Source organism: Mirounga angustirostris, unplaced genomic scaffold, assembly GCF_029215605.1.
Source record: "Mirounga angustirostris isolate CCGP_5_RB_7025 unplaced genomic scaffold, mMirAng1.0.hap1 SCAF_3, whole genome shotgun sequence".
In the NCBI taxonomy this organism is placed as follows: domain Eukaryota; kingdom Metazoa; phylum Chordata; class Mammalia; order Carnivora; family Phocidae; genus Mirounga; species Mirounga angustirostris.
In genome coordinates this window covers 76,364,436-76,652,771 of record NW_026991711.1, presented here as the reverse complement: position 1 = coordinate 76,652,771, position 288,336 = coordinate 76,364,436, and the positions used below count along the sequence as shown (strand labels likewise).

General features: G+C 38.8%; 3 protein-coding genes and 1 pseudogene across 8 annotated transcripts; 2 read left to right on the top strand and 2 right to left on the bottom strand.

The window, feature by feature from the left end:
- Nucleotides 1-62,936: 62,936 nt before the first annotated feature.
- SGCG (sarcoglycan gamma) lies at nt 62,937-198,007 on the top strand. Of its 5 annotated transcripts, none has more exons than XM_064586297.1 (9): nt 62,937-63,297; nt 94,652-94,800; nt 116,205-116,399; nt 157,832-157,933; nt 162,459-162,546; nt 170,346-170,465; nt 178,002-178,074; nt 194,948-195,071; nt 197,196-198,007. In XM_064586297.1, the coding sequence occupies exons 3-9, from the start codon at nt 116,205-116,207 to the stop codon at nt 197,367-197,369; spliced, it is 876 nt and encodes a 291-aa protein (XP_064442367.1). In that variant the 5' UTR covers nt 62,937-63,297; nt 94,652-94,800; the 3' UTR covers nt 197,370-198,007. The 5 variants fall into 5 exon arrangements, with proteins under 5 accessions (XP_064442367.1, XP_064442365.1, XP_064442363.1 ...); XM_064586295.1 differs by lacking the exon at nt 94,652-94,800 and adding an exon at nt 105,645-105,756 and having other exon boundaries at nt 62,938-63,297; XM_064586296.1 differs by lacking the exons at nt 62,937-63,297; nt 94,652-94,800 and adding exons at nt 86,064-86,210; nt 105,645-105,756.
- Nucleotides 158,090-159,207, bottom strand: LOC123838416 (peptidyl-prolyl cis-trans isomerase B-like). Its single transcript, XM_045867411.3, has 2 exons — nt 159,181-159,207; nt 158,090-158,664 (listed from the first exon to the last, which is right to left on the bottom strand). Exons 1-2 carry the CDS (start codon nt 159,205-159,207, stop codon nt 158,188-158,190), a joined length of 504 nt encoding a protein of 167 aa, XP_045723367.3. The 3' UTR covers nt 158,090-158,187.
- LOC129045641 (protein SDA1 homolog) lies at nt 162,553-170,339 on the top strand (annotated as a pseudogene).
- A 4,140-nt stretch (nt 198,008-202,147) lies between the features above and the next one.
- On the bottom strand, nt 202,148-249,921 carry SACS (sacsin molecular chaperone). Of its 2 annotated transcripts, XM_045869184.3 has the most exons (10): nt 249,693-249,921; nt 249,428-249,578; nt 244,741-244,828; nt 243,737-243,822; nt 237,453-237,564; nt 231,360-231,506; nt 227,574-229,056; nt 226,645-226,736; nt 219,003-219,029; nt 202,148-215,046 (listed from the first exon to the last, which is right to left on the bottom strand). In XM_045869184.3, the coding sequence occupies exons 1-10, from the start codon at nt 249,701-249,703 to the stop codon at nt 203,489-203,491; spliced, it is 13,755 nt and encodes a 4,584-aa protein (XP_045725140.2). In that variant the 5' UTR covers nt 249,704-249,921; the 3' UTR covers nt 202,148-203,488. The 2 variants fall into 2 exon arrangements, with proteins under 2 accessions (XP_045725140.2, XP_064442362.1); XM_064586292.1 differs by lacking the exons at nt 231,360-231,506; nt 237,453-237,564; nt 243,737-243,822; ... (1 more) ...; nt 249,428-249,578; nt 249,693-249,921 and adding an exon at nt 230,425-230,565.
- Between the last annotated feature and the right edge of the window lie 38,415 nt (nt 249,922-288,336).

Here is a 288,336-nt window from a genome sequence, read left to right as displayed (position 1 = left end):
CACATGCAAAAGAATAAAATTGGACACATCTCTTAACACCACACACAAAAAATGAACTCATAAGGAATTAAATTCTTGAAAATATAAAATTCCCAGAAGAAAACAAAGGGGAAAATCTTCATAACATTTGTCTGGTGATGATTTTTTGGCTGTGACACCAAAAACAGTCAACAAGAGCAAAAATAGACAAATGGGGGGGCAGAGCAAGATGGCGGAGGAGTAGGAGACCTGGATTTCGTCTGGTCCCAGGAATTCAGCTGGATAGGGATCAAACCATTCTGAACACCTACAAACTCAACAGAAGATCGAAGAAAAGAATAGCAACAACAACAGAAAAGCGACCACTTTCTCGAAGGTAGGACGTGTGGAGAAGTGAATCTGAGGCGCTATTCAGGATAGACAGTGGGGAGGGGCCTCTGTCGGCCGCTTCTGGCAAGTGATAGAGCCGCGGAGCACAAAATCAGAACTTTTAGAAGTTGGCTCCGCTGAGGTACGTCGCTCCAGTGGCTAAGCGGGGGGTGGAACCCTCCAGGACAGTGTGGTCTCAGGACCTTCAGGGTCACAGAAAGACTGGGGGTACCTGAGTGCGGCAGAGCTCCCATGTATCGGAGCGGGGAAGCCGGCTACAGAGACGGAGCCGAGGCATGGGCTCTCAGCTCGGGGTTGCCATAAACTGTGATCCGCGGCACAGTCGGGCCACTGCTCCTCCAGCAGGGACCCAACAAGCAGCAGATCCGAGGAGACTCACCTTCTTCCCCCAGGAGGAGAGGTGTGGGGGAGCACACCGCAGGGATCTGCGGGGTTTGGAGACTCCACACGGGGTCGGGTGCCAGAGATAGAAACGTGCGGTCACAGGCCGGGTGAGCACAGAGTGAGGCCAGAGACTGGGGAGACGGGAGTGACTGACGGCTTTTCTCTGGGGTCTCACTGAGGAGCGGGGCCCCGAGTTCTCGGCTCCTCCAGGGCAGAGATTGGGAGGCCGCCATTTTCACTCTCCGCCTCCAAAGCTGTACGGAAAGCTCGCAGGGAACAAAAGCCCCGCAGAGCAAACCCAAGCAGATTACTTAGCCCGGACCAGGCAAGGGCAGGGCAATTCCACCTCTGGCAAAGACATTTGGGAACCACTGCAACAGGCCCCTCCCCCAGAAGGTCAGTGAGAACAGACAGCCAAGACCAAGTTTACCAGTCAATGAGAACAGCAGAACTCCAGCACTAGGGGAATACTGCACATAAAATCCATGGCTTGTTTACCATGATTCTGCAGTCTTTCAAAATTAATTTTTTTAACTGTCTTTTTTTTTTTTTAATTTTTCTTTTTCCCTTTTTCAACCAACATCTTATCAATCCCTTTTAAAAAAAGAAAAAAATTTTATTTTTCATTTTTAGAGTCATATTCTATCCCTTCATAGTAGTTACCCGTATTTTTGGCTTATATATATAAGTTGTTCTATCTTTAAAATTTTGAGATACTTTCTTCTAACAGATCAAAATATACCCTAAATCTCTAGTGTATGTTTTTTTTCTACTCCCCTGCCTGATCACATTCTCTCCTTTTTCTTTTTTTTTTTAAATCCTCTTCTTTCTTTTTTCAAACAACTTCTTATCAATTCCTTTTATAAAATTTTTTATAATTTCCATCTTTACAGTCATATTCCATCCCTTCATCATATCAACCCTTATTTTTGTACATATATAAGTTTTTCTTTCTTAAAATTTTGGGAGGCATTTTCTTCTAACAAACTAAAATACACCCAAAATCTAGTGTGTGACACTGATCTATATACCAGCCTGATCATATTTGATCATATTCTGCGTTTTTTTTGTTTTGTTTTGTTCTGTTTTTGTTTTTTATCTTTATCTATTTCTTTTTTTTTTTTTTTCTTTTTCCTTTTTCCTCTCTTTCTCTTTCTTTTCCCACCGCTTCAGGTCTTTTCTGATTTGTTTAGAGTATATTTTCTGGGGACATTGTTACCCTGTTAGCATTTTGTTCTCTCATTAATCTATTCTCCTCTGCACAAAATGACAAGATGGAAAAAATCACCTCAACAAAAAGAACAAGAGGTAGTACCGACTGCCAGGGACCTGCTCAATACAGACATTAGTACCATGTCGGATCTAGAGTTCAGAATCATCACTTTAAAGATACTAGCTGGGCTTGAAAAAAACATGGAAGTTATTAGAGAAACAGCTTCTGGAGAAGTAAAAGAACTAAAATCTAACCAAGTCGAAATCAAAAAGGCTATTAATGAGGTGCAATCAAAACTGGGGGCGCTGCTAGGATAAATGAGGCAGAAGAGAGAATCAGTGATATAGAAGACAAAATGATGGAAAATAAAGAAGCTGAGAAAAAGAGAGAGAATCAACTACTGGATCACGAGGGCAGAATTTGAGAGATAAGCGATACCATAAGAGGAAACAACATTAGAATAATTGGGATCCCAGAAGAAGAAGAAAGAGAGAGAGGGCCAGAAGATATAATGGAGCAAATTATAGTAAAGAACTTCCCTAATTTGGGGAAGGAAACAGGCATCAAAATCCAGGAAGCACAGAGAACGCCTCTCAAAATCAATAAAAATAGGTCAACACCCCAACATCTAATAGGAAAACGTACGAGTCTCAGAGATAAAGAAAAAATCCTGAAAGCAGCTCGGGAGAAGAGATCTATAACCTACAATGGTAGAAGCATTAGATTGGCAACAGACCTATCCACAGAGACCTGGCAGGCCAGAAAGGACTGGCAGGATATAGTCAGAGCACTAAATGAGAAAATATGCAGCCAAGAATACTCTCTCCAGCTAGGCTGTCATTGAAAATAGAAGGAGAGATAAAAAGCTGCCAGGACAAACAAAAACTAAAGGAATTTGCAAACACAAAACCAGCCCTACAAGAAATCTTGAAAGGGGTCCTCTAAGCAAAGAGAGAGCCTAAAAGCAACATAGACCAGAAAGGAACACAGACAATATACAGTAACAGTCACCTTACAGGCAATACAATGGCACTAAATTCCTATCTTTCAATAGTTACCCTGAATGTAAATGGGCTAAATGCCCCAGTCAAAAGACACAGGCTATCAGATTGGATTAAAAAACAAGACCCATCGATATGCTGTCTGCAAGAGACTCATTTTAGACCCAAAGACACCCCCAGATTGAAAGTGAAGGGGTGGAAAACCATTTACCATGCTAATGGACACCAAAAGAAAGCTGGGGCGGCAATCCTTATATCAGACAAATTAGATTTTAAACCAAAGACTGTAATAAGAGATGAAGAAGGACACTATATCCTACTTAAAGGATCTATCCAACAAGAAGATCTAACAATTTTAAATATCTATGCCCCTAACATGGGAGCAGCCAATTATATAAGGCAATTAATAACAAAAGCAAAGAAACACATTGACAACAATACAATAATAGTGGGGGACGTTAACACACCCCTCACTGAAATGGACAGATCGTCTAAGCAAAAGATAAACAAGAAAATAAAGGCTTTAAATGACACACTGGACCAAATGGACTTCACAGACCTATTCAGAACATTCCATCCCAAAGCAGCGGAATACACATTCTTCTCTAGTGCCCATGGAACATTCTCCAGAATCGATCACATCCTAGGTCATAAATCAGGTCTCAACTGGTACCAAAAGATTGGGATCATTCCCTGCCTATTTTCAGACCACAATGCTTTGAAACTAGAATTCAATCACAAAAGAAAAGTTGGAAAGAACTCAAATACATGGAGGCTAAAGAGCATCCTACTAAAGAATGAATGGGTCAACCAGGAAATTAAAGAAGAATTAAAAAAATTCATGGAAACCAATAAAAATGAAAACACAACTATTCAAAATCTTTGGGATGCAGCAAAGGCAGTCCTAAGAGGAAAGTATATAGCAATACAAGCCTTTCTCAAGAAACAAGAAAGGTCTCAAGTACACAACCTAACCCTACACCTAAAGGAGCTGGAGAAAGAACAGCAAATAAAGCCTAAACCCAGCAGGACAAGAGAAATAATAAAGATCAGAGCAGAAATCAATGAAATAGAAACTAAAAGAACAGTAGAACAGATCAACGAAAGTAAGAGCTGGTTCTTTGAAAGAATTAACAAGATTGATAAAGCCCTGGCCAGACTTATCAAAAAGAAAAGAGAAATGACCCAAATCAACAAAATGAATGAAAGAGGAGAGATCACAACCAACACCAAAGAAATACAAACAATTATAAGAACGTATTATGAGCAACTCTATGCCAGCAAATTAGATAACCTGGAAGAAATGGATGCATCCCTAGAGATGTATCAACTACCAAAACTGAACCAGGAAGAAATAGAAAACCTGAACAGACCTATAACCACTAAGGAAATTGAAGCAGTCATCAAAAATCTCCCAAAAAACAAAAGCCCAGGGCCAGATGGCTTCACAGGGGAATTCTACCAAACATTTAAAGAAGAATTAATACCTATCCAAATCAAAACCTCAATGTGATATCACCTCACACCAGTCAGAATGGCTAAAATTAACAAGTCAGGAAATGACAGATGTTGGTGGGGATGCAGAGAAAGGGGAACCCTCCTACACTGTTGGTGGGAATGCAAGCTGGTGCAGCCACTCTGGAAAACAGTATGGAGGTTCCTCAAAAAGTTGAAAATAGAGCTACCATAGGATCCAGCAATTGCACTACTGGGTATTTACCCCAAAGATACAAAGGTAGGGATCCAAAAGGGTACGTGCACCCCGATGTTTATAGCAGCAATGTCCACAATAGCCAAACTGTGGAAAGAGCCAAGATGTCCATCGACAGATGACTGGATAAAGAAGGTGTGGTATATATATACAATGGAATATTATGCAGCCATCAAAAGGAATGAGATCTTGCCATTTGCAACGACATGGATGGAACTGGAGGGTATTATGCTGAGTGAAATAAGTCAATCAGAGAAAGACATGTATCATATGACCTCACTGATATGAGGAATTCTTAATCTCAGGAAACAAACTGAGGGTTGCTGGAGTGGGGGGTGGGGTGGGAGGTTTGGGGTGACTGGGTGATAGACACTGGGGAGGGTATGTGCTCTGGTAAGTGCTGTGAATTGTGCAAGACTGTTGAATCACAGATCTGTACCTCTGAAACAAATAATGCAATATATGTTCAGAAAAAAAAAGAAGAAGAAGATAGCAGGAGGGGAAGAATGAAGGGGGGGAAATCGGAGGGTTAGACGAACCATGAGAGACGATGGACTCAGAAAAACAAACTGAGGGTTCTAGAGGGGGGATGGGGAGGTTGGGTTAGCCTGGTGATGGGTATTGAGGAGGACACGTTCTGCATGGAGCACTGGGTGTTATGCACAAACAATGAATCATGGAACACTACATCTAAAACTAATGATACAATGTATGGGTATTAACATAACAATAAAAATAATTTTTAAAAAATAGTCAAATTTGTGTACATCAAACTAAAAAGCTTCTGCACAGCAAAAAAACAATGAACAGTGTGAAAAGGCACCCTATGAAATGAGGAAAAATATTTACAAACCATATATCTGATAAGGGATTAATCTCCAAAATATGTATTTTTAAAACTCCTATAATTTAATAACAAAGAAAACCAAATTGATTTTAAAGTGGGTGAAGAAGTTGATTAAACATTTGTCCAAAGAAGACATACAAATGGTCCACAAGTACATGAAAAGATTCTCAACACTAATCATCAGGGCCCTGCAAATCAAAACCATAATAAATTATCACCTCATACTGTTTAAGGTAGCTATTATCAAAGATAAGAGATAACAAGTTTTAGCATGGATATGGAGAAATTAGAACCCTTCACACTGGTAGTGGGAATATGAAATAATACAAATACTGTAGAAAACAGTATAGAGTTTCCTCAAAAAAATTAAAATAGAACTTCCATGTGATCCAGCAATTCCATTTCTGGGTATACACTCAAAATAATTAGAAGCATGGTCTTGAAGAGATATTTGCACTCTGGAGTTCATTGCTACATTATTCTTAATAGCCAAGAGGTGGAAAAAACATAAATGTCCATTAATGGATGAATGGATAAAGAAAATGTGGTATATGCATACAGTGGAATATTATTGAGCCACACACACAAAAAATAATAATAATAAGGAAATCCTGTCATATGCCACAACATGCAAGAACCTTGAGGACATTATGCCTAGTGAAATAAGCCAATCACAAAAAGAGAAATATTGTATGATTCCACCCATGTTTGGCTTCTAAACTAGTCAAGCTCATAGAAACAGAAAATAGAATGGCAGTTGCCAGGAGCTGGGAGGAGGGAAAAATAAGGAATTTGTGTTCAATGGGTAAAGAGTTTCTAATCACACAAGATGAAAAAGTTCTAGAAATCTGATGTAAAACACAGTGCTTATAGTTAACAATACTGTACATTTAAATTTTTGTCAGGAGGGTAGATCCCATGTGTTTTTTACCACAATAAAAAAAACTTAAGGGATGCTTGGGTGGTTCAGTCGGTTAAGCGTCTGCCTTTGGCTCAGGTCATGATCCCAGGGTCCTGGGATCGAGTACCCCGTCGGGCTCCCTGCTCAGCGGGGAGCCTGCTTCTCCCTCTGTCCCTACCCCATACATGCTCTCTCGCGCTCTCTCTCTAACAAATAAATAAAATCTTAAAGAAAAAGAAGACTTAAAAGTATTAGGTCAATTTTCCTGCTAAAAAATAAAACAATTAAGTTACGTATATCAAAGTGCCCCATCAATACCGTGTGTAAAAATACAGTAAAAATACAGCTGCATTCCCTGCATTTTTACATATTAGTCTTCTACCTTTTACTAAAGGATTTTCCATCTCACTTAATAAATACAAGAAACTCTATTGGAAATTTAGAAAAGATTTAACTAAAGTCTATTTTAATAATAAGGAAATTAAGGTTTAAATGAATGACAGAAATTTCCTAAGAATGTATAACCCATTACAGGCAGAGCACAGACTCAAGCACAATCTTCTCGATTCCAAATCCTGAAAACTCGTAAACAAAGCACAACATGTGTGGATCCAGATCTTTACAGACACATACTCCTAAAGGAAGCTCTAATTTTTAACCAACCACATACGAATAATTCTTTACAACAATAATAGTAACAATTCTCCCCTTCATTATTAGCAAGATAATATCTCTGAGAGTTAGTTTGATTTATGTTCTCTCAGAATAAATCCCTTCCCTCTTCCATTATGTTGTGATACATTACTCCAAGCAGTCTTTGCATAAACACATCAAGAGCCAATTTGGCTGGTGTGGGAAATTGTTAGGGCTGATAGGAGCAGAAACACCTGCTACAGTTATCTCTAATGGGCCCTAAATTAAGACTGTCGGAATCTTGCCTCAGGTGAAATCAGACCGTAGAAATGTTTCAACAAATCCAATTGGGAAGACTGTCAACTGGTAATAGGTGAAAATTGTATCTTACATCTAGAGGAGTTGGACATCTTAATGAAGTACCACAGGCACTTTTCCAAACGTGCTGTGACTGCATCATTGTGCCCCTTGAACATATGGGTGACATCCTATAGCTTCATGGGCCCATGGTTAATATAGTGAATAATGTAAATGTTTCTATCAAGAAAGAATTCAGGTTTATTCCAGATTTTGAGTATTGAAAACTTCTCAAACAAAGTAAATCAGTATGTCACAAAAGCACGTTTAACCTGTTCTCATGATTTTAAAAATAACATCAAAATTGCCAGTTTAGCAAACTGAGGGTTGCTGGAGTGGGGGGGGGGGTGGGAGGGATGGGGTGACTGGGTGATAGACACTGGGGAGGGTATGTGCTCTGGTAAGCGCTGTGAATTGTGCAAGACTGTTGAATCTCAGATCTGTACCTCTGAAACAAATAATGCAATATATGTTAAGAAATAAAAAAGAAGAAGAAGAAGGTAGCGGGAGGGGAAGAATGAAGCAGGGGAAATCGGAGGGATAGACGAACCATGAGAGATGATGGACTCTGAAAAACAAACTGAGGGTTCTAGAGGGGAGGGGGGTGGGAGGATGGGTTAGCCTGGTGGTGGGTATTGAGGAGGGCACATTCTGCATGGAGCACTGGGTGTTATATGCAAACAATGAATCATGGAACACTACATCTAAAACTAATGATGTAATGTATGGGGATTAACATAAGAATAAAAAAAAATATACAAATAAAAAAAATTACCAGTTTAGTAAAGGAAATAACTGGATGGCAAATTATTTTTCTGAGAATTTTATTTCAAGAGAGTTAATAATACATCAGTGTAACTGTTCAGTTTGTTCTGCCTATAGATTTGAATCCAAGACACACACAAAAATTCTTTTTTTTTAAGAAAGTTTTTTTTTTTTTTTTGAGAGAGAGCGAGTGAGAGAAAGAGAGAGAGAGCAGGAGCAGGGAGAGGGGCAAAGGGAGAGGGAGAAGCAGGCTCCCTGATGAGCAGGGAGCCCGATGCAGGGCTCCATCCCAGGACTCTGGGATCACAATCTGAGCCAAAGGCTGACGCTTAACCGACTGAGCCACCCAGGTGCCCCAAAATTGTTTAATCTAAATAATTTGATATTTAGGGTGATTTTAAAAATATATGTTAGTAATCTAAAATTCAAGAAATGTGGCTTTACAGTTGTTTAAAAAGTCACACTCCTAGAACCTTTTCTGAAAAAGCATTTTATACCTCAACATTCGGATGGACAACGAACAAAAAGCAAGACCACACCAAGTGGCTAAGATGATGCCAAAAGGGATAAGAATATAAGCAACATGAGGCACCTGGGTGGCTCAGCTGATTGTCTGATTTCGGCTTAGGTCATGATCTCGGGGTTTTGGGACCTGGGATCTGCCTCTGCGCTCAGTGGGGAGTCTGCTGCTCCCTCTTCCTCTGCCCCTCCCCCCTCCCCCCCCACTCGTGGGCTCTTGTGCTCTCTCAAATAAATAAATAAAATCTTTGAGGAACAAAAAGAATATAAGCAACATTATGAGAAATCCAAACCCACATAAGAACATGAAATCAAAATATAAATTCAGGCGATCTCTTCTTCTCTTGGTACAGTGGTTTTACATAATAATTTTACTTTTGTTTTCAGTTCATGCTATGCTTGAATCCCCATATCATGCCTAGTAAGTGTTAAAATGCAGTGAAATCAAGTTATTATCCTGCTAAATGTTAGGGGCAATTAACAAAAACTTGTTATTCTAAGTTTTAAGAGACAATTTTCACTTTTGTCGCCCATATGGGAAAATAGGAAAGTAGTACTCATTTGTTTTATCTTCTACTTGAACAAACCACTAAAGTACACAAAATGAAGTCAAAAATGGGGAAGAAAACACCATCAATACTGAAATTTATTTATTTCTTTATCTATTTATTTATTTATTTGACAGCGAAAGACAAAGCGAGAGACACAGTGAGAGAGGGAACACAAGCAGAGGGAGTGGGAGAGGGAGAAGCAGGCTTCCTGCAGAGCAATGAGCCCGATGTGGAACTCGATCCCAGGACCCTGGGATCATGACCTGAGCCAAAGGCAGATGCCCAACAACTGAGCCACCCAGGCACCCCACCATCAATACTGAAATTAGGGTGTGATCCTAACTCCACAGTGCAAAATCAGGGGAACATTCACCGAATTCTGCACAGTTTGGATGAAAACGAAAGAGGAAACAGAGTCAACATACACTTTCTCCACTTATGAGCACAGAACAGTGGGCAGGAGACTGGAAAGTTCTCAAGCACAGTCAGGCAGAACTAATTGGAAAGATAAAAGAAGACAGAGATTTATGGGGTTTTTTTTTCTTGTAGCCATTTAGATTTTCTTTCTTTTTTCTTTTTAAACTTTATGAACTATGATATATATGCAGACATATATGTATATATATAACTGACCCATTCTAAATGAACAATTTGATGAGATATAACAAATGTATGCATCTATGTAACCACCAACACCATCAAGATACAGAACATTTGCATCATCCCAAAAAGCTTCATCAGACAAATTAGCATTGGTTCCCTCCCATCCTTATCACTGGCCCAAGGAACTACTGATCTGCTTTCTGTAACATGGATTAATTGTGCCTTTTCTAGAATCTCATGAATGAAATGATGCATTATGGACTCTATTGTGCCTTCTTTCACTCAATGTAATTTTTTTTTAGTTCATCTATATTATTGCATATATTATTCTGTTCCTTTTATCACTGAGTTCTTTTTCTTTGAATAGATAAATCACATTTTTAAAAATCCGTTTACCATCTGATACATTTTGAGTTATTTCCAGATTTTAACTATTATGAATAAAGTTTCTACAAATAAACATTTACAAGCCTTTGTGTATCATATGTTTTTAGTATTATTTGGTAAAGACCTAATAGTGGAATTGCTGGGTCATATGGTAAGTGTATGTTCAACTTTATAAGAAACTTCCAATACATTTTCCAAATCAGTTATACCATTATACATTTCGCAGCAACTTACAAGTGTCCCAGTGTCCCACACGCAATTCAAAACTTGTTAGTGTCTGCATTTTAAATCTTACCCATTCTAGTAGATGTGTGGCAGCATTTTAGATATTTCATTGATGACTAGTGACACTGAACATCTTTCATATGTCTTCTTTGTGTAAGATCTATTCAAATATTTTGTCAATTTTTAAATTAGTTTTCTTCTCATAATTGAGTTGTGAAACTACTTTTTATATTCTGAATATGAGTGCTTTATAAGATTAAGTATAATATTTACCATTGCTACTGTAACAAATTACCATAAACCTAGAGGCAACACGAAGTTCTGAAAGTCACAAATCCAAAATTAAGTCTTACAGGGCTAAAGTCAAGGTGTTAGGGGTGCCTGTGTGGCTCAGTCATTAAGCTTCTGCCTTCAGCTCAGGTCATGTTCCCAGCATCCTGGGATGGAGCCCCACGTTGGGTTCCCTGCTCAGCGGGGAACCTGCTTCTCCCTCTCCAGCTCCTCCTGCTTGTGATCCCTCTCTCGCTGTCTCCCTCTGTCAAATAAATAAATAAAATCTTTTAAAAAATACAAAATAAAAAAAATAAAGTCAAGGTGTTGGCATGGCTACATTCCTCTCCAGAGGCTCTAGGGGGGTTCCATTTCTTTGTCTTTTCCATCTTCTAGAGACCAGCTGCACCCCTGTTCATGGACCCTTCTTCCATTTTCAAAACCAACAGTGTAGCATCTTCAAATCTCTCTTCTGTTTTCACCGTCACCAGCCCTTGCATAAGGACTCTTGTGTTTACATCAAGTTTACTCAAATAATCTGGCATAATCTCTCCATCGCAAAGTCTTTTTTACCATTTAGGGAACACAGGTTCTGGGGATTAGGACAGGGACATCCTTGGGGCCATGATTCAGCCTACCATAGTATGTAACAAATGTTTTCTCCCAGCCAATGGCTTCCCTTTTCATTTTCTTAATTGTACCTTTAGAAGGAGAAACATTTTGATTAATTTTGATAATTTTGATAAAGTCTAATTTATTATTTTTGTTTTCTGGTCCGTGCATATTGTAAAATATTTGCCTCCAAGTTTAAAGCTATAAATTGCCTTCTAAGTAAAGGTTATATGAATCACACACATTGGAATTTATTGTTTTCCCAGTTGCATTTTTTCATTATCATTCCTTCAAAATATTTTATCATTTCCCTTTTGATATCTTCTTTGACCCAAAGGTCATTTAAAATTGTGCTATTTAATTTTCAAACATTTGGAAATTTTAGATATCCTTTACTTTTCTGTTTTTAATATAATCCCATTGTGGTCAGAGATTATACTCTATAATTCAATTTTTTTAACTATTGAGACTTGCTTTATAATACAGCATATGGTCTATACTTCGTGCAAATTCCATGTGCATTTTTAAAGAAGGTATATTATGGTTCTCTTGAATGAAGTGATACATAAATGTCAATTTGATCAACTTGGTAAATAGCTTTGTTCATTAATTTATAGTTTACTATCTCTGTTCTTATTTTATTAATTTCTGAGATAGAAGTATTTATTCCTCTCTATAGTTATAAATTTTGTTCTTCTTTAAGTATCTTTTAATTTCTACTATTAGTTATACACACATTTTAAACAGTTATGTCTTCTTGTTGGATTGACCTTTTTGTGTTTTTCAAATGGTACTGTTTATTGCCTGAAAATATTTCTTGCTGTGAATTGTACTTTTTCAGATTTTAATGTAACCACTCCAGTTTTCTCGTGATTTGTGTTTGCATGATGTATCTTAGTCAGTCTTCTTGGTTTTCACGTATCCATTTCTTTATAAAAGGATTTTAAAAAACATCTTGTAGACATACATGCCGGAGTATTTAAACCCTTTACATACACATATACACATACCCACACAAATACTTGGGTTTAAATCTATCTTATTTTTTGTTTTATTTGCCTTATCTTTTTTGTTGTTCTTCCATTTTTCTTTGCATTTTTTTGGACTGAAAATTCTTACAATTTCATTCAGTTTTTACTATTGGCTTCATATACCTCTTGGTTTTGTTTTCCATTGGTTGCTGTAAGGATTATAGTATGAATCTCTAACTTATCCGGGTCTTTTAATAGTATTTTATCACAGTGTGAATAATATAAGAACCTCACAAAGTATGCTTTTTCTCACATCCAGTCCTTTGTACTATTGTTACCCTTTTTATTTCTACATGTCACAAACTCCACTATATATTGTTATCATTTTTATTAAGAAACAGCTATCTTCTGAAGATATGTTTTAATGAGGGAGAAATATGTCTTTTACATTTATCTACATATTTAATATTTCCACTGCTCTTCATTTCTTTGTGTACATCCAAGTTTCCATATTGTATTATTTCCTTTCACACTGAGGAAACTTCTTGAACATCTCTTTCAACACAGATCTGATGGCCATAATTCCCTGTTTTTAATTGTATGAGAAAATCCTTATGTTGCCTTCATTCTTTTTTTTTTAAGTTTTTATTTAAATTCCAGTCAGTTAACAGACAGTGTGATATTAGTTTCAGGTGTACAACATAGTGATTCAGCATTTCTGTACATACAATACCTGGTGTTCATCACAACAAGTGCCCTCCTTACTCCCCACCACCTATTTCTCCCACCCCTCCACCCACCTCCCCTCTGGTAGCCATCAGCTTGTTCTTATGGTTAAGAGTCCGTTTCTTGAAATAAGTCAAGCAGAGAAAGTCAATTATCATATGGTTTCACTTATTTGTGGAACATAAGGAATAGCATGGAGGACATTAGGAGAAGGAAGGGAAAAATTGGGGGGGGGGAATTGGAGAGAGAGATGAACCATGAGAGACTATGTACTCTGAGTAACAAACAGGGTTTTAGAGGGGAGGGGGGTGGGGGGATCGGTTAGCCTGGTGATGGGTATTAAGGAGGGCACGTACTGCACGGAGCGCTGGGTGTTATATGAAAACAATGGATCGTGGATCACCACATCAAAAACCAATGATGTATGGTGACAACATAACATAATAAAATTAAAAAAAAAGAGTCTGTTTCTTGGTTTGCCGCCCTCTTTTCCCTTTGCCCATTTGTTCTGTTTCTTAAATTCCACATGTGAGTGAAATCATACAGTATTTGTCTTTCTCTGACTGACTTATTTCACTTAGCATAATACTTTCTAGCTCCATCCGCATCCTTGCAAATCCATTTTATTGTGGCCTTTATTTTTGAAAAATATTTTCACTGGGTATAAAGTTTGAGTTTGACTTTCTTTTTTTTTCTTTTAGCATGTTACAGATGTTCTATTATCTTCTGCCCAGCATAGTATCTGGCAAGGAGTTTCTCATCATTGTTAGCTTCATTCCTCGGTATGTGATATGGCCTTTTTTTTCCTGTGACTGTGAAGATTTTTTTTCCCTTTATCCCTGGTTTTCAGCAACCTAATTAAGCTGTATGACAGTGTGGTCTTCTTTTTGTTTATATGGGTTGGTGCATATTAAGTTTCCTGGATCTACATATTTATGGTATTCATCAAATTTGTAAAATACTTTGGCCATTCTTTCGTTTTTACCTTCCTTTCTTGAGGTCTTTGATTAAATGAATGCTAGATTGCTTTATGTTGTCTCACAGGTCACTGAGACTCTGATTTTACTTGCTTGTTTTGTTTTATTTTCTTATCTCTTTTCTTTGCTTCAGTTTGCTTTCAGTTTCTATTGTTTTTGAGTTGAGTTTTTCTTCCATAGCTATCTAGTCTGGTGTTTATCTCACCCAGTGAAATTTTTATTTCAGAGATTTATTCCTATTTTCCTTTAATTTGAGCATGTTTTTAATAACTAATTTAAAGACCTTGTAACTAATGTTATTATTTGTTTTATTTCTGGATTTATTTCTATTGACTATTTCACTCCTGTTCATAAGTCACATGCTCCTATTCTTGCAGTGTCTAACAGTCTTCTTCAGAAAGTGGACATTTTATCTATTATTTATCAAATGCTGGATGTTTTTATTTCTTTATAGAATGTTGGACTTCATTCTGGCAAGCAATTATATGACTTACACAGCAAGTTAACCCCTTGACATTTATCAAGCTTTTAAAGGCAGGTTTAGAGTATCACTCTAGTATCTCTCCTGAGTGCCCCAGGTGTTCAAGCTAACACTTTGAAAATGAAAGGTATTCCCGGGGCACCTGGGTGGCTAAGTCATTAAGCATCTGCCTTTGGCTCAGGTCATGATCCCAGAGTCCTGGGATGGAGCCTGGCATCCAGCTCCCTGCTGTGCGGGGAGCCTGCTTCTCCCTCTCCTACTCCCCCTGCTTGTGTTCCCTCTCTCACTGTGTCTCTCTCTGTCAAATAGATAAAATCTTTAAAAAGAAAAAAAAAAAGAAAAAGAAATGAAAGGTATTCCCACCTCGTGTGAACTCCAGGAATTATTCAGCTTACAGCTCCCTGGTCAGGGGAGCCTTTTTGCCTCCCCAAGAGGCAAAAAGTGAGTCTTCTGGGGATGGAGCAACCAAACCTTAGATATCACAATGTTTGTGGTTCAGCAAAGCTCACACCTACCCACCAGATCTATCCCTCAGTATTTAATTTGTCTTAACTCAATTTGCTCTATAGGTGATAAAAAGGTGTGGGGGTGTTGTAAAAACTGACTTAGAATGAATGCCGTCCGGGCCATGGTGTTTGTATCGCTTCATGAGATGGTGAGTCAGGGGTGGCCACAAGAAGGGATATAGAAGAGGCACAGAAAAACAAAGGTTATTATACACAGAGGTCCTAAGTAATACGGTTTAACACACAGCTAAAATAACAAACTATTTACAAAACAAGAAGTAGGTTAAAAACATGGTGTTCAGTAAATATAAGTGTATATGAGTATGAACTCTAGGATTGGCCTTGGCAATAATGGAATAATAGCTAAATAGAATAACAAAAATATGAAAAATATATCAAATACTTTAGACTTTAGGTAAGTTTTAGTAGATTTTTTTCTGTGTATTTACTGAAAGAGAAAGGAATATGCTGCAAAAATTTATGAGCCCAGCAATTAACATGTTCCACCTGACAGGTTCCAGTCACCAAAAGAAGATACAACAATGGACAAGGGGAAGAAGGCCTCAATATCAGCCTGGGTGGATAAGCAAGGACCACATTATAAAGGACATCATAGGCCATGTTTAAAAATGTTTATCTCTATCATAAAAACAGTGGCAACATATTGAGAAGCTTTAAGTAGCGGAGTGGTACATTATATTTGCATATTTTAAAATTTCCTTCTGACTAATCTTGGAGAATCAAGCAGAGGGTGACAAGAATAAATGCCAGAGATTTTTTTCTGAGGTTATTTAAATAAATGATAAAAACTCGGGTTAAGGTGGTAAAAGGGGAGGTGACAGAAATGAGCATTTAAATATTTAGTGAAAGGACTACCTTTTGAAATACAACAGTGAGCTGCAGTCACATGTCAGAGGTTACTAAAGCCATAGAAATAGATGAAACCATTAGAGTGTGTAACAGGTGGGAGCCCAGGACAAGCCTCCACTATTCAGAGTGGTAAAGGAGAATGGGAGGCATGGTGGAGACCCAGGCCGAAAGCTAGCTGAGTGCCCTGTCTTGTTCGCTACGGAAAAGCTGTTTGTAGAGCATTTGGTGGTCAGAATGCTACCAATAAGACAGCAGGAAAAAAACTAAAGCTAAATTTTTGAGTTTTTTCTTTTTTCATTTTTTCTTATTAAGTAGGGAAAACAGTTAAAGCCATATATTTTCATTGGAGTCCTATGTTTGATCTATCCTATAAAATTTTATATGCAGTATTTTCCTTTATCTTATAAGCCATCAATGATTGTAGTTACTTCCTCTCTACCAAATCATTATTTTAGAGAATGTTATTTTAATTTTCAAGTGATTGTATTTTTGTTTCAGTAGCCATCACTGTACAGAAAGAGGATCTGTAGAATTCTTTTGAGGTCCCTTGATTATTTGGTTAGTTTTTCCTTACTATGGCATTGTGAATTGGGTTGACTTTTATTTCACACTGACTCCAACCAGATCTCAAAATTGACGAAATTCGAAAAAACACCAATGTCAAGTTTCCCCCCGCTCTCGTTTCTGACACTAATATGAGGGTCTCTTTATTTTCAAACTTCTTTCATTATTTCAGTGGGAATCTGGAAACAATTAAGTGTGTGCTCTGACTATACGACCTGGCTCAGAAGCCAATCACAGATACTACTTGAGCTGCCTGAGGCTAGAGCTCTCTTCTCTTCCACTGTAAACTGCTGTATTGTTTTTGTTCTCTTTGCTCTCTCCAACACAGCGTTTTGTGATTAGAACAATGTCAACGTCAGGGACATTTTATTTATTTATTTATTTATTTATTTATTTATTTATTTAGATTTATTTATTGGAGCGAGAGAGCGTGGGTGGGGGGAGGGACTGAGGGGGAGAGACAGTCTCAAGCAGACTCTGCGCTGAGCATGGAGCCCCATGTGGGGCTCGAACTCAGGACCCCGAAATCATGACCTGAGCCAAAACCAAGAGTTGGAGGCTCAACCAACTACACCACCCAAAGGCCCCATCAAGGACATTTTAAATTCCTTGTGAAACCACTGTCTGCTTAGAATTTAAGTTGAAAACCAACAGCAAATTTCCATTTGATTGACCCATGATTTTTTTTTTTTTCTACAGAATGTGATTACAGCACCCTCTGGCAACAATAACTCAAGAGTAACTTGAAGATATGTCTGTGTAACTGTTTTACACCCAGAGTCACATAGTCGATAATAACACCGCAAGAGATGTGAGAGCTCCTCTCATTAGTATACCCCCTTGTTTTGTAAATGCAGAAAACGAGTCATGACTAAGACTTTGCACACTGTTATTTAGTGGAAAATTTGTATTCATATTTACACAAAGAGCAATATCTGACATAATAGAAAACTAACAACTTAGTATGGTTTATGGAAATATAATTTTTAAAAGGGCTCTCCATAACCTCAGGTTCTTTAGAAACTAAGTAGAATAGAAATGTCTTTTTGTCAGCCTTTTAAAATAACTATTAATTTACTATTTTAAATGCCAGCAGGTAAGTTACTCAACAGAGTAGAACATGAAATGCACCCAAAAGATATTAGAAGGTTTATGGTTGAGATTTTGTATTTCAAACCAATTGGAATTTCTTGACTATGAAGATATGTGATATTTGTAAAACATCTACTTACCATTTAAAGGCAGATATATTCTGACTTAATATGTGTATTAATGTAGTCTCCACATAAATAATTATCATTTATTGTGACCTCACCCATTTTTGCCGTGATTTCTGGTCTCCTCTTTCTTCATCTTTCTTCCTAAATTTAGACATGGGGTTTCACTGGCAGGCCTAAAGCCAGCCCAGTAATAATGCTAATACAAATGCTCATGCTATTTTCATCCTCATCCTAATTCCAATTTTAATTTTTATTGAATGAGAGCCTTACTCAATACTCAAAGTCAGTGGACTCAATAAAAGGACACTCTTCTAGACTCCCATTTTGTAGGAGATGGCGAAAAATAGCTCTTAGCTATCTTTGATAGCTAAATGAGGAATTAGATTAGAGACAAACAATAGATATTTTTAAATTCTTAAAAATAAATAATAGTGTGACAAACACTGTAAAGAGGTAGAAGATGAAATAATCAATAGGGCAGGCTCTAAAGGAATCAAGGACACATGGACAGGACAGGGATAAGTCATTTCTCCCACTGACACTGATGGGAAGGGGATGGCCAGGGGATAACATGGGTAAGAGGCTGAGATAATGTCCACCTATAGCCTTTATTTTCCCTGTGAGGTCTACAGGGCTTGGGCAGTATTCACTGATTTTAATGGTATTAATTGGTAGTTGAAATACTATTTTTTACAAAGATTTTATTTATTTATTTGAGAGAGAGGGAGCACAAGAGGGGTTAGGGTCAGAGGGAGAAGCAGACTCCCCACTGAGCAAGGACCCCCGATGCGAGACTTGATCCCAGGACTCCGGGATCATGACCTGAGCCAAAGGCAGTCACTTAATCAACTGATCCACTCAGGTGCTCCTGAAATACTATTTTGAATTTCATATGCGGTATCCTAAAATAAATACTAGAGTACGTAGAACAAAATTGGTCAAGACTTTGTCCAGGATGGGAAACAGAAAAGTTAGAAAGGTAAAGGCAATACAGTGGTCCCATTTAAGATAATTTATATTTAACATTTTGTTAAGAAAAACACAATTTGAAAATCTCAGTGTAAAATTACTAAGTTGCTTCATATTCTACACATATGTTATATAGCCATGTCAGATTATTACTACCATCTAGAAGTTATTTTTGCTGCCTTTTTACTTTGATAAATTCAGATGAAAAAAAAGAAACATTCCTTCAGTTCCAATGTCCTGTAGTTGGGTGATCTGAGTTTAAAGTCATGCTTAAGATAAAAGAATACAAAAATCTACAAAGAAAGAAAAAGGAGGGAAGGGAGGAAGAAATTGAAAAGCAGCATTCCTTAAAAGAGTAAACATAGAAGTGTATCAATATATTTTTAAAGATTTTATTTGTTTATTTTGAGTGAGAAAGTGTGGGGGAGGAGGGGCAGAGGGAGAAGGAGAAGCAGAGAATCTCAAGAAGACTCCACTCTGAGCACAGAGCCCAATTCAGGGCTCGATCTCACAACTCTGGGATCATGACCTGAGCCAAAACAAAGAGTCAGCACCTAACCGACTGAGCCACCCAGGCTACCCTCAATATTTTTGATATTTTATATCAATATATCAATATCAATATATTTGATATCAATATTTTTACTTCATTATGGCATTCAAAACTTTTGACATCTATGTGACAGATGAAAATAACATTTTTAAAAAGATTTATTTATTTTAGAGAGAGAGAGCATGTGAACAAGTGCAGGGAGAGGCAGAGGGAGAGACTCTTCAAGCATGCTCCCCGCTGAGCACGGAGCCTGACGCAGGGCTCAATCCTAGGACCCTGAGACCACAACCAGAACAGAAACCAAGAGTTGGACACTTAACTGACTGAGCCACCCAGGCACTCACGGAAATAACATTTTTAAATGGCCGAGTGTATTTTTTTCAAACATCAAAAGCAGCTGAATTTAATGGTGAAGTATGTATTGATTGAGGCTATAAGATCCTTTTCACTTTCAACTCTCAAACTAAGTCTGTATCCAAAGCCAGGACAGCTGCCTTTCAGGATCATCAGACAGAGAAATCTTAATAACGCAAAGAAATCATAACTGCAGCTCTGACATGTTTATTTCAAAATACTCATAACGAAGTCTTTCTAAGTGAAAGGCAATATATAAATCTTTGCTTGACTTAAATGAAATCTTGTTCATGACACACACTCTTGTTTTGCTGAGTAACTTCCCAGATTATAAAAAGTTTTCAAATATGCAGACTCAACCAAATCCAACACACATTCATAGCCTAAAATAGATGTAAAATTTTTTACACCTCTAAGCAAATGTTTTAACTAATAATAAATACTGTCTCTTTTCAGTTTTTTTTTTTTGCAATCTGTGTGCAGTTTTTATTCACACACTATTCCAAGAGTCTTTGAAATTATAATGTCCTAACAACTATCAGCTTTATCAATCCTGACACCATATATGTTTGAACAGATCCAATTTCTACCAAACCTTCCCTCTACTCTCACTCTACTATAAACCTAATGCTCATGCCCCTTCCTCAACCCTGGTTTATACTGTGATGTGAAATTATAGAGCTTCCTCCTCAATGATGGTAAAGATGAGGCTGTCTATTCATAAGAGAAAAAAAAATCACCAGCATTTATTGTAGGATTATGTGCTAAGAACTGAGCTAACGTTTTTACATGGATTATCAATCTTTACAACAACCATTAATACTATCTCCATCCCACAGATTAGGAAACTGAAACCCAGGGAAGTTACCTGCTTCCTGAGAGACACTTCTGGGAAGGCTGTATCCCCTCCCATACCTGATGACCTCACTGAGGAAATGAAACCAGCCAATCGTAAGGTGTGTACCTGTGCCACCCTTCATCTGTGTGCAAATGTTCAGTCCTCCTCCTGATGCCAAGAGAGAAGTTTCTCTGATCCTTTTTGAAACCCAGTCTTCCCACCTAAGCACTGGATCCCATCCTCCTTCCCTTTCTCAAGAAATATATGCAGCCATTAAATTATTTCTCTTCTGCATCCTTTTCTCCTGGATCGTTCCCATCAGCATACAGACTTGCTCTCTTACCTCCCAGCTTTGAAGAAAACTTTCTTGGCTCCTTACTCCCGTCTGGCTATAACATCCCACACTTCTGTTCTTTCTTATATCAAATCCTCAAGCGAGTTGTCTATGTTGAATACTTCAATTTCCCCCATCTTTCTTTCACTTTTTAACCCACCTCAATCTGGCTTGTGGCCTAGCAGCTCCTCAGACTTATTTATAGTCCCCTTGCAGCCCAAGTGCAGTGGGTGTCTCCTTACCTCAGTTTACTTGGCCTCTGGACCTGCCCTAGAAGCCAACCAACAGCAAGGTCTAGGAGGATTCTCTGTCCCCAAGAAAGGCCTCTATATCATCTGTAGTGGCTATGAACATAAAAATGAAATCTTTCCACATGGAATATATTTTATAACTCTGCCTAAAAATCATAGATTCTGAGGTGTTTTATCTCTGCCTTTATAAAATCCTCAATCTAAAACCTACTAACCCAAGAACTATGCACCATAAGAGATCCTTGCTTTTAAGTGTCTGTCAAAAACACTCAACATGTTGGGTGCATTCAATCTGAAAATTATGATCATATTAAATTTTGTTAATACTTTTCCCCCAAATGCCATTATGTTTTTTACATCTGGAAATGGGGGGGGGGGGCGGGTAATATATATACATTCTGCAATCAAATCTTACTTGGGTAACTATCCAGTAGTAGAATTGTTGGATCATATAGCATGTCTATTTTATTTTTTCGAGGAAGCTCCATACTGTTTTCCACAATGGCTGCAGCAACTTACATTCCCACCAACAGTGTATGAGAGTTCTTTTTCTTCACATTCTCAGCAACACTTGTTATTTCTTGTCTTTTTTTATTTTAGCCATTCTGACTGGTGTAAAGTAATATCTCATTATGGTTTTGATTTGCATTTCTTTGATGATGAGTGATGTTCAGCATCTTTTCGTGTGTCTGTTGGCCATTTGTATGTCTTCTTTAGAAAAATGTTTATTTAGGTCCTCAGCCCATTTTGTAATCAGATTGTTTGTGTTTGGGTGTTGAGTTGTAGAAGTTCTTTATGTATTTTGGATACTAACCTCTTATTGGCTTGAATGAGTCCTGGGAATAAATGGTACAGCACAGGGAATATAGACAATGATATTATAATAGCATTATATAGGAACGATGGTAGCTACGCTGGTGGTGAGCAGAGCATAATAGAGAAGTTGAATCACTATTTTGCGCACCTGGAACCAATGTAACATGTGCCAACTATATTCAAATTTAAAAATTAAAAAAAAAATCTCACTTGGGACAAAAATTATACTTCCCACCAGGAGCCTTGAAATACCCTATTTTACTTGTTAAATGCAAGGCAAAAATATTTATCATTTGGGGCAAAGATCTCCAAGCAATGAACTCTTTTGGAATGTCCTGTGTTCTAGTTGTGCCTAGAGTGGCTTTGGTTTTTTTTGTGCATCCCACCCTCCAGCCACTCCTATTTGCATTTCTATGTTAAGGTCTCCAGAATGTTTAGCCCAGACACTGAAAGTCTCTTGTGGTTCCAAATTCTTAGAAGAACATTGTGTGTCCGGCTACTCTATTCTTACTCAAAATGTCAATATGAGAACATATGTTTCTGTAAATGTAGTTACTTTCCCTCAAGTTTACCCTGAGATCATCACATGGAACATCATCTTGCCACTAGGAAATAATCTTCCTACTTTCTTCCAGAGGAATTGAGGGAAACCATCCTTCTATTTCCTGGAGCTGCTAAATTAAGATGATGAGGGTTGTATACTGCTAGAATACAGGAATACCTTTCCTAACACATAAAACTGACACAAGGAAGCAAAGCAAACAGATGGAGACACAAATAAAAATCCTTGCCCTCATGGAACTTCTAGAGAAGCTTCTGGTGAAACATAAAGATAAGTAAATATATAAGGGCATAGATAGCAATAAGGGATAAAGAAGAAACACAGTCAGGGAAGGGTTAGGTGGGAGCAGTGTGGATGTTTGAGAGCATTACCTGGGAGAGTTTCACTGAGGAACTGCATTTGAGGAAAGACCTCAGTGAAGTGAGGGATAACTTGTGTGGATACTGGGAAGTGTTTCAGGTGGAAGGAATGCAAATGCAGAAGCCCTGGGAGGGAGCAGGCCCGGTATGCTCAAGGAACTGCTAGTCGGCCACTGTGGCCACTGCACAGTAGGTGAGGGAAGCAGGGTAGGCAGGAGGTTTGAGGGTCACATGGCACAGGCTCACACAGGGCCTCACAGTCCTATTGAAATTACTGGGATTTACCCTGAATATGGTCAGAAACCGCTATCATGATTTGGTACAAGGATGGCATGACGCAACTTAAGATTTTAAAGGATGACACAGGCTGCCCTGTTATGAACAGACCACAAGGACACAAATACAGAACTGACCTGTTGGGAAACCATTTTAATAATCTTAGCAAAGGAGGACAAAGAATTTCACAGTAGCAAGAGGGAAGAAGAGAAGGGACAGAATTCTGAGATATACGTTTAGGGTAGAACCAGGTAGATTTGCACCAGATCGAATGTGGGGTATGAGAAAAAAATTCCAGGATGACTCCATTTTACTGATGGCACTGGAGGTGGCTTTTTGTTTGTGTGCTTGTTCGTCTTGCTTGAGTGGCTAGAGGGAGGGAGTTACTATTAATTAAAATGACAAAGTATTCAGAAGGAAAAATAAATTGCTAAATGTATTGGTGTAGTCTTACTCCATTTCATTAACTCAACCAATAAAAATTTACTGAGGGTCAATTTCATGTGATGCTCTGTGCTAGATGTCAGAGACAAAGCTGTCCATTTCCTTGAGGAATTCATGATCTAATGGAACACCAGACATGTAAGACTGTGTTTCAAATAATTTATCCCCTATTAAGAGGAGGAAATTTGTTACCATGGAAGAAAAGTGAATTTATTACCCCACAGAATATGACTAAACGAATTCATTCCCCTCCCCCATTTACTAGGACAAAGTAATATAATATAATATATACTGTAAAAAGTAATATAATATAATATGTACTATAAAAAGTAATATAATATGATACTAGGACAAAGTAATATAATTAGAATATAATATAATGTTAAGTGAAAAAGTTTAAAATGTCATCCCCCTGAGCAGGTCCTAAAGCTAAACTCTAAGTTTGGGTCAATGTTCACATCACCTTCGGCCTAAGCTGGGAAGCAGATAAGTGTGCCTGAGAGAGCTGGGTTGATGGAAGAGTTCTTTCTATTTTCAAAATTTTCCTTTATCTTGAAGCATTAACTCGTTGTGAGAACCCAGGAAGACAAAAGAAGATCTAGGAGTAAATCGATACAGAATAAATGGACATGTTCTTCTGAACACAGAGTTTCGGCAAATTGGAGGAAAAGTGTCAACCATAAAACTTAAATACCTTATTATCACTCTGGATGCATTGTTGGTTTTAGAATCTTTCCTTAAGATGTTAAGATTTTAGATTTAAGGAGAACATGAGAAGTATGATGACATCATTTCATTTTGAATCACCTATGCATGCCATAATATTTTTAAGATTGTACATACAATATCATACATTGTAGACATTCTAAGTTTTATCCACAAATTTTCAGAAACTTATCTTTTCTTTCCTGTGTACATAGGCTGTAGACTTCAGCTTACTATATCTTCAACCTGAGTTGAGTGATTTTGCGTGGATTGTGCAAATACTTTGCACCTTTAATTCCCTCCTGTTGTTAAATTTGGTCTATTCTAAAATTTGTGATATCTCTGTATGTACACTAAAGAAAACAAAATCAAATTCAATTTATAAATATTCTTAGCAAAATGGTTTTAGCAGGTGGAAAGCTGAAAGAATTGAGCCATTACAGATTTTTTAAGCTATATGAGTTCCTGATGCAGGCTCCATGCGCTCAAAGACGTTCGAATTTACCAAGTCCTTCCTACCTGATAACAAAGGAAGAAAGCTTTAAGGTGCAAAAGATACCATATGGTTGGCAGGAATGATAGATTGCAATGTGATTTGAGTTGTAATCCATTCATGTTGTTAATTAGCAATGTAAACTTGAGAAACTTCCTTAACTTTTCTGAGCCCTGGATTACAGATTATTAAATCGAATATGGTATTAGAGATGATGTTTATAAAGACCCTATAATTAGAAATATGATTGGTAGCTATTGTCAATACTTTGGTGCACATGTTGGAACAATTGCGGTAGTCCCTGGTCAAGAACACTCTCAAGTAAGGAATGTGGTTCTTAGAGGCTAAGCAATTCCCACGTTGGGTTGCTAATTCTAGAGGAATGAGAGATATTTCATGTTTGTCAAGGACTCTGCCTCTCTCCCTTCTATTTTCCAAATGCAAGTGCTCTTTAAATCTGGACATGGAAGAGTGTAGTTGGTGATTCACTAGTTATGCTCACCTATTACATGATTTCTTTCTCATACAAATGTGAGCAGAATAATAAATCTATGTTCTAAATGATGGAGGATCAACAAGCCTGCTTAGTGGTTCTCTACAATATGCTATATGCAAGTCACCAGCAGGGTGGTCCTGTCTGGAGGCCACCATATTCATATTCAGTCCCTTGCCTTACCATAGAATCTGAAATCCCACTCTCTTTCCAAAAGGCACTGCTGTCAGCTGAAATCCAAGTTCACTCAATCCCTATACCCCATTTAATTTTCTTCCCAGCATTTATTACTATTCAAAATACAGTATCACCTGTTTAGTTGTCTGTCTCCACCCACGAGCATATAACTCGAGGAGAACAGGGGCTTTGCTGGCTTGTTCACCACAGTATTACTAGAACAGTACCTGATGCTAGGTGGGCATCATGTCACTTACCTATCACCTGCAGTGTGACACTTACAGACACCTCTCCTTTAGTGGTGAAACCACAGCCAAGACAGAGACTGACTGATCTGCAGACTTTTGGGATACACTGTTGATTCAGGATGCATGTCAGCATCATGGGTATTAGGTAAGGTGATGTCTCAAGTTCAGCTCCCAAGACAAATACAGCTCAAGCCTTATGTTACTGAAACATCATTCTCAATTCTCTCTCATCCCACAACAATGTGGGGGGGGGTCTTAACTGGGAGAGAGGGAGAAATGGGCTCTCCTATTTGTCTTGGTGAGAGGTTTCCTCTCTTGATCTCTGGGTTTCTTGCTGTGTGGAGGTGTACAGGATCAGAAAGTCAGCTTTGAACACCCTTATGGAACATGGTGCTTTAGATATATAGATACAATTCATAGATCCTACAGAGAAATATGGAGAAGGTGAAGAATTCCACTCCATCTCTACCCTGACTGCTACTTATCTAAGTAGAGGCCAAGTTATCCTGGCTCCAGCACACGTTCTGACTCAGGAATTGAAGATGTTGCCAGACGCCTCTCTCTCCTCACAAGGATTTCTGAGAATCACAGGGGATGTTTCACCTTCTCTCAGAACTGGGTTTCCACCAAAACTCTATTCCACTCTTCTGCCCTGCTGGGCACTGCACCTGTCAGAGTTGCCATGACCCGGGCCTCAGAGGGCATAGTCACCTTTGTGGCCACAGCCTGTCCCCCACAAGGCCCACCTACCTTGGACCCTGACATTCTTTGCTAGAGACCACCTTGGCTCTGCCCAGCCCTGTGGCCACCAGATACCTACTCGACTAAAAAATGTACAGGAGTAGGCATGTACATCTCTGGGACCCACACTGTGACGTGCCATTAGGATCCTGCGGCTGCTGTGCCACGAGCTCCCCAAGCCCCATCCCACCCAGGCTGAAGCTGTGGGATTGCTGGTGTGCAACTGCCCAACTGTGGATACCGCCATGTCCCATCCTCCTCCCACACCCCAGAGCTGGCATCTGGAGCCTCAGAACGCCTGAGTTCAGTACATCGGTTCTTTCCATTTTTTAACAAACCTCGCTTTCCCCTAATCCCAGACATGTGTTTGGATAGGCACATTCAAGCAACCACCAGCACTCTCAGACTTCTTACTCCTTTCACCCGTGATGTTATACTGCGTCACTCTCACAAGCCTGGATCATTCTTGGCCAGAATCTCTCCTTGAAGGTCCTACAGCCAGACCCTCCCTGCCCACAAACAGATTCTCGGCAGGCAAACCCCACAAACTCAATACCTCACAGCAACGAGCATGGCTTGAATTCTTTCTTAGGTAGCTCCACAAAGAGTCTTCTTCCAGAGATGACTGTGCCACCTTTTTGGCAAAAATGCTCAGGAATTCTTGAACTTGAGCAGTGAACATTAAGTTTTGTTTCGATCTGGGAAATTCACTGGGGAGATTGGAGGAAATTCAGTCTGGAACAGAGCAAGCCAGAGCAGTTTTCCATACCACTGGATAGCCAGCCTCCTGACAACTCTGACATATTTGAGAATATGCTTTTGAAAGTCACCCTTTATCTCTAAACATCTAGATGGAAAATAATTTATAAGTTGCAGGACATTAAAGGAATAAAGACTCTGGAGAAAGGAATTCTGAGGTGTGTGTCCCACCAAGAAATGGCAGAGTAAAGGGAAAGGAGGGAGGGAAGCGTCCACAATAGAAAGGCTTTTGAGAACAAAGACAGTAAGCTACATTCAGGCCAAAAGTTGAGATAGGGTTAGACTGGAAGTGACATTGCATTTCAAAGGACTTTGATAAATCAGACAGCAGATAAGGGCAATAACTAAGCTTACTGTCATCAGTTATATAATATTACATATTATTAAATTCTCATTCTACTTTGAAAAATCTTTAGTTGTTTATAATACCCATATCTTGAGCCCCTTTTCCCAAAACTCCCCTGGGTTAAGCTGATCATATTTCATTTCTAGGATGAGTTAGAAACAAATTCTAAGAGCAAACCTGTGGTAAAAGCAAATTTATGCCAATAACGCATTTCCAGTGCACTTCCTTTTTATGCTAGCATTTCTATTTTGCTCCTTAAAACGAGTGTGGCTAATTCAAGTTGATGCACAGTGAGTTTTTGGACTAATGGTATCCAAGACCCTACTCTACTGAAAGTATAAGGAAAAGAGAGGGATTGATTATACCAAAAAGTAATAGCTATATGTAACTTTGACTGAGGCTACTTCTGTCTTAGAATGAATATCCTTTGACTACACCTGCCCCGGCCATCGTTTTGAAATGAGTGTGGCTGTATGTCTATAAAATGATTTCAAATAAGCAAATAAAGACAAAAAGTGAGCATTGAGGAATCTATGAAACAGTATAGATTCTCTCCCTCAACTTTATTTTGCATCTGACCATGCTGGAAACAGCATAACTTTCATAACTGAGGCAAAGTTTCAAGCAAAGATGTGTTCCCTTCTCTTCAATCTATTCAAAACCTAGAAGCTATTCCCTGTCCTCAAAGACAAAGTTCAAGAGGAAGAGAATGATAATTATTCATTTTTATATCCTCGTGTCTGATACACAGTAGATCCTCAACAAATGTTTGCAGATGAATAAAAGAATTAACCAAGTCATTATTTTCAGTTTGGTAACTAAATAATCTATAGCTAAAAGGATTTTCATACAAGTTAAAGAATGACCACCTGATGTATGAATGAAGCAAAAGTGATCAAAGGAAATAACAATCTTAGGTAGAAGAAACTTCAGTTGATAATTACTCTAATACATATATATCAGAGAATAACTTGGTGAAATCTAAACTTATTCGACAGTGGAGTAAAATATTTTGAGATACCATTTGAAAGACATTTGCAAAAAAGCCCTATAATTCTAACATGGATAGAATTTTATTAGAGAAACAGGGTACCTCATTTAATATGGTGTTTTGAGAGTTAAATGATATATGTGTAAACCTCAGAATAGTGACTGAGACCTAATAAGTGCTTTGTGTATGTTGAGTGATAGTAATAGAAAGATAATACTATCAGCACTTAAGTTGATAAACTCAGAGTCGTTGTCATGAAAATCTATAATAATAAAGATCTATTGAAATAACTCCCTATCAATATCTAGATACAGTTCTTTACCAAAAGTAGAACATGGTAGAACACCTCAAACCTGGAGAAATATCCATTTGAAATTGTAATCAATTAAAGAAACATTTATCAATCACCAGCAATGTGCCGATTCTGTTCAAAATGCTAGAAATCGAGAGATGAATGAGACATGGTTTCTGCTTCCGATATGTAATGGTGAGGTAATTATAAATAATTAAATGGCAACACGAGAGGAGGTATAGTGGAGGTGCTTTCAAAGCTCTGTGAGGACAGAGGAAGATGAACAACTTGACTATCGACTTCTAGACTCTAACCCCGTCTAGAAGGGAACATGAGGACTTCACAGAGCCTTGAATCCCCGAGCAGGGGAGGACTGATTGTCCAAGCAGAAAAAACAGATTCATTTTAATTAGAACATAGAAAACACAGGACAATGGCCTTGGGCAAGATTAGGAAGATAGCAATGTTAGAGTATGAAAGGCCCTGCAGGTTTCTTTTTGTTTTCTGTGGTTTTTTTTTAAAGATTTTATTTATTTATTAGAGGGAGAGAGAGAGCACATGTGCATGGCATGAGCAGGGGCAGGAAGAACAAGCAGACTCCACATTGAGCACAGAACCCATCTTGGGGCTCAGTCTCATGACCTGAGATCATGACTTGAGCTGAAACCGAGAGTTGGGCGCCTAACCGACTGAGCCACCCAAGTCCCTAGAATTTTTCTTGTAGGCAATGTAGAACCCACAAAATTTTGAAGTATACCATAGCCTGAAATATATTTTAAGATGCCTCTGATTAAATACTTTAGAAACCTTAAGTGAGCTGAGCCACTGAAAAAAATATAGAATGTAGGGGTCTGAAGTGTTTCAGAAGACAGAAACTAGCCCTGCCAGTGTCACTCCCTGGGAGTGATGGAGAAACTGTGATGTTATCAGTTGCACTCCAGTGAATTTTAAGAACTTAATTTAGTATCAGGGATTAATTAAGGCATTGGAAAGAATCTGGCTCACTGCCCCCGACCAAGGTCATGAAACAATGCTATTTTTGCATATACTATATACAGAGCTAAGCTTAATCCTGACTTTTTTTATGTTTTAATGTTTCATCCCATAATTGCACATGCAGAGGCAAGAGGAAAAACTGAGCAAACTCCAAAGCAATTAACTAGAAATAGGAAAAACTCTCCTGATTTCTTTCTTTCAATACTCTATGGAAGTTATGCTGACAAATGTGTGATGGCCTTCATGTGTGAACCCTTCTCTTTGGAAATGAAAGTACCTATTAAAAGTTTTAAAGTACTGACTATTATGAATATAGATGGGATTTCAAATACTATGGGCTTCAAAATGATTCTATCCTGTGTGATAAAAAATGAAAGCCTCTGAGTCCAACAGTTACATTTCAGAGGCAGGCATTTTATACTTTCTGTATCCATTATTACATTTTATTACAGGAGGAAGTCTCCTTGGAATAATGCAACTCCATGTTCTACTTTTGGTAAAGAGCTGTATCTAGATATTGATAGGGAGTTATTTCAATAGATCTTTATTATTATAGATTTTCATGACAACTACTCTGAGTTCATTACAGATTCTCTCTGTTACGTTCAAATTCGGTGACTCGGCTGGTCACAGCATTAAATGTGTCTTTCCTTTTCCTCCAGAAGGTTTGTACATGTTTTGATGGACCCTTAGTGTCATGCTGAAAAATAAATGGTCTTTATTTTTCCTCTCCAACATCAACAGTTTGGGATGACTATATCCCTTCTGAAATTGCTGTTTTCTGTGGTTGTTTTCAAGGTCCACTTAAGTACCTGTATCTGCTCACATTTTTTTCCCTGGTGTTGCAGTTTGGAAAAATGTAAAACATTACACAACACAATGAAGCCTGTCTTTAAAGGAAGATGGTAATGTTCACCTCCACTTAAAGGAAAGTTATAGAGTTTTAAGCAGCTTGGAAGCCTAGGGAGATTAAATAATTCATCCAAGGTCACATAACTTGTAAGGGGCAGATCTGCCAGACTCCAAATTTCAGCCTCTGCTGACAGCCCAGGGCCTCTGTTCATACGACAGTTAGGCTAAGTGATGTTTCAACATGTGTTTCCTGAGCACCTGGACTCGGGCAGATGAGGAATTAAAATGTTGTACTTCTCAATGTTTATTCATTCAAGCGACTTTTTTCAAGCTCCTGGTGCCGGGCCTTATGTTTGCAAAAAATAAATTAAACACTGTTCTCAACAGGAGGAGTCGAGGAGGAAATCTCATGAATTAAAGAAAGGAAAAAACACTGTTATGTTAACTGCTGTTAAAAACGAAGGTGAAGAGGAGAGGAGAGGAGAAGGAAGGAGATCTGCACCATGGTGACAAGGTGTGGTGGTAGGGTGGAGGAGTGGGTCTGGGGACCGGGCTGCTCCCAGGATATTTAGAAGAAGCAGGCAGACATGGGAAGAAGTGCCCACCACTGTCAAACAGGGAACAAAATTCAAACTTTTCTTTTCAACTGAAATCCTGGAGAGAGCTCAGAGCCCTGATTTTCATTTGACCTCTCATATCCGATAAACTACCTAGTCCTACCCAGATTTCTCAAATCCCACCTTCTTTTTCAATTCTCAGTTTCACCATCCAAGCCAAGCCATCACGACCCTAATAAAGTGTTACAAGGATGGAAACTTACCTGGTCTCCTAAGCTTCAGTCTCAAACCCTACTTCTAGCTACTAGAGCTCTTTTTGCCAGACATACTTGGCCAGATTACTCTGAAAACTTTTTGCAATCCACCCAATTTTTGTAAGTGAAATCTTAAACTTAGATCCCCAGTAACTAAGGCAGGTTAAAATGTAACTTATTTGCATAAGAATTACTCCCACCCCCATGGGCCTCTGGGAAACATAGTTTAAAAATACCTAAAAGATCAAGAAGCACCCCATGAAATAGCCTTCAGAGGCATCGCAACTACTAATTACAAGTTGGAGTCTTGCCACAGGCTGAAGTCTGGTATCACCTGGAAGCATGTGAGAAAAGCTGACTCTCAGACCCACCCCAGAGCTTCATCAGGAGCAGTACCTTCGCTAATTCACATGCACCTTCGAGTTTGAGAAACACACACTTAAAGTACTGCAGCAGTTTGCAGTTTTTGCCTGATGATCCTTGAATGATTTCTACCATCCATTCCCTCGTCTTCCTGAAGGGGACCATCTAACAACCGGGCATCTGTTTGCTATTTCATGCCTCCTATCTGCAGGTGGATTGGACACCCCTCCCACTATGTCATTTCACTAGCATGGTTTACCTGCTGGGCCTATTTCCTACGTTCAACCTCTGACAATCAGAAAACAGCCCATCCTTGAATAGGGCCCTAGGGTCCCCACGTGGCTGGGGCCTTTCCCAGCCCTCAAACGATGTGATCCATCCTCTTGAGACCCCCGTAGCACTCAGTATCATTCGCATACAATGAGTATTCCATGCTCTATTTCCAGCTAACTTGATTTTCATTTTCTTTAATATCAGATTGAACTCTTTCAGGGGCTCGAGACTGTAGATTCCTTAATATTTATGTGTAAGTGTGAACAAAGTATGTCTGGAGTGGGTTGATGGTTATGGTGAGGGAAATAGATAAAGGGGAGTGAGTTAAGTCAAATGACCCAAGTTCTGTTTTCACTCTGCTGAAAACCAATGTACCTTAGTCAAGCCACTTATGCTCTGCAATTCAAATCTCCCTTCTGTTACATGCCGAGTCCCTTCCAACTCTCAGATTATATTATTTGTGGGTGGCGGTGGTGGTGTTGGTGGTGCTGGTGGTGTGTGAAACATCTGCCAAGACTATAAATTTCAAGTGCATATTCATTGGAATTACAAAACTGAAATCCATTATACATGTAGGTTTCTTTAATTCCTAGCCTTCTACAAGTACATCTTATACTTATAAAAAATGTGGAAAATAAAAATTAAGAAAATCAGGACTTCCCAACAAAATTCCAGGGAGTTATTAGATTTCAGATGACATAAAAATTCATTTTTAAAGGAAGAAAATTCATTCATGAAATCAGAATTTAAATTATTTTATTTTATTTATTCTCTTAAAATTCTCATTTCAGAAAAGCTTCTAAGGAGTTTATAATAAAAGACTTAAAATAGCACAAAATGATTAACTAAAGGAAAATAAGAGCAGGAATATGAAATGCAACAGAATGAGGCCCAGAGGTGAGGTAAACTTTCAAGGCATTTGCTTTGCCTCTTTCCTAATACACAAGTAGACAATGGAGATCCTGTTTATCCTGGTTATTCTGTGCTAAGCTTTGAGCAGCCAACACAGAAAGGAAAATTTTCCCAGTTAAATGATTCATATCTGGCACATAAGATGGGCTGTGTCATTTTTGCAATCAAGATTTGTTGAATTTTGGAAATGCAGTTAGAAAACATTCTTCCAATAAATATTTGGAAAATGCCTATTTGGTAGTTTTTTTTTTTTATTTCAGCTTTACTGAGGTATAATTGACATATAAAATTGTAAGATATTCAAAGTATACATAGTGATGATTTAGATACATATACACACAATGTGAAAAGATTCTCCCCATTTTTAATTAACACATCCATCCCTTCATTTTTATGGTTGTGTGAGAGGAGACATTTGAGTTCTACTCTCTTAGCAAATTTCAATTATACAATACCATTTAGTGTATTGTACAGTCGAATGAAGACATGCATGTCTGAAGAGACAATAGATCTGTGGTTGGGTTGGCCACCTTTTGTGAAAGACAAAGATTCTATTAAAACACAGTAACTTGCCCAAATATAAAGCCAAAAGTATATTAAGACAATTACTTTGCATCTTTTCTAAAGCACAGACAGACAATGAGAACCTCAAAGTTATTGTTCGCTGTGTGAGTCAAATAATTTTCACCTTGAAAAATTTAAAGGATATAACATAGACAAGCACTGAGTACAAAGGGAAAAAGAAATGCCTCAATACATATGGGGAATAAAAGAATTTTATTGTACTTGGATTTAACTTTAATAAATGCTCTTTAACTGTCTCCACAATGACAGCGGTCATTTGGCTAGATGGAATGCTGAACGGAAAATTTTAATGGAGATAATTTTAAAGGTATAGAAAAAAAGACGGTACACAAATACATTAAAATGTTAAAATGTTGGGGTTATAGCTAGTGTTAATTTTTCTTTATACCTTGTTTTTCACAATTTTTCCGATGTATACAAATTAGTATCACAATCATAAATACAGCATATATTAAATAATGACAAAAATATAAAGAAAAAAGCCATGCCATTCCATTGCAAGATGAATGCAGACTGCTTTCAAAAGAGTTACCAAATGTATAATTCTGTAGTTGGCGGGGAGTCTGAATTTCCTGGCCAAAATTTCCTGGCCATTTTCGAGGAAAAAAAAATCACAAATTAATAAAGATAAATTGCCTAGAGATCGATTTTAATGAAAGTGAACATACAACAGCAGCTTATTTATTACCTTGAATTGGTGATTTAGCAGAGGCACATCTGGGACTGGGATACATACTGTTTAAACTACTTCAGCACATCTGGTCTTATCTTATTAAACAAATAATGCAAATCCAGGTAAAATTGAGGACCTCCTCAAATTCATGGGAACTATGATAAGAAAAAATAAAAACCCTTTCCAAATAGCAAAACACATGCAAGGAGACACAAGAATACCTTCAGAAAAACATGTATTAATATTCAAGTTAAATTAGGTATATGTTGGACCACGGATAAATCTGGAAAATGACAAGCACAATTCAAGACATACTTTGTTCCAGAAAAATAATAGAATTGTAAAGTGGAAGAGAGAAAAATAAATGTATAAGTACATTCTAAAGAGCCAGTTTTAAATTCCAGGTCAGACAGGATCATACTTTTATTCATGCCTGCATCCATTCATTAGCTAAAATTGCATACACGCTTTTATGTGCCACTTTCTGATCTGATGGGGCACCGGTGATCAAGTGCTGACCCCAACAAGCACACAGCTTCAGGTCAAATGGGGGAGCAGACAATACACGTATGCATGATGTGTGCCATACAGGGAGAGCATCTTAATATTTCAGAGAAACCCCCAAACAGAGAGAGAGAGAGATCAGGCTGTGAGTAATGTCTAATTTTAAACCTCATCTGCAACTGAATTGCTAATAATCCAGAATGCAGCCCCCATACGTAAAATCAATCCACTGTGAACTCTCTACTACACAAGCAAGCAGAGGTTGGTTTGATTGAAATTTACTAAATGAATTAGTTGATGTTGAGGCCTTACCCTCTCCCTCCTGTTCTTTACTCTATCTGGCCCACATTAATATTTAATAAATAATTGTCAAGTGAATGAATTAACTGTTCAGTAAGGGATTATTTATTTGAGGCCTTATTATTTTTCATTGTTTCTCTTTAAGAGATGCACAACAAAATTTTCATATATCCAGGAAGCTACAAAAAGGTCTAAAATTTGTCTTGGGAAATGACCTTAAAATGTTTAGGCAGTTTGGAATCATACAGAAATCATTACAAAATGTAATTAAGTAATTTAAATCATTAAATTACAATTCCTATAAACATCACCGGGCACGCTGACCAGAATATCATGCTGCCAGAGGGCACTCCATTTTGCTGCATCATGTTTTGTTTGAATCTGCATTGTATTTTTAGAATAAAAGCATACTGTAATTACTAGGAATGTTGTGTTGACATTTGTTCAGAAGAGTTTTTCCCCTTTTATGTGTGATTTTATTTTATAGAGCAACAAAAATATTCCAGTGAAACCCAACTCTAATTTAATATTAATGTGAAAATGATTTCTCTTTAAAAGATTATTGTTGAAAAGTGTTAAATTATTTTTCAAAGCAAAGAATTATCCATACAATTTATTTTAAAAGTGTTTTTCTATTTCGCAAAAACAAAATATCTAACCAAAACTTTGACCACTTTTTATCTCAATATTTTTTAAGATTTTATTTATTTGAGAGAGAGCGAGAGCAGGAGGCGGGGGTGGGGGGGTGGCGGGGAGCAGGGAGTGGGCAGGAAGAGGGAGAAGCAGGCTCCCCACTGAGCAGGGAGCCCAACACAGGGCTCCATCTGAGGACCCTGGGCTCATGACCTGGGCCAAAGGCAGATGCAACCAACTGAGCCACCCAGGTGCCCCTCAATATTTTTAAGAATAAAAAAATAAAGGCATTGTTACTGCTTTCAGTGAATTCACAACCTAGCCAGGTAAACACATCAAAAGAAACTATTAATATACTAAAAGTGATGAACTACTTTGTGAAATATACAATAAAGTCTATAATAACAAAATCACATGATGCAAATAATTAGTAAATAGACCCTCAGGAAGGGCTAGAGGAATCCAAAATGATTCCATGGAGAGGGTTGGATCTAGGAAGAGCTTGAAGGGGAGGGATTTTGTGTGGAAACACAGAAATGGAAGAGCCTTCTAGTCAGGAGAACCTTCAAAGTCAGTACAGTGTGGTGGATGAAAATTTCCTAAGAAACTCTTTATTGCCCTTCCAGCTCTGTCTAATCAGACTAAAAGAGCTATTCTATGCAAAAATAGAGTTCTAAGGAGACCTATACATAAATATATAGGACCATTATATATACAATGCATATCAGAAAGATATACATGTGAAATATCTGATGGATATATATCATATTTGAGGAATATATATTATAGCATATATATGTATTATATCAGGGGGACTCAAATCCTATCTATGAACACAGATTGCTGCAAGACCTAAATTCCTGACCCTCAAAGTTTGCTTTTCAGAAAAAACTCTTCAAAGAAAATGGCATCTATCTTTCATATCCACAGATTTCAGTCCCAGTAAGTAAAATCATCCCATAACCAGCCGGTTAGGAAGCTCCAGGGCACAGCTTCTCCCATAATGGGTTAATCTGACCCATTAGGGCCCAAGTCCCTGTCACCTCTCACCTGGACTATTGCAATAAACTTCTGCCACATTGCCCCTCTCATTGCAATCTATTCAATGGGTGGCGTAAACAACAGAAATTTATTTCTCATGGTCCTGGAGGTTGGAAGTCTAGGATCAGGGGGTCAGCAGGTTTGGTTTCTCTTGAGGCCTCTCTCCTTGCTTGTAGATGGCCACCTTCTCCCTGTGTCCTCACATGGCCTTTCCTCTTTTCCGCACAGACATCCTAATCTCTTTGTTCTATGAGGACACCAATTAGAGTGAATTAGGGCTCCATCCTTAGGACCTCATTTAACCCAATAGCCTCCTTAAAGGCCAAATCTCCAAATATAGTCGCCTTGGGAGTTAGGGCTTCAACATGTGATTGGGGTGCGGGGGGGCACAATTCAGTGCATAATAGTATCATTCAATGGTTTCCCATCACACCTCGAGAACAAGTCAATGTCTTTTTTTTTATTTAACCTATTTTATTTAACCTATTTTATTTTATTTAACCTATGTTATGTTAATCACCATACATTACATCATTAGTTTTTGATGTAGTGTTCCATGATTCATTGTTTGCATATAACACCCAGTGCTCCATGCAGAACGTGCCCTCTTTAATACCCATCACCAGGCTATCCCATCCTCCCACCCCTCTCCCCTCTAGAACCCTCAGTTTGTTTTTCAGAGTCCATCGTCTCTCATGGTTCGTCTCCCCCTCCAATTTCCCCCCCTTCATTCTTTCCCTCCTGCTATCTTCTTCTCCTTCTTCTTCTCCTTCTTCTTCTCTCCTTCTTCTTCTTCTTCTTCTTCTTCTTCTTCTTCTTCTTCTTCTTCTTCTTCTTCTTCTTCTTCTTCTTCTTCTTTAGCCAATGTCTTTTTAGTGGCCAGCAAATAGTACCTGATCTGGCCATTTTCATTTTTACGCTCTCCCTAGCTACTGTGCTCAAGTAAATTGGTCTCTTTGCTGTTTCTAAAACTAACAGGCACCATCCTATACTTGCTACTCTCTCTTTTACACAATAGTCTTTCCTGAAGGTTTTTACTAAAAGGCCACTTCTCCAGAAGATCCCCCCTACCTAATTTACAGGCTCGACCCTCAGTGACCATCTACACATCATAACCACCTTTCCTGCTTTATTGTCTATAAAGGCATCTATCACCATCTCTCCTAATATTGACACAGCATGTATTTTACATATTTATGTGTTTATTGTCTGTCATTAAGCTTCATGGTGGCTGAGGTCTTTGTTTTATTCAGTACTATTCTCCATCATCTTGAACAGAAACAAGCATTCCCCTATCAAGGTGACAGAAATTCATGACTGTTTTCAAGGGCATACTGCTGATGGGAATTATAAACTATTTCTAAAACATACTTGGTCTTGGCCAATAAGTGACCTCCACTTTCCTCTACTTATTAATAAACTTTTACTGGTTCTTGGACATCTCTCTGGCAGCTGACTTTGCACAGCTACTCAAAATCCATTATTATTTCTTGTTTCCTTGCTTGTATACTTAGAACATGCTGAAATCAGCACATACAAATTCATAAATTCAGACCTCAAGGGGTTTTCTATGAAAGCCCATGGTTTATTGAGGTGTTGACATAAACACTAGTACTGCAAACAGAAATTCTAGATTAAAGAAGAGAACATTTATTGAGTGCCTCCCATGCCCTAGGCACTTAATAAATACACAATTTCATTGAACCCTTACAACAAGTCTGTATATTTCTAATATACAAGTATCAGGTCTAATGATTTGATTGTCTCCTTTCAAACACAAAAGTCTGTCTATTCCTTTAATATAACAAAATCTGCATTTTTTTCTTCTGAGTGTGCCAAATTCATTTACAACCCTTGAAAATAAAAAATATAACGATCCTGTATTTTATCTTCTCAAGCAAGCTAAAATTCTCCTGCCCAGACACCCCTCTATTCTCATACTTGTACACTTGAAAACACCCTGGATCTGGAGGCTCAGTTTAAGCAGGAACTCAGGCACGTACCCTTATCCAGCTATTTCTGGGTCAGAGGTTTGTGGCATTCTTCAGGAGGATTCCTTGGAGGTCTTCAACAATTTTCAAAATGCAGCATAAATGAGTCATTAAGAAGATGGATTGCTGAGTTCAAATCTCCACCCTTTCATTCTCCAGCTGTACGTCTTAGGAAAACACTTCTCTGTAAAACAGGAAGGATGATGCTGATGAGAACAATAGATAGTACTCACAGTGGTAAGAGGATTAAAATGAAATAATACATGGAAACAACCTAGAATTGTGCCACGACCTGTAAGAGCATTCAATAAATGTAAGTTGTATTTTGCAATTTGCTTTTCTCATTTGTACAAACACATCACAAATTTTTCTATCTCCTGATGACAAACATCTAGTTGATTTCTAATCTTTTACTTTAATAAACAGAGGCAGGTTAAACATTCTCACAATGTTTCCATGGGCTTACGTGAAAATTAGTCTAGTGTGTACACACAGAACAGAGTTTCCTGTTTAGGAAATGTTCATATGCAATGTATCTGGATGTTCCAAAATTGTTCTCTAATGTGTCCGTATCAACCTTTATTGACTCCAGTGGTATATGACACCCTCACCATCATTTAATATTACCAGGCTTTATGAATGTGCCTCTCCGATGTGTGTAAAATGACGTCATCCTTCCACTTTCATTTCTGTGGCCATTAGCAAGGTTAAACATGTTTTCATTGTATTGGACTTTCAGATTTCCTTTTCTACCAATCACTCATCCACTATGATTTCTGCTGCATTTTATTGGTCAAGGAAATTCATGAAACCCACCTAGATTCAAAGGGAGGAAAAACAGAGTCCATCTCTAAATGGGTAAGCACCTCACACACACACACAGAGGGAAGGAAGGAATTGGTGACCATCTGTCACAATCTATATTGCACCTTTATCAGTTGTCTTGTTTGCCTTTTGCCAGTTTTTTAGCTAACTTTAGAGAAGTTATCTATACCTTCCAAATAATCATTCTTTGTAGGCTATGCATCACAAATATTATTTCCCCACACATGGCTGTTCCTGTCACACTTTACAGTGTCTTTGACTCATAGAAGTTTTCAGTGTTGCTGCTAGTATCCCGTCTTTAATTATTTTATTAAGGAGAAAGTTTCAGGGTTCAAGTTCAGTCTCAAAATATCTGTACAACTTCTTCGGCTTACTCAAGACTAAGCTGAGTAGTACCAAAACTGTTTCATAACCATGTCCCAGCAAACAACACAAAATTGTCTTGAATTCACAATCTACTCCAAATCTGACATATTCAATACTAAATCTTATCATAGTCAATGTCCTTCTTACTTTACTTTTTCTCAGTGCATAACATCCTAACAATATTCTTTTAAAAACTGCTTATAGGAAACCTGACACCACCTCTCATTTCCTTATGCTCCAAAGTGAGCTGTTAATTCGGTTTTAAGAAGTTCCTCATGCAGAATGTCTTTCTCTTTGTTTTTCTTCTCCTGCCTGGCACACTTCTTGACATAAAGTAGGCACGACTTGACTGTTTGCTTAATTGTATTTAATTGAATATATAAAACCAGGTTAAAGTGGTTTTAAAAGTTTATGAAGAATTTTTTTAAATCAATGAAGTTGAAGCCAATGAAGTGAGAGTTAAGACTATAAAACATCTATTTTATTCCATCTAAAAAATTCCTCGTTATTCTGCTACAGATTATTGCAAAACATTTTAAATGATTTAAAACAACAACAACAAAGAGCACAAGGGTAAAATTTTTAAGTATAGATCAAGAATTTGAGCCAATTCAGATTTTATTTTATCACTAAAGTTAATGAACCTTTTAGACTGTAGTTTCAATATGAAATTATGATACTATTCTTGAAATCTGGTCATGACTATTCATGGTGAAGAAGTTTTAGGTTCACTGAATTTACATGTTGCAGAAAGTCACAGCTTGAAACCCCATAGCTAAGAAACCTTGTGACTTCTAATTCAAGTTAATTTATGTCATGAATTTCTAGATATGTAAATCTGTAATGGTTATTTTTATCTACAAAGACTGCAGTAATGAGAGTGACAACTGTTTGTTTTCTACCTTGGCTAGTGCCAGTTTCTGGGTTAGCACATTTAATAATGTTTTTATACATTCACAAAATAGTTTAGGACCTCTCATATGTTTGTTCCAGTGTCCTAAGCCATGACTTCTTAAATTTCTAGCATAGTCCAGAGGCTCCAAAGACTTTAATACATTTTTTGAAAGTGATTATTAGAAATGTATCTGAAAGATAATCTGACACTATGGATATGAAGTTATGGTAATCAAAGAAATTTTTTGAGAATCTTATAAAGGTCACAGACACTGTCCAAACCCATGCACACCTACGCAAAATTTTGTTTATAATTTTAGGAATCTCAAAGAATACTGAGGTCCAACTCTTAGAATGCAGGATAAGAATGTTTACCCTAGTCCAATCCCTTTATTGGGGACCAAAGCCCAGAGAGGTGCAGGACCCAACAGTTAAGTGGAAGAGGTGGACTGAAATCCAAACCTTTGTTGCCTGAAGTCAATACTCCTTTTTTCTGCACTGCACTCAGACTTAAAGGAGATTACTAGAAACAAATCACAGGATTAGAATTCAAATTTCTCATTAGTTATGAAATGAACTCTAAATGAGATAAAAACTATTGGTATAATCATTGTAGCATAATATATTTAGAAGTGGAAGATGACCAAAACAAACTTATCAAAAGTGAGAGCCTAAGCATGAGTGGCCAAAATAAATCCCAGCAACTGAGCAGGGGTCATCAATAAAGGGGACTGATGGAAGGGAAGAAGGAGAAGGGCAGATTAAGGAAGAGGAGAAGGGAGGGCAGGGGAAGGAAGAAGAGGAGAGGGGAAGAGAGGGCAGAAATAGGAAAAAAGAGGAAGAATATGAGGTGCTAGGGAGGTGGCCAAAGGACTATGATTCTTATAGTTATCTCTTCCTCACAACCTCCAAATCCTGAGATGGTTCTAAAACTCACAGAATGTTTAATGTGAGTGGTGGCTTTATGGAAACCTTTGAATGGACTAACTGCTTTTTTAGGGTGATGTAGGGGTCAAAACAAAACTGTAGGGTCTGAGAAAACCCTCTCTGACAACAACATATAAAATAGTCCCCCCTTATCCATGAGGATATGTTCCAAGTCACCCAATGGATGCCTGAAACCATGGATAGTACCCAACTCTATACATACTAAGTTTTTTCCAGTACATACCTATGATAAAGTTTAATTTATAATTTAGGCATTGTAAGAGATTAACAACAATAATAAAAAATAGAACAATTATAACAACATACTGTAGGAAAAGTTATGTGACTGTTGTTTCTCTCTCTCTTTCTCAAAATGTCTTATGGTACCATACTCGGTCTTCTTGTGAAGATGTGAGATGATAAGATGTGTGAGTGAGGAGATGACGTCAGGGGAATGATGTAGGCATCATGAGGCTACTATTGACCTTCTGATGATAAGTCAGAAGGGGGATCATCTGCTTCCAGACAAACGTTGACTGGGGGTAACTGAAACCATTGGAAGCAAAACCATAACTAAGGGGAGACAACTGTATTTCCAAAGAAAGTTACAGAATCTTGTCTGGCAATGTTAGGATTAAATTAGTTATCCAAGAGATTGAAATGATATAGGGATAAAACTGACTGAAGTCATCAAAATATGCTAAATATTTCTTCAGTATCGTTTAACCTGTGGTTCTTTGGTTTTTATTTGTTTTCTTCAATACCCTTCATGTTTTAAAATATCAGCACCATTAGAAACAAGAATTTCAGGTACTGAATTTAAACACATCTGTGAAATTCACTCATACACATGGATTTCATTAAGTTCAGTGAAGCAAATAAAATCTGTTGTTATGAAAGGGGCCTTTGACAGCTCATAATTACATAAAAATAAATGCTTCTTGACGAGTAGAACAAAATTAAGATGTCAGCATTGATGGATCTCATAACTAAAATTTTCAAGAAGCACATTAAATCTCAGTAATTTCTTCTTGTTTTGTGTAGTTATATTAAAATGTTAACAATTTTGCAGCAACTTGACTAATTTTTAACACATCATGAAAGTCAATTTTTAGAAGTGATAGATTCAAATATATTATATTAAAATCTGCTTGGTTAATTAAACCATGAAAGATTAAGTTGGCAATTGCAACAGGAATTCAACTTAATTCAAAACCTGGGCTAAATGTATAGATTATAAGTAAATGATTGGCACTAACACTTATAAGGAAAGATTACAATATTGAAACTAAAAGTGTCATTATATAAGTTAAATGTTCATCAAAGAAATGGAAATTGGTATCTTCTGATGAGATGTTCAAGTGGGTCAGTCAAGTTTAGGTGGGAAATTTTATAGACAAAGAACTTGAAGACTTGATGCAATCATGTCAGTGCAATAATTCAATAATTTTAATGCAATAATTCAAGTCCTACCACCAAAGAATAATGTAGGAAAATGGAGGCAATGCTTGGGGTTGATTTAAACAATCACCTAACTTTAGACTTTGTTTACACTGAGCTCTGATTATGAATCCAAATATTTCCATTTTGAAACTCAAATCCACATTTAGGATCAACAGTTACTGGGGTGCCTCTAAGCTTCACCATTTCGCCCTTCTTTCCCCTGCCTGTACATTTTCCCCTTGCCCACAGCTTTCCTGTTCAGAATACCTTCTTCCTTTCTTCTGAGACTAATTTGTTGGCCCTTGTCAATCAGCTGTCAGGAGGACTGATTGGGAGGTAAATTAATTTCTAATCTATAAATAATTCTACCCAAACCCAGCACATTCCCTCTTTGTTCCCCACAGCTGTATCTCAGAACGTCACAGACACAAAAACAGCCTGATGATGCTTGAACTTAATTGAAACCTCTGGGGAAATAATGATCTGAAAAACAACTAATTTTCAGGGAATGAAACTTGCTGAAGACAAATTTAAAAAATGAGTCATACAATATTTCTATATTTTTATTTTCAGAAACCAATGCCCACTATCTGTAAGATGATTCTAAGCAAGTAGCCTTTCAGGTATAAGGTTTTATAAACATCAATTAATTATATATTTTGCTAACATTTCCATGACACTATCAGGATTAGATTGGATTGGATTGGATTAGATTATCTGTGCATATAAATTTCCTAAATTACTAGAACTCATACAGCAATTCAATAATGTGGCAGGATACAAAATCAATGCACAGAAATCAGTTGCTTTCCTATACACTAATAATGTAACTTTAGAAAGAGAAATTAGGGAATCAATTCCATTTACAATAGCACCAAAAACCATATGATACCTTGGAATAAACCTAACCAAAGAGGTGAAGGATCTATACTCTAGAAACTACAGAACACTTATGAAAGAAATTGAAGAAGACACAAAAAGATGGACAAACATTCCATGCTCATGGATCGGAAGAATAAACACTGTTAAGATGTCTGTGCTGCCCAGAGCAATCTATACTTTCAATGCCATCCTGATCAAAATACCATGGCATTTTTCAAAGCGCTAGAACAAGTAAATCCTAAAATTTGTATGGAATCAGAAAAGACCCCAAATTGCCAACGAAATGTTGAAAAAGAAAAACAAAGCTGGAGGCATCATGTTGCCTGATTTCAAGCTATATTACAAAGCAGTGATCACCAAGACAGCATGGTATTGGCACAAAAACAGACACATAGATCAATGGAACAGAATAGAGAGCCCAGATACGGACCCTCAAATCTATGGTCAACTAATCTTCAACAAAACAGGAAAAAATATCCAATGGAAAAGACAGTCTCTTCAATAAATGGTGCTGGGAAAATTGGACCACTATATACAGAAGAATGAAATTCAACCATTCGCTTACACCATACACAAAGATAAACTTTAAATGGGTGAAAGACCTCAATGTGAGACAGGAATCTATAAAAGTCCTGGAGGAGAACATAGGCAGTAATCTCTTCGACATCAGCCACAGCAACTTCTTTCAAGACATGTCTCCAAAGGCAAGGGAAACAAAAGCTAGAAAATAAACTTTTGGGACTTCATCAAAATAAAAAGCTTCTGCACAGCAAAGGAAACAATCAACAAAACAAAGAGGCAACCCACAGAATGGGAGAAGATATTTGCAAATGACACTACAGATAAAGGGCTGATATCCAAGATCTATAAAGAACTTCTCAAACTCAACACCCAAAAAACAATCCATGAGAGACTGTGGACTCTGAGAAACAAACTGAGGGTTTTAGAGGGGAGGGGGTGGGGGGATGGGTTAGCCCGGTGGCGGGTATTAAGGAGGGCACATACTGCATGGAGCACTGGGTGTTACACGAAAACAATGAAATTAGTCAAAAACTAATGATGTATTGTATGGTGACTAACATAACATAATAAAATAAAATAAATTTAAAAAACAAATAATCAAGTCAAAACTATGGGTAAATGCATATTTTGCTATTTAATTTAATGACATTATCATCAATATCTTCATTAGAAACCATTAATTAGTGTTCTTTGTTGTTTTTGTTACCAGTCTTCTTTCATACTATGTCTTTTGAGTTACTTGAAGGATAAGTAGGATTTTCCCAGATCAAGAAGATAGTGTAGGACATTCTTGGTAGTGATAGTAGCAAGATTCTTTTTGGTAAATATTGGTAGCCAGCAATAGTCAGGGTAGGTAAGTATTATAGGTTTCACTTAAATCCTAGTCTCAGATTGAAATCTATCACACATACATTCATTACAGAATAGACATGAAATAGTTCTATAACCAGGGCTGTGAATTATTTGAAGTCCACAGCACCTTTCACAAAGGTTCACCCAAAGCAAATGTGACAATATTCTCATTATAGAATTTTGTTAACCATATCTCACAGTCAGGCATCGATTATTTTCCAAATTGGTGGCTGAACATGAGACCACCTAGCAACCCAATCCAAAACTCCACTCTTGGCTACTTGACTCTCAACATTCTAGTGTACTCATGCAATTCTGCAAATATGCTTAAAATGTTTCTAGTCAATCTATATATCTTAAGCAATGTGAATTTCACCTGTAAACACCACTTCCATAACCCATTTCACTTACCAACAAGCCACACTTTTCACCAATAGAAACCTATTTCTAACACCCATTATGTTACTTTACTGGCTGAATAGAGAGATAGCTGAAACACTGTGGTAGCTACTTCTTGAATGTGGTGCTTTGGGGGAGGGAAGGAACACAGTGAAGGAGGACAGGGTAAAAAGACTTCTCTAAATACCCCTTGATTTATAGATTTGACACTGGAATTGTGAAATTGATTTACATATTTGGTTAAAAAAAAAAAGAACCTCCCAAAGAACCTTAATCTGTTCTCAGTAACCATGCTGCTGATAAAACTATTGGTACTGGGATCCTGAAACTGACATTATCCTGTATGAGCCAATGAGCCAATGATTACAGTCTTTGGTACACATGCAACAGAAAAGTTTGCACAGTGTACCAGAAGACATGTACAAGATTATTCATACAGCCAAAGGGGGAAATAAGACAAATGTCCATCAACAGTAAAACAAATTGTGTTCTCACTATCCAATTGTAATACAAAACAACAAAAATGAACTGCAGCTATTTGCAACAATACAAATGAGGTTCATAAACAGTAATATGCAGAGGAAGCCAAATACAAATCAATCTATCATCTATTTATCTACCATCTCTCTATCATCTATGTGTCATAGGCTTTCATTTAAAATTTCCAAGACAGATAAAACTGAACTTTTTCTTCTTGTTAGAAATCAAGATATTGGTTGGCACTTAGTAAGAAAGAGGGAGCCATACCTGAGAATGAGCACAAGCGAGTTTACTAGCATGCCGATAAACTTCTGCTTGTTGGTCTGAATGTTGGATATGTGCACATTCACAATGTGATACCTCCTTGAGTTTTACCTTTATGCTCTGTGCTCTATTCTGTATTTTATTTTATTTAAAATTCCTTTTAAGGAAACAGCTGCATTGATTTACATTTAAAATGTTCACATTTGTTTTTAAAATTTGATTTAAAAGAGATTGTAGGTCTTAAAACCAAATCGTTAGAGATTTTAAGATAGAATCCACAATATTATCAATCCATACTCTCATCAGATACAGCTCTGAGAATTTTCTAAAGGAAATTTTCTGAAGAAAATATTTCATCACCTAAGAAAGAGCGTATTCCACAATCACTGCCTCAGCTTCACTATGTAGTGTGTTACACTTCTCCTGGATGTCTACTCAGATAATATGATTATTTAATTTAATAACTTAATAATAACATAATGTGGAAAATTTGCTGTTGTTTATAGCCATACAGAATAGAAAAATGAAAGAGATAGTTCAAAGCAAAATAGGAAGAATGAACTCTGGCCAAGGTTACTGTCTGAAAAGTAATATACAGGAGTCTGGTTCAGTTAAAGGGTATTCTACTCTGGGCCTGTAACTCATAGACATATCTTGGCAATTTTACTTTTTATCCCTATGAAAGTAAATTATTCAAAAACTGAGAATCTCAAGAGAAAGTTTGGTAAAAAGGATTTTCAAAGTTTCCATTAAATGAACTAAAGATGCCACTTAGAGACTCTGAGCCCCTGGGTCTCCTCTTTTCTTGGTGAAAATGTCACTTTTCTGACTTTAAGTTTGGTTCAAGAAACAGGATAGCTTAAAGTTTATTTACCCTAAAAGGTAAATATTAGGTAGAGCGAGGCATCGGTTCTTCCTGAATAGTGCAGAAAATCCAAGTTGGAAGAATCATGGTACAGCTCAGAATGAAGCTTCTCCATTCCAGCAACATCCCACCTCGCCCAGATGTCCAGTCCCTCACATCTGTGCCCTCACCTCTATTTCAAACACCCCACCTTGGGCAGTGAAGGTCGGGAGAAAGCATGCTGAGAGCCACAATGCATATGCCTGAGCTCTGCATTGCTGCACTTTTGTCAACTTCCAATAGGATGAATTTTGCAGCACATGAAGGGGTGAGTGGGAACTCTTCTGTCTATCTCTGCCCACCTCATAAGGCAGCAATTACCACAACAAACTGAGCCTTGAACAAAACTCACACAGTGGAGAATGTGTATTGACAAAGCTTTATTATCTGCTGTTGCTTTAAAGTACCCATGGAAACAACAAAACATATGATATTTGACCAGCTGTTCATGACCTGGTTGAGTATCAGTTATTTCTTACATGGTAATGGACATGGATCGTACTCACAGTGAAGATTATCCAGGGAATCCTATGTTGAGGGAATAAGGTCAAGCTCACTGTCAGCTCAGTGATGGACTATGAAATACACACCCCCTCTATATGCAGAAAACAATGGGCACTCCTGCAATTTTTTCTCTTTGGATAGTTAACAAGTACTACTGATGGGATTACCTGCAACTGTGATCTTGGTAGTTATGGCACTTTCATTGTAAATGAAGGATGGAATTATTGCCTAAACCCTACCAATTTTTTTTTTTCCTGACTGAATTCAAGACTGGTGGAACTGGTATGAATGGTGGCCCAGGATATCAAGGTGAAGTGTACTCATACCTTGCCATCACTATAGCGTTAATCAATGTGGGAAAAAGAAGGATGTTTCCCTTTTAAACATTATTCCAAATAGTTAGAAAATTTGGATTCATAATAATAGATATGTAAACTACTATTTAAATTTTGGAGAAGTCTACACTGATGAACTAACTAGAATGAAACTCTGAAATGCTAACAATGGTTGTATTAGGTTAATGGGTGTTCACATTTGTTTCTATGTCTCTACTTTCCAAATGCTCTATAATAAGATTAACTTATTTTAATTATTTAAAAAATAAATGTTAGTAGATATTATATATGAAAAATATATCCTAGGATTAATGGAATCAAAATTACATATATATATATATACCCATATATATAAATATAAAAATGTAGTTAATTAGTTAGTATGTTAACATCATTTCACCTAAATAGTAGAAAAGCAGGCAACCTTTTCTACATGAACAAATAAAATCAGTATCTTAATTTTAATGCTATCTTTCATATGTCATTTTAGCTTTTGTTTCAATTATTTATATGAATATAATTGCTTCACATATCCACCTTTAATAATCATCTTCTAACATTATATTGATGCTTTTGTTATATCTAATGAATTTAATTGAATTTAGTTGAGTTTTTAAATTTTACATTATTTTAAAATATGTAGTATAGTTTCCTGAGATTAAGAATTCCTCATATCAGTGAGATCATATGATACATGTCTTTCTCTGATTGACTTATTTCTTAATCTCAGGAAACAAACTGAGGGTTGCTGGAGTGGTGGAGGGTGGGAGGGATGGGGTGGCTGGGTGATAGACATTGGGGAGGGTATGTGCTATGGTGAGTGCTGTGAATTGTGTAAGACTGTTGAATCACAGACCTGTACCTCTGAAACAAATAATACATTATATGTTAGAAGAAGAAGAAGAAGAAGAAGAAGAAGAAGAAGAAGAAGAAGAAGAAGAAGAAGGAGAAGGAGAAGGAGAAGGAGAAGGAGAAGGAGAAGGAGAAGAAGATAGCAGGAAGGGAAGAATGAACCAGGGGGGAATCGGAGGGGGAGACGAACCATGAGAGACTATGGACTCTGAGAAACAAACTGAGGGTTCTAGAGGGGAGGGGGATGGGGGGATGGGTTAGCCCGGTGATGGGTATTAAAGAGGGCACGTACTGAATGGAGCACTGGGTGTTATATGCAAACAATGAATCGTGGAACACTATATCAAAAGGAAAGAAAGAAAGAAAGAAAGAAAGAAAGAAAGAAAGAAAGAAAGAAAGAAAGAAAGAAAGAAAGAAAGAAAGAAAGAAAGAAAGAAAGAGAAAGAAAGGAAGAGAAAGAAAGAAAGAAAGAAGAAAGAAAGAAAGAAAGAAAGAAAGAAAGAAAGAAAGAAAGAAAGAAAGAAAGAAAGAAAAGAAAGAATAAAAAATAGGAAAAAAAACGTAGTATAGTGATTTATTTCCCAATAATATAGATAGAATTCTGAGAATTCAAATTATATCTCACACAATGATTTAATAATAGGAAGTTGTTAACTAGTAATTTGCTTTTTCAAAAGTACTGGAAACTTATCCCCTTATTTAACATTCAGAAAGCAAAGCAAAGAATAAAAAAGAGAAATGTTTGACTTCACACACCCAAGAAAATATTTAGTTGCATGTTCTTCAAAATTTTGCCGTCACTGAGAGAGGCATATTTATTTTTTAGATAAAAGTTATTATTCTATAAGACTGATCTATGTTTGTTGTTTTATCAATAATACATCATGGACACATTTTTAAGTCAACATAAACTTACCTCGTAATTTTAATAAATGACCGATGTTCCACTGCACAGCTATATAATAATTAATTTAACCAATGCCTTATTGATTAGAAATTTCAGCTGTTTACTAATTTTCAGTACAATTAACAATACTATGACAATCTCAAATTCATCTTTGCAACATTGTCTAAAGGTTATTTTAAGAAAAATTCGTAGTAGCAGAATCATTGTTCCAAATGAGCATATAGTTTTTAAAAGTTTTTGACAGAGTACGAATTTGTCTTCCAGAAATCTTGTGCCAATAAAAAACTCTCATTCACAGTTTATGAGATTATGATTTATCAAAAACCTTTATAACACTGAATGCTGTATTTTTTCAATATTTGCCCATTGGAAGAACAGATATCTTGTTTTTATCATCAATTAATTAGTTATTAAATGATGGAATATTTTTCCTTACAGTCATTGACCATTTATGCTTCTTTGTGTATATGTTGCTTATAGTGTTTTTTACTGTTAAATGAATAGTTTAAATTGCAAGTTTAACTTCCATTTTTAGCTTTATTCTTTAAAAATCCCAAGTGTTTAGGACAGTGTTTCTCGGTGGGGCACCACTGGCATTCAGGAAGACAAGTCTTCATTCAGAAAGATCATTTACATACTTCAGGATATTTATCACACCAGGACCCTAAATACCACCAGTGCTCCAGGCTCAGGCTCCCTAACAACCAAAATGCCCCTACTTCCAAATACTCCCCAAGAAGGAAACAGTAATACCCCTTTGGTTGAAAATTATTTAACTGGATACTTCTGCTATCCTTTTACTTTTAATTTCTAGTTTTATTCCATTTGTACTGACAATTGTAAATAGATTCTTATCATTACTGTTTAGCTGTCTATGAAAATTGGGGTACATTATTGAAATAGATTAAAGACCTAAATGTGAGACCTGAATCCATAAAACTCCTAGAAGAGAGCACAGGCAGCAATTTCTCTGACATTGGCCATAGAAACTTTTTTCTAGATATGTCTCCTGAGGCAAGGGAAACAAAAGCAAAAATAAACTATGGGAACTACATCAAAATAAGAAGCTTTTGCACAGCAAAGGAAACCATCAACAAAACAAAATGGCAACCTACTGAATGGGAGAAGATATCTGCAAATGATATACCCAATAAGGGGTTAATATCCAAAATATATAAAGAACTTTAAACACTCAACACCAAAAATAACAACAACAGCAGTCTGATTAAAAAATGGGCAGGGGTGCCTGGGTGGCTCAGTTGGTTAAGTATCCAACTCTTGATTTTGGCTCAGGTCATCTCAAGGTCATGGGATCCAACCCCTTGGCAGGCTCCGAGCTCAGCAGGGAGTCTGCTGGACATTCTCTCTATCTCTCCTTTTCCCTCTGCCCCCTGCCCCCCGCTTGTGCTCTTTTGCTCTCTCTCAAATAAATGGGTAAATCTTAAAAAAAAACAAAAAAAGTCAGAGGACCTGAGCAGGGCATTTTTCCAAAGAAGACATACAGATGGCCAACAGACACATGAAAAGATGCTCAACGTCTCTAATCTTCAGGGAAATGAAAATCAAAACTACAATGAGATATCACCTTATACCTGTTAGAATGGCTAAAATCAAAAAGACAACAAGTAATAAGTATTGATGAGAATATTTTTTAAAGTATTCTTATTTATTGTTTAATAAATAATTTATTGTTTAATACTATAGAAATAGTATTGATGAGGATGTGGAAAAAAAGAAATCCTGGTGTGCTGTTGGTGGAAATATAAATTGATAGAGCCACTGTGGAAAACAGTATGGAGGTGCCTCAAAAAATTAAAAATAGAAATACCATTTGATCCAACAATTTCACTATTGGGTATTTACCCAAAGGAAAAAAAAAATCCTCTTTTTTTTTATGATCCATGAGCATTCAAAAACATGTGTATTTCCTGATGATGGGGTATCATTTCATCAAATACATTATTCAGATCTCCTCCCATGATCCATGACAACAAACCAAGTGGCCTGAGTCCAACTTCTTTCCTCAAGTGGCTGACTCAGTGTCACATCAAAGATTCCATGGATGACTGCACTTATATGATTAGTGGAACCTAATCACATTGAGACACCAGCTTCAGCATAGTCTGGAAATCTAGTTTTCAGCTTTTCTACATCCTTATGAGAGAAGAGGATAGGGAAAATGTGAATTTGCAAATCCAGAGTCCATTATATTGTCATTGTACTTTTTTTGTTTGTTTCTGTTAAATTACATTTCTCTTTTAATTTTTTAAAAAAACTTTTTTTTTTTTTTTTTTTAAGATTTTATTTATTTATTTGAGACAGAATGAGAAAGAGAGAGCACATGAGAGGGGGGAGGGTCAGAGGCAGAAGCAGGCTCCCTGCCGAGCAGGGAGCCCGATGCGGGACTCGATCCAGGGACTCCAGGATCATGACCTGAGCCGAAGGCAGTCGCTTAACCAACTGAGCCACCCAGGCGCCCAATTTTTTAAAAAAACTTTAACATGTTTAGTTTGTTCCATTATTTCCTTCATTTTTTTCCCCTCAAATAGCCAAAAATAATCCTATTTTTGGTGATTTAGGATTTTGAAGTTATACAGCTAATTTTATTCTAATGATTTTATCATTATAAAAAATTACATTCTTCTGTCACCATGAGGAATAAATTAGTTTTTGTAGACTCTCCCATAAGAAACAGAACTTTATCATATTTTTATTCCCTTCACCACTCCCTTTCAATGTGTAATATTTTTCTTAAATATTCAATATTTGTAGAGATAATACATGGTGGCATAGTTTTGTAGTCCTCACACATTTGAAAATATTCCTCTTGCTATTTGACATAATTTTATATTAGCAGAAGTCAAATTCTACTAAATCATAAACCTGAAAATGTGTTTATTATCTTCCAATATTTAATATTAACAAAAAAATTCTAAAGTAAAGCTGATTCCATCTCCTTACTAGCCCATTTATACTTCTCCCAATTATTGCCAATAAATTCTATTTTCTATTGAAGTATAGTGGACATACATATTATATTAGTGTCAGGTGTACAACACATTGATTTGACATCTATATACATTATGAAATGCTCACCATGATAAATGTAGTCACCATCTGTCACCATACAAAGTTATTACAATGTTATTGACTATATTCCCCATGTTGTACTTTACATCCATATGGCTTATTTATTTTATAATTAGAAGTTTGTTTTTGTTATTCAAAAAATATGATCTCTTTAATTCTGCTTTAAATGTGGTAAAATTTTAAGGAAATAGCCACAGTTTTCTTCATTTTAAGAGAAATTTTCTCATTTTTTTTCCCACTGTTACATCTCTTCCTCTATCAGGCCCATCTTCCTTCTCTTACTCCTATTATGGACTTACTGTATCTTCAGAATCTATCACCTAAGTAGTTTGCCTTTCCGTCCCAAATTACTCTTTATTTCTTTAATTCCATGTTATGAGAAGAATTTCTCTCTTATTCAGTCGTACATAGATTTTTTTTTTTCCTTTTTCTTAAGTGCTGGTAATACTTGGACTCATCACTCATTCAAAGACTTTAGGGCTCTCTTTTGGTCTGTTAAGTTTTATTTTTTTCAGATAGGCATAATTGAGACCTGTTAATGCTGAAATCGTTCCTCATGCTAGATGTCACAAAAGAGAATTTGATGAATTGTTTTGTGGTATTAATAGTGAATGATTGAGAAACAAGAAAAAAGAGAAAATTTTAGAAGTGAAAACATCAAATAAAGAAAAAAATCTGAAATGAAATGAGATGAGTAAGTGGAAAAGAAAAACAGATGGTAGACAGAAGTAAAAGAAGCAAAGTTGATGGAAAGAAAAAGAAAATGAAGAGAAATCACAAAGTAACACAAAAAAGAAAAGAGTAGAATAGGGAGAAAAAGAGAAAGTTGAAATAAAAATGTCTGTTAATACAAAAAGGTGAAGGAGGAAAGAGAAGAGAGTTGAGAAGGACTGGGAATCACATATAGTATATAACATTACTATGCCTCTGGAAATTACTTTATTACAACAATTTGTAAATTATATTAAAATTGATTAACTTGAGTTAGTGAAGTTTCATGGTGGCACAAGATGATGGCTATCATTTTAACTATTCTAAATTAAGGTTATTAATTCTAAGAAATGGATAGGGGTTTCTTCTGTGAAAAATTCAGTGAAAATATACAGTGAATAAAGTATAAGAAATGTAGAAAGCTAACAGGAAAAGGACTAAAGGTCTATTATACTATTAGATAAATAATTGTCAGGAATAACGTATTCTGTTAAGCTGCAGTTATTACTTTTAGACACTGAGGCACACTTAATATATTGAAAGAATAATACACAAATGATGTTAGGGGCATAAAGAGTCCATTGTGTTTCAGAATATGCTTGAACATGTTGTTCCCAACACGTTCATGCACTGCAAAAAATCTGGGCCATTAACTTTTATTATCACATAATCAAAATGATTTCAATAACGTGAAAGCAAATAGAAGAGATCTAAAGAAATGTAAGGGTGCATTTCAATGAAACTTCAAAGTCTATCGCTACATAGCAAATCATTTAACATACCATCTCTCATGGATGTTATGAGATTAGAAATGAAAAAATAGATGTGAAAGCTTTGAAAATGAAAATCATCTATAAAACCAAAGGTTACTATGGTTAAGGAATGAATTTCAAGGAGAAATTGGAAATGTTCGCTACAGAAAATAACTGAATTGGACAAAAGAAAAAGGCAAGTGACTATGTGATCATTGCACACAGTACTTGTTATTAATGATGGCCTGTTGGAATGTTGAAACAAAATACTCTTGCATTGCTCATTGATTTCATTAAGGATACTAAAAAGAAATATTTTGAAATATTTCAAGCGTATAAAAAATAAGAGTGTGTAAAGATCATCTGGAATACCCATCATCTTTGATAGGTACAGGAATATTTTTTAAAGTATTCTTATTTATTGTTTAATATATTTGTTACACCAATAAAATACTATAGAAATAGTATTTGACTTTAAAGAGACATCTGTCCCTGGGAATCATGATTTACAATGCGATATTCAGATTTAACAAGAAAATCATGCAGAATATACACATAGATAGCCATGAATCAGTTAGGGAGCTATATTTCTGAGTCAGGACCAAATGACCCAGCAGAGTTAGGGAAGCATGCCCCAGCCTAAAAACCCAGTGTCTTAGCAAAAGAAAGTGTAATTGTTGTAAATGTAATAGAAGTGTCAGTCCACATGAAGTAATTTAATCAAACCACAAAGCATAAATCTTTTTGTTTTGGAATTATGTAAAACTTGCTGAGTTTTTAAGGTAGAGAATGAAAACTCAACAATAAAATCTGGCACTATTAAATTGTACTAAGTCTTAAGTTAATCAATATCCCACCTGTGCAGTAGATCGCATTATTGTTTCAAACTATTTGTTTTAGACTTTAGGCTCTAAATAATTTAGGGGATTATGCACACCTACCTGGGACCAAGTGACCTGCAGTGTCTTGTGAGGGACAAGCATAGACTTTGAGGCTCGGTTGATATGAAGTTTGGGAAGGTGACTTCCTTTGGAATATGAATACTTGGGTTGACATATGCCAGGTTGAAACAGGAGCTTTGAGATGCATTGTGTGTTTCCATCTGCCCTCTTGATTTTTTCCTGAAGGACAGCTGGCTTCCGATAAGGGCTACTCCTTTAACCTGGATCCGGGAATGAGAAAACCTATGACAGCAGCAACAGCAGTCCAGCTGCAATGACTGACATACAACATGAGAGAAAAGTAGGTATTTGTGTAAGTCACTGCCTTACAAAGAAAGTAACCATGCTATTGAATGCCACCACTAATAATATTTCCAGGTCCTCCTATACACCACCAACCACTTTCTCAAACCACATCTATGCCAAGTATCCTGGACAAAATAACATGAAGAAAGTCAACTCAAAAGTACCTCCACCTCCTGCTTTTGAGACTTTCATGAATACACACAAATTTCAATCAGAAACACGAGTGGTAAATACCCCATTCCAAGAATATATGGCCCATATATGAATTGGCTATGACTTGTACCAATGCTTAAGTCCCCTTTCCATCTGCCAAGTATTTCTTGGACACCTGGTCCCACTTGTGCCTATAAAGCAGTCTGTCACCTGCAGTCACTGTGATGCACCCAGCCTGTTTTCCCCAGCTTGCATTTAACCATGTCAAGGGACATGCCTCTGACTCTCCCTTGGCTTCTGGTCCTCAGGGCTTCAGGACATCGATGGGGGCCCCCTGCCTGAAGTGGGTCAACTTTGGGTCACTTAGTTACAAGGCCTTGGAGTGATTCTCCTTGGGCATAAAGCCCCATAAAGTCCCTTTTGAATAGTTTTATCATCTTTTGCTTTGAGAAAATTTTTGACACTACATGAATAAGTGAGGGAAAAAATCAAGGGAAAACATTAATTTTTCTAATAAAGTCTAATATTAAGTTTAAAGAATATATTTTATTTTGAAATAATTTAACACAGTTGGATATTAAAATAACCTTCTAGAAATATTAGATAGTAATAGAAGAGAAATTGTTGTTTTAATGGTTCTTTCTGGCAAAAGTAAAAAATATAACCTCTTATGTAGTCCTATATTATTTAAATTGAAATTTTACTGTCAAAACTCTGGCCTACACAAGCAGAGTCCCACAGTATTATATGTGTCTAATCATTTTTTCTCACAAGCTCATTGAGTATTTGCAAAGATCCATTACTCTATTAAAAGCACACCACATTACATGTTCTACATTATATGAGTGTGAACATGGTATTTAAATATTATATATAAATGAATATATACATACATATGAACATGAAGCACTTTACAACAAATGTCAGCTAATTAGGATATTTAAAAGTATCTTCCTTACCCTTAACTTTTTGTTGGAGTAACCAGTGAAAAGTGGCCCATATTAGCATTGAAAAAAGAAAAGATGGCCTACCTAAAAAATAACTTCCTAGATGCTAGGAACTGTGCTCTGGTTTTATAAACATTAACTCGTATATTTCTTACAACATTCCTATGACTTAACTTCCAATTTTTACTCTCATATTATACACTAGGAAGTAGAGATGTAAGACTTTAAGTAACTTAACAAAGGTCTTACAGTGACCAGCAGAAAGAGATCACAGCCCATGATTTCTGGACCCAGAGAGACTCTTCACATGACACGAGGCTGCCTTTACATATTCAGGTTACTGATGTTCAGAATCATTCACTTGTAGGGCTATGGTGATTTTAGGTGCAGGGAGGGCACATGGCCTACAGGGAAGAAATGCAGGCACATTCAAAACTCTAGCCTTTCTTGGGACACGCTCACTAATATAGAAAACTGAACATTTAAAATAAAACCGAAAAAAAAGTACTTTTAAAGGTTAATTTAAAAAAATAAATTTTAGGGATCATTTTGTGCAACAGTTTCAATCATAGATGAAAAGTGTTGGGCCCAAACAGATAGATCTCAGCATGGAAAAAATCGCTGGGTGTAGGAATTGAATTTAAAATAACAGGACCCCTGGCATAAAGTTCAATGTTCTTTTATCACATCATTGTGTCCCTGTGAATTTTAAAGTCTCAATTGATAATTCTGACACACTGTACCAATTTACACATAAACACAGTCACAGAAAGAACCCTTGGCTTGCAGTCTGTCTTATGAAATACAGTGCAAAGAATAAAAAAAGAACCAGGGACATTATCACAGAAGTAAATATGTCAGAGAGGGAATGGATTTTATAGAAGTGACCTGAGACCTTATTCTCATTTAGTTTTAATTACCAAAGAAGAAAAGGTAAAAGCAGAAACAATGGCCTTTCTCCTTTCTTACTTCTGCCCAACATCATGGGAGTGTGTTACTATTTTTATTTATAAATACTTTTTTTAGTAGCTTTATTCAGATATAATTAGAAGACCATACACATTCACCTTACTTAAAGTATTCAATTAAGAGACTTTTAGGGGCGCCTGGGTGGCTCAGTCGTCTAAGCATCTGCCTTTGGCTCAGGTCATGTTCCCAGGGTCCTGGGATTGAGCCCCGAGTCAGGCTCCTTGCTCAGTGAGGACCCTGCTTCTCCCTCTCCCTCTGCCTGCCACTCCCCCTGCTTGTGCTCTCTCTCTCTCTCTCTCTCTCTCTCTTTCTCTGTCAAATAAATAAATAAATTCTTTTAAAAAAGAGAGAGACTTGGGCGCCTGGGTGGCTCAGTTGGTTAAGCGACTGCCTTAGGCTCAGGTCATGATCCTGGAGTCCCCGGGATCGAGTCCCGCATCGGGCTCCCTGCTCGGCAGGGGGTCTGCTTCTCCCTCTGCCCTCTTCCCTCTCGTGCTCTCTGTCTCTCATTCTCTCTCTCAAATAAATAAATAAAATCTTTAAAAAAAAAAAAAAGAGAGAGAGAGACTTTTAGTATAACCACAGAGGTGTGGGATGATCACCACAATCTCAGTAACATATTATTACCCACTCAATGTCTTTTCCAGACATTTCACGTAAGTCGAATAACACAGTGTGATCTTTTGTGACTAGTTTCTGCCATGCTGCATGTTTTCAAGGTCCATCCATATTGTAGCACGTATCAGCACTCCATTCCTTTTTTTTTTATTCTTATGTTAATCCCCATTCATTACATCATTAGTTTTAGATGAAGTGTTCCATGATTCATTGTTTGTGCACAACACCCAGTGCTCCATGCAGAATGTGCCCTCCTCAATACTCACCACCAGGCTAACCCATCCTCCCACCCCCTTCCCCTCTAGAACCCTCAGTTTGTTTTTCAGAGTCTATCGTCTCTCATGGTTCGTCTACCCCTCCGATTTCCCCCGCTTCATTCTTCCCCTCCCGCTACCTTCTTCTTCTTCTTCTTCTTCTTTTTTTTTTTTTTCTTAACATATATTGCATTATTTGTTTCAGAGGCACAGATCTGAGATTCAACAGTCTTGCACAGTTCACAGCGCTTACCAGAGCACATACCCTCCCCAGTGTCCATCACCCAGTCACCCCATCCCTCCCACCCCAACCCCCACTCCAACAACACTCAGTTTGTTTCCTGAGATTAAGAATTCCTCATATCAGTGTTTTTACAGCTGGATAACATTCCATCGTATGGACAGACCACATTTTTTAAACTCTTCCATTAGTAGACAAACATTTCCGTTGTTTCTGGATTTGGGCTTTTCTGAATAATGCTACTGTAAACATCTGTATACAAGTTTTTGTGTGAAAATATGTTTTTATGTTTCTTGGTGTACTCAGAATTGCACCGCATCCTTGCCAACATTTGCTATTACTCGTCTTTTTTATTATTATTATTACAGCCTTTCTAGGGGGTGTGAAGTGGTATCTCATTGTGATTTTGGCTTGTATTTCCTTAATGGTTAGTAATGTTGAGCATCTTTTCATGCACTTACTGGTCATTTGTGTATTTTCTCTGGAGAAATATCTATTCAGATCTTTTGCCTGTTTTTCATTGGGTTGTCTTTTTCCTGCTAAGTTGTAAAAGTTCTTTCTATATCTGGTTATAAGTCTCTTGTTAGATATATGATTTGCAAATATTTTCTCCTGTTCCATATGTGTTTTTTTTCACTTTCTTGATGGTGTAATTTGCAGCACAAACATTTTTAACTTTGGTGAGGCCCAATTTGTCATTTTTTTCATTTGTTGCTTATGATTTGCCTTACCCAAGGTTCCAAGGATTTACTCTAATGTTTTCTCCTGAGAGTCTTTTCTTTAAGCTCCTGTATTGAGGCCTATGATCCATTTTAAGTTAACTTTTGTGCACGGTTTAAAGAAGGGAACACACTTCATTCTTTTGCATTTGTTTGCATATATCATGTAAATTATATAATTTGTCAGCATACAGTTGTTTACAGTATTCCTTTATAATCCTTTTCTCTAGGGTTGATGATGGTCCCTCTATTACTCCTGACTTTGGGAATCTGAGTCTTCTCTTTTCTTTCTTGGTCAGTTTAGCCTCCGAGACTTTTTTCTCTGACATCCCTGTTAAGCTTCTGGCTGGTTCGTCTTGGTGAATATACTCAGTTCTGAGCCTCCGCTAACTGCTAGTGGATTTCTCTGTTATTTTTAACAACACATGGGCATAAACTGTTCCACTGTTGGATCCAATTACAGTCCAGCCCCTTTGCATGGGTAATCTTTGAGGTCAGTCTCTGAGGCTTCTTCCACTCCAGGAGGGCTCCTTTTCTCCCCCTCGTTTTCTCTGTTAAATTTCTAGCTGGTCTACCATTTATTTAGCTTTTTGCTATCACAGAGTTCCCATCCTTCTCTTAATTGCTTATTACCAAGATCTCCAGTGTTGTTGACAGTGCCCTTAGGTATGAACTTCCCCACGATCTCTTCCAAATAAAATCCGTCCTCTTAGGCAGAGCTACGGTGCCATGATACAGCCTGTCTTCCCCACTGCACAGAACCTCTGACCTGCCGCCCCAGACCTGGAGGCTGGAAGCAGCCTTTTTTTTTTTTTTCAGAGTGACACTTCTGCTCTCTGAGCAGGGGTCACAGATCGGGGTCTGAAGCCCTTGGTATTCTGTTTTCCTCTCCCAACGTGGAACCTCCACGCTATGAGTGAGCTACGGCCGGGACAGTAGTAGTAGCCCAATATTCTTAACCCCTCTATACCTGGGGCAGGGCTTCCACCCCACAGTGGTGGTTGGGTAGGTGGAAAGCCCCACACCTCTCAGCCACATCTGCCTGGAATAATGCTTATGGGGGATTGGGGCTGAAAATGGTGGAGACCTGGCCCTCCCAGGGAGAAGCCCATATCCCAGACCCAGAACTGGGGGAGAGAGGCCATCTTCTCTCCTGCACTCATTCAGATTGGAGCTTCCAGGACATTGAGCTGGGAGCTGGAAGAGTGGGTTGTGGCCCAGATTTTTGCTCTTCTGACCAAGATTTAGTAGATTCTCACGAATACATGTTTCTTCATTTGCTGTATGCCCTTGGGACAATTTCTAGAGACTTCAAATGATTTTTTTTAAATACTTTCACCACTTAATGGTTGTTTCACTGGGGAGAGGGTGAGCAGAGATTCTCATTTCATTCCGATACTTCTCTTATTTGGATGTAGATTTATCTTTCCTTTTTAAATTTCTATTTGTTTTACAATGTAATATGTTAATTTATGCATATATTATATATTCAGAAATGCATATATTTTACAAATAAAAATCCATGTACTGCGTTGCTCAAAATATTTTTTACTGATAAGGTGCTCTATCAAACTGAGCCTTCACACCCTGCCACACACTCCTGGTTTTTTTCCCCATACTGCTTTGGATATATTTAGTTTTTCTGCTAGGAGAATGATGGCAAGTGCTCGGGATCCTCAGTGTTCTCACCATCCACAGCATCAGGCTGTTGCCAGTTACTTCTTTCTAAGCCAACAAAAGAGAAGCCTGGTGATGGGTATTAAAGAGGGCACATAGTGAATGGAGCACTGGGTGTTATACGCAAACAATGAATCATGGAACACTACATCAAAAACTAATGATGTAATGTATGGTGATTAACATAACATAATAAAAAAAAAAGAGAGAGAGAGAAGTCCTGACTCAGATCATGTTAGTTTTGGCAACTAAAATGCATTAATAACTTTTGAATTCTTTAACACAAATATATAAACTGAAACCTTTACTAGATAGTAGGGACATTTTTAGAGCAACAATTCACAGTTCTTTTCATTATGCTGCCTGTGAAGCAGAAAGAAAATGATTCATATATCCTTAACAGTATATCTCAGCCTATGTCAATCTTATCTAACCTTGTGAGAGTAAAGTTTTTAAAAGAAATGGTTGTCACTCTCACATATGAAGTAGAGAATAATTAACGAAGATTTTCTTGCAATTATCCATTTCGTTACATGAAAAACATGTGTAAATTCTCCAGCATCTTTATGTTTCCATTTGGTTCCAAACATGGTAGCATATCTCCCATCTAAAAAAAAATCGTAAAATACACCAAAATGATCCTTTCAGGAATGAGCGAATTTACCTCCAAGCACATTCACCAAACATGTTCAGATACCCATACCATTCTCCAGACACAAAACTGCTAAAAACCAGTCACCCTCTTGTGTAGATGAAGGGGTCCTAGTGTACGTGTGGAGGTCAACCAGAAAATAAATGACTGAAATACACAAGCACTAATAGGATAACTTTATGCCATATAGACACAGTTGAGCGAACCTCTTTAGGCCTTGAAAAAAACAGAGTAAAGGAGGCTTGGGTCAGCACTCACTACTTCCGAGCCTGATTCAAAGAGCTAATAAGGTGTGGCAATATTTTTGCCACCTCCACATTTCTGCAAATCCCGAGGGATGCCTCCAGCGGCGGGACCTGGCCCTTGCTTTGCTAGAGTCTAGGAGGAAACCGCGCAGCTCTGAAGCCTAGGTGGTTCTCGGCCAGGCTCTAGAGTCTCGTGAATGGAACAATTCCGTCAACAGGGACGCCCTAAAACGCCTTAGATTAGGAGGAAGGCGCTGACTGTTGTAATTGCAAGGGACTAGGAGCCCAGGTGGGAAAATGAGTTCTTCCCTCGAGCTCCAAGCCCGGGATGCGGTAGGCAGACGCAGCTGGACCGAAGGGGAAAAGAGGGAGGGCGCCCCCCGCGGGCAGCCAAAGAGGAGCTGGCTGCGAGCGGGTGTCTACGAGAGCCCTGCTCAGCGACCCGCGCGCGTGCGCGACCGTGGGGGGGGGCGAGCAGAGGGCGGGGAGGCCCTGGGGGGCGCGATTGGAGCGCGGGGACAGGAGGCCCTGGACGTGGAGGGGCGGGGGAGGCAATGGGGCGCGGGGGTGTGCGGGGCGTGCGACGGTGGGACGGGAAGGATGGAGGGAGTCATGCAGGGGCGCGGGCCGTCGTGGGAGGGGCACAGGGGCGTGGGGGGCGCGCGGGGATGGGGCTGGAAGGGGGCGCGGCGGAGGGAGCCGGGCGCGCTGGCCCCGCGCGGGGCACTGGGGTGTGTGGCCCGCTGGGGGCGCCCCGGGCTCGTCCCGGCGCGCGCGGGGTTGCCGGGGGGCGGTGCCGTAGCCGGGCCGAGCCTCCCCGGGGTGTCTGGCCTCCGCCTCCGCTCGCGCCCGGGCAGTGGCGCCCGGAGTCCGGGCGGGGATGTGGGCACCCGCGGCCCGGGGGAGCGGCTCCCCCGCCCAGAAGCAGAGTTGTCGCTGCGGTCGCCGAGGAAGGAGGACGGAGCCGAGGCCCGCGCTGTCCGGAGAGAAGACAGTGGTCTCATCCCGTCGGGAATGAAGGGAAATACGGTGGCCGTTTGCTCGCCGGGACCCCAAGAAGTACAGCAGGTAAAGAGAATGGTCACGGACCACCGCTTCGTTCTCAGTTCCCCCAATTTCCGTTGTCCTTCCTTCTCTTGCAGCCCCCTAAACTAACTCTTCCGTTGTTAGGATCCCGTCTCCACTGCAGCCTTTCCCCAAGCCCCCAAACTATCTTCCCACCCTGCTTCCTCTTCCTCTGCGTCTTCTCTGCCCCAAATAGCGTTTTCCTTCCTCATCTGCCAGTCTAACGAGGGCTCTGGGACACGTGTGAAACGTAGTTTAGACAGTCGGCCTTTCTTTGCTGGAAAAACTTTGCTAACTGATCTGCAGTCTGACATAACACTTAAATAACTTTGTCTTGCGGGGAGGTGGGGTAGCGACGGAGGGAGGGGGTGAGGGAGAGAGAGGCAGGCGGGGGGGGGGGGGCGGGGATGAGAGAGAACGAAAATAAGAATGAACTTGTTTTCTGTAAATTGATTTTGCCAAAAACATTGCCCTGGATTGCTGACTAGCCTATCCCTTGACACTGAGTAAGCAGAGTGGTTGCACCAAGAAGTGCAAAGTTGCACAAGGTTTACTTGGCAATTTAGAGGAGAAAACAGAGAGATCCTTCAAATCACAGGTGGCTCACACAGTCTTCAGTGGGATGATAACTTGATGATCCTCCCGCCCCCCTTCTACCCACTACCCTCTAAAGTTCCCATGGTTGGTATTTATTTATTGGCATGTTATTTGGTTACACCAGGGTTAGGCAGTTGGTAATTTTTAAATCACTACTGGATGGTCTGATGTTTATGAATAGTGGTACAATCACATACAATTTTTCTGTGAAATAACAACTCATCAAGTGATACCAAATGTTGTACAAGTAGATTTTTAGTGATGACACTATATATGTATGGTATTTTTGCATAAATGCTGTTGGGTGTTCCTTAAAACAGGTAGATTTGTGTTTGTAAAGCCATGGAATTGTCTTTATTTTTTTTTTAAAGCAGATCTTTTGTTTTTTGGGTTTTTTTAATGGCTCTTCTTGTGCTTTTCTTCCTTTAATATGAGCAAGCTATAAAAAAAAAAAACCTGAAAAAAATTCTTACAATATTATTCAAAAATAGATGTAAGCTGATCTCTTGGTTTTTGGTGATGGAATATTTTACCAGAAGGTTCAGTGTCTCTGATATGAGAACTTCCTCTCTAGAAAAAGTGCTTCCAAAGTGATTAGCAAACTGACATTCACCCTACATGTGTAAAAATATCATATAGTAAACTTTTAAAGTTATTCAATCATGTTTTCAAATACCTTGCTTTGCCTAAGTCCATATGCTCTTTTGATATTTAATGTTTGTTATTACTGAATCATTAGGCACAATATTTGGTAGATATTACACCTAAATCATTAATGTATATAGTACACCTCCAGTGTGGGCTTACAACTATAGAAAAGTTGTCCTGTATAACAAGTATAATCTAGAAGATATTTCTTTAATCTTGAAAAAAATATAGTGATGAACAATCCATTTAATAAATTAGACATACATAAGCAGACTATAAAAGAAATCAGGAAGCTTTGACATTTAACAAATAATTTGTTTTTTAAACTATTAAACACCTCTCAGTGTTAATGAGAATAATAATACTCTAATTGTGGCTGGAGGATATTTCAAATATATATATAGAGTATTACATTTTGATCAACATCATTTCATTATCTTGGGTATGACTTATTAAATCTATCAGACCCTCGGGGCACCTGGGTGGCTCAGTTGGTTAAGCGACTGCCTTTGGCTCAGGTCATGATCCCGGGATCCTGGGATCGAGTTCCGCATCCGGCTCCCTGTTTGGCAGGGAGTCTGCTTCTCCCTCTGACCCTCCCCCCTCTCATGTGCTCTCTCTCTCTCTCTCATTCTCTCTCTCAAATAAATAAATAAATAAAAATCTTTAAAATTTATCAGACCCTCATTTTGATGTTTAGTTGTTAAGATTGTGTCCTTCAAGAGCTCCTAATGTCCTTTGGGTAAAATAGGCAAATAAATATCTATGGACATAGTTACAGTTAAGCAAAAAGATAATGCTAATTTTATTTTTCTCTAGAATTGTACTGTTAGAAAGTGATTTATATGGACATGATCATCATAGTATCATAACCCAAAAATTTAATTTCCTAAAGACAGGTGATGTTGCTTTGTGATTTGTCAAAAAATGCCCATTTCATTACGTCTTCTGTAGTTGAATTTATGTGAAGTAAACACAGCTGGTTGTGTGTTGTGAATGGTACAAATACAAGTATCCCTTGTTTGAAGTGTATTTGCATATAAATTTCTGAACACACCTTCTAAATTAGGAAACAAAATAGCTACATATAACAACTTGTGGTTTTAGCATACCATTTTGTTAGGTATGAGGGAAATATTTGTGCTGGAGACAGCAGGAAAAGGAAGGATATAGTAAAATAATGCTTCCTAACTATTTTAACGTTATGGATTCCTTTGAAAACCTGGTGATAGTTCTGGATCTGCAACTTGGACTGGATTTCAAGAGGTTAATAGTTCTTAAAGCCAGTTCTGGACCCCTGGCTGAGGTCACCTAAATTAGATTCTCAGCATGTAGATGGGCTCAGTTCCTGCACATAAAAAACCTTGAGTCAGTCCATTATAATAAACTATGATGACATTAATACTTACATTAATAATAAAACAATGAAAACTTAATTAGAAAAGTAACACGAGCCAGGTATCTAATTTCTACAAATTTCTAATTTGTAGAAATGTGCTTGTGATATTTTGTCTAGTAGACTTTTTAATATTTGTGCCTAAACTCCTTTTTCAAAAATAACATATAATAAGTGAACTGAGTGAAAAAAGGAGAAAATTCTAAAATAGGAAACCTTAACTAAAATCATATTGCACTGAAGTCAAAGGCCTAAGTAAGCAACCAGGTATAAAAAGGGAAACGCTGTATAAAAGTTGTGTTTTTATAAAGAATATCTTTATGAGTCACTGGATTATTTACATGGAATTCTGTGGGTTGGATTATAATTGAGGTTCTCTTGCATTTCGAAGGCGTGAGGTGCAGATGCCCCCCTGTATATAAAGGACTGTTTGCATTGTTTTTCCTCCCAGCTCCTGCTAGGCTACGCTGTCCTAACCAATGGCTGCTCTGGGGAGCCATGCCTCTTCCTCTGTATCCTTCTCCCTTAAGATTCTTGATTCAATCTGTTGGTTTATAATCCCCCTTAATTCAAAATGATTTGAGGTAAATACCCACCAAATTATTCTCCAGAGAATTTCCTTCTCACGTGTGGAGCTTGCAGCTATCCCTCTGACTTCCAGCACGTGCTCTCAAAAGGAAAGTGTGGTGTGCATCCCTTTGACTGAGCTCCTACTTTAAGCCAGGCGTCAGGCATTCATTAAGTTTCATCCGTCTTCACAAGCACCCTGTGAGGAGGGCCCCACTTAGCACAGATGGAAACTGGGCCCAGAGAGGCCATCATTTGCCAAGGTGATTGCTCAGCCGAACTGAGTAATAACACAGACCTGACACCAAACCTACGCTTCCCACTGCAGCACAGCACCCAAGAAGACTGCTGGGGTCAGTCCTGCCTGTCATTCTTCTTGAGAATGCAAAATAGCTCAAATGACTAAACCACATGACTAGTGCTAGGAATACTTTGTATCAAGGAAAAGGAAGGCATTTAACATTTAAGGATAACATTAACTAGTGTAAAGCATGAGCACCGGGAAACTTGGTGTCTTTAAAAACCTCAGAATTCTTCTTTGGAAACTCTGGAAGTCTTCTTGAAGGCAACTTCAGTGTCTTCATTTTCCAATTAAATATTTTTTTTTTTTTTACTTTTTACTAAATCGGGCAAATACAGAAGGCCAATAAAATAGATAAAATAGTATCTTATGAACACAGTATTCCATTAGCAAGTCTCAAGATTGTGGCACATAGTGGGATGGTGGCTAGCCCACTGGTACTTACTGTTTTATGAAGATTTTTATTTTATACATACTTACCTGAAGCAACAGTTCTGTCACCCTTCACATATCATCATATTTTGCTGCCTCATTTTTGAGGCCTTTCTGCCTTTTTTTCCTTTCCTTTCCAATATCCAAACTTGGAGGTGTATGTAAGTGGGGAATGGCGAGAACAACCCAACTGGAATAGTAAAAGAATGATCATCCAGTCCCTTCATTTGATGTATCTCAAGCCACAGGTAACTGCCCCACAGTGTGTGTTTCTTTAAGAAATACCACACTCTGCTTAGGGTTCTGCCTGATTCTTCCAGCTGACACTTTGTACAAGCCTGGAAAAGTAGATGTCACTACAGATGCATTTTGGCCTTTCTCATTTCCATCTTCCATTTCTTCTCAAGCTGCTGATTCCATCATTCCACATCACATCATGATAGTTTAATTGCTCCAGTGATTTGTAATTATTTTGTGTGAGCTCATCTACACTGAGAGTTATTCTTAGATAGGACTCTCAAATGCAGCAGGTGTGAAAGTGTCCCTAGGAGTGGTTCTGCTTGTGCATCTGCTGGGATACCAGGGGTTTTATGGGTCTCAAAGCAGTTTTTATGTAAATCTAATGGTTGGGGGTTATAGCAGCACATATTTGTTATAAATTTGGACAAACTGTCACCTGTAAATGGTCCAGGCTTGTGGTTGATGCAAGCTTATGATTTTGCTTTCTATGCAGTGGTTTGTCTTTCTATCCACAGCCTTAGAGAAGGAGGGATCTCTTCTTGGACTTTCCTCGTATGTGGGAGCTCTGGCCTTGCTCTGGACGGAGGCCAACTCTCCCATCTCTGTTGGGCATTAAGATTCAGGCTTAGTCTCTAGGCCCATAAGTGGGTCTGATAACCCGCATACTATGTGTAGCATCACCCCAGTTATCTCTGGCTTTCATTTCCATACTTTTTTCTAGCCTTGAGAATGTTTCATTCTTTCCTGTAATTTTGACTACATATTTTTAAAGTATTACATTTTATGCAGAGCTGTGTCTTGGTGGTACAAATGGGGCTCTCTCATGTCTTCTCAGTCCTTTATATTAGAAGACCTCTCTATGTGTGATACATTTCATTATTTGGGGGGAACATTTCCTATGTAACTATTTTTAAAGATAATTATAAATAATAAAAAAATACATTGTACATCATACTCTGAGCTAGATTACAAGAGAGTTCCATGATGTTCATTATCTAAATTTTAAATAAATCCAATTTTAACCAACTTCTGGAATTTTAAAATGAGCAATAAAGTTAAATGGTGTATTAAATGATGTTAAATGGTTAAAATATAATGAAGATAATTCTCAATTATTTATGTTAATTATGCAACCTGTAGATTAAATTGGTTATCTAACCTATTGATTATTCTTGGGCTGTCTATACCTTTACTACTAAATTTTGTTTTTATTTCTTAATATATCTACCAAGTATTAGTTGCAAAGTAAGGATAGACATCAGGACAGTTTTGTTACTGATTAGAGTTTGAGTGATTGTTTGCTTGAAACTAATAAATTGAGGTTTGAGTATTTTATTTGTCTTGTGACATAAAACTCAGACCTTAAGTATGAATTTGTAGTTAGAGCAGGTACTCAAGTAAGTACCAGTTGATTTCAGGGTTTGTTTTTTTTTTACTTTGCCGGGGGGAGTGAAGGGGACATAAGAATATAATTACCAGATTCACCTCTTAGATTAACAATGATAATGAGACAGTAAGTTTATTTTTAAAATAATAAAACCTAACTAAAATATGATTTGCATGTCTACAGTATAATCTATTTCCAATGAGATGTATCAGGAGTAGGCAAACTTTTCCCATAAAGGGCTGGATAATAAATATTTTGGGCTTTGTGGGCCATAGGATCTCTGTCACAACTACACAACTGGCCATAGACATACATAAAGGAGTAGGCATGGCTGTGGCTTAGGGACACTCATAAGAACAGGCGAAAGGTCTTACTTGACACACAGGCTATCATTTACCAAACCCTGAACTATACTAATGAAAGCAATCAGTTATAAAGAAATAACTTGAGTTGTGAAGTATTTTTCAACATAGATTGATACTGCCAACCTTAAAAATTAAACAACAAAGCCTACCAAGCTGCAAATTAGTTTACTTGGGAATAGAGATATTGCAGTTTGGGACATGTAAACTATGGGGAACCATTGGCAAGCCCAGAGAACAGGGAAGACTATCCTTTTGTAGAGGAAAGCAGGAAGTTGGGAGGGGTTGTTTTGAGCAAATGTTCATTGGAGTTTGAAGGAGTAGTGGCTTCTCATTGGCCGCAGGTGACTGAAGTCGTGACAGCTTTTCATTGGCTGTGAGGAAATCTTACTCCCTCCTCCTGGACTGTGTAGGCTGTGAGGAGCCTAGTAGTGCAGGAGAGCTCCCCATCATGACTTCCGAAATTGTATTGTACCCATCAGTTAGCCGTGATCATCTGCAAAGTTGGTTTATGATTTTGTTCCTACGTACAATAATCAAAAGGAGGTGAGCCAGAAGAGTCATTTTCCTTTAAGAGATAAGAAGGATTTATATAAATTGGAAATAAGGGGGAAAACCCTAAAAATTATTTTATCAGGTTTGCCTCTTTTGACACTTAAAAGATTATACAATTTCACTAAACTATTTAGTTTCATAAAGAATTCTTAGTTTCATACTGGGAAGGGCTCCAGATTTTTCTATGTTGCTTATTTTTAAAATATTAACTATATATTTAAAAGTGATGTCCTTTATTTGCTACACATTAAACAGTTGGAAGATGTTTTTCCAACTTGTAGATTTTGGTTATTTAGTTTGTAGATAATTTTTTTCAAATATAATAAAAGGTGGTAATCATCTTACAGTATGTAAGTGTATCAAATCAACATATTGTACACCTTAAGCTTTTACAATGTTATATGCTAAATGGACCTCAATAAAGCTGGAAAGAAAAGAAATTAATGGAACCCTTCTCTCCCACTTCAAAAAAGAAAATACTCTTATAATGGTGGCTCCGAATCACTATATATGTGTCCAAACCCATAGAACAAACAACACCAAGAGTAAACTCCAGTTTACTGAAAGTAGAATCATTTTAAGTGGTTATTATGTGTCAGTTCATCTTTGATTAAAAAAAATGTATCATTCTGGTGAGATATATTGGTAATGGAGGAGACTGTGCATGTTTGGGGAAAGGACGTATATGGCAAATCTCTGTACCTCCCTCTCAATTTTGTTGTAAACCTGAAACTGCTCTAAAAAAATAGTCTCTAAAGAATGAACAGTGCATACATACACCACATTTTCTTTATCCATTCATGTGTTGAAGGACATGTAGGTTGTTTTCGTATTTTGGCTATTGTAAATAATGCTGCAGTGAACATGGAAATGAAGATATCTCTTCAAGATCCTGATTTATTTCCTTTGAATATATACCCAGAAGTGGAATTGCTGGATCATGTGATAGTTCTATTTTTAAACTTTATGAGGAAGCTCCACACTGTTTTCTGTAATGGCTGCACCATTTTACATTCTCACCAACAGTGTGTAAGAGTTCCAATTTCTCCACATCCTTGCCAACACTTGTAATCTCCTGCCTTTTTTTGAGAATACCATTATAACAGGTGTGAGGTGATACCTCATACTATATTGTATACTTGAAATTTGCTAAGATAGTAGCATTTAAGTGCTCTGACCAGGGAAGGAAGGAAGGAGAAAGAGTATGTGAGGTGATAGATGTGTTAATTAACTTGACTATGGTGATCATTTCACAATATATGTCAAAACGTCAAGTTGTACACCTTAAATATATACAGTTTTTATCTGCCAATTATACCTCAGTAAAGCTGGGGGAGAATGGGGCTGTGGAAAATTTTCCATAGGATATGCTTTTGACATGATTTCTATGTTATGTCCAAAATGTGGCTGACTTTCAACTCCTGCCCCAGTTAAACAAACAGATTTTTAAAAGTTAATCTGCTGCATTCAGAAAAGAGAAGGAAAAATTCAGAGGCCAGACTTTCATTAGCAATGGTCTGAGTTGTAGCACTGCAAAATTCTTACGGCTCACTAGCCCTAATCTCAAGTTGTAGACTAAGTACTTCCACCAATAGTTGCACTCATCCCATATTCTTTGCCCAAGATGGGTGCTTCATTATTCGCTTCAAACCATGCCTGATCTGGTTGGTTAACATTGCTTTTCATTCCATTTATTCTTCCACACAGCCAAGTTAAAACCTTTCCCATGTCCATCCAAGTGGGTGCTAAGTCCCATGAAAGCCTCGCTCTACACAGCTTCCCAGTGTCCTGGTTTGAGGTCCAGTGGCCTCTGCTTCCATGTTGTTTAGACAGCAGCTTGGTATCTGCCACCATCTGGGGTTGCTCAGCAAATTATTGTGGAGTTAGGCTTAATTTTTTCCATCCTCTCAAGTTTGAGCACAGAAACCTGCTTTGAACTTCTTTGCACATGGGAAACATCATGAAGAAGCCCAGGCAGGCCCTACCCCTCCATTTCCCTCTCGGACTGCTATCCGTCAGCCTCCTCTTCCTGTTGGCATTTCCCTTCCCACATACCTGGACCCATGTTGATGGCCTGAATTTCCTTGGCCTGGCCAGGGTCATCAGCTTCCACCTATCCGTGCATATCTGCTCTGTCCACTGAGAAAAGTCCTGCCACAGATCAATCCTATAGTGTGATTTTCCTATAGTTATCCCGAAAATGTTTCTAAAATCCCATAAGTGTTCAGTTGCCAGTGCTGAACATTCACAGCCTCCAGCCTCAGCTGGAAGGACACTTAGCCTCATGCTGTGATCGTTCATTTATGCTCGACTTTTCCCTCTCCCATCCCATTGGGAGCCATTCCAGACCTTCTCCGCTGTCCTTACCACCCTTAGCAGATGAGATCTCTCCTGCTTTCTCCTTCACCTTCTTCAGACCATTACATTTCCGTGACCACCCCCCACCTTGGGTGCCTTCTCCTATTTATGAATTAGCGCAAGATTAGATACATGTTTGAGGCTTACATAAAAGAAAGACCTTTAGAGAGAAAGATGGTGGCTACACATATGACTGGTTTATTAAAGACAGAAAATTAATTATTATCAACCTACTTATGACTATTTAAAGCAATCTTGTCCTGTGTCTGTTTTGATATAGTTTTTGTTTGAAATTTTAATCAACTTACTCTATTACAATGGGAAAAAACTGGGGCAAAGAAATGATTTAAGACAGTTTTTGAACAATGAAAGAACATAAACAAAATGAATATTATAGCATTATCCTCAAATCAATAATTACGTTATTTACTAAATTCAGCCAGTAAATACCTGATATTTCTTGGGCTAAATTTTGAAGTACAAATGTTGGTATTTTAAAAAGGAACAAAACGATAGGGAATGAAAGTAAAAAAAAAAAAATTATTTTTTATTTTTTATATATTTTTTAAATTTAAATTCAATTAGCCAACATCATTAGTTTCAGATGCAGAGCTCAATGATTCATCAGTTGCCTATAACACCCAGTGCTCATCACATCACGTGCCCTCCTTAATGCCCATCACCCCATTATCCCATCCCCCACCCACCTCCCATCCAGCAATGAAAGATAAAATTTTTGAAAGACTTGAGAGGGAGGGCAGTTTTAGGTTCACAGCAAAATTGAGAGGAAGGTACAGAGATTTCCCATACTGCTCCTGCCCCAGCCCCAGCCTCACCATTATCAACATCCCCTCCTACATTTGTTACAACACTGTTACCATCCAAAGCTCACAGTTGGCATCAGAGCTCACTCTTGGTGTTGTACATTCTCTAGGTTTGTACAAGAGTGTAATGACATGTATCCCCCATTATAACATCATAAAGAATAGTATCCGTGCCCTAAAATTTCCCTGTGTTCCACCTAGTCAGCCCTTTCACACCGCAGACTCCTGGGGAGCACTTAACCTTTTTTGTCTTCATAGTTTTGCCTTTTGCAGGATATCATATAGTTGGAATCATATAACCTTGTCAGATTGGCTTTTTTCACTTAGTAGTAGGCATTTAAGTTTCCCCTACATCTTCTAATGGCTTGAGAGCTCATTTCTTTTTATTGCTGGATGATATTCCATTGTGTGGATGTACCAGTTTGTTTATCCATTCACCATTACCCAGGTTTGTGTAAAATCTTTTTAAATGCAAAAATTATATGACTTCCTTTTCTAAAAGCATTTCTAAAAGTATGTCATACGAGTCAAACTTTTTTGTATTATTTATGATGTGGGAAGAAAAAGACCTGGAATTACTTCCTCACAGTGTACAATACAGTTTGTATCCAAATAATTGCCTGTGTTCTAGAGGTTTGTTTGCAAATCTGAATATATTTTCTCAGAAATGTATCATATATCTGTTATGTTGTAAGAATTCTTTGCAAATGCTTCTTTAAGCCTAATGTAGCTAAACAATAATGTTTCTTGTTGCACAAAGCCTAAACATTATTCAGAGTATCACTTCTGTGTTTAAGTTATTAAAACCAAGAATATATCAGAATATGTGATGCTCAGGATTGGCCCAAAGAATGAGGACTCTTTCCTGGGCAAATAACTGGGATGAGTTTTCAGTGATAGTTTCAGTAGAAAGGAACCAAGTGTGGTCCTGGGAGAGAAGGAGAATTCTGCACACAGCAGGGTGTGCAGGAAGATTCTATACATGTAGTGGGGATGAGCTCACAGCCACTTGGGGGACATACTGACGTGTGAATTTATACCAGCCATATCTACAAACCAGTAGTAGACTTTATGTTCACACAGCATAGCCTAGATTTGGAAAAAGCCTCTATTTCTTTCAAATATACCAAAAAAAGAAAAAGAAAAGAAAAAGAAAATTCTCACTTTGGGAACCTAAAGCAATTTACTTCATTCTATTGAGTTGAAATGAACTGTCAAAAATGACTAAGCTTTCAGTTATACTCCTGGACATAAAGGTGAACTGAACGGAATCATGTTCCAAAAGAGAGCACTCAAATTGCCAGGGATTGAAAGTGGGATAAGATCTATAGAAGAACTGAGAATCTGACTCAAACCAAGGCCACAGAATTGTCCTCAATTCTGTGCTCTGTTTAAGCTTTTGCTGAAACTGAGTTCTCTATTTTCCTCTTCTTTGGTTATCTAAGATTGTGTGAAAGACCAGAATTCTTTCAGGAGTAAGGATCCACAGAAGGGTACCCATGGTGCCTCCAAGTTGGTTTTCACAAGTAGCTAACAACCCTTTTAACCCTATGGTAAAGAGACACGTGGGTGACAGACTTCCATGTTGAAGATGACAATGTGAGGGTAGTATTTACACAGTGCCCTCCTGAGATCATTCAAAAGCAGCAAAGCGAGCGAGAAATTCATTCAAATTCTATTTTAGGCTACACTAGGAGACAACCAGAACCCAAACCACAAAATTAGTGGAAAGTATTCCAAAAGAGTGGGGATTGAACAGGTATGTGTCTGAGAGAATAGTGAGAGAGGTCCTCAGAGCTGCAGGCTCAGAAGACGCAGCACTGTGTGTGTTTCAAAGGTAAGAGTGTGTCCTGCGTGGTGCAGTCTGCACATCCTACACACAGGAGGAGGAGGAGATGAATGAGCTGACAGCAGGGGATCTCTTGCACAGGCTCTGTGCCAAGATGCAAAGGTGGGCAGATGAGGAGCCACACGGATAAGTCACATGTCAGGAGGCAGTCTGTCTGTTGAAGCTAAGCATAGGACAGATCTTGTATTGTGAAAGAAAAAGGAAGGAATGAAGGAAGAAAGAAGGAGGGAGAAGGGGAAGGAGGGAAGGAAAGATGGAAGGAAGGGAGGAAGGGAGGGAGGGGGGAGGGGAGAAGGGGGCAAAAGAAAAGGGGAGGGGAGGAGGAGGGAGGGAGAGAGGGAAGAAGGGGGCAAAAGAAAAGGGGAGGGGAGGAGGAGGGAGGGAGGGAGGGAAGAAGGGGGCAAAAGAAAAGGGGAGGGGAGGAGGAGGGAGGGAAGGAGGGAAGAAGGGAGGGCAAAAGGGGAGGGGAGGAGGGGAGAGGAGAGAAAGAAACCAACCAAACAAACAAACTGAGAAGTGAAAACTAGACAAACCCAAATACTCTGGGTCATGAAGAAAATTCCAGTCAGACCAGAACATACCCCATCCTGGCAAAGACCTCCTGAAAGGAGCTGGTCAGAGAGCAGAAAGGAGAGAGAGTGACAGCTGTACGGAAGGGGCTTGTTAGAAGAAATGAACAGTGTTGCACGGATAATGTCAATGCTTTTCATGTAGTTCTACAGCTAGTGTTTGGAATAAGGTCTTCTCTTACAGGGGGCCGTAGCTACATTGTTTTGCAGCTGTGATTATCAGCCTTGGCAACCCATTAGAACTGCCTGGGGAACTCAACAAATGCCGCTAGCAGGGCCTCCATCATACCAAATACATCAGCATTTCTGGAGAGGGTCCTGGGCAACGGTATTCTGCATACCTCTCCTGGTTGCTGCGAACGATGGCCGGCTGAGAACCACTGCTCTTCATGCCTCCTTCTCTCTGGCCTTATCGGACCTGTTCCGTGCACCATGTTCCCACCCCTGGGCCTTGCTTGTCTCACTTTAACACAGATCATTCCTGCCCCTGGGCCGTTGCTTGGGCCATCCCCAGCCTATATCACACTTTGCCCTAGTCTTTTCATGATTGCTCCTTTCTCATTTTTCAGGTCATCCCACAAAGCCCTGCCCTGACCACGTACTTAAATAGTCTCCCCCTCCCCATGCTTACTTTCTTAATAAACTTGCCACGGTGAGAAATCTTCTTGTTTATTGTTTTCACATTGATTGGCTGTTTCCTCTCAACTAGAGTATAAGCTCTGAAAAGGTAAGACCTCCTTCGTCCTGTGCACTCTGCTATCCTCAGCATCTAGAACAGTGTTTGGCACCCAGTTGGTGCTTGCTCATTGGATCAAAAACAGCAGAAGTGACTTCAGCAGGATCCTGGTAGCCTTTGCGTATAACTGATTCATATAAGACAAACCAACTCAGCATCCCAGAAAAACAGTTTCAGAGAGAGTTAATCATTAATTCCATTGGGCAACCTCTGTGTACAATAGGAAACATTTCCATATAGCTACCTAAAAAGGCATTACTTTTCTTAGGCAATTACTGAGACAAGAAATGGATTTCTCATTTATTCTAGCAAATATAAAAACTAATCAACAAAAGCAACTCATGTGTATGACAGAGATAATCCTTGATGAATATTATTTAAATAAATCATGAATGACAGACAACTGCTATTATCATTCACTCCATTGCGCTGTTATCATATTTTACCAAATCTAGAATGCCAATTATTTACATTTTAATAGCTCTTAATTGGGATGCATATTGTCATTAGTGCCGGATTATAGTTTAATTTGCAGAGGTACTCCTTCCTGGCATAAAAACAGTGTTGTTCTTAAAATCATCAGTCTTAGCTTTGATGAAATAATAGTATATGAGAAAGTCAGGGCTTTTTCATGAGGTTTCCTTGAATCATTACTATGCCTATCATTTTTTTTTAAATTTAGAACTACCATCTTAAATCTTCCCACTGGTCTTCTCTTGCCAAATCAGGTTATCTTTCTCTGTCCTCATCTTTGACCTCCCCAGAACATTTGGTAACCCTGAATAGCCCCGTCATTTACATATGCCACCACAGAAGGTATGGATTTCTGTAACCTCCAAGTTCTGTTTTACAACTGGTAAGGAGCTGTTCAAGTTTGTGTTCATCACCTCTCTTCATTGTTTGAAGCTTTTTTTTTTTTTAAGATTTTTTTAATTTATTTATTTGAGAGAGAGTACACAAGCTTTACTCTTGGTACCATCACTCCCTCATTCTTTCACACCAGGAACTAAGTGAATTCCTACACCACCACCACCAACAACAATTTTTTTTTTTAAAGGCAAGTTCTTTATTGCATTGGTTTGACTAAAACTTACTTTAGATTTTTATGTTGCAAATTATCAAATACCCACTCTACAGTTTTGAATGGAAGAAAGGCAATTTATTGGCTGATGTAACTAAAAAATACAAGATTAGAGGTGATTCAAGCATGCCTCGATTTACAGACTTGAAATTACCATGAATTTTACTTCATCTCTCAGCTCCAACCTTTGCTGTGTTGTGTTGTGTTCATGGCTGCTCACTAACCAGGCTTGAATTGCTATCAAATTCAAGTCAAGCAGAAAAGAAAGTCTGTCTTGTCAGCCACTGAAACAGAAGTTGTGGGATTGCTCTTAGGCTGGTTGGCTTGGACGGAGTCAGTCTAAAATAATCTCTGGCCAAGAGAATGCCAAGCTCCTCTCAGCCTGGCCTAAGTCACATGACCTGCCACTCAACCTGGGAATGGCGTTGATCTGACTGGACCAAACGTGGACTGAAAGCAAGGTAGGGGTGAGTCCCCAAAAAGAAAATCTAAGGGTCATTACCGCAAGTGGAGTTCATGGATGTTGAGAAACAAAAAGCATATACTCATACACTTTTTGGAACCAACATGTTCATTTTTGACATTTTTTAAGTTTTTAATCTCTCATTTTTTAATAAAAAATATTTGTTTCTTTTTTAAATATTAGTAAACCATGGGATTTTTGTGCTATAGTGGAGAAACCAGGTTTTGTGCTATTGCGGAGATGCCAGATTTTCTTCTTGTTGCTGAAATTACACAGAATCTAATGCTTGATTATCAAACAGCTTTATTTCTTTCATGGTAAGCAACTGGACTTGGTCATGCATAGGATGTGCGTAGGCCAGCATCCATCATTTTTTCCCTTTAATTGCAGACTTCCTTATCCAAATAAATAAAAAATAAAAATAAAATAAGACTTTTTGATCATTCGCCAATTGGAGGGCAAATACACACACTAGTTGAAATAATTTACATTAAACTATGGAAAGTTTCTGGCAGGGCCAAATGGCAAACAGCAATGCCTTTAAGCTAAGAAAGAGAAGTTTTGGGGAAAAGTGGGAGGGATAATTAAAATATGTTGAGTTTGCAACATGATGACTTTGAAATATCCACGCCTGTAAGTCATGAAACACAAGGGACCCAAGCCAAAAACTTCATTGCTACATCTCATCTCTCAAGGTCATTCTCTTCACCACTGTCTTTTCTCCAAGGCCTCAGCATTGAGTCTTGCTGTCACCCCCATGACCCCATGACCTCATGATACAGCATTTGTGTTGTCATGAGCCCTCTAGCATCCAGCTTTCACATTTTCAGTGGAAAGAAGATTTTTGAAATAATAAGATTTTGAAGACTTTTCAGTAGATAGGGTGAGGGCCAGAGGTCAGGAGCTCAGGGACCCTCAGGAGGACACATGCAGGACAATGGTCAGAAGCAAGTCAAATTCAGCTTCATGGAATCTCCAGTATCTTTAACTTTCAGACTGTAAAGTATTCCTGTGTGTTTGTCAAGGCTGTTAAACTGCGTATATCCTATACAAGGCATGTTGTTGGCAAAAGATGTGGATACCAGAAAACTAAACTGTAAGAAAAAAATAATAATTTGGTTTGATTGTGTGAAAGTGCTATTTGTGTAGTCTGCCTAGGAAGGTTAGTTACTAGCTGAGCACGTTAATAATTAGGCATAACATCAAGTCAGAATGCTTTTATCGTATTAGGTATACCATGAAGTAAGCCAAAATACATTTGTTGTAAAGGCTGCATTTGTCATCATCTGTGACTCATGTATTCTATTTCGTTTTGAAAAATTCACTCACAGCATTAAGAAACAATTATAATAATAGCTGCCATTTATATGTGTTTTACTATGTGCCGAGTGCCTTTTGTACATTATCACATTTAATTATTTTACTAGCCTTAAGCAGGGAGTTGATATTATCCCCAACATTAATAGCAGAAAACAGACCATTAAGAAAAATAACTAATATTATACAAGCTATTACTTGTGAAAAAGCTGAACTTAAACTCAGTTGATCCCAAAGCCTGGAATTTGGGGCCATTTGTTTATATTATTTGTAGGGAAAGAATAAGTAAGGAAGATTTTTAAGTTAATGCTGTGTAGTGTGAATCATAATCAGACTACAGAATTTAGAGGGTTGAACTAAAGTCACCAATACTGTAACTGTTTCAAGGCTTTGGGTCATGGTCTCAAAACTTACTTGACTTAGGTCAGTGACAGGTACACATCTCAATATGTGTTGGTTTGTATACATTTACAAATAATGTTCACACACTATTATGTCACTATATTGAATACATTTGAAACACGCACAAATATTAGAAATTTCAAAAGGCTGAGCTAATGGTGATTTCTGCTGTTGGAGAACCAACTACCACTAGGTCTCTCTCAAATACAATTAATTTTTCCTTTATGTGCGTCCATAGCCTTTGGCTCATACCTCTACTGTTATGCTAACCACATTATTGGATATTTAACCATCTGCCCTCTAAGCTGGAAAGAAAGCTACATAAGCACAGAAACTGGTTTACTTGTTAAATTCCTTCATTTAGCAGATATTTAATGAGTAGCTAGAGGCTAAGGAAATACAGGTATCAAGACTCCGTCCCTGCCACCAAATTTGTGAACAAATAAAGGATTAACAGGATTTAGGGAAGTAAATAAGCAGTAACGGATTGGTCTGCACTGAATGCTGTGAGGACCACAGAGATATTTAAGAGGGTACCAGCCTTGCAAAAAAGAGGAAGTTGGAAGAGAAGAGTCAGATAAGTCTAGGTACTAATATAGGATAGCTCTTGCTATGTAGTAGTTCCTCAAAAGAGATATGTGGTTGTTAAATGCTGATTTTTTTGAGTTTGAGAAGATTGAGAAAAATCACTTCTCTGTTTACTGCCCCATTTCTGAACCAACTAAGAGACAAAGGGATGAGGCAAATGAAGGTCTAAGTGTCATTTGTGTTACAAATAGAGCTGTTGGAGAATGTATTCTAGATTTGCAGCAACAATGGGCATTCTAATGTTACATCCCCAGCAAGGGCTCACACACCCCTTAGGCAGCTCTAGATGATCACAGGTCCCTCTGAGGGCCTGAAGGATCAGTGTCAAAACTGTACTCTCTGCAGGCATGAACGTCTCTGAAGAGAGAGGAAATGGACCATATGGACCCACTTTCTTATTCTAACTCATCAATGAGAAGAATTAATCCACTTTCCCTGGGAAGAAATGAGTAGAAGTTATAGAGAGAATCTAGAAATGTTACTACACTAGGAGGAACCTTCTCATAGAAAGAATAAGTGTTCCTCTGTAAGTGACTATTCTCACAAATTTCAATGTCTGACATACTTTCCAATGTCCCTGGGCACAGATCTTCCTATTCCTCCATCGACAGATTTCCAATATTCTCTTTTTCGGTTCTGTTTTTTTATCCTCCAGTTTATTTTATACCACATATCTTCCTTTTCATAAATCTTACCATCATTTACACTCTAGTTCTTCATCAGGAATTTCTGATCAGGGTAGAGAGATTCTAAAAACATTCATGAAATATAACGTTAAGTATTCTCACTCGATTATTTTTCAATAAGAACAAATACACTTACGTTTTATAAATGGATGCTACCTTCTCTTTGTTTGAATCAGATATATGAAATGCCAGATGAATGCAACAGGAGATAAACTAGGGAGAATATTAATTTTAGCAAAAAATGCAACAGGTACCTTTAAGTAGTAATGTACCTTACTCATTATAAACTAGAAATGCAAATCAGACTAGAATTACATTTCTCTGTAGGAACTCTTAATGACAGATGTCAATGGAGCAAAGACTTCAAAGTTTAGTCTGAAATTATTTCAACCTAAAATTTTATCCTAAATGAAACTATTAACCAGTTTTGGAGCAGAATAGATACATTTTCAGACATAAAAGAACTCAGACAATCCACTTCCCAAACACCATTTCTGAATGATTATTTGAGGGTGCAGGCCATCAAAGCAAGGGGGTATATGAGGAGAGGACGTGAGAGCTGAGTCGGGGAAGATTCAGCCAGCTCAGGAGAGCGATGAGATCTAAGGAAGACCGCAGCTGTGTGGGAAGCTGGCTCTGCAAGACGGACTGGCCCAGGAGGAGGGGAGCCTGGAGTACAGGATGCTGAAGAAAAACGCGATCCTATATAGTAGATATTATCAGAAATTTAACGGAAGTTTGACGGTGTGGTAGAGGTAGAGAATGCAAGGAACAGAAAGACCATTAGAAAGTAAGGGAGCCGGAGGTGAGTCCTACAAGAAAACCATGATATAAACTACTTAAATTAGAAAGGAACAGTGTGTTTCAAGCAGAAAAGTGACATTGGTTCCAAATAATAGATCAAAGGAATAAAAACTGAGCGACAACTAGGATAAGCTGAAGAAGGCAAATTTAGGAAAATTTCTTATTTTACAACAATAACAAAAGTGGTATTCAGAAACTCCAACAACAATAGCTCTCTGGGAAAGGCACAATGTCAGTATGAAGCAATTAAAGTATTTGGAGGAATATTAAAAAAAAAGAGATTCCATTCAAACTGATAATAGAAGAAGCATTGAGCACAGGTGTTTATCTCGGAAAAGGAATATGGTTAGATATTTGGGTAGCTAGTTGTAAAATGTGAACGCTGTGTACTGCACTATTTTTTTTTAATCAACCTGATCGAATCACAAGAGATACAGGAGATTATAGTTTCAAAGTGGAAGGTAAATATGACCACTTTGAGCATGTACAAAAAGTACAGGGAAACTACAGAGGGCTAGAGATAAGTGGCAGGCAGTGGGGCGCCTGGGTGGCTCAGTCAGTTGAGCTTCCGACCCTTGATTTCAGCTCAGGTTGTGATCTCAGGGTGGTGGGATCAAGCCCCGAATTGATCCCCGCATTGGGCTCCACACTGAGTGAAGGGTCTGCTTGGGACTCTTTCTCCCTCCCTGTGCCCCTCCCCTCCCCCCTCGCCCTCTCTAAGACAAATAAATGAATCTTAAAAAAAATTATGATGACCAAATGCAGTGATTACCAATGAATAACCTTTGAAATTTCAGGTACTCCATTTCCTCTTCTGAAATGTAAGAGTTTTCTTTTTTTCAAGTCTTCTTCTTTTTCCAGCATCCCACTGTTTTCTTTCCATTCATCTCTGACAACACTGAATTAGCCCTTCACACTAAATAGTGACTCCAGAACTTCCCCCAAAGTACCACAAGAAGACACAAAATGCCTACATTCAGTAATCTAGTGATCAATGTAATTTTTTTATCTGTACGGCAACTCCAAAGGGAATAGGAATTATCTTTCTAAAATGTATACACTTGGATGATCTCTATTTAAGAATAATCAGAGAATTTGGGTGAGAAGCATCCAGGTGATTACATTAATTACATTCCAGATTTAAACCTGTTGTGTTTTCATTTGTGTAGAGAATCATTGCATTTTGCTTATGTGAAAGGTCTATGGCCATCTCTCTTGAGGAAGTTGTAGCTTTGATTGGAGGGGCAGATCATTGACATGGTTATTTTTTAAGGCTTGAAAGTTTATCTCTCACAAAATATTTTAATTTGATTTCACATTTCATTTGCCCTGAAAGCGAATACTTTTATTACTGTTACACTGACCTCTTCTGGAAAAGTCTTATAATGTCATCCTGATCGTGTATTAGCTCTTTTTCTTTTTTTTCTTCTTTTTTTTTTTTTTTTTTTTTTTTTTGTTACGGTGTGCTATGGAATTGATATCATAGAAAACATTGAGTTTGGTGTAACTATTCAGGGTTCAGTTAATTGAGGGCTCAGGTGCTGAGCAAGGAGTTGATAGTTTAATAGAGAGAATATGTATATAAAGCAATGATGGCAATGTAAATACAAATAACTATAAGTTTATAAATACATATAGAAAGCTGATAATGACATATGAACAGACTTTTAAAAGTTAAATAGTCATTAGAAAGAAAAGGATGGGAGGTAACTCTAGTCATATTTAGCCAGACACCCAATGGCATGTAGTTTCTTACCGAACCTAAAGGATGGGGACAGGGGAGACAGACACGGCCCAGTCATAAAGGTGTGTGTGCCCTGTCAAGAACGTGGTCCCCATCCTGAAGGCTCACTGAAGGTCTTGAGGCTGGGGAGTGATGAGGAGAGAATGAGCTGTTCTCGGCGTTTCTCTGGCAATCCCAGGAGTCTATAATGGAATGTGGCAGACAGTCCTGCCCCGGAAGCAGGCCAACAGGTACTGAGCATGAGGAGACACCTGCTGGTGAGCCCCCCAGTCAGACAGGGACCCCCCAGAGAGAAGGGAGCAGGCAGAGGGAGGAGATACTGCGGCTTAGTGACTGGCCGGCTGATTAGTGAGGGAGGTTCCCAAATCAGTCAGCGGTAACTTTGTGGAGGATGGCGTCAGAAACTGAGAAAGGAAGGATGAACAAAACTGAGAAAGGAAGGATGAACAAAAGAGCAGGTTTGGGAGATGATGAATTTAGTCTGGGAGGAAAGAGTGAGGTGGTGTGGGGGGATTTAGTCATAGGAGCTCACATCCACAGTTAGTATCCAAAGTCACAGGAACTATTAAAAATAGGAACGCTGTATATTGATCAACTTCAGCTGGGTCCAAACACTGTCTCATATATTCACTAGTAAATTTACTGCCCAGCTCTTCACAACTTCTCTCTTCTTTTCAAACTTTGAACTGTCTCATCCCCCATCATCCCCTATAACCTCCCTCCTCAGGCAAATTTACCTCCCATTTCAAAACGAACCATATCTCTACAAGAAATTCCTTGTTTTCACTAGATGTAAAAGTGGTCTCTCTAACCCAGTGTCTTAGGCAGCAGGACTGTCTGCCCCAGGCAGAAGCGAGGTAGGAGGGCAGGATTGCTAACTGACTATAGGGGGAAGGATAAGGGTGAATCCCAGACGGATCCTATAGTTATGTAAGACATAAGAGCCTAAGGACTTTCTTCTTTCTTTTTTGAGTTGAAGTACGGTTGACACACAATGTTACATTAGTTTTAGGTGTACAACATAGTGATTCAACAGTTGTATATATTACACAGTGTTCACCGAGAGAAGTGTGGTCACCATCTGTCGCTATACATTATTACGATAGTACTGATTATATTCCCTACGCTGTACTTTTCATCTCCATGACTTATTTATGACTGGAAGCTTGTACTTCTTAATCCCCTGTACCTATTTCACCCATCCCCCCTCTGGTGACCACCAGTTTGTTCTCTGTAGGAATAGAGAACTGCTTCTGTTTGTTTGCCACGCCCAAACCAGCTCTGTAACCTTGAGCGAGCTATTTCACATCCAGTGGACTGTTTGACTAGGTTGTTTCCTTTAAGGCCTCTTATAGCTTTAAAATGTTATGATTCCACTGAAAACATATACACTGAGATGTGTATATGTGAGTTACAAGCTGAAGCTAACCTTACATTAAAAACTTTGAAGATCTTGTTTTAATAATTTCAACTATTCTATAAAATGAAAGATGTTTTTCTCTAAGCCCTCCTCCTGAAGGACTGAAAAGTTGGTAGTATTAAATGATTCTGTAGATGTGAATGGAGATCAAATCCATAACTTGAGTAACATTTTTACAAAGCAGTCCACAAAACATTGAAAAGTTTATTGTTATAAAACCAATTTACTGATTGATGAAAAGGTCCCTCAATATGTAGCCTTTAAATGTGTGACATTTCAACTAGAATATTGAGTTAGGAGTTTCAGAGTTTGACTTTTCAGACACAAACTGATACAAACATACATCTCATATCATCATTGTTAAGCATTTTATATGTGTATATATATATATGTATATATATATGAGATATTTGTGTTGTGCTGTAATTTTATGTCTAAATTGCTGCATCAGAGAAAATTGTAATGTGCAGAGAGTTCATGAAAGATTTTTTAAAGTCTTATAAATAAATGTGTGATTAGTTGAAGCTATATCAGCTTTTAATTTAAGGCCTGCAGCTGTTGGTATGAGAAGCATCAAATGTCAAAAGAAGTTAGAGTTATGAATAAGTAGAGTAAGAGAAAAGGTCTCCTGAGAAGAAAAGAAAATAAATATTAAGCATGTGGATTATCATTGCACTGCTTCTCCTATTCAAGGTTTAGTGCTAAAATACAAATTTCAAATATATAATTTAATCTGTGTTAATTCATGCTGCTTACCAGGCTATATATAAAAATAATGCAAAATAAAAGATTATTTAAAAAGCTTGATATTTCTTTACTTTACATCTTATGAAAATGAATAAAGATAAACATCAAGCCTGCATTGTTACATTCACATCCTTTGTTAAACATAATATAAATTTAGTTTACTGGAAAAGAACTGTCGTAATTTTAACGGGCAGAATTTATTTACCTTCTCTTTATGAGGATGATCATTCCCTAAGGTTTTCTTCTCAAATATTAAAGTTTTTCACTTAAAAAGAGGCTTAAAATAAGTGATTTTTAAGAAGTGACTATTATATGATAACGTGCATTTCACGTGAATGAGAATAGTATACATTTAATACTAATAAAGTCGTAACTTCTAAATGTTGCATGTTAATTTGAAATGATTGCCAAGAGATTTTGTCAACATTAAATTCTACTGGAAACTAGTCTGGTTTTTGCTATTCACTTAAGGTAAAGTTAATTTTAGAAAGTTATAATTACATAAGACTATCATGATTCAGGATTTAAATGTTGGTTTTGTAAGAATTTTTTTTTTTTTGGCCCACTTAGAGCTGTGTCCTGGAATTGGTGCCCAAACAATTTTAAGTGTGGTATGAGCTGTTTATGTCACTGAGTAAAATTAGATACGCCTGTTGCTAATACGAGGGGATGAAACATGAGACAAGGCCAAACGCGTGAGAGCCTTTTGCATAGTCCCTGAAGCCTGAAGCCCCAAATCCTTCACTCATTCTTCAAGTAAGGGGAAAGTTTGAAACACTGTGTGTCTGATAGGGCTGGAGCTGGTTGTAGCTACTTCCCAGGGGGCTTTTTAACACATCTAAGGTAAGTCATCAGTTTTAACTTGGATTTTAGATAATTACAATGTACAGCTTAAAAACCAAACAGGTACAAGATTTCTTGGTTTTTGTTCTCTTCGTAGGTGACGTAATAGTTAATAAATTCCGTTTAAAATGTTGAATACATTTCTCTCAAAATGATTATATATAAGTATCAGTAAAATTTAGTATAACTTCTTATTTCCACTCTTTTACTCTGACTACTAACATGCTATGTATTTTTCACACAATTTGTATTTCTAGTGTTTTTAATCTGTAGAATTCCATGATAGCATTTCTCTGTTATCAGGCATTACATTGTACACGATAGTTAATCTAGATAAAATATAATCTTTAAGATTACCTGTTTCTAATACTACCCTTAAACTTTTGTGGTTGAACTACATTTGCTTTACATTTTGTCCATAGCTCTGTTACAGACATTAAAAAATAGATTGAAATTAATGAGAGCAAGAGTCCCAGTCATTTGATAAATTGGGAATAAGCAAAAAAAGAGCAAAGTACCAACTTTGGCTTCCCAACTATTTTTGAAGTAAAAAAAGGAAAGAATAGTTCTCTCCTAAAATCTGGAAAACAAAGTGTTGCTCAAAATCTGTATCAAAAAGTCAATATAGAGTACAAGGTAAACATGCGCCAACACTTAGGCCTACTAAAGTTGTCAGCGCTTTCCTTGTATTTCCTAATATGGAGCAATGGGAAAACAAGTTTAAAGGGAGGCTCAGAAAAAGATAATAAGGGAAAATAGAACTCAACTGGCTGGAAGATTCGCCAGCAGGATGGAGTAACTCACTAGTACAAAATGTACTGTTTAGCTGTTACTTAGTTTCTTGGAAACATTTTGTAGAAATAAGTCCAAAGAGGCACACTCAGAGTTTCAAGACTAATGGTTCAAGTTGGTGTTAGTTTTATAGGTTCTAGAATTTAAGGTTTTCTTTCAAAGCCAAATGAAAAATAGTATTTCAGCATATTTAAATGCCAAATTCCAAGGACTGACAAATCCAGGTTTCCAGAAGAGGATGGCTAAGCTTGCGGTTGCACGTGCCAAGGGCAGGCCACCCCAAAATGTAAGAGTCACTTAAGAAACAGCCAGTGAAAAAACAATCTGACCCCCCACTCCCCTGCGTTTGTCTCCTGAAAGCAAGAAATCAGTCTCCCGTGTGAAAGGTGCCCTCCTTGTAGCAGGAGATAAGGAGACCTCCTTATCACCAGAGGTGGGGAATTGAGAGCCAAGAAGTCTATATAAACAACCCTTGTTACGTTTTACTAATTTACTCCCCCAGCCCAAATTCTGTTTAGAATTCCTTACTAATGGAAGCTCCCAAAGTTAAGTTTTCTTTGTCCTGTCAATTCCTCACAGACTTATGGTCCCTTTCTCTAAAAAGTATAAAAACTGCCTGCCTGGGTTGTTTCTTTATTTTTCTTAAAGATTTTATTTATTCATTTGACAGAGAGAGAGAGAGCACAAGCAGGGGGAGCGGCAGAGGGAGAAGCAGGCTCTCCGCTGAGCAGGGAGCCAGAAGCGGGGCTCTATCCCAGGACCCTGGGATCATGACTTGAGCCAAAGGCAGACAACTTAACTGACTGAGCTACCCAGGCACCCTGGGATGTTTCTTTAGGTCTTCACCTCATTATTGGGCCTCCGTGTGCATGTAGTAAACCTTGGGCTTTGTTTTGTTTTCTCTGTTAATCTGTCTCATGTCAATTTAATTCTTAAACCACCTGGAAGACCTTAAAGGGTGGAAGGAAAAATGTTTCCTCCCCTACACAATTAAAATGCTGAAAATAAAATGGCTCCATATTGTCCTTTAAAAACACTTTCTAGTTATTGCACTGCTGTTGACTATGAAAATCAAATGGTAATTGTAAATTGTGAACAGGTGTCTCCGTTTAGTTTAATTTTGCATATTGTGTAGGACCTGTGGTTCTCCCTTTGCTCCCTCTTCTGCTTGGCTTCTCACAGACCCTTGCTTCTTTTCAAATGAGCCCAGCCCGGCTAAGGGCTAAGCCCACCATTGGTATGGTTTCCTCATAGGAGGGAAAACACTACAATCCCAAAGATGATTTTGCTACTTGCCCATTCTTCAGAACCTGCCTGTGCCCCTCTGTCCTTCCCTCCCCTTTCTCCCACATCCCCCACAAAGAGCATCCGCCTAGCTTTGTGCTTCTCTGGACCTACAAAGAGGCCAGATATTTCCATGCTGTCCCCATGAGTGTTGTGGTTTTCCTCATCCACTGGACTTGCCATTTCAGACTGCAACTTCATTTTCAACTTTATATCTGATTATGCCCTAGCAAAATCTTTGGGAAAATTGATATAGGAGTATTTAGTAATTAGTGGATTTACAAAAGTCTCAAGACTTCTCTCAAAATCCCTCAAAATATCGAGGTCTGCTTGACGTGGGTATGACCAGTGTGCAGCACACCACTGATGAGAAAGGAGCTGGGGATGGCAGGAGAGTCTGCTTATGCCCAAAGGAAGTGTGCTTCCTCCTAAAGCCGTGGGGTGCTTTTGAGCATTTACAACAGAATAGCAGTGGGGACAGATTTATTCTTTGGGACACTTACTCTGGTTGCCATGGAGAATGGATTGGGGGCGTGGGGGAGGGAGAGGGAGGAGTTATGGAAAGTCCAGAGACAGCTTCTGCTGAGGACTGAGGAATGAAGGGAGAAGGCAGCAGGAAGAAGCCATTGCTGTAGAGATGGGTATCTTGAAACCTAGCCTCACCTTTGTGACCATTTCAGCTCTCTTTTGCACATTCCCAATTGGTTTCACTTGTGAAAGGTCCCGGAAAAGCGTGGCAGTGACTACAGGTGCAGGCTGTGGAGTCAGAGTGCCACTTTCCAGTTGTATGACCTTGTTTGTGTGAATTGCTTAACTACCCTCAGCCTCAGTTTCCTCATTTGTAAAACTAGGAATAATCAGTTTCTACCTCCTGATGTTATAATGAGTATCAAATTCAGCTCATACAAAACATGTAGGTGTCTGACTTCTTGGTAAACAGTAGCTCTCCTCATCCTCCCGCCCCCACGCCTCCTCCTCATCACCACCAATAATGAGGAAATACACAATCTCTTACTCTCACCCCCACTGACAGGGAGGTCAGAGAGGAACCTCAGAATGGTGAGTATCAGGATTTCTAACTGCTTCTCCTGGACCCCCAGCAAGGCACCATGAGCCCTCTATAGAAGATACCAGACTGAAGCTGTTATTCCAGTAGGGAATATTCTCATGCACTCAGGGCTGCTGAGGAGGAAATGCACCTTCCAGAACACAAATAGAAAACCCTCCCTGATACTCTCATTAATTTACTGGAAATCCTTGGTGCCTTTAGTAGTTCTGAAGGAAAAAAACTCAACTGGGTTTCCTATGAACATTGTCCTTTCATAAAACATTTTAGATCTTAATGAAAATTATATATAAAATATTCCAAAATGTTAATCTTGGTAAAATCTTGCTGTCCCTGTACTGGCCCACATTTGAATATCACTTTAAATCCTCACATTTCAATCCTGAAGAAAGGTGTCTACAAAGATAAAAGTGAATCATGACCTTGAAGTTCTCTGAAACTTCTTAATGAACTGTCAAAGGAATTGGAAAATTGCATATACACCACATTTGATAAGAACCTTAATTAGGTCTACCTCAAGAATTCCTTTTTGCCCTAAATTTTTCATATGGAGACTTGAAACTAAAAAGAATCTCCTTTTGGTTGATATATTTAAGTAACTATTTTTTCTTAAAATTTGTCCTTAATTTTGTATGGTTATTTCTCAGAGTTAGCATTTAGTTAAATGCTATTTTTAGGGACTAGGCAAACTGAGGTTTTGAGAGGAAGGGGTTATAGAGCTGCTTTGCCTGAAATTTTCAGTTCGGTTATAGAACTCCAAAGACTAATGACATAGATGAAGACTCTTTTATTCTGTTCGGTTAAATGCAGCTTCCATGTGCAACTTTAAGAATATTCTGAACTCTGGCTTCCTTTTTAAATAATGTTAAACTTAAGAGTCATGTCTAAGAGACTATGGGTTCTGAAAAACAAACTGAGGGTTCTAGAGGGGAGGGGGGTGGGGGGATGGGTTAGCCTGGTGATGGGTATTAAGGAGGGCACGTTCTGCATGGAGCACTGGGTATTATACGCAAACAATGAATCATGGAACACTACATCAAAAACTAATGATGTAATGTATGGTGATTAACATAACATAATTAAAAAAAAAAAGATTCATGTCTATACTAGGATGGACTGAGGTCCCCCTGCCCCTCACAGGGCCGGCATAGGAACTGGCTACTAAATGCCTAGTAAGGGTTTGTATGTTTCTCTGGGGCATTGCCCACATCTCAACCCACATCTGTGTGTCTAACTTCTTCTCCCTCCCTAATCAGCTTCTCTCATTGTCTGACCTGTGCCTCTCAGAGAACATTCCCTTAATAAGTCACTTATATGAGAATCCTCACCTCAGGTTCTACTCAGGGAACCTGACCTCAGATAGATGAAGTTGAGCAATGTTCTACTAAAAAATCCATGAGCATATCTGACTGTTCACTTGTTAAAATCCCAGTCTTTCCAACAGCAGTTGTTTAGATAGGCTTCCCCAGGAAACACTCTGAGCTGGAGATTTGTGTGTCACTTCATGCGAGAACATCTTCAGTAAAAACACATGTAGGAAACTGAAGGCAGTCAAGTTGGGCTGGACGATTGAATGGCAAGGTAGTTGTGACAGAGCTGGGATGGCCCTCAGAGTTGTCCTGGAATTGAGTATGGGGCCTGGGCCTTTTGCACCCTTGCTGTGATCAAACAGTGGATGTGGGACATACTGTAGGTGGGGCGGCTCAGTGCCATCAAAAGTAATTCTCATCATCCGTTCTCACTCTTGGAAACTGGAAGAATGAGGGCCTTGGTTCTGGTGTGACCAGGGTGTCACACCACTGTTGTTCACCCTGGCCTCACTCAGATTACTTCATGTACCTAATTTGGGAATAGCCCGCCCTCCACCCAAGAGTCTAATCAATCTCTTGCCCTGGGGAAACCACTGAAGGAACATCATTGGGAAGAACTACAAGCTCCGCGGCTGCAGCTGGTCTCTGGATGGCAACTGATACTCACCGTCTCTCCTCCCACCCCCACCCCCAACCACCCATTTGTTCCCACCTAATACCTTTGTCGGTCTGCATAGCCAACCTGGTGTGATGAGCCTGACGTTCAGCTCTGAGGGGTCTGAGCCATTGGTCATCATGCCCTTCTTTATCAACCTTTGTCTGAGCACTTGTCCATTTACTATCAAAATGGTCAAGGAATACCAAGAAATGCTCCATCGGACCTTCTGGGTGACAGACATTCTTCCCAGCCAGGAATGGCGCATCCTTTCCTTCTAACTACTGTCTTGATGTGAAGAGATGAAGTGAAGGGATGGTAGCTTGAAGATTAATGGGATTCACGTTGCACTCCCCGGTAGAAGCATTTTCCACTGGGAACAGACTTCTAGATCCACAGAGCCTATAGTTTTGGGGATGGAAAGTACAGATTTCCCACACAGGTCATTAAAAGTGATGGTAAGAATGACCACTCTGACTCTCACCATTGGTAGATGTGTTCTACCTATTGAGGATGCAGTGCCACAGTAGTTGTTAATAAGGGCTATACAGACTCCATCCTGAAGCATTACCCACCCTCACAGGGAATCTCCAAGCTGGGGCCTCAACAGCAACCTCAAGACACTGTCACATACCCTCCTCAAGCCAGTATCTTCTGGGACATAGAATCGGTGATGAGAACAGTAGACCACAGTCAAGTGCCACAGTGCCTTTGCTGTGAAGTGGATGATTTGATTTATTGAAATGTCATGGAAAGTGCCATACCAATGGATCCAACATTTGTAAGTCCTCAGATGGTGATGCTGGCCACAGCCATGCAGACAAGAAAAGCCCATACCCAGCCTAGGTGTCAGTTCCAGTCACAATAATATAATTGTCTTGCCATTGAGTGGCTGCTTGGGCATGTCAAGGGATGGTGCTAAATTCAGGTTCAGCATTGGTGTCTGTTGTTGGCAGTTTAGACACTCAGTAGTAGCAGTGGCTAGATCAGCCTTGCTGAGAGGGAGCCCTCGTTGGGCCCATGCATGGCCTCTATCCCAGCCACTATGGCCACTATGGGAGCACTGGTGTGGGTGATGATGAGCTGGCTGGTGTCAGCTGGCAGAGTCATTCTGGTTATTTGGTGCCTTTTGCACAGTGGACAGTCCGGAGGATGTTAATGTGTGAAACAAAAGCCTTTGCCCTTTGTACTCTGGAGATCCACCCACAAGCTCTTTCCCAGATCTCATTGTCCTTCCTCTTCCAGACTCCCCCTTCCAGGTCCTGATGAACCAGCCAAGCCATTCAGCTCCATCAATGAGATTGTATATATCCCAACCTCAGCCAGTTTCTGTTTCCACAAAAAGTGGATGAGCAGACACGCCTGAAGCTTTGTGCTTTGGGAAGATTTCCTCTCAGCACCTTGACTGGGCTGTGGTCCACAGCAGGCCTTTTGTGGCTTGCACCAATATATTGAACCAACCCACCCTGAAACCAAGTTTGGCCTTTTTCCTCCTCTGTAGGCTGGTCATGAGGGACACCCCTCAATGGCCAGAGGACTGAGATCGGGGAGAGGTGGTGAGTGACATGGAACTATGAGTCACCTGTGTGCCCTCTGCCTGGCCCTAACTTTCTAGGAGGAAGTTCTAACTTTCAGGAGATTGCTGCTGGCTCCTGACCTTGTTATGCCTTGGTGTCAGTCTAACAAAACTCAGGTCATGATGGGAAATGCTGGCCACATGGCCACTTGGTGTCTCATGGTCAGGTGCCTTACCTGCACGAAGGCCCAGTAGTAGTTAGAGAAATGTTTTTCAGACGGTATATAATTCTCTGCCACAGATGGCATGGCCTTATTGCAAAACGCTAGAGGTCTGCATTGTGATTCTTCCACAGGCTTAGCCTTTCCTCAATTGCATGGCCTTGGGATTTGTTGGAGCAGGGCTGGCTAAGTCCTTGTTGTGTACACTTGTTCTGGTGTTGCTGGTGCCTCCTTCTGGGGACCAGGCCTCTCTTCAGTTAAGGGCTTCACTGTAAGAAACTTGAGCAAAGAGTTGTGATTTTTATAGGGGTTAGTGGCCCTCAGCCTCCTGATCATCCATCCTTGATGTCTCTTGTTGCATAGATGGAGAGAACTCTCTTGGTGGTTGCCCATCTATCTTCTTCCTCTTCAACAACTAGTCTGGCATGTCTGGCTTTGTCTTTCATTATATAAGCCATTACTTTCTCCAAGCTTTTGAGGGCCAACCTAGCAGTGTATTAATGCCATCTTCCAAGACCATGGCGTTAAGTTCTGTATCATTGCAGGATGCTCTAATACCAAATGTTTTTCCTTGCCCACTTTGTATCTTCCTTGATCCATCCCCCCGGGACTCAGTTCCAGGTGCACTGTCACTTGCTGACACCTGCTGGGTAGGGACTTCTGGCCCTTTGGATATAGTCCCTTTGTTCCCTTATCAGGTCCTGTCTTTCCCTACCTGGTTATGTGGTGATTTAATCCCAACTATGTGGTCAGCTGGCCAGGAGAGAACAGGCAGGTGGCAGGTTGTCACATCATCTTCAAGTGGGAGGGAGGGATGGGCCTGCAGACCCCGACATTCCAGGGGCACCTGGAGTTTCCAGGTTCTTAAGTGTATTGGTCCAGATGTCTCATTCCAAGTCTCACAGCTCCACTCCCACCCTGCTGGGGCCCTGGTTCTGACAGAGCAGCCTTGCCCAGGTTGAGAATTCATTCTTTGGTGCTCCTCGACTCTTAGGAAGGCTGGATCCTCTGCTCACTCTACCCTTCAGTTACAGGAAGTGGGAGTCTCTTCATCAGCTGCCAGAGAGGTCCTCTGATTTTTACAGTTTGCCTGGTACCACCTCAGTCTCTCATTGTCTTTCTCCAGTGCCTTGAAGAAGAGCATCAATTCCATCGTCCTTATGATGATTGACTTGTCTGAAACCCTCCAATCCCTTATGCATTGCACCTGCTAGTAAGTTTCCTCCCACTGATGTTCCATCCCGTTCAGCACCAGGGGCAGTTTTAACAGTGATGCCACCACTGTGTGCCCTGGTATAGCCAGTATTCCACGAACTGCCAGAAACAGGGTCCTGGTTGCCAGTGATTGACAGGTGATCCAGCTCCAAAATACCATTTTAGATTTGCTTCCCCAGACTACTTCTGGCCACCAACTCTGCTACCTGTGTTTTGACAGGGATTCGGGGACGGGGACAGGAGACTGAGATTTGCATAGAGGAAGTTCATTAGGAAGTACTTTTAGGAAGAATAGCTCTATGGGAGTGGGGGAAGCAGGAATGGGCAGAGGAAGAAGCTTAACTGTGATGTAGTAAAAACAGAAACCTCCGTGATCCCACAGGACTGACTGGGGAGAGACGAGGGGTGGAGGTGCTCTCTGGAGTCAGACTGACCCTTCAGAGAAGACGTGAATCTTCAAAGGCAGGGGCCAAGCCCTCATGCCCCTAGACTGACCAGTCCTTAGCTGCCCTGCAAGGGGCAACGCTTCAGGTGAGTCCGCCCTCATCAGCCAAAGACAGTCCCAGGGCAGGGACTCAGGTGTGTGCTGTGAGCAGGAAGCCGTCCTGGTGGCTGGGACAATGAGTTTCTTGGTGATGAGGCGAGGTCTGCGTGGCACATCACAGCATCTGCTAGAGTAATCCTCAGGTTTTCTGTTTTTAAGATTATCTGATTTAGGCATGAATTCTTAGAAAATAATTTTCTTTCTCTACTTGTTTTACTTTTATAGGTATGACCAAAGTGTAATCCAGTAGAACAATTTAAAACTAGCATTTAATGGAGAATTAATCTTTGTATTATATTCATCCATTCAATCATCAGATATTGGCAGTGTTCTAGGCAGTGAGACTGGCAAAGAACTCATAGAGGGGGAAAAAAAATCCTGCCCTTGTGGATATGGGACAAATGATATGGGAACATGAATGCAATATTTTCTGGATGTTGAGTAAGCTAGGAAACTGGAGACAGGAGAGAACAATTTGCATTTCAGATTAATTTGCTTGGGTTCATAAGTAGAGGATTAAGTTAAAGCTACCACAGAACTGCCAGGATAATTCCACCTTAAATAGGGGCTAACTTTGACTAATTATCCCTTTACTCTCAATACAGACAAATTAAAGGTCATTATTATTTTGGTGATTACTTTGATTAAATCATATTCTGTTATCAAAACATTTTAAAGGAACAAAATCATAAAATAAATATTTCATAGAAAATACATAAATGAGTCATTCATATAATAATTTTAATAAATAGGTATTTGAGTTTTGATTGATTCTATTAATAATATAGAGCTTTTCTGATATGGGTTGTATCTATACAACCATATTCCATATTATGGGTTGTATCTATAATAATAGTTTCCAGAACCTTGTCAAGGTGTGGCACCATCACATTCTATAAATACGTATTCTTCAAAATACTAGTTTGATCTGACTTTAAAGTCAAAAGACCATGAATTTTGTACTTAGTGTATAATAACAGCAAGTATAACACTGTGTGCTAATCATTTTTCTAGGAACGGTGCATTTTCCCTTTGGAGCTATGATGGCAAATTTCAGGGAAATAAAGGCCTCTACATATGTAAGATTTATAAATATATATGGGGGTATATCAGAGTAAATGTTATAAGGTTAACTGGATTGATTGTGAATGTTAGGTGTCCAAAGATATTAAAATGGTGTGTTTGGAATAATGATAGTAATCAGAGGCATAATAACATTTATGAAACTTATAATTCTCATGACATCAAATACCTGTAATTCACCAGTAAGCCTTGCATTCCACCTGTTGTGAGAAAGACGCCAGTGGGTCCGGGCATTAGGTGGTCCATAAGAACTCTGGGAATCTCAATTGTAAGCATTAGGGGACTTAGAAGGAAACTATTATATTACCCATGATATTAGGAAAGCATGTATAAGTTAACACACCAATAAACAGCCCAGTGAACACTTTCTATGTTAAAAAAAAAAACTTCTTGAAAAACTGCATAATTAAACTCTATATTTGGTGATCCTTTGGTGTTGATATAACATTAGGAAAATGCTATGCAATGAAATAGTCCACATATTTGTCGGTAGTTTCTGAGTGATTTGACAAAACACAAATTGAACAACAAGAACTGGTGGGAAGAAAAGATAACCATATATTGTTTCCTAAAAGACTACATATTAAATCAAAAAATAAATCCTCGTGTTCATTTTGGACCATCAAAATCAAAGAAGTAAATATTTTAAAGACAAGGAGATAAGCCACAATCAAATAATATCATACCTTTCTCCTCCACTTTCATTCAGGAGTCTTTTTTTTTTTTTTAAAGATTTTATTTATTTATTTGAGAGAGAGAGAATGAGAGACAGAGAGCATGAGAGGGAGGAGGGTCAGAGGGAGAAGCAGACTCCCTGCCAAGCAGGGAGCCCGATGCGGGACTCGATCCCGGGGACTCCAGGATCATGACCTGAGCTGAAGGCAGTCGCTTAACCAACTGAGCCACCCAGGCGCGCTCACTCAGGAGTCTTAATTGTAAGGAACTAAGAGTCTCCAAGTAAATCTTGTCCATGATTTCCGCAGAGCTTTAGTGGGGTCACAGGTTGGAGTAGAATTTGGGGAAGGAATGCCACTGTGAAGAAGGAAGAGAAGATAAAACAGTAGGGGGAACTCCAATTTCCAGGGAGCAGGTGCAGAGGTTAGAAAGACATGTGGGGGGCGCCTGGGTGGCTCAGATGTTTGGGCGTCTGCCTTCGGCTCAGGTCATGATCCCAGGGTCCTGGGATTGAGTCCCGCATCGGGCTCTCTGCTCCTTGGGAGCCTACTTCTCCCTCTGCCTCTCTCTCTCTCTGTCTCTCATGAATAAATAAATAAAATCTTTAAAAAAAAAAAAAAAAGAAAGACATGTGGGTCTGTGGGCTGCATCTCACGGACAGAACCAGGTGACAAAGCCCCAAGCCCCTCTCAGAAAGCTCTTCGAACATATTCCACCAGAAGTCAGAACGTGTCCTGAGACTAAGGTGATCAGGAGTCTCTGCTGTGGGGATAAGCCTGCTGGGCCAGGTGAATTGACCAGTTGACAGAATTGGTCATCATGAAGTTTTTGTCCTAGAACTAAGTAAGGCATGTCTTTAGAACTCAGTCTGGTTTATATGAAAGCAAAAGGGAAATACTTAAGATTCTATAGTTGAAAAGCAAAAGTAGAAACAGTGCTTTTTTTAAAATTTTTTATTATGTTAATCACCATACATCATTAGTTTTCGATGTAGTGTTCCATGATTCATTGTTTGTGTATAACACCCAGTGCTCCATGCAGAACGTGCCCTCTTTAATACCCATCACCAGGCTAACCCATTCTCCCACCCTCCTCCCCTCTAGAACCCTCAGTTTGTTTTTCAGAGTCCATCGTCTCTCATGGTTCTTCTCCCCCTCCGATTTCCCCCCCTTCATTCTTCCCCTCCTGCTATCTTCTTCTTCTTCTTTTTTTTTTAACATATATTGTATTATTTGAGAAACAGTGCTTTTTGATTACTAATCTTCCTCCCAAATCCAACTCATTTATCTTATCAGGGTAGAACTTTATATGATCTTGACCCTTGAAATGCACTGTTCAGACACAAAGAGTGCTTATGATTAACATGGATGCTAGCAAATGAAGTCATACGCAGGATTGCTGAGATGTGAAATGAGGGAAGTGTCAGCCTTTGAATTATGACATATGCATCCGTCATCTCATTATGCCAATGAAGGGGTCTGGAAAATAATGATGTGTAAATCCATCATTTCCCCCTTTTGTTTGATATGTTCCAGTTCTTTTCCTAGCTATTCACAGAATTTCTGTTGACGTTGGTAGGATGTCAGTTAAAGAATGGGTAAGAGAGATAATAGGATGTCTGGATAAAGAGGGAATGGCTTATATTTGCGATCATAATGCTGTTTCCTAGACATGGAAATCTATTCCACAAATACATTATAGATGAGAATACATTTTATTTGGCCTCCCTGCCTGCAACAATTACATATAATGGAGTACCTGCTCCTTGGCAGGTACTACTCTAGGTGCTGGGTTCATGACAGTGAACAAAGTATCCTTCCTGCCCTCATGGAGGTAAGAGTCTAAAAAGGAATAGACAATACAAAGTAAACAAAGGTATCCTTATCCACCCTGAGAAATACCATGAAAGAAATAACCAGGACTCAGTTGTAAATTAGGACAGGACACAAGATACACAGAAGTGGGGGTGCTCTCGAAAGACCCTTCAAGTTAAGACAGAAATGGCCGCCACGTGGTACGGACCAAATTGTCAGTCAGAAGGAAGAACATGTACAAAGGCTACGAAATAGAAAGAGCTTAGTCTGTTTGAGAGATGGAAGGAAACCAGTGTTGAGAAGGGCAGAGTGGGATTAGATGGAACTGGGAAGGCTGGATGCACCAGTGGAGTGGAGCTTAGTATGAAGTGCAGCAGGAGGCCACTGATTGACCTTCAACAGGGAGACAGGGGGTCGCTTTTGGGCTTCCAGCAGCTCCATGGTATAGCATTTTGTTAACATTTCCTTAGCTCTTGCTGCAGCTAACTACTAATTTGTCTCTCTGCACTTGATGTACATGCACTAAATCAGAGGTAAATAGTAGGTATAAACCATGCCAAGAAGGGGAGCATATTTGGTATCAAATAACACCTGGTTCTGGTTAAGAAACCAGGTCTCCAAATGTGGCAGTCTTTGTAATGATACTTGAATGCGCACACTTCTAATTGACATGAGTACTGTTCTTGCTTAATCACTATTCTGTGTCTGATCTCTGCCAACTTCAATTTCTGGATGTTAATATTACTCCTTAGGCAAATACTATATAATGACACTGTAAAAGTCTCCAATTTCTGAGTTTATTTAATAAAAACAAGAACAAAACACTAAGAAAAGTATGTTTGAATTGCCCACCTTTATTACCCTCACACTGTTTTAAAATAAGCCTACATCTGAACTATGAAACAAAATATGACGTTTGAAACCAGTTTTATTACCTAACATTTGTTTGACCGTCGGTTTGAGGTTTTCTTTTTCCTTAGAGTCATTCGTTCATTTAAATAAGTTTCTTCCCCATTTAGGTCTCTTAGCTACTTGAAGAGCATTTATTCTCTTGGTTTGGTGTATTTTGTAAAGAATTTTTTTTTTAATGGCAGAGTTTGCCATTTTATTTTAAAAGTCAGTCCTATTGTAAAGAAGAGAGAACAATCTGATGACCTTTCTAATCTGTGTGTGTTTGTGTGTGTGTGTGTATTTATAATATGGGAATATGGGCATAAATGATTGTGACTTTGGATGAAATTGATCATTATAATCCACGTACTTTGCTGTATTTAGGTGTCCAATGCTGAGCAGCTTGACTAAAAGATAAAGCAGATCTATTCTTCAAGTTATGTTGTAGTCATAGTTGGGATGAGTATGGTGAATTTATTACTAACTTTAGTATTATCAAAAGAATATATATATCAAAAGATAGATTTGTAAAAATTCTGTAAATCTGAAAAAATAGAGAAAAATATTTGGGAAATGCAGTTTTCAATGAAAAAAGTAGAGTATGGGGGAAATTATTATTAACAATTTTTAAATTTTACTTTTTTCTAGGCATGTACATTTTAATATGTATTCTTTTTCATTTGACACTCTATCACTAGCATTTCCCTAGGATATTGTTTTGCTTCCAAGCAGTTAATTCTGTCATACTGTAAGAATCCAATGAATTCATTACTCTTCATCATTTATTTAGTGTCTAGTTTTTCACCATGATAGATAATGCTACAATACATAATCCTGAAACATACATCTTCATTTTAGTTCCTAATTGTTTCTTCTTTGGACTAAGTTTCCAGAATTGAAATTACTGTGTTTGAGGTCCTTGGTGCATAGTGCCAAGTACCTGTCTAGAAGGATTACGTTCACTTTCAAGCTCACCAGCAGAGAGGTACCATGTTCGTTTTTCAAACACTTTGCCGATATTGGCTACTAATCACTTTTTAAATCTCCCTTAGTCTTTGCAAACTGCTCCAGCACTTGTGTTTATCTGCATTCCTTGGTTTACAGTGAAGCTGAACTTTTTACTGTGGGTATTATTGGTCATTTATGTTTCCTTGGTGTAAGTGCATGGCTTTGCTCAAGTGTTACTGGATTATTTGTATTTTTTAAGGGTATCAACCTTGCCTTATGTTTAAGACAAATGTTTTCCCCAATTTATTATGAGCCATTGAATTTTTCTTGGGGCAGACTCCTCCCCATTACTCTTTGTTTTCCTAAATGTTTGCACCCAGTCAGAGTGATGTGAGTTATGATGCAAACAGGGAGGCTGGAAATAGTGAGAATTAGCTAATTAACATGGGAATTAGCTATCTTTTGGAAGTCTGAAAGCAAATGGAGGGAGAACTTTTCCGTCCCATGGTTCGCAGTGCTAGCATGACCTAGTCCCCTTTAACTGATAAGCACACTAACTTCCTCCTTCCCTGGAAGAGTGGTCCATATATACTGGATAGCTCTTATTTCTCACTTTCCATTTATTCATTTATCACCTCTGTGTGGGGGCTTGTTTTAGACTCTATTCTCCTTTCTCTATTTGTCCTTTTGTCATGATCTCATTTTTCATACTGAAGCACAAAACTATGCTTTTTATCCAGTAAGTCCCACTCTCTATACATCCATTTGTCCAGTGCATACTCAGCAATTGCCTGTTATGTGCACATAACTCCTACTGGCCATATATACTCTTGCAGTTGACTACTCTTGTGAGTTGCCTTGTCATTTTAATGGATGATGTAACATGATAGCACCTGCTGTGTAATAAGAAATTATACTGCTTGGACATCAGAGCTACATTCTATGATATGAAAGGCAGTTTTGAGACTGTCAAAAATAATTTTCCTGCAGTTTTTCGATTGACATGATGGGTGATATTAGAGGTTTGGAAAGCCCCCAGTCAGCCTGCCCTGTGGTCTGGCAGGACCTAACTCAAAGCAGAGCTCTATCCCTAACACTCAGATGAATCTCCCTGGGAGAAAAGAAGATGGCTGGGTAGCTGTGCCCATTGGACCTCCTCCACCCCTTGCCTTGTGGTTATGGCAGGAAAACATAATCTGAATCATCTGTGTGTGTCTGAGTGAGTGTGATCATCCAGCCTCAATCCCAGTCCTCTTAATGTATTTCAAAGACTTTGGTTTTTGTTTTGCCCATCATTGTGTAATGCACTTATAATTTTACTATATTATCAACAGAGCAAAGAATTTGTATGAAACAAATCCAGTGGCATTTCTTCATACTTCCTTGTGAACTAGTAAGTTATCAGATTTTGCAGCTGTTACATGTATGCTTGTAAAGCATAAGCACTTCCCAGTTGGGCTCTCTATATGTCCGTTTAAACACATTTCAATTGTATTGTCCAAGTTTCATATAACGCCACTCATTTTAGAGGGCTTGATCTATCAATAGACGTATGCTAAAATCTTCCACTATGATAATGGCTTGCTTCATTATTTTTTGAACTTATTTAGTTTTTATTTCATGTATACAGATAAATAGATATACATGAAGGTAGGAGTATCAGGATGTTTGTTAGATGCATACAAGTCTAGCATTTCTACAGCCTCCTTATGAATATAATTTTATATGTGTAGTGTTACAGCAATACCCCACCATAATGTGCCTATAATTATGGGAGTTCAGATATAACATAAATGATGGATGGTGACTGTCCTCTGCTCCTGCCCCATTGTTGAGGAGTAGCTGAAGTTTTCATCTCCTTTGGGGTAAAAGGATGGGTGGTGTTATGTGTGTTGGGCTGGGAATAAGCAACACCAGTAAATGGGGCCCTTATCACCAATAATCTAGATTACTCTTCCAAGAATAGTTTAACTGGGAGATTCTTGGAATCACTGCTCCTTCCTCCTTCCCTTCCTTCTTGGAGTCACTGTGCAGGCCCAAGGGCTCAGGATCATTCCCAACAGGTGCCCTACCAAGAAGTGCTAGCTGGAAAAAGGATGGATTTGAACTCTCTGCCAGACTCTCCTATATAGAGGCCCTCACTGGGATGAGTTCATTAATTTTGCAGCATGACCACATTTACAAGGTTGAACCTGGGACCCATACTTGTCATGAGGCTTCTTTGTTTTTGATGTTCTCCGGATTCAGAATTATTTAATACATTTCAATTAATTTATCCAGCTCAGGAGTCAGTATCTGTTTTCAGCCTAATTTATCTTCAATTAGAGAAAATTCTTCACAGTTACCCTTTAATCATTGTCTTTCCTATATTTTCTCCTGTTACTCCCCTGGAGCTCCAGTGGGACACATTTAGACCATCTCTTCCTTCAGATTTCCCTCCACATTTCCCATATCTTTACCACGCTGTCATGTTTTCTAAGATTTATCGTCTTACATATCTGTTGGATAAATATAAGATATAGACTTTATATGTCTGAAAACTTCAAGCTATATAACTCATTTTTGAATTTTAAAATAGAACTGAATTTCTCATTTCTAAAGGGTCTGTTTAGTTGTTTTCAAATCTACTTTTTAAAAAAAATCATTTTGGCTCCTTTTCAACATCATCTATGTATTTATGATTTCTATGTCTCAAACTCCTGGCAATAGCCTATCCAAATTAGGCATGTCCACAAATGGCCCTTGAAATTAAGAATGTCATTTAACAACATCTATTTAGTAGACACAGTGCTCAATTCACTATATTATGTCCCATGACAAGAATCAAAGAATATAGAAGACAGAATTCTTATCTATAAGGTGGTTTTATTTTAATAATAAATAGGGAACCATGAATTCAAAGCATATAAAAACTGGTATTCATGCAAAAATGTATTATGCTTCATGTCTGAATCCCTATTAAAATCTTGATAACTATATTTGAGAGAAACATTTAAAACCAACCAAAATTAAGTACACCACCAACAACTTTGAGAAATGGTTAACAGGGAAAGAAGTATAAATTTTTAATGATAACATAAATTATTTTTTTAAAGAAAGTTTCTTTTATTTATTTATTTGACAGAGAGAGAGCACAAGCAGGGGGAGCAGCAGGCAGAGTAAGAGAGAGAAGCAGGTTCCCTGCAGAGCAAGGAGCCCAATGTGGGGCTCTATCCCAGGGCCCCAGGATCATGACTTGAGCCAAAGGCAGACGCTTAACCAACTGAGCCACCCAGGTGCCCCAATAACATAAATTATTTTTAAAAATAAAGGGGTCTCTAAAGGTAATTTTTATTCAGCATATAGTAAAACTCAAAATTCTTTATCTTGGAATACAGATTTTAAGTTCTAAGATAAAGCATTATTTCATTAATTTTTTGGTAAAGGGCTTATAAATAGATTGTAAAGTACTCTGCATTGTTCCAGCACAATTTCTTGCCAGCACGAATGCTGCTTTGCTCTTGTCTGACGTCAAAGTGCTGAAGAATTGGTATCCTTCCCAATGCTGATGATAATAAATATCTGAAGGAAGCTAGCTGACCCAGATAGCCTCTGAAAGTCTCTTCTAGCAGAAACATAATACACAGTATCAAATAAAAATGAAAGGCACCATGAACTATGAGGACTATAAGCTAATAACTTATTAATTAACAAAATTGATTTTTTAGAAAAAAATTTAAATTGTGTGTTCCACCTAGTCATTTAAATCATACCTATCTAGCTTGTTTTATGCAACGTAATCAACACTGAGAAATAGCAATAGCAGGTTAACCAAAATACTTAATGTGGGCAATCATAAAACATGGTAGAGTAAGAAATAAACTGGGGGGAAAAAACCAGATGTGGGAGCAGAAGTAATTGTAAGTAGCGCTCAAATCGGGAAGGACAAGAAAACAGGTCATTAGCTTCTGAAAGTGAGCCTGGAGTCAGTATGTTCAGCTGAGGAAATGGGATCCAGCCTCTTAGGCAGTTAGCAAAATAGGTGCACAAAAGTGGGATAACTCATGGAGCACCTGGGTGGTTCAGTTGGTTAAGCATCCAACTCTTGGTTTCGGCTCAGGTCATGATTTCAGGGTCATGGGATCCAGCCCTGCATCAGGCTCTACACTCAGTGCTGGAGTCTGCTTAAGCTTCTCTCTCCCTGTCCCTCTGCCCATTCCCACCATGCACTCTCTCTCTTTCTGTCCCTAAAATAAATAAAATCTTTTTTAAAAAGTGGGGTAACTCATAAACTAGACAGACCACTTTCCCCAGTTTCCTCTTCCCCAGTTAGTGAGATGGGGAAAATTTTAGAAGGAGCAGGTTGGGAAGATGAGGTCAGTTTGGGCTGGGACATGTGAAGTTTGAGATTTCTAGTTGGGTATAGGAATCTTAAGTTCAAGGTGAGTCTGTGCTAAGAAATGGGGAGTCTTCATCTTAAAGATGCATTCAGGGGGCACCTGGGTGGCTCAGTCAGTTAAGCGTCCAACTGTTGGTTTCAGCTCAGGTCATGATCTCATGGGTGGTGAGATTGAACCCTAAGTCAGGCTCCCCACTGAGCTTCTCTCCGTCTGCCCCTACCCCCACTCATGTTCTGTCTCTCTGTCCCTTCCTCCATCTCTTTCTCTCCCTAAAGTAAATAAATAAATCTTAAAAAAAAAAAAAAGATGCATCCACAACTGGGGGTAAATTCAAATGAAGAGAAGTAGTCTAAGGGCTGAGTCTGAGGCTGGGAGATGAGGAGGAAGCAGCAAATGAGAATAAGAAGCAATCGCCATTGCAAGTAGCGTTTCTGGAAACCTAGTGGAAGTGGAGGCAATGACTATTTGGCATGTGCTGACCCTACGTCATGTGAATGCACACTTTGCTTAGCAACATGGAGGTCATTGGGGAGCTTGCAAAAGCAAGTTCAGTGGGTGGTAGGTGTGAAAGCCTGTCTGGAATTGACTTCTAGAGAGAAGGAAGACGCATAGATAGAGAGACAGTGGGTAGAGTCAACCCACTCAAGGAGTTTTTCTGGAAGGAGGAGTGGAGAAATGGAGCTGGGGCTGTAAATATTTGTGAGTTTCTGCTGTCTGCCAGGGCATATGGTGGTAAAAGCAGAATTGTATCCCCAGGAGTCACAGACTGTTTTTCTAGTCTTACATAGTTTGTCTTTGTTAATATTCTTTCAGTAATAAAATCCTAGAGATCTCATATTTATATATTACTAGTCCTCTTTCTAATAGATCTTTTCTGAAAATGCTTTAACAGTAAAGACAACAGTTTTATTTCTATCTACTTAGCATGGATCCCCTTTGGAATTAGCTCCTCATCCACAGTCATTGTTTAAAAACAATGTTAGACCGGGGGTGGAGCAAGATGGCGGAGGAGTAAGAGACTTAAATTTCATCTGGTCCCAGGAATTCAGCTGGATAGGGATCAAACCATTCCGAACACCTACGAACTCAATAGGAGATCGAAGAAAAGAATAGCAACAACACTCTGAACAGAAAAGCGACCACTTTCTGAAAGGTAGGACATGCGGAGAAGGGAATCCAAGGCGATATTCAGGAGGATAGATGACGGGGGAGGGTGCCTCCGTCGGCCGCTTCTGGCAAGTGATAGAGCCATGGAGCACAAAATAGGAACTTTTAGAAGTTGGCTCCGCTGATGGACGTCACTCCAGTGGCTAAGTGGGGGGTGGAACCCTCGTGGGGACAGTGTGGTCTCGGGACCCTCGGGGTCACAGAAAGACCAGGGGTGCCTGAGTGCGGCAGAGCTCCCAGGGGTGGGAGTGGGGAAGCCGGCTGCAGAGATGGAGCCGAGGAGCAGACTCTCAGCCCAGGGTTGCCATAAACTGTGATCCGCAGCACAGTCGGGCAACTGCTCCTCCAGCAGGGACCCAACAAGTGGCAGATCCGGGGAGACTCCCCTTCCTCTCCAAGGAGGAGCGGGGGCACAGGAGCTCACCACAGGGATCTGCTGGGTTTGGAGACTCCACACGGGGTTGGGTGCCAGAGATAGAAACACTTGGTCAAAGGCTGGGTGAGCACGGAGTGCGGCCGGAGACCAGGGAGACAGGAGTGACTGACTGCTTTTCTCTGGGGGCACACTGATGAGCAGGGCCCCAAGTTCTTGGCTTCTCCAGGGCGGAGATTGGGAGGCCACCATTTTCACTCTTGACCTCCAAGGCTATACGGAGAGCTTGCAGGGAACAAAAGCTCTCGAGAGCAAACCCAAGCAGATTACTTAGCCCGAACCGGGCAAGGGTGGGGCAATTCTGCCTCCAGCAAAGACATTTGGGGACCACGGCAACAGGCCCCTTCCCCAGAAGATCAACAAGAACAGCCAGCCAAGACCAAGTTTACGGATCAACGAGAACGGCAGAACTTCCCCGCTGGGGGAATACTGCACATAGAATTCATGGCTTTTTTCCCATGATTCTTTAGTCTTTCAAAGTTAATTTTTCTTTAACTTTCTTTTTTTTTAATTTTTCTTTTTCCCTTTTCAACCAACATCTTATCATTGCTTTTTTAAAAAATCATTTTTATTTATCATTTTTATCATCATATTCTATCCCTTCATAGTAGTTAACCTTATTTTTGGTTATATGTATATATATATATAACATGTATATATAAGTTGTTCTCTCTTTAAAATTTTGGGATACAGTTTCCTCTAACAGACCAAAATATACCCTAAATCTCTAGTGTATGGCTTTGTTCTAGTGTCCTGCCTGATCACATTCTCTCCCTTTTTTTTTTAAATCCTCTTCTTTTTTCAACCAACTTCTTTTTTTTTTATTTTATATATTTTTTAAATTTTTTTTTAAAGATTTTATTTATTTATTTGAGAGAGAGAGAATGAGAGACAGAGAGCATGAGAGGGAAGAGGGCAGAGGGGGAAGCAGACACCCCGCTGAGCAGGGAGCCCAATGTGGGACTCGATCCTGGGACTCCAGGATCATGACCTGAGCCGAAGGCAGTCACTTAACCACCTGAGCCACCCAGGCGCCCTTCAACCAACTTCTTATCAATTCCTTTTATAAAATCTTTTATAATTTTCATCTTTACAGTCATATTCTATCCCTTTATTGTATTTACCCTTATTTTTGTACATATATAAGTTTTTCTTTCTTTAAAATTTTGGGAGGCACTTTCTTCTAACAGACCAAAATACACCCAAAATCTAGTGTGTGGCACTGATCTATGCACGAGCCCAATAATATTCTGGGTTTTTTTGTCTGTTTGTTTTTATCTTTTTCTTTTTCCTTTTTTTTTTTTTTTTTTTTTTCTTTTTTCTTTCTTTCCTTTCTTTTCCCCCAGTTCCAGGTCTCTTCTGATTTGTTTAGTGTATATTTTTCTGGGTTCATTGTTTCCCGGTTAGCATTTTGTTCTCAGTCATCTATTCTCCTCTGGACAAAATGACAAGATAGAAAAATACCCTCAAAAAAAAGAACAAGAGGCAGTACCAACTGCCAGAGACCTAATCAATACAGACATTAGTAAGATGTCAGAACTAGAGTTCAGAATGGTGATTTTAAAGATACTAGCTGGGCTTGAAAAAAACATGGAAGTTATCAGAGAAATCCTTTCTGGAGAAATAAAAGAACTAAAATCTAACCAAGGCTATCAAAATCAAAAAGGCTATTAATGAGGTGCAATCAAAAATGGGGGTGCTAACTGCTAGGATAAATGAGGCAGAAGAGAGACTCAGTGATATAGAAGACCAAGTGATGGAAAATAAAGAAGCTGAAAAAAGAGAGATAAACAACTTCTGGATCACGAGGGCAGAATTCGAGAGATAATTGATACCATAAGACGAAACAACATTAGAATAATTGGGATCCCAGAAGAAGAAGAAGAGTGAGAGGGTCAGAAGGTATATTGGAGCAAATTATAGCAGAGAACTTCCCTAATTTGGGGAAAGAAACAGGCATCAAAATCCAAGAGGCACAGAGAACTCCCCTCAAAATCAATAAAAATAGGTCAACACCCCGACATCTAATATTAAAACTTATGAGTCTCAGAGACAAAGAGAAAATCCTGAAAGCAGCTCAGGAGAAGAGCTATGTAACCTCCAATGGTAGAAACATTAGAATGACAATAGACCTATCCACAGAGACCTGGCCGGCCAGAAAGGACTGGCAGGATATATTCAGAGCCCTAAATGAGAAAAATATGCAGCCAAGAATACTATATCCAGCTAGACTGTCATTGAAAATAGAAGGAGAGATAAAAAGCTTCCAGGACAAACAAAAACTAAAGGAATTTGCAAACACGAAACCAGCCCCACAAGAAATCTTGAAAGGGGTCCTCTAAGCAAAGAGAGACCCTAAAAGCAACATAGACCAGAAAGGAACACAGACAATATACAGTAATAGTCACCTTACCAATACAATGGCACTAAATTCATATCTTTCAATAGTATATGTATTGAATGTATATGGGCTAAATGCCCCAAACAAAAGACACAGGCTATCAGATTGGATTAAAAAACAAGACCCATCGATATGCTGTCTGCAAGAGATTCATTTTAGACCCAAAGACACGCCCAGATTGAAAGTGAGGGGGTGGAAAACCATTTACTATGCTAATGGACACCAAAAGAAAGGGGGGGTGGCAGTCCTTATGTCAGACAAATTAGATTTTAAACCAAAGACTGTAATAAGAGATGAGGAAAGACACTATATCCTACTTAAAGGGTCTATCCAACAAGAAGATCTAACAATTGTAAATATCTATGCCCCTAACATGGGAGCAGCCAATTATATAAGGCAATTAATAACAAAAGCAAAGAAACACATTGACAACAATACAGTAATAGTGGGGGACTTTAACACCCCCCTCACTGAAATGGACAGATCATCTAAGCAAAAGATCAACAAGGAAATAAAGACTTTAAATGACACACTGGACCAAATGGACTTCACAGACATATTCAGAACATTCCATCCCAAAGCAACAGAATACACATTCTTCTCTAGTGCCCATGGGACATTTTTCAGAATCGATCACATCCTAGGTCACAAATCAGGTCTCAACCGGTACCAAAAGATTGGGATCATTCCCTGCCTATTTTCAGACCACAATGCTTTGAAACTAGAACTCAATCCCAAGAGGAAAGTCGGAAAGAACTCAAATACATGGAGGCTAAAGAGCATCCTACTAAAGAATGAATGGGTCAACCAGGAAATTAAAGAAGAATTAAAAAAATTCATGGAAACCAATGAAAATGAAAACAACTGTTGAAAATCTTTGGGATACAGCAAAGGCAGTCCTAAGAGGAAAGTATATAGCAATACAAGCCTTTCTCAAGAAACAAGAAAAGTCTCAAGTACAAAACCTAACCCTACACCTAAAGGAGCTGGAGAAAGAACAGCAAATAAAGCCTAAACCCAGCAGGAGAAGAGAACTAATGAAGATCAGAGCAGAAATCAATGAAATAGAAACCAAAAGAACAGTAGAACAGATCAATGAAACTAGAAGCTGGGGGTGCCTGAGTGGCTCAGTCGGTTAAGTATCTGCCTTTGGCTCAGGTCATGATCCCGGGGTCCTGGGATCGAGTCCCGCATTGGGCTCCTTGCTCCGCGGGAAGCCGGCTTCTCCCTCTCCCACTCCCCCTGCTTGTGTTCCCTCTCTGACTGTGTCTCTCTCTGTCAAAAAAATAAATAAAATCTTAAAAAAAAAAAAAAAAAAACTAGGAGCTGGTACTTTGAAAGAATTAACAAGATTGATAACCCCCTGGCCAGACTTATCAAAAAGAGAAGAGAAATGACCCAAATCAACAAAATCATGAATAAAAGAGGAGAGATCACAACCAACACCAAAGAAATACAAACAATTGTAAAAACATATTATGAGCAACTATATGCCAGCAAATTAGATAATCTGGAAGAAATGGATGCATTCCTAGAGATGTATCAACTACCAAAACTGAACCAAGGAAGAATTAGAAAACCTGAACAGACCTATAACCACTAAGGAAATTGAAGCAGTCATCAAAAATCTCCCAACAAACAAAAGCCCAGGGCCAGATGGCTCCCCGAGGGAATTCTACCAAACATTTAAGGAAGAATTAATACCTATTCTTTTGAAACTGTTCCAAAAAATAGAAATGGAAGGAAAACTGCCAAACTCATTTTATGAGGCCAGCATTACCTTGATCCCCAAACCAGACAAAGACCCCATCAAAAAGGAGAATTACAGACCAATATCCTTGATGAACACGGATGCAAAAATTCTCACCAAAATACTAGCCAATAGGATCCAACAGTACATTAAAAGGATTATTCACCACGACCAAGTGGGATTTATCCCTGGGCGGCAAGGTTGGTTCAACATCTGCAAATAAATCAACGTGATACAATACATTAATAAAAGAAAGAACAAGAACCATACAATCCTCTCAATAGATGCAGAAAAAGCATTTGACAAAGTACAGCATCCTTTCTTGATCAAAACTCTTCAGAGTATAGGGATCGAGGCTACATGCCTCAATATCATAAAAGCCATCTATGAAAAACCCACAGAGAATATCATTCTCAATGGGGAAAAACTGAGAGCTTTCCCCCTAAGGTCAGGAACACGGCAGGGATGTCCACTATCACCACTGCTATTCAACATAGTATTGGAAGTCCTAGCCACAGCAATCAGACAATAAAAAGAAATAAAAGGCATCCAAATTGGCAAAGAAGAAGTCAAACTCTCACTCTTTGCCAATGATATGATACTTTATGTGGAAAACCCAAAAGACTCCCCCCCAAAACTGCTAGAACTCATACAGGAATTCAGTCAAGTGGCAGGATATAAAATGAATGCACAGAAATCAGTGGCATTCCTATACACCAACAACAAGACAGAAGAAAGAGAAATTAAGGAGTCAATCCCATTTACAATTGCACCCAAAACCGTAAGATACCTAGGAATAAATCTAACCAAAGAGGCAAAGAATCTGTAGTCAGAAAACTATAAAATACTCATGAAAGAAATTGAGGAAGACATAAAGAAATGGAAAAATGTTCCATGCTCATGGATTGGAAGAACAAATATTGTGAAGATGTCAATGCCACCGACAGCAATCTACACATTCAATGCAATCCCTGTCAAAATACCGTCCACTTTTTTCAAAGAAATGGAACAAATAATTCCAAAATTTGTATGGAACCAGAAAAGACCCCGAATAGCCAGAGGAATGTTGAGAAAGAAAAGCAAAGCTGGCAGCATCACAATTCCAGACTTCAAGCTCTATTACAAAGCTGTCATCATCAAGACAGTATGGTACTGGCACAAAAACAGACACATAGATCAGTGGAACAGAATAGAGAGCCCAGAAATGGACCCTCAACTGTATGGTCAGCTAATCTTTGACAAAACAGGAAAGAATGTCCAGTGGAAAAAACAAAGTCTCTTCAACATATGGGGTTGGGAAAACTGGACAGCCACATTCAGAAGAATGAAACTGGACCAGTTCCTTACACCACATACAAAAACAGACTCAAAATGGTTGAAAAACCTAAATGTGAGACAGGAGCCCATCAAAATCCTAAAGGAGAACACAGGCAGCAACCTCTTCGACCTCAGCCACAGCAACTTCTTCCTAGAAACATCGCCCAAGGCAAGGGAAGCAAGGGCAAAAATGAACTATTGGGACTTCATCAAGATAAAAAGCTTTCGCACAGCAAAAGAAACAGTCAAGAAAACCAAAAGACAACCGACAGAATGGGAGAAGGTATTTGCAAATGACATATCAGGTAAGGGGCTAGTATCCAAAATCTATAAAGAACTTATCAAACTCAACACCCAAAGAACAAATGATCCAATCAAGAAATGGGCAGAAGACATGAACAGACATTTTTCCAGAGAAGACATCCAAATGGCCAACAGACACATGAGAAAGTGCTCAACATCGCTCAGCATCAGGGAAATCCAAATCAAAACCTCAGTAAGATACCACCTCACACCAGTCAGAATGGCTAAAATTAACAAGTCAGGAAACGACAGATGTTGGCAGGGATGCCGAGAAAGGGGAACCCTCCTACACTGTTGGTGGGAATGCAAGCTGGTGCAGCCACTCTGGAAAATAGTATGGAGGTTCCTCAAAAAGTTGAAAATAGAGCTACCCTCTGACCCAATTGCACTACTGGGTATTTACCCCAAAGATACAAATGTAGCGATCCGAAGGGGTACATGCACCCTGATGTTTATAGCAGCAATGTCCACAATAGCCAAACTGTGGAAAGAGCCAAGATGTCCATCGAAAGATGAATGGATAAAGAAGATGTGGTGTATATATATACAATGGAATATTATACAGCCATCAAAAGGAATGAAATCTTGCCATTTGCAATGACATGGCTGGATCTGGAGGGTATTATGCTGAGCGAGATCAGTCAGTCAGAGAAAGACATGTATCATATGACCTCACTGATATGAAGAATTCTTAATTTCAGGAAACAAACTGAGGGTTGCTGGAGTGGTGAGGGGTGGGAGGGATGTTGTGGCTGTGTGATAGACATTGGGGAGGATATGTGCTATGGTGAGCGCTGTGAATTGTGTAAGACTGTTGAATCACAGACCTGTACCTCTGAAACAAATAATACGTTATACGTTAAAAAAAAGAACAAAATAGCAGGAAGGGAAAAATGAAGGGGGGGAATCGGAGGGGGAGACGAACCATGAGAGACTATGGACCCTGAGAAACAAACTGTGGGTTCCAGAGGGGAGGGGCGTGGGGGGATGGATTAGCCTGGTGATGGGTATTAAGGAGGGCACATACTGCATGGAGCACTGGGTGTTATACGCAAACAATGAATCATGGAACACTACATCAAAAACTAATGATGTAATGTATGGTGATTAACATAACATAATAAAAAAGAAAAGTGTTAGACCACAACTACTAAATCTTTTCTTAATGGATTCAGTATGTTCATAAGTCATAGAATGTTTTATTTAGTCTGTAACTCAGAGCACTCACTCCATCTATCTAGCCCCATTTGCTATCATTGTCCCTGGCAGGTAGATAGCTCAAGTAGTGTTTTTCAAATTCAATAGTTTTTTTTCAATTTTTTCATTCACTCATTCACTTCAGGCCCCTATTATGTGCCTATTATTTGTCAGTTACCCTATTTTAGGGACATAGCAATGAACAAGACTCACATAGAGTTTACATTCAAAGGAGGAGGAGTCAAAAAACAGGTGAATAATCAAAACAGATTCCCAGGACTGATGGGTATTAAGGAGGGCATGTACTGCATGGAGCACTGGGTGTTATATGAAAACAATGAATCATGGATCATTACATCAAAAACTAATGATGTATGGTGACTAACATAACATAATAAAATAAAATTAAATTAAAAAAAAGAGGGAGTTAAGGACTACCCTCAAAATGGAATTGCTACTGGCTCTCCTGTAAGCCACAACAAAATTGTCTTAAATGGATATTAAGGTTTATCCCATTTTATGTAAGTGTGAAGAAAAGCTTTCTATGAAAGGTAGAATAATGACCTCCAAATATGTTCATGTCCTAATCCCTGGAAACTTATATGGTAAAAGGGATTTTGCAGTTGTGATTATGTTAAGGCCTTTGCGATGGAGGCATTGTCCTGGATTCCCCAGTGGGCCTGGTGTAATCACAAGGTCCTTAAAAAGGGCAAGCAGCAGGGTTAGAGTCAGAGAAGGAGCTGAAGCAACATAAATAGAGGCTGTAGCCAAGGAGTGTGGGCAGGCTCCGGAAGCTGGAAAAAAGAAGGAACAGATTTTCCTTAGACCCTCCAGAAGGAATACAAACCTGTCCACACTTTGATTTTTAGCCCCCAAAGACCCATTTTTGGACTTCTGACCTCCAAAACTGTAAGATAATAAAACTGTGTTGGTTTAAGCCACCAGATTTGTGATAATATGTTACACCAGCAATAGGAAACTCTATGTAGGAATAGAAATATGTAGCAGTTGGAAACCCTGTGTACACACATTCTTGGAAAGCTATTCTTACCCATCTGTAACGATGCTGTAAAGTAGTGCACTTGCTATAAATTCAGACTCCCTGGCCACCCTTCCAATCCAGTTGCAGTCTCTCAGCCTGTGCTTCACAGAAATTCTGGAGTTGCCACCATTATTACAGATAATGATAAGCACTTTGAAATAAGTATAATAGCCGGAGGCAATGGAAAGTGACCTGAGTGCCCAGAGAATACTTCTCTGAAGAAATGACATGTGAGCTGCCACTGAAAGCTAGGAAGGAAACAGCAGAGTGTTTCAGGTGGAGAGAATGCCCAGGACAGAGGTCCTGAGGTGAGTTAACCTGGTCGATTAAAGAGTAGATGGAGCATTGCGAGCAAAAGACAGAATGGTAGTAGTAGATGATGTTGAAGAAGTAAGCAAAGGCCATTCGTGGAGAATCTGGCAGGTGACAGAGGAGTTCAGATATTCTCAGTGTGGGGAAGAGCCATTAGAAGGTTTGAAAGAACAGAAAAAGAGCTAGCTTTAATTTTGCATATTTGGCTGCTGGGTAGAGCATGGTTTCTGTAAGGAAAGAAGGGAAACCTGTTTCACAGTAGTGCAGGTAAGAGAGTTTGTGGTGGCTTGAACTAGTGTGGGGGTAAGAGGAGTGGATACATTCGGGATACATTTTAAGGCAGAGCCGATAAGATATGAGAAATTTGAAGGGAAAGAAGAAGCAAGGATGATTCCTTGGACTTTGGAGCAACTGCATGCATGAGGTAGACTCTAATGTCAGGAAGACTGAGGAGCTCAAAGAAATGAGCAAATAAGTTATGCCAGTTATGACATCAGTAAGCATTTAGGTTTTGAATAATGTAGATTGTCCTGAGTATTTGAAAATCCTATGTGATGAATAGCACAGTTTTATATAATCAAATAGAACATAGGAAAATCCAATTGTTGAGTGGGAGAGAGATTTAAAGAATTATTTCAGACTGTGACTTATTTTAATAAGGACACTTTCAAACCATTTCTAAAAATAAACATAACACCTTTGCATAAAAAAATCCCAGAGGAAAATATTTTATGTTCTGATTCATCATTTTACTGCATTTACAATCAGGAAAGTCTTAATAATCTCTAATCTTCACTTTATAAATTAAAAACACTTTCTTCTTTCCACTGTTGTGAAGTGAAATAAAAAATAATTCTTTAAAATCTCCTCATAAAGTTGAAATTGTTATGAAAGCTCTTAGTCTAGTTTACATGAAACAATGAACACTTGTAAACATTTGTATGCATGTATACATTCTGATTGTTTTCGGAAGTAGGTTAATACTGGGGAAATTTATTATAGGCAAAAATTAGCGTGGTAGGTATCTTGAAGAGAACCTTTAATTCTGAGTAATTTAGCAACTGAAAAAAGATGTGATTTAATTATTTGACATAAAAACTAAATAATTGGATTCCATTTTTAGAAAGATACATAGGTATCAGCTTGATTTTCCTCCCACTGAATCTTATAAAAACTTGGTAAGTCGATTATTTTAGTTTGATGCTTCAATTCCAAGATTAACCCTGCAGAATTTTGAAAGTTGTCTGTATATATTAAATGTATTGATTAAAATCTGAAAATACGGTCACTGGATTTCAGATGAATTGGCAGTATCTAAACTATGTTGAATGATAGATTAAATATCACTCTGTGCTTGAAATAGTGACATGTTTCAAAGTAATATTCAGTTCTTTTTAAAACTCATCTTAATTCTGGAAATTTATTATTGGGGTAAAAAGTATTATCTTGTTGGACTTGTAGTAAATCAGTATTGACAAACAAATTCTCTGTTTCTGTCTCTGTGTCCCTCCCTCTCTCCCCCTCTCCCCCTCCTTCCTCCCCTCCCTCTCTCTCTATCTCTCCACACTCCATCTCTCCCTTTCTCTCTCTACTTCCCTGTCTCTGTGTCTCTCTGACCCTCCCTCTCTCCCTCACCCCCTCCCTCTCCCTTTTCCAACCCTCCCCCTACCCCTTGGCAGATGGTCCGTGAACAGTACACTACAACCACAGAAGGCACCCACATACAGAGGCCAGAGAACCAGTGTGTCTACAAAATTGGCATTTATGGCTGGAGAAAGCGTTGCCTCTACTTATTTGTTCTTCTTTTACTCATCATCCTCCTTGTGAATTTTGCTCTTACAATTTGGATTCTTAAAGTGATGTGGTTTTCCCCAGTAAGTAGCTTCCTTTCCTGGTAAGCATGTTCTTGTTCTGTTTGTTATATCACTTCATCCATATTGTATTGGTGGAAGCCTCTTTTAATGGAATTAATGTTTGTTTTCTGTCCAGATCAGAATTCTCAGTAGCAAAGTATTTATACATTTACTCTTTCTTAATTTCACTATGAACTATAGGGTGTTGGGTTTTTTTATTTTCTATTGCAATTTTTTATGTTATTCACTCCCTCTACGTGTGGGAAAATTGTATCACTCTTGAGTTCATGGCTGACTGAGTCAAAAGTGTGCAATGATTATTTAATCCATTATTATGTAAAATTCTATAAATCATGTTTTCTAATCTCATTAGTCCGTAAATACTAACCATCTAGGTGCTACTTCCTCATCCTTTTAAAAATTTCATTTTAATATACAATAAATTCATGTCCACTCGACATTTAACAAAAGATTTGAGCAGATAAAACACTAGTAGTCCTAAGGAATTCATAGTCTATTTTTAACATCCTCATGTTTTCGAGATAGCTGGGTAACTTTATATGCTTTGATAATATTTTGTATACTTTTTGAAAAAATATTCATTTAACATGAAAATGTCTTAATTTTGCTAGATAGTCATAGTGAGAAAAATACTGCAGTGGACATCACAGGTAGGTCAGTCTGTTCCTTACATGCATCTTGAAGGTGTGATACAGGCATGTGCTATATCCAGAACCATAGTTGTAGCAATCAGTCTGACATGGCTTCCTTTGATGAGCCTCCTTCACTTTCTATGCAAGGATTTCTTTCCTGCCGTTGTTCTATAGCCACTAGGCGCATTATTTATTTTGCTGACATAAGTAAGTATTTACATTTTTCTGTACTCAAAGAGGTAAAATACCAATCCAATCAAAATATAGCTTAAAATGTGTTAATATATTTAATATATATTTAATATAAACACTTATAAGTTATATTTAAATACTATAAATACATAATATGTTTAAATTAGCCAAATATAAGTTGTGATTTCTTCTTTAAAATTTACAAAAACCATATTTTTACAGCATCACCATAGTATTTAGTTCCCTTGGACATCTTTACTTAGCTAGCACAGCATATGGTATGCATGTGCTGTATATCACCTTCATTTTATCTCTAAATTTATTTTAATATTTTTTGGAGCGTGAACTGAGATTGAAGTCCTCAAATTATAAACTATGGGATCTCTCAGGGATGCCTCCTGACTAAAGGACCTGCACCCACCCGCAGTGTGCCCCTCAGTTATGCAGAATGTAGAGAGAAATTGACTAGGAAAAAGACCCTTAGAATTGCCCGGGAGAAAGAAGCCATCCCAGGGCCCTGCAGGTGCGGAGGATGGCCAAATTTAAAAGTCCCTTGACATCAGGGACCATGAGTTCTATCAGTCACCTGGTCATCTTGGCACATGTTTGGCACTTGGTAAATATATCTTGAATGAATGCAGATGGGCATTATGTTAGAAGTGTATATGAATTAACTTTATAAACTATGTGAATGGGAAGTGATAGTATATTTTGTGCTCTTATCTTGTATAGCACTGAAAACAAGTGTGGGATATTATAAATTTCAATTGCATTAAACTAAATTGTGCCAGCAGCTGAGTCCACTTCAACTTAGGATAGCTACTCACAGAGACCAGAAAATGTTTTCCTGCCATTGCTGCCCCTGTCCAGAGCCTGCGCTTTCTAGTGAGATAGAGTCAGCATGCATGGTGTCTCCTTCCACATTAGGGACCTGTTGTTAATTCAAGGTGCTTTAGTGCCCCTTTCAACAAAACTAGATGAACATACACTTATATTCATGGATCAAAAGGGAAGACCCACAAAAAGATTATTTTGCCGAAAGTGCCAACATTTGATCAAAAGATGATGGGTGGACTTTGGGTCATTCTTCTCAAAGTGAGATGATATAAATGATGTAATTCTCATATGTGTGTGAGCTTGTTCCCTTGCTTTGGGAATGTCCCATGCTTTATAAGGCTGGACGTTGTAAATTAATTTATGCTCTAATTTTTTCTGAGTTTGAAAGATCTCTCTCTATAGAAGAATTTAGTTTCGTTTTTATTTTATTCATATATAAACCGGTATTCTTTCTTGAATGCATACATGCCAAGGAAGCAACATGACTATAAAGGAAGATTTCAAGAGCTTTGGTACTGAGATGATAAAGTCAGATAGGGCTCTCAACATTTGCAGGGAGCTAGAATTTTGAACATTTAACAGCTAGTATATAACTCTCTACCTAAATTATAATAACCTATCTATCACCTAACAGTCATTAGGGTAGACTGAAAACCTTAATTTGCCAAGTTAGCAGAGTTTAGAAGACTTTCTCTGCTTAGATCCCCAACATAGAGTAATGTCAGGTTTATTAACTTCCACATACTATCATTTCAGTGCACTTGTCACCTCATCATACTTTAATATTTTACTATAGAAAACAGTAAAGCCAATCACCAGTAACATATCTTAAAATGCCAAGATCAAATTACAGGGGAAAACAAGTAAAAAATCACAAAAGGAAAACATAAGGATGCCAAAAAAGATGGAGACTTCAAACAGAGGTTAAATGTCAACAAGAGAACTAATCTGAATGCAATGAAACCAAGCCTTAGACAGCTTTGATTTGCCTGGCATGGATGGGTTCCAGAGACCCCAGATCTTGAGTAGCTCACCAGGGTAACTCCACTCTTAGAACTGCAACTTCATGTAACAGAATTTTACATAATTTCTATGTATGACATCTGTTGAATATAAAGTCATATTTAGGAAATCATAATAACTAATGCCAAACATAAAGGTTCTAGAATATTCTGTGTTGGTCATCATAATAGCTAAATCCATTAGTCAGGAAAGTGGACATTAAAAGAAATCAGTGCAGTAAAGTGGCTAATTCCCTTTTTCCCTTTTTATAGTTCCTTCTATAAAACTAAAATACAATATTAGTTTTAGTTCTAGTGTTCATGGTTATAAAATGATATCCATGAGTCTTATCAGTAAATATGTTAAAACAAGGCATCTTTAATTTTTTTTTATTCTTATGTTAATCCCCATACATTACATCATTAGTTTTAGATGAAGTGTTCCATGATTCATTGTTTGTGCATAACACCCAGTGCTCCATGCAGAATGTGCCCTCCTCAGTACCCACCACCAGGCTAACCCATCCTCCCACCCCCCTCCCCTCTAGAACCCTGTTGGTTTTTCAGAGTCCATCGTCTCTCATGGTTCGTCTACCCCTCCGATTTCCCCCGCTTCATTCTTCCCCTCCCGCTACCTTCTTCTTCTTCTTCTTTTTTTTTTTTTTTCTTAACATATATTGCATTATTTGTTTCAGAGGTACAGATCTGAGATTCAACAGTCTTGCACAATTCACAGCGCTTACCAGAGCACATACCCTCCCCAGTGTCTATCACCCAGTCACCCCATCCCTCCCACCCCACCCCCCACTCCAACAACCCTCAGTTTGATTCCTGCGATTAAGAATTCCTCATATCAGTGAGATCACATGATACATGTCTTTCTCTTTTTGACTTATTTCACTCAACATAATACCCTCCAGTTCCATCCACATCGTTGCAAATGGCAAGATCTCATTCCTTTTGATGGCTGCATAATATTCCATTGTATATATATACCACATCTTCTTTATCCAGTCATCTGTCGATGGACATCTTGGCTCTTTCCACAGTTTGGCTATTGTGGACATTGCTGCTATAAACATTGGGGTGCACGTACCCCTTCGGATCCCTACTTTTGTATCTTTGGGGTAAATACCCAGTAGTGCAATTGCTGGATCATATGGTACCTCTATTTTCAACTTTTTGACGAATCTCCATAGTGTTTTCCAGAGTGGCTGCACCAGCTTGCATTCCCAACAACAGTGTAGGAGGGTTCCCCTTTCTCCGCATCCCCACCAACATCTGTCATTTCCTGACTTGTTAATTTTAGGCATTCTGACTGGTGTGAGGTGGTATCTCATTGAGATTTTGATTTAGATTTCCCTGATGCTGAGCGATATTGAGCACTTTTTCATGTGTCTGTTGGCCATTTGGATGTCTTCTTTGGGAAAATGTCTGTTCATGTCTTCTGCCCATTTCTTGATTGGATTCTTTGTTCTTTGGGTGTTGAGTTTGATGAGTTCTTTATAGATTTTGGATACTAGCCCTTTATCTGATATGTCATTTGCAAATATCTTCTCCCATTCTGTCGGTTGTCTTTTGGTTTTGTTGACTGTTTCCTTTGCTTTGCAAAAGCTTTTTATCTTGATGAAGTCCCAATAGTTCATTTTTGCCCTTGCTTCCCTTGCCTTTGGCGATGTTTCTAGGAAGAAGTTGCTTCGGCTGAGGTCAAAGAGGTTGCTGCCTGTGTTCTCCTTTAGGATGTTGATGGACTCCTGTCTCATATTGAGGTCTTTCAACCATTTGGAGTCTATTTTTGTGTGTGGTGTAAGGAAATGGTCCAGTTTCATTCTTCTGCATGTGGCTATCCAATTTTCCCAACACCATTTGTTGAAGAGACTGTCTTTTTTCCATTGGACATTCTTTCCTGCTTTGTCAAAGATGAGTTGACCATAGAGTTGAGGGTCCATTTCTGGGCTCTCTATTCTGTTCCACTGATCTATGTGTCTGTTTTTGTGCCAGTACCATGCCGTCTTGATGATGACAGCTTTGTAATAGAGCTTGAAGTCTGGAATTGTGATGCCGCCGGCTTTGCTTTTCTTTTTCAATATTCCTCTGGCTATGTGGGGTCTTTTCTGGTTCCATACAAATTTTAGGATGATTTGTTCCATTTCTTTGAAAAAAGTGGATGGTATTTTGATGGGGATTGCATTGAATGTGTAGATTGCTCTAGGTAGCATTGACATCTTCACAATATTTGTTCTTCCAATCCATGAGCATGGAACGTTTTTCCATTTCTTTGTGTCTTCCTCAATTTCTTTCATGAGTATTTTATAGTTTTCTGAGTACAGATCCTTTGTCTCTTTGGTTAGATTTATTCCTAGGTATCTTATGGTTCTGGGTGCAATTGTAAATGGGATGGACTCCTTAATTTCTCTTTCTTCTGTCTTGTTGTTGGTGTATAGGAAAGCCACTGACTTCTGTGCATTGATTTTATATCCTGCCACTTTACTGAATTCCTGTATGAGTTCTAGCAGTTTTGGGGGGGAGTCTTTTGGGTTTTCCACATAAAGTATCATATCATCTGCAAAGAGTGAGAGTTTGACTTCTTCTTTGCCAATTTGGATGCCTTTGATTTCTTTTTGTTGTCTGATTGCTGTGGCTAGGACTTCCAATACTATGTTGAATAGCAGTGGTGATAGTGGACATCCCTGCCGCGTTCCTGACCTTAGGGGGAAAGCTCTCAGTTTTTCCCCATTGAGAATAATATTTGCTGTAGGTTTTTCATAGATGGCTTTTATGATATTGAGGTATGTACCCCAATCCCTATACTCTGAAGTGTTTTGATCAAGAAAGGATGCTGTACTTTGTGAAAAGCTTTTTCTGCATCTATTGAGAGGATCATATGATTCTTGTTCTTTCTTTTGTTAATGTATTGTATCACATTGATTGATTTGCGGATGTTGAACCAACCTTGCAGCCCAGGGATAAATCCCACTTGGTCATGGTGAATAATCCTTTTAATATACTGTTGGATCCTATTGGCTAGTATTTTGGTGAGAATTTTTGCATCCATGTTCATCAGGGATATTGGTCTGTAATTCTCCTTTTTGATGGGGTCTTTGTCTGGTTTTGGGATCAAGGTAATGCTGGCCTCATAAAATGAGTTTGGCAGTTTTCCTTCCGTTTCTATTTTTTGGAACAGTTTCAGAAGAATAGGTGTTAATTCTTCTTGAAAGGTTTGGTAGAATTCCCCTGGGAAGCCATCTGGCCCTGGGCTTTTGTTTTTTGGGAGATTTTGGATGACTGCTTCAATTTCCTTAGTGGTTATAGGTCTGTTCAGGTTTTTTATTTCATCCTGGTTCAGTTTTGGTAGTTGATACATCTCTAGGAATGCATCCATCTCTTCCAGGTTATCTAATTTGCTTGCATAGAGTTGCTCATAATATGTTCTTATAATTGTTTGTATTTCTTTGGTGTTGGTTGTGATCTCTCCTCTTTCATTCATGATTTTGTTGATTTGGGTCATTTCTCTTCTCTTTTTGATAAGTCTGGCCAGGGGTTTATCAATCTTGTTAATTCTTTCAAAGAACCAGCTCCTAGTTTCGTTGATCTGTTCTACTGTTTTTTAGTTTCTATTTCATTGATTTCTGCTCTGATCTTTATGATTTCTCTTCTCCTGCTGGGTTTAGGCTTTATTTGCTGTTCTTTCTCCAGCTCCTTAGGTGTAGGGTTAGGTTGTGTACTTGAGACCTTTCTTGTTTCTTGAGAAAGGCTTGTATTGCTATATACTTTCCTCTTAGGACTGCCTTTGCTGCATCCCAAAGATTTTGAACAGTTGTGTTTTCATTTTCATTGGCTTCCATGTATTTTTTTAATTCTTCTTTAATTTCCTGGTTGACCCATTCATTCTTCAGTAGGATGCTTCTTAGCCTCCATGTATTTGAGTTCTTTCCGACTTTCCTCTTGTGATTGAGTTCTAGTTTCAAAGCATTGTGGTCTGAAAATAGGCAGGGAAGGATCCCAATCTTTTGGTACTCATTGAGACCTGATTTGTGACCTAGGATGTGATCTATTCTGGAGAATGTTCCATGGGCACTAGAGAAGAATGTGTATTCCGTTGCTTTGGGGTGGAATGTTCTGAATATGTCTGTGAAGTCCATTTGGTCCAGTGTGTCATTTAAAGTCTTTATTTCCTTGTTGATCTTTTGCTTAGACGATCTGTCCATTTCAGTGAGAGGGATGTTAAAGTCCCCCACTATTATTGTATTGTTTTTGATGTGTTTCTTTGCTTTTGTTATTAATTGCCTTATATAATTGGCTGCTCCCATGATAGGGGCATAGATATTTACAATTGTTAGATCTTCTTGTTGGATAGATCCTTTAAGTAGGATATAGTGTCCTTCCTCATCTCTTATTACAGTCTTTGGTTTAAAATCTACTTTGTCTGATATAAGGATTGCCACCCCAGCTTTCTTTTGGTGTCCATTAGCATGGTAAATGGTTTTCCACCCCCTCACTTTCAATCTGGGGGTGTCTTTGGTTCTAAAATGAGTCTCTTGCAGACAGCATATCGATGGATCTTGTTTTTTAATCCAGTCTGTTAGCCTGTGTCTTTTGATTGGGGCATTTAGCCCATTTACATTCAGGGTAACTATTGAAAGATAGGAATTTAGTGCCATTATATTGCCTGTAAGGTGACTGTTATTGTATATTGTCTGTGTTCCTTTCTGGTCTATGTTGCTTTTAGGGTCTCTCTTTGCTTAGAGGACCCCTTTCAAGATTTCCTGTAAGGCTGGTTTTGTGTTTGCAAATTCCTTTAGTTTTTGTTTGTCCTGGAAGCTTTTCATCTCTCCTTCAATTTTCAATGACAGCCTAGCTGGATAGAGTATTGCTGCATATTTTTCTCATTTAGTGCTCTGAATATATCCTGCCAGTCCTTTCTGGCCGGCCAGGTCTCTGTGGATAGGTCTGTTGCCAATCTAATGTTTCTACCATTGTAGGTTACAGATCTCTTCTCCTGAGCTGCTTTCAGGATTTTCTCTTTGTCTATGAGACTCGTAAGTTTTACTATTAGATGTCGGGGAGTTGACCTATTTTTATTGATTTTGAGAGGGTTTCTCTGTGCTTCCTGGATTTTGATGCCTGTTTCTTTCCCCAAATTAGGGAAGTTCTCTGCTATAATTTGCTCCATTATACCTTCTGGCCCTCTCTCTCTTTCTTCTTCTTCTGGGATCCCAATTATTCTAATGTTGTTTTGTCTCATGGTATCGCTTATCTCTCGAATTCTGCCCTCGTGATCCAGTAGTTGTTTATCTCTCTTTTTCTCAGCTTCTTTATTTTCCATCATTTCATCTTCTATATTACTGATTCTCTCTTTTGCCTCATTTATTCTAGCAGTTAGCGCCCCCATTTTTGATTGCACCTCATTAATAGCCTTTTTGATTTCTACTTGGTTGGATTTTAGCTCTTTTACTTCTCCAGAAAGGGTTTCTCTAATAACTTCCATATTTTTTTCAAGCCCAGCTAGTATCTTTAAAGTGATGATTCTGAACTCTAAATCTGACATCATACTAATGTCCGTATTGAGTAGGTCCCTGGCAGTCGGTACTACCTCTTGTTCTTTTTGTTGAGGTGATTTTTTCCGTCTCGTCATTTTGTGCAGAGGAGAATAGATTAATGAGAGAACAAAATGGTAGCAGAGTAACCACGTCCCCAGAAAATATACTCTAAACAAATCAGAAAAGACCTGAAGCAGTGGGATAAGAAAGGGAAAGAGAGAAAAAAGAAAAAAAAAAAAAGATAAAAACAAAAACAAACGAAACAAAACAACAACAACAAAAGGAAAACCAGAATGTGATCAAATATGATCTATATGGTATATAGATCAGTGCCACACACTAGATTTGGGGTGTATTTTGGTCTTTTAGAAGAAAGTGCCTCCAAAAATTTTAAAGAAAGAAAAACTTATATATGTACAAAAATAAGGGTTGATATGATGAAGGGATGGAATATGACTGTAAAAATGGAAATTATAAAAAATGTTATAAAAGGAATTGATAAGAAGTTGTTTGGAAAAAGAAAGAAGAGGATTTAAAAAAAGAAAAAGAGAAAAAAAAAAGGGAGAGGATGTGATCAGGCAGGGGAATAGAAAGCACCATATAGTAGAGATTTAGGGTATATTTTAATCTGTTAGAAGAAACTATCTCAAAATTTTAAAGAGAGAACAACTTATATATATAAGCCAAAAATATGGGTAACTACTATGAAGGGATAGAATATGACTCTAAAAATGAAAAATAAAAATGTTTTTTTTTTTAAAAAAGGGATTGATAAGATGTTGGTTGAAAAAGGGAAAAAGAAAAATTCAAAAAGAAATAATAAGACAAAAAGACAGTTAAAAAAATTAACTTTAAAAGACTAAAGAATCATGGTAAAAAAGCCGTGAATTCTATGTGCAGTAGTCCCCTAGCGCTGGAGTTCTGCCGTTCTCATTGATTGGTAACCTTGGTCTTGGCTGGCTGTTCTCGCTGATCTTCTGGGGAGGGGCCTGTTGCCGTGGTTTCCAGATGTCTTTGCCGGAGGCGGAATTGCCCCGCCCTTGCCCCCTCCCGGCTAAGTAATCTGCTCGGGTTTGCTCTCTGGGGCTTTTTTTCCCTGCGAGCTTTCCGTACAGCTTTGGAGGTGGAGAGTGAAAATGGCGGCCTCCCAATCTCCGCTCTGGAGGAGCCGAGAACTCGGGGCCCCGCTCCTCAATGAGCCCCCAGAGAAAAGCCGTCAGTCACTCCCATCTCCCCGGTCTCCGGCCGCACTCCGTGCTCACCCAGCCTGTGACCGCGCGCCTCTATCTCTGGCACCCGACCCCAGCTGGAGTCTCCAAACCCAGCAGATCCCCGCAGTGTGTTCCCGCGCGGCTCCTCCCGGGGGAGGAAGGTGAGTCTCCCCGGATCTGCTGCTTGTTGGGTCCCTGCTGGAGGAGCAGGGGCCCGACTGTGCCGCGGATCACGGTTTATGGCAACCCCGAGCTGAAAGCCCGTGCCTGGGCTCCTCCTCTGCAGCCGGCTTCCCTGCTCCGATACCTGGGAGCTCTGCCGCACTCAGGCACCCCCAGTCTTTCTGTGACCCCGAGGGTCCTGAGACCACACTGTCCCGGAGGGTTCCACCCCCCGCTTAGCCACCGGAGTGACGTCCCTCGGCGGAGCAGACTTTTAAAAGTTCCGATTTTGTGCTCCGCGGCTCTATCACTTGCCAGAAGCGGCCGACGGAGGCCCCTCCCCCGCCGTCTATCCTCCCGAATATCGCCTCAGATTCACTTCTCCACACGTCCTACCTTCCAGAAAGTGGTCGCTTTTCTGATGAGAGAGTTGTTGCTCTTCTTTTCTTCGATCTCCTGTTGAGTTTGTAGGTGTTCAGAATGGTTTGATCCCTATCCAGCTGAATTCCTGAGAGGAGACGAAATCCAGGTCTCCTACTCCTCCGCCATCTTACTCCGCCCCCCAAGGCATCTTTAATTTTTAATGACCCAGATTCTTTTTAAAAACCTTTATGGTTGTTTATTTACTTGCATATAATATATTTTAGTGCATTTAATGAATATAATTTTAACAAGATAAGATTAATGATTCCAAGCTAAAAAAAAAAAAAACAACACATTAATGCTGAAAGTTAAATTTCTTTAGATACTTTATTTGGAGGAAAAAAGGGTATGAGTAATCAAAGCAGAATTGTTAATACCGAATATCAGAATTAAAGTTATAGTTCTCCTATAGTGGTTCTCAACCCTCTTGGGAGCTCCCTGGGTGAAATCTGAAATTGGCCCTCAAACACAGAGGCAGGGAGAGACCAAGGGAAGAAGCAGGCTACTCCAGTAAACCTCATTACACATATCTCTTTACTGGTCTTACTAGCAAATATGTTGAATAGCATTACATTTCTAAAACGAAATTAATTCGAAAAGAAAAAATGACATGTAAACTACTGAAATTGAAATCATTTGTCTGTGTCAATCCCTGCTCATTTATTGAAGAGATCAAATTTAGCCAAAACAAATCACTTGTACTAGAATACTTTCTGCTAGAATGTTTCAAAATTCCACAGATGTGAGTTTTAATAGATTGGGCAGGGGTTTTATTTAAAAATATTTTACTGCAGGGGCGCCTGGGTGGCTCAGTCGTTAAGCGTCAGCCTTCGGCTCATGTCATGATCCCTGGGTCCTAGGATCGAGCCCCGCATCGGGCTCCCTACTTGGGGGGAAGCCTGCTTCTCCCTCTCCCACTCCCCCTTCTTGTGTTCCCTCTCTCACTGTCTCTCTCTGTCAAATAAATAAATAAAATCTTTAAAAAAATTTTTTTTAATATTTTACTGCAGTAGAAAATGAAAGAAGAATTTCTATCATATGTTTAGCAACCATTACAATAGTGTATTTTAAGATGACTCTGTTCTTAGATCAAAGTATGTTCAGCAACATACTTTGTCTCCGGGAATCGCTGAGAGACAGGCACAGGCAGGTGCCCCCAAGAGCTACCAAGGTCTTGGGGGATCTTGAGCTCAGTCTCTCCTTTTTTTGCTCGGCTCCCTCTGGGCTCCCTCTGGTTGTTTCCTCAGAAAAAGGCAGTGTGTTGTCAACTGCAGGGAGCCTCTAACAAAATCGGTCCTGACCCCAAAGGAATGAAGTCTCTGCTCACAGGAGAACAGCATGTAAGAGTGAAGGCAGTGAAATTTTATCTGACCCATAGATGGCAGAAGAGATTTTCGCTTCTTCGCTGTACCTGTCTACCATGCTTGACACCTCCACTTAGCGATGTTTAGCCATTTGTCTTCTGCCTGCCTTTGCAGAGAACCATGCTGGTGGCCCGAGAGCAGGCTGGCAGCCTCGTGTGCTCCATCCTTGCCCTTGCCTAAGCCTGGCCCACATGGTCATCACATTGTCAGTGATCTGATGTTGATTACTGATGCTGCCTCCCTCTCTTTGCCATCCATTTTTCACACCAATGGAAATTAGGATTGAAAGAAAAACATGACACGGTGGCATTTTAAAGCAGCACCTTGACATTTTCTCGAATTATTTCTATCTTTCTAAAAAGAATTATATTACATCAGTGCTTGCCAGTCTAAAAACCAAATTGAAATGTTTGATTTATGTCTTAGTCATAATAGAGTGGGATTGATCCAGAGGTCACAGACGGTAAGAATATGCACTAACTTAATGGCATTTTCTTTCTAAGAAGTCAAGATATTATTAAGCCTGAGTTGAGAGGAGGAAAATAAACCTCGAGCTATTCCAAGTACACAGGAATTTCATTATCCCTGTATCAGGAGCAAAAATCCTATTATCACTGGTGTCTAGAGATACAAATCGCACCATAGTTTTAATTTCTATCTCAAGGATATTCCTTCAACTTTCTTTTTTATTAAAATTTTTATGTAAATGATTTAAACATATTTTAACAATTGGGAAATAAGAAAGCAAAAGCACAGGGTCTCTCACAAGCTCTTGTCTTGCTGCGTAGTGATAGTCATCAGCTTAACCCAGATACGAGATTCACACTCCTGTCGTGGGGGTATTATAGCAAAGTAAATGTGCTCAAATATAAATGTATTTACTTGTTTCCCTTTTCCACCAATAATATAAAACTAATAATGTCTTTGGGTAACATAATTTTTTTCTCACGAATACTAATGAAGATAATTTCTTGTAATTTATAAACCAACCTAATTTATTTGTTAAAGTGTTACTTGTTTAAAAAAACAAAAACCGACTTTTAGAGGGACTGTGAGACAGTGGAAAAGAACATTAGCTTAGGAGTCAGACTGGGTAAGAATCTTGGTTTTAGTTAAGATTAAGTTCAAGCTACGATTTTCTAATTGTGTACACACACACACAATGTACTGTTTGTGATTATTTATGTTACTTAGGTGCTCAGTTTAAACTTGGCACAAAATTATGAACTCCTTTCGCCAAAGTGTTCTTTATTCTGTGTTGAGCAAAAAATGAGAGTACTTGTCATCCTGTGAAACTTCTCCCTGTAAAAGTACCAGGGAAAGTCAAACTGAGACAAAAATCATCACTCTCTTGGTCAAATATGGGTCTCTGCATGGATGCTGTAGTTGCTGTTAGCATAATGAGCAGGGAATTAAAACCATAACTAAATCAGTAACTAAAGCTGTTTGGTCACGAGTCACCATAGCTATATAGCCATAGGCTTGAACTGTATGCAACCATCAAACGTGGAAGTTAGACCAATTTCAGGTATTCTATCTGCACAATGTATGAACTAACAGAATTTCAAAGATAATCGTACTCAAAAAAAAAAAAATGAGACACACAGAGGGGATTATTTATCTTGTCTTAAGAATTAATATTAGAGGGGCACCCGGGTGGCTCAGTCAGTTGAGTGTCTGCCTTCGGCTTGGGTCATGATCCCAGGGTCCTGGGATCGAGCCCCGCATCGGGCTCCCTGCTCGGCGGGAGCCTGCTTCTCCCTCTCCCTCTGCCTGCCACTCTGCCTACTTGTGCTCTCTCTATCTCTCTGTCAAATAAATAAATAAAATCTTCAAAAAAACAACTAAAAACACATAAGTTTATCTATAAGAAAAAAAAAGAATTAATATTAGACTCTTCAATGTCTTTCTCCATGGTAATCTTTCTATGACCAAGCTCATCATTGCCATTCCATTAAATAATCTAAAACTCTTTAAAAATGAACTGAAGTCCTACCTTTCTATCTTGGCCCAGATCAAATCCCACACCATCTGAGAGACATTTTCCAATTTCTCTAATAATACACTTTAATCAGGCCTCATTCTGAACTCTCAAAGCTGTCCGTACTATTAGTGTATCTTTTTATGTCAGAGAAACTTCTTGAGGGGCCAGTAGAGCTTTGTAATTTTTTTTTGTTAATCTCTAGCCATATCACAGTGCCTTGCACATAATTTAGGTACCCGGTTAAATACTTTATGGTCCTAAGAAATGAGAAGAAATGAAAGAGAACTTTCACATATGTGTATGAAATTAGCTATGATCAAGAAGGAACACGAATTCAGTACTAGGTTGATTACACAAAATCACTGTAGGATTTACAAATGGGTGGTTGGATCTAAGATGACTCATCAAAAATTTGTTAATCTGTTATTTTGTTCATAGAATCTGATACTGAATGGACCATGACATTCCCTCACAAATTCTCAATTTCTTTGTAAATGCACTTGAATAAATTGTGTATCCTTAAAGTTGTTTCCCCCAATTTTCTGAGATGTAGATGTGGTTCGTAGAACATTGACTTTTCTTTGTATGCAAATGTCCAAGTGAGTGGCAGCAAAAGCATCTGATCTCTAGTATAGTTCTCAGCTGTTAGTTGTCTAAAACAATATGGACTGAGGTGTCTGCGTGGCTCAGTTGGTTAAGCATCTGCCTTTAGCTCAGGTCATGATCCCAGGGTCAGGATCCCTGCTCAGCTGGGAGCCTGCTTTTCACTCTCCCTCTGCCTGCCACTCCCACTGCTTGTGCACTCTCCCTCTCTCTCTGTCAAATAAATAAATAAATTAATTAATTAATTAATTAATTAAACAATGTGGACCAATCGATTTAATGTAGGCTCCTCATGCTGGTCAACCTGATGCTCTTACTTTAATCCCCAAATATATACTGCTTGAATCACTTGGTCTGAGTTTCACCACACTATTGGTGATATATACAGAAGCACATTCAAGCACTCTGGAAATTCTGGTTTTAATGTCTGGGTAGTAGAAAATGGTGATAATTGTAACAGTGATAACAACTCTGTGTAGCGCTTTAGAATGTGTAAAGTACTTTCAAATGTATAAAGCATTACAAACATATGCGTATATAACATCTCTTTATAATGCCACCTTTTCCAAGTAGCAAATTCAGGGACCACCATTCAGATTATTTATGATATGAGGAGAGGTTTTAACTTGATTCCTCTCCCCAAACACCCAGTTTTATGAACACCATTTACAGAATAATCTGTTTTTTGGTTTTGAAAACTTTTATTAATTTTAATGTTTATAAGTTTTGTATGCATTTTTGAAAGAAAAAAGACTTGAGAAACAAGAAATTACCCCTAATATAATATCCAGATGTAACTCGGTATCACTTTTGCTGCATATCCTTCTAATTGCATAATCCTGTGTTTCCCATTAGTTACTATGCTTCCTTTATCATATAACAAGCTCTTATGAGTTGAATCTACTTCAGAGCTATATGCTTCATCTACCTGTTTGTTACTTCTTTTGACAGTGTATTAGAACCCAATTTTAATTATGCTAAATTTATTATTGTTTTCATATATATAAGAGGGCAAATCATTCCTCCTTCCTTTTAACCTTCCAGGTGTTCTGGGCACTATGGCCTGATTATTCTTTTTGTCTTTGCGGTATATTATGAATGATTTCAAATACGTAGCTTAAAAATACAAAATTCTTCATGAAGTTGCATGTCATCTTCATAAAGTACCATGCTAATCTTTTCTCATTTTTTGTTGTATTATCTGTGCTGCTAAAGGACATACCATCTCATAATTCTTGAGTCTTTTATGCTCCTTCAGTCTCTTCCTGTCTCTCAAACTGCTGTTCTCTTGTGGTGCCTTCTCTCCTATTTCCTTCCCTGGGTCCTTTTATTAGCTCTACTTTACAAGGTAGAAAAGAAGAAGGTCTGTATATATATATATATTTTTTTTTATTAAAGATTTTTTTAAATTTATTTATTAGAGAGAGAGTGAGAGAGAGAGCGCAAGAGGGGGAAGGGTTAGAGGGAGAAGCAGACTCCCTGCCGAGCAGGGAGCCCAATGCGGGACTCGATCCCGGGACTCCAGGATCATGACCTGAGCCGAAGGCAGTCGCTTAACCAACTGAGCCACCCAGGCGCCCGAAGGTCTGTATATTTTTTCCTAGGACCTTGTCTCCTGCTCCCACATGATAGGCACCACTCTATAAATATAGGTGTACCATAACTGAATTGTCAGAAATTTAAAATTTTTCTGAGATCACAGAGTGAGAAAATAAGAATTAGAATTTGCATCCATTTCATTTGATTTGAAATCAGCCCTTTTTTCACTCAACCACACCACATGGGATATCATATATGATGGTTGTAAAAAGAAATAGTTGACCAGCATTCTTCCCTAACATGATAAAGAATATTTACCGCTAACCAGCAGCCAAAACATACTTACTACTGAAACCCTAGAGGCATTTCCTTCGAAGACAAAAACAAGAAAAGTATATCTGATAGCACTACTGTATTCTACCTTTTTTTTCTGGAAGTTTGACAAATGCAATAAGACCACTTGTTAAATAAGGGATAGAAATCGCTAAACAGCAGATGATTTGAGGGAAAACAATTACTCGCAAATAATTATTGTGTTATAAAGTCCAGAAGAATTAAGTGAAAAGCTACCAAAACAAATACGAAAGTTTACAATATGTTAAGTAATAAAATGAGGTACAAAATGTCATGTTTAGCACACACCCATGCTCTAGTCCAAACTAGTTAGAAAATGTATTAGAAGAAGAATCACACTTCATATTGCAATAATACGCAAATTCCCAAGGACTCTCAATTTGCTGAAATATACTTTCCTGGCAGTCCTGAAAGGAGTCCTGAGTAAAAGGGTATATACAGCTGGATGGAAAGACTTCATGTTAGCTTCATTAATAACAAAGAATAACAAGGGAAAGCTTGCTCTAGTAACTATTTATTTGTTCACTTTTCTAAAAATGTTATATTTAATTAAAATGTTTTAAAAATACGAATAAGTTACATAATTTGCAATGGTTTAATTTACTTTAAATTTACTTTAAAACATTGCAAATTATGTAACTTATTTGTTAAATTAATAATATAAATATATTATTAAACTGATAAATTAAAAATTTTGAACTTGGTCAATGGAAATGGGTAGTAAACTCAGATATGTTCTATCAACTTCAAAGTCATTCTTGGGCAGTAACCAATATTTTGTCATACACTGAGCTGACTTTGCTGCTTAAATGAAGATTGAACATGTCATACTTATTTGTGTTTATTTTCTCTCATGAAAGATATTGTCCTGATTCTGTTGTACAAATATGGCAATATATTTGAAAAATGTAAGTTAATGGGAAAGTGGGGGCATTACTTTATGAGCCTATGGAAAACTCAGGAAACTTATCTGCTTTTAGGTATTGCAATGATACAGTAGGAAAATTATGAGCCAAAAAATTGTGCATATTGTAGAATTGCCAGAGTATCTGTATATTGTATATTTACATTTATAAAAGGTTTTTATTAGGTGGTACTTTGGATCATTCCTAGGATTGCTTTTAATGTCTAAATGGAATTATCCATTTCCATCAGAAAACAAGTTTTCTATCAAAGAAGTTATTTTCAGGGGATTTTTTGCTTATTTATAACTGTAATTATATTAAAGGGATTTTTCTTCTAGGAGAGAATATATTTTTAACTTGTTTTGGAAATCAATAGAAGATATAATTCAGTTGAAATTAAATTTATTCTATAGCAAGATGCTGGGAAATGTGAATTTCATTAAATAAAGTATACCCAGAACTGGTTTCTATACATATTTCTAGAGGCTCACATAGTCTTACTCTTGACAAGTCAGAGGATCAACTCAACCAAACTTTATCCTTTCTTCTGATGAACCCAAACAAAAATTTATTATCTAATCTTTTGTGTGATTTACAAGGAACAAAGATCGAAAGCTCATAAGATATAAAAAATTGAGAACTCAGTCTCTTTGCGGGTATTTGAAAATAGATAAGACAATCACTGATTATTCTGGGACTATTCCCAGAATCCATCTTTACATAAATATACTTATATTATTTTTTAAATATTTATTCATTCATTTTAGGGAGGGAGAGAGAGCGTACATGAATGGATGGAGGGGTAGGGGGAGAGAATCTCCAGCGGACTCCCTGCTGAGAGGGGAACCAGACCTGGGGCTAGCTAGAACTCATGACCCTTGAGATCATGACCTGAGCCAAAACCAAGAGTCCGATGCTTAACTGACAGAACCACCAGGTGCCCCAAATATACTTACTTTAACTTCTCATTAAATTCTAGGAACCCCCATCTGTAGTATGAAAACTCAATATCACTGTAAAATTGAGAGAAAGTTTTATAAAAATCCTCTCATTTGAAGAGTAAATTTATGTCATCAATCTATCACTATGTTTTAGAATATAGTCAGATAAAATACTATAAACATTCAGACATGAAATAATTCTTCCTGTTTCTAAGGAACAAATTCTTATGAACTAGAACAACTTATATTTGGTGCCTAAATTTTTTACTAGCATCCTAGCAAGAAAGAAAAGTTGTGTAGAAAACTACCAGAAATAACTGAAAAAAACAAAAACCTGAGGTAAGCAAAGAATAGTTATGAGAATAATTAATGATAAAGAAAGTCGGGCTTGTATTTATATTACTTCTCAAATATTGGCATGAAGTTATCAAAGCACAACAAGGTTAAAAGCTTTTTTTTAAAGATTTATTTATTAGAAAGAGAGAGCACAAGTGGGAGGGGCAGAGGGAAAGGAAGAGAGAAAGCAGACTCCGTGCTGAGCATGGAGCCAACTCAGGGCTCAATCTCACAATGCAGAGATCATGACCTGAGCTGAAACCAAGAGTCGGACACTTAACCTGACTGCACCACTCAGGAACCCCTAAGTTAAAAGCTTTTTAAAATCACTGCAACATCCCCCAAAATGCAAAATTTCTTACTATGCACCATTTATCATCCTTTACTGTGAATACTGAAGTAATACCAATTATTAGCCTATAAATTTTTTAAACATATACTGAGCAACTAACATAAGCAATGTGCTGTGTATCATGGATCTTGCAGTTGCAGAGGCCATTCAATCATTGAACACATTGTTGTTTTCTACTGCATGTAAGGTACAGTGCTAGGTGCCAAATACAGATTGGATTTACAAAACTATCAGGGCAGTAGAGGTCTAGGTATATGTAACAATGTGATAAGGTTTCTATGAGACACATGGTCAAATTTTTGTAAAAATCCAGAAGAAAGACTTACAATGGCCTGAGGAGATCAGAAAAGGCTTCAACAGGACTTAGATGATTTGGGTATGCAATAAGGATGAGATGCAATGGTTGAAGAGAGGTTGTTGAGTGAGAAGTTTATTGTCACTAAAACATAAGACTCAGAGAGGAAGGGTGGAAGATGAAGCTGTAGAAGTAGTCAGGGATCAAGTGTAAGAGCCTGGTATATCAGTAGCTCATTTGTATTTTATTGTGTACACCGGTTGAAAACCATCACAGGTTTTTTGTTTTTGTTTTTGTTTTTAACTCTTTTAAATTTTATTATGTTATGTTAGTCACCATACCATACATCATTAGTTTTTGATGTGGCGATCCATGATCCATTGTTTTCGTATAACACCCAGTGCTCCATGCAGTACGTAATCACAGGTTTTTAAAGAGGGAAGTAAACTGTTAGATTAGTATGTGTCTATGTATTTGTGGGGGGAGCAGAGGGAGAGAGAGAATCTTAAGGAGGCTCCACACTCAGTGTGGAGCCCAACACAGGACTTGATCTGACAGCTCTGAGATGTTAGATTTGTATTTAAAGAAATTATTTTAGGAACACTAAGGAGGGGTACTGAAGTGGATGAAGATGAGTATGAGGGCTTAACATATATTAAGTATATACATAGTGCCAAGGATGAAACTCCAAGAAACACCAACTTTTAACAAGAAAGCATAGGATGACATAGTCTATCTGGTCTAATGTGCAATTTAAGTGTAAGAAATAAGTGCCAAAGGAACAGTCAAAGTTCTAAGATAATAAAACAAACAGAATTGTCCTAAGCCTCAAGGGTAGGTAGTGTTAAGAATTACGGGTTGGTCAACAGTCTCAAATGTTACAGAATTTTCCAGTAAAATGAGAATTGAGAATGGGCATTGGATTTATTAATAACAAAGTTATTAGGGACTTTATGAAGAGCAATTTCAATAGAATGATGATGGTGGAGGCCAAACTGTAATGGTGCAGAGACTAAGTGGGAGTTGAGGCAGTGGGAATTGAGTGTGAACTCTAACAGAATGGGAGTCATACATTATGTGTATATTCAGCTTTCATTAGAAACCACCAATTTTTCAAAGTGGTTTACTGATTTATACCAGCAGGATATGAGAGTCCTAGCTGCTCCATATCCACTTGCTCCTCACTAACACTTGATATTTTCTATAATTTTTTCATGCTTATTGAGGTAGAATTGACAAATAAAATTGGAAGATATTTAAAATGTACAACATGATGATATGATGTACACATACATTGTGAAGGGACTCCCCACAAGTGAGTTAACATATCCATCACCTTCCATATTTACCTTTTGTGTGTGAGAGAAAGTTCTACTCTATTAGCAAATTTAAATTACAGAATACAGTGTTATCAACTACAGTCACCATGTTAACAGTAGATCCTGAGACTCTATTCAGGTCTTTTACCTGAAAGCTTGTACCTTTTTACCAACCTCTTCCTACTCCCCCCCCCCCCCCCATACCCTAGGCCTTGGCAACCACTTTTCTACTATCTGTTTCTATGAATTTGATTTCCCCCCTTTTTAGATTTCACATAAAGACATACTATGCACTTTCTCTGTATGACCTATTACCCCAGCATTATACCCTCCAAGTTCATCCATGTTGTTATAAATGACAGGATTTTCTTCTTTTTTAAGACTAAATAATATTCCATTGTTTTAATATACCACATGAGAACAATGTATAATCTGCTGTTGGATCGAATGTCTCTCTGGTCTAATGTACAATTTAAGTACACTTTTCTCTTATTGATTTTCTGTCTGAATGATGCATCCATTGTTGAAAGTAGAATATTGAGGTTCCCCGCTATTATTATATTGCTATCTATTTCTCCCTTCAGATCTGTAGGTACTGCAATGTTGGGTGCATATTTACTAATGGTATATCCTCTTGATGAATTGACCTCTTTAGCATCATATAATGACCTTCTTCATCTCTTGTTACAGTCCTTGACTTACGGTCTGTTTTTTCTGATATAAGAATATCCTTTTGGTTTCCATTTGCATGGAATATCTTTTTTCCATCCTTCCACTTTCGGTCTATATGTATCCTTAAAGCTGAAGTGAGTCTCTTGTAGGCAGCATATAGTTGACTCTTGTTTTGTTGTGTTATCCATTAAGCCACTCTGTGTCTTTTGATTGTAAAATTTAGTCCATTTACATTTAAAGTAATTATTGGTAGGTATTAATTTAGGATTGTCATTTTGTTAACTGTATTCTGGTTGTGTTTTGGAATTCCTTTGGCTCCCTTTTTCCTCTCTTGTTTTCTTCCTTTGGGATTTAATAATTTTTCATAGTGTTCTGCTTAGATTCCTTTATCTTTTGTGAATCTACTATAGGTTTTGGCATTGGTTCCCATAAGGCTTACAAAAGCATAGTTATAGGGGTGCCTGGGTTTCTCTGTCTGGTAAGTGTCTGACTCTTGATTTCAGCTCAGGTCTTGATCTCAAAGCCATGAGATTGAGCCCTGCATCAGGCTCCATGATGAGTGTGGAGATTCCTTAAGATTCTCTCTCTTCCACACCCTGCTCATGCTCAGTCTCTCTGTCTCTCTAACAAAACAAACAAAAAGCATAGTTATAACAGTCTATTACTTTTTTTTAAAGAAAGTTAAGAGTTTTTTTGGAGCTCAGGTTAGGACAACTGCCTCTGATACACAATCTTCACAAAGGAGAGAGTGCTCTAGGGAAGGAACATTTGGTACAGAGTTATGTGTGTTTTTTACATAAAGAGTTACAAATCGGGGTGCCTGGGTGGCTCAGTCATTAAGCATCTGCCTTTGGTTCAAGTCATGATCCCAGTGTCCTGGGATCGAGCCTACATCAGGCTCCCTGCTCGGTGGGGAGCCTTCTTCTCCCTCTCCCACTCCCCCTGCTTGTGTTCCCTCTCTAGCTGTCTCTCTCTGTCAAATAAATAAATAAAATATTTAAAAAAAAGAAATCAACATGATGAAGGACATTCCAGAAAGTTACAGATTTTATCTTCTTTTTAATTTTAATTCCAATATAGTTAATACACGTTACATTAGTTTCAGGTGTACAATGTGATGTTTCAACAATTCCATACATCACCCGGTGCACATCATGAAACTGCACTCCTTAATCCTCATCATCTATTTCACCCATCCCAGCACCCACTTTCCCTCTGGTAACCATCATATATAGTTAAGAGACTGTTGCTTGGTTTCTCTCTCTCTCTTTTTCTCTTTCTCTTTTTTTCCTTTGCTCATTTGTTTGTTTCTTAAATTCCACATATAAGTGAAACCATATGGTATTTGTCTTTCTCTGACTGACTTATTTCACTTACCATTATACTCTTTAGCTCCGTCCATGTTATTGTAAATGGCAAGATTTCATTAATTTTATGGCTGAATAATATTCCATTGTATATACATACCACATCTTTATCCATTCATCTATCAATAGACACTTGGGCTGCTTCCATAATTTGATTATTGCAAATAATGCTGCTATAAACATAGGGGTGCATGAATCCCTTTGAATTAGTGTTTTTGTATTTTGGGGGTAAATACCCAGTTGTACAGTTACTAGATTGTAGGGTAGTTCTATTTTTAATGTTTTGAGGAACTTCCATACCATTTTCCACAATGGCTGTTCCAGTTTGCATTCTTACCAACAGTGTAAGTGGATTTCCTTTACTCCACATCCTCACAAACCCTTCTTGTTTCTTTTGTTTTTTATTTTAACCATTCTGACAAGTGTGAGGTGATATCTCATGTAGTTTTGATTTGCATTTCCCTAGTGATGAGTGATTTGAGCATCTTTTCATGTGTCTGTTGGCCATTTGGGTGTCTTCTTGGGAGAAATATCTATTCATATTTTCTGCCCATGTTTGATTGGATTATTTGTCTTTTGGGTGTTGAGTTTATCAGTTTTTTTATATATTTTGGATACTAGGTCTTTATTGGATATGTCATTTGCAAATATCTTCTCCCATTCAGTAGGTTGCCTTTTAGTCTTGTTGATTGTTTCCTTTACCGTGCAGAAGCTTTTTATTTTGATGTGGTCCCAGTAGTTAATTTTTTATTTTATTTTCCTTGCCTCAGGAGATATATCTAGAAAAATGTTGCCAAGGCTGATGTCAGAGACATTACTGCCTGTGCTCTCTTCTAGAATTTTTAGTGGTTTCAGGTCTCGCATTTAGGCCTTTAACCCATTTTGAATTTATTTTTGTGTATGGTATAAGAAAGTGGTCCAGTTTCATTCTTTTGCATGAATGAGTTTTCCCAACACCATTTGTTGAAGAGACATTTTCCCATTGCGTATTCTCTCCTGCTTTGTCAAAGACTAATTGATTATATAATTGTGGGTTATTTCTTGAGTTTTCTATTCTGTTCTATTGATCTATGTGTCTATTTTTGTGTCAGTACCATACTGTTTTGATTACTACAGCTCTGTAATATAACTTGAAGTCTGAAATTGTGATGCCTCCAGCTTTGCTTTTCTTTTTCAAGATTGCTTTGGCTATTTGGGGTCTCTTGTGGTTCCATATACATTTTAGGATTTTTTGTTCTAGTTCTGTGAAAAATGCTATTGGTATTTTGATAGAGATTGTGTTAAATGTGTAGATTGCTTTGAGTAATATGGATATTTTAACAATATTTGTTCTAATCTGTCAGCATGGAATGTGTTTCCATTTCTTTGTGTCATCTTCAGTTTCTTTTTTTGTTTATCAATTTATTTTTAATTTTTATCTATTTTTTAAATTTAAATTCAATTAATTAACATATAATGTATTATTTGTTTCAGGGGTACAGGTCTGTGATTCATCAGTCTTATATAATACCCAGTGCTCATTACAACACATACCGTCCCCAATTTCCATCACCCCATTACCCCATCCCACACACTCCACCCCTCCAGCAACCCTCGGTTTGTTTCCTAAGATTAAGAGTCTCTTATGGTTTGTCTCCCTCTCTGGTTTCATCTTGTTTCATTTTTTTTCTCACTTCCCCTATGATCCTCTGCCTTGTTTCTTAAATTCCACATACTGATTGACTTCTTTCACTTAGCATAATACCCTCTAGTTCCATCCACGTCATTGCAAATGGCAAGATTTCATTTTTTGATGGCTGCATAATATTCCATTGTGTGGAATATTATCCATTCATCTTTATCCATTCGTCTGTCAATAGACATCTGGGCTCTTTCCATAGTTTAGCTATTGTGGACATTGCTGCTGTAAGCAGTTTGGTGGAGTCTTTTGGGTTTTCTATATATAGTATTGCATTGATTGATTTATGAATATATCAGTGTAATACTGGCCTTGTAGAATGAATTTGGAAGATTTCCTCCCTCTTCTATTTTTTGTATTTCTGTGGTGTTGGTTGCTGTTTCTCCTTTCATTTATGATTTTCCTTTCTTTTTTTCTTTCTTTTTTTTTTTTTATGTTTCTAACTAGAGGTTTATCAATTTTGTTGATCTTTTCAAAGAACCAGCTCCTGATTTCATTGATCTGTTCTATTGGTTTTTAGTTTCTATATCATTTACTTCTGTTCTGTTCTTTATTATATCCTTCCTTCTACTGGTTTTGGGTTTCGTTTCCCTCTTAGAACTGCTTTTGCTACATCCCAAAGGTTTTGGACTGTTGTGTTTTCATTTTCATTTAGTTCCATGTAATTTATGATTTCTTCTTTGCTTTCCTGGTTGACCCATTCATTGTTTAGTAGCATGTTATTTAACCTCCATGTTTTTGTGGTCTTTCCAGATTTTTGGTTGATTTTAGTTTCATAGCATTGTGGTCAGAAAAGAGGAATGGTATGAATTTGATCTTTTTTATTTTGTCAAGTCTTCTTTTATGCCTTGTATGTGATTTATTCTGGAGAATTATCTTTGTGCACTTGAAAAAATGTGTATTCTGTTTTAGGATGGCATTTTCTGAATATGCCTATTAAATCCATCTGGTTCAATGTGCTATTCAAAGCCACTATTCCTTGCTGGTTTCCATTTGGATGATCTATCAATGTAAGTGGGGTGCTCAACTCCCCTACTATTATTGTATTACTATTGATTAGTTCCTTTATGTTTGTTATTAAATGTTTTATGTAATGGGTGCTCCCATGTTGGGTGCATAAATATTTACAATTGTTATATCTTCTTGTTGGATTGTCCCCTTTATTATTATGCAGTGTTGTCTCTTGTTACAGTCTTTGTTTTAAAGTCTGTTTTGTCCAATATAATACTGCTATTCTGGCTTTCTTTTGACATCTCTTTGCATGATAGATGTCTCTACATCCCCTCACTTTCAATGTGCAGGTGTCTTTAGGTCTGAAACAAGTCTCTTGTAGGCAACATATAGATGGGTCTTATTTTTTTTTATCCACTCTGTCACCCTATCTCTTTTCATTGAAGTGTTTAGTCCACTTAGATTCAAAGTAATTATTGACAGATATATATTTATTGTTATTTTTTACTTGTTTTGTGGTTTTTGTAGTTTTTCTCTGATCCTTTCTTCTCTTTCTTGCTTTCGTGGTTTGCTGGTTTTCTTTAGTGATATACTTGGATTCCTTTCTCTTTATTCTTTGCATACCTATTAGTGGTTTTTGATTTGTGGTTACAGTTAGGTTTGTATATAACATCTTCTGCATATAGCAGTCTATATTAAGTTGATGGTTGCTTAAGTTCAAACGCATTCTTTATTCCTCCTCCCACCAACAGGTTTTAGGTATATGGTGTCATATTTTACATCCTTTTTATTTTGTGAATTCCTTGACTGATTTTTTACAGAAATACTTATTTTTACTGCTCTTGTGTTTCCTACTTTTCATAATCTCTCTTATGATCTTTCCTTTCCACTCAAAGCATCCCCTCTAATATTTTTGTTAGGGCTGGGTTAGTGGTCATGAATTCCTCTAGTTTTTATTTGTCTGGGAAATTCTTTAACTCTCCTTCTATTCTGAATGAATAGCCTTGCTGGATAGAGTATTCTTGGCTGTAGATTTTTCCCTTTCAGCACTTTGAATCTATCATGCCACTATCTTCTGGCTTGCAAAGTTTCTGCTGAAAAATCCAGTGATAGCCTAGAGGGTTTCCCTTGTATGCAACTGTTTCCTCTTCTCTTGCTGATTTTAATTTTTTTTTTCTGTATCACTACTATTGCCATTTTGATTACTGTGTATCTTGGTATGGACCTCTTTTGGTTGATTTTTTTGGGGTCTGTGCCTCCCAGATTTGGATAGCTGTTTCCTTCCCCAGATTAGGAAGTTTTCAGCTATTATTTCTTCAAATAAATGTTCTGCTCCCTTTTAACTCTCTTTTCCTTCTGGGATCCCTATAATGCAAATGTTATTGCTCTTGATGGAGTCACTAAGTTCCCTAAGTCTATTCTCATTTTGCATAATTCTTTTTTCTCTCATTTGTTCAGCTTAATTACTTTCCATCACTCTGTCTTCTAGTTCATTAATTCATTCCTCTACTTCTTCCAGCCTGCTATTCATTCTATCAAGTGTATTCTTAATTTCATTTATTGTGTTCTTCATCTCTGATTGATTCTTTTTTATCTCTGTGTTAAGGGTCTCACTGATGTCCTCCACTCTTTTCTCAAGTCCAGTGACTGTCATTATGATCATAATTTTAAATTCTCTATCAGGCATGTTACTTATACCCATTTCACTCATGTGGTTTTGTCCTATTCTTTCATTTGGGACATATTCTTCTGTCTCATTTTGCTTGACTCTCTGTGTCTGTTTCTCTGTGTTAGGAAAGTCAACTATGCCTCTTGCTCTTGAAACTAGTGGAAGGGACATTCACTTTTTTTTTTTTTTGAAGATGCTTTTTTTATTATTATGTTATGTTAATCACCATACATTACATCATTAGTTTTAGATGTAGTGTTCCATGATTCATTGTTTGTGTATAACACCTAGTGCTCCATGCAGTATGTGCCCTCTTTAATACCCATCACCAGGCTAACCCATCTTCCCATCCCCCTCCCCTCTAGAACCCTCAGTTTGTTTCTCAGAGTCCATAGTCTCTCATGATTCTTCTCCCCCTCCGATTCCCCCCCTTCATTTTTCCCTTCCTGCTATCTTCTTCTTCTTCTTCTTTTTTCTTAATGTATAATGTATTATTTGTTTCAGAGGTACAGGTCTGTGATTCAACAGTCTTACACAGTTCACAGCGCTCAACATAGCACATACCCTCCCCAGTGTCCATCACCCAGCCACCCCATCCCTCCCACCCCCCACCACTCCAGCAACCTTCAGTTTGTTTCCTGAGATTAAGAATTCCTCATATCAATGAAGTCATATGATACATGTCTTTCTCTGATTGACTTATTTTGCTCAGCATAATACCATGCAGTTCCATCCATGTCATTGCAAGTGGCAAGATTTCATTCCTTTTGATGGCTGCATAATATTCCATTGTATATATATACCACATCTTCTTTATCCATTCATCTGTCGATGGACATCTGGGCTCTTTCCATAGTTTGGCTATTGTGGACATTGCTGCTATAAATGTCTCCCTTCAGATCCCTATATTTGTATCTTTGGGGTAAATACCCAGTAGTGCAATTGCTGGGTCATAGGGTAGCTCTATTTTCAACTTTTTGAGGAACCTCCACACTGTTTTCCAGAGTGGCTGCACCAGCTTGCTTTCCCACCAACAGTGTAGGCAGGTTCCCCTTTCTCCACATCCCCACCAACATCTGTCATTTCCTGACTTGTTAATTTTAGCCATTCTGACTGGTGTGAGGTGGTATCTCATTGAGGTTTGGATTTGGATTTCCCTGATGCCAAGTGATATTGAGCACTTTTTCATGTGTCTGTTGGCCATTTGGATGTCTTCTCTGGAAAAATGTCTGTTCATGTCTTCTGCCCATTTCTTGATTGGATCATTTGTTCTTTGGGTGTTGAGTTTGATAAGTTCTTTATAGATTTTGGATATTAGCCCCTTATCTGATATGTCATTTGCAAATATCTTCTCCCATTCTGTCAGTTGTCTTTTGGTTTTCTTGACTGTTTCTTTTGCTGTGCAAAAGCTTTTTATCTTGATGAAGTCCCAAGAGTTCATTTTTGCCCTTGCTTCCCTTGCCTTTGGTGATGTTTCTAGGAAGAAGTTGCTTCGGCTGAGGTCGAAGAGGTTGCTGCCTGTGTTCTCCTTTAGGATTTGGATGGACTCTTGTCTCACATTGAGGTCTTTCAACCATTTTGCGTCTATTTTTGTATGTGGTGTAAGGAACTGGTCCAGTTTCATTCTTCTGAATGTGGCTGTCCAGTTTTCCCAACACCATTTGTTGAAGAGACTGTCTTTTCCATTGGACATTCTTTCCTGCTTTGTCAAAGATTAGTTGACCATAGAGTTGAGGGTCCATTTCTGGAGGGACATTCACTTTTAACTAGGTGGCACAGGTTCTTTTCCACTGGGGAGGCTGGCCAGCAAGGGCTGCTCCACAAAGCATGCCTGGGCAGGGGTACAGTTTTAACAAGGTGCATGCATCTACTGCAGAGGTCAGGAGATGCAGTTTTGGCAATATTTGTGCAAGTCTTCTGGGGGAGGGGATCCACAGACCAGGACTGAGGCAGGCCTGGTTGTCCAGAAGTTGGAGTGCAGTGTAAGCAAGTTAGGTAGTGAGTGCCCGCACCATGCTGGTTCCTACAAGTGGTTGTGTGTTTATGTACAGGGGTAGGGGAGGGAAATAGTGCCTTCTAGCTCCTTTGTTCCTGGAGAAGTCCCTTAGCAAAGTCTGAGATTAGTAACTTACTCTCCCTCCATTAAGCCCCAGGCAACTTTCAAACTGTTGCCTCTAAGCTATATATCTCTATAGGCTTTTTGCTGTGCTGTCTCTTTAAAGACAGGGGCTCAGCTTCATATCACCTTCTGGGCTCTCTCAGAGCTGAATGGCTGATTTTTAAAGTTCCAAGCTTTAAGTCCCACTGGTTGTAAGCACTCACAAAATTTGGGCCCTCTGATTTTCAAAGCCAAATGCTATGGGAATTGCTCTTCCCATTGTAGGCTCCCTGGTGTGCTAGTCTGTTTCTTGCCCATATCCGCACCTGCAGCTCTCTTTTGTGGTCAGACCCACGAGGTTTAATTTCTTATTGAGTCCTCACCCTTTCTGCCCTCTTTAATGTGGCCTCTTCTCTACATTTAGTTGGGGAATTTGGCCAGTTTTGGGGTCCTTCTCTGAGTTGTTTGCTCTGGTTTGAATGTTATCTAGTTGTATTTGTAGGATGAGGTAATTTTAGGGTCCTCCAACTCTTCCATCTTCCCTAGAAGCCCCATCTATAACAGTCTGTTTCAGACTAATCACAACTTCAATGCATACAAAAGCTCTACATTTTACATTCCTCCTCCAATATTTTTGATGACACAATTTACATCTTTTTACATTGTGTGCAAATTATTGTAGTTATAGATATTTTTACTTCTTTTGTCTTTTAACCTTCATTCTAAAGTTGTAAGTGATTTACTCATCACCATTACATCGGAGTATTTAAATTTACCATATACTTACCTCAGGAGTGTGTTTTATACTTTCATATATTTTCCTGTTACTAATTAGGACCTTTTGTTTCAGCTTGAAGAACTCCCTTTACTATTTATAATAAGGCCAGTCTAGGGCTGATGGATTCCTTCAGCTTTTGTTTGTCAGTAAATTCTTTATCTCTCCTTCAATTCTGAAGAACAACTTCACCAGGCAGGGTATTCTTGGTTGGAAGTTTTTCTCTTTCAACACTTTAAATATATTATCCCACTCCCTTCTGGCCTACAAAGTACCTGCTGTAAAATCTGTTTGTAGTTTTATGAGAATACCCTTGTATGCAATAGGTTGCTTTTCTCTTGCTACTTTTAAGACTCTCTCCTTGTCTTTAACTTTTGGCAGTTTAATTACAGTGTCTGTCTATGTCAGTTTCTTTGGATTCATCTTATTTGGTAATAGTTGAGCTTCTTGGATCTGAATATCTGTTTCTTTCCTCAGATTAGGAAAATTTTCAGCCATTAGTTCTTTGAATGAGCTTTCTGCCTCTCTCTGCCTCTCTTCTCCTTCTGGGACACCTATACGATATATATTGTTCCACTTGATGATGTCCCATAATTCCCTGAAGCTATCTTTACTCTTTTTCACTCTTTTTGCTCCTCTGGTTAAATGAATCCTACTGTCCTGTCTTTGAGCTTGCTAATCTTTTCTTCAGCTTGCTCTAGTCTCTTGTTGAAGCCCCTCTACTGAATTTTTTTAGTTCTGCTATTATACTCTTCTGTCTGTGACTTCAGTTTGGTAACTTGTAATATTTTTCTACCTCTGTGTTGAAATGCATTGCTCTCCTGACCTCAGTGAGCATCTTTATGATTATTTTAAACTTTCTATCAATTAAATTGTTTAACTTTATTTCATTAGAATCTGTTTCTGGAGATTTATCTTGTTTTATTGTTTGGAACATAATTCCATTTTTATTCATTTTCTTTGACTTCCTGTGTTGAGTTCTGCATAGTAGATAAAACAGCCACCTCGTCCAGTCTTGACAAAATGGCCTTGTGTAGGAGATGAAACTTGTCAGTCAACCCAGCTGGAGCTTCTAGTTGTCTCCCAAACTTTTGTTATTGTCCAAATAGCCATCATTGTTCTTATTAGCTCTTGGTAGTTGAGGATGTGCCAAAACCTGTCAATATCCTAAAGGGGAAGACTTTATTTTTCTTAAGATTTTATTTCTTCTGTTTGGCAGAGAGAGCGCACACAAGCAGGAGGAGCTGCAGACAGAGGGAGTGGGAGAAGCAGGCTCCCTACTGAGCAAGGAGTACCATGTGGGACTCGATCCCAGGATCCTGGGATCATGACCTGAGCTGAAGGCAGATGTTTAACCGATTGAGCCATCCAGGCACCCCATAAAGGGGAAGACTTTAGCACCCAGATACAGGTTGATTAAAAGCTAGACCCTCAGGCAGCATCAGGGAACATATGTAGTTAAACCTCATCCAGGGAGAAACTGGGAAATGGGCATTTTTGCCTGCTCCCTCCGTGCTGGGTTTAGGTGGTTAGCCATGGAGGGGAGCCCCTCCTGAGCCCCTTAAAAGCTGCTTCTTTGTTTGCCATAGTCCTCTGAGATTCTTGAATGCATGCCCTAGTGGCTATCAGAACCAAGTGATCTGGGGGCTCATCCTGGGGTAGAAGCCATAGAAGCTGGGGAGCCAGATGTGTATACAAGTTCCTTCTGAGGTGATACTAATATCGTGCTTTTATTATTTTAGAAGAATTGAGGGAGAAGGTAGGAGAGGTGTCCACTGGCTTCCCTGATGAACTCTGGGGAAGAATGCAGCCAGACCCTAGATGTGTGCTAAATTAGAAGCCTGGCCCTCAGGCAGTAGCTTTTTTTTTTTTTTTTCATTTAAATTCAATAGCCAACATATAGACATTGTTAATTTTTGGTGTAGTGTTCAGTGATTCATTAGTTGCATATAACTCCCAGTGCTCATCACATCATGTGTCCTCCTTAATGCCCATCACCCAGTTACCCCATCCCCCCATCCACCTCCCCGTCCACAACCCTCAGTTTGTTTCCCACAGTCAAGTGTCTCTCATGGTTTGTCTCCCTCTCTGATTTTTTCCCATTCAGTTTTTTCTTCCCTTCCCCTATGATTCTCTTGTGCTATTCCTTATATTCCACCTATGAGTGAAACCATATGATAATTGTCTTTTTCTGCTTGACTTATTTCATTTAGTATAATACCCTCTAGTTCCATCCACATCAATGTAAATGGTAGGTATTCATCCTTTCTGAAGGCTGAATAATATTCCATTGTATATATGAACCACTTCTTCTTTATCCATTCATCTGTTGAAGGACATCTCGGCTCCTTCCACAGTTTGGCTATTGTGGACATTGCTGCTATGAACCCTGGGGTGAAGGTGTCCCTTCTTTGCACTACATCTGTATCTTTGGGGTAGAAGACATGAACAAACACTTCTCCAAAGAAGACATACAAATGGCCAACAGACACATGAAAAAAGGCAGTAGCTTTTAAAGTATGCAGATGAATCTCTTTCAGGGAGAGACTGGGAAATGGGCATTTTTGCCTAGTCCTGCTGCAGTGAGCCCTGGGGGATAGCCATGGTGAATGCTCATGCACCCATTAAGAACTGCTTCTTTGCTTGCTTTAATCTTGTGAGGTTCATGGATGAAGCCCCACTGGCTTTCAGAGACAGGTGTTTTAGAGGGTCCATCCCTCAGATGGGGGTCTTAAAATTTGGGGTGCTAGATGTGGCTTCCAGACCCTTTGGTCCTCAGAAAGAAGACTAATGATGGCTGATAAGTCAGGTTGGAACTGGAAAAATTAATTTTATATTGTTATTTTTGATCACTACTAATGACTTTAAGTTGTCTCATGCATTCAGTTTAAAAAGAATAAAATTTTAAAGACTAGTTCAACAATAAAAATGTATGTTTGGTCTTTAGCATTTTTAATAAATTGTCTTGTTATTAAGAGAAAAGTCAAATTTCAGATGTTTAGAAAAACAGACATTTCCATTCTTAGTCTTTAGAGTGTTGACATAAGTTTATTGTTTCAGATCACATTTTCTGCTACTTAAAGCTAGGAAGGAGATTTTATTCAAATGATATTTGGACCTAATTTATATGTAAGTCAGCACTATGTGTGATGGAAACTAGGACTTAACTTTCTTAAAGTTTTAATGAGTTCAGTTTTCTGTGTGTGATTGCAATAACAGAGAGCCTGCAATATAATAGAACCTGCTGTTTCTGAGTCAGTCCACACAAATTAAAATTGATTGAACCAGATAATTTTTCTATTGTATTTTGTTTTGTTATAATCTCATAAACACAAAAATTCCAATATTTTCTTATTTTATTCCTACACAGTTTAGTTGAAGAGCCACTCTAATAAGGTGAAAGTCTAAGCTCCTCCAACCCTACATTGCACTCTATACGATACATCTGTTATTACATTATGCTTAATTTATCTTCTCTATTGAATTGTGAATACTTCTGGATAGAGCTTTTTGTCTCTAATACAGTAGAATCAACAAACATTTGTTATGTGTCAGGCATACCGTTCGGCACTAGTAACAAAGATGAGTGGGCAGAGGGCTCATTGACTGGGCTCCCATCCCCGAGCACAATATGTGGAATATCTGCAAGGACTAAAAGTCATTCATTTTGTATCTAGCCCAGAGCAAGTCTTTTTTTTTTTTTTTAAGATTTTATTTATTTATTTGTCAGAGAGAGAGAGAGGGAGAGCACAAGCAGGGGGAGCGGTAGGCAGAGTGAGAAGCAGTCTCCTCGCCAAGCAAGGAGCCTGATGTGGGACTCCATCCCAGGACCCTGGGATCATGACCTGAGCCAAAGGCAGATGCTTAGCTACCTGAGCCACCCAGGTATCCCTAGCCCAGGGCAAGTCACCAGGTGGGCAGGTGTGCAACAAACATGGCAATCATCCGTCAAACCCAAATTCCAGCCAGTGGCAAATGTTACTAATTAACAATTGCACTTTTTTTTTAAGATTTTATTTATTTGCGAGAGAGACAATGAGAGACAGAGAGCATGAGAGGGAGGAGGGTCAGAGGGAGAAGCAGACTCCCTGCCGAGCAGGGAGCCCAATGCGGGACTTGATCCCGGGACTCCAGGATCATGACCTGAGCCGAAGGCAGTCGCTTAACCAACGGAGCCACCCAGGCGCCCAACAATGCACTTTTTCCACCTCAGCCAGACTTAGACCTAAGGAATTTTCACACAACCTTCAAGGGTCTCAAGCTTCTAAAAATCCCAGTGTCCAGGCCATACACCACAGCAAGTTAAGCACAGCTTCTAGGGGTGGGGACTGGGCATCCAGTAGTTCTTACAACCCCCCAGTTGATCCCAATGTGCAGCCAAGAGTCAGAATCATTGTTTAAGCCTTGCCGTTCGATGTGGTATCTGGAGCAGTAGCAAGAGCATCACCTGGGAGCTGGTTACAAAGGTCAACTCTCATGTCCCACCCCAGACCCACTAACTAGTAGTTGCTTTTTAACTAGATCCCAGGTGATTTAAATACACATTAAAGCTTGACAAGAACCACAGCAGCTTCTACCCCTTTATTCTCAATTGGTAAGTGTGGTAGGCTGAATAATGGCCTGAAAGATGTCTACATCATAATGCCCCAAATGTGACTATGTGACCTTACATGGCTAAGGAGATACTGCAGATGTGATTTAGTTAAGGGTCTTGAAATGGAGAGATTATCTTGGATCATCCAGGTGGGCCCAGTGTAAGAGGGAGGCAGGTGGGTCAGAGTCCGAGAAGGGGTGTGATGACAGAAGCTGAGTCCAAGTGATGTGGGCCATGAGCCAAGAAATGTGGGCGGCCTCTAGAGGCTGGAAAAGGCAAGAAAAACGATTCTCCCCTACAGCTTCCAGAAGCAACACAGCCCTACCTACCTCCAGAACTGGAGGATAATAAATTTGTATTGTTTTAATCTACTAAACATGTAGTGATTTGTTACAGCAGCAGTAGGAAACTAATACAGTAAGCAAGATGAAATGTATGTGCCATCTGTCCCCAGTATGAAATCACCGAAAAAAATATATAGTGTTCCTCCCCCCAGTTCCTGTCCCAGAGCTCCCAAAACCCTTGTACTAGTGATAAGAGCACTAGGAACATCTTTTGTTCTAATGAGGTGACTCTGGGTGGGCTCCTGGATGACTCCCTCATGGGGGCCAGTCACCAGAAAGACCCAGCCATAATTAGAAGCTTAGAATTTTCAGTCCTACCCATGCCCCATCCTCCAAATAGGGGAGAGGGGTTGGAAATGGAGTTAAAAATTGCTCATGCCTACATGAGGAGGCAGGCCTCCATACATCCCAGTCATAGGGGGTTTGGGGAGCTTCCAGGTTAGCAAAAACATCCACACTGGGAGAGTGACATACCCCAGCTCCATGGAGACAGAAATTCCTACACTCAGGACCCTCCCAGACTGCATCCCATGTATCTCTTCATCTGGATGTTCATCTGTATCCTTTACCATATTCTTTAATACACTGTTAATGTAAGTGTTTCCCTGAGTTCTGTGAGCTGCTTTAGCAATTCAGTCAAACCCAAGGACGGGATGTTGGAACCTCTGATAAATAGCTGGTTAATCAGAAGCAGAGATGACAACCTGGGCTTGTGACTGGCATCTGAAGGCAATGAGAGCAGGACAGTCTTGCGGGACTGAGCCTTTAGTCTGTGATATTTGATGGTATCTCTGGGTAGATAGTGTGAGAATTGAGTTGAATTCTTCGACACCCTCCTGGTGTCTAAGGATTGCTGGGTGTGGGGAAAACCTCCACACATCTGGTGACCAGAAATCTTGGAAGTGAAGTGTTCTGTGTGAAGTACGGGAGCCTCACAGGAAGGAAAGACATTATAGGGAGAGCTGAGTTTTTCCCTACACAGGAAGAAAAAACTGAGTTTTTCCTTATTACACCCAGCTTGCCTTTAGAAGCTGTTGAGTGGGGGCAGTGCTGACCAGAGAAGGAAGACAGAGGGTAATTTATTTCATACAAGAAGGGAAAATTATCAAAGTTAGTTGCTTGAAACAAAATTAATGTGGTAAATTCAAAAAGATATATAGGTTAATTAATCTTTAAGAAATGAAAAGGAAGAAAGAGAAGCTTGCAGACCTCCAGAATGAAGAAAGCCAAAAACAATAGGAAATTGACCAAATGAATTTAAGTTCCAGAGAGAGCTGATTAAATCATGTTTTACTTTGATTGTGCTAGCTGTAAATGCTAAGCCTGCAACTAAGAAAATGATGATTAAGGGTCAGAGCAACATTTGACCTGTTAACTCCAGCTTTGGGAAGATGAAAAGAGTGATTTGGAAGTGGTTTGGAAATTCTTCCTCCCTCATTTCTGAGGGGATGAATTTGAGTCATGACATCGTCCTGCTTATTCTACCTACTACCATTATGTGGAAGGCACTGTGAACTACAGAGCTCATCCTCCTGGTGTTCTGTGTAAACTACCTAAGGATTTAATCAAGACATCATCCTGCTGGGACTGCTCTCCTGCCCCTTGCTATTGCTCAGAAGTGTTGAGCCCACTTGGAGTGAGTGGCGGGAGCAGAACAGAGTCAAAATCTGGCACTTGGTTGATTTTTGCCAAAAGAATGAATGCATGATGGTACAGTCACATTAGAATTGACAGCAGAGGATACACCAAAGGAAGTAAAGCCAGAGTTGAGATGTCATATAAATACTAAGCTGACAGTGTGGTGTAATGTAGGATCTAAATGATGCTGAGTTTTATTGGCTGAACTTCTGATTTTTTTCTGGAAACAGATCACTTAACTGTTCAACAACCATGTAATAAGCACTTCTGTGCATCAGATAGTAAATCAAGAGGTGAGAATAGATGTGGTTAATGCCTGCTTGCAAGGATTTGGTCAAGGGATTTGGCTTCTGGGAGGCCTTTTTAGCTGGCTTTTCTGTCTTTTAACCTATCCTCATTATTCTTTGAGCCCTTTCTTATCTTCTGGCACAAGATCTTCTGGGCTCATCATGCTCTTTCCTTACTCTGGCCCTGAAATTAGCTATCTCTCCAAGGAGCTCTCTTTCCTTTTAGTGGGGAACGGTATTTAGAAGCTAAGAGTCAAGTGTTAGACATGCTCATTGCTGTTGATGTGCTGCTACTCCCAGACCCAGTCAGAGGACATGTAACTAACACACACACACACACACCTTTGTATGAACATTTATTTCTCTATCTACCCACGTACACATGGAACATCATAGGTTCATACAAATTTTAAATTCAATCCAACATGACAGGATTTAACCTTTCTCTCTCTCTTTCTCTCTCTCTCTCTCTCTCTGTCTATATATATATATATATTTGTACTCCCTTCCTTGACATGAGGAATGTGGCTCCCATTACTCTTTCCTCTACTTATTCAATCAATCTCCTTCATGTTTCCACTCTCATACCTCTGCCACCACCCTCTCTCCTACACAGATGTCTCCCCATTCCACTTGAGCTTGACACCCTTCCTGGTGGTTTCAGTGCTGAGGGGTACTATTCACCCTTCTGGGACCTGACACCAAATACTGGGTCACACCCCTTCATAGATGCCCTCTTCACCCAGCTGGGGCATTTTATTTAACAAGAACACTTGGCCTTAATGGAATCTTACATCTTTTTTATTCTTAAAACAGCAATATTTTTATAGGGCTTTGCTATGGGTGTCAGAGCTCAAGAGGCCATTTTACTGACAAAATGATTGTCAGGTCATCGGAGAGTGTGCTCAATAACCAGTGTAAATTTTCTTAGAGAAAAATAAGATAGTAGAAGTCCATCAAAATATTTCAGTAATTTTACTGACTGTGAACATTAAATTCTACTGTTAATAGACATTTTCAAGTTGTGTTTTTAAAAAGATCATCTGTAATCTGCTTACAAGAGACATAAAGGAAAAAAATTGAGGGATTTTGAAAATAAAAGAAGGAAAAAGCATAAACCAGAACAATACTGACTAAATGGAAGCTGATATGAAATAAAAATAATATCATTTGTAATGGTACCAAGAGACATGAAGTATTTATGTAAAAACCTAGCAAAATACGGATAAGATTTGTATGCTGAGAACTACAAAATAAAGATGAAAGAAATCTTTAAAATTAAATAAATGGGGAAATAGTGTTTAGGCATTAGAAGATTAGATATTGTTAAGATGTCAGTTCTTCCCCAGACTGATACTTATATTCAACACGTTGCTAATCAAAATCCCAGAAGAAATTTTTGTAGAATAGACAAGCTGATTCTAAAACTTATATTTAAAGCCAAGAAACAAGAATACAGTTAAAAAAAAAAAAAAAGACAAATGTATATGCTTCCACTCAAATGAGGTACTTAGAATAATCAGATTCATAGAGTCAGGAAGTAGAATAGTGGGTACCAGGGGCTGGGGGGAGTGGGAGATGGGGAGTTGTTGTTTAATGGGTACAGAGTTTCAGTTGGAAAAGATGAAAAAGTTACGGAGATGGACCGTGGAGATTGCACAACAATATGAATGTACTTAATACCACTGAACTATACAATTAAAAATGGCTAAAATGGCAAATTTTGTTAAGTATATTTTATCATAATAAAAATCTTTTTAAAACAGTTTTGACAGGTGCCTGGATGGCTCAGTTGTTAAGCGTCTGCCTTTGGCTTAGGTCATGATCCCAGGGTCCTGGGATCGAGTCCCACATCAGGCTCCCTGCTCAGTGGGAAGCCTGCTTCTCCCTCTCCACTCCCCCTGCTTGTGTTCCCTCTCTCACTGTGTGTCTCTCTGTCAAATAAATAAATAAAATCTTTTAAAAATATAAAAATAAAACAGTTTTGAAGAAGATAAAATTAGTAAACTCACACTATGTGATTTCAAGCCTTTACTGTAAAGTTAGAGTAATCAATACAGTGTAGTAAATATAGACATATGGGTCCATAGAACAGAATAGAGAATCCAGAAATACAACCACACATGGCTAATTAATTTTTTATAAAAGCACAAAACTAATTCAGTGGAAAGTGGATGAAATTTTCACCATATTGTGCTGAAATAATTGGATACCATATGCAAAATAATCTTTATCCATAACTCACACCATACATAAAAGTTAACTAAAAATTGGTCATAGACCTAAGTGTATATTCTAAAACTATAAAAATTCTAGGAGAAAACATAGGAGAAAATATGTCCTTGGTTTAGGTAAAGCTGTCATATAAAATATCAAAAGCATAACTACAAGAGAGAAAATTGAAAAACTCTTGAAAATTAAAAACTTTTGCTCTTCAAAAGACACAGTTAAAGAAATTATAAAAAAAAAAAAACACATGCTGGGTGAAAATATTTGCAAATTACAAGATTTGTATCCGGAATATATAAAGAACCCTAAACCATCAATAATAATGAAAGAAACAGTGAGTAGAAAAAAATTAAACAAGTATTTTACCAAAGAAGAGATGTGGATAGCAAAAAGCACATTGAAAAACGTTTGTCATCATTAGTCATTAGGAAAATACAAATTAAAACCACAATATGATACCATCATATACCTATTAGAATGGGAAAAAATACTGACAATACTAAGTGTTGACAAGAATACAGTGCAACCAGAACACTCATATATTGCTTATGGGAATGCAAAATGGTACAACCACCTTGGAAAACAGTTTGGCAGTTTATTTCTTATAAGGTTAACCATAAACCTACCATACAACCCAGCAATCCCATTACTAGGCTTTTTTTCAACAGAAATGATAATTATGTTCACACAGAAGCCCTTTTCTATAATCATCAAAACAACCTAAAAGTCCTTCAACTGATAGATGGATAAACAAATTGTGATATATTCATCCAGGGGAATACTACTCATCTCTAAAAAGAAACTGCTGATATGCACAAGAGCATGGATGAATGTCAAATGCATTATTCTAGTGAAAGAAGGCAGTCTGAAAAGGCTACATACTGTATGATTCCATTTATATGACATTCGTCAAGAGGCAAAACTATTGGTACAGAAAGCAGTGTTTGCCAAGGAATGGGAGTGTGGGGGTGGGGAGTGACTGCAGGGAGGCATGTTTTATGGTCTCTAGAACTTTTCTATATCTTCACTGTGTTTTGTACTTTGTGAAAACTTGCAAAAATGTTCACTAAAAAAGGTAAATTTTATTATTTGTGAATTATACCTCAACATACCTGACTAAAAAAAAAAAAAAAGTAGACAAATAGGTGTATTCTTTTGTTTTAAGCCATTGAGGAGTGATTGGTTGTTTGTAGAGATTTGTAATTCATTTTATTGAAACTGTAGACTATTACAGGTGAAAGGAAGCTTGGGTCACCTCATGTCAATTTCCTTATTTTTTAGGGAGACAAATAGCCAGAGGAGGAAATGACAAATGACAAGGAACAATAAGCTTTTGCAATCTAATTATGTAGATTAGTACTTCAGAGACTGGAATTAGCATTACTTTTTTATTGGTGTTTTTTTCCCCAATATAGCAAAATAGAGTCCAGAAAAACTCCTGGCATGTGTTTCACTGAACCCAGAAATTTAGCAGCAGATTTTCAGATTTGAATATATAATCTTGAAACTTCACTTTGGTTAACTCTAGGACAAAAAATTCTTGTTGGAATTGTTTGCTAAAAATTGGTTTATTATCCACACATAATGGAGTTCATAATATTGCTAATGTTGGCTTAATTTCATAAACTGTGCCTTTCAGTTGCATGGTTAGATGAGAAACTGTAGAACAGTAGCTGTCAACCTTTTAGATTTTGAGCCCTTTCTTTAAACCAAGCTACACACTGAATCACACGTGTCAGAGAGACTCAGGAGAGCTTCCCTGCCTGTGGTGGATGTTGACTCAAGCCAGCAGCACTGAGGGACTTCCATTAAGCACAGGGCAAACTCCACTGCTCCCACACCCGAGTTTGGGAAGAGGACCATAATGGTGGTTCACAGACAGATAACCGGGCATAGTAATTCAGATTAAATCTGGTTCTTGTCAGTGGGCCTTATCAACCAGGGAGTTCTTCAAAAGAGAAGTCCATGACATCAGTTCAGAGTAACATATCTCTGGCCTGGAAATCACCTGTCACTGGAAAAAGTTGTCCTTAATGTTTTTGTTTCATTTTCCTGACCATTCTGCTCTCCCTTTCTTAAATCTACCTCTATCCTGGGGGAAGAGAGGAAAAATCAGAATTCAATTTGTTGTATTTAGGTGCTCCCAGGACATTCAAAAAGGAAGGAAAGATAGACAATCACATATATATATATATATATATATATATATATATGGGTCTGGAGCTCAGAAGAGAGAATGTAAACTGCAAATAAAAACAGGTGAGAATTTCCACACTGAGATGGTAATGGAAGCCAAGGGAAGGGCCAGGGAGGGATCACAGGAGAGGGCCTGACTGAGCTTGAGGCCAGCAGTCAAAGGCTGGGTAGATGACAATGAATGTGTATGGAGGCCAAGGAGAAAAGCTAGGAGAGCGTGGTATCCCGGAAACTGAGTTAGGATAGTGTTCCAAAAAAAAAAGAGGTCCGGTGCTGAATGCTGCTGAGAAAGCAAAGGAAATGAAGCTTTAAAATGTCTACAAGATTTAACAGCATGTTGGTCACTAGTAATCTCCAGAATTAAGTCTTCTATCCTTCCATCCAGTCATTTTTCATGACTGAAAATTCTTTGAGAACAGACACCTTGAATAGAGTTCTACATCCTCCTATATTGCTTTTCACTTAAGAACTGGCCAATAAACAGTTGCTATATTGTAAACTTGCCAGATACACTTGAAGCCTTTAAGGTACGGTGCGGGTTGGAGAGATGGAACTGTTCTGTACCTTGTGGACCATTGTTAAAACTCATAGAACTGGACACCTCAAAACAGTCTGTTTTATTGCATCTTAATTTTTAAAAATGTTTTTAAATAGTCATGGTAAGAACCTTTTTCTTACATCGTGGTGGTTTCTTGGGTGTTTATTATAAATTGACTCTTTAAATCTTATATGTAGTTCCTAAATAGTCCTTTGTATTACACAAGAGTTAATGAAATACTGACAATTGAGTAAAAACAACTAAAGTTTGAAATAGAATATTTAAGAGAAATACAGAAAAGTGCCAATAGAAAACTTATGAAAATGCATCTGTAATCTTAGTTGATCCTAAAAGAAAGGAAAAAGAAAGCTATAACAAAATCTCTATTGTCTCATCTTTTTACCAGACAGGAATGGGTCACTTGCGTGTTACAAAAGATGGTCTTCGCCTAGAAGGAGAATCAGAATTTTTATTCCCGTTGTATGCTAAGGAAATACACTCCAGAGTGGTAAGAAAATGATGAAACATTTAAATATTTTGTGTTTTATGAAAAGTAAATAATCATTAAGCACAGAAATTTAACATATTTCAGAAGAGGTTCTTAAATGTATACATGTACACACATTGATGTTACACTCTGTAAAAAGCTTGGCTAGAAAAGCACTGGGGCCAGTGTAGCACGGAGCCCTGCGGCGGGCGGTCTTCACCCGCGGGAAGGCACCAGGGCCGCACAGATGGTGGCGCAAAGAGATCCCTGGGGCCCTACTCCTTGGCGATGGCAAAGGGCTTCTCCACCTCGATCTTGCCACAGTCTGCGATCGTCACATCCTTCAGGGGCTTGTCCCAACTGTCCGTCTTGGTGCTCTCCACCTTCCGTACTACCTCCATGCCTTCCAGAACTTTGCCAAACACCACGTGCTTGCCATCCAGCCATGCTGTCTTAACGGTCGTGATAAAGAACTGGGAGCCGTTGGTGTCTTTGCCTGCATTGGCCATGCTCACCCAGCCAGGCCTGTAGTGTTTCAGCTTGAAGTTCTCATCGGGGAAGCGTTCACCATAGATGCTCTTTCCTCCAGTGCCATCTCCCCGGGTAAAGTCTCCACCCTGGATCATGAAGTCCTTGATCACACGATGGAATTTGCTGTCTTTGTAGCCAAATCCTTTCTCTCCCGTGGCTAAGGCCACAAAATTATCCACTGTTTTTGGAACAGTCTTTCCAAAGAGACCGATGACATATTTCTGCTATTACATTCTAAAAGGATTCCATTTTCATGTGCTTTAGATCTGAATTTGGTGGCCTCAGTAATTTAGACCATAATAAAAAAGGTTTGGTAATTAAAACCTTTATCAAAAATAATCTAAACTTTTTTAGTGCAGGTAATTTGAATACTTTTTCAAAGCATTTAAAATTATCTGAGAAGCTTAGAAAGAAATTAGTTTCATAGTAGTATGTTCTGTACTAATTATGCTAATTAGAGATTATGGTCCTGTAGGATTCTCCATAAGTAGATTAAACATTCCCATTAAATAATTGTGTGATTTTATAAACAAATCTATTTCAATATTATCTTCATTTACCTCCATAGAATTTATAACAAGTAGAGCCAAGCATAAAATATAGTCCATTTTTGTAATATGTTCTATTTTGTTTTCAGTGATGCTATGGACTTTGTAGTAAAGATAAACATTTGGCAAATTATTGATTAGGTGGCATTATCCCAACAAAATGTTAAACTTCATCCAACAACAACTTACCAATTGTATGAAGAGTGCACTCTTCATTTTCCTATCATATTTCTACATATGAAAGGATATGTCAGTATCTCCTACATGTAGAGGCTCTTCCAGCTACTCTAGGGCAATTGGGAAGAATACCAAAGTCTAACCACTGAGAACACATGTGGTCTTCGAGATAAACCACACCCTTACACGGACATCAGAGCAATCACCAAGCTCTACTACCAAATATGGACTGCGGAGGAGAGATTCTAGAAAGTGCAAAGCACATAAGTAGCTCTTAGACACTACTGTATTACTTCTGAGAATGTCTCAGATGAGAGTAGGAGCAGGCAAATGACCTGGAATGTGACAGGCTGATACATGCATAAGCTCGATTCTATGAGCTTCTTCAGATAATATGCTTACATTAATCCTGATGGCATTTAAATGTATCAAATACCCCTGTCATATGGGAACATGGGGAATGAACCTAAGCTTTTGTAAAAGGGGAGGTCAGATGTGAGCAAAGAATTTAAATATTAGAACTTAGCCATCTTTCCCCCCAGAGTTATGTTGGCTGATCCCCTATCATATTTTTGAAGAGATAAGACTGGTAGAATAACCTGGTGACTGAAACCAGGTGATTGGTTCATAACAAATTTACTATTCTGGATTTAATAATACTTTTAGTTATACTTATCAGATGTTTTTCATCTCTGGTATACTTTAAAAAAACAGCAAAATTGTGTAAATTATTTTAGATAATCATTTTTAAAGTCTTACAATGACGGATTGATGAAATATGTCAATTGATACATAAAATTACAGAAACATTTGGAATAATATTATGTGATCACAGAAATAGAAAGTATCTGGTAACTAATATGGCTTTCCAATAATAGGATTAACTGAACAAAATTATGTTTTATATTTTCTGTATACACTGATATATTAGTTACATTTGCTTTTCAAAAATGAGTCCAGGAAGTAATTTTCCATAAAACTACAGAAATGAATTTGCAAAATTTGACATATATTCATTTATCTATATTGCTGAGGTGAGAGAATTTATTATAAATATAATTCAACATGGTACTCTGGCTTCTAACATGTGATTACTCTTCACAAGTCCTGTCAAGATCTTGCCTGGAGCTCATGATTTAAAACCATCCACCCTGCCCATTGACCTAAACACGTAGCAATTATATTCGATAAAACAAAAAGGTTGCATTTAGAAACATATAAACATAGTCAAAAATGAAATGAAGCCCAAACACACAGTGGTAAAGCTTTACTTGAAATGATTGTCTTTGAAGTTCACAATCCTGGAAAGCAGCAGGGGCAGCTTACCATCAATGTCCACAGAGGAATAGAGACCAAAATGGCACCTGATGAGACTGCTTGGGACTCCAGCCAGACCTACTGCATGAGACAGCAGTGAAAGGCAAAAAAGGGTTGCACCTACTGCCCAGGCTTGAATAAAACTGTATATCTGTGGGATGGAGCCCATAAAAATGCCAGACCAAGACCCGAATGCCACTGAGGACACAAGCCCTGAGCCACCATTACAAGATGGAGAAACATGGCAGTCTGAATGAAAACAACGGTAAAGCCTTTAGACAGGCTGGTTGAGTCCAGAAATTAAAATACATCCACACAGGGAGCTTGAGACTGAAATTTGCAACCACATAAGGAAAACTCCATCTAAATAAAGGATACCAAATAAACTCTATAAAAAAGAGAATTAACTTCCAACTAAGTAAAAATAATCATTCTGAAAATGACTGGAAAAGCACACTTAATCTCACAGAGATAAAGCTATTTTTGAGTGGCTTTTATTAAAAGAATAAGAAACTATAAAATCAAAACAGGTAAAACAAGACAGAAGTAATAGGGAACAGATTTACCCGCTTTTATTAAGCAACTAAAAAAACTTGAGAAAGTATATGAAACAATGGTTTTTGTTATGGTCACCTCATAGGTTTTCAACATGTTGAAACCTAACCCCTAAGGTGATGGTACTAGGAGGTGGGGCTTTGGAGAGATGAGGTCATGAGGACGGAGCCCTCGTGATGGGATTAGTGCCCTTATCAGAGCAGCCTGAGAGATCTCTCCGTTCTGCCATGTGAGCTGGAAGTCACCTTCTGTGAACCAGAAAGTGAGTCTCGTGGGACACCAAATCTGCCAGCACCATGATCTTGGACTTCCCAGTCTCCAGAACTGTGAGAAAGAAATCTTTGTTGTTTATAAGCTACCCAGTCTCTGGTATTTTGTCATAGTGCCAAAATGGAGTAGGATGATTTTCAAATATTGGACAGTGGCAGTCAGGACAGTTATCTCTGAGAAAGGGAACAAAAGAGATGAGCCCTAGGAGTGCTCCAGTTTACTGCCTGGGGAGTTTCTAAGGCCACAGTGAGGGAGGGGACCAGTGCAGAGGCAGGCGTTCTCCCCAAGTTGAGAAGATATGGTTGGGAGTCCAAGGAAAAGCAGCCAACCTGAAGTTCACAGAGCAGAGTACCATGGAGGAGGGGGCTGCCGCCACTGAGAGAGCCCAGAGATTGCACGGAGTGCGCCCTTCACCACCCTGCACACCGAGACTAGAGGGAAGAAATTGGTAAACTGTTAACTCTTATTGTCATGCTAGTTATTTTTGAACAGTGCTAAAACAAGGATTAAGGTCACATCATTGGATAAAATGTGAGATACTGATAGATCCATCTGCTTCCACAAAGCAATTTGGAGAATTTTGGACATACCAGAGTTCCAAGGCACTCCTGAAACTTCTCTCCTTCTGAAAAATCACATCATTCCCTGTAGCTTCAGAAGATTCTTGGTTCCCTCTGAATGGACCATAAACCCACCTGAATCCAACAGCCAGTGCACACAAGCAGCAGAAACCCATAAGAGTATTATAATTTATGAAAAAAAAGTTAGGACATCTACAGCAGCAAGGAAATGAATTTTGCCACCAACCACATGAGCTTAAAAGAAGACCCTGTGCCTGGAATGAATCCTCAGCCCTGCAGTCCCCTTGAGATGCTGAACAGGGAACCACTGGTAGATTCTGCCTGAACTCCTAACCCATAAAAACTATGATATAATAAATATGTGTTGTTTTAAACTTTGGGGGAAAAGCACATTTATTTACTCTTTTAACATAATATAGTCCACAATTTGAAAATATGTATAGGGTCACAGAATCTGTGACTATGGAGAAATTATCTCCTGTAAATCCTAAATTTATGTCTGAATATAAAGATAGTCATTTTAAATAATGTGCTTTTTTTTGTCAAATTTTATAAATGCTTTTCTAGGACTCATCTCTGCTTCTGCAGTCAACTCAGAATGTGACTGTCAACGCACGCAACTCTGAAGGAGAGGTCACAGGCAGATTAAAAGTGGGTGAGTCGAACTTCACCGTGCTTGGTATGTGAGTGGTCCATGGAGAGCTGTGCTGAATGGATACATTTTTCTCTTCTAAAGAATTCAAAGTTACTTATGAACAATTAAAGCATGAATTTTCAGGGCGCCTGGGTGGCTCAGTTGGTTAAGTGACTGCCTTTAGCTCAGGTCATGGTTCCAGGGTCCTGGGATTGAGCCCCACACTGGGCTCCCTGCTCAGTGGGAAGCCTGCTTCTCCCTTTCCCACTCCCCCTGCTTGTGTTCCCTCTCTCGCTGTCTCTCTCTTTCTGTCAAATAAATAAATAAAATCTTTAAAGCATGAATTTTCTAAATATCATGCTGTGTTGACCACAGAGAATAACTGGCATCACAGGGGAGACAGTCTGAAGTATTTTAAGTAAAGTTATTTTGATTCTAAGAAATAGAGGACCATGTGTTTAACTAACTGCCCTTGGGTCAAAAATGTACACCCATCCAACCAGCTAAAACCAGAGAGTAGGCTCACCCAGGAGTGAGATCACATGGAATCTCATACAGTGATAAAAAGGGTTAGAGAAAGAGATGGAAGAAATGACAAAAGAGCAAACCACCCAGTGAAAGGAATATGTACACATTCTCTATACTATTAGCAATCTATAGATGTGCCAAATCTAAGAAATTAGGTGGTCCTAATACAGACTGGTAACTTTCAGTGTCTCTTTTTTAATGACTATTTTTACAAAACAGAATAATGTTACATGGGAAACTGCAGCCACATAATTAGCCTGATGATTCCTTTTTAATATGCTAATACAGGAGTTCTACATTTTATGTTCTTTAATCTTTATAACTTATTCTAAATAATGGATCATATTTCTCTTTTGCTTAGAAGTTTGATCACTAAGTCCAGTGAAATTCTCAGTGGGCCTAGAAGACAAATCTGAGTTTATCCAGCATACATGTTCTTGGAACTTGTCTAAATCAAATCATATTTTCTTGATGAATTATGTAGTATTATGATTTATCTTTTACCATTTTTTCATAAAATTCTTTGATTGTAGCTTTTAAGTGTTTGAGGGATCTTTGCTCATCTTTTGTCATTTGTTCAACGTTTATTGGATGCCTATGTGCTACTTTCTAGATGCAGTCAAGTAAGTAATAACATGTAAATAATGTGCATGTCTCTCTTAGGAGCTCCAAAAGTAAAATAGTCCCTTTATATTCTTTATATTCTTATAAAAATGATTTAATACAAATATGTCCTCATTTAATATTTTGTTGAATATGGATTTTCATATATTGTACAAGAGAGTTAGACATAATATAAATCTGTCTCCAATTGCATGAGTGAAAAAACTGAAGCACTGGAAAGCTCATTTGCTTAAGAACACACAGCTATATAGCAGAAAAAGCCAAACCAGGAGGTAGTAGAAATTAGCAGCAGGAATTAGTAGTTAGCAGGAAAAGCAAACCCCAGGCCTTATTTCCCTCAGCCCAGAGTATAGCACTCCCTCTCTCCAGTCAAATTTCCTTAAATTATGGCATACCAGTAACCACCCTAGTTCCTGCAAATATGGTTAGCATTTTTGTCACCAACAAATGTACTTAAAAAACAAAACAGGAAAACAAAAAAACAAAAAACTTTCCTATTAGAATTACTTTGGTTTAAACTGTTAGTCTTAAATATTGAGTTTTAACCTTAGTGTTTCATGCTTGATATAGTGTTAAAGTTAGTGATTTCTTAATAAACTTTGGTTGGAAAACCTCTGTTATATTAAGGACCCTGAACCAGGAAATATGACTCAGCTCACCAAGGTTATTTTCAAGTAAATGACTTCCCACAGTCACAGTCATTCCAACCTCATATTTCCTGGAAGATGCTAAATTTAGCCAACCTGGATATTAAAATGTAATTTATGTGAACTAGCCAAATTAATCCCACTTAATTAAATGAATAATTATTTATTACTAAACCCCTGAAAAAAATGGCAACCAGTACAGTCTAAACCAAAAGTCTTAAATCCCAAAAGAAATCAAACATTGACAAGCAAGCAATAATTTCATTTCAATTTCAATTTGAAATTTCATTTCAAATCCTTGAACTGAAAGATATCAACTCATAGTAACAGTAATGGAATCTTCCTAATCATAAGTGCAGCTCTGGTTACTGTAGTTAATTTTCTTTTGATTTCAAATAACAGAAATGAATTCTGGTTGACTTAAAAATAAGACACCCCCAGAAGTTTGCAAGCTGCACTCAGATGGGCTGGCTGGGTTTGGAGCTGGGTTTTCTGAGATCATAGCCTGGCTGTAGCCAGTGTATCCTGTGGAAGCACCAGTTTTCCAGCAACTGGCAGTAGGTGCAGAATTTGATCAAGCAGGACCCCTGGCCTCCACCTTGAGAGATTTCTATAACATTATAGTCACTACCAATCCAAGTGGAACTTTTCAAATTATAACCGAATAAACCCAGTGGGGAAGCTGGCAATGTTTATGGCACCATTTGGTCACTGCCACCCAGACATTGAAGTCATTTTTCAGGATGCTGAAAGATACCCTCTGCTACAATCACACCGTCTTAGATCCAGGTCTTCGAATAGCAAAGCAGAGAGATAAGAATCTCATCAATCCATAAAGTTTGTTAGGGCTCTTGGAACTTCTGCATTGCCATGATAACCTTCTGCAAAAGATTTTAAATAGAACGTGACTAATAGGGCGCCTGGGTGGCTCAGTTGGTTAAGCGACTGCCTTTGGCTCGGGTCATGATCCTGGAGTCCTGGGATCGAGTCCCACATCGGGCTCCCTGCTCAGTGGGGGGTCTGCTTCTCCCTCTGACCCTCTTCCCTCTTGTGCTGTCTTTCATTCTCTCTGTCTCAAATAAATGAATAAAATCTTAAAAAAAAAAAGAACGTGACTAATATAAAGAATAGAAATGTAAAATATAAAGAATATATGATGTATATACTCAGAACATGACTAATACAAAGAATATAAATAAAATGAAAGTGAGTATAGTATTGCAGAATTTCATGCACGCTCTATTACGGGACAGTGATGCATCTGCAGTCAAGCTGTCTTTAGATGTAATGATTGAACTCAACAGAAGAAACATTAGAAATGAGGCCAGAAATACCAGCGTTATCCCAGCTGCATGTTTCTCTGAAGTCACCAAGATGTTACTGCTTTGAAATCCTTCCTAGAGAAATAGCAGAAAGGGGGCAATGACTTAGAATCTAAAGAAGAAAGACTGTGTAGTGCAGTGGGCTGCAGGAAAGAGAAGCTCCGAACACAGGGTTGCAACAGGCTGTGACTGTAAGAGTGTACTTAAGAGCCAAAAGCGGAACAATAACTGAGGCATTTGACTTTTCAGCCGTTCACTTGATTAATGATTCCCCGAGGTTCAGCAAATAAATTACTAAAGCCCGCAGCATGCTCTGAGAAGAGGTTTGAAATGAGGGTGATGCTTAGGGACCTTATCTCCAGATTGATGGGAATTTATGGGCTTTTTCTCTTTAACTTTGATCCTTTGGTGCAGAGGTTTCTGCAGCCCCTTCAAAGAGAAATAACCGAGAGTCTTCTGTTTGCTGCACAAGCACAGCATCATCATCATTGCTCAAAACTAAGACCAACCATTTTGTAATTGACAAAAAATTCAGGGTAGTCATGACAGTAATAAGCAATGCTATCACAGATAGCAGCTCAATGTCCTCTGGCCAAGACCCCTCCAAAATCTGGCCCAGTGTAGAACACACAAAGAGAAGACTGTGATGATATCTTCTAGAACTTTGATTCAGCTCTTCTGATCACCATATCATTTGATGTTGCAGAAGAAATTCTGGGGTGAGCCTACAGAGGCCTTGATAGAAGCAAGAGTGCAAAGGGATGCCTGGGTTGGCTCAGCTGGTTGAGCATCCAACTCTTGATTTTGGCTCGGGTCATGGTCTCAGAGTCGTGAGATCCAGTCCCGCATCAGGCTCTACACTCAGCAAGGAGTCTGCTTGAGATTTTTCTCCTTCTCCCTCTCCCTCTGCCACTCATATGCTCTCTCTCTCTCTAAAATAAATAAATCTTAAAGAAGAAGAAGAAGAAGAAGAAGCAAGAGTTGAACAATATGGAGAATTCAATGCTAGATTGCATCTCGGTAGCAGACATTCTAGAATTGAAAAAGAGGAAGAGAATGACAAAGATGGGTGGGAAAGTACCAGTCTTAGGGAGAGGAGGATGCCGACGGTGAATGGGTTGACATGTACCACTCTTCCCTGAGGAACAGCAAGAACTTGCCAAGAATCTGACCAGCATGCTCACAGAGGAGTGGAAAGCCAAAACTGCTGCCCTCAGACAGAGACATGGCAAAATCTCACGAAAGTACATATACACACTCCTGTTGACCAAGTAATCCCACTTCTAGGGATCTATCCTGAAGATACCACCTCAACCAAACAAAATATATGCATAAAGTTATTCTTGCCGGCAATATTTCTAATTGCAAAGCATTGGAAACCACTTACATATCCATATGTCTGGGTGAATGGCTGGATAACCACAGTACATCCACGTGACAGAGAACCCTGCATCTGTAAAAAAAAGGATGAGGAAGATATCTAAGAATTTATATGGAGTGACTTCCCGGATGTATTTGTAAGCAATAGAAGTAAAGTACAGAAGAGTATCTATTGTATGCCACCCTTCATGGAAGAAAGAAAGGGATATAAGAAAACATACGTGTGTTTACTTATTTGTGGGCAAAAGAAATGAAGGAGAAACCTGAAATGCAGAGACTGGCTCCTTTCCGGGTATGCATGGGAAGAGGGTGGGGGATGAGTCTGAGGTAGAAAGGATGAGGAGGAAGTCACATATCCAATTAAAGCTATCAAGGATTCTGTATGTCAGGAAAACTTGGTTGTATTTTCACTCGCAAAAACCCTTAAGCCGATTTCACAAACGTAATTGGTCAGATCATGAAAACTTCCTTTATTTATTTCCTTCATTTTTCATTTCCTTCTTTGTACCAAAACCTTTCATTAAAAATTTTACTTTACCAGATAGTTACTTTTATCACCAAGGTAGAATTTGAATTTTATTTCTTAAAGAACTCCACTGCAAAAGAGGATTATTTGCTTAGCTCTAATCCCTGTTCAGCTAGGTCAATAAAAACTAGTAGAATATTAATAAAATTTAAAAGATTGATTAGAAACTCGGTTATTTTAAGAGATGATTATCCCTGTGATTATGGGCTTGTCATCACTTGGAGAATAGTGTTTTCTGAAGTGAAAACATGTTTAGGAGCGCCTGGGTGGCTCAGTTGGTTAAGTTGCTGCCTTCGGCTCAAGTCATGATCCCGGGGTCCTGGGATCGAGCCCCGCATCGGGCTCCCTGCTCAGTTGGAAGCCTGCTTCTCCCTCTCCCTCTGCCTGCCTCTCTGCCTACTTGTTCTCTCTCTCTCTCTGTCAAATAAATGAATAAAATCTTTAAAAAAAAAAAAGAAAACATGTTTAAATTTAACATTCAATGTGTCTTTGTTTTTAATAAAATGAAGATGGAATTTTATTCACCTCTGTGCCTTTGCTCAAGTATTTCCCTCTACCAGGCGTACCTCATTCTCCCTTCATCAGGGAAACAGAAACTCTTTCTACAAGGTCAGCTCAGACATCATTTCCCAGGGTGCCATTCCTGACCCCCAAGAATAGATCAGGGATTTCCTGTCAGGGTTTCTCATTGAACATTGCCTTCCTTGTATCACAGCCATTCCTAAATTGTCCTGGAACTCGGTTCATACCCTTTTTCTTCAGTGGACTAGGAACTCCTATAAGTTGTGAGCTACATCCCACAATTGTTTATCTATCCTCAATTCTTAGCACAGAACCTTAAACATAAAAAAAATTAAAAATGCCATAAATTTGTGCTGAATGGTACAGACTCACTTTTTTGCATTGTCTTTTAAGTTTATTTATTTTTTTAGTAATCTCTACACCCTACATGGGGCTGACTCATGACTCTGAGATCAAGAGTTGCATTTTTGCATTTTCTTTGACTTGAGTAAGGGTTTATATGACTACTTATATTGCTACTCATGAAAATTATGCTCCTAAGCTCGTTGACTAGTTCATCACCGTATATGAACCAGTGGTTACAGAAAAGGTATCAGTCATGTAGTTGAACCCCTTTTACTGAATAATGCCTCCTAGAACTGTTATATGAATCTCCAATAAGCTCAACAGTGAAGTCTTACTGGATAAATTATTCCAGGGTTTTTTTTTCTCCTTGTCAATTTTAAATGCCCATAATTTCATATTCGTCATGTAATATAAATATAAATAATGCAAAGCAGTATTTATATAATGACTACGTAAGATATAGCAGTGACCCAGAAGAGGTGAATGGTGATGCTAAGTCCCTGAGTCACTGAGTCTGGGTAAAAGTGCAGAAGAGCAGAAATACAGGCAACTATCCAAAAAATAAAGTCTGGCTTCCTTAAGGGAAAGAAGATTAAGACATAGAGGAAAAAATGAGTTCCACTTTATAACTGCCTCAAACACACATACAGACATATTTAAATGAAGAATCACTGAAGGCTTTTACAATACCAGTTAATGAAATAATGTAAGACTATGTTGGTGATCATATCCAAAACTGGTTAATGTATTCATTGAAGAGCTTCTATTTAATTTCTGGTTAGGTATCCATCAACTCTAATGACTAGTGGGAGTCATACAGGGACACACACACAAAGACTCTAAGATAGCCATTTTGTCAATAAACTTACTCTCCTAGGTAAGACTATAAAGCTAACATACAAAAGAATTAGGGAATACATGTAGTTCCTTGCACAAATGCTGAGAGCTGTGTTCCAGAGAGATTAACCTGTTATGCTGCCAGGGTTAGAAAGATTGGAAACACAAAGATTAACTAGGAAACATAAAATGGTGAACGCCTGAGAGCAGGCAAGGGAAATCGAACAAGGTCGGGTATGCTCTTGAGGGCATGGTATCCCCAGTGCCCAGCACGTGGGAGCACCCACTAAATCTTTGCTGAGTAAATGATGAGTTGGTAGTCACTGAGTCCAAAGCTCATCTGATGAGATGAAACTTGGAGGAGAAAGTGATGCCTCTGTCACTGAAATATGAAGAAGGAAGGCGTGATGGGGACAAAAATGCCATAGGAGAAGGAAGGACAGAAGTTTGAAGATGTTCTGCGCTGATGTCTGTTTTCTCCAAGGGGTAAGAGGTGGGGACCTCTCCCGAGGATAAGGGCAGAGGAAGGAATCTGAGTATGATTCATTTTCCGGGTTGACTTTGGCCATTAAAGTGAGCCATTCATAAAATGGTCTTTCACAAATCTCACGTTTTCAGAATACAAAATCCTTAGTGGGGTAGTACTCAAAAGATGACAAATTTAAATAATCTGAGTAGAAGAAATATGTTATTTGGGGCAAGTTGTAAACTTGAAAAAATTAACTTTGAGATGACTTATCTGTTCATATATTTGATCTAGATTAACATTTTTTTTTGGTTTTGCTTTTTAAATTTTTTTGTTTGAGTATAGTTTACACACAATGGTGCATTCATTTCAGGTGTACAACATAGTGATTCAGCATCTCTACACAATATGCATTGTAGATTAGCACATATTTGACATAATTTTAATAATATAGATTTAGGCTTAGAACATAAAAAGTTTAATCATAGAATTTAAAAGAACTATTGGTAACAGATTTTATATATTTAGTAATTTGACATGGGTGACATGACATGTAAAAATAGAGATTTTGACACTACATATAGTAAACACTTCATAATAAAATGTTTTAATGAATTTTTCAGGTCCCAAAATGGTAGAGGTCCAGAGTCAACAGTTTCAGATCAACTCCAAGGATGGCAAGGCACTGTTTACTGTCGATGAAAAGGAAGTCGTGGTTGGTACAGATAAACTTCGAGTAACTGGTATGTGATATTTAAAATTGAGATATAATTAACATATAATATTAGACTCATTTCAGGGTACAACATAATGATTTGATATCTGTATCTATTGTGAAATGATCACCACAGTAAATCTAGTTAACATCCATCACCACACATAGTTACAAATTTTTTTCTTGTGAGGAGCACTTTTATTTTTTTTATTTTAATTGCAGTGTAGTTAACATACAGTGTTATACTAGTTTCAAGATCTATTCTCTTAGCAACTTACAAATATGCAATACAGTATTGTTAACTATAGTCACCATACTTACATAAAATCCCCAGGACTTAGTTATTTTATAATTAGAAGTTTGTACCTTTTGACCCCCTTTACCCATTTTGCCCATCCCCACCCCATGCCTCTGGCAACCACCAATCTGTTCTCAGTATCTATGAGTTTGGCTTCTTTTTTAGATTCTACATGTAAGTGAGATCACACAGCATTTATCTTTCTCTGACTTATTCCACTTAGCATAATGCCCTCATGGTCTATCCATAGCTGCAAATAGCAAGATTTCCTTCTTTTTTATGGCTGAGTAATATTCCATTCCATATAAATATCACATTTCCTTTATCCATTTATATGTACTAACTCTTAAGGAAAACAATATCCCATAGAATACATTTCTACAAAAGCATATTTTACTTTTGGCAAGTTTACTCTGGAATTTTTCAGGTAGGTAAGAAAAAGCGGTTTGAATTTGTTGACTCTTCTCCATGGCATTTTTTTTTTAAATTCTTGATACTCTCCTAGAAGAATGAAATCTTCCTCACAAATTTTTGCTCATTCTTTTCTTCCACCATATTGTAACCCTTTATCTCTTTCCAGTTGATGTAACCCGAAGACTTATCATAAATTCCTCTATCATCTGTATGATATTCTAATATCTCTTTCCCATATGTCTTTTGCAAGAGAATCTTCTTCCAAGTTTCTTTTATTCCCATTGTATCAGGTACTTGGAATCCCTTTACTTCTATAAAAACTTGTCTCTCTTGGAAATAAAGATTGGGTGGGGTTCTAATAGAAATCACTTTTAGGACTGAAAAGAAGAAATTTGGAGGGGGGGGAAATGTGCAGAACATGTTTGAAATGTACTTGCTGAGCTTCTGTCAAGACTATAAAACATTGGAAGGCAGATACTGGTTAAATTGATCCCAGTACTTTTCTGTACTGGGCAACTTTATTCTCTCACACGTTATTACCAATACTCATAATAAAAACTGGCTTAAGAAGTAGACTCAAGCCTCATACAAAGTTTTATGTAATATATAATTCTTAACAAAACAAAATATAAGAGTCATAACCCATGTTGCAGTATGCACTAAGGCAGTAGTGTGTGTGAATTTCTTACTAAAATAAAGGACGCTAGGAATCTATTTAAAGGAAATTGATCATTTCATGATAAAGAAATGGCTAGGTTGGGCGCCTGGGTGGCTCAGTTGGTTAAGCGACTGCCTTCGGCTCAGGTCATGATCCTGGAGTCCCTGGATCGAGTCCCGCATCGGGCTCCCTACTCAGCAAGGAACCTGCTTCTCCCTCTAACCCTCCCCCCTCTCATGTACTCTCTCTCTCATTCTCGCTCTCTCAAATAAATAAATAAATCTTTAAAAAAAAAAAAAAAAAGAAATGGCTAGGTTGTCCAAGAGTCTTGGTCATCAGAAATCTGCTATTGCTCCATACAAAGCATATTGACTTTCAGATTCTATTCCTACCTAAACAATTACTAGTCACATGACCTCAGGCAAGTTCATCTCTTAGGCTGTTTCCCCACTTTTAAAAGTAGATTGATAATGTCTCCTGTACTCGCACTGCTGAATTAAGTGGATTAATATATGCAGAGGGCAACAGAGGTCTTGATAAAGTGTTATTGTACTGCAGGGCAATGAAATCTATAGGGAAAACAGTTTAAGAAATAGGACAGATTGCTTCAAACCCAAGCCATCCTACACAGGGCATCCCTTCAGTGAAACTTTTCTTATCCTAGGACTCTTCCAGGTCTTGATGTTAATTTTAGTCGAACAGGTGAGAAAAATTGATAAGCAACTATATTATTTATTACCTGCATGTATGTATCAGAATCGCCCACATATATGTATCAGAATCACCCATGTATCAGGGCTTGTCAAAATATATGTTGCTTGGCTTCATCCCCAGAGTTTCTGATTCAGTAGCTCTGGAATGGGACATGAGAATCTGCATTTCTTATAAGTTCTCAGATGATGCTGATGCTTCAGTGCTAGGGACCACAGGCTGAGAAACACTCCCTATGTTAACTTGTCCAGAATCAGTGGAAAATAACATGTTGGTTCCATATAGCCACTCCCCCAGAACACACACATTTCAGTTAGTCTTTTTAAAGATAAGTTATATTCTTCTTCTTTTCATATTTTTTTGTCTGAGGTACAAATTTCTTCCAAACTCCTTTTCTCTCCAGTGAGACTAACTAGAGCAAATACACTGCACCTGTAATTACTGTATACTTTCCTTGTCGTTATGCCATTATAACAATATGGAGTTTTTGTCACCAGGGCAACCTGAGTGGTGAGTGTATGAACAGTACAATTTTGATGCAGATCTTGACTCTTCTCAGTTTTTCAGTATGTTCATAGCTTCCCTAAATTTTGTGATTAAAGAAATGCAAGAAATTTTACAATTCTGACTTCTCTCCTTATTTTTCCTATGTAAGGTCTGACTGCCTCTCAATATTGTATAGCTCAGACTTTCTCAACCTTAACACTACTGACATTTTGGCTAGATAATATTTTCGGTGTAGGTGTGGGGCTATCTTATGCACTGCAGGATATTTAGCAGCATCCGTGACCTTTATGCATAGATACAGTAGCATTCTTACCCCCGGAGTTATGACAACCAAAATGTCTGCAAACATTGCCAAAAGTTTTCAGGAGGATGAAGGGGTTGCAAAATCACCTCTAGTTGAGAAACACTGATTTACCTTAAACCTACACTGTTTCTCTGGACTTTATTAACATTGATTTAATGTGTACTATCTGCTAATAAGCAAGCTAAATACCTATAGTATAAAATGATTAAGATATACTTTCTTTTACATAATGTTTATATTTTAGCTGGAGAGCTTTTAACATAAATTAATTGGTTGGACACAGTCCACTAAGGACTGTAAGAGACATTTGGGCCACAGGCTACAGGAGCAGCCTGGAGAAAAGCATCAGTTGTGCCAGAATGTGATAGAAAGAGACACAGAGTGGGTCAGACAAGGTTTCTCAAGGAAAGACGAATTTGAGCTGGTCCTAGAAAAATGCGTCAAGGTTTATCAGGAAGAAAAAGTGAGGTTAATTTTTCTAAACAGAGTGTAGAGCATGAATGAATATTAATAAATGGATATTGATAGACACTTATTAAATAGTACTAAATTATTAAATTAATGTATTCTATTAATGAATCTAAATATTAATTAATATAAATATTAAGTTATTAAATTATTTTTAAATTATTAAATAATAGATAATTATTAAAAATAAAAGTGGATAACTTTCTGAGAACCTTTTGAGAACCAGACTGAGTTCCAATACCAGCTGTTCCACTGAGTAGATGTGTGACCTGGAGCATCTTTCACCCCTCAGTCCTTCACACTACAGCCCCAAATATCTATACCCACTGGCCTCTCATTGACTGTACCAGACTTTGTTGAAAGAAATTGAAGAAGGCACGCCCCGCATCAGGCTCCCTGCTCAGCAGGAAGCCTGCTTCTCCCTCTCCCACTCCCCCCGCTTGTGTTCCCTCTCTCGCTGTCTCTCTCTCTGTCAAATAAATAAATAAAATCTTTAAAAAAAAGTAAGTCCTAGGGATCTAATGCACAGTATAATGAATATAGAAAACATTATTGTATAATAGTCATCAAAACTGCTAAGAGACTAGAACTTAATTATTGCACTCACTAAAAAGAAAGGACCATTATGTAGCATGATAGAGATGCTAATTATCACTATAATGACAATTATAATATATAAATATATCAAATTAACATATTTTACACCTTACATTTACACAGTGTTATATGTCAAATATATTTCAATAAAGTAGCATTCTTTAAAAAGTCTTAACTTCAATTTAGTCAGCTAGGAAACTGAAGAATTGTATTTAAGTCATATTTATGGAGGAAATTAAATAATTTCACCAACTCACTTTGAAATTGACCAAGGCCTTTAAGCAGTCTCATTTTTCCCCCTAAAAATAGAATTGGTCACCAAGTGACCAAAGTTAGCATGACCCTTTGTTAACTTCATTTATAGAACATATTACTGAAGGAGCATCAAAATTTCATCTTAAAAAAATTTTTATACCACTGCCAGAACTGACTTTGGGCAGAAAATATACTTTAATTCCTTGGCAGTGATTTGCTAGGCTGGGTTCGTTCCCCAACATTTAGTAAGAAAAACATAGTCCTGTAATGTTATCCAATTTCCCTTGAGGAAAACAAGATTTAATGATAAACCAGTTCAATTTCTTTGCACTTGTGCAGCTAACCAGGCTTACATGAAGTCAGAAGTGATGAAGTAGAAATGCTGGAGTCACTCACAAAGCCACTGACAAAAGAGGATCTGGAGAATAAGATTTCAACAGCTGAAAAAGTAAACATAAACAAAGATTATAAATCCACGTCCCTTAAAAAGACACTTGACAGATTATCTACAAGATGCTAAGAGATCACCATATCCTTTAAGAACATATCCAAGATCTCCAAACACTTTGTAATGAAGTTCTGTGAACAGTTGATGACCTGGCCCATTGGTTAACAATCTTCAGCTGAAAGGAACAAAAGACCCAAAAAATCTGGCTTAAATGATAAGAATATATATATTATCTTACATGAAAAGTCTGGAGGCAAGGTAGCTCCAGTTTGATTATTCAGTGGTCCAGTAATATATACTCCAGCTTTGCTTCCCTTAAGTGTGTCAACATTTCCCTTTTAATTGCAATATGATTCCAACAGTCACTTCCCTGGGGGATGACTTCTCTAAACTTCTAGAAGAGGACCTTGATGACCTCTTTAAATTACCCTTCCAACCTAAATTCTCCTCATATTAAATGATTTACCTTTCTCTTGAAAGCGAGGTTTGGCTGGAATTATTGTTTTAACCCAGTCTTTGGTTTTTAATGAGGAGTTTAAAACATTTACTTTAATTTTGATTGCTGTTCTATTTGGGCTTATCTATGTCTATTATTTCATGATTTTTATTTTTTATCATATTGAATTTAAGTCTGAAACAAGTCTGGTATAAGGGGAGATACAGAGAAACAAGTTCATGCATGTACTTGTTGGCCATTATAAGGATTTAGGATTTGTTTTAAATGCAATGGAAGAGCATTGAATTGTTTCAAACAGGGTACTCTTTGATTTCCTATACATCTTAAGATCAATATAATCATTATAAGGGAGAATAGATTTCTTGGAGGAAAGAAAGGAAACAGTAAGGCCAGTTAGGAGGATGTCAACTGTACTTCAGGCAATATCTATTGCCTGGTGACCTGGACTAGGTGGTAACAACGGTCATTGAAAGAAGATAATGATTCCAAATTAAGAACTGACATAGAAAGACTTGCCAGTAGATCAAATAGGTGGCAGGAATTGAGAGAAGGGATCAAAGATGGAAAGATTATATTTGCTTCTGGATGATGACATTATTCTCTGGGTAATGGAGAAGTCTGAGGAGAACACGTTTACAAGGCAAAGAGAATAGACAGTTAATGTTTTCGATGCATAAATACAAGGTATCTATGAAACAACCAAGTGGATATATCAAAGTCAGCTCTTGGATATGTGAGCTATTTATTGCACATAGTTGAAGTCTTGACTAGAGATATAAATGGAGGCCTCATCAACCAACTGAGCTTTGAGAGATGCCAGTGTTAGAGCCCAGCCAGGTAAAGGAAGGGCAGCCACTAAAGAGAAGTGTGAAGAGACAGACAATGGGGTAAGAGGAATGTCATCGGAGCCATTTTCTTGATGCCAAGAGAGACTGTGTTCCCAGAATTTGGGTCCAGGAAAGATGAGAACAGAAACTGTCATTGAATATGCCATCCTGGAGGTCATGATTATCTTAACAAGAGCATCTTCTTTGGAGTATTAAGGCGAAAGGCAGTTTGTGGCGGTGGCAGAATAGAATGGATTGAAGGCAAGAGAGACATCATGTGAAGGTTTGGCTGTGAAGCGGAGTAATGGAAATCTTTTTTGTTTTTTTGTAGCACTTGAAAAGCTCATTTCAGTCCATAAGTACTCAATGCATGTGTGGAATCAATCTTAATAGTTATCAGTGTAAACATAAAAATCTAACAGATGTCTGCATATATATTATGCACTGTTTGGACAGAGGTATTCATGCTGAACTCTATTTCTGTAATTGAAAGAACCTGCGAGTAGGGAAGAATAGAGCAGCCTAGAGCAATTTCCCCTTCAGTGTTGGGTTCTATCCATGAACTTCATAGTACTGGGTTCTGTCCGTGAAGTCTTCACCACCATTCCAATTCATTTTGTACCATGGTCTTACTACAGATCTTCACATGAGTATCCATTCATCATAAATTATTCTAGGATTCAGAAGAGAAAGAAGGATGGTATCATCCAAATACTACAGATATTTTATTAGCGGAAATGACCAGACTGTTTACTATGCCTAATTGTGGTGATACTTTTTTTTTTAAAAAAAGTTAACATTATAACACTGGGCTTTTTTATTATTATACTTTCCTTATACAAATAATATTTATACAGGATCATATTATAGAGTTATTTAAGTGTATTATTTATATAATGATATTTTGTTGTGGAAGTTTTTTCCCTGTCTAAAATTTAAATTATATGACCCCAAACAATATGTTCTATTTTCCACAAGAAAAAGATGTTACATCAATTATATATTTTTATATAATCACAGTTGGGAATATTAAATATGAATGCATACATAAGGGAAATATAGTTACACTGAAAATCAATGATTTATTAAGTTATTTTATGAAACTATTGATGAAACATCTCTTTTAATATATGCAAAGAGGTTCTGAGGAATATTTACTTTGAGGCCAAATAGTAATAATAGAAGTAAGATCATATAATTTGAACATTGACAATTTCAGTGATAGAGAAATTGCTGCTCTTATTTAACAATAATATGGATCAGTTTATAGGCTTTATGCCTGCCTTGTACTTGTGTGCATTACGATGATTACATGTCACTATAATATCACTAACTGGTTATGTTAAGTAATTGTCATACATTTAAAAACTAGTTACAGAGTTATAACTCCTTGTAAAAGAGTGCCACTGACACTCTTAGAATAATTTCAACTTACCGGAACAGCTTAAAAATCTTATACGTTAGTTTGTATACATCAATTACATTTTCTTGCTCACATCTGTACAAATTCAGCAACAAGATCAAAATCTACTTGTGTTTTAATATATAGACTAAATGTTTCATTAGTTTGATGTCATTTGTTTTACTTTTGTAAAATGATGCATCTCTGGCTTTGTTTAGGGCCTGAAGGCGCACTTTTTGAACATTCAGTGGAGACCCCCCTCGTAAGAGCTGACCCATTTCAGGACCTGAGGTAAGAATTTTGTTCAAACATAAACTCTAATATGGAAGATACCTGGATATGTGCTGGAACAATATTTTAGCAGTCATTACCAGATTGTGTCTTATTCCATTAACCCAGTTAATTGTCTTTATTCTCATGATGTTCCACTTATTAACTAGTCATTACTTACTAAAATCCAAAGGAAGTAAAAAGTTCCACTGATTCCCTATGTTTGATCCATCCAAAACAGAAAATTTGCCATCTTAACCACTTTTAGGTGTACAGTTCAAGAAAGTATTTTAGGTACATCCCCACTGTTATACAACCATCACCACCCTCCATCTCCAGATTTCTTTTCATTTTGCAGAACTAATACTCTGTGGCCAGTAAACAACTTCCCATTCTCACCTCTACCAAACCTGGAAATCACCATTCTACTTTCTGTCTCCACAAATTTGACAACTCGAAGCACCTCATATAAATGAAATCATACAGTATTTGTACTTTGTGACTGGCTCATTTCGCTTAGCATAATGTCCTCAACCTTTGTTATATCTTTACATAATGTCAGAATATATAAAATCACCTAGTTCCAGATTGTAAATGTATTCTTTATAGAAATCTCTGTGTGCCTATGTGTACTTTACTTTATCAATGCACTACTGAATGACATTTATTGCTGTCACTGTTTATTCCAATATTATATTTATATTTTATAAGAAAATCAAATACTATTTTTTAAAAACAAGTACCTAAAATCTAAGGTATCCCTTAAAATTACATTCAGTATTTGAACTTGAAATATATGAAGAACAATTAACATCCTAATATATTATGTATAATAGAGGAAATTAAGGAGTCCTGGCTTTACACAGAGAAGCCTTGTGACCTTGGCCAAACTTACCTTTTGAAACTATTTTTCTCATCTATAAAATGTTGATAGTAACATATATCTCAATGTATTCTAGGAAAGATTTAATTAGCTATTAGGTTAAAAGTATTTTGTAAACTGAAAGTTGAATACAAATAATCATTTTTATTATCATTATCATACCAAGAAGATAATCACAGTAAATGGAATAAAAGTTAGAAAATTAAGCATTTCTCTGATCTTTAATATCTAATTAAATATTAATTAAAAGCAAATGAAGGTTCAATTCATCTTACCCACTTAGAGAACATTTGCAGCATGAAAATAAATTGTGATTCTAATTACATTAGAACAATTTCATTATTTTTGATAAAGGATCACAAGATCAATATTACAGAATTATTATAGTTAGGGAAGAAGAACATTTTACTTTTCTAGGATAGAAAAATGATTCAATATCTTTAAAAATAATCCCATTAAAACCAATTTGAAATTATAAAATAATATAAATTGTAGAGATGCCAGACTCCTTTTTGAAGTAATTTACTTAACTGTTTTAAAATATATGGATCTCGAAATTAAACCCTTTAGCTTATGTTGTCCCATCAGGGTATAATCTGCTGGTTGGTTATACAGCAGGCCCTTGCTAAAAAAGAAATGTCAGAAGAGTATCCTCTTGCTTTCTAAAAGGTGGTACTAAGTGGGGGGTGGTCACATAAACCAGGTGTTACAGGCAAAGTGATTAAGAAGATAATGAAATTGTAAAAAAATCCTGGAGGAATGGGGCGAGGATGGAAGGCATGAACTGACAAGTACTGAATGTCTTCAACTGCCAGGATCTGTGCACTGTCCCATAATTTATCTTATTTAATCATCAACTCTACCTTAAAAATAAGCAACTTTATCCCCATTGTATAAAAGAGGAAAACCAAGATCTACATAGCAGCATGTTCTAATCAAAGATTAAAAAGTAGCATAAATAAATAAACAAACAAATAAATAAATAGTAGCCAATGGATTATTCAAATTCAGCTCTGACTCCAAAGTCCATGTTTGTTGGGTGTATTCTCTCCACCACCTAAGTGGACCCTTGAGTGATTTATTCTTTGATTTACAACCAGACTCCTCTAAATGATTATATGATATTTATATTTTCTTCTATAAATTCTTACCATAAACTGTCTTTCACTTTATATTTCTGAGTCTAGTACCATTACTATTCCTGACTTGAGTAAAGTGAAAATGATTCTAGAATCCCCTGAAAACAATGAATGGGGATTTTTTAGAGTTGAGATCATTATGCATTTATAAATATAATCTCTGAAATATACATGTTTAAATATCACAAGTTTAAATTTTTTATTTTTTTATTGTTATGTTAATCACCATACATTACATCATTAGTTTTTGATGTGGTGTTCCATGATTCATTGTTTGCATATAACACCCACTGCTCCATGCAGAATGTGCCCTCTTTAATACCCATCACCAGGCTAACCCACAAGTTTAAATTTTGATATTTGTTCAAATGGTAGTCATAGAAGGGTGACAATTATTATTTTCTTTAAGAAGAAAGATAATGTGTATTTAAGCTAGATGCCACTACATTTCTTATAGCAAAATCATTCACAAGAAAAATACGAAGTCTGATATGCTTCCTTCATTCTGACATGCTACTTTTCATTTGTACATGATATAATTCATTCTTTTTTAAAAATTCAGCTAAAATATACTAAACATGTTTATGTACTGGAATGGTTGCTAGTTCTACAGTGATAAAATGCATGGATCCTGCCCTTAATGATTTTAAAGTCTGTTGGGAAAGGAAACATGCAAACAAGTTAAAACAGTATAATTCCTTGCTATGATGAAAGTCCAAAATATAGTGAGGGCATAGGAGAAAAAGCATAAAATCTTCCCAGGGTAATCTGAGATGATGTCACAGAGAAGGAAGCAACTGAAAATTAAGGAAATCAGTAGGTGTTAATATCACAGGGTAAACTGTAAACCCCCTGCAACCCAATAGGGATGTGGTGTCAATTAAGTAAGTTATTTGTAAATTCCATGAAACGATGCCTAGCACATAGTCAATAATATAGGTGTGTGTTTTCATTAAATAAGTAAAATGAGAGGACATGGAAACATTTGCTCCTGTTTCAAACACTTGTAAATACCAGTTTACTTATGAATAAATAAAAACATACATACATACATAAGCAAATGAATAAATATTTATAAGTATATATTGTATACTAACATATATTTATAAGTATACTTATAATATTTATATAAGTATATAATATATATTGTATACTTATATTTATAAGTATATATCATACATATTATATACTTATAAATATTGCTCAAATATTTGTAAATACTGCTCAACTAGAAACCAAGACAAACTCATTCTTAGGTCCCAGTAACAAAGAGGAAATTCATTGTCAGAGCAGAGTGAAATCTAAAGCCAGGGTATTCATGGAGATATCAGGATGTCATAGAGATCGGGAGCTGGGACTTTATATATTATGGGACTGTGATACTAAGGCATAGCTCTGTGTGTGTGTGTAATACCCAGACTGAGATACCCTGTAAACCCTGGCCCCCATGAAAGATATTTGAAACAATTTGCCTAGTAGTCTAAAGATGCTGCAAACCCATCTTGGGCCACGAGTTGGGTTACCCACAAGAAATCATGAACAATAGGCCTTTGCTCAGCCAAGATCAGAGGACTAAATCCACACTACCTCATTGTATAAGAGCTCAAAGCTGGAAAATTGACTAAAGTCAAACTACAGCAAAGAAATATCCCATTACCCATGACATAAAAACATCTATGGAAAACAATCCTTGCTAAAAATGAGCTTACTACAATAATAATAATAATAATGAAAAGATAAAAAATCAGCAGCCACTACAAGTTACCCCCTAAAACTCTAAGTAGTAGAGCAAAGTGAGAGATTTTAAAACAGACATGAATAAAATGCTCAAAGAAGAAAAAAACTGAATGTAAAGATGAGGCAAAGTCGTATGAAGATGGCAGATTTGGAAAATAACAAAATAGAAATTCTAGAAATGAGAGATCAAGTAATTAAAATAAAATCAGTGGCAACCAGTACTTGGTTTCTCATACCATTCTGCAATAAAAGGAATCAGGATTCTTCAGAGAAATGGCTCATTCTAGGACTGGGGCAGTGAATGTAAGAGATAAATTTGGAGCATTTTGTAGCACCAGTGAATAAGATGCGCTCAAAAATCGAAACAACAAGGGTACATCATCAAAAGGACACAGGAACCAAATGAAAGAGTTCCCAATCAAAAAGTTCCAAATTGGGGCGCCTGGGTGGCTCAGTTGGTTAAGCGACTGCCTTCGGCTCAGGTCATGATCCTGGAGTCCTGGGATCGAGTCCCGCATCAGGCTCCCTGCTCAGCAGGGAGTCTGCTTCTCCCTCTGACCCTCCTCCCTCTCATGCTCTCTGTCTCTCATTGTCTCTCTCGCAAATAAAGTCTTAAAAAAAAAAAAAATTTTTTTTTAAAAAAAGTTCCAAATCAAAAACAAAACAAAACAAAACAAAACAAAAAAGTTCCCAATCAAAGCTGGGCAATTTAAGCAAAAAATCTTTACAATACTGGGTCATAACCCAAAGTTGATGGGTATCAACTCTCCGTGATTTTTTAGATTCCATCAAATACACTGTAAAGTGAGGAGTCTTCTTTCAAAATGACAGTGTTTATAATGCGGCAGAAATGGTATATTTTGCAAATACTTAAATTTATGTAAAACACAATGTCAACTTAAAAATGGGTAATGGACACCTAGTTTTTCATTCTTTTAGGACAGCCTTGAAGAGCACTGCTCTGGGCTGGCTATACTACCAAGTTTCACAAAGTGTGGGTTTCAGAAGTGAACATATTGAACTTAGCTAGACTTGGCCAGTGTGCCTCTCCAAGTGCTTTGTGCTGATTTATAATTCGATGAGCGGTTTCAGAGGCTCTTTCCTCACCTTTTACCAGCATTTCGCACTGTCAGACTTTATGACCTTTTTCATGCTGATCGGTGTGATCTTCTGTTATTTTACATTTCATTTCCCTGGCGACTAGTGTGGTTAAGCATCTTTCATATTTTTATTCTGTTATTAAGGCTGCTGCCTCTGGAATTGACTCCATCTTCTTTGCTTCTTTAATTACTTTTTAAAACACATTTATAGCGATTAAAATATACTATATAGGTGGCGCCTGGGTGGCTCAGTCGTTAAGCATCTGCCTTCGGCTCATGTCATAATCCCAGGGTCCTGGGATCAAGCTCCGCATCGGGCTCCCTGCTCAGCGGGAAGCCTGCTTCTCCCTCTCCCTCTCCCCCTGCTTGTGTTCTCTCTCTCGCTGTGTCTCTCTGTCAAATAAATAAACAAAATCTTAAAAAAAAAATATAATTAATTAATTAATTAATTAAATAAAATAAAATATACTATATATTCTGAATATTAACATTTTCGCTATTAACATTTTCCTATTAATTTTTAATGTTTATATACTCAAAATTATTAATCTTTTTTTTTTCATTAAATCTGAATTTTAAACTTTTCTTACAGAAAGAGGAATTTGTCAGCCCCGTTGCTGGTCTGGCTTTCCCTTCTATATCAAAATACATTGTAGATCCCTGATGCATTTAGAGGTTATTCTTGTGTGAAGTATAAGGTGTGAGGTCTGTGTCTAATTTTCTCTTTTCCAATCAGCCAACCAGAGGTGCCAACAATTAGATAATTAGAAAATCTACCTTTGTGACTACAAATTGAAATACAACCATAATCATGTATTAAATTTCCCTATGCATGTGGGTCTGTTTGTATGTTTTCTTTTTTTTTAATTTTTTATTGTTATGTTAATCACCATACATTACATCTTTAGTGTTAGGTGTAGTGTTCCATGATTAATTGTTTGTGCACAACACCCAGTGCTCCATGCAGAACGTGCCCTCTTTAATACCCATCACCAGGCTAACCAATCCTCCCACCCTCCTCCCCTCTAGAACCCTCAGTTTGTTTTTCAGAGTCCATCAGATCTCATGGTTCGTCTCCCCCTCTGATTTGCCCCCTTCATTCTTCCCTTCCTGCTATTTTCTTTTTTTTTTTTTAACATATATTGCATTATTTGTTTCAGAGGTACAGATCTGAGATTCAACAGTCTTGCACAATTCACAGCACTTGCCAGAGCACATACCCTCCCCAGTGTCTATCACCCAGTCACCCCATCCCTCCCACCATACGCCCACTCCAGCAACCCTCAGTTTGTTTCCTGAGATTAAGAATTCCTCATATCAGTGAGGTCATAAGATACATGTCTTTCTCTGTTTGACTAATTTCGCTCAGCATAATACCCTCCAGTTCCATCCACATCATTGCAAATGGCAAGATCTCATTCTTTTGGATGGCTGCATAATATTCCATTGTATATATATACCACTTCTTCTTTATCCATTCATCTGTCCATGGACATCTTGGCTCTTTCCACAGTTTAGCTATTGTGGACATTGCTGCTATAAACATCAGGGTGCACATACTCCTTTGGATACCTACATTTGTACCTTTGGGGTAAATACCCAGTAGTGCAATTGCTGGGTTGTATGGTAGCTCTATTTTCAACTTTTTGAGGAACCTCCATACTGTTTTCCAGAGTGGCTGCACCAGCTTGCATTCCCACCAACAGTGTAGGAGGGTTCCCCTTTATCCGCATCCCCACCAACATCTGTCATTTCCTAACTTGTTAATTTTAGCCATTCTGACTGGTGTGAGGTGGTGTCTCATTGAGGTTTTGATTTGGATTTCCCTGATGCCAAGCGATGTTGAGCACTTTTTCATGTGTCTGTTGGCCATTTGGATGTTTTCTTTGGAAAAATGACTGTTCATGTCTTCTGCCCATTTCTTGATTGGATTATTTGTTCTTTGGGTGTTGAGTTTGATAGGTTCTTTATAGATTTTGGATACTAGCCCTTATTCTGATATGTCATTTGAAAATATCTTCTCCCATTCTGTCAGTTGTCTTTTGGTTTTGTTGACTGTTTCTTTTGCTGTGCAAAAGCTTTTTATCTTGACGAAGTCCCAAGAGTTCATTTTTGCCCTTGCTTCCCTTGCCTTTGGTGATGTTTCTAGGAAGAAGTTGCAATGATTTCTGCACATTGATTTTATATTCTGCCACTTGACTGAATTCCTGTATGAGTTCTAGCAGTTTGGGGGGGGGTAGTCTTTTGGGTTTTCCACATAAAGTATCATATCATCAGCAAAGAGTGAGAGTTTGACTTCTTCTTTGCCGATTTGGATGCTTTTGATTTCTTTTTGTTGTCTGATTGCTGTGGCTAGGACTTCTAATACTATATTGAATAGCAGTGGTGATAGTGGACATCCCTGCCGTGTTCCTGACCTTAGGGGGAAAGCTCTCAGTTTTTCCCCATTGAGAATGATATTCGCTGTAGGTTTTTCATAGATGGCTTTTATGATATTGAGGCATGTAGCCTCGATCCCTATACTCTGAAGAGTTTTGATCAAGAAAGGATGCTGTACTTTGTCAAATGCTTTTTCTGCATCTATTGAGAGGATCATATGATTCTTGTTCTTTCTTTTGTTAATGTATTGTATCACATTGATTGATTTGTGGATGTTGAACCAACCTTGCTGCCCAGGGATAAATTCCACTTGCTCATGGTGAATAACCCTTTTAATGTACTGTTGGATCCTATTGGCTAGTATTTTGGTGAGAATTTTTGCATCCAAGTTCATCAGGGATATTGGTCTGTAATTCTCCTTTTTGATGGGGTCTTTGGTTTGGGGATAAAGGTAATGCTGGCCTCATAAAATGAATTTGGAAGTTTTCCTTCCATTTCTATTTTTTGGAACAGTTTCAGAAGAATGGGTATTAATTCTTCTAAAATGTTTGGTAGAATTCCCCTGGGAAGCCATCTGGCCCTGGGCTTTTGTTTGTTGGGAGATTTTTGATGACTGCTTCAATTTCCTTAGTGGTTATAAGTCTGTTCAGGTTTTCTATTTCTTCCTGGTTCAGTTTTGGTAGTTGATACATCTCTAGGAATGCATCCATTTCTTCCAGGTTATCTAATTTGCTGTCAAAGAGTTGCTCATAATATGTTCTTATAATTGTTTGTATTTCTTTGTTGTTGGTTGTGATCTCTCCTCTTTCATTCATGATTTTGTTGATTTGGGTCATTTCTCTTTTCTTTTTGATAAGTCTGCCCAGGGCTTTATCAATCTTGTTAATTCTTTCAAAGAACCAGCTCCTAGTTTCGTTGATCTGTTCTACTGTTCTTTTGGTTTCTATTTCATTGAGTTCTGCTCTGATCTTCATTATTTCTCTTCTCCTGCTGGGTTTAGGCTTTATTTGCTGTTCTTTCTCCAGCTCCTTTAGGTGTAGGGTTAGGTTGTGTACTTGAGACCTTTCTTGTTTCTTGAGAAAGGCTTGTATTGCTCTATACTTTCCTCTTAGGACTGCCTTTGCTGCATCCCAAAGATTTTGAACAGTTCTGTTTCCATTCATTGGTTTCCATGAATTTTTTTAATTCTTCTTTAATTTCCTGGTTGACCCATTCATTCTTTAGTAGGATGCTCTTTAGCCTCCATGTATTTGAGTTCTTTCCGACTTTCCTCTTGTGATTGAGTTCTAGTTTCAAAGTATTGTGGTCTGAAAATAGGCAGGGAATGATCCCAATATTTTGGTACCGGTTGAGATCTGATTTGTGACCTAGGATGTGATCGCTTCTGGAGAATGTTCCATGGGCACTAGAGAAGAATGCGTATTCTGTTGCTTTGGGATGGAATGTTCTCAATATGTCTGTGAAGGCCATTTGGTCCAGTATGTTATTTAAAGTCTTTATTTCCTTGTTGATCTTTTGCTTAGATGATCTGTCCATTTCAGTGAGGGGGGTGTTAAAGTCCCCCACTATTACTGTATTGTTGTCAATGTGTTTCTTTGCTTTTGTTATTAATTGCCTTATATAATTGGCCGCTCCCATGTTAGGGGCATAGATATTTACAATTGTTAGATCTTCTTGTTGGATAGACCCTTTAAGTAGGATATAGTGTCCTTCCTCATCTCTTATTACAGTCTTTGGTTTAAAATCTAATTTGTCTGACATAAGGACTGCCACCCCAGCTTTCTTTTGGTGTCCATTAGCATGGTAAATGGTTTTCCAACCCCTCACTTTCAATCTGGGGGTGTCTTTGGGTCTAAAATGAGTCTCTTGCAGACAGCATATCGATGGGTCTTGTTTTTTAATCCAATCTGATAGCCTGTGTCTTTTGATTGGGGCATTTAGCCCATTTACATTCAGGATAACTATTGAAAGATAGGAATTTAGTGCCATTGTGTTGCCTGTAAGGTGACTGTTACTGTATATTGTCTATGTTCCTTTCTGGTCTATGTTGCTTTTAGGCTCTCTCTTTGCTTAGAGGACTGCTTTCAAGATTTTTGTAGGGCTGGTTTCATGTTTGCAAGTTCCTTTAGTTTTTGTTTGTCCTGGAAGCTTTTTATCTCTCCTTCTATTTTCAATGACAGCCTAGCTGGATATAGTATTCTTGGCTGCATATTTTTCTCATTTAGTGCTCTGAATATATCCTGCCAGTCCTTTCTGACCTGCCAGGTCTCTGTGGATAGGTCTGTTGCCAATCTAATGTTTCTACCATTGTAGGTTACAGATCTCTTCTCCCGAGCTGCTTTCAGGATTTTCTCTTTGTCTCTGAGACTTGTAAGTTTTACTATTAGATGTCGGGGTGTTGACCTATTTTCATTGATTTTGAGAGGGGTTCTCTGTGCCTCCTGGATTTTGATGCCTATTTCCTTCCCCATATTAGGGAAGTTCTCTGCTATAATTTGCTCCAATATACCTTCTGACCCTCTTTCTCTTTCTTCTTCTTCTGGGATCCCAATTATTCTAATGTTTCATCTTATCATATCCCTTATCTCTCAAATTCTGCCCTCATGATCCAGTAGTTGTTTATCTCTCTTTTTCTCAGCTTCTTTATTTTCCATCATTTGGTCTTCTATATCACTGATTCTTTCTTCTGCCTCATTTATCCTAGCAGTTAGCATCCCCATTTTTTATTGTACCTAATTAATAGCCTTTTTGATTTTGACTTGGTTAGATTTTAGTTCTTTTATTTCTCCAGACAGATTTTTTCAAATAACTTCCATGCTTTTTTCAAGCCCAGATAGTATCTTTAAAGTAATGATTCTGAATTCTAGACCCGACATCATACTAATGTCCATATTGAGTAGGTCCCTGGCAATCAGTACTACCTCTTGTTCTTTTTGTTGAGGTGACTTTTTCTGTCTTGTCATTTTGTCCAGAGGAGAATAGATTAATGAGAGAACAAAATGCTAACAGGGTAACAACGTCCCCAGAAAATACATACTAAACAAATCAGAAAAGACCTGAAGCCAGGGGAAAAGAAATGGAAAGAAAGAAAATCAAAAAGAAAAAAAAGAAAAGAAAAAGAAAAAGGTAAAAACAAACAAAAACAGAACAAAACAAAAAAAAAAAACATGATCAAATATGATCAGGCTTGTGCATAGATCAGTGCCACACACTAGATTTTGGGTGTATTATGGTCTGTTAGAAGAAAGTGCCTCCCGAAATTTTAAAGAAAGAAAAACTTTTATATGTACAAAAATAAGGGTTGATATGATGAAGGAATGGAATATGACTGTAATGATAAAAATTATAAAAAAATTTATAAAAGGAATTGATAAGAAGTTGTTTGAAAAATAGAAAGAAGAGGATTTAAAAAAAAAGGGGGGGGAGAGAATGTAATCAGGCAGGAGAGTAGAACAAAACCATACACTAGACATTTAGGGTATATTGATCTGTTAGAAGAAACTATCTCAAAATTTTAAAGAGAGAACAACTTATATATATATACATGCCAAAAATAAGGGTAACTACTATGAAGGGATAGAATATGGCTCTAAAAATGAAAAATAAAAATGTTTTTTAAAAAAGGGATTGATAAGATGTTGGTTGAAAAAGGGAAAAAGAAAAATTAAAAAAAAAAAAAGAGTTTAAAAAAAAAACTAACTTTGAAAGACTAAAGAATCATGGTAAAAAAGCCATGAATTCTATGTGCAGTATTCCCCTAGCAGTGGCATTCTGCTGTTCTCACTGACTGGTAACCTTGGTCTTGGCTGGCTGTTCTTGCTGATCTTCTGGGGGAGGGGCCTGTTGCCGTGGTTCCCAAATGTCTTTGCCGGAGGTGGAATTGCCCCGCCCTTGCCAGGGCGGGCTAAGTAATCTGCTCGGGTTTGCTCTAGGGAGCTTTTGTTCCCTGCAAGCTTTCTGTACAGCCTTGGAGGCCAAGAGTGAAAATGGCGGCCTCCCAATCTCCGCTCCAGAGGAGCCGGGATTCGGGCCCGCTCCTCAGTGCAATTTGTCTTTTTAAACCTGTACGTTTAATAAAGGTCCATTTTGATCACCTGTATTTCTCTAGGAAATTACTAATTTAATCATGGTTTTCAAATGTATTTGTATAAATACATGGTCTGAAAGTGGTATCTTGTGAATTAAATTCCTTCTGTTTCAGTGTTTTTTCAAACAACTCACTGATTAAAAAAAAAAAATCAGTGTCTATAAATGCACCATTAACAAATGAAGCATTGATTGTTCTCAGCTTGCATAATTACATTTCTTATCCCAAGTGTTTATTTCTCATTTATCACAGGTTACCATCTTGAAGCTATTTAAACAATGAAAGCAATTTGTGCCTCATGGTAATTAACAGTTTATGGTGTGGCTGGTCTTCCTTAATTCTAGCAGTTCCAAGAAAAAAGAAAAAATCATAAAATATCAAAACAAAATATAGTATATTTAGTCAATTCAGAAGTAAAAACAGTTTGAGGGGTTGAAAGTTTCATCCAATAACAGAAAGTAAAATGCTGGGGGGACTACCTTGGCTGGCTTAGTCGATAGAGCGTGTGACTGTTGATCTCAGGGTTGTAAGTTCGATCCCTATATTGGGTGTAGAGATTACTTAAAAAATAAAGTCTTTAAAAAAAAATGAAAGTTTCATCCAATAATGGAATAGTGAAAATAAACCCTTAGGAACTTGGATATATTGGAAACCACTGCTTGGGCATTAGCGAAGGAAGTGAATTCTTTCAAAAACACTTTCATTTTTCATATTTAGGTCTTTAATCCAACCAGATTTGCTTTTTCATGTGGGGTGTATTATTATGTTTCAGTTGTTTCTCTAGGGATTAAATTTCTGGATTTGAGATTTTATCCCCTACAGTAAAGTTTCTAACTTTTAATAGGTGAATTTAACTACTTATATTTATTATGATCACTGATTTATTTGACATATTTCTGTGATGTCATGTTTAATTTACTGTGCTTTTTCTTTTCATTTTTTCTTCTTTCTGACCTTTGGTTCGGTTATTAAACTTCTCCTTATTCTCCCTGCCATATTTCTCTCTAGTGGTTCTGGTTTCATTCTTTTAATGATTATCCTTTATATTTTATATGCATGGAGATAAATTAATACTTTCTAAGTTTGTCATTATCATTCTCTTTTCAAATTATACCAAAATTTTAGAAAGTTATTCCCACCCAAATTTCACTTTGTGTGTTGTTTTGTTTCAACTTTGCTTTTACTCATCTCTCTGGTTGTTTTTCAGGCAATAAAGATTTAGCTTTACCCACACACTGTGTTGATTTTTCTAATGTCCATCGCTGCTTCTTCCAAAATACTCATTTCTTCTGGTTTAGTTTCTATAAGTACTTTCTTCGGTGATGATCTGCATAGACAATAAACTTTTCCTTCTGGGCCTGAGATGTCTAGTCTCTTCATAGCTGAAAGATGGCTAAGTTGGGATATATTTCTAGACTGACAATAATTTTACACTGGCATTTTTAAGATATTATTCATTACTTTTGTGTCTTTGGTAAATAAGCAATTTGATTTTCATTTTGAATACTTTTAAGACCTTCTCATAATCTTAATGTTTTGCAGTTTTACCAGAAAGTGTTTGGGTGCTGGATATGTCTTAATTTGTACTTGGGTATCAATATACCTCTTCAGTTTTAGGAACTCATGTTATTTTTCAATTTTGGAAATGATTAAACATTACCTCTTCATATCTGTGTCTTCTCATTCTCTAGAGTATAGGTGTTCTTAACTTGTGGTCTGTGGATCCCTTGGGTGTCCAAGAATAGAATTTAGTGGGTTAATGATTTTGAATGTGAAAAAAAAAAATCCTTCATTTTCACTGACCTCTAATTGAAATTTAGCATCCCTTCAACTATAAATGAGAGATAACAAACCACAGTAGGATTAGCAGTTTCTTTGATTTTTTAATCTGTAGAAGCCAGAGATACTTTAATATCACATGAAGGTTATAGCAAGTATCTCAAAATACATTACATACTCTTTACTGCTTTGAAATTATAGTAGTTGTAAGCCCTTTGTCCAGATCTTATTTAATTAACAAGTAAGCTCATAAATTGCTATATCACCCATTTAAGTAATGTTTACATTTGTATTTAAAAGTCATTAGTTTCCTTTGAAATTCTGTACTTTATTTTATGCATTTAAAAACATTAATTGTGCATTTCAAATTTTACATTTCTTGTTTTCCCACAGAAATACCAAATCTACATTACAGTGTCCTATTCTCTTTTGATATATGGCATGTCTACTATTCAGTCTACCAGAAGACTTTAATTTTTTTATTTCATTAATTTCTACTTACCTCGTTTTTAAATCTTTCTTTTTCTATTCTGGTCTTGTTCTGTGAGTGTTAATTTATCTCTTTGGATGCTCTAAGCTTAGTGTTAGTCCCTTTCTGACTGCTCTATTATCTCTAGTTCCTCATGTTGACAGATTCTCCCATGTGGTTTGAAAATTCTGTCTGAGAGCTCATCCTCTTTGGCCCTTCATCTAGGTGCAGTTCTCACGGGGACTCTTAACATTTGCCTTTAATGTCAGTTTCCCACTCGCTTCTGCCAGGGTCCTGCAGGGGGCACTGTTCTGAAGCCAGCGTTCACAGGTATTTCTCAGGTTGGGCTGATACAAGGCCTGAATAGTGTGTGGATTTGGCTTCTACAATAGTGCATGATTTAAGACTTCCTGCTCACATTCCAGAAAGAGCAGCCTGCTTTAGGGTTCTTATCGTACTGTGTTTTAACTCCCATCTGTATGCCCAGAGCCCATTTCCAAACACTCTTCCCATGCTCCCCCACAGTTGGCCACAACTCCTTCCCTGTAGAGATTTAAAATACCAGACCACAAGGCATTTACCTGCCCATTACCTCCAAGGGCTCCAGCATTTCAACTCCCACTCATCACTCTGGTTACGAGTTTCTTCTGTTCTGGCACTATGAAAATGCCCTTTGTTTTTCTGGGTTTGTTTTTGTTGTTGTTGTTATTTCTGCCTAGTATGTGTTTTAATGTTTTTTATTGTATTTTATGCAGCATTTATATGTAATTGGGGGCTGAGGGTAGAGCTCTGCATCTGTTCATCTGTCTTGACAGGTCTTTATAGAGTGATATTTTTAAAGCAAAAATGGAATCTTGTTATTCCTCTGCTTACATCCTTTAAGCTTCTTGAATGTTAGATTCCTAAGGGCAGGAAGCCTGTCTGCCTTTTTGCTACTGTTTTTCTACAAATCTAGAAAAGCACATGATAGGGACTTAATAAATAAGGGTTAAATGACTAAATACATTATTCCCCACACTTTTAGATTAAAGACCAACACAGTTAACATAGTCTAGTGGTCAGCATGGCCTAACAGTGGACATAATCTAGTCCTTGCATGATTTGCCCAGTGCTGCCTCTAGCTTTTCTTGTCCCAGCTTTTCTTGTCAATTTGTATTTATGCTTCCCAGTCTCTCATCCTATTTACAAAATTTAGACTTACTGTAAGCCTGAAAGAGCTTAAAATCATGAGCAATAACTATTACAATCATACATGCTTGACTAGTTATATTCTCTAAATGCAAAAGTGAATATGGGCAAAGGGCAAGTATACCTATATATATATATATGTGTGTGTGTGTGTGTGTGTGTGTGTGTGTGTATAAACACACAGCTTATTTATTTGGTATATTTCTGGGTCACTGTTCAAAATTTTTTGTTCCTCACATAAGTCATGAGTAAATATTTATATATTTACATATTTGAAGAAAGGGTTGGATATCTAGCAAACTAAAATATAACAAAAGAGAAAAAAATTGAGTTGCTTTATATCTGACTGCTGTTCAGTGTGTTCATGAAAATGTATACTTCAGAACATTCTAATCACAACCTTCTTTGATAAAATGTGTCCCAACTTGTGCTGAACTGACATATTTCATCTTCAAGGCTAGAAATGATACAAAGGGGAAGAAATTTGCTATTCCAGAAGCACCATATTATAATATGGTTTAAAACTAGTAGTTGGTCCTATTGAGGTTATTTTGTTGTTTGATGACTGATCTTTGAAACAAACTCACCTTCCTTAGGATCTTCAAATTTACAAATGGATTGCCTGAAATGGACCAGACCTCTACAAGTTGCTTACATGTCTTCCTCCCTTCCTTTCCTTCCCCATCCCCTTCCCCTTTTTTCCTATCAATCCAGGCAGGAAAAATGTAGACAACTAGCAAAATGGGCAGGCAATCAGCAGACCAAATCATCTAGATGTATCTAAGCATTTCCCCATAGCCTAAGCTTAACATAATTTGACCAACAAATTCTATAAATGCCTCTAAGTGTTTCCTTGTACTCAAAGTAAATATAAATTTCAAAATGTACAACAGATCAAATTTTACATATTAAGATGTATGTAAGAAAATGAAACTTTGTTTTCTGTAACAAATAGTGGTAGACAAAAACTTGCCAATTAAAGGCAGTAATTCCTCTGAGCTAAACATCTACTGAATAAATATTCAGTCAGTTCAAATGCAAATCAATGACCCAGGTACTTCTTTCCTCTGGAGCCACTCTGCTTTCTCTCTCCTACCCATGCCTACTCTTAATCTTACCTGCTGTGAGAGAATTACACACTGTCTGGTATCCTGTTCCACTTCACTGATCTTTAAACATTTCAATCAAATCAGACTTTCAGATTGTTGGGTTGGGTTGGGTTGGGTTGGGTTGGGTTGGGTTGGGTTGAGTTGAGTTGAGTAGGGTTGGGTTGGGTTGATTAGGGTTGGGTTGGCTTGGGTTGGGTTGGGTTGGGTTGGATTGAGTTGCATTGGGTTGGGTTGAGTTGGGTTGGGTTGGGCTGGGTTGGGTTGAGTTGGGTCGGGTCAGGTTGGGTTGGGTTAGAGTAGCTGAAAAATCTTTCAAGTGATCGTGTTATGCCACCTGGTGGAAATTTAGTATTTTTCAGGCAGAAGCAAATAGAATTTCTCTGGTCCATATACTCCTGGTTCTCTATGTTTGACTTAGTCACAAGGAGATTCTGATAAATTATACAAAAACAAAGCCAGCTGGGGCAGTCTCCATTCTGTTTCCCAACCCTAACAGTTCAGTATTTTCCCAAAAGAAATCTTCACATGTGCCCTGTAATCCTCCTAAATTAAAAAATAAATAAATACATACAAAACCTAAAGACTAAGCTTACATTCTACTTTATGAAGAGGTAGCAAATGAATGTCTTACCCTTAAGTTTGTCTTCTTCCTGGACAGGTTTGTGTTTTCACTACAAAGTTTTACAAAGTTATTCACAAATTGCATTTTCTTCTGGTGTGATATGCAGCGTGCTTAACCCTGCCATCTGAGACTATTATGTTGGGGTAGAGTTGTGTAATGTTTTTATCTGTTTTTAGAGGATACTAATTTTGTAGATTCTTATTGATGGGAAGTTAATTTCTTTACTGCACATTATTTCTGGATTTATCGATAAAGAATGTACACTATATTAGCATTCAAGAATGACATCATGATACTATATGCTTTGTTAATTGTATTTTCTACGCAAAGCCATTCAATGAGGGATTCCTGGGGTAGCTTTTTTTTAATACTATTTTTTGTTGCTTCTTTCCCTCATTTCAGGTTAGAATCCCCCACACGAAGTCTAAGCATGGATGCCCCAAAGGGTGTTCATATTAAAGCTCATGCTGGGAAAATTGAGGCTCTTTCTCAAATGGATATCATTTTTCAAAGTAGTGATGGAATGGTGAGTTTGGTATATGAAGCTCCTGTTGTATGTCCTGATGACTTTCAGAGCAGACAGAGACTATCAGTTCTTCAATTACCTACTGATCCAACTTCTCTCAATATGGCAGTCACTGGGACTTACCTGTAAATGACAACCATTATTGGTTGTTGCCTCGAGCCCTATGCTTGCTCACATCAAATTATGTTTAAACAAAAATTAAATATGAAAAATAGGAGCTTTAAAAGTCAACCACAATAAGGATAAAATCTGGAACTTCAAGTCCAGAAATAAAACATCGCTGATATAAGCCAAAGTCATAATGAGGCAGTAGAGCACTTGCTACTCAACATTGATTGTTCTAGTACTAGATAAATTCATGAATTACCCGTCTGAGTTCAGGAAACCTAACAGGCCTCTCCAGACCTGGACCTGTCTTCTCATTTGTCAAATAAGGAAAATAATATTTGCTTAACTATGTCACAGTGCTGTGAGAAGCAATGTGGTAATATGGGTGGCAACATTTTGAAATTATTATATTAATCTGATATTAAGAGGAAGGTGTGGTTGAGGGAGCAAATGGAGGACATGAGAGGCAGCTCATGAGTGTGGACAGGACCCATCCAATGGCAGGCTGCTAGTGGAATATAAAAGACATCCGGTGAAGCCCCTTCAAGTTGTAACTGAAGAAGTTATGATGCCAAGAGCAGATAAATGCAAAAATGGAAGTCAAGCATTTTGGAATCTCATTACTAAATTATAATGTCACTGCATACTTAAAATATATTACCTTGAAAAATATGCTAATTTTAATTTTGAAATAGCCTCACTTATTTCTGTGAATAAGGTGCCAATTTTATAGCAGCACATAGCCTGACTCATAAGCTGATGTCCCTTATTACTGGAAGCTAGCTCAAAGTGTGGGGATATCTGGCTTCCCACAAGATATATTCCTATAAAGATAAACGAAGGTGAGCAAGGAAAGGGTATGTGGATTGCCAGTGACTAGAGTTTTCTGGAAGAGCAATAAAAAAATAACAACTAGAAAACAAAGTCACTGATTAACCATAAGAAAGGAAAGCAAAGAAGCCAACAAGGAAAAGGTAAAGCACATTAGCGAAAACCAACTAGCCACAGAACCCAAAGCTCTGGACAATGGTGTAAGTAGGTTCTGCGGTTAAAAAAAAAAAAAATACAATACATATTTCATTTCTTTTACTATGACAGTGTCCCAGACCACAAGGTAAAGCTTTGCTTTTAATATTTTTCCACCCACTGCTGCCCATGGCAGTGGTCAGCTTCCCAAGAGGGCGTACAGACTGCAAGCATCGGTTTATGAAAAGAGTAGAGTTCATGGATGAGAGTATGGAAAAGAAGAGTCCAAACTTATTTGCAAGGCACAACATTATGCCCGTCCATGACATGTTTTAATTCCTTCTAATAAGGAGCGCCCTGGCATGGGTAAAATTGGGCTACTCAGTGGAACAGTTCTTCATTCCCAAAAAGATTTCCAAACCTCAATTAATGGCCATCTGTTTACATTTCAGTGTAACTAAGCTGTCATAGGAACAAAAACCCCAATAGCTTTCATTTAATTTTAGTTGGCTTTAGTCTATGTGTCTACTGCTTTTCTAGATCTAAGAGAAGTTAGGGAAATGGTTGGCAGCTAATAGGATGAAGTTAATTCCCTCTCATAGGAAAACAAAATCAGCAGAAATTCCAACATTCACAGGTAAAAATTATTAAGATGAATTTATTTCTGCGGCTTGTACTTTATCCTAATGGGGTAGAGAAGGTGATTTTAGCATAAAGTCAAAATAGGTCACAAGATAAATGTGAATTAAAACCTTTTTCCAGATAATTCTGAAATGTATTTTTAGTATAGCACATAAATCTTCCTAGCTCAACTAGCACAATGGGTTAAAAAAAAAAAAAAGACTTCAATTTGGAGAAGGAATTATTAAGCCCCTGCCTGAATGGAAAATAGAAATAGGCTTTAAAAGACTCTGATAATGACTTAAGGTGCCTATTTCATTTTCTATGCAGAGAAGAAACTAATCTGTTTGGAGCATTTTGAGATAATGAGTTTCACACTATCATGTCCATTCTCTTTTACCACTTCATCTCTCGTTTTCTCCCAAACAGCTTGTGCTTGATGCTGAAACTGTGTGTTTACCCAAGTTGGTTCAGGGGACTCAGGGTGCCGCCGGCAGCTCACAAAGACTCTATGAAATCTGTGTGTGTCCAGATGGGAAGCTTTATCTGTCTGTGGCTGGCGTGGGTACCACATGCCACGAAAACAGTCACATCTGTCTCTAAACCACCTGCATCTTCCACGGAGCACCTGCCTCATTTCATTGAGCTTTACAGATGCCGACCTCAAGCCTTCACACCAAGCAACTTGACATCCTGGTGGATGGTGGATAGGAAGTAGGAGGGCACACTTTCAAAAGGAACTCAGAAAAATGTACCAGTGAAGGTGTTCTGATGAAAATCCATGATCTCAGAAATGGTGTGCACATATTAGACACAAAAGTCTAGCGATAGCAACAAAAAAAAAAGTCTTTATTCCACTAGGTTTATTTTCATCAAAGCCATTGTGACTTTTCTTTTTCTTTCTTGTAGAAAATCAATCTATAATGGAATATTGAATTGCTGTGTGGAATTAATTTATGCCATTCAACTGTGACTATCTAACTCCCCATAAAAGTAGCATTGGTCAATACTAAAATGCCCCCAAAGTTCTGTGTGGTGTTCCCACTATATCACTCCAACCCACAAGTTCTCTCATTTTAATGCAAAGTGTGTCAGGTTTCACAAGAAATCTTCAGGTTTTGAGGGGACTTGGGTTGATCTGATTTTCAGTATGTAGTCAAAGGAATAAATTATATAAAACTAATCATGTTTCCTTTATATACAGTTATAAGCAATAAAAATCAACCTACATTTTTCACAAACTTCAGTTTGTCTTCCTTTCTTTAATCCCCACAACAGCGCTTTGAGGTAATATTTTCCCCCAAGTTACTGGTAATTAAAAAAGGTTCAGCTAGGACAAGTCAGAAGGTCAGGCGGTAGCTAGTGAAATTAAACTGAAATGTGAACAGTTGTTTTAATTTCAAAAATCTCTGGTATGTTGTTTCATTCCATCCAAACACCAGCCTATGTGAGACTTGTGTAGATGGGATGATATTCTTTGACAAGTGAAGAAACCAAAGTCCACCAGGATCACACAGCTTGTAGGTGGTGGGACTCCTAACGGCCCAGCCTTTGCATTTACCTCTTACACAAAGTTAACAGACTTGATGTTACTTCATAGAATCACTCTCTTCATTTTTGAAAGTAGGTTTAATACCAGCTGGTAGTATGTGTTGCTATATAAGTCAAATAGGACACACTGAACCTATGAAAACAGGCTAGCCTTGTGTAAGCTACTCACAGACTTTGTAAAGTGCCAGTCATCACAAAGACTGGTGAGTTTGGTTTGGTTTGGCTTGGTGTTTTACCAGTTGTTATAATTAGGATCTCCAAGTAGCACAAGATGTGGTAGGACCAAGAGCATTGCAACTTTCTATTTATAGGATTTATAACTGTAAACATGAGTTCAGATTCATTTTCTGTGGTCTCAGAACTGAGAGAAAGTGGAAGAGTGAACTCTTGATTTCTCATGCTGTTTTAACAAGGTCATTTAACAGCATAGCCCACTTATAACAAATCCTGGATTTTCGAACTGTTATGTGCATAAACACTTGAAATTACAAAAAAAAAAATTAGGTGTGTCCTGAGCAGTTAAGAACAAACTCGACTCTAAATATAATGCACCTAAAATTTCACTGGGGGTGGGTGTTTTTAGGTTATAAATTGGTATTCACTTTTCCATTTAGTTAAGTCCTGATTTCTTAAATAAATGTTTGCTTTCTTGCTACAGCATTCCTACTGTCCTAGTAAGTAACACTGCCTTTGTTTGGTCATATTTACTCTCTTGCTCCATGTTTGTGCAAAACAAATGTCTTCAAGCTTGGTTGACACAAGGTCAAGAAAAAGAATCAAGGAGAAATTATGGAGGATAAAACCCTTTAAATCAAAGATGTAGATTTTTTTTTCTCCTTTGTTATTTGGAATCATCATGAAAGAAGTTGTTGTGGATAGCTGTATTCTCCAGAATGATAAGGAATTTATTTCTGGTTAGAATCAAAACTTTTAGATAGGCTATATTATAAAATATATTACATAAACCTGTCTTTTTAAACACGTTATGCAATGTAATTTAAATTTTCATTAAAAGTCCAAGGTCATGATTATGAACATACCTAACGAACATACCTAATGACCTATGTACACTAATAGTATATATACTAAGTGATTGTAGACTATTAAGTGTTGATATTTGAGTGACCTCAAAAAATAGCCCTTATTTCTTTTTCAACTTCCAAACCAGCTGAGTAGGCACAAGTCAGAATGATGAAGATCAAAATGTCAGCTTTAACAGTAAAAAAGTTTGATTTGCAGCAAAATGGACGCCCCTAAGACCCGAATATCACAGGAACCTCTGCCGTCCCAGGGAGAACTGTGGGCCCCTGACTCCCATAGCTCGCCACATGGAAGAGGGTGGACAGATGCTCCTGTTCTGAAGGCAGCCAAATTCAAAGTAAAAGGGTTGAGCTACATGTGTTCAGGTCCTCCCCACCCAAGTCCAGCCACAGGTCAATCTCCACTGCTTTGGGGATCAGTGAAGGAGAGCAGAAGCACTTCTGAAAGGCAGAGCCCTTCATACTAAGGCTGTTAGGTGGTGTCTCTCTAGTTTTTTGTCCCTTCCTTCCCTGATTTAACACATCAATTCCTACTCAGCTTTAGCATTTTGTCCTATTTTAAACTCCATTTCAGATTTGCTGTTGTTTCAAAACCAAATAAGCTTTTGTATCAGGCGTAAACATGCAGGCGGAACAAGAGGATCTAAGGGCACCGCTAAGTGAAAATCCATTCTTAACTGAATAGATAGCACAGCTTCACTTCCAGGATGGAGTGTGCACCTTCACATCCCCAACACCTGACAGAACGCCTGCACATGGTGCCCAGGGGCCATTTTCAAATGGATGAATGAATGGCACTACTTTAAGCCGTATTTGATCAAACGAGAACGGAAAAAGGCTTTGGGAGCCAAAGCGTGAGGACATTCCGTGGGCAGTCTGCAGCTTCGGCCCCGGCTGAGTGTGCGCAGCCTGTGGCGGCCGCCAGTGCCACCCCCACGGTCACCGATCACTTCCCGGAAACAGATCTCTCCCATCTATCTGTTTCTGGACGTCTCCTCCTGCTTCTTTCTCTGGTAGAACCCTGATGAATACAGAACTAATTAAAATCTTCTATAATTGCTCTTTTCTACCAGCACTACAAATTTTATCCTTGAGAGCTACAGAACACGTGAAGTACGGAGATGTCGACCGGCGCCAAGGAAGAGAATTCCACACCCGCACATCAGACCATCAGACCCGTGAACAACTGCTCTTTATTAAACACTACTTGAACATTTTTCCAAGGTCATCCTTGGGCTCTTGGCACTCCCACCCCACCCCCAACCAACTCCCCACTGCTTTTTATTTTTTTATTCATTCATTCATTCATTCATTTTTTTATATTTATTTTTATTTTTGTTTTTTTTAAATTATTTTTAATATATAATGTATTATTTGTTTCAGAGGTACAGGTCTGTGATTCAACAGTCTTACACAATTCACAGTGCTCACCATAGCACATACCCTCCCCAGTGTCTTTTAAGTAATCTCTATGCCCGGTGTGGGGCTCAAACTCACAACCCAGAAATCAAGAGTTGCATTCCCCACTGCTTTCTAAACTACCCGGGCTGCACAGGTTCTCCCTGAGTTTCCTGGCAGATGCTATGAACAGTTCCACCAGCCCACGGGGGATGCTTTTCTCCCTTGCTCATCTGGCAGCACACAACCTGCTCTGGAATGCAGGAAAGCCTGTTCCAAATCCTTGCTAGACCGTGTGCTACTCAGGAACAGCTACTCCCCACACAGGTTGTTTCCACTTTCCTTTTAATAAGAAAAGGGAAATAGTGGGAAAGCATAAAATAATAAAGTTAGTTCACATCAAAAATTCCTTACCCTGAATTTCAAAATCTAAAAAGCTCTAAAAATAGGCACACCCTCCATATATGTCTGCTGCAAACTATTGGTGGCGAGATCTGACAGGAATTTAGGTGAGGTTATTTATCAGGCCTATGTATTCCAGTTAGGGTGAGTATTCATAGGTTTCACGGCAGAAATATCGTGTTTAAGAGTGCTATCAACCTGGATGGGAATGTTTGTATTAACTTCTAAAATCCAAATTCTGAAATACATTTGGATCCAAGGGTTGTATATAAGGGATTGTGAACCTTTTTTTTTTTTAAGTATAGGAAAAAAAAAAACGGGAACTCCAACTAGATCAACTAGCCCAATGTCCACCAGACAAGGTTTTCTGTGTACATTTTAATATCAAAAAACAATAAAATATATTCCAAGTACTGAATCTGAGTTTCAAAGTAGCAAGCACTTTTTAAGACATCCCAGAAAGCTGAAGACCCAGAATCTGGTAAGCCCCAGAAAACTCTTCGCCCTGGTCTGCCTAGTTTTGAAGACCTCAGGTATAAAGATGAACATTTTCTGTTAGGGCTCAAGCGTAAATTAGCCCCAGACATGCAGCCCCCTCCTGAGGCAAGGTAAATACCAATTCAGCCTCTACCTATGGAAGAACCGTAATATTTAATGTATCTACATCCAAATACATATATATATGTGTGTGTGTGCATACATATATGTATGTATGTGTGTGTATATATATATACATACCATATATATCAGCTAATCTTATTCCCCAAAAAGGGAAAATAAAACTCTTAACTAAATCAGCACCTAATAAACCCAGTATATATCAAATACTTTATACTCAATCATAAAAAAAGAATGTGCTAAAATTCCAATATAAAATATAATAAAAAATTCTATCCTAAATATTGCCAATAAATACATCTATATGCATATATCAAAACGTTATATAGGAAGATACTAAGTTTGATTTTCAGGAAATACCAGTTACAATAATTTGATATGTACATTTGCTTTATTAAAAGTATGGCACTTAATATAATAGCAGAAATAATTACATAGCTTCACATTCAGAAGCAATACAATAGTCGAGGCACAAACATTCCTTATTACCATAAAAGTAAAAAAGTTTTCATATGTTCCATAAGCCCTTAATTGCATAAAATTTATATTCAGCATCATTTACAGCCAGCACACTTATATAAACTAATTATCATTACCTTTCATTTACATTCTGCAAAAGAAATATGCCGAAGTACAGTATAGTAGGACACTCAAACAGGATGAAAATCAAATGTCAGTTCTGAATCATTCATGGGGAAAATGCAAGCTGACAATTCCTCTTTTATAAGCTACTGGATATTGTCACAATGATTTTACACTTTTTTTTTTTAATGTTTTCAAAGTAAAATCCAAAAAACTCCACTAAGTGCCATGTTGAAAGAAGAGATTTTTTTTTAACTGCAGCACCTTTTAGACAACGAAAGATTGCATCCTGTTCAATCACACTATACAAATTATGATATTTGTGGAAAATATGTACAAACAGAAAGCAAATGTTCTAACCGTTGATAAATGTTGTTTTGGTAAGCAGTTCTTGGACGCAATATTAACATCTGGTGATAAGAACTGCCACCATTTTGAGTTTTCCATGTTACCTTCATGAAATAGAAAGCCTGTAAACATAAAGTGTAAAAAACCATTTAAAATAAAGATGTAAAGTGCACTCAGTGCACCCTAAGAAGTACTATCTGCATACTCTTAATCAAGTAATATTCAGGATTAAAATACTGTACCATTTTATAAATGTACTGAGTATTTAAGATGTAAAATTGCAACAAATTCATAATCAGATCCAGCTGATAATAATGCATCCAAAAGAGGATCCAATTAAAGAAGTGATCAACGCCAAAGACTTAATTCCCCTTGTTTAAACCAATGATATGTCCAGTGTTTCATTAGCTCCTTCAAAAACACCATGTTAAAAACAGAAAAGTAACTCCATCCTGATCACAGACATACACAAGCTCTTATCTAACAAACCGCTAAGCTTTGGTTACATAAAGTGCAGTTCAATAATGTGCCATCCTAGCCATTCAAATACATCTAGCAATTCTGCAGCTCACCATCTTCAAAATAGTTCTCTTTCAGAGTCAGGCAGGGTCCTCCATTGATTTTCACATTAACAACAGCCCCGAAGTTCTTCCCAGCGATCTGCAATGTGCTTTATACAATTCTTAAAGAACTGGCAACAAAGCCTAAGGAAGTAGAGCACTTCACATTTGAGTTATGACACAGTCAAGCTCTAACTCTGCTTTTTTTTTTTTTTAAATACCTTCACACTTTTTGTTGTATAAAATTTTCAAGTTTTATGATGATACAGGCAGTACATTCCATCACCCTCATAGCAACCTCAGAAGTGAACCTGTCATTTGGGATCTGTGGGAAAGGAAGCAAATCAGGGTATCTTGTTTTTAAACTGTCCACACCATAAGCCTCCAATGTGTGGACATCATTTGTCAGTCCTTCAAGCTGCTGACTGTACTCCTCTATTTTCTGTGCAAGTGCGGTGGGCTTGACATCCTTATCGGACTTCCCTCTCATGGCATAGTCAGCGGCGATCAGAGCTAATTTTGTAGAGAGGTGACACTTAAAACACACCCACTCGTTGGCATTTTTATGAAGGTCATTCCTGGCAGCTGAAAAATTGGCTCTGGCTTGTCTTAACCATCTCCGTGCCTCAACTGGATTACCAACTGACTTGAAAGTGGGGGGAACAAAGAACCTCTGAGAGTAAGTCTGGCCAGCTGAAGGTGCGCTTTTTTCTTTATTTTGTTGTTGCCTTTCAGATTTATGGCTTGTTGCTTCTTGATTCCACGAAGTATAAAATCTCTGAAATGAGTACTTGTCTGACTGAAACCGGGATGCCGAGGTTGAAAATGTCCGCCTTGAGGCTCTGTCTGCATTTTGATCTAGAAAAGCCTGTTTCTCTAGTCTGTTGATTTCGTTCTGCAAATGTTTAAACACTTCATTAGCAATGTCGTGATTCTCTGGGTTTTTGTCGGGGTGCCATTTCAAATACAACCGCCTAATAATCTTTTTTCTTTCAGATTCTGGAAGCTTCCAAGCTTGCTCCACTACTGATGTCACTTCTTTTAAGATTTCTGGTAAAGAATTCACCTTGAGCTTTTTGGGGGAATGATGTTTTGAAGAAGAGGTCTTGTGGCTCTCTCTACCGGAGAAAAGAGGAGGGATGCTTCGTAGACCAGGGGCTATGAACTCGGTGGGGCTGGTGGGTGTAGAAGGGGCACTGTCTCTGCTCTGAGAGCTTTCCTCGGGCCTTGAAAACTTATACAGATCGAGAGAGCTAACTATTTTATATTCACTATAGCCAATATCAATCTGATATATCTTGCCCAGAAAACTAGAATTATCAGCATCTTCTCTTTCAACTTCTTGTACAATAATCGCGTATGTGTATGTTGGCTGGTATGATCCATAGATATCACCACCTTCGGCATCGACAAGGTACCCAACATACTCTCCTGGGTAAAAAACATTCATTGGATCCATAAGCAGAGTATAATGGATTTCAGCAGGTATTGGGGTGCCGGGCATTGGAAGTTCAAGTTTTGATGGTTCTGAAGAGTCATATTTTACTCCTAAACTGTCAAGCTTCTCACTGATCCTGTAAATATCATTGCATCCTAGCATTGCAATTAAATATGAGGTGTCAGAAATCAAATTGTCCGTTGCCGACTTCAGCGTCATTGCCAATGCTAACAAGAAGTTAATGTCCTTACTGTCTGAGTGCTGTATGTATAGCAGAATGACTGCATTACCAAATCTCTTCAGAAAAGCAAAAGTTTCACTTCTACTGTGGGGAATAGGATTAAAACCTTTAACTCTTAATGTTGTTTGAAGCTTTTCAAAACAGGACACTTTCAATCCTTCTCTTAGGGCCTTGCAAAGTCTTATGGCTTTTTCTTCATTGGCCAGGAAAGCATTATCATTTTCATGTTTCATAATTCTAATCAGTCCCGTGATGAACTGTTCAGAAGACAAGAGTAACTGCAATCTGCCCTGAAGAGAACACAACGCTCCAAACTGACAAACTTTGGGAGTCTCTTCATCTAACTGCTCTTCAAGTATACTGCTCAGTAAACGAGGTCTAAGTTTTTGAGGAAAGAGCATTATCAATTTAGTATGAAAGCCATGGTCCTTCCCTAAGTAGCACTGGCTAAGGTCAACCAACATCTGCACACCAATATTCCCCTGGATTCTACTTTTGTAATGTGGTGCATCATCAAACACTAAGATACTGGACTTCACCAGTCTGCCATCCTGGCTTGGAAGGTAAAGTGCGAGGTCTCGTACATTCTCCAGATCACCTCTCACCTTGACTGAATCATTCTGCAGACTCTTGAACAAGCCAGAAACTACTCTCTTAACTGTGCGCATTTCATTAGGATCTAGCTGTTTTCCTTCAGAATTTTTGAATATGCGGCTCAACACTTCAACATATTGCTTCGTTGAAATAATATCTTCAGTCCCTAGATGTTTAAACAACTGGTGAAATGTGCCCAGTTCTAAAGGTAGCTTGTACAAGTAAGGTTTAAAATCAGATTCATATTCTAGATTTATCACTACCTCCTCGGGCTTCAGGAGTTTCCAACCATCTTCTACCATCACAAAAGCAACCCCCCGCAGTTGAAACCGAAACTCCCTTTTTTCTGCACTGAGAAATTCATATATGCTCCTTAAGACCTTCGCTCTAGTTTTTACCATCTCTTCATCCAAAGTAGTTATGTTGCATATGTTTCTGCAGTTATTAATGACCTTATCAAGAGGAGGATCCAGGTTCACATTAAGCATGCTTAAAACTTGTTCGAGCTGTTCTTGTGGACCAAGTTCACTACCTTCTTGTTCTCTGATACTCAAGGGTGTGGCTTTCTCTGGAAGAATAGGGCAGGACGTCCAAAGGAGCTGGAGCACATCACACTGCTTAAATTTGGGGTTTACCTGTGCTCCATTGAACTTTATGAGAGGAAGTGTTCCATTGACCTCTTGGTACTGAGGATGAAACCTAATGAATTCGGCAGGGGCCCGCTCAGGACACAAGAATGGTATTAAAGAAAGTTCTTTCAGGAAATTTCCAGATAATAAATCCATTCGTTCTTGGAATATATGATGGAGCAGGATATCAACTGTATTTTGCAATGTTTCCTTAGACCAGTTTTCTGTATTAGCTCTCACACTGATTTCCTTAGCAAACTGCAGCAACTGCTGCTGGGAAAGTATGTATTTCAGTCCGATGTTTCGTAAGAATTCCACCCACGAGGTCATAAACGTGGCTTGATTTTTGGGCTTTATAAGTTGTTCCAATTTTTTAAAGAAGTCCTTAGGAATAAACAATTTTTCGGGAAGCATAACTTCAAAAACTCTCACTGTTCTATCATAGAAATGTTTTGCTTGCTTTAGTCGACTGTTAGCATCATGGATTATCAATAAACTTTCCAGTTTTTCAAAAAGTTGTTCCTTGATTTCTGACAGTTCCTCAATACTTGATAATCTATTCTTAAGATAGATCAAGTGCTCTAATTTTGCATCATATGAGAGATTCTCAATTTTTGGTAAAAGGTGTTTCAAGTATACCTCAAGATCATCTACAGGCACACAGCCAAGCACCTCATATAGTTCTTTTAGGTGTATTTTTTCTTCAAGAAATGCAGACGACGATGATTGTGTCCATTTTTCCACTTCAGTTGAAGGGATACTTTTTGTGAGTACATAGCATGTTCCAAATTTTGCAATGCTCATATACCGACCACTGATGGATTTGTAGCATGGAAGAGACTTCAAAATTTTTATGTCATCTTGGGACATCAAGTGACTCAAATTGCAGTTGAAATACATCAAAAGGGCTTCAAAGTCATTTTCTACTAATTTTTCAGTTCTAAATGTTGAAGTCTGAACCATGTAATGTACAGCCCTTAAAATGCTTGTGGGGCTCTCTATGTTTGCTGTGTGACATGACAACAGAGGAACAAATGCACTGTCTTTGGAGCAGATTTTGTTCAAGGCAAGTTGAATACAGCCAGCTTTCATGAGAGCATGAAAAACTTTATCACTTTGGGCATTTGGAAAAACTGCAATGTGCATGAGACTCAAAGGAAGCAGAACGTCACCTTCAGGAACTACAAGCTGGTTGGCTGAAACGGTGAACTTCATTCCAGGAAGCAAGGCCCAGTCTTTTAGGGTATCAACAACAATGTCAAATGTTGGTTGTGTTTCTTCTTGATCTTCTTTCACATTTACAGACTCGCTGATGAAATGCCATGCATTCTTAAGCCAAGACTCACTTGCAAAATTGTCCTTCCACTTTGTACAATTTTTGGTCTTATACTCACGAGGCAGCACAGAGGATAACAAATCTGCAAAGCTGGAAATGTCAAACACTTTTGCCACCTTACAGTTCAATAAAATACTACTGTATTTCAAATATAACGTATTCATGAACAAGTCTTTGCGGGATGGAATCAACTCATGATATGTTGTCAGAAACTTGGGTCGTTTCGCATCAAAAGTTTGCAGAACACTGTCTAGTGTAATGAGAAGGGGCAGTCCCTCCACTTCAATCTCATTTTCTTCTGCATCCTTAAAACAATAGTCCACTAAAAGTTTTAAACTATGAAAAAGCTTTAGGTTAGTCTGCTGGAGGCGACAAGGCAGCTTCCCAATGTGGCAGTTGGTGTCAGGAGAAGAAAAGGTCATTAAAAAAGCCCTAACATCAGCAGGAGTGACGTAACTGACAGGAATATCTGCGTCTATAAGACAGTGGTATAGATTGGCAGTTTCATCACAGTTATAAACCAAGTTGAAACCAATTTCTAAAAGTAGGTGTTTCAGCCTGTAGACATTCTCCGCTACGGTCTTGCGGGTTGTGATGTTATAATCTGCATTTTTAAGGTGTTGTAATTCATCCTGCAGTAAGTTGTCAAAAAACGGTCTGATTTTATTTGAAGTAGACATATTAATCCAGGTAATTATAACTGCAGAGTGTAAATCTGAGCCGTCAATATTTGGAGCCCGTACAACAGGGAGAAGACGTTTCATGTCTTCATGAATGCAACTGTAAAGAGCTTTCACTAGACAATATAAATCTGGTTGTAGGTCAAGCCTGTTAACTGGGAAAAATGATAAAAACTTCTTTAAAGTATCCTTTACAACATGAATAGGTGTGCTCTGTAAAACTGATAATGTTGGGTCAGAACCAGGGAAATAGCGCTTTTTCAGCTGGATTAGTAATTCAACGTATGCAGGCGCTATTAATGCTGTCATTAAACTGTTATTCCAGTCACTGCGAACACCAACTCCATTATCGTCCCGCCACAGATTTCTCCTGGCTGAATCTAGAGCAAAATGGCCGTTCACATGAAATGGTAATCCCGTCTCCAAAGAGAGGGGCAAGAAACAGAAGGCCCTGTGGGGCTTTTTATAGTTGTGAGTAATGCAGGCAGCCACTCCGCCACGTGGGAACAGAGTGATATCTTGGTTCTTGTGAGCCGATATAACACTCTTTGACACTTTTTCCATACTTGAAAAACCTGACCTATTACAAATGAGCCATGTAGTAAGATTTCCTTCGGAGTCTTCAGTATCCATAGTATAGGTTATCTGTTGAACTGGTATGTCTTTGAGCTGTCTCTTTTTAGTAACACTATCGATGACAGATGCATGAAATTGCTTCCTTTTCAATCTGTCCCCATCAGTGATTTTGCCCTTTACAGAATACAGTACATTCAGAGCTCCAGTACCTTTATCTATTTCACAAATAGAAATCTTTTCCATGTGGTTAAGAAACATTAAAAGTTCTGCCCCATCTGACCGCAGTTTGTCCAAAAGATTCTGGACCATTCTATCTGATGATGGAACTGAAGAAATTTCTGAAACCTTTGCCATTTCTGCATTACGAAGAGGAAATCTAAACATTGTGCAATTATCCAATTTAAAGTGAGTTCCCAGATAAAGATCCAGCACATCTGAGAACTGTGTCCGAAAATCTGCATCCAAATCTCTGAACATGCGTCCGGGACTAACAGATGTGGCTCCTGGTGCATATCTGGCATGAGGATCAAAAATACACAGGATGTCATTGCCAGAAATAAAAGAAGGACAGTCTGTAATATGATACACAGAATTGAATCCTATCCCATACTGTCCAGTTTTACAAGGATTTCCTTCTTTGGTGCCTTTTCCAAGATTCTGAATTCCTCTGACATCATCTTCTGTAAATGGTTGGTTGTTGTACACACAGAGTGCTGGCCCTTGCAGTGGGGCCCACTTATCATCAAATATTCTATCAACTGGATGCTGTCTAGGATCAAACACAAAACAGATTTCTGTGGCCTTTGCATCATCAGCATTTTGAAGAAGTTCCTTCAACATTTCCTTTTCTGAAGGATAGGCATTAAGGATACTCTTAATTCTGCTGGTCAATTTTTCTTTCTGCCCAAATTCCGTGCCAAGCGTGGTAAAACAGATGTTGGATGCATACCGCTCTAAGGCTTTATGTCGCTTTGGGACTGCTCCTAGCTTTACGGCTACTTCCCTGGGTATATCAGCATGACAGTATTTTACAGTGGTGTCCTTTACTTTTATCCAGGGACAATCGTTGTAGCATAAAGATTTAGCAGGGAGAAGCTTAAGATTAGTATCTGGCAGTAATATCTTGCCATAATTTTTCTCACAAAATTCCTGTTTCTTTTCTCTGATGAGACTCCATATTCCTTCACTAATTATTCGCCGGCAAAGCTGAAAATTCTCTTCTGTTATTTGCTTTGTTCCTTTCTCTTGATCAATAGATTCCAAAACAAGGGCAAAATCTTCAACAGTAAATGACTGCCTCACACCCATGCTTTCAAAAAGTTCACGGAAATTATTTTTGTACTTATTAGGCAGCTGATAAAGGTATGGTGCAGCTTCAAAATTCAAATGAAAAGAAACTTTCTCCGAGTCAACATATGCATTCTCAACTAGGATGAAGCTGAAGGGTTTTAACTTTTCAACAATTGATAATTTAATGATTTCATTTTGCATCATTGCATCATGAAGGTATTTGTAGCAGGCATTGGTGATATTCTCCTGGTATAATGTAATTCCATCATCAACTGATTTTGCAACTTCTTTCAATTGGTTCACAACCAGATCAACTGTTGGCTTCCTTAGTAGCCCCAAAAACTCCTTAACAGCCAATGACACTGAACCACAACCTCTGAAGGAATGTGAGTTTTCATTTAGAATTGGTTGCAAGAGACAAACTATATCTTGATGCTCAGCTGTATAAAGGTCAGTTGCTGCAAACATAGTTTCAGGCTTAAAACTGTTCCCTTTCCAGTCCAAAGAAAATCCTGCTGGCTTTGTTAGAAATGGAAGGAAGGGGATTGTTTGATATTTTGTGGCAAAATCCTTTGCTCTAGGATCCCTTATTTTTAGTTTTTCATCGATGAGACTTAACAGGATACTACTTCTTAGACAAGCAGCAGCATGATCACTTTTATTAATTTCGGCCACGGATTGTGCCCGTTCCAGCATGTCATCCCATAAAATGTCATCTTTTGCCATGCCTAACTGAACCAGCTTAATCAAAATAATAGGATTAAGATAATCCTGAGTAGAACCATAAGGAAACCGTCCATCTTTAGTATCAAATAACTTTGCAACTCGTCCTTCAGGGTGGATTAACCTTGATGGTAAAACCAAAGGATGCCCCTCTAAAGAGCAAGGAATACAGGGAGTAACACGAAGAATTCCTGAGAATTCATCAATTTTTTCATTTAGAACAAAATTCATTAAAGGATCTCTGAGTTCTGCTTCAATTTCTTGAATATTTGGGAAAAACACTTCTGAAAAAAACTGCTTCTCTGAAAATGTATTTTCAAGCAGTATCTGTTTGCAGCCAGCTTCTTCAAATCCTGATTTTACTGAAGAAGGAAGTTCAACAGCACAAAGGTTTTTTGACCCAGTCTTCTTGAGGTATTTCAAAAATATCTTGAAGGCTGCGGGACCAACATCTTTTCTTTTAAGTATAGAGTCATCTAGAAATCTCACATTCTTCATGGAAACCCATGTGGATCCATCAGAGAAGACTCTGGTCAATTCTTTCCCTTTTCCATGAGCTATATCTTCATAAAATCCTTGGCAAATTACAGAAAAATCATCATGAACTAATTCAGGATCAGGCCACACTGAGTAGTAAGTATAATCCATTAGTTCCCCATTAGTGGCCAAGTCACGCAGGACACTGAGCGCCTCCAAGTAAGCTTTCACAATAACGTGCCTCATGAAGGTGGTATTCCATCGTCCTTTTGTGTCCGTCTTCCAGATTTCTTTTCTATTTGAAGTAACAGCAAAACACCCATTGATGTGAACTGGCAATCCTGTTTTGATTCGTAAGGGTAAATAGCAAAATACTTCTCCAACATGTGGTTTCACAGCCCACTTCCGATCCTGGATTTCAGACAGCAGAACTCCCACTGCCCCACAAGGAACCAGCCCTAGTCTTCGTCCACTTTCATTCAGGGAAAACTTGAGAGCCTCTCCTGTATCCATGCAGGTGCATATAAGCCACGTGGTATACTCTACTGTTTTTTGTGGCAGCTCATCTGATGGCTTTTTCAATTGGCCAGACTTAGCCATTTCAAAGAGAGCAGTTAGGTCATCATCCGGACCTCTGAAAAGTGGCGACTGTAAATCAGCAATCCTTCTGAACACGTGGTGAAATTCTTCAACTGTGATCTGAAGAATGCAAGATGACTTTGGCGCATCAGCAGGAAGCTTTTTATTACTGCTGGTGCAAGTCTTCATGAGCCTAGCAGCTTCTTTTAAAACACTTAAGACAGGTGCGCTCAATGCTTTGGAAGAGCAGGGGTTTTTTTTAATTATTACCGTGTCTTGTGCCAAGTTGGGATTGGTTTCCTCAATTTTCAAGTACTTCAAGTACATTGAGTTCACACTCTGAGTGAAAATGATAAGCCGGTGTCCACAGAGACTAAATTCATCCACAAGAGAATAAATATCTGCTGTATTGTAGCAGGTACTACTAACTTCACTCACTTTCGCTTCCTGTTGAGTTCTAAAGGACAGTCGGAAAAGAGTTCCACTGTAGCTGTAAGGTGCTTCTACAGTCAAAGGTAACTGACAGCCAAAAACATCTATAAATGGTTTGAACTGATTAGGAAATTTCCTCAGTCTTTTCTGTTGTTTACTCCAATTAATTTTGATCCCGGGATTAGATTTGTCTTTAATGTGTTTACTGATGTGGTTTATGTTTGGATCGAACATTATCATGAATTCTCGACTCATGATGATGGGAATGTCGGTGATATGGTACACGGAATTAAATCCAAGACCAAATTTTCCAACTTTGTCAACCTCTTCTCTCTTTAAAGATTCTCCTAGCCTAGTGATGTTCACAAAATCTGAATCTGAGAACTGAGAATTATTGAATGACCACAGAGCGGGTCCGTGGCAAGCCGCCATGCCTGGGTCCAGCAGATTCTCTCGAATGTCCATATTTCTTCGCATATCAATCATGAAACTGCATTCTGTTGCATTTGCATCATCAGCATTTTGAAGTAGTTCTTTAAAAATGTCTGACACTGAAGGGTATTCTTCCAGAATATTTTTAATTCTTACAGTAAGTGGCTCCCTCTGCCCTGACTGCTCAAATCCCATGTTTTCAGGATTAATCAGTCTTGTGCTAAGGCAAGGTACTTTCAGCCATTCTGCAGTTTTCATAGGTATGTCCTCATGCACCAGAATGATTGGTTCCACCGAATCTTCCAGTAAGTCATTGAGGTCATCAACTTTGATGTCACAATAACAGCATTCATGAATTGGCTTCATGATAAGTTTAGAAGGATTTTTGCTATGATGTATGGGAACCGGTGTATTGGGGCTTGCTGGAATCTGATTGCTGTAAAGCCATCTGATGATATTCAACATAAGATGAAGATTTTGTTTGCTTTCTTGATCACTGAGATCTTGGTCACTTTTGAGATACACCTTCTGAATGACCATGGAAATATGATCTGATGTCAACTCCTCTATCGAACCACAGACCTTAAAGAGTTGGTGGAATTTTGCCATGGTTTTAGGCACACTATGCAAATAAGGCTGAAGGTCAAGATCATGGAATGGTTTTATCACAGCTTGGGCAAGGGGACAAAATTTTTTGCCAGTCCAAACCCATGGAAATTTTAAGGCTCTGAAAGCATCCTTCCCTTCATTTAAATGATCATGCATGAATCCATAAATTTCAAGCAAAATGTGTTGAAACTGATAGTAGTCTTCATCACTAAAGGTTTTCGAAGTATACCAATCAACAACAATTTTAAAGTGTTTTAAGACAGCACTGATGCTAGGTTTGGTGAAGATCCCTAAAGCTCTCTCCAGGTTAATATGGACACTCTCAACAAGGGGAAGTGACGAGCCAACCAGAATCGCATGGGCTCCATCACACATATCTGGCGGGGCACAAAGGTTATAGACGTCTCCCTTCCAGACTAAAGAGCCTGGATAGTTTGGTGGCCTTTCCTTGCAAGCTGGAACCCATTTTATTTTCTTCAGGGTCATCTTTCCTTCAGACGACTGTAACAGTGTATGATTCTTGTTTAAAACCAGTAAGAGTGTTTTGGCTTTCTTTAGAAGAACATCCTGATTTGGACAAGAACTGACCTGTAACGCTTCAATTTTTTTTGCTACTTGCACAACATCATTCTCTTGGAGACTGGCTTCGTTTTTTAGACCAATCTGTCTTAAAGAGTGAAGAATATCTGGTGAGGTAAAAACTGAAGGTGGGAAGCAAGTTTCCTCTTCACTGTAAAAGAGATCCTTTAGTACTTCTATATCAGGATCAAAGAGTTCACTGGCTGACACCATCCGTTCCTGTGAAATCTGAATGAATTTTAATGGCATTAACCAGTCAAGCACATTCGGATTCTCATTTTTCAGAGAGGACAGATTCTCAAGGGTCCATAACATAAGGTGTGTTACCTCATCGTGTGAATAAAATGCATTTTCAATATCTTTTAAAATGAGCTTTAGGCAATTAGTGGTCTTTAACTTCTCTATTTTCAACATGTTTGCCAAGCGAATAGTAGCTTCGTCGCTGCTGTCTATTACTGAAACAGAGAGTCGGAGATCTGGAGGAAGTTTGGCAGTATGGTGCAAAACCTTACAGCCTTTTAGTTTTGTGTAAGAGGAAATTCCCTGATCAGATAAATGGTTAATTCGCTTGAATATCGGCAATTCCTGAATTATTCTTTTCTCTTTTTCACTGCTATCAGTTAGACCAGCTAAAAACTTCCTTAGGGCCTCTTTGTGTGGGGGAAGTAGCGAAGCTATCTGATTACACAATTTTGGCAACGGCAACTTCTCCATTATCTGCAGAACAGCACTCGGTAATGGTGAGTGAATGTATTTTTTAATAAGTGGATGCTGTATGGAGGCATCTAATTTTTTAAGGACAATCCCTCCAAGTTTTTGTACAATGTCTGCTAAAAATTCAGGAAGCTGTGCTTCAGATTCATCATCTAAAATGACTAATGATGGAATCCTGAGTCTAACAAGTTCCACACACGTCTGACCTTCGCCTAGTGTAGTTCTGGGGAGAAGTGGCATCTCATCAAATAAAGTCAAATCCTCTGAAAAATGTATATAGAGATTCTTCCAAACCATTTTAAGCCATGAAACAGATGGGTGATTTTTGTCTTCATCAAATGGGTACCACTGAACAATCAACTCTCTGCCAGGCCAGAATGTATTCATTACTTCTTTGATAAGACGTGCAAATCGTTCTGGATTTAGAAGCTGCAGCTGAGTACATGGTCTCCCTGTAAATCATACACAGAAATGTTATAAATACATGTAACACTCTACTGTAATTTACTGAGCTTTCTATTCTTGCAGATTACATAGTACAACAAAGCCATTTTTAGAAGATTTAAGTACACTGTAAAAATGCAAACATTCAGCATACCTGGGCTAAAATAATTTTTATGTAACGACAGAGAATCTACAGATACACTTATATTTACAATGACTTAAGGGAGAAATAATTCTCTTTGGAAAGTGCTTATTTTAAATAAATATTTAAAATGCATTTGGGTGTATTTTTAAAATTATCCTATGATGTTTTACAAATGGAATCAACATGGAAAGTGATTTTTAGTGGTTATCTGTCCACAAATAAAAACATCAAAGAAAATGTAGCTAAAGCTTAACTAAGTACCATTCTATTTAAGGGTAAGCAATTTGTAAGCAAACCCAATATGAATTTCCTTCCTTCGTGTTTCCAGGATGGGAACATGGCTGCACAGGATGAAGAGAGGGGCATGAGACTGAAGTCCCTGTCTCAGATGACCAACACTCTCTGAAGCTGAGGCAGCGAGGGGACTTACAGACTTTCCTTCCACTCACTAAAACTAGATGTGTAAGGTAGGTGTCACCTGAATTCTCTCTGGAAAAAGGATGGGGATGAAGTTCTGGTCCCAAGACTGCTCCATTTACATGCCCAAGTAGGGACGATATTCACAGCTTTTCCAAAGAAGCTTTTACCTAGCTACTTATTACTTATTATACTCTTCGGAGCCCTGGGATTTTGCAGAAATGCCCCAGGGACAAGGGATGGGAGCAGGTGGGCACTGCTGCGAAAGTGGGGCTTGTCCCCCACCAAGCAACTCTACTTCTAGATGTTTTATAAGTGAGGAGACTAGTAAGATTTTGCCTAGGGAAAAAGATTTTTAACCACTGGTCCAGAAAATAACATTATTTCTAAGCGCATTTTATGTTTCAGAGTATTTAAAATACCAATAGGGAAAGATTTTTCAAGAACACTATATACCTATAGGTATGTGTTAGCTCATGGGGAGAAATAAAAAGCATCTCAAATTTGATCTTATGGAAAACTAACAATTTTCTTCCTATGTACATACAATTTCTAGACTCTTAAAAGGCTAATTTAAAAAAATTATAAAAGAGGGCCTCAAGCCTTTGAAACTTTGGTACATAACTAATTTTTAACCAAGAAAGGACACCCTTATCTCACAGTCTTACACGTTGGGAAGATGACTTTACCTTCTACCAAGAAAATTTTCTTTCATGCTACAATAAGACATTTTAAAATTACTGCCACAGAAATTTAAGCAAGGGCACAATTTTGCAACTTCTGGAAGATGTCAATACCCAAATTCTGAATATCTTCAGTTTCTACATGTGTGATTTAGGGTAAATCAAGTAGTATTTAAGAAATCATAAAATCTTGTCAGTAGTCTGACTACTATAGTCTCTTTACCTATGAGTCCCATTAAAATATAATTTTTTATAATTAAGTTTTAACAACAGTGTTCTAAAAAAAAAGCTGACTGAATTGAATTAGTAGAATATCCAAATCATAAGTAAGGCAAGGATATAATACCAAAGATACAAAAAAGAGTTAGAAATTAAAATTCAGAACACTATGAAAACAAAACATTAAATGTGCACCACACTGTGCTCTATGTTAATAATTGCCACATGACATGCATTTTGTAGATAATGCTGTCTAGTATCCTCATGTGAAACTAGCAATTTATAAAACTATACCCACCTTCAGGAAAAATATCTAATACTAATGTATAACTAAAAAACCGAGAAAACATCCACAATACATATAACATGCAACTAACACACCAGTCATGCTTAACTGAAAAAACATAAGGGAAAGTAAAGGAGAGAGAAAATGAAGTTAAGACACAGTTCTAGGTACCCAGAGGGATTCAATCTGAAGTCCTGATTTCTATTTAGTTTGTATTTAAGCCTTTAGCTTTTCACCCTAAAGTAGAAATGTTAACACAGAAAAGTCTTCACATGATAGGTTAGAAAGCCATTGAAATGACAAAGCACCTCCAACAGTATCGGCAAAATATTTTTTATAGCATTTTAATAAATGACTGTGTTTTTGTTGCCCTAGCCTCGAAAATCATCAGCACTGTCAAAAGAGGTCAACTTGACAGTACTGAAAGTGTTCCTGGAGACAGAAATGTTTTATCTAAAGTATGATTAGACATGATTATTTCAGAAATAACTCTTCTAAGAGTAGTTTTTGCTTTACTATCAATCTGTTCAAAATAAAAAACATCAACACACTGAATCACTCTTTAAAGACTGCACTATGTTTTTTGTTTATATTTATTCGCATGTTTATGTTCAGTCCTACCCCTGAGAGAGATTTTTGACCCAGATGAAAACAGGATATTATAGACTACTTCAACGTTTACTTAGCCAAGAAATCTCAGCCCCGAATGCTTTTGTCAACTGGGAGCTCACCACACTTGACCAGACTCCTTCGGAGTCGCAGCCGGCTGACCCTGGGCATCGAAGGCCATCAGCACAGCAACAGCTCTTTACACTTTTCTTCTACAGAAAGGGGCAGTGGCAGCTTTGATGGATGATGAGTTCTAACTACACTCCACTGTGTAGCGCTAGCCAAATCTCTTTGTAAATACACATGTGACAGAGTGGAAGTCCATTCAGTGGTAAGCTACAGATGAGTCAAATCTTCCAAGAAACAGAAAGATGGGAAGAGAAAAGAACTAAGGAAGGAAAGGAAAGTGCGTGTCTACCCGCCAAGCACTCCATCTGGCACTGGGCAGGTCTAGCGGCAGCACCACGAGCGCTATGGGGGTCCAGTGGAAACGTCCACTCTAACGTGGAACCTGCCAATGTGATTCAAAAATCCACTGGTGGCCAAAGTTCTTCTCAAGAAGTCCACATTGGCATTCTGCCTTCCTAGTGTCCCTAGTGTTCATGTAGAAAAGGAGATGCCACGAGACAACAGGAGAGGTCACTGCCTTTACCCAGAGTGTCCCCAGGGCATATGATAAGTATGCAGCCTACTCCTACCACCATTTTGTTTTCCTCTTTGATTATACATCTTAAAAATATAGGATATATTAAGGTTTAAAAATATATAGTAAAAATAGCTGTGGATGACAAGCCACTTACAAGCTAGAAACCAAATTTAATATTAATAGGAATCATCAATATAACAATGACTTGGGTTCTCAATTAATTTGAGTATGGGTACAGCTTACTTCAAAGAACTGACCAACTCCAAAAATAATATTTACCATAAAAACAATTCCTGTAAAGCAAATCTTGCATCCTCTTGTTTTCCAAGTGAAACATGAACTGAGGGGAAATAATACCAGCTGAGTCAAAATATTTTTATTTTTTAAAAAAAGTCAATAAAACGACACTGTAGGCACAGTAAGAACAATGAGCCGATTGTTCCGAGTGAAAGCTGTGTTAGCCACTTTACTTTCCTCTGTGTGCCAAGCAGAGGGTCGCTCTGCCATTCCCAGCTGCACCACGGTAAGCCAGATGCCACTGGGGCTACCAGAAAGCCTCCTCCCTTCATGGTCACGGATCCCAGAACAGGGTCCCCTCTACACTTTCTAATCTCAGCATTTGTGTGTATCATATAAGAGAGGTGCATTCATTCACACTTTTCCACTAAAAACCACAGCTTAAAATACAAATTTCAGCAGAATTCTTTGAGACCAAATGTTCTATGAAATGTTTTCAAATCATTTAAATATGGTTTTATTGTGGTATGTACAACCACCACCTATATGCCTATATTGGTATAGTTTCCTCTCTCCTTTAATAGTTATCAGCACCAGAGAAAAAAAAAAAAGTTAACATTAATCTCTAGCTACTTCAGTAAATGAAAAAACAAGATTGAAAGAATCAAATGAACAAAAACATCAGGCTACAAATAAACACAACATTTAGTCAGTTACCATACCTGAATATCCCCAGAGAAGTTGTTGTGCTAGAATATAATTAAATCCGATCTTAGAAAAAGCCAGAATTGTCAGAATTTCACATGATGGCTACAATAATTATTCTACATCTTAAGATAGCACTGTCTATGGAATCTTACACATCATTATGTAAAAAGAAAAGCCATAAACAAAACTCCAAATATAGCAGAATATACACTTAAGATTTAAAAATGTATTTCAATGCAAACTAAATCTAAACTACATACTGGGTGGGAAATCTTAGTTCAGAAAGAAAGCAAAGAAGAAAGGAATATAATTTTGTATGTATAAATTACATTTCAACAGCATAAAGTCATTTGGTAAGTTCCCAATGCGCTTTTTGTACAGATGATTATCACATGATATTCAGATATTCCAGATAAGAATTAAGAAAGGGAAGGGCGCCTGGGTGGCTCAGTCAGTTAAGCATCTGACTCTTGATTTCAGCTCAGGTCATGATCTCAGGGTCATGAGATTGAGCCCCGCGTCGGGCCCCGTGCTGGGTGTGGAGCCTGCTTGAGATTCTCTCTCTCCCCTCCTTCCACCCTTCCCCCTGCCTCTTAAAAAAAAAAAAAAAAAAAAAAAAGAATTAAGAAAGGGAAGACATCTAATTTACAGAGTAAATCACTCAATAAATTGGAGTATATCTACAAAGTAAGTACACAATTTTTGGAGTATCTCCATAAAGTAAGTATAATTCGGACTCTGATAAAGAAAGGGAGGTTTTCTCATATATTTCCACTGCTTGCTTATGGTAACCACCAATAATTTCAAACATCAAAGAATCCTCCATGGCCATCTAACCCCTCCTCTGCCTGAAGCAAGCCATTTCTTTGCTCAAGTACACCTCCACAGCTCTGTGCGATGTTTGTATATTTGGGTACCTTAGGCTACACTTAGCAGCTAACACAGAGCCCACGCTCTTACCAAAGGAATTTTTTTTTTTTAAAGATTTTATTTATTCATTTGACAGAGACAGATACGGCGAGAGAAGGAACACAAGCACGGGGAGTAGGAGAGGGAGAAGCAGGCTTCCCGCTGAGCAGGGAGCCTGACACGGGGCTTGATCCCAGGACCCTGGGATCATGACTTAAGCCTAAGGCAGATGCTTAATGACTGAGCCACCCAGGCGCCCCTTTACCAAAGGAATTTAAGCTCTTCTAATCTGAACATCCTTCCAATTACTTTAGAGGCATTCTGTCAGTCAATATTGACTGAGGACTAGAGACAGAGAAATAAACAAGAGACATGACCTCAGACCATGTCTTATAGTCTAATGGGAAAGGTGGGTGTTAGACAAATTATTACAAATGATGAAACAGGTACACGGGTGGGGCACAAGTGCTACGGGGAGCTCCGTGTGCCATGAGGACACATGGGCCATGAAGGGGCACGAGAGCGAGATGGGGGGCAAAGGAAACCATGTACACCACACCTAAGGGAGGAAAAGAACAGGCCATCTCCCAAATATGAGAAGGATTAAGAGAGACAATAAAAGAGATTATTAATAATAATCACAATAATAGCAAATACTGATATATCCTTTCCATGTACTGGATTCCAGGCATCTTCCTAACACCCAGAAATGGAGCCACATAATGAAGGGCCTCATAAGAAATGTTAAGAATTTTGGCCTTTGTTCCAAGGAAAAAGGGGAAGCCTTTGAAAGATCTTCAGATAAGAAGTGGGAAAAAATTTAGAAAGATAATCATAGCAGTACTGTTGCTGTGTTAACTAGAGAGGCAAGGATGGATGTGGGAAGACTTTCAAAATTATTCCCATATTCCAGGTGGACATAATGGCCACCTAAAGGAAAGTGAGGGTGCGGTTGGGAGACTTCCTAAGACAGGGCCCTTCTGTCCAACAGGTAGCTGTGAAAGGAGTAACCCAGAACATCCTCATGGCACAAATCTTGCACCCAAATCTTTGGAATATTGCCCATCTATATACCCGACGTTGGCACCTGAAATTGCTACTTCTTCTGAAGATTTCTACATACACCCATGAGATTGTCTCTGCAATGGATACTGTAAATCATCACAAAGCAGTGTCAATGTGGACAGGTGAATGTGCCGTCCCTCCAGCTGTGATGTTTGCGGTCTTTCCCCAGAAGGTCACAGACAGAACATGCCAGCTCCCCTGTGAGGTCTCCCCAACCTGCCCCCCCTCCTCATACTGACTCCATTCTCAGTATTTGACACAGGATGCATCCCACTAAATGGCAGTATTATTTACATCGCTGTCCCCACTGGACCGTGAGCTCCTTCACTTTTATCCTTCACATTATCTCCACCTAGCACAATGCCTGGTATATAGGGGACATTCAGAAAAATGTTTACTGGGAGTCTTTGGTGATGAAACAGAGCAAGGCGTGAGGCCATATGTAATAAGTAAATATTAAAAATATTTCAAATATAAATAGGATCTTGGTGCTAACCTATCAGACACTCTACCGTTGTCTGATTTAACTGTTTTTTCTAATTATTTCCTCCAAAACCCATGTACCCTCTCTTCTAACTATTCCCCAAATTCTGATAGTCTTACATTTACTCAAGTAACTTAACCATCAAATAACTCAAAAGAAGAGGACAATATACACTCGATTATCTCACAATTATGGACAGCAAGTAAGAGGACAGAAGATACTCATCTGAAAAGTTAACAGTAAACCACAGGCCCAATCCCAGGGATTTATTTGCCTTTCCATCTTTGTGCCCCTGTCCCCCGCAAAACCATCCCCAGCCCAGCATGTGGAAGCATGAACATGTCCAACCAGACTTGCCAAGCAGGAACTGGAAATACAAGAACAAAATAAGAGATGGCCCCTGCTCTCAAGGATTTTACAGTCTAGCAGAGTAAAATTATGACCATGATAAGGCAGAGAGGACTGAATGCACTATGTACTGAGCTCCCTGAGCAGAGCAGAGGCATCCACCTCAGAGGTGCAGGGCAGGGGTGGGTGTGGGGCAGCCCATGTGAAAGGCAGCCTCTTGGGAGGACACGTGTGGGCTGAAGCGTAAAGGATGACTACAAGTCAGAGGGGCAAAGTGGAGGATGGAGAGAATATTCTAAGCAAAAGGAACACCACGTATAAAAATGCAGACATGACAAAACTTTCATTCAGGTTAAAAACAATTACCACGCACCCACCTTGAAGCAGTTCCCGTGCTACATGGTGGTGACAAGTGTCTCTGCTCTCATGAGGTGGATGGAGTGGTACGTTTATCAATCTACAAGTGCTTGGGATGGCGAGAACAGGAGGGGGACACTGAATGAACCAAAGCCAACGACATGGTGAGTTCACAATCACAGAAAGCCCTGTCGCCCACAGGAATAACACCAGGGCCAACCTGAAAGAATCAGTGTCCGCTGAGAATGCCGAGCAGGGTGAAGAGTGAGCAATGGAGCGAGCGAATCTGTGAGGAGGGACCCACGCGACGACGGAGGCAGCACGGGAAGAGAGAGCCTAACCCAGAGAGCCGGGAAGCAGGGAAAACAGATTTAAGGAGAGGACGAGGACTCAAGTCGCAAGAATGTTGATTTCGAGACACTTACAGTACTCCAAGTGCAAAATGATATTAGCGGCCATTTCGTCAGTGTCCTTATGCACCCGGTATCGTGTTGAACCATACATATTACGTATGCATCATGGGATCAACAAAGTAACGACCACTGTGAGTAACACAACATCGCTTTTCGATAACCTGCCCTGCTGCAATACTGCAAAACTGGATAAAACTCAATTAGAAAGTTGTGACTGCCTGTCATCCTTGACTCAACCCTTACTCTCGTTTCTTTAACCTTGTAATAAAGCAATCTTGCACTGGATATCATTGAATCTTGAGGGCCTCAGACAGACTCTCACAGAAGGATGTTACTGATTGGGAAACACAGGCTCAGAGAGGCGGGCTAATTTGTCCAGAGTCACACAATGGAGGAGTCGGGTGTGAGCCCAGATCTGCATGACTACAAAGTCCCAGGCATGCAACCACTACACCACACTGCCCCTCTTAACACTGGGTGGCAACGGAAGATGGGGCGGTCCTTCCACAGGCATGGCGGCAGGTGCCTGGGCTGGGTGGGGATACTCAAAGAAAGTGAAAGCGAAATGGAAGAGGTGAGCGAGAGCTCCTACGCTAGCCCACATTCGGGGATAAACTCAGGAATAGGAATTCACAAATAATTCTGGGAAGCAGGCAAAGAAGCATAAGGACACCAAAAAAGAATGGTGCCATAAAAGCCAAGGCATTCAGAAAGGGCATGAGCAACAGAATCTAAACTTCAGAGAGATCAGATAAAGGCAACAACAAAAGTCCACTGGATTTAAGTCATTAATTGATGACCTCAGCCAGGCAATTTTATTGGAAGTCTAGCAGAAGCAAAGGTTCATTTGCAGTGATAATAGATGAGGAGGAGGAGGTACAGACCATAAGCATATCCTACTCTTTCTAGAAGCTGGACCAGGACAGAATGCAAGAAAGGGAATCGAAGTCAAGTTTGTTCTGTTTTCCCCAAAAAAGGGAAAGTTTGAAACAATGTTTAAAGCTAACAGTGAAGGGGCAGTGGAGGCAAACAGTGAAAATACAAGCAGTTACTTAATATTTAGCTCAGGATTCTAAATGGGATACAAGTAAAACTATCAAATAATAAGACAGATTTTACCCGAGCAATGAAATTAGAGAAGTACCCACTGTGAAGAAAAAAAGCTCATGTTTCAATTCTAGGCAGCAGTACTTTCAAAACTGGGCAATCGGTTGTTACTGATAATCAGTAAACAGAAGCCCACAGCGCTCTATGTCAGCAAAACAGCCACATAATCATTATTTAGAGCAAAAAAAGATAAAATAATAAATAAAAAATCAAATGTTGTTTATGTGTGATGTTCCCTACCATATGAAGGGAGCTCCATAAATAGCACATGGGCTCTGTTCTCCCACACTCACTAATGCCCTCCGTCTGCCCCACGCCACCAGAACGTGGAATAGCATATCTGATCGGTCACTTCAGAAAAGAACCTGCATGATGCCAAGAAGCCGTCAGGGGTGGCTCCTCCACACTGTGCTGGGCAACAGCAGAAGCAAGCCGCCTGCCATCAGCCATGATCTCCCAACACCAGAATTATCAGGACGTCAGGGAGTGATGTGTGACGTTTATCTGCTGGACTCCTCTCTGGGCATCTCTTCACCGACTCAGCTCTCAGAAAAGCAAAGCAAGGGCATCACTTACTGCGTCCTCATCAGCCTCCACATCATAATGCTCCCAAAACATTAAAACTGTTCAAGGCAACAAACAAATATCAAAAAGTAATTTTTGCCTGGAACTAAGATGCCCAGGAGGCAGTTACCCATCACCATATGGCCAAATAAAATACTGAAAAGGCCAGAGGTCAGGATTACTAAATAATCATGAGAATGGTAGCCTAAACTTAAACTGATATAAAGAAAAGTGACCTTGAAGACAATTTCTGGGAGAACCGAGCTACACATTATGGGTGACAAACAAAAACAGTCAACTCGATCCATCTCGCGTTAGTCCAGAGAAAATTAACCAAGAACCAGAGACAAAACAGTGCTTATGGTATAATCCCAAAATAACAAATCAGAATCCACAGATGAGAAAATGAAAAGACACACAAAGTGGGAAGACTCAACTTTATAAAAATGTCAAATCACCTAAGTAAATGTATAAGTTTAACTAAAATATAACAAATATAACAAATATAATCTAAAAATATAACAAAAGGTACCCCCATCCACCTGAGGCTAGACAAACAAGTTGTGGTCATACCCTGAGAAGAAGGTATCTGAAAAGTTCTGAGTAAAAGCAGTATTATTCTGTTGGACTTGTACCCCCTGCACCTGATTTGGTTCTGAATAACTTGAATATCTGGGCTGATTTCCAAATCCATATCCACCTGAGAAACTACTGGCCATTAACAAAAACATTCTCTTCAAAAGAAAGCAATACATCACACAATGAGAAAGAAGGATCTACAATCAGACAACCTGGATGGGTAAGAGTAAGTCAAAGAAACACACAGCACACACTGCATGATTCCCCTTCCAGAAAGCACAATAACCAGCTGAGCTCATCTGTGCTACTAAATGCCAGGATCACGGTGTGAGTGGATAGGACTGGAGAAGGCCTGAGATGGTGTCTGGGTGTGGAAAATCTTCTGGGTTTTGACCTAGGTGTGTTCTGTTTGTAAAATTTCATTGAGCCTACATTTATGATATGTGTACTTTTCTGTATGTGCATTATATTACAATGTGAAGTTTATAATACAGATTTTGAAAAATAAGGATTTCTAAAATTTGGGAGCACAGAACAGCAGAGTTATAGGAATCCGAGTTTAGACTCCCAAAAAGGCTACTTTGAAGACCATTCCCAACTAGGTGAATCATCTAAATAGTGGAAAGATCAATGTCCACTTCCTGGCTCACAGTTACAGATCCGTACGGTAACAGCACTGCAGACTCTTCTTCCTTTTGTCCCACCTGGGCTCATCCTTGGTTCGCCTCCCCCATTCCAACTCTTTTCACTTTTATTTAAAAGAATAAAGATGTATAATGAATAGCAACTTTTCCTTTAGTCATTATCCTTCAAAAGAAAACAGCATATGCTATAAAAGACACACCACAAAAAATACACCTTTATAACCTTAACCGATGGGAAAAATCCAGAATTTTCCAGGCCCGTACCTAACTTAGAGTTCAGACAATGGTTTTATAAGGGAAAGGATGCTCGCAAAAGTTGAAAGATACTATTAAGTCCCATGCTGGTCCCCCCCCCCCCAGACCACTCTGTCTTTTCCTAAAAAGAATTCTCAATAAAGGACACCCATCCTTTGCCATGACCTCAAGAGTCCCCTTTCCTGACACTGCCCTCAGTCTGCAATCCCTGGAGCGGAGCCAGCACAGCCACACGGACCTCTGGAGGACTGGGTGGTGTGGGTGACACAACAAGGCTGGCAGGTGCAAGCCCTGAGCTCCAGGCACACAGGAGCTTCTGACTCGTCCTTCCTCTGTGCGATCCAACCAACAACAGCTGTGCTCACTACTAAAAGGGGTACAAGATATGAGACTGGGGTTCACGTGAGAAAGGAAATGGGAAAGCATTAAAAAGCTGTGCAAGGGACACTTGGGTGGCTCAGTCGGTTAAGCCTCTGCTTTCGGTCAGGTGTTGATCCCAGGGTCCTGGGATCGAGTCCCACATCGGACTCCTTGCTCAGCGGGGAGCCTGCTTTTCCCTCTGCCTGCCATTCCCCCTGCTTGTGCTCTCCAGCTCTCTCTCTCTGACAAATAAATAAAATCTTTAAAAAAAAAAAAAAAAAATCTGTGTAAGAAATTACCCTAAATGTACACCACCCTACTGTGACAGGAGAGGTTTTGAAATAAAGTATCACCTTTGGATTCTTTTAGATGTCCGAATCTAGCACTGAAATGCCTTAAAATAAAATAATTACATTAGGTTGAACCATCTGAAATTGTTGACTTACAGGTCTAGAATGGATAACTCCTGGCAATTTCATATTGGTTTAACTTCACAGAAAACTTATAAAAACTGTATTTTTATCAATAGGTTTATTTAAAAAAAGAAAAAAAAACTAAGCAACTATAATACCTCGGGTGTGGGCAGCTTCCTTTAAAGCAGCTATAAGGTGAGGCTTCAAGCTATCCAAAATGAACCTTCCTTCAAGACCTGGGAAAAGGGACCTAAAAAGTGAAAGTAACACAGCAATTACAACCTTCTAACAATTCTAAGATAAAGAAATTCAATTACGTAACTTCAAATCAGTTAAATGTACTATTTTCCATAAATTATAACGCACGTACCAAATCACACTGCAGTACTTTTTGATCGAATATTATCTAGACTTCACTTTAAAACATGGTGGCATCGTGCACCATATCCAAGTTCACAATAGTCTAAACATCTTAGAATGAAATTAACTTTATTTTCTGAGATGTCATACACATCCTCAGTTATAAAGAGTTCCTTGGGCGCCTGGGTGGCTCAGTTGGTTAAGCGGCTGCCTTCGGCTCAGGTCATGATCCTGGAGTCCCAGGATCGAGTCCCGCATCGGGCTCCCTGCTCAGCAGGGAGTCTGCTTCTCCCTCTGCCCCTCCCCCCTCTCATGCTCGCTCTATCTCATTCTCTCTCTCAAATAAATAAATAAAAAATCTTTAAAAAAAAAAGAGTTCCTTAATGTACTATTCTCTCTCATTAAATTCAATTTCATCAACATAATTCATTATCGACTCCATCTTACTTCATTATTAGCGCTTTAGAACCATTGTTTTCAGTGTCCTGTTATGGGGATTTTCAAGAGAAACAACTGTTTGATAACTTTTTGGCTGATCGACATCTGAATGCACTTTCACTTTAGAATGTAAAAATATACCCTTTCGTATCTTAACAAAGTATTTCTGCAGGAGTCTTCCTGACTATAAATCTACCCTGATGGTGACTGACAGATCTCACAATAAAGGATTCCGGACGTGCATGGGGGAGGGGGGAGGAAACCAGCACAGCAGAAGCGTGAGCTCTACCTTGGATAGTCTTCTGAGGTAATATAAATAACATCTTGATCTGATACAGATGAGGAGAAGGGCACAAAATCTCCATTTTGTAAAGGTAGCAGCTCCAACCCCAGCAGTTCACTGTAGGCTTGGTCAGAAAGCACGAATTCCAGAAGGTGAAGCTTGCCTTGGGCATCGCCCGGGTGTGCAGACTTCCTCAGCACCTGCCGCACCCACGCGGGCGTCACCTTCCCCACAGGCTTGGCGCTGGAGGCAGTGAGCTGAACGGCAGCAGCGAGATTGGCCGGCACCTTGACAATCTGCTTCCCTGAGCTCTGGAGGTAGTCAAGCACGGTTTCTGTGTATTCCAAACTTTCGTCCAGTTCTGAGAAGTAGGCCTGCTCCAACTTGACCCAGTGGTTGCTAATGGAATACAGGACCGCGTTCTGGAACAGCTCGTTGAACAGAGGCTCCAACACGGGCCGCCAGTGCACCTTGACTTTGCTTGCGTCGGGCCAAAGCTTATAGATGACGTCAACTGACAAGGGAAAATCGGAGCTCCTTTCTGTCTCCAGACGTTTTATGGAATCTAAGATCAGAGTCGCGTAGGCTTTCGGGACGACGTTCACAACAAGAAATTCATTCCACAAGGCTGCCGGGTCTCTCCACTGGTCCAGCTCTCGCCACTTTATGCTTCTGCGATTGTCAGTCAGGCCAAAGAACCCGCTGATGTGAACCGGGAGGCCTGTTTTGCTCTCCTCACCCGGCGGCAAAGGAAGAAAGCAGAAGGCTTTTCCTGGGAAATCAGCTGTTGCTCCTTTTTCTTCATCATCTCTCGATAAAGACATGGCTATTCCAATGATTGGGACAAATTTCAGTTCATCAGCTAAAGAATCAAGTTTACCACTAATCCCTCGCCCACCCACACTGTTACACACCAGCCAAGATGTTTTTTGTGCGTCCTTAGTACTCTCATCTTCTAAAACTATATTTAAGTGATATGTTACACAGGTTATGCTATTGCTTGGAATCTTTTTACAATAGTTACTTATAGCAGTTTCCAGGATCTTTACAGAATTGGGCCGCTCATGTTTCAGGGCCTTGTTCTCACTAGCAGTTACCCTAAACACCAGTCTGTTGGTTCCATCGGCCTCTCGGATGTGTAAGGAGACATCCTGCACACTTTTCAGGAAGAGCAGCACTGTGTCTGCATCTGCCCTGAAAGATTCAAACAACTCAAGAACCTTCTGCTTGTTGTAGAGGTTACTACTCAGCTGGGAAGGTTGTAGGCGGAGAGGGAAACGGAAAAACGTTCCTGGAAAATTGGCATTTGCAAACGTTTCCTTGGTGCTTCCAAAAATGCCAATAAATGGTGCAAACTGGTCTGAAAGTTCACTAATTTCTTTGCTGTCATCTTTGAGATTCCAACATTGGCCTGATTCATGTGGACCAAAAAGGGTTTGATGAGGATCTAGCATCCCAATCTGGTCACCACTAAATATACAAGGAACATCTGCAAAGAAAAATTCAACAGTCATGATCAACTCTGAAGTTTAATGGACAATTATAATTACAATGTACAATTACTATCAAAACAGTGTATGTGGAAAAGCATAAACCATAAAGTGACTCTAACACAGATTTATCTAAAAACAAACTAAATTTAGCTCAAAAATTTAATTCTCTGAACATGAAATCTAATGATTTCTCTTTTGATTCAGTAAGTACCAGGCAGAGAAACTTTAAGGATTACTGTGAAAACATAAGATAAATCTTCAAACACCTACTAAACAATTACCATATGTAAAGGGTATCTGGATATTTATACTCAGCCCCCACAGCCACCTGAACCCAATTATACAGAGTTGCATCCTACACTCAAAATAAACACTTCAACCACAGATTCTCCGAAAAGTGGGGGAGAGAAATCAGAGTGCAGGTGACTCTGCCCACCACGTTACTCGGTGGGCAAAGGCCTTGGGGTGAGGCTACAACAAGCCCCCCTGGTTCGCTTCTCACGCCGAGCACACCTCACCACGCGGAACCCAAGCGCAGTGCTGCAAGAGACGTATTTTTTATACGGCATGCCTCCTAAAACCAACAGCAACTGTTTCACCTGCTTCTCAACCACAGACAGAATATTTCGACAGAGGCAGAAAAACTAAGTACGTCAGATGCTCTGTACTTAGAGAAATTCTTCACCACGGTGCCTTTCTAAGGACTTCCTGAGAGTAATTGTGACGTTTTGCCTCACGTGCTGACTTTAGCACCTAACCTTCATGCAAGATGCACGTTAATATTTATGGTCATCAACACAAGGCCGAGCTGTCACACCACAGATTCCTAAGCTTCCAGGTATTTTAAGTAGGAAATGTGATGTCCACCAACCCAGCCGCTAAATCCATCAACAATGTGGTGGGATGGCACTCTCGTCTGTGCTCCCTTTACATCACGTCTGCACTCCCGTTACTGAAATTATGTCAGAGATTCCTGACAGTTGTAAAGCATGATGCATGACCTCTGCAAAGCCTCAGATTAGAGCACAGCACTCCAGTTAATAGTGTCCCACATAAACATGCTCCTTCACCAACGGGGAACAAACAAACCCACAGTGATGCGCCGATGTTGGCAGTCAGCTTGACCCTCTGACTGAACAGTTCATTCCTGTACGACAGTCTCCACACTTAGGCAATTCATGTATGTGCCCCCATAAAATTTTAAAACTTCCACAGACCTGAAGGGTAACTCACAAATGGTTGAACATAGCAATGTTAACGTTCATGTATAACTGTTACATAATACTGTGAGATATGATTTAATGTATGATTTAAGTTACACAATAGATTATAATAATATAAATGCAATCAAAATAGAGGCTTACTAAAATTGGGCTATAGTGAGGGTGACCCAACGTCCCACTAGGCAAGGGCAGTCCCAGTTCAGGCCAGCGGTTTGAGAATGACACCACCCTCTTCCACCCTGATGAGTGCTCCGGTTTGAACAGTAAGTCATAGGGTTACCCTCGCTATAGCTACAGCTCTGCCAGCCAGCTCAGTCTCTCCTCCTGCAAGTTCAAAATACAAACAGAGTTGGAAACTAAACCACTGCAAGGGCCAATTCCATGAAAAAAACTTTTTTAGCACAAACTACAGTAAATACTGAGAGCTTTGACTCTGGAAGAATAGCCATCTACTCTTAGAGATGTCTACACCAAGAGTTTAAAGTACTTCCTATTGTAACCATGAACCGGAATCCTCATATTCTTTCTAGATTCAAAACATGATTTCAAAGTAATCTTTAAAATACTCAAAAGTTTAAGAAGAGTAAAACTTTTATCAGGAAAATGCTGAGAAACCAGAATCAAAGATCTTCACTTTGTTCGTTATTCAATTCCACTGAGTATTATACTTTCCTCTTTAATCTCCTAATATTTAAAAATATGTACAAGAAAATCTGTGAAAATCCATTTGTCTGACTCAAAGATATTCAGTGTAAAAATTTTTAGAGTAGTAATAATTTGAATAGGCATTTGAAGAGTTATATTTCAAACTTCATGTAAAATGACTTAACATATAATATTACACTGATCCCACCGGATCACGACATTAATATTTAGCATCACATGATGAAGCTTTGGTGTACCGACCATGGTAACTTTAGAAAACATGGATAATTCACTGGCATACTTCTTGCCACCATCAGAGAATTTGGAAAAGATGGCTTTTAAAAGTATCATCTCCAAAGTTAAGCAAATAAATCACAAAATATAGGTTAAAATAATTTTCATGACCATGACCCAAAAACCAAATACTATACCTGTTATATGATAGACAGAATTAAACCCAATTCCAAATCTTCCAACCTTCAGGGGGTCGTCCTTTTTCCTGCTTCTGGCTATTTCCTGAATGCCATGCCAGTCCTCTGGGGTGAAAACTGCATTGTTGTATACATACAAAGCCGGCCCTGCGTGTTAAAGTGCACATGCAGTATTCAGAAAGAAGTAAGCCGTGGTGTTCAGTCCTCTGTCAAGAGCTTCCTCTACATAAAACTGCTTATTCCATGGGAAGATGGAAAGAAGTGAATGGAATGACTGAATTCTGCATTGTAATTCCGATTTTCACAATGAAAGTAAAAACACAAACTAATGGTAAAAATAACTAGCAGGAAAAACAAAATTATTGCTGGCCAAAACTCCAAAAAGGGAAAATTAAGGATGTTATGATACTTAGACATCCAAACCACAGAGCAAATGAGGAAGTAAGAGTAGTTATTACTTTATAAAATTTTTTCCTAAATAGCATATTTAAATCATTTTGTAAACAGGATAACCTATAAATGTACTAAGGGGACTTGCTATCTTAAAAAAACCTGGTTAATATATTATTTCATAAAGAGAAAAATAATCCTTTAGTCATGTTAATAATCACCCTGTTTGTTTTTGTCAGCCTCTGGATTCTTCTATGTAAGGCATTACCTGTATAACTAAAAGAATCATTAATGTGACAAATTTTAAAATCAGCACTTCAGAATAATACTCTCCTGTCTTCAAAGTAGCTCTTTTAAAAGGTTATCTCTGTAATTCAAAATATTTGAATTTATAATGTGAATTTATAATTCAAAATGCATCACTTTTTGAAACTTCAGAATCTTAACATTCTTTGAATATGTTCAACTATAGGAATTCAACGTATTTAAAAATAATTAACTTATAATTCTTTTGGGGCGCCTGGTGGCTCAGTTGGTTAAGCATCTGCCTTCAGCTCAGGTCATGATCTCAGATTCTGGGATCGAGTCCCTTGTGGGGCTCCCTGCTCAGCGGGGAGTCTGCTTCTCCCTCTGCCCCTCCCCCCCACTCATGCACGCGTGCGGACATGTGCACGCTCTCTCTCTCAATAAATAAAATCTTTAAAAAAAAAACATTGTTCTTTTAAAAAGTTACTGAAGTATAACACACATACAATGAAGTGCAAAGATCTTAAGTGCACAGCTTGATGAATTCTTACAAAGCGAATAAACCTGTGGAACCTTCATCCAAATGAACACAGAGAACCTTCCAGCACCCCCAGAAGCCTCTCTTCACACACCTGTAAATTCAAGCTCAGATATGGGGATGTTGGCTATAGCTTGTTTTACAAAAATGGCCTGGTGCTGTATGTAACAGACTAAGAATGGACAGGAAAGTAGCCAAGACTGCCAAGGGCTGAGGAGGAGCACGCAGTGGCTGAAGCAGACTCCGGATTTCAGACCCAGCTCTACCATTACCAGCTCATCACTTCCAGCAAACAAAAGTCTGTAAGGCTCAGTGTCTCCATCTGCTCGTCTGTAAAATAAGGACGAGAACAGTATCGTCTCACAAAGAAGTGTGGAGGCTCAAATGACACAATGCAAATGAGGGCCCAGCAAATGCTACCAGAGTAAACCCCGAAACAGTCAGATACTGTGACTGTTGTAATCATACTGTGACTATGGTATATGACATGTTAAGTATTTATGATTAGCAAAATATTGTTATAGTTCTCCTAATAAAATAAGTATCCTAATTGCCAACAGCTAACTGTAGCTGGTCTGAAACGGCATCTGGTGAACAGTGTCTGGTTCTGCCTACTCCAAACGTCCATTAAAAATACCTATGAAGACACAGAAACAGGGACCACAAAACCTCACAACACTGAACACCAGGACTGAGAGTGAACCTCTGCCAGAATCCAGAAAGAACTTACATAACTAGAAGGTCTATGGAAGGGAATTAAAAATCCAGCAGGGAACACACTACGAAACCCGGCATGCCAGGAGGAAAGCAGAGCTGCCAGCCTGGAGGAAGACCTCCCTTCCTTCCCACTGTCAACCCAAAAACCCTCTGCGGCCCAGCTGCTTTTAGAAAACATCTGTCAAGTTACAAAACAGATGCATGTTCTTACAAATTCAAACAAAGTAGTGCTTCTAATGAAGAAGAATTTCCTCCTCAAAACCTCACTCTCCAAGGTTACCTGTCTCCCATCAGACCCCATCAGTGAGCTCCTAAAAAGAAGGACACAGGCAGCAAACACCCCTGTTCGTGGAACTGCTCTGTACACTGGCTCCCAGAGCGCACCTAACACACGTGCATGCAGGCTTCTGGAGCACGTGTGACACACGGGCTAGTCAGTGACTGAACCAGGTGGCACTCAGATGAGCCCACCTCAGCCAGCAGACAAATGGATGAGGCAGCTGGATGCATCGCTCTTCACTGGCTTCTGTATCTAGCAGGCATAATCCAGTTCTTATTTCAGATTTTAATCACGGTATTATCTGATTATCCTCATTCTGGAATCATACTCATCCTGGCGATTTAATCTTGAATCTCACTGAATCTCCACCTCCATCTTGCAGGTCAATTTTAAAATACCCCAATCCACCCTGATTGAAAAGGTGCCTCTTGGTTCTGAGAGTGAAATAACAAAAGAATAAACCTCTTGAGAGAATTTTCTCGAACAGAAGTTATTTATCTGGGAAGGGAAGGTGAGCAGCAGGCCTACAATCTACTTTCTCCTTTTGAAAAGGAATAGGGGGAGAGGGAGGGAGAGAGAGAGTTCTGAGGGAGAGAAGCCAGCCAAATCTCCTTGTAAACATGCTGATGACAGATCTCTGGCAAACACACTAACACTACCTGCTAGCAGAGGAGTCTAGTGGATGCTTTTAGAACTTCCTTATTATAAGTAAACCTGGAATTTACAGATTTATGAGACAGAACTCCCTGAAAAAGTCACAAGCTATTTAATTATCAGAGAAAACCGTGCACATGCAATAGCTCCTTTTGTGTAGGTGATGACCTGTGTCCATCACTCAGAGGCCACCTCTGCTAACCTTAGGCCCACATGTATCCAACACATGAATGGACCTAGTGGGAGGTGCTGGAAATCCAAGACTTCTCCACACTTCCTTCACTGTGTCTCTTAATTAATCACATCCTTGAAATCCTTACTGCTGTGAAAATGGGTGAGATCTCCTCATTTCTATGCACCTGATTTGACAGATTGAGTCTTTTGTCATCCGATTACATAAAAAAGAACAAAAACAAGGTGGACTGAAAAGTTCTCTTTTGCAAATTTAAGTATCAATAAAGGGAAACAAAACTAAGATCCAAGAAGATAATACCAGTTAAGACAACATTCACATCTGAACATAAGAGAAAGATATTCTCAAATATGCAAGAGCATGGAGGGTCCTCAACAAATATTGTTAAATAAAGGTATCAAAGATCATTTCTCCCTACTTTTATGTGCCCAAGTTTATTTTAAATCAGCTCATCTGATAATAATTTAAGGAGCTTACTTCTAAGTATACAGCTGACCCTTGAACAACATAGGTTTGAACTGCACAGATTATACGCGGATTTTTTTCAGTAAATGTATTTTCTTTTTCTTATGATTTTAACATTTTCTTTCCTCTAGTTTACCATATTGGAAGAACACAGTACCTAATACATATAGCAGACAAAATATGTGTTAATTGACTATGTTATGGGGGTGCCTGGGTGTCTCAGTCGTTAAGCGTCTGCCTTCAGCTCAGGTCATGATCCCAGGGTTCTGGGATGGAGCCCCGCATCGGGCTCCCTGCTCGGCGGGAAGCCTGCTTCTCCCTCTCCCACTCCCCCTGCTTGTGTTCCCACTCTTGCTTTGTCTCTCTCTGTCAAATAAATTCTTTAAAAAAAATATTCAGAGGCGCCTGGGTGGCTCAGTCGTTAAGCGTCTGCCTTCAGCTCAGGTCATGATCCCAGGGTCCTGGGATTGAGCCCCACATCGGGCTCTCTGCTCTGCAGGAAGCCTGCTTCTCCCTCTCCCACTCCCCCTGCTTGTGTTCCCTCTCTCGCTGTGTCTCTCTCTGTCAAATAAATAAATACAATCTTTAAAAAAAAAAAAAAATTGACTGTTATGGATAAGATGCTTCTGGTCAATAGTAGGTTGTTAGTAGTTAAGTTGTGGGGAAGTCAGAAGTTATACACAGATTTTTGACTGCACAGGGGTAGGCGCCCCTAACGCCCACATTCTTCCAGAGTCAACTGTACTTACACCCAAATTCAGTTAAATAATCTTGTTTCAAGTATTTTTTTTTTTAAACGAGGTGAAGTCAAGGCTGGAAGCAAAAAATCCTAGACTTTAGGTAGGAGTTTGAAGCAAAACACTTCTAGGATCTCCTCACACCTTTATAGCTCTACAGTACACACATATTAATATCAGTGTGACACCAGACATAAAATTTTCACAGATGAGCCTATTTAATCCACAAAATAACTTGGAGGCAGGGGCACCTGAGTGGCTCAGTCAGTTAAGCATCTGTCTTCTGCTCAGGTCATGATCTTGGGGTCCTGGGATAGAGTCCCACGTCGGGCTCCCTGCTCAGCAATCTGCTTCTCCCACTCCCTCTGTGCTCACTCACGTGCTCTCTCACTCACTCGCTCTCAAATAAAATCTTTAAAAAATAGGGGCGCCTGGGTGGCTCAGTCGTTAAGCGCCTGCCTTCGGCTCAGGTCATGATCCCAGCATTCTGGGATCGAGCCCTGCATCGGGCTCCCCGCTCGGCAGGAAGCCTGCCTCTCCCTCTTCCACTTCCTCTGCTTGTGTTCCTCTCTCACTGTGTCTCTCTCTGTCAAATAAATAAATAAAATCTTTAAAAAAATAAAATAAAATAAAATAAAATAAAATAAAATAAAATAAAATCTTTAAAAAATAGTAACTTGGAGGCAGATTTTGTTCTTACTACCATTTATAGGTGAGCAGACTGAAATTAAGCAGGGCCGAGCCATCTGCTTAATCATGGTGCATATATATGGGGATTGGAGTGGTTGCTGGGCAAACCGGTGCCCAGTGGAGACATGCCTTGTGGTGGGCCTGTGCAGGATCAGGACCTAAACAAGAGCCTCCTCTCCACACCTGGTATCTTTCAACAGTAGTTATAATAAATCAGGGAATCCTAAAACCAGGACACCTGATTTGACACTCCTTTCTTTATAAAACTGGACAACGGTAGAGAGATGGTCTGCCCCCATCACCAAGGCAGGAGGGGTCAGGGCTAGAATGGCAGCCTCCTGGTGTGTTAGGTCTCACTGTCTTCACACAACAAACAAGTACAACTTGCCTATAACAATCTGACCAAAGAATGAATATATCAGCTCTAATAAATATTAAATATATAATGTTCAGGTATTTAACAATTAATGTTGATTACTCTCCTAAATCATAAAACATCTTTTCAAAAATATAGGACATACACCTCTTTAAAAGTCTGTTCAGGGAAGTCTGAATCAATCATTCTTATTTTCAATAACCTTCCATCATATATAGTCATTCTATTATATATAATCATATATAATCATCTGTATCATATATATTATCCTACTGACTTTTAAGTTGCACTAAGAGTTAACATTCTTTTGAACACAGCACGTCAAAGAGTACGGCAGAGGTATCAGGAGTTGATTGGTTATAGTTCTCTTACTGTCCTTCCATTTATCGTCCTTATTCCCTTGTCTCCTTTAATCCTTCTTCCCAACCCACATTAAAACACGTCAAGGGTACCCTAAAAGTAGAAAACAATACTTCTTTCTAAAATGCACAGAAGTGTTACATATGTGGAAAGGGTGTCCTTTTGTCTTGCTAATAATATAACTCACGTTCACTGAATAGAATAAGAGGCTTATGTGTTTACGTTGTTATTCTGAGTTTCAACATTTTTACTCTCTGTTCTCTAAAAATACTGACTTACAGACTCCCATCCATCAAAAGCAGAGAAAAACATCTGAAAAAGTGGAATTAAGTATGCGAAGAAATGCAGTAGGCATGGTAATTAGACCATTCATCAGAGTATTGTAAAACACTAAAAATTACCTGTTAACACATTAAATGAACCTTGTTCCTAATTCTCGATTCTTACCCTGATATTGTGCCATATCTTTTGACCAAAGAGTCTCCGTTCCATACCGAGTTTCATCATATAAAAATTTAACTTCGGTGGCCCCCGCATCTTCTGCATTCTGAATTAATTCCTAATCAAGAAATACACCAAAAAATAATATTTAATACTACAGTAATCTGCTCATCTGCCCATTTACCTATAACATTTAAAAAGAATTACATTTAAGTAACAGAAACCCACAATTGGCATCTTTACCTTTAAATCCAGTGGGGCTATGACTGCAAATAATTGCCACAAGCATTGAGAGGATGCTTGAGAGCTTGTGAGTCCTTCTCCAATTATACACCTAAAATGCGATTTTTAACTTCCTATCTCCTTGTCCCCAGTACAAATCCTGAGACTATAACTCTCTTATTCACAATCTACCCAAAGCCTTCATTCAAAAGAAAGTACTCCATTTCTGAAAGTAGCATGGATTGTTCTGTTTCTGGGACAGATACCTTCTTCTCAAAGTAGTTACCAAATACAGACCTTTCTTTATCACTTCCTTATCAACTTACTTTCTCTTTGGAAACATGTATGTATGTACTGATTAGTATTCTGCATTCTTGAGAAGTTGGGTTATGAACCTGTCTTTCCCCTGCACTAAAGCTGAAAGCTTCTTCACAGTCAGGACTGACTCATTCCTTTCTCACAAAGAAGGTAGTAGTGTTACTTGTTTGGTGGATGGGTGGTCACACCTCTGCAACGTAGAAAGCAAAGAGCAAACTACAGGATTTATAACCATAGGTAGCCACAAAAAAATCCTCAGTCTCAACAACCCCCATCACTTTGGCATGCCTACCAAAAACAGGCTGGGCTCTGGTCCATTTGAAGGGAGCACCAGGCTCTGACATAATGTCAGAGTCCAACTCTTAAAGCCAACACCATAACCATCAAACCTGAACTCAAGATATTATCTCTTGTTTATTGTGGACCTTGTCTAAAGCAAAGTCAACAGATGACAACTGCCTGGAGAAGCTCTGGCTTAGACCAAACCAAATCAAGTGGTTATATTTTAAATGGATGGATCTTTAAAACACAATAATTCACCCTGTATTATTCACCCTAAATGAGGGGAGGGAGTGGTGAGGACAGACAAGAAGTAAGAAGAGCTTATACTGATCCTCTGGCAATGCCAACAGCAAACCCTACAAGAGACTCCTTTTAGACCTAAAGACACCTACAGATTGAAAGTGAGGGTGTGGAGAAGCATCTATCATGCTAATGGTCACCAAAGAAAGCCAGAGTAGACATACTTATATCAGACAAAAGAGATTTTAAACCAAAGACTGTAACGAGATGAAGAAGGGCATTATATCATAATAAGGGGTCTATGCATCAAGAAGATCTAACAACTGTAAATATTTATGCCCTCAACTTGGGAGCACCCAAACATATAAATCAATTAATAACAAACATAAAGGAAATCATTGATAATAATACAATAACAGTAAGGGGACTTTAACACCCCGCTTACATCAATGGACAGATCATATAAGCAGAAAATCAACGAGGAAACAATGGCTTTGAATGACACACTGGACCAGATGAACTTAACAGATATATTCAGAACATTTCATCCAGCAGCAGAACACACATTCTCTTCGAGTGCACATAGAACTTTCTCCAGAATAGATCACATACTGGGTCACAAATCAGGCCGCAACCAGTAGAAAAAGACTGAGATGATACCATGCATATTTTCAGACCACAATGCTATGAAACTTGAAGTCAACAAGAAAAAATTTGGAAAGACCACAAAAAATGGAGATTAAAGAATATCCCACTAAAGAATGAATGGGTTACCCAGGATATTAAAAAAGAAATTAAAAAATACACAAAAGCAAATGAAAATGAAAACATGACAGTCCAGAACCTTTGGGATAAAGCAAAGGCAATCCTAAAAGGGAAGTAAATTGCAATATAGGACTACCTCAAGAAGCAAGAAAAGTCTCACAAAAACTAACCTTACACCTTAAAGAGGTAGAAAAGAACAGCAAAGAAAGCCTAATGCCAGCAGAAGAAGGGAAGTAATAAAGATTGAGCAGAAATAAATGATACAGAAACAAACAAACAAAAAAACGAACAGATCAATGAAAATAAGGGCTGTTCTTTGAAAGAATTAATAAAATTAATAAATCCCTAGCCAGACTTATCAAAAAGAGAAGAGAAAGGACCCAAATAAATAAAATCACAAATGAAAGAGGAGAGATCAGAACCAACACCACAGAAATACAAACAATTATGAGAATATTATGAAAAAGTATATGCCAACAAACTCAGTAATCTAGAAGAAATGGACATATGCCTAGAAACATACAAACTACCAAAACTGAAACAGGAAGAAATAGAAAATTTGAACAGATCCATAACCAGCAAAGAAATTGAATCACTAATCAAAAATCTCCCAACAAACAAAAGTCCAGGGCTAGATGGCTTCCCAGAGGAATTCTATCAGACATTCAAAGAAGAATTAATACCTATTATTTTAAAACTGTTCCAAAATATAGAAATGGAAGGAAAACTTCCAAACTCTGAGGCCAGCTTTACTTTGATTAAAATCAGACAAAGACCCCATTAAAAAAAAGAATTACAGGCCAATATCCCTGATGAAAATGGATACAAAAATTCTCAACAAGATACTAGCTAATAGGATCCAACAATACATTAAAAGAATTATTCACCACGATCAAGTGGGATTTATTCCTGGGCTGCAGGGGTGGTTCAATATCCGCAAATCAAACCATGTGATATACCACATTAATGAAAGAAAGGATAAAACCATATGGTACTCTCAACAGATGCAGAAAAAGCATTTGACAAAATACAGCAGCCATTCTTTTTTTTTTTTTTTAAAGATTTTTATTTATTTATTTGAGAGAGAGAATGAGAGACAGAGAGCACAAGAGGGAAGAGGGTCAGAGAGAGAAGCAGACCCCCTGCTGAGCAGGGAGCCCGATGCGGGACTCAATCCCAGGACTCTGGGATCATGACCTGAGCCGAAGGCAGTCGCTTAACCAACTGAGCCACCCAGGCGCCCATACAGCAGCCATTCTTGATAAAAACCCTCAACAAAGTAGGGACAGATGGAATATACCTCAACATCATAAAGGCCATATACCAAAGACCCACAGCTAATATCATCCTCAATGGGGAAAAACTGAGAGATTTTCCCCTATAGTTAGGAACAAGACAGGGATGGCCCCTCTCACCATGACTATTTAACATAGTACTGGAAGTCTTAGGCTCAGCAATCAGACAACACAAAGAAATAAAAGGCATCTAACCTGGCAAGGAAGAAGTCAAACTTTCACTATTTACAGACAAGATACTCTATGTAGAAAATCCGAAAGACTCTGCAAAAAAAATTGCTAGAATACATGAACTCAGCAAAGTCACAGGATATAAAATCAATGTTGCATTTCTATACACCAATAATGAAGCAGCAGAAAAAGAAATCAAGGAATCAATTCCATTTATAATTGCACCCAAAACCATAAGATACCTAGGAATAAACTTAACCAAAGAGGTAAAAGATCTGTACTCTGAAAACTATAGAACACTTACAAAAGAAATTGAAGTGGACACAAAGAAATGGGAAAAAATTCCATGCTCATGGGCTGGAAGAACAAACATTATTAAAATGTCAATACTACCCAAAGCAATCTACACATTTAATGCAATCCCTATCAAAATATCACCAGCATTTTTTTAAGGTTTATTTATTTTAGAATGAGAGTGTGTGCACACACGTGAGTTGGGAGAGGGAGAGAAACACAAGCAGACTCCCCATTGAGCTCGGAGCCCAACACAAGGCTTAATCACACAACCCTGAGATCATGACCTGAGCCAAACCAAGACGCTCAACTGACTGAGTCACCCAGGCACCCCACCATCACCATTTTTGTATGGAACCAGAAAAGACCCCAAATAACCAAAATAATGTTGAAAAAGAAAACCAAAGCTGGAAACATCACAATTCCGAACATCAAGCTCTATTACAAAACTGTAGTCATCAAGACAGTATGGTACTGGCACAAGAACAGACACAGATCAATGGAACAGAATAGAAAACCCAGAAATGGACCCACAGCTATATGGTCAAATATCTTTGACAAAACAGGAAAGAATATCCAATGGAAAAAAGACAGTCTCTTCAACAAATGGTGTTGGGAAAATTGGACAGCCACATGCAGAAGAATGAAACTGGACCACTTTCTTCCACTATACACAAAAATAAATTCAAAATGGATGAAAGACCTAAATGTGAGACAGGAAACCATCAGAATCCTAGCAGAGAACACAGGCAGCAACCTCTCTGATCTCAGCGGTAGCAATTTCTTACTAGACACGTTGCCGGAGGAAAGGAAAACAAAAGCAAAAATGAACTACTGGGACTTCATCAAGATAAAAAGCTGCACAGCAAAGGAAACAGTCAACAAAACTAAAAGGCAGCCCGTGGAATGGGAGAAGATATTTGCAAATGACATACCTGATAAAGGGTTAGCATCCAAAATCTATAAAGAACTTATCACTCAACACCCAAAAAACAAATAATCCAGTTAAGAAATCGGCAGAAGGCATGAGTAGACATTTTCCCAAGACATCCAGATGGCTAACAGACACATGAAAACATGCTCCGTATCACTCATCATCAGGGAAATACAAATCAAAACCACAAAGATATACCACCTCACACCAATCAGAATGGCTAAAATTAAAAACACAGGAAACAACAGATGTTCCCGAGGATGAGAAAGGGGAACCCTCCTACACTGTTGGTGGGAATGCAAACTGGTGCAGCCACTCTGGAAAACAGTATGGAGGTCCCTTAAAAAAGTTAAAAATTGAACTATCCTACAATCCAGCAATAGCACTACTAGGTATTTACCCAAAGGATCCGTAAGTAGATTTGAAGGGATACATGCACTCCGATGTTTACAGCAGCATTATCAATAATAGCCAAACTATTAAAAGAGCCCAAGTGTCCATCAACTGATGAATGGATAAAGAAAATGTGGTATATTCATACAATGGAATGTTACTCAGCCATCAAAAAGAATGAAATCTTGCCATTTGCAACAACATGCATGGAGCCAGAGTGTATCATGCTAAGCAAAATGAGTCGGGCAGAGAAAGACAAATACCATATGATTTCACTCATATGTGAAATTTAGGAAACAAAACAGATGAATGTGTTGGAAGGGAAAAAAAGGAAACAAACCATAAGAGACCCTTAATGATAGAGAATAAACAGGGTTGATGGAGGGATGTGGGTGAGAGGATGGGCTAAATGGGTGGTGGGTATTAAGCAAGCATTTGTTATGAGGAGCACTGGATGTTATATGTAAGGGATGAATCAGTAAATTCTACTCCTGAAACAAAAAAAATAAAAATAAAAAATAAAAACAAAAAAGTTTTAAAATAAAATCACTAATGATGGAGCAATCCCCCTAATCAGCACCTATCTGATTATGACTACTTAAATTCAATTAAATATACCTAATCCTACTCTCTAAAAACTTGGTAACCAAACTAGAAAATAAAATTAGGGCCAAGATGTTAAAGGCAATAAACACTAAATAAATTAACTAGAAGAAAAATGCATGATAGTTGATCTACTCTTACGGTTAATTAAGGAGTTTCCTCATTAGGCTTAAACACAAAATCTAATTTTTGCTGTATCTTCTACTATTGCTTTCTTCTATGGTTGTTCAGGTTTTGGGGTTCTTTTGGTTTTCAATGAGTGTATTCAAACTAAAAGAATACATTGTAAATAGAAACAAATAACTAAAATCATTATCCTATGAAATAAATTCTCCTAAAAGGCAAACCTCTAAGTCCAGGGGTCGAATGTGTTCATGGCCCCTGAATGTGGGTTTTGCATTATTTTGTTCGTCTGGTCAACTGCCTGGTTTATAAAGGCTCTGCAAGATGTTTCACATACCATTTATAAAATTACATTATATACTTACATAAAGTGACAGAAAGAGTGTTCTTAGAGCAACACTGCGCTTGATCACAGCACACAACAACCTAATGAGTTCCTCTGCCTCTGAAACCTCATGTATTTACAATGGCTGCATTTTCAACCCATCCCATCCAGCATATGCACTGCAGGCATAGAGGGAAAGAAATACTGCTATTTAAATCTAAACAAAATTTTTACAAAGTTAAACGCTACTGGGATTTCCAACTTATTTTACTCCATCTCAGTTTTACCAAAGTAAATTCACACATGTACACAACACATGCCCTACCTTAAGAATCTGCCCTCCTTCTGGATATCTTCTTAAAATGTCCTTGAGAAAGTCAACAAGTGGTGGAGTTGTCTGACCAAATCGACCTAAAATACAGAACACATTTAAAATATGATTTAGAAAAAAAATCCCATGACTGTTACCAATAGGTTATTTGGTTCCAGGACATAGTAAAATTATACAAGTTATGACTTCATACATTTTACTGCAGCACTCAGGTACAAAAAACTAAATGAGACTCAGTAGAAAGCAAAGCAGACTCAATTTATCGAATCTCAAGACTTTTAATTAAACTACAAAATTCAGGTTTTAAAAAATGTTCAAAAACAGACTATATATCACAAAAGATTAATTCAAAAGTAAAAGGCATGGGGGGTGAGGACAGGGATTGTTGCCATTTTCCAAAGCAAATGAAATAAATGGCATCACTTTGTGGGTACTTTGCCACTAAATAATAAGCCAGAGATAGTGGTGTCTATTATGAGAGTGTTAATAATCTCAAACTCAACCAATGTTCTGATTATTCAGAGATCGGCATAGTCAATGTCCCAGGGGCTGTCTGGTTCAAATAGCCTTAGGCATTTCCTAACCAAGAGATTCTTAGAACTGACTGACCCGGTTGCCTTCAGAGAGGTGGTAAAACGCAAGTATAGAGAGGATGGGGAAAGAAAAACTAACTTCTCAGATGCACAGAAAAAAAAAAATATGTGTATATCATTAAAAAAGAACTCTGTGCTTAAAGCAATGAAATCACCACTACAAATTCATCAACATCATTCTGGCACAGTGCCCACCAGGACCGAGCCCCACCCAGCAGGACTCTGCTGCATAGGGTGTGATACCCCACACATTCTTATAATTCACTAGCTCCATCCACCCTTGCTTTCCTCCAGCCTGAATACCCCCTCATCCCATCCCATGGAATATACTTTCATTTCACTTTTAAAACATAATCTTTATGCAACTAAAAATGGCATATGCGCCTGGTAAAGTCAATGTAATACCTCCCCCTTTCAAGCCTTTTGATTGAAGGTTTACAAAAAGATGACCATTTTTGAAAGTCAGATCTCCAATCCTGATCCAGTCAGGTAACTGAAAAAAAGAAAAGAAAATGTATGAAAAGCAATATTGTTCCTAAAACTGTACATTCGAAACTACCTTAATTTTTTTTTTCACTTAAGAAATAATGCTTGTTAACTGTTCTCATCAGGAAATAAGTTGCTCTGGAGAAGTGAGTATTTCAAAAAACAGAAACTTAGTCAACAATTCTATTTAACTAAAAGGATTTTTCTTAACCTAAAGGATTTTAACTTAAACCTAAAGAATTTTTCCTAAATAATTACAAATAAAGATCTGCTTTAAAATAACTTAAAATTTTTGGGACCCCTGGGTGGCTCAGTCGGTTAAGCATCTGCCTTCGGCTCAGGTCATGATCCCAGAGTTCCAGGATAGAGCCCCACATGGGGCTCCCCGCTCAGCGGGATGTCTGCTTCTCTCTCTGCCCTTCACCCTGCTTGTGCTCTCTTTCTCTCACTCTCTCTCTCAAATAAAATTATTTTAAAAAAAATAAAAAAGTAAATTTTTTATGATGAATCAGGATCATTAAAATAAATAAAATCATTCCTTTCACATTTCCAAAGTGTACTGCTCAGAAGCCAAAGCCAGATCGATCTTCTCCCCAGAAGTCCACTCAAGTGCTACTATGGAATGACCTCCCACAGGTCAATGGTCTGCAAAACATTACTCAAAAGCTCACCTGAAGAATCACCTTCGTAACTTACACTCCTCAACAGGGTGTGAATGACATCATTTACTATAACAAAAATTCAGTATTTCCAACTGTCTACCACCCATCCCACACTGATACCTTTCAAGGTTCCTAAAGTTCAACCTGTCAAAAGTGACCTCACTGGATTTCCTTCCAAACCCTTATCGCTCATTTTTACTTTGTAACTCAATTAACAGTAGCACCTTCTACCTATTCACTTTAGAGGGAACGTGGGGAGAAGGTCTCTCTCTCTGCAAACCACATATCCAACTACCCTCCAGGTTCCAGCAAGTCCATCCTCAATTTCTCTCAGACCTAACTTGTTCTCTCATTTCCAATTGCTCAGACTCCCAATATTTCTTGGATTTTTATAATCACTCCTCTGGTCTCCTTACTTTCTATATATCATCATTCTAGTCCCCATTTCTAAAATATATATCTGAGCACGTTGTGACAGTTCCCAGCTTATAAAGCACTTTCATATACATATTCCCACTGAATCTTTAAAGCAAGCCTGAAAAAACTCCCTGCACAGAAGATATGGATTAAAAACAGTAATTATTTTGGGTTGTTAACCACAAAAATTTTAGAAACAACCCAATTCCATAACATATTAATACAGTGGAATATCATATAGCAAAGAAAAATGGATTAACTAAACTGCACATAACTTAGGGTGAATATTCATAACATAATGCTGAGTGAAAAAAGCTTATTCCAGGTTACTACATATGGAATAACAAGCTTCTTATAAAATTCATAAACAACTAAAAGTAAACAGTGTATCATTCAGGTCATATATTTATAGACATACACATACACATATATAGATATATATGTACATAGGTGTACATTATATACACACATACATACACACACTTAAGATAAAACTATTAAAACAACTACATAAACAGGCAACAAAATAATAAACACGAAGGGGTAAAGGAAAAAAGAAAGGCACACAGGCTGGGGAGGAGAAGCAGAGGTAAATATAAACTATCAACAGTGTTCCCGTTCTTCAGTTGGAGGATGTCACCTTGGTTGTTCATTCTATTGTTAGTTAATTAACTAACTGATTAATTACTGAAAGAGAGCCATGCATAAGCCAAGGATTACTGGTCCAATTTATTAATAGCTAAGGTATATATAAAGAAAGAAAGGCAGGACAGGAGGAAGGAAGGAAATTTTTATTGCAGGAAGAAGTCTCCAGGTCTTAAAGAAGACTTGAAAAGGAAGAAGACACAGAGCAGAATCATGTTAGTAAAAACAGATGTAACCAGCTATGTGAGTCTGACTGTGAATGCTTTTGGTGGACTGTAATCAGTGACCTATCTACAGGCAAGTGATTCTCCCAAAGAGAAATCAAGCGGCACAGATAACTGAACTCAGCAGTGCTATCAGCTTTCTCCTCCTAAGTGCCAAGATTAAGGGATTTTGCTTGGGCCTCTCTTCTTCCTAAACCCACAATCACTCCAACCGAGCAAAGTCACACTAGTCCTATTCATCTCCAAGGCAATGAAATCTTAAAAGTTGCCCGTTTCAGTCTTTATACATATATTTTAAAACAGAGTGATTGTAAAATGATTTGAACATCTGGATCTCTGTCCATGCCAGCCTCAACCTCCCTCAAAAACCTCAGAGATGCTCATTTTCATTTACTATGAAACAATAACTCTTTCCAAATTACTATGCAAACAATACAGTATTAATTACAATTGGCTCTCCTGACACTTCTTCCTTTGTTCAGTGGCAAGGACACAGGTTCTAAGATTCAAGAGTTGACAGAAAGGACATTTTTTGATCAATTAAGAGACAGGAAAGTTAAGTAATAATCCAAAGCTCCTGATTTGACGCTCGACCACATTTGGTACAAGAGGAAAAAGGAAGGGGCACCTGGGTGGCTCAGTCCTTAGCGTCTGCCTTCGGCTCAGGTCATGATCCCAGGGTCCTGGGATCAAGCCCCGCATCCGGCTCCCTGCTCGGCGGGAAGCCTGCTTCTCCCTCTCCCATGCCCCCTGCTTGTGTTCCTGCTCTCGCTGTCTCTCTGTCAATAAATAAATAAAAAATCTTTAAAAAAAAAAAAAAAAAGAGGAAAAAAGATCAGGAAGATGCACAGCTATAATGAATAGCTTCAGTCTCTTCATGAGACAGGAGGTAAAGTGAAGAACTTAAAAATTCCATTTCCAGGCCAGGGAAACAAAAGAGATAAGGAGAAAGGGATGGTAGACCCAGAAAGATGGAGGACTGGGTAAGTGTCTACTGCTTACTTTGTCCAGTACCAACCAAAACCAGTGAGTGACAAGGAGTCCTCAACAGCTTTTGTTTCCTGCCTACCCTGACATATTCAGAATTCCATTATTTCTGGGTCTGACTCAAGGCTTGTGAATATCCTGGGCAAGACCTTCTGTCTTATTCTACATCTACCCCATTACACTGCACACATACACACAAGCATACACACATGCACACCCATTTGGTACCAAACTGCCATAATTATATTACAAAGTCTCCTGTACATCCTTTCCTTCCAGTTTCACCTCTATAGTCAGAATCTAGAACCTCCCTAGCTCAGGACAGCACAAGTTTCCTAACCAGACCCCCACCCACCCATCCACTCAATCGGAAACACTCTATGCCCCACAGCCACATTCACCTTCCACCATCAATGCTTTGCACAGATAGCTCCAAAAACACTTCTAATGGCAAGACTGAGCCACGACTGAGCCTGTTGGTAGGACCACACGTAAGGGACAAAATGACAAAGCAGACCCAGAGGAGTAACCGAAGAAGGGGGCATAGAACTAGAAGAGTATACACAGGAAGGGACAGAGATGGGCCCAGAAAAAGAAGTAAGAATGACAAGCTTTGCTCCTCAATTCTATCCAAAGTCCTCAATCAAGTCACTGTCCGCATGCCACCAAACTTTGGGGAGCTGGTAAGGAGGGCTGAGCTGTGTAGGAACATAAGAGCAGTTTAACTGGAAATCTGTGTCTCAGTGGTCAAGAAACCATGGTACGGACCCAGGTACACAGGTCAATATTACACTGAGGGATTAAAAATCACAGGTATCAAGTACTTCACCAGTGTTTGTATTGAACACAAATGCAACACTTGAAACGTTATTCTGTATGGCTCAGTATTCCTTATATATTTGTTTAACATTTTTACCTCTTTTAAATCCTGGAAATGATCTTTTATCTCATAAAAAGTGAATAAATTTTTAGGATCAAAGAATAAGTTAATTCTCAGTAAAAATTTAACTCCTCCTTTGAGAAAATTTAGTTTTTTCACTAACCTTAAAGGATATATATGACAATATGAAATACTGCTATCTTCCAAAGTTTTGATCTCATTCATTTGCAGCCCAGAAGTTTTCATGAGAATGTATTCCTCAAAATAACAGCTTCTATAACATAGTCTGAAGATCCTTTCAGCCCTAAATTTCTATGATTCAAAACTGAGGGGAAACTTCTAAGACATTAAAGGTGAAAATTATCCCAGCTTAATGTACAACACAATTGGGAAAAACATGAGTAATGGTTAAGTCACTTCAAAACAAGTAAACCACAACAAAAACCCTCTGACTATAATGCCCATCGAAAAACTATCTTAATTTCAGGAAGTGAAGACTCAGACAAAAGGGCGGGCAGGGGGCAGGGTGACACAAATGTTGAAATGGTAAATCAATTAAAATTTCAGCTAATGATGAGAACATGCCCGTGTGATTTTGTTCATGTTATTTACAAAGCATTATTTCCAGGGTGACCATTAACTGAGCATCTGCCTTCCAGGACATAAGAATAAAACCGGTTCAGTTTCCGTCTCAGCGAGCCTACTGATAGCTACTGGATGCGCTCGCTATGACCCCGAGCTCCGAGGCGGGCCCAGCGTCCTACTAAGGAGAAGGGATCGGCGGGCCATACCTCCCTGTCGCCGAGCCACAGCCGCTGCTCCGACACCGGGAAGCCCGTCTCGGCCAAGATGCGCTCCTTGATGTCGCGCACGGTGCAGGACGCCTGAACGGCTACGGTCCTGCAGCCCACGCAGCCGGGGAGGACAGTCACCCGGAGCCACCTGTGCAAAAGGCAAAAGGACCTTCAGCTGGGGCCACGTGGAGGCCCTCCAGCCCGGGATCCCGGGGCGGGGAGCCTCGCGGCCCTGGGCTCGGCCCGGCCCGGGCTGAATTACCTGTCCCCCATCGCGAGCGTCCTCGCCGAGCGCCGGCCCGCGTCCGCCCCAGCGCGTCGCGCCTACTCACGGCCGCCGCCGCCGCACAGAGAGGCCCGGCGCGGGCCCGGAGCGCGGGATCCGCATGGCGCAGGCGGGCGCCGCCCCGGCCGGGCTCGGCGGCAGCCCCGGGGGCAGCGGCACGAGCCGAGCTGGAAAGGCGAGAGGAAGCCGCGGGGGCGGGGCGAGCGCCGGCAGCGACGCCGCGCTCCCGGCCTCCAGGGCCCCGGGAGGCACCGCCCGCCTGGACCGGTAGCGGCGTGGGCGCCCCGCCCCGGCGGCAGGCCCCGCCCCGCGCCGCCCGCGTCTCCAACCACGCGGGGGCCGGGGCGAACTGAAGCCCTTAATTGTAAATGCAGAACACGCCTTGAGGGAGACCGTGTATTTTCCCTGGGGGAGTTCAACGGTACCGAGAAATGCAGAACTAGACGTTCCTAGGGCCTACGGCTCCTTCGCCTCTAAAGACTTTCAACCTCTGGAAGCATCTCCAAGTAAGATTTATGGCGGCCTCTTAGGCACAGCGGGAAACGTGGTGATTGCAGAACGCAAGTGTCTTTCACGGTTTCCCGTTTGTTGCTAAGGCACAAAAGTAGGATCAGTGGTTCAGTTTGCTAGAGGAAGGAGTGCCAATAAGAAAGTAATAGATGATTATATACGTGAACATATACTATGACATGTTAAAATACATGTAACTTATTTTGGCAACATTACCTTTTATTGTTGGTAGCCTAAGTGTTTTCCCATCACAGTTGCAAGCTCCTTGAAATCAGAAACCAGAGTCTTAAAGCTGATGGAATCACCCAAAAGTAACTAACGTTGCCTGGGAATTTGAAAGTGCACGTAGCGGAACACTACATCTAAAACTAATGATGTAATGTATGTGATTAACATAACAATAAAAATTTTTTAAAAAGAGACACAACAACCAAAAAAAGAAAGTGCACGTAGCTGAATGAAGCTTCAGAAAATATCAGTCTTTTCCTCTGGCTTATTTCTCATAGGTATAGATGAGATACATCGAAAAAAGGCAGGGGGGGGGGGGCGGCAACATCTATTAAAACAATTCAAAGGCTATGTCCTGAACAAGTAAACTTGGGTGCTTCTTGCTTAAATACCTGGAATAGAATTAAATTTTAGCGTTGGCACAAAAAATGATGTTAATTACTGTTTTTCAATTATCACTTCTCCCCCTCTTGCACAAAAACTATTACTCAGAACTCGTTATCAGTAATAATAGAGTACCCAGACAGCTATTCCATCCCTTTCCATAACCATATTTAAAAGGGAAAGTCTGTAAATCATGCAGCTCTTTCCATAGTTGGGACAAGCAAGCACAATCAATTAGAGAATACTAACTCAATATAAGATTAGGCCAGAAAACGTTAATGGATGAATGTTTACTTTTTCCGTCAGACAAGACTGAAAGGACACATTTCTAAATGACAATGAAAACAAAGTCCTCATCTCATGCTTGCATTCTAAGGAAAGAAGACAACAATAAACAAATAGACCAATAATATATAAATTCATCCTATGATGCCAGCCAAGTAGGGATAAGTACTATTTAGGAGTGGGGGGAGGGAGTTGGGGCAGGACAAGATAAGAGAGGAAAAGAGCTAAGATGGTCCTAGAAATCCTTTCTAAGAACTGACATTTGAGAAAAGGCCTGAATGAAACAGGAAAATGAAGTTATCCAGAAAGAGGTTATATGAGAAGAAAGGGGGACAGAGCAACTGTTGCAGTCCATGTGCATCTTTGACCTGGATTTGGTACCATCACCTCCCACTTGTTGCCCCTCCTCTCACTTCTCTCCTCCCTAACCCATTCTCCAATCTGCTGACAAAAGCAAAGTTGAAATTGATGTCTTCTCTGTTTGCTGATGGCTTCCCAGAGCCTGAACAAGGTCCTAACACAGAATAGATGTTCAATAAATATGAAGGAAGGAAGGACTGAGGGAGGGAAGGAAGGAAGCAAGAAAGGAAGGAATTAAATAAAGGAAGTGGGGCTGAAAGAAAGGGAGAAAAAAAGGAATGAAAAAATATCTGGAAAATACAGAAAAGTAGATAGAAGCTCAAACATTACACATAATTCTAACACCCCAATACAAAAACATTTTTATCCATTACCATTAATTTAAGGGGGTTTTTATATGATTACTATGGGTACATAGTGTTTTTCAACATTATTATCACTGTATAAATTGAATTTCTAATAACTGCCTAATTTTCCATTGAGAAGAAATGTCTTAGGCTACTCAACCCTATTGATACTTACAAGGGTATTTCAATTTTTTTCAAAAGTGCACAGACCAAATAAATATCTTTGTTCATGAACTTTCAACACTATTTAAGATGAGAAAGAAATTTGCAAAAATGATGTATTCTAATAAATGTGTAGCTGAGCCCTAACTCATTCTGTGGGAGCATATTATAAAATGCAGAACAGCAAGAAGCCAAAATTTTAGTCTCTTCTTTTAGAATGAATGAGTCCAGACTCCGTAAAAAACAGGGAGTCATGCACCACCCTTTGAGCCTATTTCAGTTGTAGAGATGAGTAAAATAAAATTATTTTATTGCACAGGCCAGACTCAGCAGGATAAAAGCAGAAAACAATGTTATTCCTTCTCAGGAGTCCTGTTTTAATTTGCCCTGGTGCTTTCTTTCCCTTTCCCTGGATGACAGAACCAGTATGGCTTGGGCCCTAGCTTTCCCATCATTCCTAGATCATAAAAATTATCCAGTCCCATTCAGTCCCTCAAATGACTCATTTTAGTAATTGAAAACCCTATCCAGGTTAACAACCAAACACCAGTCCAATCCAATATAAAAATTCTTAAATAGTAATTGGGCTTCCTTTATTCTAGTTCATTCTCACTGTTTGGACTACAGTTTCGAAGTGTATCTCAAGGCTGAGAGTTAATTTCTCCTGAAATAACGCTTCATGATTTTATGAAATGGAATGTGCCTAATAGCATACCTTTGATCAGAGGGAAACAATAAATTAGTCCCTTCTAGAGAATGTTCACCAGTTATGTAAAGACAGAAGAGAGACAAATCATTATTCCTTTGTTTAATGAATCAGCACAAGGCTGTTTAGCTTGAAAATAAAAAGATGAGGATATTGTGGGCATGCTTTAGAACACTGAAGTCCTAAAAATTGAGTAAAAATGATAAGCCAAACAGAAAAAGGAAAAAATCTCTCAGGGAGAGCAAATAGCACCTACAAAATCATGGAGTCAAAAAAAATAAAAATAAAGCTGAGGAATTACAAGTAGCTCCATATAGGATCAGAGAGTAGGATTCATGTAAAGGTACAGGAAATATCCGAGAGCAGTTTGTGGGAATATGGTCATGAAGTCTCCTTTATGCTACTACTGGAGCTACATGGGAGCCACTTTCAGATTTTAATCAGGTTAGGTGATCATAATTATACTATAAAGATTCCTCAGGTGGCAGGACTGAGGATGATTTGGAAGGAGACAAGACTTAGAATAAGAACAAAACCAAGAAAAAAATGGTATCTGTGAGATTAAGTAAAAACCTTCAAGGAAAGAATCAGCAGTGCCAAGTATCACATAGGTAAATTGCCGGTAGTGTTTGACAACTAGTTAGCCCTTGTTGACCTCTGTGCTCCAGAACCTGCAAGAGTTTCTTGATGACCTGTAGGGTCAAGTTCAAGTTATTCTGCATGACGTATAAGGCCCATCACAACCAAGCCCTGGTCAACCTTCTCAGATTCTTCTGAGGCCACCCCATTGTCTGTCTCCATGACCAGGTTATAATAATATGTATAATAATAATAAACCCTTAGTGAATACTTACAATGTGCCAGGCACTTACTAAAATCCTTCTGTGATTTAAGTCGTTGGATCTTCCCAACAACCCCACGAAGTACATAAAACCTTCATTTTCAGATAAAGAAAATGAAACTAAACATTGTACTTGTAGTTCCAGAGCTATCAATGGGAGACCCAGTAGGAAAGCCAGGATCTGTAGTCCAACTCCAGAGCCCAAGCACTATTAATATGAAACTAGAATTCACAGAATATAATCACTTCACATTGCCTAGCTTCCCCCCCATGTACCCTGCCTGCATTGTCCTCACCTGCTTGCACTTGCCTTCCCATCACTTTCCATCTGATATATCCCTAGGTCTTTATCCAAGAATGACCACTTGTCCCAGCTTTATCTGAGTCTTCTGGGCTGATTCTTTCTATCTACTGTGTACATTGTATATTCCCTGTTGGAATTACAGCACTTATCATATTTTATTGACTATTAACTAATTTTTATTCATTGCAATGGGAGCACCTTTGCATTCCTCTTTGTACCTGAAGGGCCAAGTACAAAGTAATATTCAATAAATGTTGCTAAGATGTTTGAGAGTTGAATGAATGACTGCATATAGGTCAATGGCAGCTTCACTCCTAACATCAGTCAATGAGGTTTTGTTTTGTTTTAGGGTCTGTTCAAAATGCTATGGGCTACAAGTAACTGATTACCTGACTAGCAGTAGCTAAACTGATAAAGGATTGTTTTTCTCACACATCAGGAAGTCTGGAGGAAAGCCATTCTTTGACAATGTCAAGAACTACTTCCCAGTGATGTTTTGGGACTCTCTCACCTTGTCAGAAAATGGCTTGTACAGCTCTAATATATCTGTATTCAAAGTAGGAGGAAGGAGGGGAAAGGGAAGAAAACAGTTCTACCTGCTTTAGCAGAAAAACAAGAATTTTCTCAGCAGACTTCTATTCTTCACTCATTGGGCAGCCCGAGCTGCAAAGAAGGCAGGGAAAACCAAGCCTCCATAATAGAAGGTTCTAGCAAAAGAACAGGGCTTTTTGAGTGACTGTCCGATCAGCTTACGACACTATCTACAACATTGCTCTAATATACATGGCAAATTTATTTTTAAAGTGTCTACAGGATTATTAGAAAACAAGTAACTAGTATGTTTTTTAAAGCCTGATTAGTGACATATCAAGATACAGTTTTTAAAAGGATAGTAGGGGGAACTAGTTCATGCAAGTAATCTTTCTCTGCCTGGGGATGGGATTTGGGTAAATCCTATGATTTTTCTGCTCATTTTTACATAATCATGGTCCTGAGTTCACTTTAAGTTACAAAATATAGTTTTAATTCTCTAACAGAATAAGTTTCAGGCAAAATCGCTAAATAAAGGTCAGTGTCTCCTTGATGTTGCCATCACCACCCAACACTAAGTCCTGTAGTCAGATGCTGCCTGCCTTCCAGGAGGGAGAAGTGGGCAGTCTCTCTTCTCTCCCTGTTCCCCCAAATAGTAATTGTGATTTAACCACACCCAGGCCAAAGCTGTGGACACAGGAAAGGCAGGAGGATGGGTTGTTCCTTAGCTGGGTGGCTTTGAGCCCTGTGAGTCTGGCAGGTGATTAAGCTCAGCATTTCTCCTGTGGAAGTCTTTGAAAAGTCCTGTCACTGAGGACCTCAGCAGAGAGGCAAAAGCATTTCTATACTGAGTGATCACTCATGACTCCTTCCACAACCTTAAGGAGCTCCATATCACCTCCCATTTCTGGTTGCGCTGGCCCTACCTCAATCAGCCCCAACCTGATGCTCTTCCACTTAGTTCAGGTGTGTTCTATGGAAACTTCTCTCATAGCCCTTGCCCAGCAAGCTTGAGCAATACCAATATCAATACAGCCACCTCCCTCCTACTGCCTCAGAGTGCTTGGGCCCCAGGCCTGAACTGGCCTTGACTCCAGTTCCAAGTTTCCTGTGTGGCTCACCAGGCTTAGTGTAAAGCAGGTGAACCCCTCTAATCCTGTCCACCTGGCAACATCTCTCTCCAAAAAAACCTCTACCAACCTTTCCTCTCTGTCCTCTGGCTAAGCAGGGGTCTCAGTCACAGAATGTGCTCTGAGGCTCTTTGTAACTGTGTATGTGAGGGAGGGTCTGTCCCCAAACACTTTGATATACAGTATCACTGTCAAAACTGAGGAAGCATTTTATTTTAGCACTTTCTTACTTTAGATACACATTAGCCATCAGAATGATTCAAATTGTGTTCTCATAAAGTCCAAGAGAAGAAAAAATATGAAGAGCATGTAAATCAACAAAATTATATATATGTGAGACATATATAATTATGTATTCATTAATTCAAAGTTCAGACACCACAGTATACCAGAATTATACCAGTTAAACAAAACAACACTCAGCTCCTATGAGGCTCACACTTTCATAATGGGGAGGCAGAAAATAAATAAATATACAGATAAATAATATGCAAAACAGAAATAAGTCCTATGATGAACCATGGTGGGCAAGGAGTGGAACATGACATGGGCTGGGGTGCTATTCATCTTGATGTCACCTGAGAATGGAACCAAATACGCAAAGTGAGGAAGCATACTGAAGGAAGCTTTAGGATGACGTTGGTGATCGAGAAAACAACACTTGCACAAAGGCAAACTGTAAGGATATGATTTCTCTTCCATAAAAAAACAAAATTTGCTATTCTAGTTCATTCTCCTTAACTCACCTCACCTTATTACCATAACCCTGCTTAAAGTATTTAAATTTAAGAAAGCACTCATCAGAATCGTATGCATTCTACCCACTACACATTTCTAAATAGAGTATCTCAACCACATTAATAAGAGAGAGGATAAGCACCATATAATCCTCTTAATAAAGGCAGAAAAAGCATTTGACAAAATACAGCAGCCATTCTTGATAAAAACCCTCAACAAAGTAGGGACAGATGGAATATACCTCAACATCACAAAGGCCATATACCAAAGACCCACAGCTAATATCATCCTCAATGGGAAAAAAACAGAGCTTTTCCCCTACAGTTGGGAAGAAGACAGGGATGGCCCCTCTCACCATGACTATTTAACATAGTACTGGAAGTCTTAGGCTCAGCAATCAGACAACACAAAGAAATAAAAGGCATCCAAACTGGCAAGGAAGAAGTCAAACTTTCACTATTTACAGACAACATGATATGTAGAAAACCCAAAAGACTCTGCCAAAAAAAAATGCTAGAACTAATACATGAATTCAGCAAAGTCACAGGATATAAAATATCAATGTATGGAAATCTGTTGCATTTCTATACACCAATAAGGCAGCAGCAGACAAAGAAATCAAGGAAGGAATCCCATTTACAATTGCACCAGAAACCATAAGTACCTAGGAATAAACCTAACCAAAGAGGTAAAAGAGGTACTCTGAAAACTATAGAACACTTATGAAAAAAATTGAAGTGGACACAAAGAAATGGGAAAAAATTCCATGCTCATGGATTGGAAGAACAAATATTGTTAAAATGTCTATACTACCCAGGGGCGCCTGGGTAGCTCATCAGTTAAGCAACCAGCTCTTGATTTTGGCTCAGGGTCCTGCATGGGGCTCTGTGCTCAGCACAGAGTCTGCTTGTCCCTCTCCCTCTGCTCCCTTGCTTGTGCTTGCTCTCTCATTCTCTCTCACTCTCTCACTCTCTCTAAGAAAAATAAATAAGTAAAATCTTTCTTAAAAATATTTATACTACCAAAAGCAATCTGTACATTTAATGCAATCCCTATCTAAATATCACCAGCATTTTTCACAGAACTAGAACAAACAATCCTAAAAAGACCCCAAATAGCCAAAGCAATCCTGAAAAACAAAAGCAAAAAGGGGGACATCATGATTCTGAACTCCAAGCTATATTGTAAAGCTGTAGTGATCAAGACAGTATGGAACCAGCACAAAAACAGACATATGGGTCAATGGAACAGAATAGAAAACCCAGAAATTGACCTTCAACTTTATGGTCAACTAATCTTCAACAAAGCAGGAAAGAATATCCAATGGAAAAAAAGACAATCTCTTCAAATTGGTGCTGGGAAAACTGGACAGCAACATGCAGAAGAATGAAACTGGACCACTTTCTTACACCATACACAAAAATAAATTCAAAATGGATGAAAAACCTAAAAGTGAGACAGTAAACCATCAGAATCCTAGAGGAGAACATAAGCAGCAACTTCTCTGACCTCAGCTATAGCAACTTCTTACTAGACACGTCACCAGAGGCAAGGGAAACAAAAGTAAAAATGAACTATTGGGACTTGATAAAGATAAAAAGCTTCTGCACAGTAAAGGAAGCTATGGACAAAACTAAACAGCCTACAGAATGGGAGAAGACATTTGCAAATGACATACCTGATAAAGGGTTAGTACCCAAAATATATAAAGAACTTATCAAACTCAACACCCAAAAAACAAATAATCCAGTTAAGAAATGGGCAGAAGGCATGAATAGATATTTTTCCCAAGAAGACATCCAGATGGCCAACAGATGCATGAAAACATGCTCCACATCACTCGGCATCAGGGAAATACAAATCAAAACCACAATTATATACCACCTCGCACCAGTCAAAATGGCTAAAATTAAAAACACAGGAAACAACAGATGTTGGGGAGGATGCGGAGAAAGGGGAACTCTCTTACACTGTTGGTGGGAATGCAAACTGGTGCAGCCACTCTGGAAAACAGCATGGAGGTTTCTCAAAATGTTAAAAATAGAACTTCCCTATGACCCAGCAATAGCACTACTAGGTATTTACCCAAAGGATACAAAAATACAGATTTGAAGGGGTACATGCGCCCCAATGTTTATAGCAGCATTATCAACAATAATCAAACTATGGAGAGAGACCAAATGTCCATCAACTGATGAATGGATAAAGAAGATGTGGTATATACATACAATAGAATATTACTCAGCCATCAAAAAGAATGAAATCTTGACATTTGCAACCACGTGGAAGGAGCTAGAGCATATATTATGCTAAGCAAAATGAGTCAGACAGAGAAAGACAAATACCATATGATTTCACTCATATGTGGAATTTAAGAAAGAAAACAGTTGAACATATGGGAAGGGGAAAAAGAAAAATAGGAGAAAGAGAAACAAACCATAAGAGACTCTTAAGGATGGAGGGCAAACCGAGTTGATCGAGGGAGGTGGGCAGGGAATGGGCTAGATGGAGGATGGGTATTAAGGAGGGCACTTGCTATGATGAGCACCTGGGTGCTGTAAGTGTTGAATCACTGAATTCTACTCCTAAAACCAATATTGTGCTGTATGTTAACTAACTAGAATTTAAATAAAAATCTGAAAAAATAAAGTCAATTAAACTACCTGGTTAATTGAGGTATTCTTCCAACTGATGAATATTTTAATATTGGTTTTCAAATCATTCAATGAATACTATTGCTTTCAAGGGAAGCACTCCATTTTTGTTTATATTCCTACAAGCCACTGATGCGTGCACTAGGTTGTGTGTGTACAACAATGAGTATGTATGTTTGGGCATGTAGAAGGCAACTGTCACCGTTCTTTTAGCATACTATGAGTCTTTATGCATCTGAATGATAATGAACCATATTATCAACAGTGAAAGCAGGATTTTCAGCTGTCTGTGCCCAGAGACATTCTGCACAAGTTAAATGAGGAAACTTCCACATTCCCGCTCATTTCCTGCACATCCTAAAAGGCCCTGTGCAATCATGGCGGGATATGCACATCAATCGGGGAAGAGGGGTGGCAGGTAGCACCCAGACCCATGACATCGGGCAGGACAGGATATTAGATGGTATCATTAATAACACTTTTCCTGCAGCTAGCAGAAAGCCACACGTCTCTATGCGTATCTCTAGAGCCTTCTTCCCTTTGGCCTTCTTCTCTTCCTTACTCCTGAGTCATCGACCTTGCTGTGTTTGATAAGCCCCCCTCCAGATTCTGTCATACTGTCAGACTGACCTTAGTAAGTACTTTTCCTAAGTCAGGCCTGTTGGTGTTCCGCCAGCTTTCTCTTTATGCTTCTTACGGCCTCGCCACACTTCCTCCTCTACCTCCCCTTGACCCCCCAACCGCTGTGGCAGTACCATCCCCATCTCCTCTCCCCTCTTCTAGGCTTTTCTAGAACAAACTACTCACATACAAATCCTGTTTTGACAATTCTGAGTTCAGTATGTGACTGCCCTGAAATGAAGCGGTGACCCAGTGTCCGCACACAAACATGCAAGAGCACTGCAGAGGGCAGTCAGGTACTCGGGGAAGCACAGCTACAGAAAACAGGGGCCAAATCAAGATAAAATGGTGGGCTGAAGATGCAAATTCCTGTACAAATGGCTTCCCATGTCACTCAAAGGAAAAGTCAGGGTCTTTAGTGTATAAGGCATTAGTGGTCAACCTCCCCCCTCCCCCGGCCCCATGTCCCAGAGCTCATATCCTCCTCGATCATTGTCCCCCTAGTCCCTGCCTCAACTACCTCTGGCTCATTCCACCACAGCCACACTTGGCACCGTCAATCCTGAGCACCAAACCACACTCCCTGCCCCAGGGTCTTTGCACTTGCTATTACCCCTGTTTGGCATGATCTTCAGCCAGATGGCATTTCTTATTCCCTCACCTCCTTTATGTGTGCACTCAAATGTCATCTATCTCAGGAGGCCTCCCAACCAGCCTGTACAAAACAGCAACACTCCCAATGCCCTCCCCCTTAAGTTATGTAATCCTTCTCTAAAGCACCTGTGATCATCTGATATGTATTCCGTGACTTACTTGTACAATATCTATCTCAATCTACCACATTTTCCACTCCATGAGAGCAAAGCCATTATTTGTTGAATTCACTGCTGTCTTCCTAGCATGGGATGGGGTCTGGCATGCCATAGGCGCTCAGTAAATACTGTCGAATACGTGAATGGATGGATGCTCACTCTGCTGGCATCCTGGACCCCAGGCTGATGCCTGGGTTATCTGTTCCTCCATACCCCTCCCAACTTGTTCCAGTCTTGGTTTCCAGCCTCTGACCCCAGGGCTCCAGCACTGCCAGGCTCACTGCAGCCACAGCTGTGGTGTGGCTCTGATTGTGCCCATTGGTTGTCCCCTGGCTCCAGCCCTCTGGCCAGTGGCTCTCCGCTGTGCTCCAGGGACTGGAGGTGCGAGCTGACCCCAACCCACAGGTCATTTAGCAAGCAACCACCAGCAGATTGGGAGAAAAAGGTCACGGTCACGTTTTACTTCCTTAATGAAGATTCTTAAATCTTGGTGAGAACTCACAGCTGAAACATTCCGAAAACCTGTGTCTGGGGTTTAAGATTAAGGACATACATTCTGGGGATGCCTGGGTAACTCAGTCAGTTAAGCATCTGCCTTTGGCCTAGGTCATGATACCAGGGTCCTGGGATCGAGCCCCATGCTGGGCTCCCCGCTCAGCAGGGAGTCTGCTCTCCCTCTCCTTCTGCCCCTCCCCCCACTCGTGCTCTCTCTTTCTCTCTCTCAAATAAATAAAATCTTAAAAAAAAAGAAACTACATTTGGATGACTCTTGCTAAGAGATGTTCCTAAGAGATGTACCTCTGCACAAGAGACTTGAGTGTCGTTGCTGCAGACTCTGCTAGAATTGCATCATGACTGCTGTGCCCTCCCCGGATCCTCCTAGGTGGCCCCCAAGGCCCTTCCCATCTGCAGACACGTCCTTCTCTTGCCCCTGTGCCATGTCCTGCCTGAGGTAGGAAGTCCCAAAGCTCCCAGACATGTTAACCGCCCCCCCCCCCGCCCCACAGTGGGTGTATCACTAAATCATTCTCTTTTGCTCCCCAATACTGCAACATAGACCATAACAGCCTCAGACAGTGTGACCCCTCCACCACTGGTTTGTATCCCCCACAGGCCCCTTCCCAGTACCACATCTCTCCATCTTGTGCTGAAAACTTCCCAAGCCTTGAAAACAGTAATCCTAAGTGAAATGAGTCAAGCACTCAAGACCACACATGATGGGCTTCCATTTGTATGAAATGTCCGGAGTAGGCAAATCCATAGAGACAGAGAGTAGGCTGCTGGTTACCAGGGGCTGGGGAAAGGGGACAGTGAGGAGTAACTGCTAATGGGCTTTTCTGGGGGATGGCGAAAATGTTCTGAAATAGTGACATACTGGTGAACATCCTTAAAAGCCACTGAATTGGATCCTTTAAAATGGTGAACAGTATGGCATGTGAATTACGTTTTAAAAAGAAAAATAATAGCGGCGCCTGGGTGGCTCAGTCATTAAGCATCTGCCTTCGGCTCAGGTCATGATCCCAGGGTCCTGGGATCGAGTCCCGCATCGGGCTCCCTGCTCCGCGGGAAGCCTGCTTCTCCCTCTCCCACTTCCCCTGCTTGTGCTCCCTCTCTCGCTGTGTCTCTCTCTGTCAAAATAAATAAATAAAATCTTTAAAAAAAATTAAAAAAATTAAAAATACTAAAAATAATAATAATAACATCGTAGTTGATGTGAATATATCACCATACCACCATGTGTAGATTCCCTCCGGGCACAAACATTTTTAATGTGGCTACCTTGACTTTTTTGGTGAATCAGGTGGTTTATTTCACTATCTTCTTAAGAGATTCTCAGTTGTTTTCCAGAATGGTGAGAACGGACAGCTTTGTCGCAAATACTTAACACAAATAAGACAAAATGCAAACTTCTTATCAGAACATCTAAGTCCTACTTTTCACCCTGATCTCTCACTGACCCCAGTTTACTTTCCCCACCTCCCACCTACCCTTGCACACTCCTCAAATTAACCCGCTGAGCCCGGTCACTTGGCCTTTGCATCTAGTCTCTTTCCTTCTTCAATGTCCACCGCACCTTCAGATTCAATCTTCTTCAGGAAGCCTGATGCTTCACAAGACACCACGGCTCGGTTTCCACCTCCTTGATCACTCATCCCATCTGTGCCTCCTCCCTGAGTGCGCTGACAGCAGGGCACTGCACTGGGATCCTGAGCTCCGCCTTCAAAGCCTTAGGCAGAGTAACCTCTTTAAGGGAAAACGAGGTCTTCAACCAGAAATGCAGGTGGCTCAGGCAGAATTTATCCAACAGGCCACACTTAATAACCAATAAGTCGGACAAATGACAAAACTTCCCTACTCTTTGTGCTAATGTAGACACAATTGCTTAACTTTTATTTTTAGTTACATTGAACGTGCTTTGGGAAATGATGTCATGTTTCTGAATTAACATTCCTGCGTTTTCTACTTCCAACGAGGGTACTATGAATTCCCTAAAGTGCCGTAAAAATTATGAGAAAATAGGCCTGCACAGACTTTACATAATGCTTTTGAATCTATTGTTAATTTTAATAAGAGCTAGTTGTTTGGTTGCCAAAAATCCTAGCTTATTCAAACACAGCTTTGCCAAAGCAAAATTAACCAGTAGGGGCCTTAAGTGTAGTCATGCTTACATATATCTATTGACTAATCCAAAGGGACTTTGCATTAGAAAGGAAAAAAAAATGACTCAGCCGCCTGGATATTATAAAGGTGACACATCTTGAGCTGTATTAGCCATTTCAAGGAATACTAAAACCACATGTGAATTCCTCTGAATTCTGAATCACTCCTCCATTTATGGTGACCTTTGATTAAACATCCTCTCTTGGAATATTTTATAGAAAACATGGAGACAGGGCGCCTGGGTGGCTCAGTTGGTTAAGCGACTGCCTTCGGCTCAGGTCATGATCCTGGAGTCCCGGGATCGAGTCCCGCATCGGGCTCCCTGCTCGGTGGGGAGTCTGCTTCTCCCTCTGACCCTCCCCCCTCTCATGTGCTCTCTCTCTCTCTCATTCTCTCTCTCAAATAAATAAATAAAATATTAAAAAAAAAAAAAGAAAGAAAGAAATTGAGGAAGACATAAATGGAAAAACATTCCATGCTCTTGGATGGGAAGAGCAAATACTGTTAAAATGTCTGTGCTACCCAAAGCAATCTACACATTCAGTGCATTCCCTATCAAAATACCATCAGCATTGGGGCGCCTGGGTGGCTCAGTTGGTTAAGCGACTGCCTTCGGCTCAGGTCATGATCCTGGAGTCCCGGGATCAAGTCCCACATTGGGCTCCCTGCTCAGCAGGGAGTCTGCTTCTCCCTCTGACCCTCCTCCCTCTCATGCTCTCTGTCTCTCATTCTCTCTCTCGCAAATAAATAAAATCTTAAAAAAAAAAAAAGAAAGAAAGAAAACATGGAGACAGAGTGAGCTGGCTGTAGCAGTACGTATATTAAAATAAATTTGCTGCTTGCTTATAAATAGAAAGTTTGAATGGCGTTTCAGGCCTAGACACAACAGTAGGAAACTCATGATATAAACCTATCCCATCATAAAACTGAATAAATTGAACATAGAAATGGAAATAGTAGGAACAACAAATACCATAATACATTTCTTCCTTTTTTCTGCTTCTCCTGGCTGCTGTTATTCTTCCAGTCAGTTCATTTTCCTTCTATTTGTCCTTTATTTCCCTGAGTTGTTCTTCTTCACCTTCTGTCCTTCTCCATCCTCTGCCCCTTGGGTGGTACTGAATGAGGGTGCAACCCCACCAATACTCACACCTGTCAGCTGGGGGGATTGTCACTGTTCTGAGCTCACCTATATAACTGGACTGACTGTCAGGTTACTGTCAGGTGAAATGGGGCAGTCACTGACCTGGGAGGTGCTCGTTTATTCATATAAAACGATGTGCAGCACCAGTATGCCCTGGACACTGGTACTGGGATAAAGGAGCACAGTTCCTGCCTTGGGGGTGCGTCACCTCATGGGAACAGCAGCCAGGCAGGAATTCCAAGATGGCGGCCTCCCTACTCCTTTTTTCTCACCCCCAGTCTCTTCCTTCACCCTTTTCTCTTGTTTGGGCATCTGTTTGGTCAAGATCAATGCCAGAAAAAAAAGAAAAAAATGAGAAACAGGCAATGGGTCTCTTGAACCCCTTTGTCTCAACCTCATCTCCTCCTGACATGCCCTACCCTTTTCTCCACCACTTCCCCAGCCCTGTGAGTTCAGTAAACATTAACTGTGCATGTTCTACATGCAGTCCCTCTATCCTACCGCCTGTAAGGAACCTGAAGAATGGAACAATATGCAAACATAATCAACATAATTTTCGTATAAAAGGAAAAGTGCTAAAATAAAGAAAACCTACCTAATTCATTAGTTGCTACAAATGCCAAGATACTGTCTTCCATTAATAGGGCTTTCCTGGACCAGCGCCATGGTTCCACGAGCCAGTCAGGAAAGAGACTGCACTCCTGGATGATTTTATATGTGGAACGAAAGCCGTTTTTTTTCTTTTCTTCCCCCATTATCTTTATCCCCAAGCATACTGCAGGGCTCAGCTTCCAGGCAGATCTATCTAAGCATTGGGGATGGCTCTCCTGCCAGTCTAGGGCACACTTCAGCTCCTGGGCATCCTTCCTGCATATAAACAGTCTCACTCCAAAGTGATCCTGGCATTCCCTTCTTGTGCACCTTCATGAGTCTGTGTGTGTTTAGAGAGAGAATTTGTCTTTCCACCTCTTTAGACCTTCCGTAGGAAGGACAGTGCAGACCAGGTAGCTATCAAGAGCACACCACTCTCAGTGGTCCTGGGCTGTCCTTTGATCACTGCTTGCTTCTTCACACAGGAAGGCAATGAAAGGCTATTCTCCACAGCTAACACCTCTCTCCCAAGTATATCTGTATTTTAACAGGGGATTTTCATTTCTGCTGCTGTGCAGGAACTAGGTTCATATTTTGGGAAGTTTAGTCATCCAACTCCCTCTGAAATCATATCACAAAGACAGTGGCTCATTTTAAGCAGCAACGGGGATGGTGAGAAATTCAAAACAATGCCTAATAATAATACCTGCCATTAATTAAGTACTTACCAGGCACCAAATGCTTCTTATTTAATCTTCACAAAAACCCTATGAGGCATTCTTATTCCTATGGATGATGAAAGATTCAGAAATGTCAAAACTGCCCAAGACCATACACAGGGTCAAGATCGAACCCCACTCTGAGCAAACTCAAAACCTGGGTTTTTAATTACTGCTCACATCCCCATATGGGGTTGTTATTGACAGAACTAGAGATGTTTATCCTGGAGAAAAAAAAATGACTCCCGGGGACGTCTTATACTATCCAAATACAGGAATGGTTTTCATGTATAAATATTTCTGTGGCTCCAGAGACAAACAAATTTAGGGCTCACTCGGACGAAATATACATATCCCAACAACTAGAACAATTCTCATTTTTATGCGCTTACCACCAACTACATGTCAAATCCTTCACATCCACTATCACATTCAGGTCCCCAGTGAGCCTACAATGAATACACTATCATCCACACTTAGAAGTCAGGACTCAGGACCCAGAGAAGGTAAATAATCTGTCTGAGGTTTCCTTGCAAATGCCAAGTGTCAACATTAGAACTCAGGTCTCTGTTCAACTGCCCTTATTCTGGGCTGCTGTCCAGAATTGAGTAAGGGGGAAACACTTTGCTTGGGAAGTTTAGTCACCCGACTCCCTCTGAAATCATAACACAAAGACAGTCATTCATTTTAAGCGGCAATGGGGATGGCGAAAAAGTCAGAGATGTTTTGGAACAACAGTGAACGGTGTCCTAGGTTCTCTTCTTAAAAAAAAAAAAAAAAGACTTATTTACTATTTCAGAGAGAGAGAGAGAAGGGGTGAGGGGCAGAAGGAGAGGGAGAGAGAGAGAATCTCAAGCAGACTCCCCTCTGAGCACGGAGCCCAACATGGGGCTCGACAAAGACCCTGAGATCATGACCTGAGTCGAAATCAGGAGTCGGAGGCCTAACCAACTGAGCCACCCAGGTGCCCCCTAGGCTCCTTTTTAAGGGCTGATCACAGTCTTGTATTTCAAACATGCAATTTTATAGGCTGGCAGGATGTAGCACATGCAAGCTCTCTCATACACACACTGAAGAGCACTTCTAAACGTATGTGGTATATATACAAGCATGAATTACAGAATAGAGATACAGATATTCAGTCAAAAAGTGGGAGATTTTACAATTAACTACTTCTATTTAGTTAATGATAGTCAATTTAGTTGTTTAAAAATGCAGTCCCCTTTATTTAGTTTTGAAATGGTGTCTCAAGTAGAATCCCAAACCATAATTTGATTAAACTAACATCCTCTAGTCATAAGTACTTAAGAAATGAGTTTATTTATGAAAAATAAATGAAAATCTTATTTATTTAGTCATAATTTGTTTTGAATATTTCTTGCTTAAATTCACTAAAGATTTTGAAAAATAAAAAACATGTTCTTATGTTTTAATGTTTAATCCATTTCTAAGTATCTGGACTTGGGGTGACATTAATGAATAGTTCAAAGAGTGAACATTATTTTATCTCTGTGCAGAGCCAATGCCATAATAATTTGGAAGTATGAATCATGTAAACCATGTCCACAAAATTACATATCTGTGAGTTTGTGGAAAATAAAACTGTATTTTTTTCTTTGCTCTAGTAAAAGAGGAGCATGCCACAGTCTTCCTCACACAGAAGGCTTTATAAATGGCTGCACACACATGCTGTCTTGGGGAACAATTATAGTAGTTGGCAGGCAACCTCCACTGGAAGGGACACAAAGAAAACACTAGATAGAAATAGGTCAGGGGAGTTGTTTAAGGAAAATTGAGAATGAATCCATTAAAAAACAAAACAACTGGACTTTACATGAGTACTACAATTAAATAGAAGCTTAATCTGTTAAAATCCTACATTTTGCTCATTTCTCAAACCATTTCAAATTTTCTCTTATATGATTTCATTGAAAAAATGGCATAGTTATAAACTGGAAGAGGAAGATTTACTTTCTATTCCTTTCCTGTCTATTTACTCACTGCTTATAAAAATGAATATTTCTTTTTTTTTTCTTTTTTTTTAAGATTTTATTTATTTATTTGAGAGAGAGAGAATGAGAGACAGAGAGCATGAGAGGGAGGAGGGTCAGAGGGAGAAGCAGACTCCCTGCCGAGCAGGGAGCCCGATGCGGGACTCGATCCCGGGACTCCAGGATTATGACCTGAGCCGAAGGCAGTCGCTTAACCAACTGAGCCACCCAGGCGCCCAAAATGAATATTTCTTAAGTAACAAAAACAAAATTTTTAAATAAGGAAAGCATAGATAATATTCATATGTATATTTTTTTCAGAATTTACCCAAATCAAAATCTAAATTCACCCAAAACAAATTATATGATTGCTCATTATTTCTACCCTCTTTCAATTGACATAAAAAAACTCATCAATTAGAAAACTACTTAGGGCAATTGAATATAGTTCAGAAAACATATTTTTAATTTCATTGATAATTAAAATTTTATGTGTGTTTGTCACTTAAACTTTGGTCACTTTCCTGTTTTCTAAATATTTTCCATTTTTGATTAAATAATCTGCAGATATTGTAGACATAAAACAAATATTCCCAAAAGGAAATATTGGTTATTCTCTACAAACATCAGCCACCACGTCTAAGCACTCCACCATGATCGCTCTCCCTTGAATCCATTCCTTCTTTGTGTTCATATTTGTTCAAGCTTTACTCTCTCTTGCTCAGACCATGAGGTCAGCACCCTAACTATTCTCACTGTCCCAAATCCTTTCTTCTTCAGTCAATCCTTCATGTTGCCACTGAGTTGTTCTTGAATGGAGCATGACTAAGCCTCTGCTCACCATTACGATATTCAGTACTTCAAGTTACCCACATGATAAAGTTCAAATGCTTCAAAGACAGGCTCACCTTCCCAGCCTTGTCCACCCCGCTCCTTCCAGAAAATTCTCCCAGAGTGCTGCAGCATGTCTTTGCACTTTTTTTTTTTTTTTTGCACATTTCTCTGCACATTCTGTTTCCTCCTGCAGCATCTGCCTCCTCCCTACATGTTAAATGCATTACCTATCCTTGGTGGCCCAGCTCAAATGCCACTTCAGTTGTGAAAACTTCCCTCTCTACCCAACACTGTTTAAGGAAAAATGGAAATAGGTCCATAACAAATAAGCCTTATGTGCCCTTTCTTATTCTCTCATAATACTCTGCATGTCTATCTATCCCAGGTCTTCCCACATTACATAAACCAGGTATGTACATGGCTGTATCCCCCTCTGCACACTGGGGACCTTTTAAGAACAGGAAACAGGTCTCAATATCCCTCTTCCACACCCCCGGGGCCTGGCACACACCTGGTCAGTGCATATGGAGTGAATAAGGACTGAGATAGGTAAGCAGGGTAATCGTAAGATCTCTTCCTCTGAAAAGCTGGTGAAAAGCTAGAACCTCAGACTCAGATCATATATTCAGGAAGCACTAATCTTATATTTAAGTTGTTAAGTGCATGAATGGGAAGTTGGAAACACTCATTCACATTTCAGGAGATAGATATAAAATGCTTCAGAGATGGGAAGAACCTGATAAATGACGCTACTGAAATCCTACCCATCAATCAGTGCCCAGCCAGAAGAGCAGAAGGCTTCCTCCAGCTGAGCCAATGAGACCAAACCTCTATCTTCTTGAACATCTTCAGCACTTGACTTTCATTATGAATGATCAAAGAAGGCATGAATTTTCTTTATTCATAAACTACTGAAATCCCTCTTGCTTATAACCTCTTATATGTTGTTCTTTGTCCCACAACATTCGCTGCTGAAAATGGGAATGCTGTGGTCTTCACATACTTGGCTTCTGATGACCATTCCCTTCAAGCACTTCGCATCCTGCATGTAAAGTAAGAATTAGAAGAAAACTGAGTCCTTATAACCTTTTGTTTTCTGTAATAATTCTCTTAATGGACAGATACTAATAAACTAGCATTAGATAAAGCTGTGAGCTGGTCTAGCCTTTCATCACAAACTCCAAAATAATTTTTCACAGCTTGGGAAGAGGCGCACTCCCTCATGACATCTAAGTCTGGGAAAAGCAATAGTCAAAAAAAAAAAAAAAAGCAACAGGGCCATAGGGAGGTTGGGATTCAGCCTATGGAAGATCAGAGGATGAAGAAGTGATCGGCATTTGTCAGAATCTAAAGATTTTTTTGGTCAATGTTGTTAGTATTTACTGATCACTTACTGTTCTAAGGCCTTCCTTCGGTTGCTGAAAGACTCCTACACATCAGCTGGTTCCTCTACTCACCATGTACATTTTTTTAAGTAATCTCTATACCCAATATGGGGCTCAAACTCATGACCCCAAGATCAAGAGTCACATGTTCTACCAACTGAGCCAACCAGGAGCCCCTATAACATTTCTTTTTGTCTTAATATATAGGTGATATCAAAACATTTACCTGTGCAAGTACCTACCATTCGTATGTGTAAGATGCTGGTTTGAGATCTGATGAAGCAGCTGCTAGGGAGAATCTCTGGAGCAAAAGACCCTTGACAGGCAGCTCAAGTATGCTCTTCCTCACTATGTGCTTGCAACTGAATTTGTTCCTTAAATTTAAAATTCCTTAAGCTTAAAAATTATTTTTAATTGTGAGAATAATGAATTTTAAAACATCTTGTAATATATGACTACCCGTGAGAAAGATATTAACTTAAAAAATGTTAGTTATTCCATTTTGAAGACTTTAAGGTGGAAACAAACCACCAACAGCTAGGCATGGCTTCAACAGTCAACTGCCTGGACACAGGAGGTTCAGAAGACAACTTAATTCATGGAGAATCCACTTTACCAATGAAAGGCATGAGCTAAAGATCCTTAACTTAACCCCGAGAGTAGTCTTCACTAAATAAGTTTAAGTAAATTGGTAACATCCATGGTAATTACTTCCAAAACACAAACTGATAATTACCTGTTCCAAAATAAGAAAGAAGGGTTTTTAATAAGTTCTTACCTTTGGATCCGAAGAATATAATGATAAGGTACCATTAAGTAGCAAAATGTAGATATGTTTGCCTTTTTCAGTGACTGGTTAGGGGGCAGAGAGAAACAATCAGTTGCCTCTGCACTTAATACGATGTATTCAAAGCACACATTGTCCTGTAAACCTGTCCTCTCTCTGTAACTCAACTGAAGTTTTGAACTAAGCCTTCCACAATTAAAAAAAGGAAAAAGGGCAGTAAACGTGTACAAAAGCTCTGTGGTGCATTCTCTTGGAAGAACACGTTTGCTTCCATTCTCCATGCAAATTAAAAGAAGAAATAAATTACAGTGTCTGAAATCTGTTCCTTGGACTCTGCATTTAGCCAGCATTTTCTTGCAACATGAGAAGGGGCAGTTCCTTTCTTCTGTTGTTGTTGTTGTTTTTTTTCTTTTGGGGAGGAGGGAGCAAGTGAATTTATGTCAAAATGTCAAACTGTTTGGCTGTACCTATCTATACCAGAGGTCACAATAATACACAACCACTTTTCTACAGCTTTTCTGTTTTTTATATTTTCAAGGATTTTTCAAGGGATCTTTTTTCTATTTATTCTATGAGGGATTTTATATAGAACCTATTTACTTGGTCTAGGAGCTGCTGTAGGCTTCAAATTGTGGTCGGCTCTGAAAAGAATTAGTGTTTTGTTTCTGCACTATTTTCCTTATGGCTGTGGCTTTCATTCATAACAAATTAGAAATTAGAATAATTTATATTAAGGATTCATATATAAAGCATTTTTCCTACTGCTTAATTAAAAAAATATATAACTTATGTCAATTTGTCTCTAAGTTATCGTTTCTATATGGAATTTTTTTCCTCTTAGGGAAGTCAGTAAATGAGATCATTTAAAACCCTAATATTTCGGGTGCCTGGGTGGCTCAGTTGGTTAAGTGACTGCCTTCGGCTCAGGTCATGATCCTGGAGTCCCAGGATCGAGTCCCACGTTGGGCTCCCTGCTCAGCAGGGAGTCTGCCTCTCTCTCTGACCCTCCCCCCTCTCATGCTCTCTATCTCATCCTCTCTCTCAAATAAATAAATAAAATCTTTAAAAAAAAAAAAAACCCTAATATTTCATGCTGGGTAATAAATTAACTTTATATTCTTCTCAAGAAAATCCTATCAGTTGATTTTTCAGTGAAGAGGACCTTCCCAAGGGGTAATGATTCCAGTACCTATAAATGTAAAATAACGAAAGTATTTCTACTGTGTTACCACTCCCCGTTCTCCCTTCCGATAGCTTTGGGAGATGGCAGCGAACCTGCTCTGTCCCTGCACGCAGAACTCCCTCCTTCGACACACACCTGTTGGGAGTGGAGAAGCCTTCAGGGCTCCTTCAGGGTGACCCCTGCAGTTGGGGAAATGCCACCGCACAGCTCACCCCCCAGGGCCTAGCCACCAGCACCAGCACAAAATAGAGTGTGTAGGATCTGCTTTAACATACTGAAGCAAAGAGAAAGAGGGGTATGAACATATGTGGCAGAATTTCAATAAGTATTTAATTTTATGGGTATTCATCGTAATGGTTTCTTCTATGTATGCCTAAAACTTTTCATGATAATATTTTTTAAAGGAGGTAAAGGGGCACCGAGGCCAGGCATAGGATTTCTGCCAATCATGGGTAAAAAGGGTGAAAGCCCAGGGTTCTCTCCACATATACTATATATCGCTCTGCCCCTTGCGTCCACACTCCACCTTGTTCACCTGGGCCGACCTGTCTGAACTGCATCAACGGGGCCTCAGGGAGCTTTTGCTGCAGGTCAAGTTGACCAACGGGAACCTCAACAGAGGGTTGAAGTGAGGGATGAGAGTGATGTCAAAGAATTTGTTCCCCCAACATCCATCACACACCCTCACCATGGTCTGACTGTGTCTTTTAACCGAAGGTCACTACCCTTCTCAAGAGATGTTGCTCCAAGGTATAATGCTTTGTCCTTCAAGATTCAGCAATTGTTTCTACCCTAGTCCCTCAGGTCTTGGGAGGTAACAATGCCTCAGCTGCCAGGTTCCTTGGTAATTTCTCGTTCCTTTTCACCTCCACATGTAAACCCTTGGCTTATCCTAAGTTGCTGTGGGGACCCTGTCTATAGACAACTCACAACAGCATGACTGCCCATTCGATCCATGAAGGAGAAGGTGAATCAGACTTACTATTCTGAAAAGCAGCAGTGCCTCATTGGTAGACAAATACAGCAAAGCCTTCATCAGTATGTCTTTCCCTCCTTCCCTCACCAAATTCCTTCACTTGGTCACTGAAGAGGGATTTCTTACTGCTCTGAAGCTGACAGCAATGGTGAGTCACCTGTTGCAGACCAGACCCTAGGCTGTGACTACTCCACCAAAGGGCTTAGAATCACACATGCAGGCTAAGTTTTTCTCCCCCAAGAACCAGGAAAATGGAAATTGCTGCAGAGCCCACAGTAGGAAACTAGAGGGAAACCAAGTTGGCCATTTCATTACCACTTGGTGAGGACCACCAAATGTCCCAAATCACCCTGCTGCCTTTTGATGATTCTTTCCCTAAAGATACTATGTGGTGTTGAGGTGGAGCAAGATGGCAGAGGAGTAGGAGACCTGGATTTCGTCTGGTCCCAGGAATTCAGCTGGATAGGAATCAAACCATTCTGAACACCTACAAACTCAACAGGAGATCAAAGAAAGGAATAGCAGCAACTCTCTGAACAGAAAAGCGACCACTTTCTGGAAGGTAGGACGTGTGGAGAAGTGAATCTGAGGTGATATTCGGGAGGATAGATGGCGGGGGAGGGGGCCTCCATCGGCCACTTCTGGCAAGTGATAGAGCCGCGGAGCACAAAATCGGAACTTTTAGAAGTCGGCTCCGCTGAGGGACGTCACTTCAGTGGCTAAGCAGGGGGGTGGAATCCTCGTGGGACAGTGTGGTCTCAGGACCCTCGGGGTTACAGAAAGACTGTAGGTGCCTGAGTGCAGCAGAGCTCCCAGGTATTGGAGCGGGGAAGCCGGCTGCAGAGGCGGAGCCCAGGTGCGGGCTCTCAGCTCGGGGTTGCCATAAACCGTGATCCGCGGCACAGTCGGGCCACTGCTCCTCCAGCAGGGACCCAACAAGCGGCAGATCCAGGGAAACTCCCCTTCCTCCCCTGGGAGGAGCGGCGCGGGAAGCGCACCGCAGGTCTGCTGGGCTTGGAGACTCCACACAGGGTTGGGTGCCAGAGACAGAAACGCTCGGTCACAGACTGGGTGAGCACAGAGTGCAGCCGGAGACTGGGGAGACGGGAGTGACCTACTGCTTTTCTCTGGGGGCTCACTGAGCAGTGGGGCCCCGAGTTCTTGGCTCCTCTGGGCAGAGATTGGGAGACCGCCATTTTCACTCCCGTCCTCCAAAGCTGCACAGAGAGCTTGCAGGGAACAAAAGCTCCGGAGAGCAAACCCGAGCAGATTACTTAGCCCGCCCCGGCAAAGGCGGGGCAATTCCACCTCCGGCAAAGACATTTGGGAACCACAGCAACAGGCCCCTCCCCCAGAAGATCCGCAAGAACAGCCAGCCAAGACCAAGTTTACAGATCAATGAGAACGGCAGAACTCCAGCACTAGGGGAATACCGCACATAGAATTCATGGCTTTTTTACCATGATGCTTTAGTCTTTCAAAGTTAATTTTTTTAACCTTTTTTTTTTTATTTTTCTTTTTCCCCTTTCAACCAACATCTTATCAATCCCTTTTTTAAAAAATATTTTTCATTTTTTATTTTTAAGTCATATTCTATCCCTGCAGAGTAGTTACCCTTATTTTTGGTATATATATATAAGTTGTTCTCTCTTTAAAATTTTGAGGTACACTTTCTTCTAACAGATCGAAATATACCCTAAATCTCTAGTGTATGGCTTTGTTCTAGTCTCCTGCCTGAGCATATTCTCTCCCTTTTTTTTTTTTTTAAATCCTCTTCTTTCTTTTTTCAACCATCTTCTTATATTATCAGTTCCTTTTATAAAATCTTTTGGAATTTTCATCTTTACAGTCATATTCCATCCCTTCATCGTATTAACCCTTATTTTTGTACATATATAAGGTTTTCTTTCTTTAAAATTTTGGGAGGCACTTTCTTCTAACAGACCAAAATACACCCAAAATCTAGTGTGTAGCACTGATCTATGCACCAGCCTGATCATATTTGATCATATTCTGTTTTTTTTGTTTTGTTTTGTTCTGTTTTTGTTTGTTTTTATCTTTATCTTTTTTTTTCTTTTTCTTTTTTCCTTCTTTCTCTTTCTTTTCCCCAGGCTTCAGGTCTTTTCTGATTTGTTTAGACTATATTTTCTGGGGACATTGTTACCCTGTTAGCATTTTGTTCTCTCATTCATCTATTCTCCTCTGGTCAAAATGACAAGACGGAAAAAATCACCTCAACAAAAAGAACAAGAGGTAGTACCAACTGCCAGGGACCTACTACATACAGACATTAGTACGATATCAGACCTAGAGTTCAGAATGATGATTTTAAAGATACTAGCTGGGCTTGAAAAAAAATGGAAGTTATTAGAGAAACCCTTTCTGGAGAAATAAAAGAACTAAAATCTAACCGAGTCAAAATCAAAAAGGCTATTAATGAGGTGCAAACAAAAATGGAGGCGCTAAATGCTAGGATAAATGAGACAGAAGAGGGAATCAGTGATATAGAAGACCAAATGATGGAAAATAAAGAAGCTGAGAAAAAGAGAGATAAACAACTACTGGATCACGAGGGCAGAATTCGAGAGATGAGCGATACCATAAGATGAAACAACATTAGAATAATTGGGATCCCAGAAGAAGAAGAAAGAGAGAGAGGACCAGAAGGTATATTGGAGCATATTATAGCAGAGAACTTCCCTAATTTGAGGAAGGAAACAGGCATCAAAATCCAGGAAGCACAGAGAACTCCTCTCAAAATCAATAAAAATAGGTCAACATCCCAACATCTAATAGTAAAACTTACAAGTCTCAGAGACAAAGAGAAAATCCTGAAAGCAGCTCGGGAGAAGACATATGTAACCTACAATGGTAGAAACATTAGATTGGCAACAGACCTATCTACAGAGACCTGGCAGGCCAGAAAGGACTGGCAGGATATATTCAGAGCACTAAATGAGAAAAATATGCAGCCAAGAATATTATATCCAGCTAGGCTGTCATTGAAAATAGAAGGAGAGATAAAAAAGTTCCAGGACAAACAAAAACTAAAGGAATTTGCACACACGAAACCAGCCCTACAAGAAATCTTGAAAGGGGTCCTCTAAGCAAAGAGAGAGCCTAAAAGCAACACAGACCAGAAAGGAACATAGACAATATGCAGTAGCAGTCACCTTACAGGCAATACAATGGCACTAAATTCCTATCTTTCAATAGTTACCCTGAATGTAAATGGGCTAAAGCCCCAATCAAAAGACACAGGCTATCAGATTGGATAAAAAAACAAGACCCATTGATATGCTGTCTGCAAGAGACTCATTTTAGACCCCAAGACACCCCCAGATTTAAAGTGAGGGGGTGGAAACCCATTTACCATGCTAATGGACACCAAAAGAAAGCTGGGGTGGCAATCCTTATATCAGACAAATTAGATTTTAAATCAAAGACTGTAATAAGAGATGAGGAAGGGCACTATATCCTACTTAAAGGGTCTATACAACAAGAAGATCTAACAGTTGTAAATATCTATGGCCCTAACATGGGAGCAGCCAATTATATAAGGCAATTAATAACAAAAGCAAAGAAACACATTGACAACAATACAGTAATAGTGGGGGACTTTAACACTCCCCTCACTGAAATGGACAGATCATCTAAGCAAAAGATCAACAAGGAAATAAAGACTTTAAATGACACACTGGACCAAATGGACTTCACAGATATATTCAGAACATTCCATCCCAAAGCAACAGAATACACATTCTTCTCTAGTGCCCATGGAACATTCTCCAGAATTGATCACATCCTAGGTCACAAATCAGATCTCAACTGGTACCAAAATATTGGGATCATTCCCTGCCTATTTTCAGACCACAATGCTTTGAAACTAGAACTCAATCACAAGAGGAAAGTCGGAAAGAACTCAAATACGTGGAGGCTAAAGAGCATCCTACTAAAGAATGAATGGGTCAACCAGGAAATTAAAGAAGAATTTAAAAAATTCATGGAAACCAATGAAAATAGAAACACAACTGTTCAAAAGCTTTGGGAGGCAGCAAAGGCAGTCCTAAGAGGAAAGTATAGAGCAATACAAGCCTTTCTCAAGAAACAAGAAAGGTCTCAAGTACACAACCTAACCCTACACCTAAAGGAGCTGGAGAAAGAACAGCAAATAAAGCCTAAACCCAGCAGGAGAAGAGAAATAATGAAGATCAGAGCAGAAATCAATGAAATAGAAACCAAAAGAACAGTAGAACAGATCAACGAAAGTAGGAGCTGGTTCTCTGAAAGTATTAACAAGATTGATAAACCCCTGGCCAGACTTATCAAAAAGAAAAGAGAAATGACCCAAATCAACAAAATCATGAATGAAAGAGGAGAGATCACAACCAACACCAAAGAAATACAAACAATTGTAAGAACATATTATGAGCAACTATATGCCAGCAAATAGATAATCTGGAAGAAATGGATGCATTCCTAGAGATGTACCAACTACCAAAACTGAACCAGAAAGAAATAGAAAACCTGAACAGACCTATAACCACTAAGGAAATTGAAGCAGTCATCCAAAATCTCCCAACAAACAAAAGCCCAGGGTCAGATGACTTCCCGGGGGAATTCTACCAAACATTTAAGGAAGAATTAATACCTATTCTTCTGAAACTGTTCCAAAGATAGAAATGGAAGGAAAACTTCCAAACTCGTTTTATGAGGCCACCATTACCTTCATCTCCAAACCAGACAAAGACCCCATCAAAAAGGAGAATTACAGACCAATATCCCTGATGAACATGGATGCAAAAATTCTCGCCAAAATACTAGCCAATAGGATCCAACAGTACATTAAAAGGATTATTCACCACAACCAAGTGGGATTTATCCCTGGTCTGCAAGGTTGGTTCAACATCCACAAATCAATCAACGTGATACAATACATTAACAAAAGAAAGAACAAGAATCATATGATCCTCTCAATAGATGCAGAAAAAGCATTTGACAAAGTACAGCATCCTTTCTTGATCAAAACACTTCAGAGTATAGGGATAGAGGGTACATACCTCAATATCATAAAAGCCATCTATGAAAAACCCATAGCGAATATCATTCTCAATGGGGAAAAACAGAGAGCTTTCCCCCTTAGGTCAGGAATGCGGCAGGGATGTCCACTATCACCACTGCTATTCAACATAGTACTAGAAGTCCTAGCCACAGCAATCAGACAACAAAAAGAAATCAAAGGCATCCAAATTGGCAAAGAAGAAGTCAAATTCTCACTCTTTGCAGATGATATGATACTTTATGTGGAAAACCCCAAAAACTCCACCCCAAAACTGCTAGAACTCATACAGGAATTCAGTCAAGTGGCAGGATATAAAATCAATGCACAAAAGTCAGTGGCATTCCTATACACCAACAAGACAGAAGAAAGAGAAATTAAGGAGTTGATCCCATTTACAATTGCACCCAAAACCATAAGATACCTAGGAATAGATCTAACCAAAGAGGCAAAAAAATCTGTCCTCAGAAAACTATAAAATACTCATGAAAGAAATTGAGGAAGACACAAAGAAATGGGAAAACGTTCCATGCTCATGGATTGGAAGAACAAATATGCTATGCTACCTAGAGCAATCTACACATTCAATGCAATCCCCATCAAAATACCATCCACTTTTTTCAAAGAAATGGAAGAAACAATCCTAAAATTTGTTTGGAACCAGAAAAGACCCCGAATAGACAGAGGAATGTTAAAAAAGAAAAGCAAAGCTGGCGCATCACAATTCCGGACTTCAAACTCTATTACAAAGTTGTAATCATCAAGATGTATAGTACTGGCACAAAAACAGACACATAGATCAGTGGAACAGAATAGAGAGCCCAGAAATGGACCCTCAAGTCTGTGGTCAACTCATCTTCGACAAAGCAGAAAAGAATGTCCAGTGGAAAAAAGACAGTCTCTTCAACAAATGGTGTTGGGAAAATTGGATAGCCACATGCAGAAGAATGAAACTGGACCATTTCCTTACACCACACACAAAAATAGACTCCAAATGGTTGAAAGACCTCAATGTGAGACAGGAGTCCATCAACATTCTAAAGGAGAACACAGGCAGCGACCTCTTCAACCTCAGCCGCAGCAATTTCTTCCTAGAAACATCGCCAAAGGCAAGAGAAGCAAGGGCAAAAATGAATTATTGGGACTTCATCAAGATAAAAAGCTTTTGCACAGCAAAAGAAACAGTGAACAAAACCAAAAGACAACCGACAGAATGAGAGAACATATTTGCATATGACATATCAGATAAGGGGCTAGTATCCAAAAGCTATAAAGAATTTTTTAAACTCAACACCAAAAGAACAAATGATCCAATCAAGAAATGGGCAGAAGACATGAACAGACATTTTTCCGAAGACATCCAAATGGCCAACAGACACAGGAAAAAGTGCTCAGCATCGCTCGGCATCAGGGAAATCCAAATCAAAACCTCAATGAGATATCACCTCACACCAGTCAGAATGGCTAAAATTAAAAAGTCAGGAAATGACAGATGTTGGCAGGGATGTGGAGAAAGGGGAACCCTCCTACACTGTTGGTGGGAATGCAAGCTGGTGCAGCCACTCTGGAAAACAGTATGGAGGTTCCTCAAAAAGTTGAAAATAGCACTACTATACAATCCAGCAATTGCACTACTGGGTATTTACCTCAAAGATACAAATGTAGGGATCCAAAGGGGTACGTGCACCCCGATGTTTATAGCAGCAATGTCCACAATAGCCAAACTGTGGAAAGAGCCAAGAAGTCCATCAACAGATGAGTGGATAAAGGAGATGTGTTATATATATACAATGGAATATTATGCAGCCATCAAAAGGAATGAAATCTTGCCATTTCCAATGACGTGGGTAGAACTGGAGAGTGTTATGCTGAGCAAAATAAGTCAATCAGAGAAAGACATGTATCATATGACCTCACTGATATGAGGAATTCTTAATCTCAGGAAATAAACTGAGGGTTGCTGGAGTGGTGGGGGGTGAGAAGGATGGGGTGGCTGGGTGATAGACATTGGGGAGGGTAGGTGCTATGGTGAGCACTGTGAATTGTATAAGACTGTTGAATCACAGATCTGTACCTCTGAAACAAATAATACATTATATTTAAAAAAAAGAAGAAGAAGAAGGTAGCAGGAGGGAAAGGATGAAGAGGGGGATATCAGAGGGAGAGATGAAACATGAGAGAAGATGGACTCTGAAAAACAAAAAACAAACTCAGGGTTCTAGAGGGGAGGAGATGGGAGGATGGGTTAGCCTGGTGATGGGTATTAAAGAGGGCACGTACTGCATGGAGCACTGGGTGTTATGCACAAACAATGAATCATGGAACACTACATCAAAAACTAATGATGTGATGTATGGTGATTAACATAACATAATAAAAAAAAAAAGATACTATGTGGTGTTCCCAGGATTCCCCCCAGCCCCTCCCTTTGTATCTTGTGTTTCCTATTGGATGGCCAGATACTGGATAAAACCCTCCCCAAGCAGATCCTGACACACATGGACACATTCAGGGGATGATAGTAGCAGGAAGGAAAATCCCCATAACCAACCAAGACAGACTGGTTTACAACTGCTCGTTAGCTGGGATGGTGGTAGGCAACACCATCCTTGTAACACCTGGGTGATGGTGGAAGCCATTACAGATGGCTAGACTTAGTGCTAGTTTCTGGTAAAGGGACTGTTGAAAAGAAAACCCCAAACCCAAAATGGAATCACTTATGTTTGGGTATCACATCAGCAAACCAAGACGTAATACCTAACCCAACTGCAGTTTCACCCTCCCCCAGAATGTAACCATTAACCAGTCAACATGGAATTTCCTGGTCAGAACCGGGAAATATACTGATAGACCCTTTCTGTTCCCCTTAGGAAGGTGACCTTGACTCAAACAATGCATTCTTTGCTAATAATTTCCTTTATTCCACTCCCTCTCTGCCTTTAAAAACCTTTCCTTTCTTGCAGCCTGATGTACCTCCTTTCTATTTGCTTGAAGGGATACTGCCTAATTAATGAATCATTCAACAAAGTCAATTTGAATTTTTAAATTACTCAGTTGAATTTTTACCACTTAATGGAAGTCATCATAACAAGTGTTACCTTTTCGGTAACTAGTAAATAGCAAAGCTGAGATTCAAATCAAATATATCTGGCTCAAATGTTGATACTCTTTCCATTACACAATTTGTTTTCTCTGAAAGGAAGTGGAAGGATATTTGTTCTGAGTTTGTTTTGTTTGGATGCAGAGGTATCTAAGGAGCAAAGAGAGAGAGAGGAGATGTAGAAGAGGCAGGACAGGACCCATCCTCCCCTCTCTACCCATATATAAGGGACTGGTTTTGAGCCTATGAGGACAGAAACTCAGGCACAGTGTTTATGAAACATGGGACAAGACTAAGTCCATGAAGCATTGCTTCCCTCCTAGAAAACAGAATGAGAACAGGCTTGAGGAGAAGCCATTCATCTCCCCTTACTGCCCTCTCCCCAGGTTTCAGAGTCATTTCAGGCTCAAAGTGTCCACTGGGTGCAGGGGATAATGTCTGAAAGAACCCCAGCTGCCGAGGCCTTGACAAGTCCCCTTAACAGAGAGGCTCAAGAGGAAAGAACATGAGCAAATTCATTCCTGAGCCCATATAAGATGTCACCACCTTGAGGATGCCCAGAAATAGCTGGAGAGGAATTTAAGCACCCTAGTGGGGCATGGGAGTTAAGGTCTTGTCCAGCAGGTGAAGGCTGAGAGCCATGGAGATAGAGATGTAAATATTAACTGACCTTATTTATAACTAGGAGGTGTGCAATAATTGCTAATCCGCTTGTTCTTTCTTTGGACGCCAATCACCCTGGCTCTGGTTCTGGGTCACTGCCATTAGACCAATGGCTTCAAGCCTGAATCCACTTCTGCCCCTCAATGAGAAGTACAAGGTCTGGCTTGTTTTCCTGGCCCTCTACTGACTACTTGATCTTCCCTGTCTGGGCTTAGTTTCCTACACTTGGACTCAGCTTATTTGCGTGCTCTCCTGAAGACTGGACTCTGCTTTCCCACTTGAATCTTTCTTACTCCTAGTGTGCTATCATAGAAAATATATATTTGGTCTTTATCTTCTTGGGCCTGGCACAGAGCTTTTAAATTTCCTGAGGATAGTAGTGTCTTTTGTATACTGATGAAATAACTCAGACAGGGCTCCTAAGTCACTTCAAGATCAGTGGTTAGAGGTAGAGAAACCAATCGTGCAATTAGAGAATTAGAACTTTCAGCTGTACTCCCTGACCTCCAGGGAGGAGAGAGGGGCTGGAGACTGAATTCAATCACTGATGATTTAATCAACTGTGCCCACAGAATAAAACTTCAGTAAAAACTCTGAAACAAAGCTAAGTTCACCAGATTGGTGAACACATCAAAGTGATGGGAGGGCATGGAAATTCTGCACACTCCCTGCCCCCACATCTTGCCCCATGTATCTCATCCAAATGCCTGTTACTGAATCATATCCTTTACAATAAACTCAGGCACAATGGATCACTGCCCAATGGCATCATGAGTAAAGTGCTGTCTGAGTTCTGAGTTGTTCTGCTGAATTACTGAACCTGAGAAAGGGGATCACGGGAATCCCTGAATTTGTAGTTGGGCTGCCTGGAGATCCCATTTGTGCCTGGCCCCTCAAATGGGGCAGTTTTGCAGGACTGAACCCTTAACTTCTAGGGTCTGTGCTAACTCTTGGTAGTTAGTGTCAGTTGGAGAATTAGGGAAGTGATTGTTTTTGGGAAAATGGCACAACACCCATCATAAATACGTTGTTGACATTCATTTTAAGTGCATTCAACATTCCCACACTGCCATATGGTAAGGATATTTTTGAAGCCTTGGTGAAAACACCGACAAACAAGTGCGGACACCACTGCAGAGTCATCAGGTAAGAAGTACCTCAGGGAAGAAGGGAAGAAGGGAAGAAGAAAACACCCTTCCATCTAGCCCATAGCCATCGTCATCTCTCATCTGGATTGTTACAATAACCCAGAATGGGTGTCCCCACTTCTACACCTGGACTTCTTCATAGCAGCTAGGGATCCTTTAAACATATAAGTCAGAGCATGTCACTCCTTAAAACCCTGCAATGGATTCCCATTTCCTTCATGGTGACCTCGTGCCCAGCTTCCTCTTCAATCACACCATCAACTCACCTTCACTCACTTCACTCCAGCATGCCCACCACCTCTTTATTCTTGGAACATGCCAGGCAGCTCCCACCTAGGTACTTTGCTTGGGTTTCCCCTGTCTGGAACGTTCTTCCCCTATATGATTATGATTATTCCTTTCCCTCCTTCAAGTGTTTGCTCAGATTCCATCTTCTCTGTGAAGTCTGTCCTGACCTTCCTATTTAAAATTGTGACACACATTCCTATACAACCCCATCAGACTCCCACCTCCTTTTCTTGGCCTACCGTTCCTTTTGTTCCATCATGTAAGATATCCATATAATTTAATTATGTATTACATTTACTGTTTGTTTCCTGTCTTTCCCTGCTAGAATATAAGATTCATAAAAGTCAGTATCTATATCAATTTCATTCCCTGATGTATTCCAAGTACCTGGCACATAATAAATGCTCAGTACGTGTTAGTTGAGTGAATGATTTTAAGAGCAGAGGTTTATTTGGAGGATCCTAACTGAAAGCGCTCCCCTGTAATCCCCAGGTTAGATGTAGAGCCAGACACATTGTGTAGACCCTGGAGGAAGATGGGAGAGGCAGGTCCAGGGATACTGGACTTGAACCAGCTTGAACCTGCACTCTCTCCATGACCAAACTTTAGAAGGCACCTCTGAGCCCTCTTTTCAATGAGGCCTTGCCCTTGGGCTCTGTCTCCCACCTGCCTAACCCAGTTTTAACAAGAATCCTGCTAAATCAGTTTAGCAAAAATCTCCCTACCCTTAATATCTGATTAGCCTCAATAGTTAACCAAATACCCTGATACCTGATCACCCTGGCCTGCCTTCAGCAAGAATTCTGTCAAGTTGCATTAGCCAGAATCCCCTTACACTGGATATCTCCTCTTATTAATTGTCCATCCTCTGGTCCCTTCACTCTGCTCATTGGCTATAAACCCCCAGCAAGGGCATTTGCTGTATTCAGATTTGAGCCCAATCTCTCTCCCCTGTTACAATGGTCTTGACACCTCTTGCAATAGTCCTGAATGAAGTCTTCCTTACCATTTTAACAAGAGTCAGAAAAATTTTTTTTCTTTAACTGACCCTATGAGTTTGAGCAAGTCACATAATTTCAGTTTTCTTATCTATCAAACAAAACTCATAAGAAATTATCTGAGACATCACCACCAGCCTGAATCAACAACAAATCTGTGAAGCTCCTTAGCACACTGCAACTAGAACTGTTTCCTAGGCATCTTAGGGGACAGTTTCCCCAAATCCGTCCATATCCTGGATTCTGCTTCTACCCTGGCACATACTAAGGTTCCAGACTCTTCCTGATGGCCATGGAGAGAGAACCAATCCCAAAGCAGCCTTCAACAAGTGAGATTAAGTCTCAACTTTTAGTTTAAATATCCAGATGGTATATCCAATAATATATCTGCCTTCATTTTAGCATAACACTTGATCTTGCTTATTAAATAGACAATCTGGGCGCCTGGGTGGCTCAGTTGGTTAAGCGACTGCCTTCGGCTCAGGTCATGATCCTGGAGTCCCGGGATCAAGTCCCGCATCGGGTCCCCTGCTCGGCAGGGAGCCTGCTTCTCCCTCTGACCCTTCCCCCTCTCATGTGCTCTCTGTCTCTCTCATTCTCTCTGTCTCAAATAAATAAATAAAATCTTAAAAAAAATAAAATAAATAAATAAATAAAAATAAATAGACAATCTAACTTCTTTTCCCAAAATATTTACATAAAGGCAGTACCCTAAGAAGGGCCTGAGCTGTTGATGCCATGACTGAGTGAGCCCCCACCACACATGCACACCTCTGGGAACTTGGCATACAATGCCCCAGAGCTCAAGAAGCCTGGACTGGATCTTTTTCAGCTTTAAAAATTATTATCTTGCCACAGGAACAAGGAGACCAGGCAATCAAGTTTTGTAGATTTATGGTCTTAATAAGGTAGGTTTTAAATGCCTTAATAAAAGTGTGTTCTTACAAAAATAACCTTAAGATTGATGTTGTTTTTTTTTTAAAGATTTTTTTTTCTTTTCATTTATTTATTTGAGAGAAAGAATGAGATAGAGCATGAGAGGGGGGAGGGTCAGAGGGAGAAGCAGACTCCCTGCTGAGCAGAGAGCCCGATGCGGGACTCGATCCCGGGACTCCAGGATCATGACCTGAGCCGAAGGCAGTCGCTTAACCAGCTGAGCCACCCAGGCGTCCCAAGATTGATGTTTTGACCCTCAACCCATGTACTCCACTCTGTGTAGTCACACACTTGCTATATCTAGTCACTGACATTCTGGCTTTAAGTAAATAAGTAAATAAGCCTTAAGTCAAACAAATACATCAGTTCTGAGAAAATTCTACAGTACCAAAGCCTACATAATCTGCAAAGATACACCCAGAGTTAATATACTTTTTTTTAGCTATAAATGGAATTTATCAGCCAGTGACTTCAAAGACAATTGAATCTGTTGGTTTTTTTCAACATCTGTTAGATGCTTCAAATCAATCCTGATTGTTGAAAAGTTATACTTCAGTGACAGAATCAGTGATTCTACTACATAAACACTGCTCTTTAAAATAAATTTATAAATGGTATTATGTCTAACAAATCAGTCAACTGCCAAGTTGTATGAAAATGAATTCACCTTTAGTCTGAAAAACATCTTTCACAACTGAGAAAGCATTATATAGAAGCACTTTAAAAGGTAAAAAAAGAAAAATCCACAAATGGTGAGATAGCATGTATGGTGCTACATAAGTTTGTTTCTTTCATATTTAAACAATTTAGCATCAGTAATATTACCCTAGATGGCTTAGAGCCTTCTTTTTATATCAGAAAATACAGAAAATAGTCAATATTCCAACTGGCCAATAAAAACCAAATCCATTAAGTAGTCTCAACACTTGTGTGCATTCACATATTTAAATAACAAACAGTCACAAAAGTAATCCTCATTTGCTAGGAGGCAAGTTCCATTGAAAAAATTACACTCACCTCCACTGTCAAATGAATAAAACATTTAAAAATTTTTACTTTGGAAATTTTTGAAAGAGAAAAACAAATACTGGGCTTTTTTTCAACGTTTCAAATTCGGCTTGCCAAATTTGGCTTGCCGAACTTGCCAAAGCCAAATTTGAAAAGTCTTTTCATCTGTTGATATCATTAGGTTAGAACATGTAAAGACTTACCTGGTCTCTATGGCACTAAAATTTTATCTACTGAGCATACTACTTGAATACAGCATTCAAAATCAATGAAAGAGTGTTTTGTTATATGCTTAAGAAAAAAAGAACACATAGAAATTTAAGGGATAATTATAAATATTATATTTTTGCTTAAATCCTCAAGCTTATATATGTTCTTATAAAACAGCAACTAAATTTGAGGAAAGGAGTGAAATTTATTGTTACCAAAGTTCACAAAGTAAATGCAGACTGTGCTCTCTCTCTCTTTCTCCTTTCCCAGGTTATTTGATACAATTTCAGGTACTTCACGGTTTTTTATTTAATAATTACATGGCCAGTAAGAAGCACTAGCATATGCACTTGAAGAAAGAGAAAATGGGGTACATCTAATCAACTGCCCATTACAGCAACCACACCAGAAGACAGGAAATCCAAAAATCATCTGGACAAAGGTAAGGAATGATTTTCAACCCTTGGCTTGAATCGTTACAGCCATAATTGCAGGTTACAGCTGAAGTATCTATAGTTTTATCTCTAGAAAGTTTTCATCTGTTTTTGCCTATCTATGTTTCATTTGAGAAAACCCAATAAGCCTTAAAAAATCAATGTAAATTGTTGTAATTTAAAACTTTAACTCATTTACCTATTATCCTTGGTCTCCATTATCACTTCTGTCACACGTGTCTGTGAAAATCATGAAACTATTTTTCTGTCTTCGAAGTCTTTCCTTTGTATTTCCTTTAAATGTGTACTCCAAGCTCAGCTCTGCCTGGCCGGTGAGAAGCCTGTATTCCTCTCAGTGTCCATTCATCATCTGATGCCCGGAAGCATTGCTGCGTTTTGTTGTGTTCCTTCAGGTAAGACTCTCCAGTCTGAACGTGGTTGCCTCCCTGGGTTATGCCTTCTGATCTGGCCACCCACAGAAGTTCTTCAGGTAAAATAGTATTGAGTAGATAATGGTTTGGGGCTTTTCTCCACAGCAGAAATAAGCTATTTTCATCTGAGCATCTCCTGTATTTCTTTTTGAAGGTGGTGAGGAAAAATGTCGTAGAAGCTCTCGGGCTCCGTGCTGCTCACCCTCATCTCAGCAGATGTGAAACACTCACTGGCAAGAGCCTTTCTTCTTGCTCTAGCGATACCACATCACTTTTGGATTCTGAAAGAAAAATCAAGGGAGGCTCAAGGAAGGAGTAGGAAAAAGTACTCAGAGTAAATGCACTGAAAATGTAATTCCTCGTGGAAGACAGCCATGGTTCTTATTTCCAGCAACTTTCTAATTATAAACTGCTGGTTGCACGCAAGCCCTGCCAAATCGCATGGCATTTATCCCTCACTGCACAACCAACAAACGCACATGTGTAACTACACATGGCGGGCTCTATAAATAAAAAACATGAATACTTAATTTAGTTTCATGTTCTCACTCCCCAGGCGTTTCTTCTCATTTCTCTATTTCCCTGGCTTCTTTTAAGTGAAACACGTACTTCACAGGATGTGCCTTTTTTCAGAAATAATACCTTTAAATCCAAAGGTACAACTTTACATATAATATAACTCATGTTTGAAAGCAAAACATCTATATCAGAAAAAGAAAAGAAAATGTGCCTATCTGAAAGTCTTTTTTTTTTAGTAATATTCCCAATAACCACTGGTGACTCCCAATAGTCTTAACATTTTAAGAAAAAACTAGGAAGATAAAGGACAACCTGGGGCAACAATGATAAGCCAGAGGGACACATGAGATTGAATTTTCTACCCATTCATACAACTCTCACACATATAAATGCCTGATAATTTTCAAGGTGCTCTCTTAGCACCACACTTAAATGGTTCTTTGAGGTGGAGAGAACAAGAGAGGTAGAATTGCTGTATGTTAAAGAAACTTGGACGCAGGAAGGTGAGGAACTGTGTTCAAGCTCACTCAACTAGGAACTGCTAATTAGAAACTGGAAAACCAGCTCCTGAATTCCTATTCTTCTTGTGTTAGCCGACAATATTTCATTCTTGACAAACATAACTTAGAGAGAGTAATGTAAGCTAGACTTATAGTACTATTGATTCTTGGCTTCATGAAAACCCAGGAAAATAATGCAAAACTCACTGTAAACTATTCCCTGAAAACACTTTCCTAATAACCTGTTATAATAAAAATATTACCAGACATCAGGAGTGAGATTAATTAAAACAAACCAATCCAAAATCTTAATTATTCTTTCATATAAAATCATATATAATGAAATTTGGCTGCCATGTGTCAAGAATTAGAGAAATTCTAGATTTAAATTTATAATTAGGGGCCCCTGGGTGGCTCAGATGGTTAAGCATCTGCCTTTGGC

What these genes read in the sequence shown, in the direction of transcription:
- SACS (XM_045869184.3), bottom strand. An exon ending in TGTGGCTCGGCGACAGGGAG is followed by an intron (nt 244,829 to 249,427) that starts GTATGGCCCGCC and finishes TCTTTTTTTCAG; the next exon opens with TTACCTGACTGGATCAGGAT. An exon ending in AGATATGGCACAATATCAGG is followed by an intron (nt 231,507 to 237,452) that starts GTAAGAATCGAG and finishes TTTAACACGCAG; the next exon opens with GGCCGGCTTTGTATGTATAC.
- SGCG (XM_064586293.1), top strand. Translation starts at nt 63,244, where the DNA reads ATGAAGGGAAATACGGTGGCCGTTTGCTCGCCGGGACCCCAAGAAGTA. An exon ending in CACAGGCAGATTAAAAGTGG is followed by an intron (nt 162,547 to 170,345) that starts GTGAGTCGAACT and finishes TGAATTTTTCAG; the next exon opens with GTCCCAAAATGGTAGAGGTC. An exon ending in AGATAAACTTCGAGTAACTG is followed by an intron (nt 170,466 to 178,001) that starts GTATGTGATATT and finishes GGCTTTGTTTAG; the next exon opens with GGCCTGAAGGCGCACTTTTT.
- LOC123838416 (XM_045867411.3), bottom strand. Translation starts at nt 159,207, where the DNA reads ATGAAGAGTGCACTCTTCATACAATTG. An exon ending in GTGCACTCTTCATACAATTG is followed by an intron (nt 158,665 to 159,180) that starts GTAAGTTGTTGT and finishes ATGTAATAGCAG; the next exon opens with AAATATGTCATCGGTCTCTT.